This window comes from Ranitomeya variabilis, chromosome 1 (assembly GCF_051348905.1).
Source record: "Ranitomeya variabilis isolate aRanVar5 chromosome 1, aRanVar5.hap1, whole genome shotgun sequence".
NCBI classification, from domain to species: Eukaryota; Metazoa; Chordata; class Amphibia; order Anura; family Dendrobatidae; genus Ranitomeya; species Ranitomeya variabilis.
Genome location: NC_135232.1, coordinates 773189711 through 773478068, shown reverse-complemented (window position 1 = coordinate 773478068; position 288358 = coordinate 773189711). Strand labels below are relative to the sequence as shown.

Genomic DNA, 288358 nt, shown 5'->3' with positions numbered 1-288358 from the left:
AATTGCACAACAAATTGTATGGCGCAATTTCTCCTGTTACTCTTATGAAAATGCAAAAATTGTTGCTAAGAAAGATTTTTGTAGGAAAAATATCATTTTTTTTATTTCCACTGTTTAGGCACATCAGGGGCTCTCCAAACGCAACATGGAGTGCACTAATTATTCCAGCAAATTTTGCATTTAAATAGTCAAATAACGCTCCTTCCCTTCCGAGCCCTGCCTTGTGCCCAAACAGTTCAGAATGCTAAGGAGAAATTGCACAAAACATTTTGGTGTACATTTTTTCCTTTTACCCTTGCAAAAAAAAAATCAAAAAACTATTCGGTCTAAAGTAAAATTTTTGTACAAAAAGTTAAATATTTGTTTTTTTCCTTCCACATTGCAAAAGGGTTAACAAACTTTTGAGCACCCTGAGAGGTGTAGTTTTTAGAATAATGTCACCTTTGGGTATTTTCTGTCATATACGATACGATACGATACACTTTATTGATCCCGGGGGAAATTATGGTATTACAGCAGCAATACAAACAGCAGTACATAAAATATTAGGACACAAATCTTGCACAAGTATACCAACATTAGATAACAAATAAATGTGGGTAGTTCAGGTATATAAGTCACTGTTAATTGACATTAGTACACCTGCAATCAGTCATTGTTGTCTACCACCCTTAGGAAATTATTATACATCCCCATAGCAGTTGGTACAAACGATTTCCTGAATTTCTCCTTCTTACACCTTAGTAGGATTAGACAACTGCTGAACGTGCTCTTCTGCGTCAAGAACAGCTCGTATAGTGGGTGTGTATTACTGATCATTATAGCCCTTTACTTTTATACACATTTAGTTCTAGACAGTCCGGCACCAATCCACAACGTCAGAAACCACTCTTCTATATTCCTCCTCCCCCCGGCTCCCGACAATGCCCCCTACAATCCCTGAGTCACCTGAGAATTTGAGTTATACTGAAAGTCAGCTGTATACAATGTGAAGAGGAAAGGTGACAGCACTGTACCCTGAGGGGTTCCAACACTGCTCCGTACACTGCCAGATATCACCTCCCCCATCCTTACAAATATGTGACCCCTCAAAGTCACTTGAAATGTGAGGTGCTCGCTAACAAAATGGTTTTGTAAAGACACGTGGGAAATATTATTTATTGACTATTTTGTGTGATATGACTCTCTGATTTAAGGGCATAAAAATCAAAAGTTTGAAAATTATTATATTTTCCAAATTTTCACCAAATTTCTTTTCTTTTTAACAAATAAATGCAAGTCATATTGAAGAAATTTTACCACTATCATAAAGTACAATATGTCACAAAATAGCAGTCTCAGAATCACCGGGATCTGTTGAAGCGTTCCAGAGCTATAACCTCATAAATTGACAGTGGTCAGAATTGAAAAAATTGGCCCGGTCAGGAAGGTGAAAACAGGCTTTGGGGTGAAGTGGTTAAAGGGATGAGTTTGGGTGATGTACTGGCCATCTGCAGTCCAGACCTTTCACCAATAGAAAGCATTTGGTGCATTGCAAAACGTAAACTTTCAACTTTTTATCTGTATTCCACATCTTGTTGTTAATAAAATATGGCTATAAAAGATTTCCAAATCATTGCATTTTTGTTTTTTTTTCCATATTATAAAGTGTCACTACTTTTTTGGATTTGGGAATATATTCTCACATATTCATCACCACTAGGGTTGAGCGAAACGGGTCGGCAATTTTCAGAAGTCGCCGACTTTTGGCAAAGTCGGGTTTCATGAAACCCGACCCCTGTGTGGGGTCGGCCATGAAGTCGGCGATCTTCTGAATCTGGAATCGGAATTCCGATACCGATTCCCGATATGTTTAAGATATCGGGAATTGGTATCGGAATTCAGATTTAAGTGTAAAATAAAGAATTAAAATAAAAAATATCGCCATACTTACACTCTGATGCGCCCTGGTACTAAGCGGGAACCATCCTTCCTTAGAATCAGCCTTCCAGGACCTTGCGGTGACGTCGCGGTGACGTTGCGGCTTGTGATTGGTCGCGCGGCCGCCCATGTGACCGCTCGCGCGACCAATCACAAGCCGCGACGTCACCGCGACGTCACCGCAAGGTCCTGGAAGGCTGATTCTAAGGAAGGAAGGTTCCCGCTTAGTACCAGGGCGCATCAGAGGGTAAGTATAGCGATATTTTTTATTTTAATTCTTTATTTTACACTTAAATATGGATCCCAGGGCCTGAAGGAGAGTTTCCGCTCCTTCAGACCCTGGGAACCTTTGGAAACCCAATGCACTGCATTGGGTTTCGAGTTTCGGCCGACCCCGACCCCGACTTTTTTATAGGATCGGCCGATTTCACTCGACCCGACTTTTGAAAAAGTCGGGTTTTGTGAAACCCGACCCGATCCTATAAAAGTAAAGGTCGCTCAACCCTAATCACCACGGTTCCAGCACTGTATCTCTGGTCTGCACTGCAGCGAAGCAAACAGAAGTCCAGCAGGGAGAACTAAGTACTAGTGATGAGTGGAACATGCTTGGATAATGGATTATTCTCCATGCTCTTGTGCTAACCAAGTGATTTTGGCGTGCTCGAAAAATATGTTTGAGTTCCCGCAGCTGCATGTCTCACGGCTGGTCGACAGCCACAACACATGAAGGGATTGCGGCTAACCAGCAGGCAATCACGGCATGTGTTGCGTCTGTCGAACAGCCGTGAGACATGCAGCCACGGGGACTCCAACACTCCGTTAGCACACGTGCATGCTCGGATAACACGTTATCCGAGAAGTTCCCTCATCACTACAAAGGACATATCACTAGAACAGCACAAATTAAACTGCTGAATATACTTTTTTTATTTTGTCACTATTGGTGGCTGTGGGTCAATTTTTAAAGAACATCAAAACTATAAATGTCAACAATATCTGCACTAATGACAACAGTTAATTTCTTTAAAAAAAAAATAATGCTATGTGAAATGAATTTTTTTCTTAAAACTGCACCTGTTTATCCTTCTAAAACTATGAAATAACAAAAGCCATTGTATGCCGCCTGAAATTCCAAAACTAGAGATTAGAAATGAATACTTCAATTAGAGGCTTTCTAGGGACATATTCAAGGTCAGTAAAAACTGGCAGATGAATGGTTCACATTTCATAAACTGGCAGCATGCCAGTATTCTGGATTGTAGTAGACCATTATGGCAGAAGACAAGATCAAACTGTAAAAGCAATGCATGTGACATCAAAATGCACGATACATCTAAGGGTAGGTTCACTCAACCATTTTCTATTAACGGTCTGATTTTTCTCATTAGACTCTGTTCAGAGTTTTATCAAAGTGGCATCATTTTCTCTCGGAGGTGATCCAAGTGCAGTCCAATGTTTTCCACAGACCCATAGACTTGCATTGCCGATTTTGATCTGAAAATCGGATCAAAATTGGACATGTCACCAATTTTTTTTTTTCCTCCGACCACTCATTCCAAGGAAAAAAAAGGACATGTGCACAACTGCATAGATTAACATGGGGACAAGTTCTATCCGTGAAAACCTCGGATAGCACTCCTCCAATATAATCGGTCATGTGCAGATCTGTAATAGATAAACCAAAAGAGCAACACAAATTTGATATATTTTGGTTTGCTGAAGCTTGCCATAGGGTGTGGCGTGCTACAGCATGATTTGCCAGTATGTACAATTTTTTTCATTTTTTTTATAGTAAAGACAATATGCCAAAAGGGTAATGCCCGCTAAAAAGTGACCTACACCATTTTCAATTAAAGTTCCAATTAGTAAAGCTTGAAAACGCCTCTTAAATCAAACCTATCAGAAACTTTTAGAATCCACTGTGTGGACTTTTCAGTGCACAAGTGCCCGCGCTCAGCCCTGTGTTGGTGTCCCTGGTTTTTAAGTAATTTCTTACGCCGTCACTCTTTTATATGTCTACACAAGTTTCTGTATCGGAATAGAGCCCGGCAACCTATTTTATTATAAATTTGTAGATTTTCTTTTAATTTACAAAATGATTAATTCAGACATATCTTTAGTAAGGCTTTTTTTAGTACAACTGCTTTGCATTCCCTTGTTTTTTTATTTATAATTTTACACATGATGGTTATAATTTGCATAATTGTACCGCTCATCAGGGGTGCGTGCCTGTGCACTCGATGTACTTTTTATTGTATTTAAATCACCTTTTCTTGGTAGTGTATTTGTGTCTCTAATACTTGATAGGTTTGAGAACCCAGAAAAGTATTGCATTTTGAGACGTTTGGCCACCCGATTAATGTGCCTGCCCAAGGTAGATAAATGTCGGTACTTGCTGGGCATTATGCAGCGCCGACATTTGTCTACGGTCGGAGGTTTTGCACTGATCGGGACCCCCACGTACTTTAACGGTAGGTGCACACGCTGCGGATTTTGCTGTGGATCCGCCGCGTTTCCGCAGCTGCGGATCCGCAACAGTTTCCCATGCATTTACAATGCAATGTAAACCTATGGGAAACGCAATCCGCAGTGCACATGCTGCAGAAAAAAACGCGCGGAAACGCAGCGGTGTATTTTCCGCAGCATGTCAATTCTTTGTGCTGAATCCGCAGCGGTTTTACACCTGCTCCATAATAGAAAACCGCAGGTGTAAAACCACAGTGGAATCCGCACAAAAACCGCAGTAAATCCGCAATAAATCCGCAGGAAAAAAGCAGTGCTTTTGCCCTGCGAATTTATCAAATCCGCTGCGGAAATATCCGCAGCCCTCACAGATACATGTGCACATAGCCTAAAACATGGGGAATCTGGTGCAGGCCACTGGCTATGACCCCTGTCCTCATTGAGACCGGATTGATTCAGGTTTTCATGACGTCACCATCATGCCAGCTAATGAGAGCAATCATTGGGAAAGTTTGTTGTAATAACAGGTGATTTGCCACAGAGAAAATATTGTTTAATAAAGTAGGTAAATGGATGCAGTAACACAGAGGCACAGAGCAAGGGTTAACAGAGGTATGGTTTAATTAACACAGGAAGAATTCTCACAGGGAGCAAAAAGGGTTAAACAGATTTTAAGCTAAAGAACGTGAAGAACAGGACAACTTAAGGTCACAGTCTATGCATTTAACTGTATCACTTATAGTGAGTCCAATGCTAATCACTTCTCCCAAAGCAAAAGTTGAAAGCCGGCTGATGCTGGTGTTGCGACCTTCAGGCTTCGGCCGGCGTCATACTCAGCGTAGGGAAATACGGTCCGTATTTTACGGCCGTAATACGCAGTAATTTTTCAAAAACACTGTTCCGTATTCAATGCGAGGATGCGATTTTTACGGACAAATGTATCCGTGTGTCATCCGTATGGCGATTTTTTTGCGCAGGCTTGCAAAATGGACAAATCGTGGATCCATCGGCTAAAATATTCCTAAAAACATATATACAGTCTATATATATATATAAATATATGTCAGGGAGACACACATATATATATATGTATATATTTATATTTAATTCAGCGCTAGATATCATAAATGCCGGTAATTCAATTGCCGGCTTTTGCTATCTCCTTCCCAAACCCGACATGATATGAGACATGGTTTACATACATTAAACCATCTCATATCCCTTTTTTTACATATTCCTCTTTACTAATGTAACAAGTGTCTGTGTGTAAAATTTTGAAGCTCTAGCTATTAAATTAAAGGGTTAAATCCCGGAAAAAATTGGCGTGGGCTCCCGCGCAATTTTCTCCGCCAGTGTGGGAAAGCCAGTGACTGAGGGCAGATATTAATAGCCTAGGGAGGTACCATGGTTATAGGACCCCCCCTGGCTAAAAACATCTGCCCCCAGCCACCCCAGAAAAGGCACATCTGGGAGATGCGCCTATTCTGGCACTTAGCCTCTCTCTTCCCACTCCCGTAAAGCGGTGGGATATGGGGTAATGAAGGGTTCATGTCACCTTGCTATTGTAAGGTGACATTAAGCCAGGTTAATAATGGAGAGGCGTCAATTATGACACCTATCCATTATTAATCCAATAGTAGTAAATGGTTAAATAAACACACACACATTAAGAATAAAGTATTTTATTGAAACAAAGACAAAGCGTGTTGTAATAGTTTATTATACTCTTAATCCAAATGACGACCCTCGTTCTGTAAAAAAATAAAAAATAAAAAAACAATATCCCATACCTTTCCAGCGCTCAGTCACGTCCCACGCTGTAAATCCATCTGAAGGGGTTAAATCATTTTACACCCAGGAGCTCTGCTAATGCAGCTGTGCTCCTGTCTGTAAAATTTGGTGAATGAATGGAATGCAGGGGAATGTCCTATAGTTACCTCGAGTCGCGGTGATGCTCCCTCTGCTGGATGAACTCATATAAACTCGACCGTGGGAACTTTTCTGAAAAGTTCAGATGGATTTACAGCGTGGGACAAGACTGATCGATGGAAGGTATGGAATATTGTTGTTTTTTTTTGTTTAACTTTATTTCATATGACAAGGGTCTTCAGGTGGATTGAGAGTATAATAAAATATTAAAACACCCTGTGTCTTTATTTCATTAAAATACTTTTTAATAATGTGTGTGTGTTTTATTAACCCTTTCGTACTATTGGATTAATAATGGATAGGTGTCATAATTGACGCCTCTCCATTATTAACCTGGCTTAATGTCACCTTACAATAGCAAGGTGACATTAACCCTTCATTACCCCATATCCCACCATCTTCCAGATGTGCCTTTTCTGGGGTGGCTGGGGGCAGATGTTTTTAGCCAGGGGGGGTCCTATAACCATGGTACCTCCCTAGGCTATTAATATCTGCCCTCAGTCACTGGCTTTCCCACTCTGGCGGAGAAAATTGCGCGGGAGCCCATGCCATTTTTTTCCGGGATTTAACCCTTTAATTTAATAGCTAGAGCTTCAAAATTTTACACACAGACACTTGTTACATTAGTAAAGAGGAATATGTAAAAAAAAATGGATATGAGATGGTTTACTGTATGTAAACCATGTCTCATATACTGTCGGGTTTGTGAAGGAGATAGGAAAAGCAAAGCCGGCAATTGAATTACTGGCTTTTATGCTATCTAGCGTTGAATTAAATATAAATATATATATATATATATATATATATGTATGACATATATATATATATATATATATATATATATATATATATATATATATATATATATATATATATATACCTATTCTATGTGTACACATTTATTCTACCTATTCTATTCTTTTCTGTCAGTGTGATTTTACTGTACATAGCACTGAATTACCGGCTTTTCTAGAGAACACCGCTGCGTATTTCTCGCAAGTTTTGTAATTCAGAGGAGTCATATGCCCATTTATATTCTGACAGTGAAGAAAGAGTAATGTCAGATGGCGATGATTATTTCGAGGACTTTAGTTTCAGCGACAGTGATAGCTCAGACAGAGTTGTATCTAGGTTTTCTGGTACCCAGGGCAAGAATTTGTCCACCCACAACCCCAAGGCACATATGCAATTTGCACACTTACGGTCACGTGCCGGCAAGCTGCTCTCCCTAATTCTTTCAATGTTCAGGGAAAAACTGAGAGAAGCAGGAAGAGAAGCGTGTGGTCATATGACCGTAAGTATAAAAATCGCATATGAGTGAAGTGGCCATGGGATGACTGCTGGAATCTGCAAGCAGAGCTGAATCCTGACAGGGAGCATATTACACACCCATGTTTGAGAAGAAAGTCTGCAGTCGCTCTGTGTCACTGCAGGCTTCTAAATTCTATGAAATGTGCACTGCACACTTTTAGGATTCTCCCTTGCACAAGTATAAGATAGGTATACTTTTGGGCACATTCCAACTAGACATGTCCGCCTCTCTGAATTCATTTTCATTGAATGAGGTCACACATGTCTAGATGGCACGTGACCATATGTGTGTAAATCGCTGACACAAGAGAATCCTGATAGCGTGCAGTGCGCACCGTGAGAAGTCACATACAATGACTGCAGACTCAAATGTTGACAATCCCTTTAATGCTTCTAGTAAAAATATGGGAATTAGTCAGTATCACAAAACAAAATCTACATCCAGGTGCCTGATGGATAACATCTCTCGAGTTGTTCTCTTTCTTTTCTTTTTCATCTTGTTCAGACACCATGATAACTTTTCACATCCATAGCTCATCTCTGCAGACTTCCATCTTAAAACCTTAAGAAAAAACCTTAAGAGAAAAAATGAGCAAAAACCCTGCTGTAAATAAGTAAAAAGGAAAAAGTGCATCTAAATAACACAGTTTTTAGTAATTGTGAGGTTACTAGGGAGAGGAAGGAAAGTGGACCCACTGGACCGTGATGACGATCCCCTCACGGACGAGCTGACCAGGTGGACCGCCCCCTATACAGGGAGTGTTAGGGGCAGGCCCGTGAGGGACTACCACCACGGAAGCTGGGGAAGCACAATAGAACAGCAAAGGGTAAAAGAGGAACCTGACCGAAGGAAGAGGGAGAAACACAGGGCTATGGCGACACAGGACTGATGGGACTGAGAGGGCAGGAGGACCGGCAACACAGGGACGGCAGGAGGACCGGCAACACAGGGACGGCAGGAGGACCGGCAACACAGGGACGGCAGGAGGACCGGCAACACAGGGACTGCAGGAGGACCGGCAACACAGGGACGGCAGGAGAACCGGCAACACAGGGACGGCAGGAGGACCGGCAACACAGGGACTGCAGAGAAGGGGCCAAGAGCACTAGCATAGCACAAGTGATCTACAGGCACAGAGAGGCACATAACAACTTCACAAGGCGCATGCCCACAATAAAATATAGTATAATAGATATACAAATGTTAGTATTAAATGGTGGGCTAGTATATGGATAATTCTGGGGTGATCGCACTCAAAGTGCCACAAAACTCCCGCAAACAACGATCAAAGAAAAACCCCAAAGAACTAAATTGTTAATGAATATAGAAATATTTTATTAATAACCAGGATCAGGGTAAGAGAAGAAGGAACAAAGCCAGGCAGATGTTATTGCACACATGTTGAGAAACGCTGGGGTGTATGTTATACAGCTGGCTCAAAAATGTACAGAGAAATACAATTTAATCATAATGATGACCTGTAAACACAGTATAGACCTCTAGAAGAACCCCCCACAGGTAACTACATCTTAAGGTATTAGTCAGTATGAATAGTCCGCAGATTACCTGAGAGATGTGAAGATAAGAGCCGCCGCAGCATACACCCGCCCCGGGTGGGTGTATGCTGCGGCGGCTCTTATCTTCACATCTCTCAGGTAATCTGCGGACTATTCATACTGACTAATACCTTAAGATGTAGTTACCTGTGGGGGGTTCTTCTAGAGGTCTATACTGTGTTTACAGGTCATCATTATGATTAAATTGTATTTCTCTGTACATTTTTGAGCCAGCTGTATAACATACACCCCAGCGTTTCTCAACATGTGTGCAATAACATCTGCCTGGCTTTGTTCCTTCTTCTCTTACCCTGATCCTGGTTATTAATAAAATATTTCTATATTCATTAACAATTTAGTTCTTTGGGGTTTTTCTTTGATCGTTGTTTGCGGGAGTTTTGAGGCACAGAGAGGCGGACGGAAGCTGCTTACATACCAGGACAGCGAGGCACTTCCGGGTGAGGGTCCTCCAGGAAGAGAGAGAGGAGAGAAGGAGTGTCGCCAGGAAGGTTAGAGGTGCACGCGCGCAGTGCTGAATCTGGCATGCGCGCGCACCCGACGAGCAGCAGAACCCAGACAGCCTGCAGGGAGGAGACATGGAGAAGAGGACGCCGCAGGAGAGGAGGCGTGCCGAGACGCCGAAGACAGGTGAGCATGAGGCGGCAGCGGCGTAACAGTACCCCCGTCCTTACACCTCCCCTTACCCCTAAGGCTGGAAAGAAATCTAGCTAAGATACGAGGGGCCTGAATGTTCTCCCGAGGCTTCCAGGATCTTTCCTCAGGCCCAAAACCCTTCCAGTCCACCAAAAACAAAGTTTTACCCCTGCGCTTTTTCATGGCTAAAATGTCCTTAATCTCAAAATTATTATCCGCAGAAACAGGGGAAGGTGAAGACAAGGCAGAGGCATGAAACTGATTAAAGATTACGGGTTTGAGAAGAGAAACATGAAAGGAATTGGGAATGCGAAGAGAGGCCGGAAGCTTCAGTTTGTAAGAAACATCGTTAATACGTGTCAAGACCTCGAAAGGACCAATAAAGCGAGGACCAAGTTTGTGCGAAGGGATTTTAAGGCGAATAAATTTAGACGAAAGCCAAACCTTATCCCCCGGACGAAATATAGGGGAATCAAGACGCCTCTTATCCGCATGACTCTTCATCCTAAGTTGAGCTAGTTCTAGGGCAGACTTGGTCTCCTGCCAGATCCTGGAGAATTCCCTAGACAGAAACTCCGACGCAGGCACAGACGAGACAGGAGGAACCGGTAGAGGAAGTCCAGGATTTAGTCCATAAACGACAAAAAATGGAGACTTGGCAGAGGCTTCACTGGTGTGATTATTATAAGAAAACTCTGCCCATGGCAGTAAGTCGGACCAATCATTATGATGAGCGTTGGTGAAGTGCCGGAGATAAGTTACCAAAGTTTGGTTAGTACGTTCCACTTGGCCGTTGGACTGAGGATGATAGGCTGAGGAAAAGTCGAGCGAGATGTTCATCGACTTACAGAGAGACCTCCAGAACCGAGCGGTGAACTGGACACCACGGTCAGAAACGATATGTTGAGGTAGACCATGAAGGCGAAAAATATGTTGAACAAAAATCTTCGCCAACACAGGAGCTGATGGCAAATCTGAGAGAGGAATGAAATGAGCCATTTTTGAGAAACGATCCACAACCACGAGGATGACGGAGCAACCAGAGGAACGAGGCAAGTCAGTAATAAAATCTACTGCAATATGTTGCCACGGAGCAGAGGGTACAGGAAGAGGATGCAAAAGACCAGAAGGCAAGTGTCTAGGAACCTTGTTCTTGGCACAAGATGGACAAGACTCGACAAAACTTCGGACATCCTTCAAAAGAGTTGACCACCAGTAGTAGCGGGATATGAGGTTGTAGGTCTTTTTGAAACCAACATGACCCGCCAGTTTGGAGGCATGACCCCAAAGTAAAACACGTCTCTTGTCTTTCTCAGAAACAAAAGTCTTACCCGGCGGTAAAGAAGTCAGGGAGATTGGGGCCACCGTGATGACCCTGGTTGGATCAACGATGTGTGTGGTCTCCTCCTCAGTGTCCATCAGCGAGAAAGACCTGGACAAGGCGTCGGCCTTGAAGTTCTTCTTACCAGGCAGAAAACGGAGTTCGAAGTCAAACCGGGCGAAGAATAAGGCCCATCTGGCTTGTCAAGGATTCAGTCGATGCGCTGAACGGATGTATGCTAGATTCTTATGGTCCGTATAGATTACAAACGGATGGAGCGCTCCCTCCAGTAGATACCTCCATTCCTCCAGTGCCATTTTGATGGCTAAAAGTTCTTTATCGCCAATGGAGTAATTATTTTCAGAAGACGAGAAGCTCTTGGAGAAGAAACCACAAGGCACAAGACGACCGGAAATGGACCTCTGAGATAGCACTGCTCCAGCTCCGACTATGGAGGCGTCAACCTCTAAGAAGAAGGGTTTATTTGCTTCAGGACGATGGAGTACAGGAGCTGAAGCAAAAGCTTCCTTGAGACACAGGAAAGCCTCTTCGGCCTCCGCGGGCCAAAGTTGAGGATTGGCACCTTTTTTCGTCAAAGAAGAGATGGGGGCTGACAGGGACGAGAAGTGAGGAATAAATTGCCGATAATAATTTGCGAATCCTAGAAAACGTTGGATTGCCTTTATACCAAGAGGACGAGGCCAATTGAGAACGGCAGCAACCTTGCCTGGATCCATACGTAGACCAGAATCGGAGATGATGAAATTCAGGAACGGTAAAGACGATTGTTCAAAGGCACACTTCTCTAGCTTTGCATAAAGCCGATTCTCTCTCAAGCGAAGAAGAACTTGACGGACATCTCTTCGATGAGAAGGTAGATCCGGGGAAAACACAAGTATATCGTCCAAATATACCACAACACAGGTGTATAGTAAGTCTCGAAACACGTCATTCACCAACTCTTGAAAGACCACAGGAGCGTTACACAGGCCGAAGGGCATCACCAAATACTCATAATGACCATCGCGGGTGTTAAATGCAGTCTTCCATTCGTCACCTGAGCGAATACGGATCAAATTGTAGGCTCCCCTGAGATCCAATTTAGTGAAGATGCGTGCTCCCCGTAGACGGTCGAAGAGTTCCGGAATGAGAGGCAGAGGATACTTATTCTTAACCGTGATACCATTGAGACCACGATAATCAATGCAGGGTCGCAGGGAACCATCTTTCTTCTTTACAAAGAAAAAGCCAGCCCCCGCAGGAGAAGAAGATTTTCGGATAAAACCCCTGGCTAAGTTCTCCTGGACATAATTGGACATGGCTTGAGACTCGGAGGGAGACAGAGGATAAATACGACCTCTGGGAGGAGTAGAACCTGGAACAAGATCAATCGGGCAATCGTAAGGACGATGCGGCGGCAAAACTTCTGCTTCTTTCTTGTTGAAGACGTCCGAGAATGAAGAATAAACCGAAGGTAGATTCTCAAGTCCAGGAACCGATGGGAGGGAACGAATAGGCTTGACGGGTAGTAGGCATCTATTCACACAAGACTGTCCCCAGCTTACGACATCTCCAGTTCGCCAGCTTAGGGTAGGCTCGTGATTTCTTAACCAAGGTACACAAAAAAGAAACGGATGGGACAGAGACGGCAGAACGTAAAAAGCCAATTTTTCATGATGAAGAGCTCCGATTTGGATTTCAACCTCCTCGGTGACAGAAGAAACGGACTCCCGCAAAGGCTGACCATCGACAGAAGCTATTTGCCTAGGAACCTCCAAGGACCTGACAGGAGTCCCAAGTCTTTGAACAACCTCGAGTTGGACGAAATTCCCAGCTGCTCCAGAATCTACGTAGGCGTCAAAAGAGAAGCGGTTAGACCCTAAATGTAAAATCACAGACAAAATCAAAGGTGGGGAGGAATCGTAACTACCTAGGAAGGCCTCCCTTACCTGTCCTAGGCGGAGGCGTTTCCCGGCTTCTGGGGGCAGGAACGTAGAAGATGAGTGGCGCTGCCACAATAGAAGCATAATCCCTGCGCAAGTCTTTCCTTACGGCGTAATACCGCAGACTTGAGGCGATCTACCTGCATGGGCTCAGGGGAAGAAGAGGTGGAAACAGAAGAAGCTTGGGGGATAGAAGCACTGCGAGCGGCAGTAGACGAACCTGGAAGCCTCCTCTCTCTGACAACCTCCCGAGAGCGTTCCTGGAAACGCAAATCTATGCGAGTAGCCAAGAAGATTAGGTCATCCAACGTAGTAGGAGTATCACGCCCCGCCAGTTCATCCTTAACTCGAGAAGATAAACCCCGCCAGAATGCTCCCACCAAAGCTTCATTGTTCCACCCTAGATCTGATGACAGTGTTCGAAAACGGATGGCGTACTGAGCCACAGTGAGGGTACCCTGGCATAGGTTAAAAAGAGACTCAGTAGTAGATACCAAACGACCAGGTTCATCAAAAACCCTGCGAAAGGTATCCAAAAAAAGATTAAGATGGGAAACCACCGGATCACCTCGCTCCCAGAGTGGATTGACCCAGGCCAAAGCCTCACCCTCCAAATGGGAAACCACAAAAGCTACTTTAGCACGGTCCGTGGGGTATAACAGCGGGGATAACTCAAAGTGTAACTGACACTGATAGAGAAAACCGCGACAAAATTTGGGGTCCCCACTATAGCGAGGAGGCCTGGCCAAATGAGGAGCGGGCTGCGGAGAGGAGACCTGGACAGGAGCAGAGGCAGCACCCTGCAGGGAAAGAAGACGATTATCGATGGAGGCCATATAATTCAAAATATGAGACTGAGTGTCTCGCTGTTGGCCAAGCTCCTGCTGCAGGGCCGACAGCTGTGAAGCGTTACTTGGGTCAGAAGATTGTAAAGCTGCGAGACGAGACTCCATATTTTTAAGGAAGGACATGATTCTCGTCTGGTTCTCACGCAAAAAGAGCAACTCTTTTTGAATCGCGGAGACACCAGCGGGGTCCATGGCCTGTAGATACTGTGAGGTTGCTAGGGAGAGGAAGGAAAGTGGACCCACTGGACCGTGATGACGATCCCCTCACGGACGAGCTGAACAGGTGGACCGCCCCCTATACAGGGAGTGTTAGGGGCAGGCCCGTGAGGGACTACCACCACGGAAGCTGGGGAAGCACAATAGAACAGCAAAGGGTAAAAGAGGAACCTGACCGAAGGAAGAGGGAGAAACACAGGGCTATGGTGACACAGGACTGATGGGACTGAGAGGGCAGGAGGACCGGCAACACAGGGACGGCAGGAGGACCGGCAACACAGGGACGGCAGGAGGACTGGCAACACAGGGACGGCAGGAGGACCGGCAACACAGGGACTGCAGGAGGACCGGCAACACAGGGACGGCAGGAGAACCGGCAACACAGGGACGGCAGGAGGACCGGCAACACAGGGACTGCAGAGAAGGGGCCAAGAGCACTAGCATAGCACAAGTGATCTACAGGCACAGAGAGGCGGACGGAAGCTGCTTACATACCAGGACAGCGAGGCACTTCCGGGTGAGGGTCCTCCAGGAAGAGAGAGAGGAGAGAAGGAGTGTCGCCAGGAAGGTTAGAGGTGCACGCGCGCAGTGCTGAATCTGGCGTGCGCGCGCACCCGACGAGCAGCAGAACCCAGACAGCCTGCAGGGAGGAGACATGGAGAAGAGGACGCTGCAGGAGAGGAGGCGTGCCGAGACGCCGAAGACAGGTGAGCATGAGGCGGCAGCGGCGTAACAGTAATACTGTTTTTGATCTAAAATAGCATAAAAGCCATCCCACCACGTCAAGGTAACTCTGATCGGGACCGTCCTACACTATCTAATATTAAAAACCTTAGCATGTGTCAATGTTGACCTCAGTGTAAATAAGGGCAGACAACAGGACTGGGCCCAACCAGTGAAACACCAGTCTGGGGAAGCCTTATATACAATCTCCAGCTCAGAAGAGGAAGGCCACACTCCGGCTTGCACAGAATGCAATAATACAAAGAAAAAACACAAGAATTGAGCTTGACTTGAGTTGGTACACATGCAGCACATAGACGCATGTTCACATTGGCCATAAAACATATAAAACCTACAAGAGAAAAAATGAGCAAAAACCCTGCTGTAAATAAGTAAAAAGTGCATCTAAATAACACAGAGTTTTCAGTTTTACTGTTTTTGATCAAAAATAGCATAAAAGCCATCCCACCACGACAAGGTAACACTGATCGGGACAGTCCTACACTGTCTAATATTAAACAAACTTACCTCGTGTCAATGTTGACCTCAGTGTGAATAAGGGCAGACAAAAGGACTGGGTTCAACCAGTGGACACCAGTCTGGGGGAGCCTTATATACAACTAGCTGAAGAGCCCGGCGCTGCCCAGGCATAATAACAAATTGTGGTTAGTTATAACAAATTATAATGATTATATTGCACATAAAACATTTCACATCATATATTCAACATACAGATTTGCAATGATTACCCAAATATTGATAGTATTTTATATTCAACTCATTCAAGAGCCTTTTGGTAAACAACATTTTTGGTTTTTCCTTCCGGTGCAAAGATGAACAGATTTCCCACATCATTCCATCAGCCAGAGCCACCGGACTACTACCCCTAATATCCCAATCATCCCATCAGCCAGAGCCACCGGACTACTACCCCTAATATCCCAATCATCCCATCAGCCAGAGCCACCGGATTACTACCCCTAATATCCCACATCATCCCATCAGCCAGAGCCACCGGACTACTACCCCTAATATCCCACATCATCCCATCAGCCAGAGCCACCAGACTACTACCCCTAATATCCCAATCATCCCATCAGCCAGAGACACCGGACTACTACCCCTAATATCCCACATCATCCCATCAGCCAGAGCCACCGGACTACTACCCCTAATATCCCAATCATTCCATCAGCCAGAGCCACAGCTCTACTACACCTAATATCACACATAATCCCACCAGCAAGAGCCACCGTACAACTACCCCTAATATCCCACATCATCCTGTCAGAGCCACTGGACTACTACCCCTAATATCCCAATCATCCCATCAGCCAGAGCCACCGGACTACTACCCCTAATTTCCCACATCATCCCGTCAGCCAGAGCCACCGGACTACTACCCCTAATATCCCACATCATCCCATCAGCCAGAGCCACCGACTTCCACCCCTAATATCCCACATCATCCCATCAGCCAGAGCCACCGAACTACTACCCTTAATATCCCAATCATCCAATCAGTCAGAGCCACTGGACTACTATCCCTAATATCCCATATCATCCCATCAGCCAAAGCCACCGGAATACTACCCCTAATATCCCAATCATCCCATCAGCCAGAGCCACCGACTACCACCCCTAATGTAGCGCCCCCACTGCCGCAGGGCCGAGGGGTACCCGGTACCGGGCCTCTGAGTCTCTGCTCTGGGGTTGTCACGGTGGCTAGGCCCAGTCCGTGACCCTGCCGAGGGGCGCACAGTGATAGATATGACGGATGATGGTGGTGGTGAGGCTGTAGTGGTGCGGTGCAGTAAGTAACGAGGACACCAGGTTGCAGTCTCTTTACCTCTTTACTGAAGATCTCTGGGTCCTCAGTCCGGAACACGGTTCACCAGGCTGCGCAAGTCCGGCCGGTCCAATGGCACCTCCAGAGTTCTCTTCACAGGTGGAAATCGGTGCCTTCCTTCTAGCGCTGTGTGTTGTGGTCCTTCCCTGCTGTGCTTACAGAAAGTCCCCCACAACTGTTGTATCTGTTTCTTAAGTTCCCTCACAACTCGATTAGATGATGTTCTGCTAATCCTCCGTCCCTCCCTGATGTTCTGGTTGGAACGGCACCCGTTTGACGGGTAGGCTCGGAGCTCTTCCGGGACCCTAGAGTCGCCCCTCTCCACAAGTTGCCCCCCAAGACTGCATAGGTGATTAAAGTTAGACAGCCCGCCTTAGACTGACTGTCCTGCCGCTGTTTGGAGTATTGCTTGAAGCTGAATGTTATGATACTCCCTCGGCGTTCCGGCCACCGGTAGTGTGCCTCAGTAGGATGTTGCTTCGGTCTTACAGCACGACTCCTACTGGTATTTCTCCTTTTGCGTGATCTCGTTTCTCACTCAGCACAATCTATCTCGCTTCTAATCCTTCCTTGGGCACCGCCGCTATGCTGAGCAGGCACGGTCCCGTTACATTCGTTCAAGTTGCCAAGCCTCTGTCAGGATCCCACCCCTGACAGAGACCCTACTGTATCTTCCCCCACAACACCCTCTGCCACAAGGTGTTGCCTGGTTCCAACCCAGTCAGCTTTCTCCTCTAACTTCCTGCCTGACCCCCAGTTTACCCACTATGGTGGGAAGTGGCCTAGTGAATAGAACCCTTAGCTCCCCCCGGAGGCCCGACTGTGAAATGTATTGGTGTCTGTGATACCTGATCAGATGAACTCCTTCAGTGCCATCAGACGCACCATGGCTCCCCTTAGTGGCGGAGCCACAGTACTGCAACGACCAGGACTCTGGGGCGCTGCACTCCCCCCTGGTTAAACACAGTACTCCGGGACTGGGAAGAAAACAACAATACAAGTTAGCAAAAAGACATACAGTTTTGTTGAGTGCAATAACAATAAGCATATTTAAACAGGCTTCCCTTTATGGGAGGTAAGGACACTTGAACGTTACAAACATGGTTAAATATCATAGCAACATGCTATAACTAACTTTTCTTACCCAACCGGATATTCTACTAAATGCAAAATTGTTGAACAATAATTTAACATTGCCTTTAAGGACATACACTCTGAATCCACTAAAGACCTTCTTATAATCACATTATAAGGCAATTTAACCTTTTCATTCTCCTTCTTTAAATCTGCAGGACCGCCTGTCCTAACAGCACCAGACCTACTGCCTCTCCTTTCTATTACAGGACCGCCCCGTTCAGCCCGGGCCTACTGCCTTTTCAACTACTATACACAGTATAGAGCATAACATTACTTTCAGTTTAAGAGCACTGAGCCATCTCTACATGACCCCTATGAGGACTCAGGGTTTACCTTCTATCCTCATTGTTTATCAACATTATCAACCATTTTCTTTTCATAACATTAAACCTTCTCATTATCTTTCTCACTAACATGCATGCTGGGCACCACATCTACCCCTACGGGCCCACTGCATCCTTCTTCTCGCTTTCACTTTCTTTCAGGGAACATCATCAGCACTTCTTTACAATTAACTAGTTGGATACATATAACTTTCTCATATAAACATTATCATCGCTTTCTTTCATCAAACATTATTGCTATCTCTTAGCCTTTAAAGCAATATCACCATTTAAGTGCAACAATTGAACATCCCCTTTAAGAGGGGACCAAGTCTCTATGAGGTAGCTTATCTTCTCAAGCTACCAGTCCATACTCGGCAAAGGTTCCAGTGTGGTATCTTCACAAAGAGTCCTTTTTGAAGTAAAACCAGTAGGGAGCACCTTTAATAAGGTGCAAACTATGTACAAAAAGTTTGTATCATGCACTGTTCATGATTGCGGCAGTTCTGGAAACTTTGTGCAAAAACTTTAGAAAAATCAAACAAAACAATAGGGATCCCGGGTCAACAAAAACGATCCCCTTAAGAGTTAACCCTAGACGGGTTTAGCAGCCGAACAGAAAACAAACAAACAGTTAAGGAACTATTTACATTTTTAAAGCATTCATGCTCACTCATTTTTCGGGGAAGGAGGTGGTCTCCTTCCGGGCCTCACCAGACCAACGGGTCGTGCTGCCGATCCAGGGAGCGGTTCTGGTCCCAGCAACGACAGGATCCCTCGCCGTGACGCTCTTTTCACGGATGATCCGGCACGCCCCCAAGGTACATGGTAGGTCCGGGTTCCCCGCTGCTCCGCAGGGTCAGGTTCCGTTGCCTTTTCAGCGGGAGGTTCATCTTCTGAGGTTGCAGCGGCGGCCTGGAGCGCGACGCACCGCTGGACGCCCCGCGCCATCCAGCCAGCTTCGCCTGTTGCTCTCCTCCACCGGGTGTAGGTTACAGCATCACCTGGCTCCAGGTCGCGAGCGAACCTTCCTCCGCAGGGCTCTACCTCCTCCCGGTCCACGTGGACTTGTAGCGGCTCCCCGATCTCCTGTATAACCCCTCTTCCATATCGGGGGTTGAAGGAGACCACTACACCCCAGTGGGACGATGGGGCCTCTGCGACGCTGGTCAGATCAACCTGGGTTGCCGGTTGTGGTCGATCTCGCCATGCAGCCATCAAACGCCGCAGATGTTCGGCCTCTGGCATGATCTTCAGGCCCTGCGTCTGCAGCGCACTTTCAGCCGCGGCCGGGTTGAGAGGAGCAGGGGACACCGGAGACAAATGGACCTCCGTGGGCTGGCCCAGCCGAGCGAGCACGCGGGCATCAGCCTCCAAGCGGCGTGCTATCCGGCGGGCCTCGGCTGCAGCTACACACTCCTCAGACGGTGGCAAGGGGGGTCGGCCCATCGGTGGCTCCGTGAGGGCCAGTCCCCGCAACGTTGGCGCATCTGGGGCTGTGTCGAGTGGCGCAGCCTCAGGCTGGATCGGGTCAGTCCCACGCGGTGTTCCCGATGTCGCCATCTTTTCTTCTTCTCCAGTGTCCTCTTCCCGCGGTCTCTTTCGTGGGCGGCCCCGTCTCCATGGTCTCCACCCTCCAAACAGGATCAGGAGGCGGACCTCAGCTGTTGACGGACACGTCCTCAGGACACAGAAATATTTAGACTGGGCGGCCATTGTTGTTCGCGCTCTCCAGCTTGCCTATGCCCACTCCACGCCCCTCTTCTTTTCTGGCGCTCTCCCCGGCGCTGCAATGGCGGCGGATTTTGGCGGCAAATGGCGCAGCACACAGTCTTTGCAATAAAGTACAGTCCAAGCACAATAAATCACAGTCTCAAGGCACACATGACCTGATTCTTCAGGCTTAAGTAGATCCTGTTCGTGACGCCAAGTTTGTAGCGCCCCCACTGCCGCAGGGCCGAGGGGTACCCGGTACCGGGCCTCTGAGTCTCTGCTCTGGGGTTGTCACAGTGGCTAGGCCCAGTCCGTGACCCTGCCGAGGGGCGCACAGTGATAGATATGACGGATGATGGTGGTGGTGAGGCTGTAGTGGTGCGGTGCAGTAAATAACGAGGACACCAGGTTGCAGTCTCTTTACCTCTTTACTGAAGATCTCTGGGTCCTCAGTCCGGAACACGGTTCACCAGGCTGCGCAAGTCCAGCCGGTCCAATGGCACCTCCAGAGTTCTCTTCACAGGTGGAAATCGGTGCCTTCCTTCTAGCGCTGTGTGTTGTGGTCCTTCCCTGCTGTGCTTACAGAAAGTCCCTCACAACTGTTGTGTCTGTTTCTTAAGTTCCCTCACAACTCGATTAGATGATGTTCTGCTAATCCTCCGTCCCTCCCTGATGTTCTGGTTGGAACGGCACCCGTTTGACGGGTAGGCTCGGAGCTCTTCCGGGACCCTAGAGTCGCCCCTCTCCACAAGTTGCCCCCCAAGACTGCATAGGTGATTAAAGTTAGACAGCCCGCCTTAGACTGACTGTCCTGCCGCTGTTTGGAGTATTGCTTGAAGCTGAATGTTATGATACTCCCTCGGCGTTCCGGCCACCGGTAGTGCGCCTCAGTAGGATGTTGCTTCGGTCTTACAGCACGACTCCTACTGGTATTTCTCCTTTTGCGTGATCTCGTTTCTCACTCAGCACAATCTATCTCGCTTCTAATCCTTCCTTGGGCACCGCCGCTATGCTGAGCAGGCACGGTCCCGTTACGTTCGTTCAAGTTGCCAAGCCTCTGTCAGGATCCCACCCCTGACAGAGACCCTACTGTATCTTCCCCCACAACACCCTCTGCCACAAGGTGTTGCCTGGTTCCAACCCAGTCAGCTTTCTCCTCTAACTTCCTGCCTGACCCCCAGTTTACCCACTATGGTGGGGAGTGGCCTAGTGAATAGAACCCTTAGCTCCCCCCAGAGGCCCGACTGTGAAATGTATTGGTGTCTGTGATACCTGATCAGACGAACTCCTTCAGTGCCATCAGACGCACCATGGCTCCCCTTAGTGGCGGAGCCACAGTACTGCAACGACCAGGACTCTGGGGCGCTGCACTAATATCCCACATCATCCCATCAGCCAGAGCCACCGAACTACTACCCCTAATATGCCAATCATCCCATCAGCCAGAGCCACCGACTACCACCCCTAATATCCCACATCATCCCATCAGCCAAAGCCACCGGACTACTACCCCTAACATCCCAATCATCCCATCAGCCAGAGCCACCAGACTACTACTCCTAATATTCTATATCATCCCGTCAGCCAGAGCCACCGGACTACTACCCCTAATATTCCACATCATCCCATCAGCCAGAGCCACTGGACTACTACCTCTAATATCCCAATCATCCCGTCAGCCAGAGCCACTGGACTACTACCCGTAATATCCCAATCATCCCATCAGCCAGAGCCACCGGACTACTACCCCTAATATCCCACATCATCCCATCATCCAGAGCCACCAGACTACTACCCCTAATATCCCAATCATCCTATCAGCTAAAGCCACTGGACTACTAACCCTAATATTCCACATCATCCCGATAGCCAGAGCTGGAACGCCCTGCCAGGGCAGCAGGGTACTCGGTACCGGGTCCGGTCTTAAAGGGGATATCACGGTGGCTGCGACCCGGTCCGTGGCCCTGGGTGCCCAATTAAAGGGGAAGGTCTTTAAGGGAATTTGTAATGTCTATGTTCGTGACGCCACCTGTGGTTTTCGGTCAGTGAGGACCAACGCTGCTTAAAGGGGTCCTCTGGGGTGATGTTGTTGCAGCAAGATGGTAACGCTTCCCACAGGTGAAGTGGGGTCCCCAGGGCTCCCAAGGTGTGTGGCAAAGATGGTGTATGCCAACGAATAAGTGGAGGACACAGAGTTTGCAGTCTTTTACCTGGTTTACTGATGGTAGCAGTCCTCAGTCCAGGGTACCAGGTGTAGGGTAGCTGTAGTCCGGCCAGCTTGGAGGCAATAAGGGATCCCACTTAAGGTGAGGTATGTAAGTCTTTCCTACTTGCGCCAGATGGCGAGATCCCTGCGGCTTAAAGCTTGCTGACCGGGTCCCTTCTCTCCTGTCCTAAGACAGATGTCTGTACAATAGGCAGTTTGAGCCTGTTTATAGGATCTCTTAGACGACCCGGCTCTTAAGGTCACTGCTTCACCTCAGACTTGTTACAGGCAATTCACATATAGTACTATGCCCTCCGGTTCTGTCGCGTGTCCTGGAGAACAACACGACCTCGGGCTCCCGGTACCTGGCTTCTGCTCTCTGGCTCTGAGAGTGTCCTTCTGCTGTTCCCCTCCTGAGCCCTTTCCTCCACTGTGCTTCTTCCCTCTAAGCTCCTTCACAATTCATCTCCTCTCGTTGAATCTCCCCTGAATCCGGGTCCTGAGCTCCCCCTCCTGGCCTAGATTCAGAGTGTTGAGTGTAAGTGCCTTACCTGATAGAAATAATCCCCCTTGCCTCCAAGTGTGACATCACCCTCCCCGAAGGAAAGGCAACATCACTGCAGCAACCGGTTACCTGGGGTGCTGCAGAGCCACCGGTCTACTACCCCTAATATCCCACATCATCCTGCCAGCCAGAGCCACCAGACAACTACCCCTAATATCCCAATCATCCCATCAGCCAGAGCCACCGGAATACTACCCCTAATATCCCACATCATCCCATCAGCCAGAGCCACCGGAATACTACCCCTAATATCCCACATCATCCCATCAGCCAGAGCCACAGGAATACTACCCCTAATACATACCTCCCAACCGTCCCGGATCCAGCGGGACTGTCCCGATTTTGACAGTCAGCCCCGCGATCCTGGGCGAGACATTAGGTATCCCGCACTGGTTGGGAGGTGTGTAATATCACCCGGTCAGCTCCTTGAGTCCCTGCACCCAGCACACCACATATTGGCTGCTCTGTGCGCACAGGACCTGTGATGAAGTCACAGGATAGGAGGAGTCAGGGGGTCACATGATCGGGAGGACCTCCGTGTACAGGACTCTGCTGGTTGTCATGGTGCTGGACGAGGGTAAGCGTATGTGTGAGGTCAGGAGGTGTTTACAGTGTGGATGTAGCATAACCGTGTGTATACGAGGTGTATGGATCGGAGCAGCGTGTGAAAGGTGTATGAAGCGGAGTCGTGGGTGTAAGAGGTGTACGGAGCCGTGTGTATGAGGTGTACGGAGCGAAGCAGCGTATGAAAGGTGTATGGAGCAGAGTCGTGTGTGCAGGACATGTACGGAGCGGAGCCATGTGTGTAAGAGGTGTGCGGATCGGAGCAGAGTGTGAAAGGTGTATGGAGCAGAGTCGTGTGTGTACGAAGTGTATGGAGCGGAGTCACGTGTGTACGAGGTGTGCGGAGCAGAGCCATGTGTGTACAAGGTATACGGAGCGGAGCAGCGTGTACAATGTGTATGGAGCAGAGCCGTGTGTGTACGAGGGGTATGGAGTGGTGCCGTGTGTGTACGAGATTTATGGAGAGGAGCCGTGTGTGTATGAGGTGTACGGAGCAGAGCCATGTGTGTGCAAGGTATACGGAGCAGAGCAGCGTGTGCAATGTGTATGGAGCGGAGCCGTGTGTGTACGAGGTGTACGGAGTGGAGCCGTGTGTGTACGAGGTGTACGGAGTGGAGCTGTGTGTGTACAAGGTGTACGGAGTGTAGCCGCATGTGCAAGGTGTATGGAGCGCAGTCGTGTGTGTACGAGGTGTACGAAGTGGAGCCGTGTGTGTACGAGGTGTATGGGGAGGAGCAGTGTGTGTATGAGGTGTACGGAGCAGAGCCGTGTGTGTACGAGGTGTACGGAGTGGAGCCGCATGTGCAAGGTGTATGGAGCGGAGTCGTGTGTGTACGAGGTCTATGGAGCGGAGTCGCATGTGTACGAGGTGTACGGAGCGGATGCTGGCTGTGTCGGATCGGAGCAGATATTGCTCCTCACTCTAACACTGACTGGCACAAGAGACACGGAGAGGTCTTTATCAGTGGCGTATCACAGCTGCAGCGACGTGAGCAGTTAGAGGCGCAGCTGGATGACACCATTCAGCGCCGTGGGATTGGAAGCTGCCGGCTGATGCGAGGGTGCGTGATGAAAGGTGTGTGTGTGTAGTGATGGAGAAGGCAATGATGGTGGTGGGGTAACCATGTGTGGCCATTATACTGTACCCAGCATTGTGTGGGGCCATTATACTGTATGGAGTATCGTGTGGGGCCATTATACTGTACCCAGCATTATGTGTGGCCATTATACTGTACCCAGCATCGTGTGGCATTATACTGTACAAAGCATCATGTGGGGCCATTATATTGTATGGACCATCACGTGCAGCAAGTATACTGTACGCAGCATCATGTGGGGCCATTATACAGTATGGAGCATAATGTGGCCATTATACAGTATGGAGCACTATGTGTGGCCATGATACAGTATGGGGCACTGTGTGGCCATTATACAGTATGGAGCATCATGTGGAGCCATTATACAGTATAGAGCATCACGTGTGGCCATTATACAGTATGCAGCATCATGTGGGCCCATTATACTGTATGGAGCATCACGTGGGGCCAGTACACTGTACGCAGCATCATTTGGGGCCATTATACAGTATGGAGCATGATGTGGGGCCATTATACAGTATGGAGCATCATGTGGAGCCATTATACTGTATAGAGCATCACGTGTGGCCATTATACAGTATGCAGCATCATGTGGGCCCATTATACTGTATGGAGCATCACGTGGGGCCAGTACACTGTACGCAGCATCATTTGGGGCCATTATACAGTATGGAGCATCATGTGTGGCCATTATACAGTATGGAGCATCATGTGGGGCCATTATACAGTATGGAGCATCATGTGTGGCCATTATACAGTATGGAGCATCATGTGGGGCCATTATACAGTATGGAGCATCATGTGTGGCCATTATACAGTATGGAGCATCATGTGGGGCCATTATACAGTATAGAGCATCATGTGTGGCCATTATACAGTATGGAGCATCACTTAGGGCCATTATACAGTATGGAGCATCATGTGGGGCCATTATACAGTATGGAGCATCATGTGTGGCCATTATACAGTATGGAGCACTGTGTGGACATTATACAGTATAGAGCACTGTGTGGCCATTATACTGTACGCAGCATCATGTGGGGCCATTATACAGTATGGAGCATCATGTGTGGCCATTATACAGTATGGACCACTGTGTGGCCATATTTTTTTTGTTTATAATTATTGTTTATGAAACATTGTGATCAGAAGTGCTAAATGGGTGTAATAATTGTAGGGGATAACTCAGGAGACTGCGTGGAACAAGACAACTACAGGACACAGTTTTATCAAAATGTTCAGAGTCCTGACAATGGGTGTGGTTGGGGCGTGACTAGTTGTGAAATGGGTGTGGTCAGAGGTGTGGCCTAAAATTTGCTGCAGCGCACGGTAACAAATTGTGTTATTTCCAGCTTTACAGAAGGACGATAACACCATGGAAATGATAAGAATAATAGGCCTCAGTTACCACAACTGTCTACAAGGAAAACTGTTGCTCATAGCAACCAATCACAGCTCAGCTTCTTTTAACCAGCTCTGGTGAAATGAAAGATGCTTAGTGATTGGTTGGGGCTATGTGGAGTGGGTGTGGCTGACACACACACACACACATGCTTAGTGATTGGTTGGGGCTTTGTGGAGTGGGCGTGGCTGATACACACACCATCTACTATATAATTGTCTAAGGGTCACTTCCGTCTTTCTGTCTGTCCTTCTGTCTGTCACGGAAATCCCAAGTCGCTGATTGGTCACGGCAAATCAGCCACGACCAATCAGCGACGGGCACAGTCCGGCGGCAAAATGGCCGGTCCTTACTCCCCGCAGTCAGTGCCCGCTCCATACTCCCCTCCAGTCAGCGCTCACACAGGGTTAATGGCAGCGTTAACGGACCGCGTTATGCCGCGGTGTAACGCACTCCGTTAACGCTGCTATTAACCCTGTGTGACCAAGTTTTTACTATTGATGCTGCCTATGAAGGTGAGTATATAACTATTTTTTATTTTAATTCTTTTTTTTAACTGGGATATCATGCCTACATTGCTATATACTACGTGGGCTGTGCAATATACTACGTGGGCTGTGCAATATACTACGTGGGCTGTGCAATATACTATGTGGCTGTGCAATATACTACGTGGCTGTGCTATATACTACGTGGGCTGTGCTATATACTACGTGGCTGTGTTATACACTACATGGGCTGTCATATACTATGTGGCTGTGCTATATACTACATGGGCTGTGCTATATACTACGTGGGCTGTGTTATACACTACGTGGGCTGTTATATACTATGTGGCCTGTGCTATACACTACGAGGGCTGTGCTATACACTACGTGGGCTGTGTTATATACTGCGTGCGAGGGCTGTTATATTCTACGTGAGCTGTGTTATATGCTACGTGGGCTGTTATAAACTACGTGGCTGTGTTATATGCTACGTGGGCTGTTATACACTTCATGGGCTGGGCTATATACTACGTGGCTGTGCTATATACTCCGTGGACTGTGCTATATACTACGTGGCTATGCTATATACTCCATGGGCTATGTTATATACTACGTGGGCTGTGCTATATACTCCATGGGCTGTGCTATATACTCCGTGGGCTGTGCTATATACTCTGTGGGCTGTGCTATATACTACGTGGCTGTGCTATATACTATGTGGCTGTGCAATATACTATGTGGCTGTGCTATGAAGTATGTGGCTGTGCTATTTACTACGTGGGCTTGAATTGGTGCGGGATTTGAACCACTCCTGTGTATTTAATGTATTATTCTAAAATCTTCATAAATAAACTACATACATATTCTAGAATACCCGATGCGTTAGAATCGGGCTACAATCTAGTTTTTATATATAGATCTCCAGCTCAGAAAAAGGGAGGCCACACCCCGGCTTGCACAGAATGCAATAATACAAAGAAAAACTTCCATCTTGTACGGTCTTCTGCAGCAGATCCTGACACAATGCCCTTAATCACTTCCCGACATGCACCGTATATATACTGTACGATGCCGCATTAGCTGCCATATAGGTATATACATATATATACACCATAAAAAAGTTTATCAGGCGGCACAGTCTTTACTGAGGCTATTGGCGGCCGGTTTCCCCCTGAGTGCGGGTGCTATCACAATGGCTATTACCGCCTAGCTGAGTGAGACTCCGGGTGCTCCTCCAGAAGAAACGTCTATATGTCGTAATCCAAAAGCACAAGAATCGAGGGCACTCACCAGTCTTCAAAGTTCAGTCTTTATTAACAAATAGTTGCGATAAAATCCATGGTCAGGATAACCGGAGCCAAAGCTGCTCCCCTGCTCACACGAGCTTCGGCTCCAGTTATCCTGACCATGGATTTTATCGCAACTATTTGTTAATAAAGACTGAACTTTGAAGACTGGTGAGTGCCCTCGATTCTTGTGCTTTTGGATTACGACATGTACATATATATATATATCTGTGAGAGCTGAAACCCTGCAACAACGTCCACAATCTAGCACCAATCACGGACGTTTAACCTCTCTGATGCCGACAGCGGCATCGAGGAGAATCGCAGAGGGAGCAAGCTCCCTCTCTGCTTCCATTGGCACGAGATGCAATCGCGTTGTACTGATGGTCTCCATGGTGACCTCTGGCCAGAAGATGGCCTCGGGGTCCTTCAGGGTACTGCAGGGACGGTGGCTTGTGAGGGCCTGCTCAGAGTAGGAGCTGACATGCTTCCTCCCCTGCCTGTCAGATGCTGCTTTGATGCCCTGCATTGCAGAAGCATTGCAGAGTATCAGATCAGTGATTTGTCACTATACAGTGATGTCCCATCCTGGGACAATGTAAAAATGTTTAAAAAAAATTAAAAAGTTATTAAAAAGCATAAAAATATATATTTTTTTTAATTTCCAAAAAAAGAATAAAAAAGAGAAAAAAATGTGTATCCAATAAATACATTTACTTAGGTAAAAAAAAAAAAGTAAAAATATTTGGTATCGCCGTATCCAGAATGACCTGACCTATAAAAATGTCCCACTAGTTAACACCATCAGTGAATACCGTAACAAAAAAAATACAAAAACGAGGGAAAAATTTATGCTGTATCATCATACCGCCAAACAAAAAGTGTAATAAAACGCAAACAAAAAGACGAACACCACCATGGCCTGCAGAGTCCGCCTGCCCAGACTCACATCTGTGGAAGTGTGGGAATTATAGTGCTTCAAGAATACATGCGGACTGGACGAATCCGCAAGCTTGCAGCTGTGCTTGCCGATGTCTGGTGCCTAGAGCCCTCAGACAGGGAGATAGGCTGACATCTAGCACGGAAGGACTCCTGGATGGTGAAACAAATTTACCAGACTAGCATGTCTTATGAAACGGCTAAACCCTTCCTGGGACCGTCAGGAAGCCTTTTTCTTACCGTCGGGAAGCCCAAATAAAGTGTCCAACCTTCGGAAGGACGCCATCCTCGATATTTACCTACTTGGAGCACTCACTTCGTCCAGATTATGGAGAACCCATTCCGTTTTGTGGACTGGAGCCAAAAGAGATGAGAGAAGGACGATGCCCCTGTAACAGTGGGAATACAATACCACCATGGTAACAAGGGAAGGTGGTGGCTTGAGGGCAACCTTGCTTTGATGGTAATAAGGAAAAAAGTCTGAAAGAACAGAGCGGCAAGCTCTAAAGGCTCATCAGGATGACAAGAATGCAGAGAAAAAAGGGGGTGACCTTCCCTGATAGTAAAGTCTGTCCGGATAAAAAAAGGAGTCTACTGTAAGATCCCCAGGACCATTAAGGTCCAAAAGATCTAACGGTATGCGTTAGGGAAGAACCACAGGTGAAGACTCCCTGCGAGGAAGTCCATATTTGCAGTTTTGTTGCAATAAGACAGAAAAATACTAGTATCGCAAATGAGAAATCCTGACATGGTCAGTGCGGGTCTCCCGGGATCACTGGGGCCCTTCCTGCTTCCAAAAAGATCTCAGAAGTAGTGGAAGAGGGGTTATGGAAATTGGTACCATGGAACAGAGCATGCACTGCAATGCTCTTGGATCTCGATGCCGAACCATGAACTGGAGTACATTGGCGTTCAGTTTGGACGCCATCCGACCTACATCTGGAGCACTCCAGTGAAGGCAGATCTGATGGGAGACTTCCAAGTGAAGTTCCCACTCACCTGAGGAGAAACCCTGATGGCTGAATATGTCTGCCGCCCAGTGTTCTACTCCAGGGATATGTACTGCTGAGATCACTGAATGATAGATCTCGGCCCATCAGAGAGTGTGAGGTACCTCGGCCATGGCGTTTGAGTGTGGGTACTTGCTAGATGATTGACGTATGGCACAGCCATGGCATTATCCAATTGAAGATGGATGGGTGAGCTGCCTGAAGGCAGTAGACCTGCTGTAGGATTATCCGTACCGTTCGGATCCCCAGAGCAATGATCGGGAGAAGACTGGCATTGGTATTCACTAATAACCATTGGACCAGAAGGCCCTGGATGAGGAAGGAGCTCGGAGACTACCCTTTGAAAGCCTGATTGACTTGCTGAAAACGAGCGGAGCGAAGGAAACTGCTTCCATTGTCGTCACCATTTTTCCTCAGAACCCTCTTAGCGAATCAAATGAACTGAGGGAATGAGTGATCAAGTGCGCAAGCTCCCTGTTGAAGGGCCACGACCTTGACTGGAGAGAGAGAATTACCATTCTTTTTGTGCAGGATCATCCTCAAAAAGGATCTGCTGGGCTGGAAATGAGGAAAACTAAGTTTAGCTGCCAGCCCAGGTGAGAGGGTATCACAAGTGATATAGACGACTCAGCGTAGTCCTGGAAGAGCGACTAGAAAGTCGACCAAATAGGGCAGGATGACCATGCTTCTAGGGTGCAAGAGGAACATGACAACTGCCATGACCCTTGAGAACACTCTGGGTGCGGTAGCCAGGCCGAAGGGCAAGGTCGTGACTTGAAAATGTTGTTCGTGAATGGAAAGGGGGAGGGATTATTGTAGAGGGGAAAAATAGGAATGTGAGGGTAAGAATCCCAAATGTTGATGGATGCCAGAAACTCCACCTTTTTCTGTTGAAGTAATGACTGAGCGGAGGAACTCCATCTGAAAAAGGTGGATCTTGTCAAAGGTTGTTAGAAGTTTGACGTCCAGGATTGGTCTTAAGTTTCATTCCCCCTTTTTGGGAACCAAGATCCCTAAGGGTACCGTCACACAGTGACATTTTCATCGCTACGACGGCACGATTCGTGACGTTGCAGCGTCGTATGATTATCGCTCCAGCGTCGTAGACTGCGGTCACACGTTGCAATACACGGCGCTGGAGCGATAATTTCATGACGTATTTGCGATGTAGAAGCCGTTGGTTACTGTGCGCACATCGTATACAACCTGTGTCACACGATGCAATCATGCCGCCACAGCGGGACACTAGACGACGAAAGAAAGTTTCAAACGATCTGCTACGACGTACAATTCTCAGCGGGGTTCCGGATCGCAGTAGCGTGTCAGACACAGCGATATCGTAACGATATCGCTAGAACGTCACGAATCGTGCCGTCGTAGCGATGAAAATGGCACTGTGTGACGGTACCCTTAGATCTAGACTGTCCTGGACAACCCTTCCACTGCTGGTTGGGTCTGTAGAAAAGATACGATCCCTTGTTAGTCTCCCGCTCAGAAGATTTGATTGGCCAGCTGTACTGTCTTCGGTGAAAGGTTACTTGTGTGAATCGAAGTAGTTAAGGTCTCCGACCAGGAGACTATTGCTCAAGCAACCCATGTGGCGGCTAAGGAAGTGTAGAGAGCTGAACCCGAAGCCAAAAGACGGAACGAACCAGATTTGCTATCCGACCGTCCGTGGTATTTTAATTGATGATACATCGGGCAGGGATACTGGTAGGTATACCACAAGAAATTCTACCCGGTTAGTCTGCCAAGTGGCAGAATGCGGGGCTGCATCCAGCAGGTCATACAAAAACCGTCTCTTGCCATCGTCGTGCAGAGTAGAAAATTAGGAACCCTCGGTCCACCATCCTCTTAACAGGGAAGTGGAGAAGAATCATCCGCCTTCTTGCATCATCCGCTAAATAGTGGTGATGCAAAGGGGGGTGCTCGGACGCCAAAAAGGGGTGCCTCTGTACATCCCCAGAGATGAGGTCCTCGGGTGGACAGGGCAGGTTGTCTGGCGTTAGGCCTGGATGCAGAAGAGGATACATGGAGGCAACACTGCATGTGCTCGTCTGTTGATGGTGTGGGGAGATCGGTGCCCTTTAAAAGACCTGTTGCCCTTAAAAATCAGACCAGGTATGGCATCCCACGTAGAGGCTTCTGTCCAGTGAATCGCTCGTCAATTTGGTTGATGATATAAATAGGCGAGTCCATCTTTTTCTGAAGCTCTGGCAATCCAAGGCAATATCCGATCCATATTCAGAGCGTTGTTCTCAGCAAATCATTGCGGAGAGATCAGGAAATGAAACTTCCGTTTTCTAGACACCTGTACGTTTCTAGGCGCCTGTACGTTTCGAGAACACTTGCGGCCCCTGCTAGCCGACGGCTCCCATGTAGGAGAGGGACCATGTATATCGGTCCTGCGAGCACTCAGAGCCACAGAGGGTTCACGGAGGGATTAAATCTCTTGGTCAGAGAAACCATGGATTGCGGTTAGTGACAAAGTCCACTGAGGGGGACTAGGTACTCTGGGATAAACTGGGATCAGCAGCGGAGGGCTCCAGAGCTCATTTAGGGTGACCGGCTTCGGATTGATCATGTGCCCTTAAGACCAGTGAATACTGGTCATGCGCCTTTAAGACCAGGGAGTACTGGTCGTGCGCCTTTAAGACTAGGGAATACTGGTCGTGCGCCATTAAGGCCTCTTTCACATTTCCGTTTTTTGCCATCCGCCGCAATCCGTCATTTTGGCAAAAAAACGGATCCTGCAAATGTGCCCGCAGGATCAGTTTTTTGCCATACACTTTTATTGACGACGGATTGCGACAAATGGGCACACGTCGCATCCGTCATTCAAGGGAACGTTTTTTCGTCTGTCGAATCCGCCATTTCCGACCGCACATGCGCGGCCGGAACTCCGCCCCCTCCTCCCCGGAATTCATAATGGGCAGCGGATGTGTCTGAAAACAGCATCCGCTGCCCACGTTGTGCACAATTTGCACAACGTCCGTCGGTACGTCGGGCCGACGGTTTGCGACGGCCCCATACAGACGGAAATGTGAAAGAGGCCTAAGACCAGGGAATACTGGTCGTGCGCCACTAAGACCAGAGAATACTGTTCATGTGCCTTTAAGAGCAGGGCATACTGATCATGTGCCTTTAAGAACCAGGGCCTACTGGTCATGTGCCTTTAACACCAGGGCTTACTGGTCATGTGCCTATAAGACCAGGACATACTGGTCATGTGCCTTTAAGAGCAGGGCATACTGGTCATGTGCCTTTAAGAACCAGGGCCTACTGGTCATGTGCCTTTAAGATCAGGGCATACTGGTCATGTGCCTTTAAGACCAGGACATACTGGTCATGTGCCTTTAAGACCAGGGCATACTGGTCATGTGCGTAAGACCAGGGCATACTGAACATGTGCCTTTAAGACCAGGGCATACTGGTCATGTGCCTTTTTAGGACCAGGGCAGACTGGTCATGTGCCTTTAAGTCCAGGGCATACAGGTCATGTGCCTTTTGGACCAGGGCATACTGGTCATGTGCCTTTAAGACCAGGGCATGCTGGTCATGTGCCTTTAAGACCAGGGCATACTGGTGAATTGCCTTTAAGACCAGGGCATGCTGGTCATGTGCCTTTAAGACCAGGGCATACTGGTCAGGTACTTCCTTACCCGGGTACTGATGTAGAGTCGTTGATGCCCTTTTAATGCAAAAACCCGTTGCCCCTGTGTGAGCCGGCCGGGTGGACCAAGATGGCCACCGGGAGTTGCAGAGGTGGTAAAATCTCGCAGAGAGCGAGAAGCGCCAATTCGGGGGGCGGAGCCACAGACACGATGTGGGTGGACCAAGATGGCCACCGGGAGTTGCAGAGGTGGTAAAATCTCACAGAGAGCAAGAAGCGCAAATTCGGGGGGCGGAGCCACAGACACGATTTGGGTGGAGCCTCAAGATTTCCATGAATAGGCCCAAGCCAGGGTCTAAATGTCTGCAGCCGGTGGGCGGTAGAAGTGAGGGGCGTTGTAGGGACCGAGAAAATTGAGCGTTCCCGTGGCAGACGAGAAGCGCCAGAAAGGCAGGCGGAGCCGCCTTAGCGCGCCATAGTGCGGGCGCGGCTTCCGGGAGAGATCGGTGCCCTTGAAGGGACCCGTCGCCCCTAAGAACAGGCCAGGCCTGGCATCCCACGTCACAGGAGAGGACACAGAGAGGTGACACTTTCCGTGCTCGCCTGTTGATGGTTCGGGGAGATCGGAACCTTGGCAGGATCCGTTGCTCCGTTTGTCTGCAGCCTACATATCGTCCGAAGCCGAGGGCTAAATTTTTGCAGCCGGCCGGAGCGTTACCTCAGGGAGGTGGGCCACAGGGAAGCTGAGGCTGCCTGTCAGCATGTGAATATCCCACTGCAGAGGCCCACCGCTGACTGGATCCACTCACCATGGGTGCGCGTCCCGGCATGGAGATGACTGGGTTTCAGCACCGAGGAAAGTGCGCGCACTCTACTATTCTGCTGCAGGTCAGGTTTTGCAGCGTGGATGGTGCAGGGATAAAGGTGTAAGCCTCAATCGACCATCCCTTTGTTGGGGAGGTGGAGAGGAACAGTCCACCTCCTTGTGCCATCCGCTTTTACAGTGGTGGGACAGTGGGGGCCGCTCGTACGCCATAGAGAGGGACCTCTGTACATCCACGGAGTTCAGTCCCTGGGTGGACAGGGCCAGTTGTCCGGCATTAGGCCTGGCTGGGGAAGAGGATACATGGAGGCGACTCTCCATGTGCTCGTCCAGGTTGCGGGGAGATCCGTGCCCTTGAAGGGATCCGTCGGCCCTAAGAATCAGCCCAGGCTTGGCATCCCCCGTCGCAGGAGAGGATACGGAGAGGCAACACTCTCCGTGCTCGCCTGTTGATGGTTCGGGGAGATCGGAACCTTGAAAGGATCCGTCGCCCCATTCGTCATGGAAAAAATAAAATCTAAAATCAAAGATGTAAAAGGTAAAAATAAAATAATAAAGAGTTTTGGGTCTGAATAGGAGACCCGTCCGTGTGCCTCCTACGGACACTAAGCAAGAACTGGTTAGCTAAGAGCCAGCAGGAGGGTGTATACTGCAGGGGAGGAGCTAACTTTTTTTGTATCACTTAGTGTCAGCCTCCTAGTGGCAGCAGCATACACCCCATGGTCTGTGTCCCCCAATGAGGCGAAGGAGAAATAGTATTTATTGTGTAAAAGTGTCAAAACATAAAAAAAGATATAAATGTGGTATCGCTGTAATCGAACTGACCCGGAGAATAAAGCTGCTTTATCAATTTTACCACATGTGGAACAGAATAAAAAAAACTATTAATGAATTGCTGTTTTTTGTTCATTCTACCTCCCAAAAATCAGAATAGAAAGTGATCAATAAGAATGTCAACTCTTCCTGCAAAAAGAAGCCCTCACATGACTGTGACAGCCGAAATATGGAAAAATTATAGTTGTCTAAATATGGCGATACAAAAACTACTTTTTGCAATAAAAAGGGTCTTTTACTGTGTGACAGCAGTCAAACATAAAAACCCGATGTAAATCTGATATCACTGTAATCACACCGACGAGAAGAATAAAGTCGTCTAATCACTTAAATCGCGTAAAAAATATATAAAACCAATTCTTCACCTGCTGTTGATTTGTTCATTCTGCCTTCCAAAGATCGGAATAAGGCTTGGGCCACATTTATCCTGCACTCTGTGCTGAGTGCTTACACCGGGGTTTCCATTTTCCATATAAATCTCTGAAATACGTAATTCAGACAGTATCCCCGGCAGAAGATCCCCTATAATGAGGCAGATGGATTCACTGTGGACGCCATAGGACCTGTTATCCGGCGGTGTAAGTCTTTTTTAGCGAGCATCAAAACGCTGTCATCAGCAGTTTCGTGCCCCTCTGAAAAGAAGGACACCGCTGAACAGAGGCCAGACGAAGTCCAGAGAAACTCTGCCTCATTATAGTGAATGGATCCCTGAGGGGTTTCATCTGAATCTCGTCACAAGATTTAAATGTACAGTAAGTGCTCAGCGTAGAGCGCCAGATAAATGTAATCAGAAATGCTATGTAAAATGTTCCCAATAAAAGTTTCAACTCAATCCACAAAAAAAGCAAGTCTCCACTCGTCATCTGTTAATGGAAGTATAGGGGGCTTTCACAATATTGGTAGTACAAAGGCGCTCAAAAAGCTAAATGGCTCCTCACCCCACGTTTGGCATTTTTGTAGTGAGAGCCCACCTAATTTATGGGTGTGTGTGTCCAAAAGCATGGTCATAATGTACTGGTCACTACATCGTAATGGTCACTACAATGGCAGTTTGTAATTATCAATGAGCAATGTCCACAGCTGCTTGTTTCTGGAAAGCACCCATGGAATCAAAATCGTCACTACACCTGTAGATAAATTCCTAAAGGGATATAATTTCCAGAGGGGGGTCACTTGAGGGGGATTCTGCTTTTCTAGCACTTAGGGGCTCTGTATATAGAGTCTGTAAACTATTCCAGGAAAATCTGCGCTCCAGGAGGCATATACTGCTCTGTCCCCCTCGAGTCTCACCATGTGGCAAAGTAGTACTATGCAGCCATATACAGGGTATTTCTACATTCAGAGTAAATTGTGGTACAAATTCCCAGGCTCGAGTTCATATGAGGACATCCAGCAGGGGGCGCATCACCGCGACTCAAGGTAACTACAGGACATTCCCCTGCATTACATTCATTCACAACATTTTACAGACAGGAGCGACTGCATTAGCACAGCTCCTGGCTGTAAAATGATTTAACCCCTTCAGATGGATTTACATCGTGGGACTGACAGAACGACGGAAGGTATGGAATATTGTTGATTTTTTAATTTACCTTTTTTACAGGGCGAGGGTCTTCAGGCGGATTACCAGTATAATAAAATATTACAACACCCTGTGTCTTTATTTCATTAAAATACTTTTAGACAATGTGTGTTTTATTAACCATTTCGTACTATTGGATTAATAATGGATAGGTGTCCTAATTGACGCCTCTCCATTATTAATCTGGCTTAATGTCACCTTACAATAGCAAGGTGACATTAACCCTTCATTACCCCATATCCCACCGCTACACGGGAGTGGGAAGAGAGTGGCCAAGTGCCAGAATAGGCACATCTTACAGATGTGCCTTTTCTGGGGTGGCTGGGGGCAGATGTTTGTAGCCAGGGGGAGGCCAATAACCATGGACCCTCTCTAGGCTATTAATATCTGCCCTCAGTCACTGGCTTTACCACTCTGGCGGAGAAAATTGCACGGGAACCCACGCCAATTTTTTCTGCGATTTAACCCTTTATTTTACAAGCTACAGCGCCCAAATTTTGCACATACACACTACTAACATTAGTAGTGTGGAATATGCAAAAAAAAATGGATATGAGACGGTTTACTGTATGTAAACCATGTCACATATCCTGTCGGGTTTGTGAAGGAGAAAGAAAAAGCCGGCAATCGAATTGCCGGCTTTTCACATATCTCGCGCTGAATTAAATATAAATACAGTATATATATATATATATGTGTGTCTCAATGACATATATATATATATATATATATATATATATATATATATACTGTATATATGTTTTAACGAACATTTGAGCACATAAATCTATTAGATGTCGGTTTTGCAAGCCTGCGAGAAAATATCGCAATACGGATGCCATACGGATTACATACGGAGGATGCCATGCGCAAAATACGCTGCCACACCCTGCCTACGGATGACATACGGATCACTATTTTGGGAACATTTCTGCGTATTACGGCCGTAAAAAATGGACCGTATTTTCATACGCTGAGTGTGACGCCGGCCTTAAAGTAATTTTTTTTGAAAGGTAAAATTTTCGCCTTCCACATTGCTTTAGTTCTCGTGAAGCACCTGAAGGGTTTAACTTCTTGAATGTGGTTTTGCGCACCTTGAGGGGTGCAGTTTTTAGAATGGTGTCACTTTTGGGTATTTTCTTCATATTGACCCTCCTCCCCAAACTCAATTCAAATGTGAGGTGGTCCCTAAGAAAAAAAAAGTTTTGTACATTTTGTTGGAAAAATGAGAAATCGCTGTTCAACATTTAACCGTTTTAATTTCCTAAAAAAAATATGTTTCCAAATTTGTGCTGATGTAAAGTTGAAGTGTTAATTAACTATTTTGTCTGACATGACTGATTTAAAAGGCATAAAAATTAAGTTTGAAAATTGCAAAATGTTCAAAATTTTTGCCAAATTTTTATTTTTTCATAAGTAAACACAAATCATATCATATAAATTTTACCACTAACATGAAGTACAATATGTCATGAAAAACCAGTCTCAGAATCAGTGGCATATATTGAAGCGTTCCAGAGCTATAAGTGACAGTAGTCAGAATTGTAAAAATTGGCTTGGTCACTAAGGCTACTTTCACACTGATCCGTCGGTACGGGCCCATCGCAATGCGTCGGGCCGACGTACCGACGGACGCTGTGAAATAACTGCAAGACATGGGCAGCGGATGCAGTTTTACAGTGCATCCGCTGCCCATTCTGCAGTCCGGGGAGGAGGGGGCGGAGTTTTGGCCGCGCATGCGCGCTCGAAAATGGCGGACGTGACGCACAAAAAAAGTTACATGGAAGGTTTTTTTTGTGCCGACGGTCCGCCAAAACACGACGCAACCGTTACACAACGGATGCGACGTGTGACAATCCGTCACAATGCAAAAAAGTAGATGAACAGCGCTCCAACCGGGTGTATTGGTATCAAAAATAGTTTATTCCGCCATAAAACAGCAACGTTTCAACCAAAATCTGGTCTTTATCAAGCATGCTTGATAAAGACCAGATTTTGGTCGAAACGTTGCCGTTTTATGGCGGAATAAACTATTTTTGATACCAATACACCCGGTTGGAGCGCTGTTCATCTACTTTTTTGCACTATTTGGAGGATCCAGGATGGTTCCCTGGACATGGAACGTGCGCCCCTTTGAGTGAGTGCTGTCAGCCCCTTTCTTTTTTCTACTAAATCCGTCGCAATGCGTCGCTAATGCAAGTCTATGGAGAAAAAAACGCATCCTGCGGGCAACTTTGCAGGATGCGTTTTTTCTCCAAAACGACACATTGCGACGTCCGCTGTTGTGAACTATACTTCTTGGCTCCCTCTTGTGGTCACTAGGGATTTGGCACTTGATTGTCTTTTACCAGGTTGGTACTCACCTGCTTCGTTAGGCCTGGGGTGTTGCTATTTAAACTTCCTGGATTCTCAGTCCAGTGCCTGGCATCGTTGTAATCAGTTCATTTCTGTTTGCTCCTGTCTTCAGGTCCTGGTTCTTTGCAAGATAAGCTAAGTCCTGCTTTCTTATTTTTGTTTATTTGCATTGTTCTTATTTTTGTCCAGCTTGTACAAAATGTGATTCCTGATATCGCTGGAAGCTCTAGGGGGCTGATATTCTCCCCCCTCACTGTTAGTCGGTTTGGGGGTTCTTGGATACTCAGCGTGGATATTTTGCAGGGTTTTTTGCTGACCATATAAGTCATCTTTCTATCTTCTGCTATTTAGTCAGTGGGCCTCTCTTTGCTAAAATCTAGTTCATTCTTACGTTTGTCTTTTCTTCTTGCCTCACCGTTATTATTTGTTGGGGGCTTGTATTACTTTGGGGTCTTTTCTCTGGAGGCAAGAGAGGTCTTATTTTCCCTGATAGGGTTAGTTAGTTCTCCGGCTGGCGCGAGACGTCTAGGATCAACGTAGGCACGTTCCCCGGCTGCTGTTAGTGTTTTGTGCTAGGATCAGGTATATGGTCAGCCTAGTTACCACTTCCCTATGAGCTGGTATTTATGTTTTGCAGACTTTGCTGTAATCTCTGAGGTCCCCTGCCATTGGGATCACAACATTATGCCAGGCCATTAATAGTTAATGCATTGCAGAAGTGGGATTAAAAGAAAAGGAGTTCTGAGGTTTTTTTTTTTTCTCCTCTTTCTTCCTTCCCCTTTTTCTCAGAGTGGCTGTAAGCTTTGCTGCAGACATGAATGTTCAGACCTTGATTACTAGTGTGGATCAGCTTGCTGCACGAGTGCAGAGCATTCAGGATTTTGTTGTTAGCAGTCCTATGTCTGAGCCTAAGATACCTATTCCTGAGCTGTTCTCTGGAGATCGATTTAAATTTAGGAATTTTAGGAATAATTGTAAATTGTTTCTATCTTTGAAACCTCGTTCGTCTGGAGATTCAGCTCAGCAAGTTAAAATTGTTATCTCCTTTTTGCGTGGCGACCCTCAGGATTGGGCTTTCGCGTTAGCGCCAGGAGATCCGGCATTGGCGGATGTTGATGCGTTTTTTCTGGCGCTCGGATTGCTTTATGAGGAGCCTAATCTTGAAATTCAGGCAGAAAAAGCTCTACTGGCTATCTCTCAGGGCCAGGATGAAGCCGAAGTGTATTGCCAAAAATTTCGGAAATGGTCCGTGCTTACTCAATGGAATGAATGTGCTCTGGCCGCAAATTTCAGAAATGGCCTTTCTGAAGCCATTAAGAATGTGATGGTGGGTTTCACAATTCCTACAAGTCTGAATGATTCTATGGCGCTGGCTATTCAGATTGATCGGCGTTTGCGGGAGCGCAAATCCGCTAATCCTCTGGCGGTGTTGTCTGAACAGACACCTGTTTCAGTGCAATGTGATTGAAACCCCGATCCAGCAATGCAATGTGATAGAATCCTGACTAGAACCGAACGACAAAATCATAGACGACAGAATGGGCTGTGTTTTTACTGTGGTGATTCTACACATGTTATATCAGCATGCTCTAAACGCCTAACCAAGGTTGTCAGTCCTGTCTCCATTGGTAATTTGCAGCCTAAATTTATTTTGTCTGTGACTTTAATTTGTTCATTGTCTTCCTACCCTGTTATGGCGTTTGTGGATTCAGGTGCTGCCCTGAGTCTTATGGACTTGTCGTTTGCCAAGCGCTGTGGTTTTGTCCTGGAGCCTTTAAAAGTTCCTATTCCTCTCAGAGGAATTGATGCTATGCCACTGGCGGAAAATAAACTGCAGTTTTGGACACAAGTGACCATGTGCATGACTCCTGAACATCGGGAGGTGATTCGTTTTCTTGTTCTGCATAAAATGAATGATTTGGTCGTGTTAGGTCTGCCATGGTTACAGACCCATAATCCTGTTTTGGATTGGAAGGCTATGTCTGTGTCGAGTTGGGGTTGTCAGGGAATTCATTGCGATTCTCCGCTGGTGTCTATTGCTACTTCTACTCCTTCAGAAGTTCCTGAGTATTTGTGTGACTATCAGGATGTATTCAGTGAGTCCAGGTCCAGTGCTCTTCCTCCTCATAGGGACTGTGACTGCGCTATAGATTTGATTCCTGGCAGTAAATTTCCTAAGGGACGATTATTTAATTTGTCTGTACCCGAACATGCCGCGATGCGTTCTTATGTCAAGGAGTCTTTGGAGAAGGGGCATATTCGTCCATCCTCTTCCCCTCTTGGTGCGGGATTCTTTTTTGTGGCCAAGAAGGACGGGTCTTTGAGACCTTGTATAGACTATCGGCTTCTGAATAAAATCACTGTTAAGTTTCAGTATCCTTTGCCACTATTGTCAGACTTGTTTGCTCGGATTAAGGGTGCCAAGTGGTTCACCAAGATAGATCTTCGTGTTGCGTACAACCTTGTGCGCATTAGGCAGGGAGATGAATGGAAAACTGCATTCAATACGCCCGAAGGTCATTTTGAATACTTGGTGATGCCCTTTGGGCTCTCTAATGCTCCTTCAGTGTTTCAGTCCTTCATGCATCATATCTTCCCGAAGTATCTGGATAAATTTATGATTGTTTATCTGGATGATATTCTGGTTTTCTCGGATGATTGGGATTCTCATGTAAAGCAGGTCAGGATGGTGTTTCAGGTTTTGCGTGATAATGCTTTGTTTGTGAAGGGCTCAAAGTGTCTCTTTGGAGTGCAGAAGGTTTCCTTTTTGGGTTTTATTTTCTCCCCTTCTGCTGTGGAGATGGACCCAGTCAAGGTCCGAGCTATTCATGATTGGACTCAGCCCACGTCTGTTAAGAGTCTTCAGAAGTTCTTGGGGTTTGCTAATTTCTACCGTCGCTTTATCGCTAACTTTTCTAGCGTTGTTAAACCTTTGACGGATATGACCAAGAAAGGTTCTGATGTGGCTAATTGGGCCCCTGCAGCCGTGGAGGCCTTCCAGGAGCTGAAGCGCCGGTTTACTTCGGCGCCTGTTTTGTGCCAGCCTGATGTCTCACTTCCCTTTCAGGTTGAAGTGGATGCTTCTGAGATCGGTGCTGGGGCTGTTTTGTCGCAGAGAGGCTCTGGTTGCTCTGTGATGAGACCATGTGCTTTTTTCTCTAGGAAGTTTTCGCCTGCTGAGCGGAACTATGATGTTGGTAATCGGGAGTTGTTGGCCATGAAGTGGGCATTTGAGGAGTGGTGTCATTGGCTCGAGGGCGCTAAGCATCGTGTGGTGGTCTTGACTGATCACAAAAATCTGATGTATCTCGAGTCTGCTAAGCGCCTGAATCCTAGACAGGCTCGTTGGTCATTGTTTTTCTCTCGTTTTGACTTTGTGGTCTCGTACCTGCCTGGTTCGAAGAATGTTAAGGCTGATGCTCTTTCTAGGAGCTTTGTGCCTGACTCTCCTGGAGTCTCGGAGCCAGCTAGTATTCTTAAAGAGGGAGTAATCGTGTCGGCCATATCTCCTGATTTGCGACGTGTGTTGCAGAGATTTCAGGCTGGTAGACCTGACTCTTGTCCACCCGACAGACTGTTTGTTCCTGATAAATGGACCAGCAAAGTCATTTCTGAGGTTCATTCTTCGGTGTTGGCAGGGCATCCGGGAATTTTTGGTACCCGAGATTTGGTGGCTAGGTCCTTTTGGTGGCCTTCCTTGTCACGGGCTGTGCGGTCATTTGTGCAGTCCTGTGGGACTTGTGCTCGGGCTAAGCCTTGTTGTTCTCGTGCTAGCGGGTTGCTTCTGCCCTTGCCCGTCCCGAAGAGGCCTTGGACACACATTTCCATGGATTTCATTTTTGATCTTCCGGTGTCTCAAGGAATGTCTGTCATCTGGGTGGTGTGTGATCGTTTTTCCAAGATGGTCCATTTAGTACCCTTGCCTAAGTTGCCTTCCTCTTCCGATCTGGTTCCTTTGTTTTTTCAGAATGTGGTTCGTTTACACGGCATTCCGGAGAATATCGTGTCCGACAGAGGATCCCAGTTTGTGTCCAGATTCTGGCGATCTTTTTGTGCTAAAATGGGCATTGATTTGTCGTTTTCATCTGCCTTCCATCCCCAGACTAATGGTCAAACGGAGCGAACTAATCAGACACTGGAGGCTTATTTGAGATGTTTTGTTACTGCGGACCAGGATGATTGGGTGACCTTCTTGCCATTGGCTGAGTTTGCCCTTAATAATCGGGCTAGTTCCGCTACTTTGGTTTCGCCATTCTTCTGCAACTCTGGTTTTCATCCTCGTTTCTCCTCGGGTCATGTTGAGTCTTCTGACTGTCCTGGGGTGGATTCCGTGGTGGATAGGTTGCAGCGGATTTGGAATCATGTGGTGGACAACTTGAAGTTGTCACAGGAGAAGGCTCAGCGTTTTGCCAACCGCCGCCGCGGTGTGGGCCCCCGACTTCGTGTTGGGGATTTGGTTTGGTTGTCTTCTCGGTATGTCCCTCTGAAGGTTTCCTCTCCTAAGTTTAAGCCTCGCTTTATTGGTCCTTATAAAATTTTGGAAGTTCTTAACCCGGTTTCTTTTCGTTTGGATCTTCCGGTGTCGTTTGCCATTCACAACGTGTTCCATAGGTCTTTGTTGCGGCGATACGTTGTGCCTGTGGTTCCTGCTGTTGAGCCTCCTGCTCCGGTGTTGGTTGAGGGCGAGTTGGAGTACGTGGTAGAGAAGATCTTGGATTCTCGTCTCTCTAGACGGAGGCTTCAGTATTTGGTCAAATGGAAGGGCTATGGTCAGGAGGATAATTCCTGGGTGGCCGCCTCTGATGTTCATGTGGCCGATTTGGTTCGTGCCTTCCACGCTGCTCATCCTGGTCGCCCTGGTGGTCTTGGTGAGGGTTCGGTGACCCCTCCTTAAAGGGGGGTACTGTTGTGAACTATACTTCTTGGCTCCCTCTTGTGGTCACTAGGGATTTGGCACTTGATTGTCTTTTACCAGGTTGGTACTCACCTGCTTCGTTAGGCCTGGGGTGTTGCTATTTAAACTTCCTGGATTCTCAGTCCAGTGCCTGGCATCATTGTAATCAGTTCATTTCTGTTTGCTCCTGTCTTCAGGTCCTGGTTCTTTGAAAGATAAGCTAAGTCCTGCTTTCTTATTTTTGTTTATTTGCATTGTTCTTATTTTTGTCCAGCTTGTACAAAATGTGATTCCTGATATCGCTGGAAGCTCTAGGGGGCTGATATTCTCCCCCCTCACCGTTAGTCGGTTTGGGGGTTCTTGGATACTCAGCGTGGATATTTTGCAGGGTTTTTTGCTGACCATATAAGTCATCTTTCTATCTTCTGCTATTTAGTCAGTGGGCCTCTCTTTGCTAAAATCTAGTTCATTCTTACGTTTGTCTTTTCTTCTTGCCTCACCGTTATTATTTGTTGGGGGCTTGTATTACTTTGGGGTCTTTTCTCTGGAGGCAAGAGAGGTCTTATTTTCCCTGATAGGGTTAGTTAGTTCTCCGGCTGGCGCGAGACGTCTAGGATCAACGTAGGCACGTTCCCCGGCTGCTGTTAGTGTTTTGTGCTAGGATCAGGTATATGGTCAGCCTAGTTACCACTTCCCTATGAGCTGGTATTTATGTTTTGCAGACTTTGCTGTAATCTCTGAGGTCCCCTGCCATTGGGATCACAACAGTCCGCCAGAAGACGCAAGTGTGAAAGTAGCCTAAGGGGTTAATTTCTGCACCTAAAGGGTTAAACTTCTTGAATTTTTTTGGAGCGTATGTTCTGTCATATAGACCCCTAAAAAGCCACTTTAAATATGATCCCTAAAAAATGGTTTTAGAAATTTTGTTGGAAAAATGAACTTGCTGACAAAAAAAAAAATTATACTTCAGAAATTATGCTGAAGTAGACATGTGGTAAATGTTACTATACATTTTGCATGGCCTAACTCTTATTTAGGGGCAAAAAAAATTGTAAGTTTCAAAATTGGAAGTTTTGTGCCAAATTTCCATTATTTTCACAAATCAAACGCAAAAAATATTGCCCTAAATTTACCACTAACATGAATTACAATTTGTCACAAAACATTCTCAGAATCAGTGGGATCCATTGAAGCGTTCCGCAGTTATTGCCTCAAAGTGACACTGGTCAGAATTGAAAACACTGGCCCGGTGACGAAAACTGGCTCTGGTGCAAAAGGGTTTTAACAGAAAAAAAGTTGGATATCAATGACAGCCAATCTCTGACACATACTATTAACCCCTTCATCCCCAACCTGTTCTCCCTTTCCAGACCAGGCCAGTTTCTCCAATTTTGACCTGTGTCACTTTGGAGGTTATAATTCTAGAACACTTCAACACATCCCAGTAATTGATAAATGTAACAATTTTCAAACTATATTTCTATGTCCTTAAACCAGAGTTAAATCACACAAACCGCTAATAAATAACATTTACTACATATCTACTATACATCAGCATCAGTTATATATATATATATATATATATATATATATATATATATATATATATATATATATATGTGTGTGTGTTTTTTTGGAGGGTACAAAGTTCATTTTGAGGGTCCTATGACAGAAAATACCCAAGAGTGGCACCATTTTAAAAACCACATTCAAGAAGTTTTATTTATTAACGCGTTAGGGGCTTTACCTGGATTAAAGCAATGAGGTAGGGGAAGAAAAAAAGAAAAACTACTTTAACCCCTTTACCCCCAAGGGTGGTTTGCACGTTAATGACCGGGCCAATTTTTACAATTCTGACCACTGTCCCTTTATGAGGTTATAACTTTGGAACGCTTCAACAGATCCCAGTGATTTTGACATTGCTTTCTCGTGACATATTGTACTTCATGTTAGGGGTAAAATTTCTTTGATATTACCTGCGTTTATTTGTGAAAAAAATGGAAATTTGGCGAAATTGTTGAAAATTTCGCAATTTTCCAACTTTGAATTTTTATGCCCTTAAATCACAGAGTTATGTCACACAAAATACTTAATAAGGCTACGTTCACATTTGCGTTGTGCGCCGCAGCGTCGGCGCCGCAGCGCACAACGCAAACAAAAACGCGGCAAAACGCACGCTAAAACGCTGCGTTTTGCGCCGCATGCGTCGTTTTTGCCCGCAAGTTGGACGCAAAAAAAATGCAACTTGAAGCGTTTCTTGCGTCCAACGCTTGCGGCCATGCGGCGCAAAACGCAGCACAACGCATGTCCATGCGCCCCCATGTTAAGTATAGGGGCGCATGACGCATGCGGCGCCGCTGCGGCGCCCGACGCTGCGGCGCTGACCGCAAATGTGAACGTAGCCTAAGTAACATTTCCCACATGTCTACTTTACATCAGCACAATTTTGGAACCAAATTTTTTTTTTGTTAGGGAGGTATAAGGGTTAAAAGTTGATCAGCAATTTCTCATTTTTAGAAACACCATTTTTTTTTAGGGACTACATCACATTTGAAGTCACGTTGAGGGGTCTATATGATAGAAAATAACCAAGTGTGACACCATTCTAAAAACTGCACCCCTCAAGGTGCTCAAAACCACATTCAAGAAGTTTATTAACCCTTCAGGTGTTTCACAGGAATTTTTGGAATGTTTAAAAAAATGAACATTTAACTTTTTTTCACAAAAATTTATTTTAGCTCCAATTTGTTTTATTTTACCAAGGGTAGCAGGAGAAATTGGACCCCAAAAGTTGTTGCACAATTTGTTCTGAGTATGCGGATACCCCATATGTGGGGGTAAACCACTGTTTGGGCGCATGGCAGAGCTCGGAAGGGAAGGAGCGCCATTTGACTTTTCAATGCAAAATTGACTGAAATTGAGATAGGACGCCATGTCGCGTTTGGAGAGCCCCTCATGTGCCTAAACATTGAAACCCCCCACAAGTGACACCATTTTGGAACGTAGACCCCCTAAGGAACTTATCTAGATGTGTGGTGAGCACTTTGACCCACCAAGTGCTTCACAGAAGTTGATAATGTAGCGCTGTAAAAATAAAAAATCATATTTTATCACAAAACTGAACTTTTCGCCCCCAATTTTTTATTGTCGCAAGGGTAACAGAAATTGGACCCCAAAAGTTGTTGTGCAATTTGTCATGAGTACGCTGATACACCATATGTGGGGGTAAACCACTGTTTGGGTGCATGGCAGAGCTCGGAAGGGAAGGAGCGCCGTTTGACTTTTCAATGCAAAATTGACTGGAATTGAGATGGAACACCATGTCGCGTTTGGAGAGCCCCTGATGTGCCTCAACATTGAAACCCCCCACAAGTGACACCATTTTGGAAAGTAGACCCCCTAAGGAACTTATCTAGATGTGTGGTGAGCACTTTGAACCCCCAAGTGTTTCACTACAGTTTATAACGCAGAGCCGTGAAATTAAAAAATATTTTTTTTCCCACAAAAATTATTTTTTAGCCCCCAGTCTTGTATTTTCCCAAGGGTAACAAGAGAAATTGGACCCCAAAAGTTGTTGTACAATTTGTCCTGAGTACGCTGATACCCCATATGTGGGAGAAAACTACTGTTAGGGCGCATGGCAGAGCTTGGAAAGGAAGGTGCGCCGTTTGGAATGCAGACTTAGATGGAATGGTCTGCAGGCGTCACATTGCTTTTGCAGAGCCCCTGATGTATCTAAACAGTAGGAACCCCCCACAAGTGACCCCATATTGGAAACTAGACCCCCCAAGGAACTTATCTAGATGTGTTGTGAGAACTTTGAACCCCCAAATGTTTCACTAAAGTTTATAACACAGAGCCGTGAAAATAAAAAAATCATTTTTTCCCAACAAAATTGATTTTTTAGCCCCCCGAATTTTTATTTTCCCAAGGGTAACCAGAGAAATTGGACCCCAAAAGTTGTTGTCCAATTTGTCCCGAGTACACTGATACCCCATATGTTGGGGTAAACCCGTTTTGGTGCACGGGAGAGCTCGGAAAGGAAGGAGCACTGTTTTACTTTTTCAAGGCAGAATTGGCTGGAATTGAGATCGGACGCCGTGTCGCGTTTGGAGAGCCCCTGATGTGCGTAAACAGTGGAAACCCCCCAATTCTAACTGAAACCCTAACCCAAACACACCCCTAACCCTAATCCCAACCACACCCCTTAGGGTATGTTTTCACGTTCAGGAAACGCTGCTTGTTTGACGCTGCGCAGAGCTGCAGCGTCAAACAAGCAGCGTACAGATGTTCCTGCATAGTGGAGGGGATTTGATGAAATCCTGTCTCCACTATGCGTGGAAACCCGCACGCGGCGGCCCTGCGACTACGGACATGCTGCGCGTCTTTTCAGATCGTAGCATGCCCGTACACCTTGCGGGGACGCAGCGTCCCCGCAAGGCATATCACAGGGCCCTATGGGAGAGAGCGATCATCCCGGATGTGAAGAGTTAACACATCCGGCATGATCGCGTCCCAGAAAGGGGGCGGGGCTTCGCCGCTGCGGCGATACCGCCGCCCATCCGTACCGTGGAGACATACCCTAACCCTAATCCCAACCGTATATGTAATCCAAACCCTAACTTTAGCCCCAAACCTAATGGGAAAATGGAAATACATTTTTAAAATTTTATTATTTTTCCCTAACTAAGGGGGTGATGAAGGGGGGTTTGATTTACTTTTATAGCGGGATTTTATGATAGGCAGCTGTCACACTAAAAGACACTTATTACAAAAAATAGTTTTTGCGTCTCCACATTTTTAGAGCTATAATTTTTCCATATTTTGGTCCACAGAGTCATGTGAGGTCTCATTTTTTGCGGGACGAGTTGACGTTTTTATTGGTACCATTTTCGGGCACGTGACATTTTTTGATCGCTTTTTATTCCGATTTTTGTGAGGCAGAGTGAACAAAAGCCAGCAATTCGTGAACTTCTTTTTTTTTTTTTTTGGGGGGGGGGGGGGGGGTGTTCAGGGTGTGTTTATACCGTTCCACGTTTGATAAACTTAATAAAGCAGTTTTATTCTTCGGGTCAGTACGATTACAGCGATACCTCATTTATTTTTTTTTTGTTTTGGCGCTTTTATACGCTAAAATAGATTTTATATAAAAAAAATTATTTTTGCATCGCTTTTATTCTGAGGACTATAACTTTTTCATTTTTTTGCTGATGATGCTGTATGGCGGCTCGTTTTTTTGCGGGACAAGATGTTTTCAGCGGTTCCATGTTTTTTTTTTTATATCCCTGTTTTTGATCGTGTGTTATTCCACTTTTTGTTCGCCGATATAATAAAGCGTTGTTTTTTGCCTTTTTTATTTTTTACGGTGATCACTGAAGGGGTTAACTAGTGGGACAATATTTTTTTTCTACTTCTTTACATTGCCCCGGAGGGGAACATGACTGTATAGTATCAGATCGCTGATCTGACACTTTGCAGTGCACTGTGTCAGATCAGCGATCTGACAGGCACTGCAGGAGGCTTCCCGGTGCCTGCTCTGAGCAGTGCTTTCAAGCCACCTCCCTGCAGGAGGAGGAGATAGGAGACCCAAGGAGCAACGCGATCACATCGCGTTGCTCGGAGGGTCTCAGGGAAGCACACAGGGAGCCCCCTCCCTGTGCAATGCTTCCCTGTGCCGCCGGAACACTGCAATCATGTTTGATCGCAGTGTTCCAGGGGTTAATGTGCCAGGAGCAGTCCGTGACCGCTCCTGGCACAGTGCCGGATGTCAGCTGCGATAGTCAGCTGACACACGGCAGCGATAGGCCGCGCTCCCCCCTGTGAGTGCGGCTGATCACATATGACGTACTATCCTGTCTAGGGTCAGAGAAGCCCAGGTCACCTTGACGGGATAGTACGTCTACGGTCAGAGAGGGGTTAAGCCCAAATTTTGCATGTTCAAAAGGATAAAATGGAGTGGATAATTTGTTGTGCAATTTCTCCTAAGTATGCCAATAACCTACATGTGTGGGAAAACTACTGTTTAGGTACACAGCAGGGCTCTGAAGAGGAGCGCAGATTGAATTCTGGAGCGCAATTTTTGGCTGGAATAGATGGCAGATGCCATGTCACATTTTAAGAGCCCCTGCTATGCAAAACAGCAGACCCCCCCCAAGTGACCCCATTTTGGAAAATACACTCCTTATGGCATTCACCTAGATGTGTAGTGAGCATTTTTCACCCTCAAGCGAACCACAGTTGTATAACACTGGGCCGAGTCACTGAAAATACAACCTCTATTACAAAAAGACGCCAGATTACAATCTATATTTCCAGATCCCCCACTTCCGCATTTTAGGCAGCCACCGAATCTAAGATGCATCATTGTCAAACTCCCAGTTTTTAACAGTTACAGGAACCTCTCTCTACAATCACCTAAAGAACACCTCTATTGACCACCCCATTCTCACCCTGGAAATAAAAGCCCTCACTGTTGCCCTGATCAACTCCCACCTTGACTACAGTAAACCTCTATTAATTGGCCTCCCCTGGACTAGACCTCTTCTCTCCAATCCATCATTACCGCAGCAGCCAGGGTCATCTCTCTGGCTAATCAGTACTTGGATGTGTCTGCTCTTTGCCAGTCATTGCACTGGCTGCCCATACATTAGACAGCAGTATTTCCCAAACTCCAGCCCTCACGGACGCCAACAGGTCATGTTTTCAGGATTTCCATAGTGCTGCACAAGTGAGAGAACTCCTGATACTTCCATCATCTGTTCAATACTAAGGAAATCATGAAAACATGACCTGTTGGGGTCTGTGAGGACTGGCGTTTGGGAAACACTGCATGAGGGCATGTTTCCACGTTCAGGAAACGCTGCGTGTTTGACGCTGCTTTGAGCCGCAGCCTCAAACACGCAGTGTCCAGATGTTACAGCATAGTAGAGGGGATTTCATGAAATACGGTCTCCACTATGCATTAAGACGTATGCGGCAGACCCGCGAAAACGGACATGCAGCGCATCTTAAGAACGCAGCATGTCCTTACAATGAGCAAAACACGCAAGAACACCGCAGGTGACCTGCCAGTGACCTCAGGTGCAGATTTGGTCAGGATTTTACCTGCATAAAATTCTGACCAAATCCTGATGCAATCCTGAACGTGGACACATACCCTTAGACTCAGAGGATCTAACTTAAACTGCTTATTCTCACCCACAAAGCTCTCCACTAGGGTTGAGCGACCTTTAGTTTTTTAGGGTCGAGTCGGGTTTTGTGAAACTCGACTGTCTTAAAAGTCGAGTCGAGTGAAATCGGCCGACCACCGTGAAAAGTCGGGTTTCGGCCGAAACACGAAACCCAATGAAGGAAATATATACAGGTCCTTCTCAAAAAATTAGCATATAGTGTTAAATTTCATTATTTACCATAATGTAATGATTACAATTAAACTTTCATATATTATAGATTCATTATCCACCAACTGAAATTTGTCAGGTCTTTTATTGTTTTAATACTGATGATTTTGGCATACAACTCCTGATAACCCAAAAAAACCTGTCTCAATAAATTAGCATATCAAGAAAAGGTTCTCTAAACTACCTATTACCCTAATCTTCTGAATCAACTAATTAACTCTAAACACATGCAAAAGATACCCGAGGCTTTTAAAAACTCCCTGCCTGGTTCATTACTCAAAACCCCCATCATGGGTAAGACTACCGACCTGACAGATGTCAAGAAGGCCATCATTGACACCCTCAAGCAAGAGGGTAAGACCCAGAAAGAAATTTCTCAACAAATAGGCTGTTCCCAGAGTGCTGTATCAAGGCACCTCAATGGTAAGTCTGTTGGAAGGAAACAATGTGGCAGAAAACGCTGTACAACGAGAAGAGGTGACCGGACCCTGAGGAAGATTGTGGAGAAGGACCGATTCCAGACCTTGGGGAACCTGAGGAAGCAGTGGACTGAGTCTGGCGTGTGCAGGAAATGGGCTACAGGTGCCGCATTCCCCAGGTAAAGCCACTTTTGAACCATAAACAGCGGCAGAAGCGCCTGACCTGGGCTACGGAGAAGCAGCACTGGACTGTTGCTAAGTGGTCCCAAGTACTTTTTTCTGATGAAAGCAAATTTTGCATGTCATTCGGAAATCAAGGTGCCAGAGTCTGGAGGAAGACTGGGGAGAAGGAAATGCCAAAATGCCTGAAGTCCAGTGTCAAGTACCCACAGTCAGTGGTGTGGGGTGCCATGTCAGCTGCTGGTGTTGGTCCACTGTGTTTCATCAAGGGCAGGGTCAATGCAGCTAGCTATCAGGAGATTTTGGAGCACTTCATGCTTCCATCGGCTGAAATGCTTTATGGAGATGAAGATTTCATTTTTCAGCACGACCTGGCACCTGCTCACAGTGCCAAAACCACTGGTAAATGGTTTACTGACCATGGTATTACTGTGCTCAATTGGCCTGCCAACTCTCCTGACCTGAACCCCATAGAGAATCTGTGGGATATTGTGAAGAGAAAGTTGAGAGACGCAAGACCCAACACTCTGGATGAGCTTAAGGCCGCTATTGAAGCATCCTGGGCCTCCATAACATCTCAGCAGTGTCACAGGCTGATTGCCTCCATGCCACGCCGCATTGAAGCAGTCATTTCTGCCAAAGGATTCCCGACCAAGTATTGAGTGCATAACTGAACATTATTATTTGATGGTTTTTTTGTTTGGTATTAAAAAACACTTTTATTTGATTGGTCGGGTGAAATATGCTAATTTATTGAGACAGGTTTTTTGGGTTATCAGGAGTTGTATGCCAAAATCATCAGTATTAAAACAATAAAAGACCTGACAAATTTCAGTTGGTGGATAATGAATCTATAATATATGAAAGTTTAATTGTAATCATTACATTATGGTAAATAATGAAATTTAACACTATATGCTAATTTTTTGAGAAGGACCTGTATATATATTTAATTTTTTTTTTTTCTCTCTCTCTCCCCTCCGTCCCAGCACAGAAAATTTCGTATTGCACATTCCAAATCCCTACTGCGCACAAGCGATAACATGACGATAGGCGTTCACTCCCCTAACACCTATGTCATCACTCTGCCCACGCTCATTCATTGGCTGGAAAAATGGCGCTAATCGCGTCATACGAAACGCGACTTTGGCGCCAAGATCGTGTACCGCATGGCCGACCCCGCACAGGGATCGGGTTTCATGAGACGCCGACTTTGCCAAAAGTCGGCGACTTATGAAAATGAACGACCCGTTTCGCTCAACCCTACTCTCCACAATATAGCACCCCCCCCCCCCATCTCCTCCCTCATTTCTGTTCATTGGACTAACCGATTGTTAGTTACACTCCACAAACGACTTTCGACTAACATCTGCACTAATACCACGCATACCTGGCTCCAAGACTTCTCACGAGTTGCACCAATTGTCTGGAGTGCTCTACCCCAAGAAATCAAGACTAACCAGAAAGACAGAAGAAAAAAAAAAAATGTATATATAAAATACCGGTGGCCAAATATTTTTGAATCCCTAATCACAGCATCATGGACATGAAAGTACTGATATTGAAGGATAACTTCAAACCTCAGGGAGACAGAAGAGTCAGGGAGTACGATCTTAGGACAACCTTTTGACACTCAGCAGTAGGGTTGAGCGAAACGGGTCGTTCATTTTCATAAGTCGCCGACTTTTGGCAAAGTCGGTGTCTCATGAAACCCGACCCGATCCCTGTGCGGGGTCGGCCATGCGGTACGCGATCTTGGCGCCAAAGTCGCGTTTCGTATGACGCGATTAGCGCCATTTTTTCAGCCAATGAATGAGCGTGGGCAGAGTGATGACATAGGTGTTAGGGGAGTGAACGCCTATCGTCATGTTATCGCTTATGCGCAGTAGAGATTTGGAATGTGCAATACGAAATTTTCTGTAGAGAGAGAGAAAAAAAAATAATAATAATTTCCTTCATTGGGTTTCGTGTTTCGGCCGAAACCCGACTTTTCACGGTGGTCGGCCGATTTCACTCGACTCGACTTTTAAGACAGTCGGGTTTCACAAAACCGAACTCGACCCTAAAAAACTAAAGGTCGCTCAACCCTACTCAGCAGGAATGAATGCATCGCATGGCTTTATGCCTTCCTACTATCCTTCTATGCCTTCAACTAAGGAACAGACCTCAATCACAGGACATTCACACTCATCTGCTCCAATACTTACAGCCACAACCCCTTCTCCCCTTCCCATACCGATTGTTCTGCTTCATGTCACTTGTCTTATCTATTGCTGTGCCTTATGCATAAATATGTGACTTAAGATTGTGTTATTCTATGCCTGATGAAGGGACCAAAAACTTGTAATCTGTTACCTTTTAATGGTAACTGAAAAAATGGCATCAACCACCGAGGACTCAAATTTTAAATATTTTTTCCTTGAGACTAGTATAAAGAGGTGCAGGAATATGGTAGGTGCCAATTTTAACTTAACAAAATTACTATGTTAAAGCAATGCAAGTCTTCTGAAGATTCTAACATCTACCCAATATTGCTAGGGCTACACTCCCTTCCATACAGTTACCGTATTTTTCAGATTATAAGACGCACTTTTTCCTCAAAAAAATTTTGGGGGAAAATGGGGGTGCATCTTATAATGCGGATATACCTTACCAGCCGCGATGGAGCAGTGTCCCAGGGTCGCTGCTGGAGGAGGCAAGAGTGCAGCGTTCCTGCAGGCTTGGATGAGGGCGTGTTTGGATGTGCGTTGATGTGGGTGTTCGGCGGGCAAGGGAGACCCCTGCACTTCCATGGTTTACTATGCAGTGGACTCCAGGAAAATGGCTGCCGGGACAGCGCATGCGCAGATGGAGATCTCGGGAGATGAGATCTCAGCGCTCCACTCCTGCCTCCTCCAACAGCGACCCTGGGACCCCGCTTCACCGCAGCAACCATCCCCAGAAAGCAATAAGATACATGGATTATAAGACGCACCATCATGTTTAAAAAAAAATTTTTTTTCCCATTTTTCTCCTCAAAATTTGGGGTGCATCTCATAATCCGCAAAATACGGTATGTGGGTAAAGTGCATTAAAGGTTTAGTCTTAAAAAATAGAAAAAAACAAATATAAATGTTTTATTTAGAATTAATGCAAGAACTTATATCACAAAAACACATTAAACTTCCACTGACATAGCAGTAATCTGGAGTGCGCATTTATTCAACATCAAACATGCAAAAAAATAATTCAATAAAGATTATCTGGACTGAAGAATTTCCACCATCTTCCCCCACGATCTGCTCCCCCAGGATCCAGTAACTACACCAGTAAGAACAAGATGTTGACAATAATTCACAACTCCTCTTAACAGACTAAAGAAAAAAAAATTGCTCTAAAAAGTTGCAGGACATTGCAGGTTTCTAATCTTCGTCAGAAGAATCTCTTTCAAATGTGTAAGCCATGAAGCAAGCGTCTGGTCTCTTAGGGACAAGGGGATGTCCAGGTCTCACAATCTCAAAGCCCAAAAAGCTGAAGGTCCGAAGGAGCGCAGCTGAAATTAAAGCAAATCCATAGTTAAATATTCAACTTTAAAAATGGCAGACACCACCTTAGACAGGTTTCCACGACATGTACTGGAGAGTGGCCAGTAATATACTATGCAGGTCTGATCTCACAGTATGTTCCCATGTTGCACATTTGTTGTAAGGCTGGGGTCACATGAGAGTATTCTCTCACGCAAGAGCATCAGCTCGATTATGCCACTGAGCAGACTCCTCTTAGTGTGATCCGATTCCATCACATGCAAGAATCTTTGCAGAGGAGTGGAGATCGAGACCACAAATGTCAGACTGCTGTTTCACTCACACCCATAACAGATGCGCAGGATGCCAAATCGACATAAGACAAAAACAACATACATACATAAGTCCACTTTTTTTTTAGTCTGAAAGTGCCCCTCTCGGCTTATACTCGAGTCATTGTCCCAGGGCTCGTAGGGGAGGTGGAGCGGCAGCTGTCACATTATACTCACCTGCTCCCGGCGTGTCTCTGTACGTCCCTGCTTCTCCGGCGCCTCTTCCTGTGTTCAGCGGTCACATGGTACCGCTCATTAAAGTAATGAATATGGGCGCAAATCCACTCCAATAGGGGTGGAGCTGAACACAGGAACAAGCTGCCAGCATCAAAGACCATCGCATCGGAGAAGCTGCCAGGGAATGCGCCGGGAGGGCGAGTATGACAGGGGAGGGTGAGCATTGCGATATGCACCTGTCCCCGTTACACCGCCACGTGCCGCTCCGTTTTCCGTGTCCTCTGGCTGTGACGGTCAGGTCAGAGGGCGCGACGATGACATGTTTAGTGTGCGCTGCCCTCTGCCTGAACAGTCACTACAGAGAGCCGGAAAACAGAGTGGGATGTGGCGGTGGAACGAGGACAGGTGAATATCGCAAGTGCCGGCGGTGTCCCAGCTTGCTCAGGACAAGAGGCGAGTATGTCATTTTTTTTTTTTTTTTTTTTTTTAATCGCAGCAGCATATGGGGCAAATGTTTTTATGAAGCATCTTATGGGGCCATAATCAAGCTTTGTGCAGCACTATATGGGGCACATTTTCTATGGAGCATCTTATGGGGCCATAATCAACCTTTGTGCAGCATTATATGGGGCATATTTTTGTATGAAGCTGAAGCATCTTATGGGGCCCCATCATAAACTTTATGGAGCATTATATGGGGCTCGTGATTCAATATGGACATTCAAAAACTTAACCTACTGATGTCTCAATTAATTTTACATTTATTGGTATCTTTTTATTTTTGAAATGTACCAGTAGCTGCTGCATTTCCCACTCTAGGCTTATACTCGAGTCATTAAAGGGAACCTATCACCCCGTTTTTTTCGGTATGAGATAAAAATACTGTTAAATAGGGCCTGAGCTGTGCATTACAATAGTGTAGTTTGTGGACCCCGATTCCCCACCTATGCTGCCGAAATACGTTACCAAAGTAGTCATTTTCGCCTGTCAATCAGGCTGGTCAGGTCGGATGGGCGTGGCTTCTTCCCCCAGATATTGCGTAGTTTTCCGTTGGTGGCGTAGTGGTGTGCGCATGTCCAAGGTCCCCAATCCTGCACGGGGGGGTGAAAATAGCAGCGATGTCCGTTATTCCATTGGTGGTCGGTGGGCGCGGCCATCTTCCTTTGGCCGCGCGTGCGCAGAAGCGGCGCTCTGCTGGCCGCGGCTTCAGGAAAATGGCCGCCGCGATCTCCATCTGCGCACGCGCGGCATCCCGCGGCCATTTTCCTGAAGCCGCGGCCAGCAGAGCGCCGCTTCTGCGCACGCGCGGCCAAAGGAAGATGGCCGCGCCCACCGACCACCAATGGAATAACGGACATCGCTGCTATTTTCACCCCCCCGTGCAGGATTGGGGACCTTGGACATGCGCACACCACCAACGGAAAACTACGCAATATCTGGGGGAAGAAGCCACGCCCATCCGACCTGACCAGCCTGATTGACAGGCGAAAATGACTACTTTGGTAACGTATTTCGGCAGCATAGGTGGGGAATCGGGGTCCACAAACTACACTACTACACTATTGTAATGCACAGCTCAGGCCCTATTTAACAGTATTTTTATCTCATACCGAAAAAAACGGGGTGATAGGTTCCCTTTAAGTTTTCCCAGCTGTTTGTGGCAAAATTAGGGGTCTCTGCTTATACTCGGGTCAGCTTATACTCGAGTATATACGGTATATAAATATATATAAAATCTACACTACCCCATAGTAGAACACTTGTCCGAGTACCATCCGATATAACATTGCCTAGCATTTGTCAGCGTTACACACTCGCGTGAGCAAGCCCTAATGAACAGACTGGGATGCAGACGTTACTGAAACCCAGTTCGCAGTGTGGGGTTCAGCCTGACTGTCATGCCACAGTGCCATTTGTAAAGGCTATGAAATATAGAAACATTAACCTGTCTTAACCCCTTCACCCCCGGAGCTTTTTCCGTTTTTTCGTTTTCGGTTTTCGCTCCCCTCCTTCCCAGAGCCATAACTTTTTTATTTTTCCGTCAATATGGCCATGTGAGGGCTTATTTTTTGCGGGACGAGATGTACTTTTGAACGATACCATTGGTTTTACCCTGCCGTGTAACAGAAAACGGGAAAAAAATTCCAAGTGTGATGAAATTGCAAAAAAAGTGCAGTCCCACACTTGCTTTTTGTTTGGCTTTTTTGCTAGGTTCACCAAATGCTAAAACTAACCTGCCATTATGATTCTCCAGGTCATTACGACTTCATAGACACCTAACATGTCTAGGTTATTTTTTATTTAAGTGGTGAAAAAAATTCCAAAGTTTGGTAAAAAAAAAAAAAAAAAAAAAAAAGCGCGATTTTCCGATACCCGTAGCGTCTCCAATTTTCGTGATCTGGGGTCAGGTGAGGGCTTATTTTTAGCGTGCCGAGCTGGCGTTTTTAATGATACCCTTTTGGTGCAGATACGTTTTTTTGATCGCCCGTTATTACATTTTAATGCAATGTCGCGGCGACCAGAAAAACGTAATTTTGGCGTTTTGATTTTTTTCTCGCTACGCCATTTAGCGATCAGGTTAATCCTTTGTTTTTATTGATAGATCGTGCGATTCTGAACGCGGCGATACCAAATATGTGTAGGTTTGATTTTTTTTTTATTGTTTTATTTTGATTGGGGCGAAAGGGGGTGATTTGAACTTTTATATTTTTTTATTTTTTTTATATTTTTAAAACTTTTCTTAATTTTGGCATGCTTCAATAGCCTCCATAGGAGGCTAGAAGCATGCACTACACGATCGCCTCTGCTACAAAAAAGCAGAAAGGCAGGTGTACTTTGAGCGCCGACCACAGGGTGGCGCTCAAAGCAATCGGCCATCAACAACCATAGGTCTCAAGGAGACCTCTGGTTGTTATGGCAATGCACCGCTGACCCCCGATCATGTGACGGGGTCAGCAGTGCGAGCACTTCTGGCCACGAGCGCTAGTTAAATGCCGCTGTCAGCGCTTGACGGCGGCATTTAACTAGTTAATAGACGCGGGCGGATCGCGATTCCGCTCGCGCTCATTGCGCGCACATGTCAGCTGTACAAAACAGCTGACATGTCGCGGCTTTGAGGTGGGCTCACCGACGGAGCCCACCTCAAAGCAGGGGATCTGCCAGCTGACGTACTATTCCGTCAGCTGGCAGAAAGGGGTTAAAGGGGATTTTTTTTTGTTTTGCAGAATAAACTTACATTTTCATTGCAACTTTTCTTCAGTTTGTCATCACTGACAACCTGAGCTATGTATTTAACACCTTCAAGACCTTTCATTTTTCACTCCTTCCCAGATCCATAACTTTTTTATTTTTCTGTCAATATGGCCATGTGAGGGGTTGTTTTTAGCAGGACAAGTTGTACTTTTGAATGACATCATTGGTTTTACCATGTCATGTCCTGGAAAACAAGACGACAAATTCCAAGTGCGGTGAAATTGCGCCAAAAAAAAAAAAAAAAAAAAAAAGCGCAGTCCCACAGTTTTTTTTGGTTTGGCTTTTTTGCTAGGTTTACTAAATGCTAAAACTGACCTGCCATTATGGTTCTCCAGGTCATTACGAGTTCATAGACACCAAACATGTCTAGGTTCTTTTTTATCTAAGTGGTGAAAAAAAACCCTCCAAACTTTGTTAAAAAAATACTCGTAGCATCTCCATGTTTTGTGATCTTGGGTTGGGTGAGGGCTTATTTTTTGCGTGCCGAGCTGATGTTTTTAATGATAACATATACAATCTTTTGATCACACGTTATTTCATTTTAATGCAATGTCACAGCAACCCCCCCCCCCCCCCCAAAAAAAAAAAAAAGCAAATGTAATTCTGGCGTTTTGACTCTCACTATGCCGTTTAGTGATCAGGTTAATCCTCGATAGATCGGGCGATTCTGAACACCGATACCAAATATGTGTATTTTTTTTATTGTTTTAACTTGAGGAGGGGGGGCACTTAGCAAGATGTTGGCAACACAGGTCTTGTATACAGGGGTGTTCACACTGGGATGCATTTACAGAGTGCTGGCCAGCCCGCCTAATCGAATAGTATGGCCGTGACCAATAGGCTGAGAACCAGACACTATGCAGTTCCTTTATGTGTCCTATACAGGCCTTTATTGTGCAAATGTATACTAAGCAGTCACCCCCTCCATGAATGGGTATGTGGTGAGTGGCTGTCTATTTAGTATTATGCACCTGTGTTGCCAACAACTTGCTATATGGGCTGGCTGCATCCTGTAGTGCATTTGTTCAGAGACCTGGGCATGTAAGCGGTGCTGCCTTTTTTCAGTTTTTTTTTTTTTTTTTTAATTTTTGGAGGATTTTAGTCCTCTTGTGGCATTGCTATTAGTAAAGTTTTAATCCCACAATACATATCAGTAGGACTGCACTATGCACTGAAAAGGAAAAGCTGGACAAACTCAGGTTATTCAGAAACTTCACCTCGGTCATCTCTGTTCTTGTGGAAACAGATGAAGACATGATCGACTTGGAGTTGCTCTTCCGCAAATTCCAACAGAACAGCAAAGCTAGAAGAAAGGAAAGTCAGAGTTATTAACAGAAGGTACATGGGACAAAAGTAGAAACCAATTCATAGCCTACAAAAAGCAGTTCTGCACCTTACCAAAATTAATACTGAGAACTGAAAACATACATCATTCTCAGAAAGACACTTCATGTAGGATCATAAAGCCACTTTCCATATTTGTTAAGTCTTTCTGCCCATTAGCTACATCAGTTTGAATGGCTTAGCAAATGAAGGTTCAGATGAGTACTGTATTTTAAAGTCGGGGTCGTCTTATATGCCATGTGTCGTCTTATAGGGCCAGTGACTAATGTGCCTTTTGGGGAGGGGGGGTGGTCCTGATGACGAAGAGAGGGGGCGTCTCACAAGAAAATGTGAGTGGCGTATCCCCCCTATTACCTCATTGTGGCAGCGTGGGGTCTGTGCTGTGGGGCGGCGGCGTAACTTCGTGCAGCGTCAGGGGCTCCTCTGGCATTTCCTCAAAGCCCGGAGGCAGCAGCAGCTCCATTGCTGCGATGCGGTGGCCTCTGGGAAAATGGCAGCTGGGGCGGTGCATGCTCAGATTCAGATCTTGTCTCCTGAGATCTCAGGATGAGATCTGAATCTGAGCATGCACCGCCCCAGCGGCCATTTTCCCGGAGGCCACCGCATCGCAGAAATGGAGCTGCCGCTGCTTCCGGGCTTTGAGGAAATGCCGGAGGTGCCCCGACGCAGCACGAAGATACGCCGCTGCCCCACAGCACAGAGCACCCACGCGGCACGAAGAGGAGCCGCCGCAGCTTACTAGCACAGAAACCCCACGCTGCCACAATTAAGTAATAGGGGGATACTCCACTCACACTTTCCAGTAAGACACCCTCTCTTAGTCATCGGGACCACTCCCCCCCCCCCCCCCCACCATATGCACATTGGTCTGCACCCGGTGTATAAGACGACCCCCGACTTTTAAGAAGTTTTTCAGGGGTTAAAAAGTTGTCTTATACGCCGGAAAATACGGTATATATATTTTGTCATTAGTGCGTTGTCCATCTGCAAATCAAACAGAATACAAAGAGCACAAGATTTAATACAAGTCAATGGAGTCGTTCACGTGACTTCTTCCCTTTTCATTTTTGTGTATGAATCAATGGTCCAAGTAGCAACATACACTTAGGCCGGAGTCTCACTACCGTACAATACGGCTGAGTGCTATGCGATAAATCAGATCGCAGTCTGCCCAGTATTACTCTATGGGGCAGCTCACATCAGCGATTATTTTCTCATGCCGAATTGGCATGTGAGAACATTCACAGTATGCTGCAATTGGCAGCGAGGCTCTGCTCACTCACACCCATATAAGCCTATGGGTGCCAGTGACAACAACTGTTGTGCGATATAGGCCGGCAGCATAGGAAATTGAGAAATTAATGTCTCCACCTACTCTGCAGCTGTGCTTCGGTCCCCTCATTGCATGAGGATCAGTGCGCAGTAGCATGACACTAGGAACCCACTTCCAGGGGAGCAGAAGCCAAGGGTCATTAGTATATCGCATCAGAAGCCATAAGCTAGTGTGACTCCAGCCTTATTACTGGGCAGCACAGTGGCTTAGTGGTTAGCCTTGCAGCGCTGGGGTCCTGGGTTCAAATCCCACCTTGGACAACATCTGCAAGGAGTTTGTATGTTCTCCCCGTGTTTGCGTGGGTTTCCTCCCACATTCCAAAGACATACTTGATAGGGAATTTAGATTGTGAGCCCCATCGGGGACAGCGATGATAATGTGTGCAAACTGTAAAGCACTGCGGAATATGTTAGCGCTATATAAAAATAAACATTATTATTATTATACTGGCCATTCCTGAATCCAGCACTGGCTTTGCCACCATCTTGGGCTCTGTCTATAGCACTGAACTCCGCAGCTCTTCGCATCTATATTGGCATAGCAGCTGAGCTTTGCCATGGTCATCACCCGCATTTCTGTCAATGAAATGTCTGCACTGCTGAAAAAGATAAATCAGGGCAACAGCAGACACCGCCTGAGCCCCAGAGAGGGCAAGTAAATAGTGATGAGGGTCACACCACCCACTGAACTGTGCCTAGGGACAATGTTTATTGAAAACAAAAAACGATTTATTGCTTTGTGTATGTTAGCTGTAATCTGCAATGGTGGCAAGTTTTAATAGAGTAAGGCTATGTGCAGACAGTGCATTTTTGATGCAGTTTTTCTGCATGGAAGTGGGCCCAAAATGCTATGGAATCCTTATGCAAGCCAATTCAATGACAATCCTGAAGTGTTATGTACATGATCAGTAAATTTCCATGAGTATCTGCAGCATGTCAATTCTGCGTTTCTGCAGCGTTTTTCACCCATTGACTTAAATAGAGTCAGTCAAATCTGCAGCAAAACGCAGATATAAAAATGTTTGCAGATTTGCGGAGTTTGTTTTACCGGCTTCCTATGGCATTTTCTACGCTGTCATCTGTGTGACAGCGTGGGAAACACCGGCGCAGTAGTTCTTATCCGTGGTAATACTACCGCAGTCAAGTCCACCGGTGAGACAACTGCGGGATCATGCTGGCAGATCAGTCAGCGTGACCCCACAGCTGTGACTGCAACCCGCAGTAACGCTAACAACGAAAAAAAAATAAGGGCAAAACGTCAGAATTATGCCTTTTTGGTCACCGTAACAGGCGATCAAAAGATCATATCTAACCGAAAAAATAAATTCGGCACGCAAAAAAAAAAAAAAAAAAAATTAGCCTTCACCCAAACCGAGATCACGGAAAATGGAGACGCTACAGTGTTTGGAAAATAGCGCAATTTTTTTTCCCCCACCACTTAGATTAAAAAACAAACAAACAAAAAAAAAAAAAAAAACACACCTAAACATGTTTGGTGTCTATGAACTCAATGACCTGGAGAATCCTAATGGCAGGTCAGTTTTAGCATTCAGTGAACACAGTATAAAAAAAAAAAAAAATGTGTGCCGGGATCACACATACGCGAGATACGTCCGAGTCTCGCAGGTGAAAACCCAGCTCTGGTGCCGGCACTCGAGCAGAGCGTGCAGCCGCATAGCAACACATGGAGCCGCAGGCTCCGCTCCGGAGTGCCGGCGCCAGAGCTGGGTTTTCACCTGCGAGACTCGGCTGTATCTCGCATGTGTGTGATCCTGGCCTAATAGTGTCATGCAAAAGTACAACTTGTCCCGCAAAACACAAATCCTTACATGGCCATATTGACAGAAAGATAAAAAAAAAAATAAAAAAAAAGTTATGGCTCTGGGAAGAAGGGGAGGAAAATAAATAAATAAAGCTGGCCACATGACTGCAGCACTGGAGTGTACACATTGGACCAGCAATGCTACTAGTCACTACTAATCCTTAGTAATACACCCTCACCTAGAAAGGATGGTGGGAGGCTGGAGAGCAGCACACCTTTATGAAAAACATATTTAATATATAGAAAAAAAACTGTATTAACAGTTATGTACAAAACAGATGCCACGCAGATGTAAAAAGCCATCTTTATCCAGCATTAAAAATGACAATTGTGCACCCTCATCTGAACCTGGCTTAGTTACACCCTACAATTTCAGCAGCTGAGGCCAATTAGACATTCATGGGTGACATTTGCATATCCCAATATCAGTGGGAGTTTTAAGCCATTCATGTAACCAAGTTCTATTTTGGAAAAGGGCAGGTCAGAGAAATAGGGATTTGTGTACTCACTGTAAAATCCTTTTCTCCGAGCCAATCTTGGGGGACACAGGACCATGGGTGTTATGCTGCTGCCACTAGGAGGACACTAATACAGAAAGAATAGCTCCTCCCTTGCAGTATACACCCTCCTGCTGGCTCCAAGTGAACCAGTTCGTTAACAAAGCAGTAGGAGCTTAACATTTAGCCAGGATGAACTATGTCAAAACCAAGGCAACACAGAAAACCAAAGCCGTTAGACTAAGAGGGTGGGTGCAGTGTCCCCCAATGATTGGCTCGGAGAAAAGGATTTTACGGTGAGTACACAAAAATCCCTATTTCTTCTACGCCTCATTGGGGGACACAGGACCATGGGACGTCCTAAATCAGTCCCTGGGTGGGGATCAACTGTAATTGCTCCTTGTACCCACAGGTTACAGGTGCGGCACAGCCACCTGCAAAATTCGTCTGCCTACGGTCACATCTGCCGAGGCCTGAGAATGAATATGGCAATGTTTTGTAAACGTATGCAGACTGGACCAGGTCGCAGCTCTGTAAACTTGTGCTCCCGAAGCTTGGTGCCGGATGGCCCAAGACGCACCCACTGACCAAGTAGAATGAGCTTAATCCCTGCTGGGACAGAATGACCTCTGATACGGTAGGACTCCTGAATAGCTGAACGAATCTGTTTTGCTATTGTCGTCTTGGGAGCGAGAAACCCCTTCCTTGGCCCTTCCTGGAGCACAAACAGGGCTTCCGACCTGCGGAAGGATGCCGTCCGCGAGACGTATCTCGAGAGCTCTCACTATATCCAGTGTGTGGAGGGCCTTCTCGATGCGATGTACTGGTGCCGGACAGAGACGGTAAGACAATCTCCTGATTGAGATGAAAGGATGTGAGGATGTGACAACCTTTGGCAAAAAGGACGGGGATGTTCTCAACCACCTTATCCAGATGAAAATTCAGGAACGGAAACTTGACAAGACAGAGCTGCCAGCTCTGAGACCAGTCTAATGGATGTGAGCGCAACCAGGAACCTTGAAAGAAGAGACAGGAAAACCTCCTGTAGAGGTTCGAATAGAGCTTCTTGCAATACTCAGAGGACCAGATTAAGGTCTCATGGTTCCGACGGCATCTTATAGGGCGGCACTCCTATGGGAGACTCCCTGAATGAACATCTTCACTTGTAATCTGTTAGCAATCCTGTGTTGGAACAGAACAGATAGGGCTGAAAACTGCCCCTTGAGAGAACTAAGGGCGAGACCCAAGTCCAAACCAGTTTGTAAAAATTTGAGGGTGGAAGGAATGGAAAATGCAAGAGGAGAATGTCCCCAGTCGTTGCACCAGGAAAAGAAGATTTTCTAAGTGCGATGATAAATGCGCATAGACGTAGGCTTTCTGGCGCTGATCATGGTAGAGATGACTTCCGGAGAGAAACCTGCCTGGGTTAGAACCCAGGACTCAACGGCCATGTCGTCAAGTACAGGGCCTCGGAGTGCTGTTGGTAAATGGGGCCCTGTGAAAGGAGGTCTGCGTGATTCTGTAATTGCAAGGGAACATCAGTGACTAGTTGAACTAGTTCCGTGTACCACGCCCGGTGAGCCAATCTGGCGCAATCAGGATTACCGGTACTCCCACCGCTCTGATCTTCCTGATGACTCTCGGAAGTAAGGGAGCGGGGGAAATATGTACGGAAGCCGAAAAGGACGCCAAGGAAGTACAAGTGCATCTGCCCCGATTGCTGCTGGATCGTGGGACCGAGCTATGAAGTCGGGAACCTTGGAATTTAGCCGTGAGGCCATCAGATCCACGTCGGGGGAGCTCCAATGACAGCAGATCTGGTGGAAAATCTCCGGATGGAGAGACCACTCCCAGGAGTCGAGGCCTTGACGACTGAGGAAATCTGCCTCCCAATAGTCCACTCCCGGGATGTGAACCGCAGAAGTCATTGAGAGGTTTTCCTCGGCCCAACAGAGAATGTCATTCATGGCTGCCATGCTGTAGGTTCCCCCTTGTCGGTTAATGTATGTCACTGCAGTGGCATTGTCTGACTGCATCCTGATGGGATGACCCGCCAGGAAGGGATAAAATTGGGGAAGAGCTAACCTGATTTCCCGAATTTCTAAGATGTTGGTCAAAAGGCGGGATTCCTGAAGTGACCGGCAGCCCTCAGCAGTGTGATGTAAGATCACCGCTCCCCAGCCTAGAAGACTGGCATCTGTTGTCACAAATAACCAATGTACTGGAAGAAAAGACTTCCCTTGATTAAGGGAGGACTTTAATGTCCGCCACCTGAGAAACTGTCTGACTCGCTGGGGGAAGAACCTACGGGCGAGGAAGAGCGGGTTCCTGTCCCAAACGGCCAGGAGGGCATGCTGTAAGGGACGGAGGTGTATTTGGGCAAATGGAACCTCCTTCAAGGCTGCTACCATCCTGCCAAGGAGTCCCATACTGAAAACGCAGAGAGTGAGTATGTGATTGGGAGAGCTTCCCGCTGTAAGGCTGAGATCTTTTCCGGGGGAAGAAGCAACAACCCCTGGGACGAGTCCAGTATCAATCTTAGAGGAAATTCGCTGAGCCGGTACTGGGGAAGATTTTTTTTTTTTTTTTTAAGTTTATCTTCCAACCCAGATGAGAGAAAGTATCTATTGTGATGTTCACGGCCTCCTTGCAGGTGCGGAAAGAGGGGCCTTTGATGAGGATATAGTCAAGATAAGGTAGCACCACCACTCCTCAGGAGTGGACTATGGTCACTGCAGCCGCCATGACCTTTGCGAGTACCCTGGGGGCGATGGCGAGGCTGAAGGGCAGAGCTGTTCCTGAACTGCAAAGCGAAGAAACCTTTAGTGGGAAGGTAAAATAGAAATGTAGAAGTACGCGTCCTGGATGTCTATAGACGCCAGGAACTCGCCTTTTCCCATGGCATGGAGGCGATTACAGAACGAAGCGTTTCCATCTGGAACCGTCGCATCCTGACAAACATGTTCAGCAGTTTTAGGTCCAGTATGAGCCGTACTGTAGCGTCCTTCTTTGGAACCATGAAGAGGTTTGAATAAAAACCTTGAAACCGTTCGCTTTGAGGGACCGGAATAATAAGTCCGTCTTTACTCAGAGCATATAGCTTGGAAGAACTCTGAAGCTTTTGCCCTGGGAGGACGAGATGAGAAGTCTCTTGTATCCAGAGAAAGAAAAAGATATATATCCACCAATCCAAAATAATAAATCAAAGCAGGGTGTGACTAACTAAAATTTAACTCTTAATATATGAATCTTAAATGGTATAAATAACCAACATGAAAAACACACATGAAGGACTCACAGACAAATCACATTCTTGGGAATGTAAAACCACAGAATCCCCGAGATTTTAAGCCACAGTTCAATTTATCAATCTTTTAGGGGAAAAAGAAATTCTCATCACATGAGAATCGCATAACAAAAGCAATCACAAGCCGCATGTCTCATATTCCAAATACCTTCTTGTGGAATGGAAAAGCAATAGCAGTGATTGACATATACGATTGGAACGATCTCACCTCAAAATTCTCTTTCTTTGCTATGGATAGGACCGCTCACTATTGGCACTGCATCCGGGAGGGGGGGCACATTCCGGCCACACCCATGCTGCCAAAAGGATTTTTGCTTAACCCCAAAATAAAGAAACCATTTCCCTACGCGTTTCGTTATATAAACTCATCAGGGGAAATTTGTAAACTGTCCCTCCAACTCCGTGGTGGGCAACTGCCTCATTACCCTCACGTGGAGTGCCCACCACGGAGTTGGAGGGACAGTTTAAAAATTTCCCCTCATGAGTTTATATAACAAAACGCGTAGGAAAATGGTTTCTTTATTTTGGGGTTAAGCAAAAATCCTTTTGGCAGCATGGGTGGATGGGTGTGTGGCCGGAATGTGCCCCCTCTCCCGGATGCAGTGCCAATAGTGAGCGGTCCTATCCATAGCAAAGAAAGAACTTTGACATATACGATTGGAACGATCTCACCTCAATCACTGCTATTGCTTTTCCATTCCACAAGAAGGTATTTGGAATATGAGACATGCGGCTTGTGATTGCTGTTATGCGATTCTCATGTCATGAGAATTTCTTTTTCCCCTAAGATTGATAAATTGAACTGTGGCTTATAAAATCTCGGTGATTCTGTGGTTTTACATTCCCAAGAATGTGATTTGTCTGTGAGTCCTTCATGTGTGTTTTTCATGTTGGTTATTTATACCATTTTAGATTCATATTAAAAGTAAAATTTTAGTTATAGTCACACCCTGCTTTGATTTATTCTTGTATCCAGAGAACACTAAGTAGCGGATCCACTCGTCGTGAACGACAGAGCCACGCAGCACTGAAGGAAAGAAGGCGGCCACCTACTTAACCACCGTTAAGGAAAAAAATAGAATAAAAAGTAAAAATTTAAATAAAAACGGTGGGGTCTGAAACAGACCCAAGTGCCTCCTATAGACACCAAGCAAGAACTGGTTCACTTGGAGCCAGCAGGAGGGTGTATACTGCAGGGGAGGAGCTATTCTTTCTGTATTACAGAGTGTCCTCCTAGTGGCAGCAGCATAACACCCATGGTCCTGTGTCCCCCAATGAGGCGTAGGAGAAAATTTGTTTCCTCTGACCCCTCAACATACACATTTTTCGACCATGATTTTTTTTCTTCTTTTTTTTTTTTTTAAACAGTTACTTGAAACAGGGACAATTTTTAATCTTTTCTTGGAGGTTTTTCCCCGTTAAGGTTGAGAACACATGAGGTTAGCAAGAACATATGGCTTATTAAGAACTGATTGACCACTGGTTTTATAGGAATGCAGAAGCTTATTGTCTAAAATACTGAGACAGCACAGCTATAGTTGGGAACACTTAGGCAGCCGTCACACTAGCAGTATTTGGTCAGTATTTTACGTCAGTATTTGTAAGCCAAAACCAGGAGGGGAACAATTAGAGGGCAAAGTATAATAGAAACACGTCACCACTTCTGCATTTATCACCCACTCCTGATTTTGGCTTGCAAATACTGACATAAAATACTGACCAAATACTGCTAGTGTGACGGCAGCCTTAGGGTACCGTCACACATTGAAATTTTCATCGCTGCGACGGCACGATTCGTGACGTCGCAGCGTCGTATAATCATCGCTCCAGCGTCGTAGACTGCGGTCACACTGTGCAATCACGGCGCTGGAGCGATGCCGAAGTCCCCGGGTAACCAGGGTAAACATCGGGTAACTAAGCGCAGGGCCGCGCTTAGTAACCCGATGTTTACCCTGGTTACAAGCGAAGACATCGCTGGATCGCTGTCACACACAACGATCCAGCGATGTCAGCGGGTGATCAAGCGACGAAAGAAAGTTCCAAACGATCTGCTACGACGTACGATTCTCAGCAGGGTGTCTGATCGCAGTAGCGTGTCAGACACAGCGATATCGTAACGATATCGCTAGAACGTCACGAATCGTAACGTCGTAGCGATGGAAATTTCAATGTGTGACGGTACCCTTACACTTTTGGAAACTTCAGGAAATCTGATCTCAGTCAGTATAAGGGCACGTTCACATATTCAGTATTTTCCCCTCAGTATTTGGAAGCCAAAACCAGGAGTGGGTGAGAAATACAGGAGTGGTGACATGTTACTACACTTTTCCCAAGATTGTTCCTCTCTTGGTTTTGGCTTACATATACTGACCAAATACTGCTGTATGAAGGTAGCCTAAGAAAAGAGTCAGATAGCTGTAGAACTTTGACAGGAATCACAACACAATGCTCAGACTGGCCGTCAACTGGCAACTCTCCTGACCCAATCGTGGCAGCTGAATAGAAATACATGCTGTCATGCTTAGTCTGCCAGCGCAAGGGTTGCGATCCCCGTCAGACGGCTCCATAAAAGGCCTTTGAAAAAGGTATGGTGCAGTGCAAAACTTAAATGACATATTTCAGAGACTTACCTATCTTTGCTCCCATCAGGGAGTGTGCCGGTCGGGATTTCTACATATAGGCTATTATTATTTAACACAGCTCTCCAATCCACTTGCTTTCCATCTGTTAGCTTATATTGGACGTTAAGAATTCTAGTCCTGTTATTGGACGCAAGATCTTCTGTAATGATCAGCCTATTATCCTAAAGAAAGCAATGGACAAGTCAAATAGGAGAATAAGAGGACATGGTGAGGTTTACTGCCTTGGCATACAGTCAAGAACCACTCTGGTGGGGAGAGAAAGAAACAAAGCTGGGGGTAGTATCACCAATTTGTGCTCCCTGCATATGCTTAGAATATTTAACGGTCGCAGTCTTCAGCTGTTCTCAGCACTGCTCTGGTCATCTGCTAGTTGTGAACGACCCGCTATATCAGTTTAGTGTTTGCTGTGCGGACCAGAAATCACTACTCAATGTAGGACTATTAGAGCCAGAAGGAGGATCTCAGACTTACAATGAAAGCTAACAAAAAAGGCCGCACACCCTTAGTATTAAATGTATAGGTACAGAGATATTTGAATTGTGAGCTATGCCTGTCTTCCCTTTTCACCTCCCCATTCAGATGAGGCCTGGCTTATCACATGGAGAGGTAGGACATTAGTGACAAGGACCATCCTTATTTAGGTACACCTTGACGTGGTTGGATGGCTTTTGCACCCTTCGATCAAAAACCACCAAGTACCTTACATATTTGTCATTTTCAGCAATAGTGGCGTTCATATATTCAATCGCAGTGTGCTGACGCACAGTGTATTTTACATTGAGAGCTTGTGACCGCTCACTCCGACTTCCGGTCAGGTCCAGAAGAGAAAAGAGCAGAACACTGGCTGCAATGTGGCTGGCAAGATTTTTACTACAGACATTAGGGATATTAATCCAGAGGTGGAACATAAAATGAAGGAAGGGTGCTTCCATAATTAAGAAATATATAAAGATATGTAATACTTACAGAATAAAATAAATTAGCTGAAAGATTGTGATCCCTTTGACTATTCCCTCGCCCACCTGGGATCTTCAGGGGTGGGTGAGGGACATCAGGAACACCACCGAGGCCCGGGACCCAGGTTACTACAGCAATTGAAAGAAACCCTGGAACTAATGAGAAAAGGGAAAAAAAAAAAAAGTTAGAACAGTTAAAACAGAACTTGTATAGTTGTGACTATTGTAAAATAATGGATGTTTAAGGAGATTCTCATCTTTGTAAATGAGTAAGATACTACAAAGTACTTGTTAAAAACATACAACTGCAGTTTACCTCTTAATAAAAATCTCTGATCTCAAGAATGGATATTCATGTCATTCTATATGGCCAGCTACCTGCCATCTCTGCAGTTTATCAATGATGGTCAGCTTCCAAGCAATGGTCAGATGGTGGCCTGCGTTGCTCTGATGATGCCTCACCTTTCACAGTTGGGCTTAGGGCATGACACACATACTGGCCCGAGCTATTAATCTTGTAGACAGCACTGACCCAAGGGCAAGCAGAAAGCCAAGGAGTGATGTACTCAGGAAGAAACTGCAGGAGAAGTCTTTAAAAAGGAATTGCCATCTCATGGCTGTATGGGTAAATTATGCTAGTCATAACCAACAGATCAAAGTAACCTTTCTAAATTCTTCATTGTGCAGTTCGTCCTCCTAGGAGTTTATGAATAAATTGACAATTGGTAAAGCTGAATGGGTGCTCTCTTCAAGGCACTGTCATTTACATCCATCACGTCTAGTCACTAGCAGAAGGCGATCACTGCTACCGACTAGATAAGCTGTTTATACAACTGAAAGCAATCAACCATCGACAGAGGGAATACCGTACATTTAGTACATAAAGTCAGCCATGACAACTAAAATATCTTGTTATAAGTGCAAAGATAACGGAAAAGTGCAAAGATAACGGAAAAGTGCAATAACACATAGGCCGACACCTGCTGCACCTAATACACATCACCTAGCTCCTTCTACAAAAGGATTGTGATCGCCATCATATGAAGACCTGACTCCTCCCTATGCACCATCTCACCCCGCAGCTCACGTCATCTCACCAGATGCCCACGGGGGATTACAGCAGCCAGATACAGAAAGGTTTACGCTGACCCCACCTCCATGCTGTATACCAGGTGTATACCTGCGTCTTCCCTACAGATGGACAGTCATTTATTCCATCAAGCAGCAGAACATCAGTGCTATGGGCACTGCGACTACCACTCAGCAGGCCGCAGATCCGCATTTACCAGTCCTGGCCACAAGGAGAAGACCGAACAAAAGTGCACAATCATCACAGGCCTCATCCACTCTGAATCACTGTGGAAAATCACCAGCACGCCTACACGCCTCGGGGACAGCACACACCGCCATTAACCCTTTACAATACAGGCAAGGCTTGCAGCCCTGAGATCCCCACCACATAGAGAAGTCCATTGATTACTAGGGAGGTCAGAGAATTCAGCAGCATAAAAACATACCTGACACGCCAGACATATTCCCACCCAACCTGAGCAAGTGATAGATATATTTTAGAGATGAGCGAACCTGCTGTGATAAGGAGTTATCGAGCATCCTTGGTACGATCAAAAAATGGGTTTGAGTCCCCGCGGCTGCAGGACATCCGCAACACATGACATCTTTACCCAAACAGGACAGATATATACATACACACCTGTATATACCAGTACTAGGTGACCCCCTAGAGCACAGCACAGTGGTATAGTTAGAGATATATCTACACACCTGTATATACCAGTACTAGGTGACCCCCTAGAGCACAGCACAGTGGTATAGTTAGAGATATATCTACACACCTGTATATACCTGTACTAGGTGACCCCCTAGAGCACAGCACAGTGGTATATATATATATATATATATATATATATATATATATATATATATATATATATACACACATACATATACACACACATACATACATACATACCTGTACCACGTGACCCCTATAGAACACAGCACTCGCAGCCACACCTGAGTGATGTCACCCAGGTGCCACTTACAGGGCCGCGCACGCCACCTACAGGCCAGGGCGCGCAGCACACGGCCGCCACTAGGACCCCGCTGCTGAGGGGACAGGTCACACACGGCCTCCTACCTTTCACTACTATTACTGGGAATACTCAGGAGAGGCATGGTGATGCTGCTTTTATTTCCTTCTTTTTCTCTGGCAAAGCAATGGCTATTCAGTATCCGCTGGAGGGAGGATTTCACCATCCGGCCTCTCTGGTCACGGAACCAGAAACTCGCCGACCTTCTGCCTCTTCAGTCGGAGTCTATCAAAATGGCGAGTAGCCGCTTAGAATAACAGCTTTTAGTGTTCGGCTCTGGCCCCGCCCACAGTCTGTCAGCAGCGTCATCCAATGCCTGGGGTCGCGCGCTCAGACAGTCCGCAGGAGATTGGCGAGGAAAAAATCACGTGACCCTTCCCCGCGCTCCCCTCCCTTGCCCGGCAACAGCGCGCACACGAGATGCCGGGCCAGTGACGTCACTGACGAGACCGCGCACCGATACGGAATTACAAGCACAAGTGTATTAACTCCCGAGTCGGTGAAAGCCCACTCTCCGGGATTGGCACTGCGGCAACACCCGTTGTCAGAGCCAAATCAGAAAGTAAGTGTCTGGGCATTTGGGTATAAAGCACCTAAACTACGGGTGCCAGCATTACTCCTACATAAGTGTTATACCCGGTGGAGGGTATAAGTGACGCAGTTGTTGCTATGGTAGCTTAGTCACGTGGTAAGATGACGTTGGCGGAACAGAAAAGTGCGACTCGGGTGAAGGTCGTGTCTAGAATGGCGCTGGTCTGGAACTAAGGACGTACTAGTCACGTGGGAGAGGATGCCCACGTGATGCTCAAGCAATTCCTTTACTAGTCAGTGCTGATTGTGGTGTGCTGTGGGGAGAGACACGTGTACACATTAGAGTGCTGATTGTGGTGTGCTGTGGGGAGATACACATGTATACACATTAGAGTGCTGATTGTGGTGTGCTGTGGGGAGAGACACGTGTACACATTAGAGTGCTGATTGTGGTGTGCTGTTGGGAGATACACATGTATACACATTAGAGTGCTGATTGTGGTGTGCTGTTGGGAGATACACATGTATACACATTAGAGTGCTGATTGTGGTGTGCTGTGGGGAGATACACATGTATACACAGTGCTGATTGTGGTGTGCTGTGGGGAGATACACATGTATACACAGAGTGCTGATTGTGGTGTGCTGTGAGGAGATACACATGTGTACACATTAGAGTGCTGATTGTGGTGTGCTGTGGGGAGAGACACGTGTACACATTAGAGTGCTGATTGTGGTGTGCTGTGGGGAGATACACATGTGTACACAGTGCTGATTGTGGTGTGCTGTGGGGAGATACACATGTGTACACAGAGTGCTGATTGTGGTGTGCTGTGGGGAGATACACATGTGTACACAGTGCTGATTGTGGTGTGCTGTAGGGAGATACACATGTATACACAGTGCTGATTGTGGTGTGCTGTGGGGAGATACACATGTGTACACAGTGCTGATTGTGGTGTGCTGTGGGGAGATACACATGTGTACACAGTGCTGATTGTGGTGTGCTGTGGGGAGATACACATGTGTACACATTAGAGTGCTGATTGTGGTGTGCTGTGGGGAGATACACATGTATACATATTAGAGTGCTGATTGTGGTGTGCTGTAGGGAGATACACATGTGTACACAGTGCTGATTGTGGTGTGCTGTGGGGAGATACACATGTGTACACAGTGCTGATTGTGGTGTGCTGTGGGGAGATACACATGTGTACACAGAGTGCTGATTGTGGTGTGCTGTGGGGAGATACACATGTATACACAGAGTGCTGATTGTGGTGTGCTGTGGGGAGATACACATGTATACACAGAGTGCTGATTGTGGTGTGCTGTGGGGAGATACACATGTATACACAGAGTGCTGATTGTGGTGTGCTGTGGGGAGATATACATGTATACACAGAGTGCTGATTGTGGTGTGCTGTGGGGAGATACACATGTATACACAGAGTGCTGATTGTGGTGTGCTGTGGGGAGATACACATGTATACACAGAGTGCTGATTGTGGTGTGCTGTTGGGAGATACACATGTGTACACATTAGAGTGCTGATTGTGGTGTGCTGTGGGGAGATACACATGTGTACACATTAGAGTGCTGATTGTGGTGTGCTGTGGGGAGATACACATGTATACACAGAGTGCTGATTGTGGTGTCCTGTGTGGAGATACACGTATACACACATGTATACACAGAGTGCTGATTGTGGTGTGCTGTGGGGAGATGCACATGTATACACATTAGAGTGCAGATTGTGGTGTGCTGTGGGGAGATACACATGTGTACACATTAGAGTGCTGATTGTGGTGTGCTGTGGGGAGATACACATGTATACACATTAGAGTGCTGATTGTGGTGTGCTGTGGGGAGATACACATGTATACACAGAGTGCTGATTGTGGTGTGCTGTGGGGAGATACACATGTATACACAGAGTGCTGATTGTGGTGTGCTGTGGTGAGATACACATGTATACACAGAGTGCTGATTGTGGTGTGCTGTGGTGAGATACACATGTATACACAGAGTGCTGATTGTGGTGTGCTGTGGTGAGAAACACATGTATACACAGAGTGCTGATTGTGGTGTGCTGTGGGGAGATACACATGTATACATATTAGAGTGCTGATTGTGGTGTGCTGTAGGGAGATACACATGTGTACACAGTGCTGATTGTGGTGTGCTGTGGGGAGATACACATGTGTACACAGTGCTGATTGTGGTGTGCTGTGGGGAGATACATGTGTACACAGTGCTGATTGTGGTGTGCTGTGGGGAGAGACACATGTGTACACAGAGTGCTGATTGTGGTGTGCTGTGGGGAGATACACATGTGTACACAGAGTGCTGATTGTGGTGTGCTGTGGGGAGAGACATGTGTACACAGAGTGCTGATTGTGGTGTGCTGTGGGGAGATACACATGTGTACACAGAGTGCTGATTGTGGTGTGCTGTGGGGAGAGACACATGTGTACACAGAGTGCTGATTGTGGTGTGCTGTGGGGAGATACACATGTGTACACATTAGAGTGCTGATTGTGGTGTGCTGTGGGGAGATACACATGTATACACATTAGAGTGCTGATTGTGGTGTGCTGTGGGGAGATACACATGTGTACACAGAGTGCTGATTGTGGTGTGCTGTGGGGAGACATGTGTACACAGAGTGCTGATTGTGGTGTGCTGTGGGGAGAGACACATGTGTACACAGAGTGCAGATTGTGGTGTGCTGTGGGGAGATACACATGTGTACACATTAGAGTGCTGATTGTGGTGTGCTGTGGGGAGATACACATGTATACACATTAGAGTGCTGATTGTGGTGTGCTGTGGGGAGATACACATGTGTACACAGAGTGCTGATTGTGGTGTGCTGTGGGGAGACATGTGTACACAGAGTGCTGATTGTGGTGTGCTGTGGGGAGATACACATGTGTACACATTAGAGTGCAGATTGTGGTGTGCTGTGGGGAGATACACATGTATACACATTAGAGTGCTGATTGTGGTGTGCTGTGGGGAGATACACATGTGTACACAGAGTGCTGATTGTGGTGTGCTGTGGGGAGATACACATCTGTACACAGTGCTGATTGTGGTGTGCTGTGGGGAGATACACATGTGTACACAGAGTGCTGATTGTGGTGTGCTGTGGGGAGAGACATGTGTACACAGAGTGCTGATTGTGGTGTGCTGTGGGGAGAGACACATGTGTACACAGAGTGCTGATTGTGGTGTGCTGTGGGGAGATACACATGTGTACACATTAGAGTGCTGATTGTGGTGTGCTGTGGGGAGATACACATGTATACACATTAGAGTGCTGATTGTGGTGTGCTGTGGGGAGATACACATGTATACACATTAGAGTGCTGATTGTGGTGTGCTGTGGGGAGATACACATGTGTACACATTAGAGTGCTGATTGTGGTGTGCTGTGGGGAGATACACATGTGTACACAGAGTGCTGATTGTGGTGTGCTGTGGGGAGATACACATGTGTACACATTAGAGTGCTGATTGTGGTGTGCTGTGGGGAGATACACGTGTGTACACAGAGTGCTGATTGTGGTGTGCTGTGGGGAGATACGCATGTGTACACATTAGAGTGCTAATTGTGGTGTGCTGTGGGGAGATACGCATGTATACACAGTGCTGATTGTGGTGTGCTGTGGGGAGATACGCATGTATACACAGTGCTGATTGTGGTGTGCTGTGGGGAGATACACATGTATACACAGAGTGCTGATTGTGGTGTGCTGTGGGGAGATACACATGTGTACACAATGCTGATTGTGGTGTGCTGTGGGGAGATACACATGTATACACAGAGTGCTGATTGTGGTGTGCTGTGGGGAGATACACATGTGTACACAATGCTGATTGTGGTGTGCTGTGGGGAGATACACATGTATACACAGTGCTGATTGTGGTGTGCTGTGGGGAGAGACATGTGTACACAGAGTGCTGATTGTGGTGTGCTGTGGGGAGATACACATGTGTACACATTAGAGTGCTGATTGTGGTGTGCTGTGGGGAGATACACATGTGTACACAGAGTGCTGATTGTGGTGTGCTGTGGGGAGAGACATGTGTACACAGAGTGCTGATTGTGGTGTGCTGTGGGGAGAGACACATGTGTACACAGAGTGCTGATTGTGGTGTGCTGTGGGGAGATACACATGTATACACATTAGAGTGCTGATTGTGGTGTGCTGTGGGGAGATACACATGTATACACATTAGAGTGCTGATTGTGGTGTGCTGTGGGGAGATACACATGTGTACATATTAGAGTGCTGATTGTGGTGTGCTGTGGGGAGATACACATGTGTACACAGAGTGCTGATTGTGGTGTGCTGTGGGGAGATACACATGTGTACACAGAGTGCTGATTGTGGTGTGCTGTGGGGAGAGACATGTGTACACAGAGTGCTGATTGTGGTGTGCTGTGGGGAGAGACATGTGTACACAGAGTGCTGATTGTGGTGTGCTGTGGGGAGAGACATGTGTACACAGAGTGCTGATTGTGGTGTGCTGTGGGGAGAGACATGTGTACACAGAGTGCTGATTGTGGTGTGCTGTGGGGAGAGACATGTGTACACAGAGTGCTGATTGTGGTGTGCTGTGGGGAGAGACATGTGTACACAGAGTGCTGATTGTGGTGTGCTGTGGGGAGATACACATGTGTACACATTAGAGTGCTGATTGTGGTGTGCTGTGGGGAGATACACATGTGTACACATTAGAGTGCTGATTGTGGTGTGCTGTGGGGAGATACACATGTGTACACAGAGTGCTGATTGTGGTGTGCTGTGGGGAGATACACATGTGTACACATTAGAGTGCTGATTGTGGTGTGCTGTGGGGAGATACACATGTGTACATAGTGCTGATTGTGGTGTGCTGTGGGGAGATACACATGTGTACACAGTGCTGATTGTGGTGTGCTGTGGGGAGATACACATGTATACACAGAGTGCTGATTGTGGTGTGCTGTGGGGAGATACATATGTATACACAGAGTGCTGATTGTGGTGTGCTGTTGGGAGATACACATGTGTACACATTAGAGTGCTGATTGTGGTGTGCTGTGGGGAGATACACATGTATACACAGAGTGCTGATTGTGGTGTGCTGTGGGGAGATACACGTATACACACATGTATACACAGAGTGCTGATTGTGGTGTGCTGTGGGGAGATGCACATGTGTACACAGAGTGCTGATTGTGGTGTGCTGTCGGGAGATACACATGTATACACAGTGCTGATTGTGGTGTGCTGTGGGGAGATACACATGTATACACAGAGTGCTGATTGTGGTGTGCTGTGGGGAGATACACATGTATACACATTAGAGTGCTGATTGTGGTGTGCTGTGGGGAGATACACATGTGTACACAGTGCTGATTGTGGTGTGCTGTGGGGAGATACACATGTGTACACATTAGAGTGCTGATTGTGGTGTGCTGTGGGGAGATACACATGTATACACATTAGAGTGCTGATTGTGGTGTGCTGTGGGGAGATACACATGTATACACAGAGTGCTGATTGTGGTGTGCTGTGGGGAGATACACATGTGTACACATTAGGCTACGTTCACATTTGCGTTGTGCGCCGCAGCGTCGGCAACGCACAACGCAAACAAAAACGCAGCAAAACGCATGCAAAACGCTGCGTTTTGCGACGCATGCGTCCTTTTTTTGGTTGATTTTGGACGCAGCAAAAATGCAACTTGCTGCGTCCTCTGCGCCCGGACGCGTGCGCCGCAGTGACGCATGCGTCGCAAAACGGAAGTACAACGCATGTCCATGCGCCCCCATGATAAATATAGGGGCGCATGACGCATGCGGCGACGCTGCGGCGCAGACCGCAAATGTGAACGTAGACTTAGAGTGCTGATTGTGGTGTGCTGTGGGGAGATACACATGTATACACAGTGCTGATTGTGGTGTGCTGTGGGGAGATACACATGTGTACACAGAGTGCTCATTGTGGTGTGCTGTGGGAAGATACACATGTATAAACAGAGTGCTGATTGTGGTGTGCTGTGGTGAGATACACATGTATACACAGAGTGCTGATTGTGGTGTGCTGTGGGGAGATACACATGTGTACACAGTGCTGATTGTGGTGTGCTGTGGGGAGATACACATGTATACACATTAGAGTGCTGATTGTGGTGTGCTGTGGGGAGATACACATGTGTACACAGTGCTGATTGTGGTGTGCTGTGGGGAGATACACATGTATACACAGAGTGCTGATTGTGGTGTGCTGTGGGGAGATACACATGTGTACACATTAGAGTGCTGATTGTGGTGTGCTGTGGGGAGATACACATGTATACACAGAGTGCTGATTGTGGTGTGCTGTGGGGAGATACGCATGTGTACACAGAGTGCTGATTGTGGTGTGCTGTGGGGAGATACACGTGTACATCGAGTGCTGATTGTGGTGTGCTGTGGGGAGATACACATGTGTACACAGAGTGCTGATTGTGGTGTGCTGTGGGGACATACACATGTGTACACAGTGCTGATTGTGGTGTGCTGTGGGGAGATACACATGTATACACAGAGTGCTAATTGTGGTGTGCTGTGGGGAGATACACATGTGTACACAGTGCTGATTGTGGTGTGCTGTGGGGAGTACACATGTATACACAGAGTGCTGATTGTGGTGTGCTGTGGGGAGATACACATGTGTACACAGAGTGCTGATTGTGGTGTGCTGTGGGGAGATACACATGTGTACACATTAGAGTGCTGATTGTGGTGTGCTGTGGGGAGATACACATGTATACACAGTGCTGATTGTGGTGTGCTGTGGGGAGATACACGTGTACACAGTGCTGATTGTGGTGTGCTGTGGAGAGATACACATGTATACACATTAGAGTGCTGATTGTGGTGTGCTGTGGGGAGATACACATGTGTACACAGTGCTGATTGTGGTGTGCTGTGGGGAGATACACATGTATACACAGTGCTGATTGTGGTGTGCTGTGGGGAGATACACATGTGTACACATTAGAGTGCTGATTGTGGTGTGCTGTGGGGAGATACACATGTGTACACAGTGCTGATTGTGGTGTGATGTGGGGAGATACACATGTATACACAGAGTGCTGATTGTGGTGTGCTGTGGGGAGATACACATGTGTACACAGTGCTGATTGTGGTGTGCTGTGGGGAGTACACATGTATACACAGTGCTGATTGTGGTGTGCTGTGGGGAGATACACATGTGTACACAGAGTGCTGATTGTGGTGTGCTGTGGGGAGATACACATGTATACACAGTGCTGATTGTGGTGTGCTGTGGCGAGATACACGTGTACACTGCTGATTGTGGTGTGCTGTGGAGAGATACACATGTATACACATTAGAGTGCTGATTGTGGTGTGCTGTGGGGAGATACACATGTGTACACAGTGCTGATTGTGGTGTGCTGTGGGGAGATACACATGTGTACACAGTGCTGATTGTGGTCTGCTGTGGGGAGATACACATGTGTACACAGTGCTGATTGTGGTGTGCTGTGGGGAGAGACATGTATACACAGTGCTGATTGTGGTGTGCTGTGGGGAGAGACACATGTGTACCCAGAGTGCTGATTGTGGTGTGTTGTGGGGAGAGACACGTGTACACAGAGTGCTGATTGTGGTGTGCTGTGGGGAGATACACATGTGTACACATTAGAGTGCTGATTGTGGTGTGCTGTGGGGAGATACACATGTGTACACAGTGCTGATTGTGGTGTGATGTGGGGAGATACACATGTATACACAGAGTGCTGATTGTGGTGTGCTGTGGGGAGATACACATGTATACAAATTAGAGTGCTGATTGTGGTGTGCTGTGGGGAGATACACATGTGTACACAGTGCTGATTGTGGTGTGCTGTGGGGAGATACACATGTGTACACAGTGCTGATTGTGGTGTGCTGTGGGGAGATACACATGTATACACAGAGTGCTGATTGTGGTGTGCTGTGGGGAGATACACATGTATACACAGAGTGCTGATTGTGGTGTGCTGTTGGGAGATACACATGTGTACACATTAGAGTGCTGATTGTGGTGTGCTGTGGGGAGATACACGTATACACAGAGTGCTGATTGTGGTGTGCTGTGGGGAGATACACATGTGTACACATTAGAGTGCTGATTGTGGTGTGCTGTGGGGAGATACACATGTGTACACAGTGCTGATTGTGGTGTGCTGTGGGGAGATACACATGTATACACAGAGTGCTGATTGTGGTGTGCTGTTGGGAGATACACATGTGTACACATTAGAGTGCTGATTGTGGTGTGCTGTGGGGAGATACACATGTATACACAGAGTGCTGATTGTGGTGTGCTGTGGGGAGATACACGTATACACACATGTATACACAGAGTGCTGATTGTGGTGTGCTGTGGGGAGATACACATGTGTACACAGAGTGCTGATTGTGGTGTGCTGTCGGGAGATACACATGTATACACAGTGCTGATTGTGGTGTGTTGTGGGGAGAGACACGTGTACACAGAGTGCTGATTGTGGTGTGCTGTGGGGAGATACACATGTGTACACAGTGCTGATTGTGGTGTGATGTGGGGAGATACACATGTATACACAGAGTGCTGATTGTGGTGTGCTGTGGGGAGATACACATGTGTACACAGTGGTGATTGTGGTGTGCTGTGGGGAGTACACATGTATACACAGTGCTGATTGTGGTGTGCTGTGGGGAGATACACATGTGTACACAGAGTGCTGATTGTGGTGTGCTGTGGGGAGATACACATGTATACACAGTGCTGATTGTGGTGTGCTGTGGCGAGATACACGTGTACACTGCTGATTGTGGTGTGCTGTGGAGAGATACACATGTATACACATTAGAGTGCTGATTGTGGTGTGCTGTGGGGAGATACACATGTGTACACAGTGCTGATTGTGGTGTGCTGTGGGGAGATACACATGTATACACAGTGCTGATTGTGGTCTGCTGTGGGGAGATACACATGTATACACATTAGAGTGCTGATTGTGGTGTGCTGTGGGGAGATACACATGTGTACACATTAGAGTGCTGATTGTGGTGTGCTGTGGGGAGATACACATGTATACACAGAGTGCTGATTGTGGTGTGCTGTGGGGAGATACACATGTATACAAATTAGAGTGCTGATTGTGGTGTGGTGTGGGGAGATACACATGTGTACACAGTGCTGATTGTGGTGTGCTGTGGGGAGATACACGTGTACACAGTGCTGATTGTGTTGTGCTGTGGGGAGATACACATGTATACACAGAGTGCTGATTGTGGTGTGCTGTTGGGAGATACACATGTGTACACATTAGAGTGCTGATTGTGGTGTGCTGTGGGGAGATACACATGTATACACAGAGTGCTGATTGTGGTGTGCTGTGGGGAGATACACATGTATACACAGAGTGCTGATTGTGGTGTGCTGTTGGGAGATAGACATGTGTACACATTAGAGTGCTGATTGTGGTGTGCTGTGGGGAGATACACATGTATACACAGAGTGCTGATTGTGGTGTGCTGTGGGGAGATACACGTATACACACATGTATACACAGAGTGCTGATTGTGGTGTGCTGTGGGGAGATACACATGTGTACACAGAGTGCTGATTGTGGTGTGCTGTCGGGAGATACACATGTATACACAGTGCTGATTGTGGTGTGCTGTCGGGAGATACACATGTATACACAGAGTGCTGATTGTGGTGTGCTGTGGGGAGATACACATGTGTACACAGTGCTGATTGTGGTGTGCTGTGGGGAGAGACATGTATACACAGTGCTGATTGTGGTGTGCTGTGGGGAGATACACATGTGTACACAGAGTGCTGATTGTGGTGTGCTGTGGGGAGAGACACATGTGTACCCAGAGTGCTGATTGTGGTGTGCTGTGGGGAGAGACACGTGTACACAGAGTGCTGATTGTGGTGTGCTGTGAGGAGATACACATGTGTACACATTAGAGTGCTGATTGTGGTGTGCTGTGGGGAGATACACATGTACAGGTCCTTCTCAAAAAATTAGCATATAGTGTTAAATTTCATTATTTACCATAATGTAATGATTACAATTAAACTTTCATATATTATAGATTCATTATCCACCAACTGAAATTTGTCAGGTCTTTTATTGTTTTAATACTGATGATTTTGGCCTACAACTCCTGATAACCCAAAAAACCTGTCTCAATAAATTAGCATATTTCAACCGTCCAATCAAATAAAAGTGTTTTTTAATAACAAACAAAAAAACCATCAAATAATAATGTTCAGTTATGCACTCAATACTTGGTCGGGAATCCTTTGGCAGAAATGACTGCTTCAATGCGGCGTGGCATGGAGGCAATCAGCCTGTGACACTGCTGAGATGTTATGGAGGCCCAGGATGCTTCAATAGCGGCCTTAAGCTCATCCAGAGTGTTGGGTCTTGCGTCTCTCAACTTTCTCTTCACAATATCCCACAGATTCTCTATGGGGTTCAGGTCAGGAGAGTTGGCAGGCCAATTGAGCACAGTAATACCATGGTCAGTAAACCATTTACCAGTGGTTTTGGCACTGTGAGCAGGTGCCAGGAAGCATGAAGTGCTCCAAAATCTCCTGATAGCTAGCTGCATTGACCCTGCCCTTGATGAAACACAGTGGACCAACACCAGCAGCTGACATGGCACCCCACACCATCACTGACTGGGTACTTGACACTGGACTTCAGGCATTTTGGCATTTCCTTCTCCCCAGTCTTCCTCCAGACTCTGGCACCTTGATTTCCGAATGACATGCAAAATTTGCTTTCATCAGAAAAAAGTACTTGGGACCACTTAGGCCATGTTCACACGCTGCGGTTTTTACCGCGGAACCGCCGCGATTTTGATGCTGCGGGTCCGCAGCAGTTTCCATAGCGTTTACATTAACATGTAAACCCTATGGAAACCGCAAACCGCAGTGCACATGCTGCGGGAAAAACCGCGCAGAAACGCAGCGGTTTACAACCCGCAGCATGTCACTTCTTTGTGCAGAATCGCTGCGATTCTGCACTCATAGGAATGCATTGAACCGCTTACTTCCTGCATGGGGCTGTGCCCACGTTGCGGGAAGTAAGCGGATAATGTGTGGGTGGTACCCGGGGTGGAGGAGAGGAGACTCTCCTCCAGGCCCTGGGAACCATAAAATAGTGTAAAAAAAAGAATTAAAATAAAAAATGAAGCTATACCTACCTCTCAGCGCTGCCCGCGGCCGTCCGGTCTCAGTTGCTGTGCCGAACAGGACCTGTGGTGACGTCGCGGTCACATGACCGTGATGACGCCGCGGTCACATGACCGTGACGTCACGAAGGTCCTTGTCGGCACAGCCGCTTGCAGCGCCGGGGAGATCGCGACGTCAGAGGGTGAGTATAGCCAATTTTTATTATTTTTTACATTACTATTGATGCTGCATATTGCTGCATATGCAGCATCAATAGTACAGCAGTAATCCCGCAGCGGAAACCGCGGAACAAACCGCGATAAATCTGCAGGGATAACCACAGCGGTTTTGCCCTGCAGATTTTCAATTCCGCTGCGGGATTAACCCGCAGAGGAACCCGCAGCGTGTGAACATGGCCTTAGCAACAGTCCAGTGCTGCTTCTCTGTAGCCCAGGTCAGGCGCTTCTGCCGCTGTTTATGGTTCAAAAGTGGCTTTACCTGGGGAATGCGGCACCTGTAGCCCATTTCCTGCACACGCCTGTGCACGGTGGCTCTGGATGTTTCCACACCAGACTCAGTCCACTGCTTCCTCAGGTTCCCCAAGGTCTGGAATCGGTCCTTCTCCACAATCTTCCTCAGGGTCCGGTCACCTCTTCTCGTTGTACAGCGTTTTCTGCCACATTGTTTCCTTCCAACAGACTTACCATTGAGGTGCCTTGATACAGCACTCTGGGAACAGCCTATTTGTTGAGAAATTTCTGTCTGGGTCTTACCCTCTTGCTTGAGGGTGTCAATGATGGCCTTCTTGACATCTGTCAGGTCGCTAGTCTTACCCATGATGGGGGTTTTGAGTAATGAACCAGGCAGGGAGTTTTTAAAAGCCTCAGGTATCTTTTGCATGTGTTTAGAGTTAATTAGTTGATTCAGAAGATTAGGGTAATAGGTCGTTTAGAGAACCTTTTCTTGATATGCTAATTTATTGAGACAGGTTTTTTGGGTTATCAGGAGTTGTAGGCCAAAATCATCAGTATTAAAACAATAAAAAACCTGACAAATTTCAGTTGGTGGATAATGAATCTATAATATATGAAAGTTTAATTGTAATCATTACATTATGGTAAATAATGAAATTTAACACTATATGCTAATTTTTTGAGAAGGACCTGTATACACATTAGAGTGCTGATTGTGGTGTGCTGTGGGGAGATACACATGTATACACATTAGAGTGCTGATTGTGGTGTGCTGTGGGGAGATACACATGTATACACAGTGCTGATTGTGGTGTGCTGTGGGGAGATACACATGTATACACAGAGTGCTGATTGTGGTGTGCTGTGGGGAGATACACATGTGTACACATTAGAGTGCTGATTGTGGTGTGCTGTGGGGAGATACACATGTATACACAGAGTGCTGATTGTGGTGTGCTGTGGGGAGATACACATGTGTACACATTAGAGTGCTGATTGTGGTGTGCTGTGGGGAGATACACATGTGTACACATTAGAGTGCTGATTGTGGTGTGCTGTGGGGAGATACACGTATACACACATGTATACACAGAGTGCTGATTGTGGTGTGCTGTGGGGAGATACACATGTGTACACAGAGTGCTGATTGTGGTGTGCTGTCGGGAAATACACATGTATACACAGTGCTGATTGTGGTGTGCTGTGGGGAGATACACATGTGTACACAGAGTGCTGATTGTGGTGTGCTGTCGGGAGATACACATGTATACACAGTGCTGATTGTGGTGTGCTGTGGAGAGATACACATGTATACACATTAGAGTGCTGATTGTGGTGTGCTGTGGGGAGATACACATGTGTACACAGTGCTGATTGTGGTGTGCTGTGGGGAGATACACATGTATACACAGTGCTGATTGTGGTGTGCTGTGGGGAGATACACATGTATACACATTAGAGTGCTGATTGTGGTGTGCTGTGGGGAGATACACATGTGTACACAGTGCTGATTGTGGTGTGATGTGGGGAGATACACATGTATACACAGAGTGCTGATTGTGGTGTTCTGTGGGGAGATACACATGTGTACACAGTGCTGATTGTGGTGTGCTGTGGGGAGTACACATGTATACACAGAGTGCTGATTGTGGTGTGCTGTGGGGAGATACACATGTGTACACAGAGTGCTGATTGTGGTGTGCTGTGGGGAGATACACATGTGTACACAGAGTGCTGATTGTGGTGTGCTGTGGGGAGATACACATGTGTACACATTAGAGTGCTGATTGTGGTGTGCTGTGGGGAGATACACATGTATACACAGTGCTGATTGTGGTGTGCTGTGGCGAGATACACGTGTACACAGTGCTGATTGTGGTGTGCTGTGGAGAGATACACATGTATACACATTAGAGTGCTGATTGTGGTGTGCTGTGGGGAGATACACATGTGTACACAGTGCTGATTGTGGTGTGCTGTGGGGAGATACACATGTATACACAGTGCTGATTGTGGTCTGCTGTGGGGAGATACACATGTATACACATTAGAGTGCTGATTGTGGTGTGCTGTGGGGAGATACACATGTGTACACATTAGAGTGCTGATTGTGGTGTGCTGTGGGGAGATACACATGTGTACACAGTGCTGATTGTGGTGTGCTGTGGGGAGATACACATGTGTACACAGTGCTGATTGTGGTGTGCTGTGGGGAGATACACATGTATACACAGAGTGCTGATTGTGGTGTGCTGTTGGGAGATACACATGTGTACACATTAGAGTGCTGATTGTGGTGTGCTGTGGGGAGATACACATGTATACACAGAGTGCTGATTGTGGTGTGCTGTGGGGAGATACACATGTATACACAGTGCTGATTGTGGTGTGCTGTTGGGAGATACACATGTGTACACATTAGAGTGCTGATTGTGGTGTGCTGTGGGGAGATACACATGTATACACAGAGTGCTGATTGTGGTGTGCTGTGGGGAGATACACGTATACACACATGTGTACACAGAGTGCTGATTGTGGTGTGCTGTGGGGAGATACACATGTGTACACAGAGTGCTGATTGTGGTGTGCTGTCGGGAGATACACATGTATACACAGTGCTGATTGTGGTGTGCTGTGGGGAGATACACATGTATACACAGAGTGCTGATTGTGGTGTGCTGTGGGGAGATACATGTGTACACAGTGCTGATTGTGGTGTGCTGTGGGGAGAGACACATGTGTACACAGAGTGCTGATTGTGGTGTGCTGTGGGGAGATACACATGTGTACACATTAGAGTGCTGATTGTGGTGTGCTGTGGGGAGATACACATGTATACACATTAGAGTGCTGATTGTGGTGTGCTGTGGGGAGATACACATGTATACACATTAGAGTGCTGATTGTGGTGTGCTGTGGGGAGATACACATGTATACACAGTGCTGATTGTGGTGTGCTTAGTAACCCGATGTTTACCCGGGGACTTCGGCATCGTTGGTCGCTGGAGAGCGGTCTGTGTGACAGCTCTCCAGCGACCACACAACGACTTACCAACGATCACGGCCAGGTCGTATCGCTGGTCGTGATCGTTGGTAAATCGTTTTGTGTAACGGTACCCTAAACAAGGTCATAAATAACACAGGGTAAGCTGGGGTTAGCTGAAATGCATACCATGAGAATGCTAGGAGCAGAGGGAAGTCTGTGTGCAAAGCTGGGTGATGTACTATGTGCACTTCATAGACAGACAGCAGGAGAGCTGGGTGGATGAACATACCTGTCGGAAGAATAGAGATGTATACATATTAGAGTGCTGATTGTGGTGTGCTGTAGGGAGATTATTATTTACTAGATCAGGGGTGGGCAACTAATTTTGCCATGGGGCTGCATGAGAAATTGGGATGGTTTTAGAGGGCCGGACTAATATAATTAACTCATTTTTACCCAATACTGTAGTATACATATGCTATCTTTTCATAAACAAACAGTATGTTAACCCCTTAGTGACAGAGCCAATTTTTACAATTCTGACCACTGTCACTTTGAGGTTATAACTCTGGAACGCTTTAACGAATCCCGCTGATTCTGAGATTGTTTTTTCGTGACATATTGTACTTCATGTTAGTGGTAAAATTTCTTCGATATTACTTGCGATTATTTATGAAAAAACGGAAATATGTCTAAAATTTTAAAAATTTTGCAATTTTCAAAATTTGTATTTTTATGCCCTTAAATCACAGAGATATGTCACGAAAAATAGTTAATAAATAACATTTCCCACATGTCTACTTTACATCAGCACAATTTTGGAAACAAATTTTTTTTTGTTAGGGAGTTACTGTATAAGGGTTAAAAGTTGACCAGCAATTTCTCATTTTTACAACACCATTTTTTTTTTAGGGACCACATCACATTTGAAGTCATTTTGAGGGGTCTATATGATAGAAAATAACCAAGTGTGACACCATTCTAAAAACTGCACCCCTCAAGGTGCTCAAAACCACATTCAAGAAGTTTATTAACCCTTTACGTGCTTCACAGGAACTGAAACAATATGGAAGGAAAAAAATGAACATTTAACTTTTTTTTGCAAACATTTTACTTCAGAACCATTTTTTTTTTCTTCACAAGTGTAAAAACAGAAATGTAACCATAAATTTTGTTGTGCAATTTCTCCTGAATACGCCGATACACCATATGTGGGGGTAAACCACTGTTTGGGCGCACCGCAGAGCTTGGAAGTGAAGGAGCGCCGTTTGACTTTTTCAATGCAGAATTGGCTGGAATTGAGATTGGATGTCATGTCACGTTTAGAGAGCCCCTGATGTGCCTAAACAGTGGAAACCCCCCACAAGTGACACCATTTTGGAAACTAGACCCCTTAAGGAACTTATCTAGATGTGTGGTGAGCACTTTGAACTCCCAAGTGCTTCACAGAAGTTTATAACGTAGAGCCGTGAAAATAAAGGGAATTAGACCTACCGGTAATTCGGTTTCCAGGTAGTCCCTCAGGACAGCACCATGGAGGATGTCCTTCCTTGACCTATAGTGGGACAGGATCATAGAGAGGTTAAAAGGACCCTCCCACCTCCACCCTCCAGGGTTTTTTCAAAGTACCACAGAAGGATGGAAATAAATAGTCTAAACATACCCTTACAAACATGTCTGTAATAACCATTTAACGGCTTCATCTTAATTTCGAGCCATGGTGACCCAAAGGACGAACGATCTGCCGGTAGATTAATCCCGTACAAGCCTAAAAAGAGAAACATAAGGGAGGGAACTAAGGGTGCTGTCCTGAGGGACTACCTGGAAACCGAATTACCGGTAGGTCTAATTCCCTTTTTCCATTACGTCCCTCGGGACAGCACCATGGAGAATACCAAAGAAACTCTTCCAGGGTGGGTAGAGAAGCCCAGGAATCAAAGTCCCAGGCAGAAACCAGACTAGATATATAAATGATCTGAAAGATCAGAAAAACCATAGATATCTAAAGAGATCTGCAAAGAAAATCACCGTAGTGAGTGTCTGATATACATCTATAATGGCCAATTTCAGTATGAATGTGGTAAATGAAATAAGCATCAGAAACAGAGAGGGAAATTCACCCATTGTACTCCAATACCAATAATGAACCAAGCAAGTTATTTATTGTGATAGATACTTATAGACATCGCAGCCCCAGAATAGGGTTAGAAAACCTTAGTGCCCAGCAAAATATAGTGAAAGTCACAGCCACCACACAATGAGGACTGTACCGACCAATAATAAGCTGCATGTGCTTATAACAGGACTGTTCCTTCATCGGTCCTTCTGGGCTCAGGTTAAGCCTTGGTTACAGACCAGCTTAGCGTACTACAAGGAGACCTGCAGGACAGAGGTCCTGGACTGCGGAAAGATCAAACCAATAATAGTTAGTACATGGATAATGGCAGAGCATTGGGATGTACGCACATTCCTCATTCAGGAGATCACGTCTATTCCAAATCCTTAGATGTCTAACCCCAAGTAAGGGTTGGATATTATTGAAGCTAAGGAATACGCCATCCGGCAGGTAATATCACCTGCCATTACCAATGTCGGGCTTCTCATTAGAAGCGCTGAAAGAGAAATGTGGATCATCACTCCTGTTTTACTGATGTTAGACACAGGGAGCCTGGACTCTGAATCGATGAAGGTGGTGTTGCTAGTAAAAATCTTCCAACACTTGAAATTATTCGAAACTGCATTTATACGAGTCATTAGTCCAGACATTATAAGTATGTCAACTTATTTGTCCATATATGCATATATACACATATACGCACATACATATCCCCAGCGGCAATCTTCTCCGGGATCTTTATACACTCAGACTGCGATTGTGGGAGTAACCATATTCCATGGCTAGAGAAAAGGTAGGTTTCTTCCTCATCACAGAGGGAGATTATCTACTGTGAGACAGTGAGACTATGGGGTCTTAACAGTAAGAGCCCTGGATACAGCGTCATTTATCTTACGAGCCGAGACTGCTGTAAGAGCCGTATGAGCTGTATGGGATCCTCTGCCACATGACACAGTGCTGCTGCTTCACCACAAGGTACAGAAGCCAGTGCTGATGTCCCTGATAAACAAAACGCAACAGACTTATGGGACAAGAATCTGTCTGCTGAATGTGGAGTTTGGGAAGGATTAATAATAATAACAACAATAATAAACTTTATTTATATAGCGTCAACATAATCCACAGCGCTTTACAGTTTGACAGTTTCAAACACAACAGTCATAAGTAACAATCATATAATAATTAAAGCAAAATAAAACGACCCTGCTCGTGAGAGCTCACAATCTATAATGAGGTGGGGAAGATACAATGTACAAGTGTGTATTAACAATGTTGTATTTACAATGATGGTCCAGCCATCTTCAGGGGGTGGGGATAGATGGAGATAGTGAATGGGCTACACACACAAACATAAAATGACTGACTAGGGAACGTGATAGGCCACTCTGAACAAATGTGCCCTGAGGGAGCGGCCAAAACTATGCAAATTGTAGATGGTCCCAATATCCTAGGGCAAAGCATTCCAAGGAGGAAGGAATCCTTCCTTTCAACTCGTGGGATTTTTCCGCTCCCAGGACAGTAGTATGTCCTTTTATAGGATTATAGGATGTACCAAAATGATGTATGTCATCTTTTAAAGCTAATTATGTAATAGACTTGCCTTTAGCACTCAAGGTAGAACCTACCTGAGAGATCTGTTCCAAACAGAAGAAATGCAAATTTTACTAAGCCAATTCAAGCATATCTGTTTGCTTGACTAAGCCCTGTTGTAAAGAATGAAGTAACAAAAGCTGGATCTGGGTCCAAAACACAAGGACTCTATATCCAGAGTTGAGGCCCAAGACAAAAATGTGAAGTGGTAGTCCGATAATACAATGTGCAGCCACACAACAAGGCACCAGACAGAAGGTCTGATCCAGTGGCTCACAGCCAGAGGCGAAAAAAGCACCACGCCCAACACACTAATGATACCCCCTGAGGCACAGGGCACCGAAACCCTATGATGCATATAGGAACTATCATCAGTCTAAAGCACCGAAAAAACGCAGTCAAAACCGTCCGTTTAATGCAAAATATACATCAACTTTATTAGAAAATACATATTAAAAATACAGGTATGCAGCATGGCAGGTACAAATTCCCCCACAAGCCCGCACACACATCTCACAAAAAAGGAACGGATTACGATGCACTCACATAATGACAGGATATGTAGGACCCATACCTAATATATATACATGCATCACGTAATGATGCAAAGGACACCCATCTTCCAAATGGTATACATACCGCAGTAAGAAATAGCAGAGTTCGTGCACCACAACCCCGTCCACCCCGACGCGCGTTTCAGCGACTGCCTTCCTCAGGGGGTGTGAGGCTGTATTTTTAATATGTATTTTCTAATAAAGTTTATGTATATTTTGCATTAAATGGACGGTTTTGACTGCGTTTTTTCGGTGCTTTAGACTGATGATATGTGCAAGTGCAGTTGTCTGTATATGGTCCAGTCTGCCCTTGTAAATATAATGATTACAACTAAATAATTGAGTAATTAGGGCGGACCATGTATTCCATTGTATATAGGAACTATGAAGCAATATAATGCAATATGATGTCCAAAGGCACTATTAAGTAATCTGATTCAATGCGATGCAATATGATGCAAAGTCACTATGAAGCGCTATGATGCATATAGCAACTATGAAGAAATATGATGCACAAAGGCAATCTGAAGCACTATGATGCATACAGGAACAATGAAGCAATATGATGCATATAGGAATAATGAAGCAGTATGATGCATGAAGTAACTATGAAGCGCTATGGTGCATGTAGGAACAATGAAGCACTATGATGCATATAGGAACTATGAAGCAATATGATGCATGAAGTAACTATGAAGCACTATGGTGCATATAGGAACAATGAAGCACTATGATGCATATAGGAACTATGAAGCAATATGCTGTAATATAATGCACAAAGTCACTATGAAGCGCTATGATGCATATAGGAACCATGAAGCAATATGCTGTAATATAATGCGCAGAGGCAACATGAAGCGCTATGATGCGTATAGGAACCATGAAGCAATATGCTGTAATATAATGCACAAAGGCAATATGAAGCGTTATGATGCATATAGGAACCATGAAGCAATATGCTGTAATATAATGCTCAAAGGCAATATGAAGCGCTATGATGCGTATGGGAACCATGAAGCAATATGCTGTAATATAATGCACAGAGGCAATATGAAGCGCTATGATGCATATAGGAACCATGAAGCAATATGCTGTAATATAATGCACAAAGGCAATATGAAGCGCTATGATGCATATAGGAACCATGAAGCAATATGCTGTAATATAATGCACAGAGGCAATATGAAGCGCTATGATGCGTATAGGAACCATGAAGCAATATGCTGTAATATAATGCACAGAGGCAATATGAAGCGCTATGATGCGTATAGGACCCATGAAGCAATATGCTGTAATATAATGCACAGAGGCAATATGAAGCGCTATGATGCGTATAGGAACCATGAAGCAATATGATACACAAAGGCAATATGAGCACTATGATGCATATAGGAACCGTGATGTAATATGATGCAATATGATGCAGAAAGGCAATATGAAGCACTCTGATGCATAAAGGAACCATGAAGCAATATGATGCACAAAGTAACTATGAAGCGCTATGATGCATATAGGAACTATAAAGCAATATGATGCACAGAGTCCCTATGAAACAGTATGATGCTGTATGAAGCCACAGAGGCACTCAATATGTTGCATAGATGTACAGTGCCTACAAGTAGTATTCAACCCCCTGCAGATTTAGCAGGTTTAATAAGATGCAAATAAGTTAGAGCCTTCAAACTTCAAACAAGAGCAGGATTTATTAACAGATGCATAAATCTTACAAACCAAAAAGTTTTGTTGCTCAGTTAAATTTTTATAAATTTTAAACATAAAAGTGTGGGTCAATTATTATTCAACCCCTAGGTTTAATATTTTGTGGAATAACCTTTGTTTGCAATTACAGCTAATAATCGTCTTTTATAAGACCTGATCAGGCCGGCACAGGTCTCTGGAGTTATCTTGGCCCACTCCTCCATGCAGATCTTCTCCAAGTTATCTAGGTTCTTTGGGTGTCTCATGTGGACTTTAATCTTGAGCTCCTTCCACAAGTTTTCAATTGGGTTAAGGTCAGGAGACTGACTAGGCCACTGCAACACCTTGATTTTTTGCCTCTTGAACCAGGCCTTGGTTTTCTTGGCTGTGTGCTTTGGGTCGTTGTCTTGTTGGAAGATGAAATGACGACCCATCTTAAGATCCTTGATGGAGGAGCGGAGGTTCTTGGCCAAAATCTCCAGGTAGGCCGTGCTATCCATCTTCCCATGGATGCGGACCAGATGGCCAGGCCCCTTGGCTGAGAAACAGCCCCACAGCATGATGCTGCCACCACCATGCTTGACTGTAGGGATGGTATTCTTGGGGTCGTATGCAGTGCCATCCAGTCTCCAAACGTCACGTGTGTGGTTGGCACCAAAGATCTCGATCTTGGTCTCATCAGACCAGAGAACATTGAACCAGTCAGTCTCAGAGTCCTCCAAGTGATCATGAGCAAACTGTAGAACAGCCTTGACATGACGCTTTGAAAGTAAAGGTACCTTACGGGCTCGTCTGGAACGGAGACCATTGCGGTGGAGTACGTTACTTATGGTATTGACTGAAACCAATGTCCCCAGCTCCATGAGATCTTCCCGGAGCTCCTTCCTTGTTGTCCTTGGGTTAGCCTTGACTCTTCGGACAAGCCTGGCCTCGGCACGGGAGGAAACTTTCAAAGGCTGTCCAGGCCGTGGAAGGCTAACAGTAGTTCCATAAGCCTTCCACTTCTGGATGATGCTCCCAACAGTGGAGACAGGTAGGCCCAACTCCTTGGAAAGGGTTTTGTACCCCTTGCCAGCCTTGTGACCCTCCACGATCTTGTCTCTGATGGCCTTGGAATGCTCCTTTGTCTTCCCCATGTTGACCATGTATGAGTGCTGTTCACAAGTTTGGGGAGGGTCTTAAATAGTCAGAAAAGGCTGGAAAAAGAGATAATTAATCCAAACATGTGAAGCTCATTGTTCTTTGTGCCTGAACTACTTCTTAATACTTTAGGGGAACCAAACAGAATTCTGGTGGGTTGAGGGGTTGAATAATAAATGACTCTCTGAAAATACTTTTCCCAATTTAAAAAATAAATAAATAAAGAAATAACATTCTTTTTTGCTGCAGTGCATTTCACACTTCCAGGCTGATCTACAGTCCAAATGTCACAATGTCAAGTTAATTCCAAATGTGTAAACCTGCTAAATCTGCAGGGGGTTGAATACTACTTGTAGGCACTGTACTATGATGCAGTATCATGCACAGAGACACTCCATATGATGCATAAAAGCAGTATGATGCAGTATTATGCACGGAGGCACTCGATATGATGCCTAGAAGTAGTATGATGCAAAGAGATGCACAGAGAGACTAGGCCATGCTTGAAGGTGCCAAACAAGAGACCAGACTTACACTTTTAAGCAAAAGAGCAATCTATCAGAGTTCCAGATAAATCTCCACTCTGAACAGTACATCTCATTTGTCAGACTGACTCCACCCGAAGGAGCTAATTAATGAGCCGCAGCTGGAGGGCAGTCTTCATGGAGACAATGTGCTGAATTAACACCTTGTGTCCTCCTATGGACGGAGTAGTTAAGTTGCAAAGAAAAGTGAAACACTTGTTTATTGAACCAGAAAATGGAAAGCATGCTTCCAAAATAATCACTCTGAAGCCCAATCATAAGGCTCTGTGCAGACAAGACCTGCAACTAACTGAAGTCCAGTCATGAGATGTAGCCTGGACATATGGCTCTACCATAGCCTAGAGGTCCAAGGCCTAGCTGCAAATGGGTTCCAGGTACAGCTTTGGCACAAAGGCATGAGACTAGAGTCAGCCCAGAGGCCCAGGCCATCGATGCAACATTTAAACCATGCACTCACCTGTGCTGGCTCCATACCTGCTAGAAGACAGGGGGAGCTGGTAACGCCGAGAGCCTACCGTGGAAGGAAGCGGCGTCCCGTCAGGAATGTCGCATTACTGTCAATGATTTCTTCACCTGTGCCCCCTTCTGTGTTCCATCGTGGAACGCACGCCAATCCTATGTGCCGGTGCTCCTCGCTGACATCACCGGAAGCGCAACGGCCTTCTCCACCACACGACTTTTGGACGTAGTGGTGTTTTGCCGGTCGGCGTCCGAGCCGAGAGCCCCCCACCGGGAGGAAGCAGCTTTACCCAGGAACCCGTCCGCTCGACTGGTCTCTGGGGCTGAGGGACTCCCCACCGGGGAGTTTCCACCCTGGGCTACTTGACAGGGGGAAGGATTGGACCTGCCGCACGATCCCCTAAGCCCATTGCACAGGCTGACTGTTGGCTGAGAAACGTCTCAAAGAGGAGTCTATCTTCGCTCTAGGAGCAACCTCTCATACAACCATCCCCAATAGGGACAGGAAAAACACTGGAGGGTGGAGGTGGGAGGGTCCTTTTAACCTCTCTATGATCCTGTCCTGCTATAGGTCAAGGAAGGACGTCCTCCATGGTGCTGTCCTGAGGGACGTAATGGAAAAAAAATCTCATTTGTTTACACAAAAATGATCTTTTCGCCGACAAATTCTTATTTTCACAAGGGTAACGGAGAAATTAGACCACAAAAGTTGTTGTCCAATTTCTCCTGAGTACGTCGATACCCCATATGTGGGGGTAAACCACTGTTTGGGCGCACCGCAGAGCTTGGAAGAGAAGGAGTGGCGTTTTACTTTTTCAATGTAGAATTGGCTGGAATTGAGATCGGACGCCATGTCGCGTTTGGAGAGCCCCTGATGTGCCTAAACAGTGGAAACCCCCCACAAGTGACACCATTTTGGAAACTAGACCCCTTAAGGAACTTATCTAGATATGTGGTGAGAACTTTGAATGGCCAAGTGCTTCACAGAAGTTTATAACGTAGAGCCGTGAAAATAAAAAATCCCATTTTTTCTACAAAAATGATCTTTTTGTCCCCAAATTTTTATTTTCACAAGGGTAACAGGAGAAATTAGACCACAAAAGTTGTTGGGCAATTTCTCCTGAGTACGTCTGGCCAAGTGCTTCACAGAAGTTTATAATGCAGAGTCGTGAAAATAAAAAATATATTTTAGCCCCAAAGTTTTTATTTTCACAAGTGTAACAAGGGAAATTGGACGCCAAAAGCTGTTGTCCAATTTGTTCTGAGTATGCTGGTACCCAATATGTGGGGGTAAACCACTGTTTGTGCGCTAGGCAGAGCTCGGAAGGGAAGGAGCACCGTTTTGGAATGCAGACTTTGATAGAATGGTCTGCGGGCGTTATGTTGCGTTTGCAGAGCCCTTGATGTACCTAAACAGTAGAAACCCCCCACAAGTGACCCCATTTTGGAAACTAGACCCCCCAAGGAACTTAGGCTAGGTTCACATTGCGTTAGCGCAATCCGCTAGCGCTAAACGGATTGCCCTAACGCAATGTTTTTGTAGGGGCCACGTTTAGGGGTCGCACTAACGTCCCCGCTCTCGCAAATCCCCGATCTGCGAGAGCAAGGAACGGACCTCGGGCGCACCGCGGTCGTTACAAGCAGCGTCCGAGGCGCGCTACAAAAGAACGGCACATCGCTAGCGCGAGCCGAAAAGGCATGCGCTAGCGATGCGCTACAGGCGAAATTTACATTGCTGTCAATGGGTGCGCTAACAGACCCGTTGCACGGCGTCAATTGCGACATTTTCGCCGTGCAACGCTGTCCGTTAGCGATCACCCACTAACGCAATGTGAACCTAGCCTTATCTAGATATGTGGTGAGAACTTTGAATGCACAACTGCTTCACAGAAGTTTATAATGCAGAGTCGTGAAAATAAAAAATATTTTTTTTTCCACAAAAAAGATTTTTTAGCCCCCAAGTTTTTATTTTCACAAGGGTAACAGGAGAAATTGGACCCCAAAAGTTGTTGTCCAATTTATCCCGAGTACGCTGATGCCCCATATGTGGGGGTAAACCACTGTTTGGGCACACGGCAGAGCTCAGAAAGGAGGGAGCACCATTTGACTTTTTGAGGTCAAAATTGGCTGTCGTGTTTGGAGACCCCCTGATGTACCTAAACAGTGGAAACCCCCCAATTCTAACTCCAACCCTAACCCCAACACACCCCTAATCCCAACCTGATCCATAATCCTAATCACAACCCTAACGATAATCACAACCCTAACCCCAAAACAACCCTAATCTCAACCCTATCCATAATCCTAAATTCAACACACCCCTAATCCTAATCTCAACCCTAACCTCAAACCTAACCCTAATCCCAATACACCCCTAACCCTAATCCCAACCCTAACCTTAACCCTAATCCCAAACGTAACCCTAATGCCAACCCTAACCCTAATACCAATCCTAATCCAAACCCTAATCCCAACTCTTGCCCTAACTTTAGCCTCAACCCTAGCCCTAACTTTAGCCCCAACCCTACCCTTACTTTAGCCCCAACCCTACCCTTACTTTAGCCCCAACCCTAGCCCTAACCCTAACTTTAGCCCCAACCCTAGCCCTAACACTAACTTTAGCCCCAACCCTAGCCCTAACCATAATTTTAGCCCCAACCCAAGCCCTAACCCTAACTTTAGCCCTAACCCTAAATTTAGCCCCAACCCTAAATTTAGCCCCAACCCTAACCCTAAATTTAACCCTAACCCTAGCCCTAGCTTTAGCCCCAACCCTAACCCTAGCCCTGAGGCTACTTTCACACTTGCGTTGTGTGGCATCCGTCGCAATCCATCGTTTTAGACAAAAAATGGATCCTGCAAATGTGCCCGCAGGATGCCTTTTTTGCCCATAGACTTGTATTGCCGACGGATGGCCACACGTCGCGTCCGTCGTGCACTGGATCCGTTGTGTTTTGGCGGACCGTTGTCACAAAAAAAGCTTAATGTAACCTTTTTTTTGTACGTCGCGTCCGCCATTTCCGCTCATGCGTGGCCGTAACTCTGCCCCCTCCTCCCCAGGACATAGACTGGGCAGCGGATGCGTTGAAAAACTGCATCCGCTGCCCACGTTGTGCACAATTTTCACAACGTGCGTCGGTACGTCGGGCCGACGCAAGTGTGAAAGAAGCCTAACCCTAAATTTAGCCCCAACCAACCCTAACCCCAACCCTAAATTTAGCCCCAACCCTAACCCTAATTTTAGCCCCAACTCCTCTCTCCTGCCGGCCGTCAGATGGCAGCAGAGAGCGGGCGCACTGCGCATGCGCCCACCATTTTCTTTCCATAGGAAGAAGCCGGCGGGCAGGAGGGGACGCAGGAGGACCCAGGGACACCGGTAAGTATAGCAGGGTTCCCGAATCCCCCTATTTCTCTGCTCTCTGATGTGCGATCACATCAGAGGACAGAGAATGACCGATCTCTTTTTTTTTTTTTTTGCGACCGCCGGTAAACAGTCAAGTACTGGCGATCGCAAAACAGGAGTCGGTAAGAACCGACCCCGATCATGTTCTTTGGGGTCTTGGCTACCCCCGGCAGCCGAGACCCCAAAGGTCCGGGTGCCGGCCGGCGGGCGCACTGCGCATACGCCCGCCATTTTTTTGCCAGAAGATGATGGCGGCGCCCATCGGGAGCCACGAGGAGCACCGGAGAAATTAAAGGGGAGATCGCGTTTTTTTTTTTTTTTTTTTGCTATCGCCGGTAAACGGTTAATTACCGGCGATCGCAACTCGGGGGTCGGTAAAAAAACCCCGAATCATGTTCTCTGGGGTCTCGGCTACCCCCAACCGAGACCCCAGAGAAACTCCGACTCTGGGGGGCGCTATTCACTTTTTCCACAGCGGCGTTAATTAACGGAGCTGTGGTTTAAGTACCCTTAACTGCCGCCGTTAAAAGGCGTATCGGCGGTCGTTAAGGGGTTAAACATTGCAAAGATTTACAATACAAAGAAAATATGGAAGATATACTTACATCATTATTTAATGATGAGATGATGAACTGCAACAAGCTTGTTCACTGTAGAAAACTGTAGAAAACTTGCTGTTGTAGATCAAGATATGCCTGGAGAAAATGGATGCAGCCCTAGAGCCAGGAAAACAAGGATACAGCCATGTATAGCTATGGAAAAAAATAAACATATCTGGTATCGCCGTATATGAAATTGTCAACTATGGGCCAGGTGGGGGTGTGGATGCAGGAAAAAATAGTATTTAGGACCCCTCTATCACATAGTAAAAATGCCCCATCTGTGCCCTCATACCCCACTGTGCCTCCATATAGAAAATAGAACCCCTGCATATAGGGATCAGACCCCTCTGTGCCTCTAGCAATCCCCCCGTCCCCCTCCCCAGTATGTGATATCACCATTTTAGGTAGTATTCCCCATGTAGCACCCAATATGTAATATCCCTTAATGTAGCCATCCCTTGTAAGTAATCCCCATTGGTAGCAATCCCCTCTGCCCCCCCTCCCCAGTATGTGATATCCCCCACTTTAGGTAGTATTCTCCATGTAGCCCCCAATATGTAGTATCCCTTAATGTAGCCATCCCTTGTAAGTAATCCCCACTGATAGCAATCCCCCTGCCCCCCCCAGTACGTGATAGCCGCGGCAGCCCCATGTAGTAGCCCCCCTTCCTCACACTCCCCAGCAACACAGGGACCCCCTCTCCCCCCGACCGCACGGATACTCACCCGAAGGAGACCGCCAGCCAGCAACTTGCTTAACCGCAGCACATCCCGCGCGGCGCTGGAGTGACGTACGCACGTGACGTACAGGGCCGATGCGGAGCTCAGTCTCTTGTGACCGGTGGCATAATGCTGCCTCCGGTCACAAGAATGATTGACACAGCCGGGAGCCAATGGCTCCTGATGCTGTGTCAATCACATCCTGACCCTGGAACTGTATGCGCTGCAAGCGCATACAGTTCCGACAGCGTGTGGATGAGCGCGGGGCCTTCACTCCAGCCGCCAGCGATCCTCCTCAGAAGCGGCTGGCCGAGCGGGGGCGGCTGTCAGAAATGACAGCTAGCTGGCGGGCCGTTTAAAATCATCACGCGGGCCGCATCTTGCTCAGGTCTGCACTAGATGGTGGCCCGGTTCTAATGCATCGGGTATTCTGGGATATGCATGTCCACGTAGTATATTGCACAACCCATGTAGTATATTGCCCAGTCACGTAGTATATTGCACAGCCCACGTAGTATATTGCACAGCGACGTAGTATACAGCACAGAGCCACGTAGTAAATTGCCCAGTCACGTAGTATATAGCCCAGTCACGTAGTATATAGCCCAGTCACGTAGTATATAGCCCAGTCACGTAGTATATAGCCCAGTCACGTAGTATATAGCCCAGCCACGTAGTATATAGCCCAGCCACGTAGTATATTGCCCAGTGACGTAGTATATTGCACAGCCCACGTAGTATATTGCACAGCCCACATAGTATATTGTCCAGCCACGTAGTATATTGCCCAGTCACGTAGTATATTGCCCAGTGACAGGCCACGCAATATATAACAGTGGCCACGTAGTAAGACGGAAGTACCCCTTAGACAATTATATATATAGAAGATATAACGCATACTAATAACAGTACAATAAATATTAGCAGTAAGTATAACACAAAATAACATAAGAGTAATACTAACAGCACTGATAGAGTAAATAAGACGAATGCTACTAATGTGTCCTGAGGTCGCAGCATGTCCGCCGTGCACACCGTGCAGCCTGGAGAATGCCGACAGGGGCGGGGGGTCACACCGGGGGTCCTGGGATAACACGGCCGCGCTTCCCCGTGCTGGATCAGAGGAGCGCCCCCTGCTGGCAGTGGAGGCTCCAGTTCAGTACATGTAGTGCTCCTACCATTGCCGGAGCGTGTATTCCTCCGCAGAAGATGACGGGACTGTCCCCGGTGCTACAGCCGCACAGGGATGCGGGGAGCCAACTCATATACACCATGTTTCCCAGCTCGGAGTGCGAATCTGAAGCGGAGATGTCCCTGAGCCTGGCCCGGACCAAAACACGCTCGTACAGGAGCACGGCCAGCATGACGGCGCCCTGGGCCGAGAGGTACATAGAGCACCCGGTCAGCCCCGGGGACACCCTGCAGGGCATCACTCTCAAGTACGGGGTGATGGTAAGCAGGGGACGGGCCTGGGAAGCTGAGGGCGGTGTGCCAGGCTGGTGGGAGTGTGGAGCCCACCACCTGAGCTGTGTGCGGGCAGGAGACTAGCACTGCCGGGGTCTGCGGGGGGAGACCGTGGTGCACAGGGCATGCAGTGCTAGGCCCAGCGCACACTGCAGGGGGGGGGTGTGTATGACCGGAGGGGAGTATGCGGGCGCCGGGCACTGACTGCAGGGGAGTAGGAAGGGACTAACAGGACTGTGCCCGTCGCTGATTGGTCGCGGCAGCCATGACAGGCAGCTGGCGAGACCAATCAGCGACTTGGATTCCATGACAGACAGAGGCCGCGACCAATGAATATCCTTTACAGACAGACGGAAGTGACCCTTGGACAATTATATAGTAGATTATTATAGCGCCATTTATTCCATGGTGCTTTACATGTGAGGAGGGGTATACAAATTAAAAACAAGTACGGTACAATACAAGTCACAATGGTACAGGAGGAGAGAAGATAAGGGTTAAGTGAGGATACAATAGGTTGAGGGTAGAGCTGGTCGTGCAGCAGTTTGGTCAATGGGTGATTACTGTAGGTTGTAGGCTTGTCGGAAGAGGTGGTTCTTCAAGTTCTTTCTGAAGGTTTCGATGGTAGGCGAGAGTCTAATATGTTGTGGTAGAGAGTTCGAGTAGGGGGGATGCGCGGGAGAAATCTTGTATGCGATTGTGGGAAGAGGAGGTGAGAGGGGAGTAGAGAAGGAGATCTTCTGAGGATCAGAGGTTGCGTGCAGGTAAGTACCGGGAGACGAGGTCACAGATGTATTAAGGAGACAGGTTGTGGATGGCTTTGTATGTCATGGTTAGGCTTTTGTACTGGAGTCTCTGGGCAATGGGTAGCCAGTGAAGGGATTGACAGAGGGGAGAGGCCGGGGAATAGCGGGGGGACAGGTGGATTAGTCAGGCAGCAGAGTTTAGAATAGATTGGAGGGGTGCGACAGTGTTAGAGGGGAGGCCACAGAGCAGGAGGTTGCAGTAGTCAAGGAGTGAGATGATGAGGGCATGGACTAGGGTTTTTGCATATTCTTGGTTGAGGAATGTACAGATCCGTGAAATATTTTTGAGTTGAAGTTGGCAGGAAGTTGAAAGGCTTGGATATGTGGTTTGCAGGAGAGATCAGTGTCAAGGATAACCCCGAGGCAGCGAGCTTCTGGGACTGGGGAGAGTGGACAGCCATTTCATGGATTGGGGGTTGGGGGTACTGAGTGAGATGGGGCAAAGATGATGAGTTCTGTTTTACCCATATTAAGTTTTAGAAATCTGTCGGAGAAGAAGGATTAAATAGCAGACAGACCTAGTGGGATTCTGGTTAGTAGGGTGGTGATATCTGGTCCAGAGATGTAGATCTGTGTGTCATCAGCATAGAGCTGATACTGAAAGCCGTGAGATTCTATGAGCTGTCCCAGGCCGAAGGTGTAGATTGAGAAGAGCAGGGGCCCTAGGATTGAACCTTGCGGGACTCCGACAGATAAGGGTCGAGGTGAGGTCGTGTTTGAGTGGGAGACGCTGAATGTCCAGTCTGTTAAGGCCCCGTCACACTTAGCGACGCTGCAGCGATACAGACAACGATGCCGATCGCTGCAGCGTCGCTGTTTAGTCGCTGTGTGGTCGCTGGGGAGCTGTCACACAGACAGCTCTCCAGCGACCAACGATGCCGAGGTCCCCGGGTAACCAGGGTAAACATCGGGTTGCTAAGCGCAGGGCCGCGCTTAGTAACCCGATGTTTACCCTGGTTACCAGTGTAAAATGTAAAAAAACAAACAGTACATACTCACCTTCGCGTCCCCCGGCGTCCGCTTCCTGCATTGACTGAGCGCCGGCCCTAACAGCAGAGCGGGGACGACACTGCTGTGCTGTGCTTTCACTTTACGGCCGGCAGTCAGTCAGTGCGGGAAGCAGACGGCAAGGGAGCTGACGGACACCGGAATGTGAGTATGTAGTGTTTGTTTTTTTTTACATTTACGATGGTAACCAGGGTAAACATCAGGTTACTAAGCGCGGCCCTACGCTTAGTAACCCCATGTTTACCCTGGTTACTAGTGAAGACATCGCTGAATCCGTGTCACACACACCGATTCAGCGATGTCAGCGGGACCTCAACGATCAAAAAAAGGTCCAGGCCATTCCGACACGACCAGCGATCTCACAGCAGGGGCCTGGTCGCTGCTACGTGTCAAACATAGCGAGATCGCTACTGAGGTCGCTGTTGCGTCACAAAACTTATGACTCAGCAGCGATCTCGCTAGCGACCTCGCTTAGTGTGACGGGGGCTTTAGGTATGACGCGATCCAAGATAGGGCCAAGTCTGTGATGCCAAGAGATGAGAGGGTCTGTAGTAATAGGGAATGGTCCACTGTGTCAAAGGCAGAGGACAGGTCCAGGAGGAGGAGGACAGAGTAGTGTCGCTTGGCCTTGGTGGTTAATAGGTCATTGTTGATCTTAGTTAAGGGTAGTTTCAGTGGAGTGGTGTGGCCGGAGATACAAGAGATACACATGTATACACAGAGTGCTGATTGTGGTGTGATGTGCTGTGGAGAGATACACATGTATACATATTAGAGTGCTGATTGTGGTGTGCTGTGGGGAGATACACATGTATACGCATTAGAGTGCTGATTGTAGTGTGATGTGCTGAGGGGAGATACACATGTATACACAGTGCTGATTATGGTGTGCTCTGGAGAGACACATGTATACTCATTAGAGTGCTGATTATGGTGTGCTGTGGAGAGACACGTATACTCATTAGAGTGCTGATTGTGGTGTGCTGTGGAGAGATACATGAATACACATTAGAGTGCTGATTGTGGCATGCTGTGGAGAGGTACACATGTGTACACATTAGAACATTAGAGATGCTGATTGTGGTGTTCTGTGGAGAGATATGTATACACATTAAAGTTCTGTTTGTGGTGTGCTGTGGAGAGATATACATGTATACACAGTGCGTATTATGGTGTGCTGTAGAGAGACATGTATACTCATTAGAGTGCAGAGTATAAAATACTGTGGAGAGATACATGTATTCACATTAGAGTGTATGGTGTGCTGTGGAGAGATATACATATATACACAGAGTGCTGATTATGCTGTAGGGTGAAGTGATATACATGTTGTAGCATAGCGCCTACTACGTGTCTTGGGGAACACTCGCTTGGCAGCAGAATCAAAGCACTCGGGCACGGTTTTCTATCAAAAACAGTCTTTTCGGTTTATTTCACATAATGTAAACCACATCCACAGGAACTTGGTAACAGTTTGAACACAGTCTGCATATATTCATCTTTACCACAGTTCGTCTCTGACCCCGGTCAGCATTATACACGGTTTTCAGACCGTTACCCGTTGGCAACCTTTACGGGTTCTTGGACACCCCTTGGCCTCCGAGGTGCCCATACACAATGTCTCTCACTCTGACCCCGGTCAGTGTCACACGGTTCCTTCCCGTTACCTGTTGGTGCCACACAGGTTTCCCGGATCCCTCTTCTCCACAGAGGTATCCATCAGACGTTTCTCACTGACCCCGGTCAGTATCATACACGGATCTCCATCCGTCCCACACACTCACACTGACTTCAGGTCAGTCCCAGGTCCTCAACACAGACCTCCCAGGTCTACGGTCTCCAGGTGCTTCCAGGACGACTCCACTCGCCGGAGCCTCCAACACCAACCGTCCGTGCTATGTCCAGCACGCAGGCTCTCCAGCCTGGAATGGTCACTGTGTGCTTCCAGGACGTCTGTCCCCACCTGGGACCGTCCAGCACACAGGCCACTTTGCAGTGTCCTGCCAGGACACACGGAAGTGTGTCCACCCTGACGGACACTTACTAACACTCACATTCCACCATGTGCTCCACACACCTCCTTTAGGCTACGTTCACATTTGCGTTGTGCGCCGCAGCGTCGGCGCCGCAACGCACAACGCAAACAAAAACGCAGCAAAACGCATGCACAACGCTGCGTTTTGCGCCGCATGCGTCCTTTTTTTCATTGATTTTGGACGCAGCAAAAATGCAACTTGCTGCGTCCTCTGCGCCCGGACGCGGGCGCCGCAGGGACGCATGCGGCGCAAAACGCAAGTGCGACGCATGTCCATGCGCCCCCATGTTAAATATAGGGGCGCATGACGCATGCGGCGACGCTGCGGCGCCGACCGCAAATGTGAACGTAGCCTTACATAGGTGTAACCACACCCAGGTACCTGTCACATGGCTAGTCAGGTGAGCGTGACATCACCACAGGTCCTTGCACACCATATACATGCCTCAATGCATATCTCAAGGAGCACACACAGCGCCCCCTATCTGCCACAGGGGTCGCTATACCACAATGTATACACATTAGAGTGCTGATTGTGGTGTGCTGTGGAAAGATACACATGTGTATACATTAGAGTACGGACTATGGTGTGCTGTTTGAGCGCTATACATGTATACACATTACAGTGCTGATAAAGCACATTAACATAGTAGCGTACAAACTATTGGGACAAATATGCAAACCTGCCAGATCCCTGTTCAGATTAGGAAAAAGTCCTCCTCTGACCCTGGTCTGTCCCTAATGAAATGTAGAAGTTGGCACCCTAAAATAACGCAATGGTTACCCAACTCGATGATGGCATGCTCTGAATGTCCATAGCAGTTCCTACAATCGATAGAGTAGTAATTCCCTATGAAATAAACCAACTGCAACCAACATAAACTATAGCCAAGTGAATGAATCCAACAAAGACTATTATCAACAGGAGAAGGTTAATAAAGCTGGACCCGCAAGGTGATAGGGCAAGACAAGTTGGTCTAAGATCAAGACTGGACCTCGTTAGGCAAAAGAAACCATGCCGGGGCCTGGCATAAATCCTGCACTTACAGATATACTCATCCACATCTTCTCGAGCACTCTTCCACCAAAAGGACCTGGAAACAACCCGCCAGGTGGCAGAGGAACCAGGTTGTCCAGCCATGCATTTTGTTTATACGATCAGTGCGAAGCAATAAAGGCACAAATCTTGACAGGTGGGAAGCCCTCTGCTGCACCATCTTGAGCTTCCATAATGCTCTGTCTGAGATCGATACCCAAAGCACCCACTACCTCCCCTTAACTAAGAATTTTGACTAGATTTCTTTCCCTCAACTCCGGAATGAAACTACATGAGAAGGCATCCGCCTTAACATTCTTAGTACCAGAAAGATATGTCACAGAGAAATCAAATCGAGTGAAAAAGACAGCCCACCGGTTCTGTCTAATATTCAGGCTCTTAGTGGCATCAACATACAGTAGATTTGTGTGATCAGTAAAGACAGTTACTCTATTCCTAGACCCCTCCAACCAATGCCTCCATTCTTTGAAAGCTGCCTTAATTGTTCAGAGTTCCAGATCACCTATATCATAGTTGGACTCTGCTTGTGTGAATTTATATGAAAAAAAGCACAAGGATGAAACTAACAGTCATTCTGTGAAAGAACAGCATGCATCCCTACAAAAGAGGCGTACACCTCAGCCACATAAGGCAAATCAACATCGAGTTGTCTGAGGACTGGAGCTTTAAAAAAAAAAAAGGCCGCCTTGAGAGCAGCAAAAGCATCGACAGCCTCAGAAGACCAAGAGATAAAGTCAAACCTCTTATCAGTAAGAGGTTTGACAAAGACTGAGAAGTTTTTAATGAACTTACGATAATAATTAGAAAAACCCAAGAACCTCTGTAAGCTTTAAGATTAGTAGGTTGCACCCAATCAAGGACGGCCTGTACCTTAACGGGATCCATCTGAAAACCTTGAGCAGAAACCAAATGACCCAAATACTTAATCTAAGGCACATCAAACTGACACTTCTCTAGTTTGACAAATAATTGTCACGAAGAACCTGAAGCACGTGTCGAACATGCTCCCAATGCTCTTCACGAGAGCCTGAGCAGATCAAAATATCATCCAAGTATATCACCAAAAATCTACTCACCAAAGAAGAAAAAGTATAATTTATGAAGTTCTGAAATACAGCAGGAGCATTGGTCAAACCAAATGGCATTACCAAATTCTCAAAGTGACCCTTAGGAGTATTGTAGGCAGTCTTCCAATATCCCTACCTTTTGCTGAAATCCAACATAAAATGTGAAAAATAAAGTTATACCTCTTTAGTTTTTTATTACTTTTTTAGGTGTTGTTCTTTTATTACCCTAGCCTTTATCCTATTCGCTAGCCCTAACCCCAGTTAGGCTTCAAAAAAAGTGTGTAAAAAAATATTATGTTTTTGTGGTGTTGTATTTTATTTTATTTTTTATAACGGGACACTTTTTTTTGTAGATTGTAACAAGTCCCCCAGTAGGTCTCTGTCTGTGAAAAAAAAGCCAAAAGTGTGAGAAGAGGCATAACCTGAAGTATTATACTGCAGACACTACTAGATTGTACTTCAGTGCACGCACTTCATAATCACAGCCCCCACTACTTGCCCTGTGTGTGATGTTAGGGTGAACTACCCATGCAGATCAGTTGTCCGTGGCATAGTCAGATGAAAATGATCTAGGCAAGTCCATTGTAACTTGAGGGAGCAGTATAATAAAATTGATTTCTGTCTGTCTACAATGTTGTTGTTTGGGGGTCCTCAGTTTTAGTCTAGTCTAGTGTTCTGCAGTGAGAGCTATATAGAAGGATCTTCCCAAGGACAGCTTTAATCTGGCTTCTTTGTGGCTTTTGTAACTTACACTTACATAAGTGTAGTAGTAAATTCTAGGACTGGGCAAAATGGCTGAGACAGGAATCTTTTCTTGTAGTACTCTTTCTACTCCTTTATCTCTTACCTGATGTAATTTATAATGTCTAAGCAAACAACAGATAGCAAAATGTTGCTTCTTACCACATAGAGTCAAGTGAAGGAAGCCCCTGATGCCAAGCTTGGGTCAAGGATGGTGGTATGTAATGTTTAACTTGGCAATTGAGAAGGATGTCTGGGGCCATCTTTTGAGCTCCTCCTGCCTGTGGGTCACACTGTTCCACAGCATTACATCTTTGATCCTTTGCCAGAACCTTGACAGTATGGACAACCATGTCGGGTTTTGACGTCTTAATACAGATTGATTTGATTACATCTGAAATAGACAGTTGTTTCTTCTAACAGGGATAGTCACATTGTGTAGCCAGAGGGCCAAAGCGGATAGATACTCTTGTAAGTGTTAAGAAAGGAGCTGAAGACACACTGTGTTTCTGAAACCATGTTCTCACAAGTTCATATAGGATCACATCAAGATCTGTCATGGTATCTGTTTGATGGGCAACAACACTTCCTCTGAAGACAATTGGAGACATCTCATTGCAATCTTTGAGTAATCTTTTTTTAGTATGTGATTGAGTAGATCATTGGCAGTATTGACAGAAGCGATAGCTTGCGCAGTCGTGTGTACCTCTGTGGGCTAGGGCAGGGCTTCTTAAGAAGTCACTTAAATTTGTTGTTTCATTTAAAGGGAACCTGTCACCCCCAAAATCGAAGATGAGCTAAGCCCACCAGCATCAGTGGCTTATCTACAGCATTCTAGAATGCTAAAGATAAGTCCCCGATGTATCCTAAAAGATGAGAAAAAGAGGTTATGTTATACTCACCTGGGTGGGCGGTCCGATCTGATGGGCGTCGCGGTCCGGTCCGGGGCCTCCTATCTTCATAGGATGACATCCTCTCCTTGTCTTCACGCTGCGGCTTCAGCACAGGCGTACTTTGTCTGCCCTGTTGAGGGCAGAGCAAAGTACTGCAGTGCCCAGGCACCGGGAAAGGTCAGAGAGGCCTGGCACCTGCGTACTACTTTACTCTGCCCTCAACAGGGCAGACAAAGTACGCCTGCGCTTGAGCCGCAGCATGGATACAAGAAGAGGACGTCATTGTAAGAAAATGGGAGGCCCCGGACCGGACCACGACGCCCATCGGACCGGACGGCAGCGGGACCGCCCCTGGGTGAGTATAATATAACCTCTTGTTCTCATCTTTCAGGATACATCGGGGGCTTATCTACAGCATTCTAGAATTCTGTAGATAAGCCCCTGATGCCGGTGGACTTGGCTTATCTTCAATTTTGGGGGTGACAGGTTCACTTTAAACATGATTGTGATTTTAGATAAAATAATAAAACTGTAAATCGGTCCCTTCATGTGGGACTAATATCAGGTCTAGGGGATTCAGCATAGAATATAATGTAGCCCCCCTCATATAGTATAATGCAACCCCCCATAGAATATAACGTAGCCCCCTTATAGGTTATAATTCAGCCTCCCTCATAGGGTATAATGCAGCCTCCTCATAGGGTATGATGCAGCCCCATCATATGGTATAATGTAGCCTCCCCCATACATAGAAAATAATGCAGCCTCCCCTCATAGGGTATAGTGCAGCCTCCCCTCATAGGTTATAAAGCAGCTCCCCTCATAGAGTATAATGCAGCCTCCCATACAGAATATAATACAGCCTACCCTCATAGGGTATAATGCACCTCCCCTCATAGGCTATAATGTAGCCTCCCACACAGAATATATTGCAGCCTCCCCTCATAGGGTATAATGCAGCTCCCCTCATAGAGTATAATGCAGCCTCCCACACAGAATATATTGCAGCCTCCCCTCATAGGGTATAATGCAGCTCCCCTTATAGGGTATAGTGCAGCCTCCCCTCATAGGTTATAATGCAGCTCCCCTCATAGAGTATAATGCAGCCTCCCACACAGAATATATTGCAGCCTCCCCTCATAGGGTATAATGCAGCTCCCCTTATAGGGTATAATGCAGCCTCCCCTCATAGGTTATAATGCAGCCTCCCCCCACAGAATATAATGCAGCCTCCCCTCTTATTGTATAATACAGCCACCCCCCCCAGAATATAATGCAGCCTCCCCTCATAGGGTATAATACAGCCTCCCACCCACACATCAACAGCCTCAGAAGACCAAGAGATAAAGTCAAACCTCTTATCAGTAAGGCTGCCGTCACACTAGCAGTATTTGGTCAGTATTTTACATCAGTATTTGCAAGCCAAAACCAGGAGTGGGTGATAAATGCAGCAGTGGTGCATATGTTTCTATTATAATTTTCCTCTAGTTGTTCCACTCCTGGTTTTGGCTTACAAATACTGATGTAAAATACTGAGCAAATACTGCTAGTGTGACGGCAGCCTAAAGGTACCTTCACACTCAGCGACTTTACAACAAGAACGACAACGATCGGTGACGTTGCAACGTCCTGGATAGCGATCTCGTTGTGTTTGACACGCAGCAGCGATCTGGATCCCACTGTGATATCGCTGGTCGGAGCTAGAAGTCCAGAACTTTATTTGGTCGTCAGGTCGGCGTGTATCGTCTTGTTTGACAGCAAAAGCAACGATGTCTGCAATGTTTTACATGGAGCTAACGACCTGTGAGAACGATAAGTGAGTCACCGTTACGTCACAGTATCGCTCCTGCATCGTTGTGGAGCTGCTGTGTTTGACGTCTCTACAGCGACCTAAACAGCGACGCTGCAGCGATCGGCTCATTGTCTATATCGCTGCAGCGTCGCTGAGTGTGACGGTACCTTAAGAGGTTTGACAATGACTGAGAAGTTTTTAATGAACTCGCGATAATAATTAGAAAAACCCAAGAACCTCTGTAAGGTGTATAAGTGTAGTAGTAAATTCTAGAACTGGGCTAAATGGTGGAGACAGGAATCTTTTCTTGTAGTACTCTTTCTGCTCCTTTATCTCTGTCTTATGACTGATGTAATTTATAATGTCTAAGCAAACAACAGATAGCAAAATGTTGCTTCTTACCACATAGAGTTAAGTGAAGGAAGCCCCTGATGCCAAGCTTGGGTCAAGGATGGTGGTATGTAATGTTTAACTTGGCAATTGAGAAGGATGTCTGGGGCCATCTTTTGAGCTCCTCCTGCCTGTGGGTCACACTGTTCAGCAGCATCACATCTTTGATCCTTTGCCAGAACCTTGACAGTATGGACAACCATGTCGGGTTTTGATGTCTTAATACAGATTGATTTGATTACATCTGAAATAGACAGTTGTTTCTTCTAACAGGGATTGTCACATTGTGTAGCCAGAGGGCCAAAGCGGATACATACTCTTGTAAGTGTTAAGAAAGGAGCTGAAGACTCACTGTTTCTGAAACCATGTTCTCACAAGTTCATATAGGATCACATCAAGATCTGTCATGGTATCTGTTTGATGGGCAACAACGCTTCCTCTGAAGACAATTGGAGACATCTCATTGCAATCTTTGAGTAATCTTTTTTTAGTATGTGATTGAGTAGATCATTGGCAGTATTGACAGAAGTGATAGCTTGCGCAGTCGTGTGTACCTCTGTGAGCTAGGGCAGGGCTTCTTAAGATGTCACTTAAATTTGTTGATTCATTTAAAGGGAATCTGTCACCCCCAAAATCGAAGATGAGCTAAGCCCACCAGCATCAGTGGCTTATCTACAGCATTCTAGAATGCTGGTCAACTTTTTAACCCTTATAACGTCCTAACAAAAATTATGTTTCCAAAATTGTTCTGAAGTAAAGTAGACGTGGGAAATGATACTTACCGTATATACTCGAGTATAAGCCGGGAATTTCAGCCCATTTTTTTAGGCTGAAATTGCCCCTCTCGGCTTATACTCGAGTCATTCCCAGGGGTCGGCAGGGAAGGTGGAGTGGCAGCTGTCTAAGCATACTCGCCTGCTCCTGGCACGGTCCCTGCAGGTCTTTTTGCTGACAGCTTCTTCCTGTAGTGAGCGGTCACATGGCACCGCTCATTACAGTAATGAATATGGACTCCACTCCACTAGGGGTGGAGCCACATATTCATTACTGTAATGAGCGGTACCATGTGACCACTCAATACAGGAAGAAGCTGTCGGGGAAGCAGGGACCGCGCCAGGAGCAGGTGAGTATAAGCAGTGCGCGATATTCACCTGCTCCCTGTTTCACCGTCGCCAGCCGCCGCTGCGTCTTCTGCATCCTCTGCACTGACGCTCCGGTCAGAGGGCGCGGTGACACGATTAGTGCGTGCCGCCCTCTGCCTGAACAGTCAGTGCGGAGGACAGGGAAGACACAGTGGCGGCCGGTGCTGGAACGCGGAGCAGGTGAATAGAGCAAGTGCTGGGGGCCTGAGCGACGAAAGGTGAGTATGTGATTTTTTTTTTAATTTTTTTTTTATCGCAGCAACTGCATATGAGGCAAATGACTGAATGGAGCATCTTATGGGGCCATGTGCAGCATTATATGGGGCAGATATCTGTATGGAGCATCTTATGGGGCATAATCAGCATTTATGGAGCATTACATGGGGCAAATGACTGTATGGAGCATCTTATGGGGCCACAATCCGCATTTGTGCAGCATTATATTGGGCAAATGTCTGTATGGAGCATCTTATGGGGCCCATCATAAACTGTATGGAGCATTATATGGGGCGTATTTTGTATGGAGCATTATATGGGGCCCATCATGAACTGTATGGAGCATTATATGGGGCTCCTGATTCAATATGGATATTCAAAAACACTTAACCTACTGATGTCTCAATTAATTTTACTTTTATTGGTATCTATTTTTATTTTTGACATTTACCGGTAGCTGCTGCATTTCCCACCCTAGGCTTATACTCGAGTCATTAAGTTTTCCCAGTTTTTTGTGGCAAAATTAGGGGTCTCGGCTTATACTCAGGTCAGCTTATACTCGAGTATATACGGTAACTATTTTGTGCGATATGACTCTCTGATTTATAGGCACACAAACTCAAAGTTTGAAAATTGCTAGATTTTCAAAATGTTGACAAATTTCCGTTTTTTTTCATAAATAAACGCAAGTCATATCGAAGAAATTTTACCACTAATATGAAGTGCAATATGTAATGAAAAAGCATTCTCAGAATCAGTGGGATCCATTGAAGCGTTCCAGAGCTATAACCTCATAAAGTGATAGCAGTCAGAATTGTAAAAATTGGCTTGGTCATTAAGGGGTTAAGTAGCTCTACTTTATCCAGGTTCTTGTGAAGGTAAGTCTTGGCCATTTTAATCTTTCTTCTATGGTAGAGTGTGCATATCTTGAAGTTTCAAAACCTCCATACAAATTATGCCAACAGCCACCCCCTTGACTACCCCCATTCTCATAAATGTTGGGTTCAACCACACAGCCTATTTTGACCTTAATGACCTGGCCGTTTTTTTGCAATTCTGACCAGTGTCCCTTTATGAGGTAATAACTCAGGAACGCTTCAACGGATCCTAGCGGTTCTGAGAATGTTTTTTCATGACATATTGGGCTTCATGTTAGTGGTAAATTTAGGTCGATAATTTTTGCGTTTATTTGTGAAAAAAATGGAAATTTGCAATTTTCAAATTTTGAATTTTTATTCTGTTAAATGAGAGAGTTATGTGACACAAAATAGTTAATAAATAACATTACCCACATGTCTACTTTACATCAGCACAATTTTGGAAACAAAATTTTTTTTGCTAGGAAGTTATAAGGGTTAAAATTTGACCAGCAATTTCTCATTTTTTTACAGCGAAATTTACAAAACCATTTTTTTTAGGGACCACCTCACATTTGAAGTCAGTTTGAGGGGGTCTATATGGCTGAAAATACCCCAAAGTGACACCATTCTAAAAACTGCACCCCTCAAGGTGCTCAAAACCACAGTCAAAAAGTTTATTAACCCTTCAGGTGCTTCACAGCAGCAGAAGCAACATGGAAGGAAAAAATGAACATATAACTTTTTAGTCACAAAAAAGATCTTTTAGCAACAATTTTTTTTATTTTCCCAAGGGTAAAAAGAGAAACTGGACCCCAAAAGTTATTGTGCAATTTGTCCTGAGTACGCCGATACCCCATATGGGGGGGGGGGGAAACCACTGTTTGGGCGCACGACAGGGCTCGGAAGGGAAGGAGCGCCATTTGACTTTTTCAATGAAAAATTGGCTCCAATCTTTAGCGGACACCATGTCGCGTTTGGAGAGCCCCTGTGTGCCTAAACATTGGAGCTCCCCCACAAGTGACCTCATTTTGGAAACTAGACCCCCCAAGGAGCTTATCTAGATGCATAGTGAGCACTTTGAACCCCCAGGTGCTTCACAAATTGTTTATAATGCAGAGCCGTGAAAATAAATAATTTTTCTTTCCTCAAAAATGTTTTAGCAAGCAATTTTTTATTTTCGCAAGGGTAACAGGAGAAATTGGACGCCAATAGTTGTTGCCCAGTTTGTCCTGATTATGCTGGTACCCCATATGTGGGGGTAAACCACTGTTTGGGCGCACGTCAGGGCTCGGAAGGGAGCACCATTTGACTTTTTGAACGCAAGATTGGCTGGAATCAATGGTGGCGCCATGTTGCGTTTGGAGAACCCTGATGTGCCTAAACAGTGGAAACCCCTCAATTCTAACTCCAACACACCCCTAACCCTGATCCCAACTCTAGCCATAACCCTAATCACAACCCTAACCCCAACACACCCCTAACCTCAACCCTAACCCTAACACACCCCTAACCCTAATCCCAACCCTAATCCTAACCCTAATCCCAACCCTAACCACAACCCTAACCCCAACACACCCCTAACCATAGCCCTAACCACAAGCCTAATCTTAACCCTATTTCCAACCCTAGCCCTAATTCCAACCCTAACTCTAATTCCTACCCTAATCTTAAGGCTTTGTGCCCACGTTGCGGATTCGTGTGAGATTTTTCCGCACCATTTTTGAAAAATCTGCAGGTAAAAAGCACTGCGTTTACCGCGGATTTCCAGTGTTTTTTGTGCGGATTTCACTTGCGGATTCCTATTGAGGAACAGGTGTAAAACGCTGCGGAATCCGCACAAAGAATTGACATGCTGCGGAAAATACAATGCAGCGTTTCCGCACTGTATTTTCCGCACCATGGGCACAGCGGATTTGGTTTTCCATAGGTTTACATGGTACTGTAAACCTGATGGAAAACTGCTACGAATCCGCAGCGGCCAATCCGCCGCGGATCCGCAGCCAAATCCGCACCATGTGCACATAGCCTAATTCTAACCCTAACTCTAACCCTAACCCTAGTTCTAACCCTAACCCTAGTGGAAAAATAAAAGTAAATATATTTTCTTTATTTTATTATTGTCCCTACCTATGGGGGTGATAAAGGGAGGGGTTTATTTACTATTTTATTTATTTTGATCACTGTGATAGGTTTTATCACAGTGATCAAAATGTACCTAGAACGAATCGGCCGGCAGATTTGGTGGGCGCACTGCACATGTGCCCGCCATTTTGGAAGATGGCGGCACCCATGGAGCAGACGGACGGACACCGGGAGGCTCGGTAAGTATGAGGGGGGGGATCGGAGCACGGGGGGGATCGGAGCACGGGGGGTGGGATCGGAGCACGGGGGGAGCGGACGGGAGAGCGGACGGAGGACTGGGGAGGTGATCGGTGGCGGTGGGGGGGGGCAGATCAGGGTTTCCAGCCATGGCCGATGATATTGCTGCATCGGCCATGGCTGGATTGTAATATTTCACCAGTTTTCATAGGTGAAATATTACAAATCGCTCTGATTGGCTGTTTCACTTTCAACAGCCAATCAGAGCGATCGATGCCATGGAAGGGTGAAGCCACCCCACCTGGGCTGAAGTACCACTCCCCCTGTCCCTGCAGATCGGGTGAAATTGGAGTTAACCCTTTCACCCAAGCTGCAGGGACGCGATCCCTCCATGACGCCACATAGGCGTCACAGGTCGGATTGGCACCGACTTTCATGACATCTACGTGGCGTCACAGGTCGGGAAGGGGTTAACTTTCAAATTGCTTGACCCTGTTGGGGGGTGAGTCTGGAGGCCCCCATACACATTAGACTGCTGTCCACTCCCGTCAATATCTGCTGGTACAGCAGACTTTAATCTTTGAAGCGAGTCAATACACCATGTTCCAAATTATTATGCAAATTACATTTTTCTCGGATTTTCCTAAATGGTCGGTGCAAATGACAGTCAGTCTAATAAAAGTCATCACCCATTAGATTATACATCGAATTTTATTGAAGAAACCTCCCAATGATAACAGTATAATCTCCAAAATGAATAAAAACTCAAAATGCACTGTTCCAAATTATTAAGCACAGTAGGATTTCTAAACATTTGATATGTTTTAAAGAACTGAAAATGCTCCTTTGTGGAATTTGCAGCATTAGGAGGTCACATTCACTGAACAAAAAAGCTATTTAACTCCAAAACATCCCAACAGGCCAACTTACATGTTAACATTGGAACCCTTCTTTGATATCACCTTCACAATTCTTGCATCCATTGAACTTGTGAGTTTTTGGAGAGTTTCTGCTTTAATTTTTTTCCTGAAGTCAGCATAGCCTCCCAGAGCTGCTGTTTTGATGTGAACTGCCTCCCACCCTCATAGATCTTTTGCTTGATGATACTCTATAGGGTTGTGGTCAGGGGAAGATGGTGGCCACACAATAAGTTTATCTCCTTTTATGCCCATAGCAGCCAATGACTCAGAGGTATTCTTTGCAGCATGAGATGGTGCATTGTCATGCATGAAGATGATTTTGCTCATTTTCTGCTTTTTATACCATGGAAGAACGTTGTCAGTCAGAAACTTTATAAACTTTGCAGAGGTCATTTTCACACCTTCAGGAACCTTAAAGGGCCCTACCAGCTGTTTCCCCATGATTTCGGCCCAAAACATGACTCCTCCACCTCCTTGCTGACATCACAGCTTTGTTGGGACATGGTGGCCATCCACTACTCCATCCATCTGGACCATCCAGGGTTGCTCGACACTCATCAGTAAACAAGACTTTGAAAATTAGCCTTCATGTATGGCTGGGCCCACTGCAACTGTTTCTGCTTGTGAACACTGTTTAGGGGTGGCCGAATAGTAGGTTTATGCTCCACAGCAAGCCTTTGAAGGATCCTACACCTTGAGGTTCGAGGGACTCCAGAGGCACCAGCAGCTTCAAATAACTGTTTGCTGCTTTATAATGATATTTTGGCAGCTGCTCTCTTAATCCAAAGAATTTGTCTGGCAGAAACCTTCCTCGTTATGCGTTTATCTGCATGAACTCTGTCTGTGCTCTGTTTCAGTCACAAATCTCTTCACAGTATGATGATCACTCTTAAGTTTTCGTGAAATATCTAATGTTTTCATACCTTGTCCAAGGCATTGCACTATTTAACACTTTTCAGCAGCAGAGAGATCTTTTTTTATTTCCCATATTGCTTGAAACCTGTGGCCTGCTTAATAATGTGGAACATAATTTTTAAGTAGTTTTTCTTTAATTAGAATCACCTGGAAAACTAATCACGTGTTTAAGATTGATTTCAGTGATCCATTGAACCCTGAGACACAATACCATCCACAAGTTTATTTGAAAAACAAAACAATTAAATCTTTGACACTTAAATCCAATTTGCATAATAATTTGGAACATGGTGTAGAAGTCTTCAAACAAAGGTTGGACAGAGAACATAAGTAAACACAAAATGCAGTTTTTAAAATGAAGGTATTGTCACTCAATCTTTATTTGAGATTCACAAACTTGCCATATACAGGTATATAATTAGGAGCAATATACTATCAATTGTTATGTATGCAGCCACAGTTTGAAACTATCCCAGGAAATAAAGTCCCTCTTTTTGGACTATGTACCTGTCTTATAATGTATAATTTGTCTTTTAATCTTGATTAATAATAAATAAATTGGTTTTATCAGAGCACCACTGTGGAGATCATTGATTCTATTTGGTCACCTGCTAGTGAGATGTTAGGATCTGAATTGAGTATGACCCCAAAACAGTGAGCATGTTGCTGGAGAACAATTGTAGAACTATATAGAAATGGCAATGTCGGGCTTGGGTAGGTTAGTGGAGGGAAGAAACACAAGGAGTTCTTTTTTTGATAGGTTCAGTTGCAAATAGAGGGAGGACATGATGTTGGAGACAGCGGTAAGACAATCACTGGTGTTTTGTAATAATGCGTGTTGTCAGGAGTAGAGGTGTATATTTGAGTGTCATCAGCATAGAGGTGGTACTGGAAACCAAATCTACTGATTGTTTGTCCAATAGGGGCAGTATACAAGGAGAAGAGGAGGGGGCCTAGGACTAATCCTTTAGGAACCCCAAAAGTAAGGGGGAAAGGAGAGGAAGTTTAGGAGCCAGCAATAGATACAGTGAAGGAGTGGTCAGAGTGGTAGGAGGAGAACCAGGAGAGAACAGTGTCCTTGAGGCCGATGCATCGGAGCATAGTGAGGAGGAGCTGGTGATCCATGGTGTCCAATGCTGCAGAGAGATCCAGGAGAATCAACAAGGAGTAGTGACCATTAGATTTAGCTGTTAGTAGATCATTACAGACTTTAGTCAGGGCAATTTCAGTAGAGTGTAAAGAGACGAGACCGTATTGTAGAGGGTCAAGAAGAGAGTTATCAGAGATAGCGGATTAGACGGGAGTGGGCCAAGTGTTCCCGGAGTTTACAGATGAAGGGAATATTAGAGACAGGTCGGTAGTTAGCAGCACAGCTTTGGTTGAGGGATGTTTTTTTAAGTAATGGATGTATGCTGTCATGTTTAAATGAGGAGGGAAAGATTCCGGAAGAGAGAGAAAAGTTGCATAATATTGTTAGGTGAGTGGTGACAGCTGAGGGAATGGACTGGAGGAGATGTGATGGAATAGGGCAAGTAGTAGGGAGAGAAGATGCGAGGAACCTGATCACTTCTTTTTCCGTGACTGGTTCAAAAGCAGAAAGTAAGCTCGATGCAGTGGGGGAGGAAGGACATTGCATGGTATGAGTTTCCTTTCGGATATGGTCAATTTTTTTCTTTGAATTAATTGGCCAGATCGTCAGCGCTGAGATCCGTGGTTGGGGCCTGTACTTTTGGATTGAAGAGGGAATGAAAAATGTCAGCGACGTTTAGGATTGTTGGGTAGTGAGGTGATGAGGGTGTTGAAGTATGTTTGTTTGGAGAGGTGAAGAGCAGAGTTGTATGTTTTAAGCAGAAACGTATAATGGATGAAATCTTCAGTGAGATTGGATTTTCTCCACAGAAACTGGTTAAAAACCTAGATGTAAGAGATAATTTTATTCTGTCTGTGATCTTTGACTTGGAGGAGTTCAGAAATGCAGGTTTTTGTTGTTTTTCTGCACTGAAAATCTGTGGCAATTTACAAGACATGTAGCTGGGCAGAGGAAAAAACTTGGAAAGAATTGAGGGAAGGCTGAAAATTCTCAACGGGTCAGTTCTTTTGTAAAAATACAGTGGATTTGAACCTTATTTGGGAGCTACTACCTCCTTCCTGTCCTCCGCTGCCCTCCTCTCCCCTCCGCCTGCCCCGCCCTCCCTCCCCCCCCCCCCCCCCCCGCTGTCCGATCCCACCCCCCGTACTTACCGAGTCCGGTGTCCCCCCCGGTGTCTGTCCGTCTTCAGCGATGGGCGCCGCCATCTTCCAAAATGGCTGGTGCATGCGCAGTGCGCCCGCCGAATCTGCCGGCAGATTCATTCCAGGCACATTTTGATCATTGTGATAAAACCATATTTTTCTCCTCAATGTTCTGCTAGAATAATATTGGTTAATGTTAGTGATATCACTACTAAGTGTATTAAAATGCAGTTTTGGAGACTGAACAGTTATTCTAAGGCTATGTGCATACGTTGCGGATTTTGATGCGGATCCGCACTGTTTTTGAGGGCGACTGAGGGCCGATGTTTATAGCCTAGGAAGTGGTTAATACCCATGGATCTGCCCAGGCTATGAATATCAGCCTGCAACTGTATGTTTAGCCTTTACTGGCTATTAACCCCTTCCCAACCTGTGACGCCACGTAGGCGTCATGAAAGTCGGTTCCAATCCGACCTGTGACGCCTATGTGGCGTCATGGCAGGATCACATTCCTGCAGATCGGGTGAAAGGGTTAACTAAACCCTTTCACCCGCCCTGCAGGGACAGGGGGAGTGGTACTTCAACCCGGGGGGTGGCTTTTCCCCCACGTGGCTACGATCGCTCTGATTGGCTGTTGAAAGTGAAACAGCCAATCAGCAATTTGTAATATTTCACATATGAAACTTGGTGAAATATTACAATTCAGCCATCGCCGATGCTGCAATATCATCGGCCATGGCTGGAGACCGCGGTCTGCCCTTGCCACCGACTGACAGCGGCGATCTGCCGCTGTTAGCCTTTCCTCCTTCCTGTCCTCCGCTGCCCTCCTCTCCCCTCCGCCTGCCCCGACCTCCCCTGCACCCTCTCTCGCTGTCTGTTACCACCCCCCATACTTACTGAGTCCCGGTGTCTGTCCGTCTTCAGCGATGGGCACCACCATCTTCCAAAATGGCGGGCGCTTGCGCAGTGCGCCCGCGGAATCTGCCGGCAGATTCATTCCAGGCACACTTTGATCATTTTGATAGAACCTATCACAGTGATCAAAATAAAAAAAAATAGTAAATAAATCCCCCCCTCCTTATCACCCCCATAAGTAGGGAAAATAATGAAATAAAATATATTTATTTTTATTTTTCCATTAGGGTTAGGGTTAGAATTAGGGTTAGGGTTGCAATTAGGGTTAGAATTAGGGTTAGGGTTGCAATTAGGGTTAGAATTAGGGTTAGGGTTGCAATTAGGGTTAGGGTTGCAATTAGGGTTAGAATTAGGCTATGTGCACACAGTGCGGATTGGCCACTGCGGTTTCATGGCCGTTTTCCATCATGTTTACAGTACCATGTAAACCTATGGAAAACAAAATCTGCTGTGCCCATGGTGCGGAAAATACAGTGCGGAAACACTGCGTTGTATTTTCCGCAGCATGTCAATTCTTTGTGCGGATTCTGCAGCGTTATACACCTGTTCCTCAATAAGAATCCGCAGGTGAAATCTGCACAAAAAACACTGGAAATCTGCGGTAAATCCGCAAGTAAAATGCGGTGCGTTTCACCTGCGGATTTTTAAAAAATGGTGTGGGAAAATCTGCACACGAATCCGCAACGTGGGCACATAGGTTAGGGTTGGAACTAGAGTTAGGGTTGGAATTAGGGTTAAAGTTAGGGTTAGGCTTGTGGTTAGGATTATGGTTAGGGTTGGGATTAGGGTTGGGGGTGTGTTGGGGTTAGAGTTGAGGTTAGGGTTGGAATTAGGGTTAAGGGTGTGTTGGGGTCAGAGTTGTGGTTAGGGGTGTGTTGGGGTTACGGATGTGATTACGGTTATGGTTAGAGTTGGGATTAGGGTTAGGGGTGTGTTGGGGTTAGTGTTGGAGTTAGAATTGAGGGGTTTCCACTGTTTAGGCACATCAGTGGGTCTCCAATCGCGACATGGCACCATCATTGATTCCAGACAATCTTGCATTCAAAAAGTCAAATGCTGCTCCCTCTCTTTCGAGCCGCGACGTGCGCCCAAACAGCGGTTTACCCAAACATATGGGACATAAGCGTACTGAGAAAAAATTGTACAACAACATTGGGGGTCTAATTTCTCCTGTTACCCTTGGAAAAATAAAAAAAATGGGGGCTAAAATATTATTTTGTGGGAAAAAATGATTTTTTTATTTTCACGGCTCTGCGTTATAAAATTCTGTGAAGCACTTGGGGGTTCAAAGTGCTCACCACACATCTAGATAAGCTCCTAGGAGGGTCTAGTTTCCAAAATGGGGTCGATTGTGGGGGGTTTCTACTGTTCAGGCACATCAGGGGCTCTGTAAACGTAACATGCCGCCCGCAGACCATTTCATCAAAGTCTGCATTCCAAATCATCACTACTTCCCTTCCGAGCTCTGCCATGCGCCCAAACAGTGGTTTACCCCCACATATGGGGTATCAGCGTACTCAGGACAAACTGGACAACAACTTTTGGAGTCCAATTTCTCCTGTTACCCTTGTGAAAATAAACAATTGCGGACTAAAACATTTTTGAGGAAAGAAAAATGATTTTTTATTTTCATGGCTCTGCGTTATAAACTTCTGTGAAACACTTGGGGGTTCAAAGTGCTCACCACACATCTAGATAAGTTCCTTGGGGGGCGTCTAGTTTCCAAAATGGTGTCACTTGTGGGGGAGCTCCAATGTTTAGGCACACAGGGCTCTCTGTTATGATCCGGTGACCTTGGAGCCGCATGAGACTTTCTCAGGAGTAGGTGGAACCTGTACTGACCGCAAACCCTAAACTGTCACCGCAACTAGAAGTAGCCGTGGGGTGTACCTAACACATCCTAGACACCTCGACACAGCCGGAGGACTAAATACCCCTATAGATGGAAATGGGAATTCTATCTTGCCTCAGAGCAGAACCCCAAAGGATAGGCATCTCCCCACAAATATTGACTGTGAGTATTAGAGGAAAGACACACTCAGGCAGAAATCAGGATTTAGCAAAAGAGGCCACACTAGCTAAATAGGAAAGGATAGGACAGAATACTAAGCGGTCAGTATTAAAACCCTAAAAATATCCACAGCAGATAATACAAAATTTCCACCATCTAACTAAAGACATGGAATGTATATCTGCATCTCCTGAGAATCCAACTTGACTGAAATATCCAAACACAGTCTAAGCTGGACAAGAAAAAACATTGAATAGTACTGAATTGTAAAGCACACAGCATGTGTACTGCAGAAACAAAAACCAGAAACTTATCTTTGCTGATTTGGCAGCAGGGCAGAAGGAACCAGACAGAGATGCAAAACCTCCAAGAACAATGGACAACTGGCAAGGGCTAATGAATCCTGCACACCTAAATATCCCAGTCAGAGCTGAAATCAGCAGGGACACCTGCCCAGGATTGCAACCCAGGGACAAATGCATTACTACCAACAACCACCGGAGGGAACCCAAGAGCAGAATTCACAACAGTACCCCCCCCTTGAAGAGGGGTCACCGAACCCTCACCAGAGCCCCCAGGCCAATCAGGACGAGCCAGATGAAAGGCACGGACCAAATCAGCAGCATGGACATCAGAGGCAAAAACCCAAGAATTATCCTCCTTGCCATAACCCTTCCATTTAACAAGGTACTGAAGCCTCCGCCTCGAAAAGCGAGAATCCAAAATCTTCTCAACCACATACTCCAACTCCCTATCAACCAACACAGGGGCCGGAGGATCAACAGAGGGAACAACGGGCACCACATATTTCCGCAATAAAGATCTAAGGAAGCCAATGGCAAGAAAGCCACCCAATCATCCTGATCAGCAGACACAAAGCATCTCAGATAAGTTTCTAAAGTCTGATTAGTTCGCTCGGTCTGGCCATTTGTCTGAGGATGAAATGCGGAAGAAAAAGACAAATCAATGCCCAGCTTAGCACAAAAGGCCCGCCAAAACCGAGAAACAAACTGGGACCCTCTGTCGGACACAATATTCTCCGGAATACCATGCAAACGAACCACATGCTGAAAAAACAACGGAACCAAATCAGAAGAGGAAGGCAATTTAGGCAAAGGCACCAAATGGACCATCTTAGAGAACCGGTCACAAACAACCCAGATGACAGACATCTTCTGGGAAACCGGAAGATCAGAAATAAAATCCATAGAAATATGCGTCAGGGGCCTCTCAGGGACCGGCAAAGGCAAAAGCAACCCACTAGCATGGGAACAACAAGGCTTGGCTAGCGCACAAGTCCCACAGGACTGCACAAAAGAATGCACATCACGTGACAAAGAAGGCCACCAATAGGACCTACCAACCAAATCTCTGGTACCAAAAATAACAGGATGGCCAGCCAACACAGAACAATGAACCTCAGAAATCACTCTACTAGTCCATCTATCAGGAACAAACAGTTTCCCCACTGGACAGCGGTCAGGTTTGTCAGCCTGAAATTCCTGAAGAACCCGTCGTAAATCAGGGGAAATGGCAGAAAGGATTACCCCTTCTTTCAGAATGCCGACCGGTTCAAGGACCTCAGGAGAATCAGGCAAAAAACTCCTAGAGAGGGCATCAGCCTTAATATTCTTAGAACCCGGAAGATACGAGACCACAAAATCAAAGCGGGGAAAAAAACAAGGACCATCGAGCCTGTCTAGGATTCAGCCGCCTGGCAGACTCGAGGTAAATCAGATTCTTATGATCGGTCAAGACCACAATACGGTGCTTAGCTCCCTCGAGCCAATGTCGCCACTCCTCAAACGCCCACTTCATAGCCAACAACTCCCGATTGCCGACATCATAATTGCGTTCAGCGGGCGAAAATTTACGGGAAAAGAAGGCACACGGTTTCATCAAGGAACCAACAGGATCCCTCTGAGACAAAACGGCCCCAGCCCCAATCTCAGAGGCGTCAACCTCAACCTGAAACGGAAGAGAAACATCTGGTTGACGCAACACCTGGGCAGAAGTAAATCGGCGTTTAAGCTCCTGAAAGGCAGAGACAGCCGCAGAGGACCAATTCGTCACATCAGCGCCTTTCTTCGTCAAATCGGTCAAGGGTTTAACCACACTGGAGAAGTTAGCAATGAAACGGCGATAAAAATTAGCAAAGCCCAAATATTTCTGAAGGCTCTTCACAGATGTGGGTTGAATCCAATCATGAATGGCCTGAACCTTAACCGGATCCATCTCTATAGATGAGGGAGAAAAAATAAAGCCCAAAAAAGAAACCTTCTGCACTCCAAAGAGACATTTAGAACCCTTCACAAACAAAGCTGTTATGATCCCAGTGGTAGAGGATCTCTGATATTCTGGCAAGATAGCAAAAACATAAATACTGCTCTAGGGAGGTGGAAACTGGGCTAACCGCATACCTGATCCTAACACACACAACTAGAAGCAGCCGGTGAACGTGCCTACGTTGGTTCTAGACGTCTCGAGCCAGCCGGAGAACTGACTACCCCTAGAGGGAAAATAAGACCTCGCTTGCCTCCAGAGAAATTGAACCCCAAAGATATAGAAAGCCCCCAACAAATAATAACGGTGAGGCAAGAGGAAAACACAAACGTAGAGATGAACTAGATTCAGCAAAGTGAGGCCCACTAGTCTAGATAGACAGAAAATAGATAGTGGACTATGCGGTCAGCAGAAAACCCTACAAAAACATCCACGCTGAACATTCAAGAACCCCCACACCGACTGACGGTGCGGAGGGAGAATATTAGCCCCCTAGAACTTCCAGCGAGCCAGAAAATCAAATAATAAGCAAGCTGGACAAAGACACTGAAAAATGCAAACGATCCAAATTATACAAAACGGACTTGGCTTTTCTTGCATGAGACAGACTGAAAGGAATCCGGAGGAGACCATATAGGTCTGGATACAACGATGCCAGGCAAGAGACTGAGTCCGGAGGAGACTTAAATAGGGAACACCCGCTGCTTAACGACACAGCTGGAGCTCAGGCCTGCAACAAGACATGCCTAACACAATACCGTTAGTGACCACCAGAGGGAGCCCAGAAACACAGTTCACAACAGTACCCCCCCTTGAGGAGGGGTCACCGAACCCTCACCAAGACCCCAAGGGCGATCAGGATGAGCAGCGTGAAAGGCATGAACCAAATCAGCCGCATGAACATCAGAGGCGACAACCCAGGAATTATCCTCCTGACCATAGCCTTTCCACTTAACTAAATACTGGAGTTTCCGTCTAGAGATACGAGAATCCAGAATCTTCTCCACCACGTACTCCAACTCGCCCTCAACCAAAACCGGGGCAGGAGGCTCAGCAGCAGGAACCATAGGCACCACGTACCGCCGCAACAAGGACCTATGGAACACATTATGAATAGCAAATGACGCTGGAAGGTCCAAGCGAAAAGACACCGGGTTAAGGATTTCCAAAATCTTATAAGGACCGATAAAGCGAGGCTTGAACTTAGGAGAGGAGACTTTCAAAGACACATGCCGAGAAGACAACCAAACCAAATCCCCAACACGAAGTCGGGGACCCACACCGCGGCGGCGGTTGGCAAAACGCTGGGCCTTGTCTTGTGACAATTTCAAATTGTCCACCACATGGTTCCAAATCCGCTGCAACCTATCCACCACAGAATCAACCCCAGGACAGTCAGAAGGTTCAACCTGGCCCGAGGAGAAACGAGGATGAAAACCAGAGTTGCAGAAAAAGGGTGAAACCAAAGTGGCAGAACTAGCCCGATTATTAAGGGCAAACTCGGCCAGTGGCAAAAAGGTAACCCAGTCGTCCTGATCAGCAGAAACAAAACATCTCAAATAAGTCTCCAACGTCTGATTAGTTCGCTCGGTCTGGCCATTAGTCTCAGGATGAAAAGCCGACGAAAAAGACAAATCAATACCCATCTTAGCACAAAAGGATAGCCAGAATCTGGACACAAACTGGGATCCTCTGTCAGACACAATATTCTCAGGGATGCCGTGCAAACGAACCACATTCTGAAAGAACAAAGGGACCAAATCAGAGGAGGAAGGCAACTTAGGCAAGGGCACGAAATGGACCATTTTAGAAAAACGATCGCACACCACCCAGATGACAGACATCTTCCGAGATACCGGAAGATCCGAAATGAAATCCATGGAAATGTGCGTCCAAGGCCTCTTCGGGATAGGCAAGGGCAAAAGCAACCCGCTGGCACGAGAACAGCAAGGCTTAGCCCGAGCACAAATCCCACAGGACTGCACAAAAGAACGCACATCCCGCGACAAGGAAGGCCACCAAAAGGACCTAGCCACCAAATCTCTGGTACCGAAAATCCCAGGATGTCCCGCCAACACTGAAGAATGAACCTCAGAAATAACTCTGCTGGTCCATCTGTCAGGGACAAACAGTCTCTCTGGTGGGCAACGATCAGGCCTATCAGCCTGAAATTTCTGCAGCACTCGTCGCAAATCTGGGGAAATGGCAGACAAAATCACTCCCTCTCTGAGAATACCAGCCGGCTCCGAGACTCCTGGAGAGTCAGGCACAAAACTCCTAGAAAGTGCATCAGCCTTCACGTTCTTTGAACCAGGCAGGTACGAGACCACAAAGTCAAAACGGGAGAAAAACAACGACCAACGAGCCTGTCTAGGATTCAGGCGCTTGGCAGACTCGAGGTAAATCAAATTTTTATGATCAGTCAAGACCACCACATGATGTCTAGCTCCCTCGAGCCAATGTCGCCACTCCTCAAATGCCCACTTCATAGCCAACAACTCCCGATTACCAACATCATAGTTCCGCTCAGCAGGCGAAAATTTTCTTGAAAAGAAGGCGCATGGCTTCATCACGGAGCCATCAGAACTTTTTTGCGACAAAACAGCCCCTGCACCAATCTCAGAAGCATCAACTTCAACCTGGAAGGGAAGAGAGACATCCGGCTGGCACAAGACTGGCGCTGAAGTAAACCGACGCTTCAGCTCCCGAAAGGCCTCCACGGTCGCAGGAGACCAATTAGCAACATCAGAACCCTTCTTGGTCATATCCGTCAAAGGTTTAACCACGCTGGAAAAATTAGTGATAAAACGACGGTAAAAATTAGCAAAGCCCAAGAACTTCTGCAGGCTCTTAACAGACGTGGGCTGAGTCCAGTCATGAATGGCACGGACCTTGACTGGGTCCATCTCCACAGTAGAAGGGGAAAAAATAAAACCCAAAAAAGAAACCTTCTGTACCCCAAAGATACATTTTGAGCCCTTCACAAATAGAGCATTCTCCCGCAGAACCTGAAACACCATCCTGACCTGGTTCACATGGGACTCCCAATCATCAGAAAAAACCAAAATATCATCCAGATAAATAATCATAAATTTATCCAGATATTTCCGGAAGATGTCATGCATGAAGGACTGAAACACAGAAGGGGCATTCGATAATCCAAAAGGCATCACCAGGTACTCAAAATGACCCTCGGGCGTATTAAATGCCGTTTTCCATTCATCTCCCTGCTTTATGCGCACAAGGTTATACGCACCACGAAGATCTATCTTGGTAAACCAACTGGATCCCTTAATCCGAGCAAACAAATCAGACAACAATGGCAAAGGATACTGAAATTTAACCGTGATCTTATTCAGAAGACGATAATCTATACAAGGTCTCAAAGACCCGTCTTTCTTGCCCACAAAAAAGAATCCTGCACCAAGAGGAGAAGAGGATGGGCGAATATGTCCCTTCTCCAAAGACTCCTTTATATAACTCCGCATCGCGGCATGCTCTGGCACAGATAAATTAAAGAGTCGTCCCTTAGGAAACTTACTACCAGGAATCAAATCTATAGCACAATCACAGTCCCTATGAGGAGGAAGGGCACTGGACCTGGCCTCTTTAAATACATCCTGAAAGTCTGACAAAAACTCAGGGATCTCAGAAGGAGTAGAAGAAGCAATAGACACCAATGGAGAATCGCCATGAATCCCCTGACACCCCCAACTAGACACAGTCATAGCTCTCCAATCTAAAACTGGATTATGGGCCTGTAACCATGGCAGACCCAAAACGACAACATCATGCATTTTATGCAGTACCAGAAAACGAATCACCTCCTGATGTACAGGAGTCATGCACATGGTCACCTGCGTCCAATACTGAGGTTTATTCTCTGCCAATGGCGTAGAATCAATTCCTCTAAGAGGAATAGGATTTTCCAAAGGCTTCAGGACAAAACCGCAGCGCTTGGCAAACGACAAATCCATCAGACTTAAAGCAGCACCAGAATCCACAAAAGCCATAACTGAGTAAGAAGATAATGAACAAATTAAAGTCACAGACAAAATAAACTTAGGCTGAAAAGTACCAATGGCGAATGGATTAACAATTTTTTTTAAGCGTTTAGAGCATGCTGAGATAACATGTGTTGAATCACCACAGTAGAAACACAACCCATTTTGACGTCTATGATTTTGTCGCTCGACTCTGGTCAGAATTCTGTCACATTGCATAGAATCAGGTGACCGTTCAGACAGCACCGCCGAAGGATTAACAGATTTGCGCTCCCGCAAACGTCCATCAATTTGAATGGCCATAGCCATTGAATCATTCAGACCTGTAGGGATAGGAAACCCCACCATCACATCTTTAATGGCTTCAGAAAGACCATTTCTGAAATTTGCGGCCAGTGCACACTCATTCCATTGAGTAAGCACGGACCATTTCCGAAATTTTTGACAATATACCTCAGCTTCGTCCTGACCCTGAGAGATAGCCAGCAACATCTTTTCAGCCTGATTTTCAAGATTAGGCTCCTCATAAAGCAAACCAAGTGCCAGGAAAAACGCATCAACATTCACCAATGCAGGATCTCCTGGCGCCAGAGAGAAGGCCCAATCTTGAGGGTCGCCGCGCAAGAAGGAAATAACAATCTTAACTTGCTGAGCGGAATCACCAGAGGAACGAGGTTTCAGAGACAGAAACAATTTGCAATTATTCCTAAAATTCAGGAACTTAGATCTATCTCCAAAAAACGGCTCAGGAATAGGTATTTTTGGTTCAGACATAGGGCTATGGATAACAAAATCCTGAATGCTTTGCACCCTAGCAGCAAGCTGATCCACACTAGAAGTCAGAGTCTGGACATTCATATCTGCAGCAGAGTTCCAGCCACTCAGAGAGAAAAGGGGATGGAAGAAGCTAGGCAAACTTAAGCAACAAAAAAAAACCCAAAAAACTCAGAACTTCTTTTTAATCCCGCTTCTGCGATGCAATAAACATTTTCTTTAGGCCTGGCATACTGTTATGATCCCAGTGGTAGAGGATCTCTGATATTCCGGCAAGATAGCAAAAACATAAATACTGCTCTAGGGAGGTGGAAACTGGGCTAACCGCATACCTGATCCTAACGCACACAACTAGAAGCAGCCGGTGAACATGCCTACGTTGGTTCTAGACGTCTCAAGCCAGCCGGAGAACTGACTACCCCTAGAGGGAAAATAAGACCTCACTTGCCTCCAGAGAAATTGAACCCCAAAGATATAGAAAGCCCCCAACAAATAATAACGGTGAGGCAAGAGGAAAACACAAACGTAGAGATGAACTAGATTCAGCAAAGTGAGGCCCACTAGTCTAGATAGACAGAAAATAGATAGTGGACTATGCGGTCAGCAGAAAACCCTACAAAAACATCCACGCTGAACATTCAAGAACCCCCACACCGACTGACGGTGCGGAGGGAGAATAGTAGCCCCCTAGAGCTTCCAGCGAGCCAGAAAATCAAATATTAAGCAAGCTGGACAAAGACACTGAAAAATGCAAACGATCCAAATGATACAAAACGGACTTAGCTTTTCTTGCATGAGACAGACTGAAAGGAATCCGGAGGAGACCATATAGGTCTGGATACAACGATGGCAGGCAAGAGACTGAGTCCGGAGGAGACTTAAATAGGGAACACCCGCTGCTTAACGACACAGCTGGAGCTCAGGCCTGCAACAAGACATGCCTAACACAATACCGTTAGTGACCACCAGAGGGAGCCCAGAAACACAGTTCACAACACAAAGCATTATCACGAAGGATCTGAAATACCATCCTGACCTGTTTCACATGAGACTCCCAATCATCGGAAAAAATTAAAATGTCATCCAAATATACAATCATGAATTTATCAAGATAAGTCCGGAAGATATCGTGCATGAAGGACTGAAAAACAGATGGAGCATTAGAGAGCCCGAATGGCATCACAAGGTATTCAAAATGGCCTTCGGGCGTATTAAACGCAGTTTTCCATTCATCACCCTGCTTAATACGAACAAGATTATATGCCCCCCGAAAGTCAATCTTAGTAAACCAACTAGCCCCCTTAATCCTAGCAAACAAATCTGAAAGCAGAGGTAAAGGGTATTGAAACTTGACCGTGATCTTATTCAAGAGGCGATAATCAATACAGGGTCTCAAGGAGCCATCCTTCTTAGCAACAAAAAAAAAATCCTGCTCCCAACGGTGAAGAAGATGGCCGAATATGCCCTTTCTCCAAAGACTCCTTAACATAACTCCGCATGGCGGTATGTTCAGGCACAGACAGGTTGAAAAGTCGGCCCTTAGGAAACTTTCAGCCTGGAATCAAGTCAATCGCACAATCACAGTCCCTATGCGGTGGAAGGGAACTGGACTTGGGCTCATCGAATACATCCTGAAAATCAGACAAAAACTCTGGAATTTCAGAAGTGGAAGAACAGGAGATTGACATCAAAGGAACATCATTATGAACCCCCTGACATCCCCAACTAGTCACAGACATAGACTTCCAATCCAACACAGGATTATGTGCCTGCAACCACGGAAAACCCAGCACGATAGCATCATGTAAATTATGCAACACCAGAAATCTACAATCTTCCTGATGGGCTGGCATGGGCACATGGTCACCTGTGTCCAGGACTGGGGCTTATTTTTAGCCAAAGGGGTAGCATCAATGCCCCTTAAAGGAATAGGGTTCTGCAAAGACTGCAAGGGAAAACCACAACGCCTGGCAAACTCAAAGTCCATTAAGTTCAAGGCGGCGCCTGAATCCACAAACGCCATGACAGAAAATGATGATAATGAGCAGATCAAGGACACAGATAATAAAAATTTAGGTTGTACAGTACTGATGGTAAATGAACTAGTGATCCTCTTTGTACGCCTAGGGCAGACTGAAATGACATGAGAAGCATCACCACAATAAAAACACAACCTATTCTGACGTCTGAATCCCTGTTGTTCCGTTCTAGACAGAATCCTATCACACTGCATTGACTCAGGCATCTGCTCTGAGGACAACGCCACAGTGCGCACAGTTCTGCGCTCCCGCAAGCGCTGATCAATCTGAATAGCCAAAGACATAGAATCACTCAGACCGAAAGGCGTGGGAAACCCCACCATAACATCTTTAACGGATTCAGAAAGACCCTTTCTGAAAATTGCCGCCAAAGCATCATCATTCCATTTAGTCAACACAGACCATTTTCTAAATTTCTGACAATACAATTCTGCCGCTTCTTGACCCTGAGACAGGACCAACAAGGTCTTCTCCGCTTGATCCACAGAATTTGGTTCATCATATAATAATCCTGAAGCCTGAAAAAAGGCGTCTACATTAAGCAAGGCCGGATTCCCAGATTCCAGGGAAAATGCCCAATCCTGAGGATCACCACGCAGCAGGGAGATGACAATTTTAACCTGCTGAATGGAATCACCAGAGGATCGAGGTCTCAGAGCAAAAAACAGTTTACAGTTGTTTTTAAAACTCAAAAATTTGGACCTGTCCCCAAAAAACAATTCAGGAGTAGGAATCTTAGGCTCTAAAACTGGAGTCTGAACAATATAATCAGAAATACCCTGTACCCTAGCAGCAAGCTGGTCTACACGAGAAGCTAATCCCTGAACATCCATGCTAGCACAAGACTCCTCAGCCACCCAGAGAAAAAGAGGGAAGAAAAGACAAAGCAGGCTACAGAAAAAAAAATGGCTCTTTCTTCCCTTCTTCTGAGATGCATTTAAAGCATTGTTGGCCAGTTGTACTGTTATGATCCGGTGACCTTGGAGCCGCATGAGACTTTCTCAGGAGTAGGTGGAACCTGTACTGACCGCAAACCCTAAACTGTCACCGCAACTAGAAGTAGCTGTGGGGTGTACCTAACACATCCTAGACACCTCGACACAGCCGGAGGACTAAATACCCCTATAGATGGAAATGATGCCTCAGAGCAGAACCCCAAAGGATAGGCAGCCCCCCACAAATATTGACTGTGAGTATTAGAGGAAAGACACACGCAGGCAGAAATCAGGATTTAGCAAAAGAGGCCACACTAGCTAAATAGGAAAGGATAGGACAGAATACTAAGCGGTCAGTATTAAAACCCTAAAAATATCCACAGCAGATAATACAAAAATTCCACCATCTAACTAAAGATATGGAATGTATTTCTGCATCTCCTGAGAATCCAACTTGACTGAAATATCCAAACACAGTCTAAGCTGGACAAGAAAAAACATTGAATAGTACTGAATTGTAAAGCACACCGCATGTGTGCTGCAGAAACAAAAAACAGAAACTTATCTTTGCTGATTTGGCAGCAGGGCAGGAGAAACCAGACAGAGATGCAAAACCTCCAAGAACAATGGACAACTGGCAAGGGCTAATGAATCCTGCACACCTAAATATCCCAGTCAGAGCTGCAATCAGCAGGGATACCTGTTGTGAATTCTGTTGTGGGTTCTGCTCTTGGGCTCCCTCCAGTGGTTATAAGTGGTAGTGCTGCTGTTTGTCCTTCACAGCAGTCATCAGGTGCGTCCACTTCGGACGGGGCTATTTAGTCTGGCCTCACCCTTTGGTGAGTGCCAGTTGTTCATTGTTTCTGGAGGATTAACATTCCTTCCTGGTCGCCCCTGCTTGCAGTTCATTTCTTCAAAATAAGTTCTGCTTGTTTTTCTGCCCACATGTTGTGGGCCTCAATGTTCAGTGCATTGCATGTTTTTTCTTGTCCAGCTTAATCTGTGTAAGGATTTATGCAGCCGAGCTGGAATCTCTGGAGAGGCAGATTTACCCTCCAAGTTTTAGTTAGATTTGGAGTTTTTTTTGTATTATCTGTAGTGGACATTTCTTAGTATTTTTAATACTGACCGCATAGTTCTCTGTCCTATCTTTTCTATCTAGCTAGATTGGCCTCCTTTGCTAAATTCTGTTTTCAGCCTCTGTATGTTCCTTCCTCTCCTCTCACAGTCAATATTTGTGGGGGGCTGCCTATCCTTTAGGGAATTTTCTGAGGCAAGATAGTTTTCCCTTTTCTATCTATAGGGTTAATTAGTCCTCCGGCTGTGACGAGGTGTCTAGGATTGGTAGGTACATCCCACGGCTACTTCTAGTTGCGGTGTTAAGTCCAGGGTCTGCGGTCAGTACAGTTACCACATTCTCCAGAGTACGTCTCATGCCGCTCTTAGGCCACCAGATCATAACAGACACCTTCCCAGGATTGCAACCCAGGGACAACTGCATTACTACCCACAACCACCGGAGGGAACCCAAGAGCAGAATTCACAACAGCTCTCCAAACGCGACATGGTGTCCACTAACGATTGGAGCTAATTTTTCATTCAAAAAGTCAAATGGCGCTCCTTCCCTTCCGAGCCCTGTCGTGCGCCCAAACAGTGGTTTACCCCCACATGTGAGGTATCGGTGTACTCAGGAGAAATTGCCCAACAAATTTTAGGATCCATTTTATCCTGTTACCCATGTGAAAATGAAAAAATTTGGGCTAAAAGAATTTTTTTGTGAGAAAAAAAGTATTTTCATTTTTACGGATCAATGTTTGTGAAGCACCTGGGGGTTGAAAGTGCTCACTATGCATCTAGATAAGTTCCTTGGGGGGTCTAGTTTCCAAAATGGGGTCACTTGTGGGGAGCTCCAATCTTTAGGCACAGAGAGGCTCTCCAAACGCTACATGGTGTCCGCTAAAGATTGGAGCCAATTTTTCATTCAAAAAGTCAAATGGCGCTCCTTCCCTTCCGAGCCCTGTCGTGCACCCAAACAGTGATTCCCCCCCACATATGGGGTATCGGCGTACTCAGGACAAATTGTACAACAACTTTCAGGGTACAGTTTCTCCTTTTACCATTGGGAAAATAAAAAAATTGTTGCTAAAATTTCATTTTTGTGACTAAAAAGTTAAATGTTCATTTTTTCCTTCCATGTTGCTTCTGCTGCAAGGTTAATAAACTTGAAGGGTTAATAAACTTCTTGAATGTGGTTTTGAGCACCTTGAGGGGTGCAGTTTTTAGAATGGTGTAACTTTTGGGTATTTTCAGCCATATAGACCCCTCAAACTGACTTCAAATGTGAGGTGGTCCCTAAAAAAATGGTTTTGTTAATTTTGTTGTAAAAATGAGAAATCGCTGGTCAAATTTTAACTCTTACAACTTCCTAGCAAAAAAAAAAAATGCTGTTTCCAAAATTGCGCTGATGTAAAGAAGACATGTGGGAAATGTTAGTTATTGACTATTTTGTGTCACGTAACTCTCTGATTTAACAGAATAAAAATTCAAAATTTGAGAATTGCGAAATTTTCTACATTTTCGCCAAATTTCTGTTTTTTTCACAAATAAACGCAAAAATTATTGACCTAAATTTACCACTAACATGAAGCTCAATATGTCACGAAAAACAGAATCGCTAGGATCCGTTGAAGCGTTCTTGAGTTATTACCTCATAAAGGGACACTGGTCAGAATTGCAAAAAATGGCTAGGTCATTAAGGTCAAAATAGGCTGGGTCATGAAGGGGTTAAAATAGGGGGATCCCCCCCAAAAAAACATGGGGTCCCCCTATAATTAACAGTCAGAAAAGGCTATGCAGACAGCTGTGGGCTAATATTCATAGCCTAGGAAGGGGCCATGATATTGGCCCCCACCCCCGGCTAGAAACACCAGCTCACAGCCGCCCCAGAAATGGCACATCTCTAAGATGCACCAATTCTGGCACTTAGCCTCTCTCTTCCCACTGCCCTGTAGTGGTGGCATATGGGGTAATATTTGTGGGGTTGATGTCACCTTTGTATTGTAAGGTGACATCTAGCCGGCTTAGTAATGGAGAGGCATCAATAAGACACCTATCCATTTCTAATCCTATAGTTGTTAATAGGTTAAATATACTTTATTCTAGCTGTGTGTTTATTAATGAAATAAAACACTACACATTTTCCCATCTTTATTGTTCTGCCAATCCATGCGATGCCCTTGATCTCCTGCAAAAAAAATAAAATACCGTATATACTCGAGTATAAGCCGACCCGAGTATAAGCCGACCCCCCTAATTTTGCCACAAAAAACTGGGAAAACTTATTGACTCGAGTATAAGCCTAGGGTGGAAAATTCAGCAGCTACCGGTGAATTTCAAAAATAAAAATAGATGCTCCATACCGTTCATTATGGCCCCATAGCTGTGCCATATAGTGCTCTGCACCATTCATTATTGCCCCATAGCTGTACCATAGAAAGCTGTGCCATATAGTGCTCTGCACCGTTCATTATTGCCCCATAGCTGTGCCATATAGTGCTCTGCGCCGTTCATTATTTCCCCATAGCTGTGCCATATAGTGCTCTGCACCGTTCATAATTGCCCCATAGCTGTGCCATATAGTGCTCTGCGCCGTTCATTATTGCCCCTTAGCTGTGCCATATAGTGCTCTGCGCCGTTCATTATTTCCCCATAGCTGTGCCATATAGTGCTCTGCACCGTTTATTATTGCCCGATAGCTGTACCATATAGTGCTCTGCACCGTTCATAATTGCCCCATAGCTGTGCCATATAGTGCTCTGCACCGTTCATTATTGCCCCATAGGATGTGCCATAGAAAGCTGTGCCATATAGTGCTCTGCACCGTTCATAATTGCCCCATAGCTGTGCCATATAGTGCTCTGCACGTTCATAATTGCCCCATAGCTGTGCCATATAGTGCTCTGCACCGTTCATAATTGCCCCATAGCTGTGCCATATAGTGCTCTGCGCCGTTCATTATTTCCCCATAGCTGTGCCATATAGTGCTCTGCACCGTTCATAATTGCCCCATAGCTGTGCCATATAGTGCTCTGCACCGTTCATTATTGCCCCATAGGATGTGCCATAGAAAGCTGTGCCATATAGTGCTCTGCACCGTTCATAATTGCCCCATAGCTGTGCCATATAGTGCTCTGCACTGTTCATAATTGCCCCATAGCTGTGCCATATAGTGCTCTGCGCCGTTCATTATTTCCCCATAGCTGTGCCATATAGTGCTCTGCACCGTTCATTATTGCCCCATAGGATGTGCCATAGAAAGCTGTGCCATATAGTGCTCTGCACCGTTCATAATTGCCCCATAGCTGTGCCATATAGTGCTCTGCGCCGTTCATTATTTCCCCATAGCTGTGCCGTATAGTGCTCTGCACCGTTCATTATTGCCCCATAGCTGTGCCATATAGTGCTCTGCACCGTTCATTATTGCCCCATAGGATGTGCCATAGAAAGCTGTGCCATATAGTGCTCTGCACCGTTTATTATTGCCCGATAGCTGTACCATATAGTGCTCTGCACCGTTCATTATTGCCCCATATATGTGCCATAGAAAGCTGTGCCATTGCTGCTGCTGCTGCAATAAAAATAATAAAACACATACTCACCTCTCTTGCTTGCAGCTCCTCAGCGTCCCGTCCCGGCGTCTCTCCGCACTGACTGATCAGGCAGAGGGCGGCGCGCACACTATATGCGTCATCGCGCCCTCTGACCTGAACAGTCAGTGCGGAGAGAGAGACGCTGGGAAGACTGAGCGGCGCCCGGCGTGTGGAACGCGGACAGGTAAATATGACATACTTACCTGCTCCCGGTGTCCCGCTCCTTCCCCTGGACAGCTGGTCTTCGGGGCCGCAGCTCTTCCCCTGTTCAGCGGTCACCGGCACCGCTGATTAGAGAAATGAATAGGCGGCTCCACCCCTATGGGAGTGGAGTCCATAGTCATTTCTCTAATGAGCGGTCCCACGTGACCGCTGAACAGGGGAAGAGCTGCGGCACCCGGAGACCGTGGGACGGGCAGGGGAAGCGCCAGGAGCGCCGGAAGCAGGTAAGTATGCCTCAGCGCCCTCTCCCCCTCACCCGCCGACCCTGCCGCCGACCGTGACTCGAGTATAAGCCGAGAGGGGCACTTTCAGCCCAAAAATTTGGGCTGAAAATCTCGGCTTATACTCGAGTATATACGGTAATAAACCCAACACAAATTCTCCCCAGTCCGATGTAGTCCATTTAATAACGAGTGTCCCACAATGATCCCCCCTATAGAGCAGCCACATCAGGAGATGTGACTGCTCTACAGGGCCTCCAGTGACACACTGACAGGAGACAATGGCTCCCGCAGTGTTATCACTGAGGATTCAATGAGTTCATGCTCTCACTTTACGGCACCGCTGCGTGAGAATTTTCCCACGCAGCGGTGCCTCAAGTGACAGTATGAACTCTGCTGAACTCGCGGTGGCGGAGGATTATCTCCTGTAATTGTATCACCGGAACCCTTGGAGAGCGATCACATCTGCCGATGTGACAGCTCTTCACGGGAGATCGTCGTGGGACATTCGTTATTAAATGGATTACATCGGTACAGGAAGTATACTGTTGGTTTATTATTTTTATTTTTGTTACAGGTGATCGAGGGCGTCGGGGACTAGGTGACTGGTGAGTATGTACTGTATGCATATGTTTGTTTGTTTTTTTTGTTTTTTTTACACAGCCGGATGATGGGACTACTGCTGTCCAATCATTGGCTAGCTGTCACTGTGGCAGGCGCAGCCGGATAGGACTAGTAGTCCCATCAGACGATGCCTGCCTACATACAGCCCCGCACACACACAGCCCCGCACACACAGCCCTGCAGACACACACAAAAACCCGCACACAGACAGGCACATCTCCGCACACACACAGTCTCCACCCACACACTCTTCCTCCTCCCGATCTGCAGCGTTTTTCACAGGCAACTCCACAGCAAAACCGCAGATTTTTTTAAACCTGTGGTTTTGCTGCGGATTTGCCTGACACAATGGGTGCAGAAACGCTGCAGATCCTCAAAAAGAATTGACATGCTGCGGAAAATAAAATGCTGCAAATCCGCACGTTTTTTTCCGCAGCGTGTGCACAACAATTCCCAATTTCCCATTGACTAACATTGCTTGTGCACTACACTGCGAATTTGATGCAATTCCGCACGTCCAATAATGCTGCGGAAACGCATCAAGATCCGCAACGTGTGCACGTAGCCTAACTGTCCTTATATGTCTTGTCTCTGCAGCCGGCATGTTCCTCCTAACCCAGCCCAAATTTTTTTCCACAGCAAGAGCCATCTAGAGTAAACTGGCTTTTTGTTGGCTTACTTTGTTTTGTTTGTTCTTGCTTAGGCAATTAATCTTAAACCGTTTGTATGCTGCAAATCCATCCATAGCTGGATTTAGAGAAAATGTGTTTTTCCATAAGAAGCTAATCCAAAAGAAACAAACCGGTGACCACATGGCTTGAATAGACCCTTTCAGCTGTTTATTAAAGGGGTTTTATGGGATTTAGTTGCTTAGCATTAGGCAAAGTAATTAAATAATTGGCTGCAGCCAGTCACTGACCTAAGTGGTCACTTGTACATGCCAGTATCATCGCATTAGTAATGTGAATAATATGTGGCTGCAAGACTGATGGCGACAGCCACCACCAATCAAAGGTGCTAGAATGACACGAGGTATAAAAAATGAGTTATAGATATTTTATGATCACATTGCTTGATCATTTCATAAGATTTCATAAGATTCCATGAAAACCCCTTCAAATACCAGAACAGGTAGAATGTGATGGGGACAGCACATTGGCTCAGTGGTTGGCACCTTCGCTGAGATAAATCCCTCTAAGGACAACATCTGCAAGGAGTTTGTATGTTCTCCCCGTGTTTACGTGGATTTCCTCCAGCTTCTCCGGTTTCCCCCCATACACCAAATACATATGGGGAAGTTAGATTGTGAGTCCCAATGGGGACAGTGATGATAATGTATGTACAGTTATATGAAAAAGTTTGGGCACCCCTATTAATCTTAAGCTTAATGTTTTATAAAAATTGTTTTTTTGCAACAGCTATTTCAGTTTCATATATCTAATAACTGTTGGACACAGTAATGTTTCTGCCTTGAAATGAGGTTTATTGTACTAACAGAAAATGTGCAATCTGCATTCAAACAAAATTTGACAGGTGCATAAGTATGGGCACCTCACTAGAAAAGTGACATTAATATTTAGTAGATCCTCCTTTTGCAAAAATAACCGCCTCTAGTCGCTTCCTGTAGCTTTTAATGAGTTCCTGGATCCTGGATGAAGGTATTTTTGACCATTCCTCTTTACAAAACAATTCCAGTTCAGTTAAGTTTGATGGTCGCCGAGCATGAACAGCCCTCTTCAAATGATCCCACAGATGTTCAATGATACAATGATATTCAGGTCTGGGGACTGGGATGGCCATTCCAGAACAGTGTAATTGTTCCTCTGCATGAATGCCTGAGTAGATTTGGAGCGGTGTTTTGGATCATTGTCTTGCTGAAAGATCCATCCCCTGCGTAACTTCAACTTTGTCACTGATTCATGAACATTATTGTCAAGAATCTGCTGATACTGAGAGGAATCCATGCGTCCCTCAACTTTAACAAGATTCCCGGTGCCGGCATTGGCCACACAGCCCCAAAGCATGATGGAACCTCCACCAAATTTTACTGTGGGTAGCAAGTGTTTTTCTTGGAATGCTGTGTTTTTTTGTTGCCATGCATAAAGCCTTTTTTTATGAACAAATGTCATGCCCTCAGCCGCAGGTCCAGTCTCCGCTGTGCAGGGAGACCGGCGCCTATCACACAGCCTTACTCACCCTGTCCGTGGCTCCAGACGATCAGCGGCTTCTTTCTCTGCTAAGAACCTGCATCCTCTTGGCAGGTCTCCTGGAAATGCTCTTAGGAGCCGCGCCCTGCTTCCTGCACATACTTGAAACAGCAGGACACCTGTTCGCTATTAGGGCTGTCTGTGTTGTGATGCTCTGTGCATAAAAAGCACCCTCCCCTTAAGGGAGGTGCCTGGGCAATGTGTTCATTCCATTGTTTGTGGCCTTCTGCTCAGGCCACACTCTGTTGTGCTCTGCTCTGCAAAGTGTAGTTTATTACTTTTGGTTTGCTAATCCCTCTGTCTCCTCAGTATCCTCCGCTGGCAGTTCTCTATTCTGGATCCTCCTGGACTCTCCGGTTTCCACTCCAGGCTGGCTAAGCTGCTCCTCACTGAACAATCCAGATTTGGCTGCCGGCTGGATCATCCTTTCCGAAACTTCACAGAGCTTCCAGGATTCCCTTCATTGATAGAGCCTGAGTTCTACCTTCTTGTTTATATGGTCTGTACGGGTCGTCCCTCTGGTCCGGGTACTGCGGCATTTAGGCCATCTAGTGTTGTGATGGGGGAATCTCTGTATAGGGGTACGCCTTGCCCGGTGCTCCACTACATGGTTCAGTGTTGTGGTCCAGAGGGTTCTTCTCTCAGGCACCTCTTTCTGTTTGTTTTTCATTTAAATAAATACCTTTGCTTTTTGGAAGCACATTCTCCTGTCTCTTGTGTACCGGGTATACAGCTACCACTGCTCCATCAGTGGTCTAGTGAGTCCACTATATTTCCCTTCGCCCTGTGGGCGTTACACCAAACAACTCAATCTTGGTTTCATCAGTCCACAGGACCTTCTTCCAAAAATAAATTGGCTTCTCCTAATGTGCTTTTGCATACCTCAGCCGACTCTGTTTGTGGTGTGCTTGCAGAAACGGCTTCTTTCGCATCACTCTCCCATACAGCTTCTCCTTGTGCAAAGTGCGTTGTATAGTTGACCGATGCACAGTGACACCATCTGCAGCAAGTTGATGCTGCAGCTCTCTGGAGGTGGTCTGAGGATTGTCCTTGACTGATCTCACCATTCTTCTTCTCTGCCTTTCTGATGTTTTTCTTGGCCTGCCACTTCTGGCCTTAACAAGAACTGTACCTGTGTTCTTCCATTTCCTCACTATGTTCCTCACAGTGGAAATTGACAGGTTAAATCTCCGAGACAGCTTTTTGTATCTTTCCCCTGAACAACTATGTTGAATAATCTTTGTTTTCAGATCATTTGACAGTTGTTTTGAGGAGCCCATGATGCCACTCTTCAGAGGAGATTCAAACAGGAGAACAACTTGCAAGTGGCCACTTTAAGTAGCTTTTCTCATGATTGCATACACCTGGCTATGAAGTTCAAAGCTCAATGAGGTTACAAAACCAAAAAAAGTGCTGTAGTAAGTCAGTAAAAAGTAAGTAGGAGTATTTAAAACAAGAAGATAAGGGGGCCCATACTTATGCACCTGTCAAATTTTGTTTGAATGCAGATTGCACATTTTCTGTTGGTACAATAAACCTCATTTCAAGGCAGAAACATTACTGTGTCCAACAGTTATTAGATATATGAAACTGAAATAGCTGTTCCAAAAAAACAATTTTTATAAAACATTAAGCTTAAGATTAATAGGGGTGCCCAACCTTTTTCATATAACTGTAAAAGGCTGATTCCACCTAAGCAAGCATAATTATAAATAATATGTTATGATTGTATATACACGTTCCAATTTTTTTTTTTAAATTACAAAACAATTTTCATATTGTGAGGGGAATGAGATTTGGTGCCCAGTCTCTACAGAATTGGGGCTTCCGCAGGACCATTTGTATTACAGCCAAAGTGCTTTAGCATGGGGCTTTTGTAATTCCCATGTATTTATTTTATATAGATAGAAAATTGTGCCTACTACATGTTACGTCAACAGGGCATGACAATGTATAGTGAACTCACTAGACTACTGATGGTACAGTGGAAGCTGTATACCCGATACTCAAGAGACAGGATGATGAGCTTCAAAACCAGAGGTATTTATTAACCCCTTCCCGACATGTGACGGTATAGTACGTCACATGTCGGGACCCCCGCTTTGATGTGCGCTCCGGCGGTGAGCGCACATCAAAGTCGCGTCATGTAAGCTGTTTTTTACAGCTGACATGTGCGTGCAATAGCGGCGGGTGAAATCGCGATCACCCGCCGCTATTAACTAGTTAAATGCCGCTGTCAAACGCAGGCAGCGGCATTTAACTACCGCATCCGGCCGTGCGGCCGGATATGAGCGCATCGCCGACCCCCGTCACATGATCGGGGGTCGGCGATGCTTGTACATTGTAACCATAGAGGTCCTGGAGACCTCTATGGTTACTGATCGCCGGTGGCTGTGAGCGCCACCCTGTGGTCGGCGCTCACAGCACACCTGCATTTTAGCTACATAACAGCGATCTGATGATCGCTGTTATGTAGCAGAGCCGATCGGGCTGTGCCTGCTTCTAGCCTCCCATGGAGGCTATAGAAGCATGGTAAAAGTTTAAAAAAAAAGTAAAAAAAAATGTGATAAAAAAAAAATAAAAGTTTAAATCACCCCCCTTTCGCCCCAATCAAAATAAATCAATAAAAAAAAAACCCAACCTACACATATTTGGTATCGCCGCGTTCAGAATCGCCCGATCTATCAATAAAAAAAAAGCATTAACCTGATCGCTAAACGGCGTAATGAGAAAAAAAATCGAAACGCCAGATTTACGTTTTTTTGGTCGCCACGACATTGCATTAAAATGCAATAACGGGCGATCAAAAGAACGTATCTGCACCAAAATGCTATCATTAAAAATGCCAGCTCGGCACGCAAAAAATAAGCCCTCACCTGACCCCAGATCACGAAAAATGGAGATGCTACGAGTATCGGAAAATGGCGCAATTTTGTTTTGTTTTGTTTTTTGCAAAGTTTGGAATTTTTTTTCACCACTTAGGTGAAAAATAACCTAGTCATGTTAGGTGTCTATGAACTCGTACTGACCTGGAGAATCATAATGGCAGGTCAGTTTTAGCATTTAGTGAACCTAGCAAAATAGGCAAGCAAAAAACAAGTGTGGGATTGCACTTTTTTTGCAATTTCACTGCACTTGGAATTTTTTTCCCGTTTTCTAGTACACGACATGGTAAAACCAATGATGTCGTTCAAAAGTACAACTCGTCCCGCAAAAAATAAGCCCTCACATGGCCAAATTGACGGAAAAATAAAAAAGTTATGGCTCTGGGAAGGAGGGGAGCGAAAAACGGAAAAACGGAAAAAGCTCCGGGGGTGAAGGGGTTAAAGAAAGTTCAACAAAAAGGAAAACGGTGCCTGAGGGGAAAAACCTGTGGATCACGACACTGTACCATGTAGTGGAGCATCGGGCAAGGTATACCCTTATACAGGGATTCCCCCCGTCGTAACACCAGGAGGCCCAAATGCCGCAATCCCGGACCAGTACAGACCGTAGAGAAGAAACTATGGAATACTGGCTCTGTCGGTGAAAAGAATCCCAGAAAAGCTGATCCAGCCAGTAGAGGTTTCTGGACGGTTCTGTGAGGAGAGGCTTGGTCAGCCTGGAGTGGAATCCAGAGTGTCCAGAGGAATCCAGGATAGGGAACAGCCAGCAGAAAGTTCTGAGGAAACAGAGGTAATAGTAACAATACAAGGCAACAGTCTTCAAATCGCAGAGCAGCGTGTGGCCTGAGCAGGAGGCAACGATCCTGCAGAATGAACACATTGTCCATGCACCACCCTTAAGGGGAGGATGCCTTTTATGCACAGAGCATAACAGCACAGACAGCCCTAATAGAGAACAGGTGCTCTGCTGCTTTGTGCAGGAAGCGGGGCGCGCCTCCTAAGAGCATTTCCGGGAGACCTGCCATGGGGATGCAGGTTCCTAGCAGAGAAAGGAGCCGCCGATCATCTGGAGCCATAGACGGGGTGAGCAGTACCAGTAGAGCTGCGTGATAGGTGCCGCTCTCCCTGCACAGTGGAGACCGAACCCGCAGCAGGGACAGAGCAGGTGCGGTGCATAGCGCCGCGTGATGAGCACCGGTTTCCCCGTCCATGAGAGACCGGACCCGCTGCTGAGGGCATGACACTACATGTTATGTTGACTGCTATCCCCTTTTTTAATGGATCTATGATGGTCTTCTTTTTCTATTCTGACCACTATGGGACTATTTTTAAATAATAAAAAGGGGCGGACAGCCCTTTTATCCACCTGATAGCTACAATCCCTTGTATATCACATATGTATGCTTTTTTGCTGCAAAAGATGTCTGATGTAGAGTTGAGCGAATATGTTCAGAATCGTTCGCTGAATCTGAATTTGCCATATTGGTGCCATATTAGTACCCTATTTGTGCCAAATTTATGTTTGATAATCGATTCCAAACATATTCGGTCATTTGTACACCCATTGACTCTAATGACGTTCGGCTGTGTTTGGCAAATATTGCAAATGCAATATTCGCCGCCGATTGTAATCGGAACCAAATTTTGCATTTCGCTCAATTCTAGTCTCAAGTTCACATAGACCCCTTTGATTTTCTTTCAGATCTGTTGTACACAGAATAAGAGTAGAAATGTCTGTTTTAGTGGCACCTATTATTTACAAACTGTTTCTAACCCATATTATGCCACTTTCCTTGGTAATTGCGGGGATTTGGGAATTGCATAAAGATTAGAAGTAATAGGAACAGCTTTATGATCATGAAAGAACTTTGCCATTGCATTCTTTGCATTGCAACTTAAACTTTTATGACTGCTACAAAGTATTTACAGCAGTTTAATCACACTTATGAAAGGGAATGTGAATTGCATAAATGTATTGCTGAGTTACTTGACCTTGGGAGCTGGAACTTTTTTGACAGATTTACAGCATTCAAAGACCACATTGAAATACAGGTGCAGCCTCATTTACATGAATTTTCTTGTATTACCTGCAGACAATTGGAAGGTGCAAATTAGACTATGAAGTAGTATTGGGACTAGTGATGAGCGAACGTGCTCGGATAACTTCTTATCCGAGCATGCTCTGGTGTTATTCGAATATCTTGGGTGTACTCGTGTATTATGTTAGAGCCCGTGCGGCTGCATGATTTGCTGCTGTTAGACAGTCTCAAAACATGCAGGGATTGCCTCTTTGTTAAGGAATCCCTGCATGTGTTGTGTCTGTCTAACAGCCGCACGGGCTCAAACATAATATACGAGCACGCCCTAGATACTCGAATAACATAGGAGCATGCTCGGGTAAGACCATGCACGTTCGCTCATCACTAATTGGCACACCTACACTTTACATCTATGTGAGCTTTTATGATATCCATTTCTCAATCCATAAGAAGTTTCTACCTCTGCAGCAAATACAGCTTCTATTTCTCTTGGAAGCTTTTCTACGAGATATTGGAGTGTGTCTGTAAAAATATTTGCCCTGTCATCTAAAAGAGTTTGTTTAACCCCTTAACGACTGCCGATACGCCTTTTAACGGCAGGAGATATGGGTACTTAAACCACAGCGCCATTAATTAACGGCGCTGTGGAAAAAGTATATAGCGCACCCCAGAGTCGGATTTTCTCTCGGGTCTCAGCTGCCAGGGGTAGCCAAGACCCCAGTGAACATGAGTCGGGCCTTTATTTACCGACCCCCGGGTTGCGATCGCCGTTATTAACCATATAACGGCGACCGCAAAAAAAAGTGCAATTTGCCATTTCATTTCCCTGTCCTCTGATGTGATCACACTTTAGAGGACAGAGAAATAGGGTCCCCTGTCCCTTCCCCGATACTTACCAGTGTCTCCCATTGTTCCTGGGTCCTGCTTCCCCCCCACGGCCTCTGGCGTATTCTTTTGAGATCTGCCGGCCGGCATCCGGCAACAGTAGGAAGATTTTTCCTATTGGTTCATTTTGGTCACTGTGATAGGGTCTGTCACAGTGATCAAAATAAAAAAATGGTAACTAACTACCCCCCCCCCCCCATTATCACCCTCTTAGTTAGGGAAAAATAATAAAATAAGGAAAATATATTTATTTTCATTTTCCCATTAGGGTTGAAGTTGGGCTATGAGTTAGGCTAAAGTTAGGGTCAATGTTGGGATTAGAGTTTGGGTTAGTTGTTGTGAATTCCGTTCTTGGACTCCCTCCTGTGGTCGTGAGTGGTACTTTGGTGGGTTCTGTCCTTGGACACCCTCTGGTGGCTTTAAGTGGAACTGCTGATCTTTGAGGGTGGCTTTCTCAGCTGCCTCGTTTATTGTTGCTGCTGGCTTCCCTATTTAACTCTGCCCAGGTCGTTAATTCATGCTAGCTGTCAATGTCTCAGTACTGGTTCAGATCTCTCTTGGATTTCTCTGATGACCTGTCTACTCCAGCAGAAGCTAAGTCCTTGCTAGTCCATTTGCTGTTCATTGGTTTTTTTAATATATTTCTTAGTACATGCTATGTTTTTGTCCAGCTTGCTATTATGATATTTCCTTGCTAGCTGGAAGCTCTGGGGGTGCAGAGCTGCACCTCCACACCGTGAGTCAGTGTGGAGGTCTTTTTGCACACTCTGCGTGGTTTTTGTAGTTTTTAATACTGACCGCATAGTTCCCTTTCCTATCCTCTGTCTGTGTAGAGAAGATTCGGCCTCCTTTGCTAAAATCTGTTTCATTCCTGTGTTTGTTACTTCCTCTTAACTCACAGTCAATATTTGTGGGGGCTACCTTTACTTTGGGGAATCTCTCTGAGGCAAGGTAGGCTACTATTTCTATCTTTAGGGGTAGTTAGCTCTTAGGCTGTGAAGAGGCGTCTATGGAGAGTTAGGTACGCTCCACGGCTATTTCTAGTGTGTGTGATAGGATTAGGGATTGCGGTCAGTAGAGTTACCACGTCCTCAGAGCTTGTCCCAGGTTTTTCCATTTTAACCATCAGGTCATTTCAGGTGCTCCTAACCACCAGGTCCATAACAGGTTAGGTTTGGGATTAGGGTTAGGGTTGGGATTAGGGTTAGGTTTGTGGTTAGGGTTGTGGTTAAGGTTAGGGGTGTGTTGGGGTTAGGGTTGTAATTAGGGTTATGGTTAGGGTTGGGATTAGGGTTAGGGGTGTGTTGGAATTTGGGTTGTGATTAGGGTTATGGTTAGGGTTGGGATTAGGGTTAGGGGTGTGTTGGGGTTAGGGTTGTGATTAGGGTTATGGTTAGGGTTGGGATTAGTGTTAATGGTGTGTTGGGGTTAGGGTTACAGGTAGAATTGGGGGGTTTCCACTGTTTAGGTAGATCAAGGGGTTTCCAAACGCGACATGGCACCACCATTGATTCCAGTCAATTTTGCATTCAAAAAGTCAAATAGTGCTCCCTCCCTTCTGAGCTCTGCCGTGACCCTAAACAGTGGTTTTCTCCCACATATGAGGTATCAGCATACTCAGGACAAATTGGACAACAACTTTTGGTGTCCAATTTCTCCTGTTACCCTTGGGAAAATATAAATTGCGGGCTAAAAAATAATTTTTGTGGAAAAAAAAAGAGATTTTTTTATTTTCGCAGCTCTGCGTTATAAACTTCAGTAAAACACTTGGGGGGTCAAGTTCATACAACACATCTAGATAAGTTCTCGGGGGATCTAGTTTCCAAATTGGTGTCACTTGTGGGGGTTTCTACTGTTTAAGCACATCAGGGGCTCTGCAAACGCAACATGACGCCCACAGACCATTATATCAAAGTCTGCATTCCAAAATGGTGCTCCTTCCCTTCCGAGCTCTGCCATGTGCCCAAACAGTGGTTTACCGCCCATATATGGGGTATCAGCATACTCAGGACAAATTGCACAACAACTTTTATGGTCCAATTTCTCCTGTTACCCTTGTGAAAGTAAAAATTTGGGGGGTGAAAAGATAATTTTTGTGGAAAAAATATGATTTTTTGTTTTCAAGGCTCTACATTATAAACTTCTGTGAAGCACTTGGGGGTTCATAGTGCTCACCACACATCTAGATAAGCTCCTTAGGGAGTCTAGTTTCCAAAATAGGGTCACTTGTGGGAGGTTTCCACTGTTTAGGTACATCAGGGGCTCTGCAAATGCAACATGGCGCCTGCAGACATTCCATCAAAGTCTGCATTTTAAAACGTCACTACTTCCCGTCCGAGCCCCAATGTGTGCCCAAACAGTGGTCCCCCCCCCACATATGTGGTATCAGCATACTCAGGACAAATTGGACAACAGCTTTTGGGGTCCAATTTCTCCTGTTACCCTTGGGAAAATAAAAAAAATTGCGGGCTAAAAAAAAAAAAAAAAACATTTTTGAGAAAAAAAAAAGATTTTTTTATTTTCACAGCTCTGCGTTATAAACTTCTGTGAACCGCTTGGGGGTTCAAAGTGCTCACTACACATCTAGATGGCCCATTTTTACTCTCACTGAAGAGCTGGAGGAAGGTTTCATTACTCCTTTCATTTGGTGTGGGTGCTGTGTGGCGGCCATTGTTGCTGCGGTTTTGTGCTGGTGGGGCGGTGCGCGGTCTGGAGTCATGAGGACTCAGTCTTGCAGCACGGGGGCTGTGGGGCACCAGACCGTCTGCCTTCTGGTGCATTGCCGCTGTGGCGATGGTTGGCGCACGGCTCCACTCTGTTAGGATGGTAGGACCCACTGCGAGGTTTGTCGTGACTTGGCAGTGGGCTTCATACATTCTGATCAGAATGTTAAACTAAGAACCTCATGTTCAATTATATGTATTTTTGCCGAGAGGCATTAGATCATTGTATGATTTTTGGAGGTGCTGTCCTTTTCTCTTTTTTGAACACATCTAGATAAGTTCCATAAGGGGTCTAGTTTCCAAAATGGTGTCACTTGTGGGGGGTTTCCACTGTTTAGGCTGTTTAGGATACTGAATGCCTGTGCTAGCATTTCTTCTGCGGTGTTGCTATCAGTGTGTCAAGAGTGGGAGAAGAGGGTTGAATTGACAATCTAACACAATGGGCACATTTTATAAGTGGTCATAACTTTATTCTTTCATGAGTTATTTACAAGCTTATGTTAAGACCAAGCACAACATTGTTTTTGTTGTGAAATTCTCAATAAGTATGATGTGCCACATGATCCTCTTCCCGTTGGAAAAAATAAAGTTGGATCCATGGCCGACTTCAAAATGGCTGCCATGGTCACCACCTATCTTGAAAAGTTTTCCCCCTCACATATACTAATGTGCCACAAACAGGAAGTTGATATCACCTACCATAACCATTTTATTTAGGTGTATCCATATAAATGGCCCACCCTGTATTAATAATAATAACCTTTATTTATATATCTGAAACACATTCCACATAGCTTTAAAAGTCTGCAGTTCATGTAAAACAGTCAAAAGTTACCAAGTTTAAGTTAATCAAACAATTAAAGCAAAAATAATGATGACCTTGCTCTTCAGAGCTTCCAATCTACAAGGAGTTGGGGATGACACAAATTACAGGAGTTTATTTCCCAGTCATGTTGCTCAGATAGTGTGCTAGGAGCACAGTATTAACAACTAAAAATTAAATTTTTTACTCTGCACAACCTCTGCACACAGCTGAATTTCAGCAGCACAAAATTAGAAGGTGAAATATGGCGTGATGAGTCACGTTACTCATAGAAGAAAGAATTGTTTCATTGTGGATGAGGCCTGTATGACAAAAAAAGATCTGCTCCAGAAAATTTCAAAGTGAGATGTCCCCTACTGTATGACATTAATAACAGATTTTTTGTGTGTGTGGATGAGGAGGTATAACATTAATTACAATTTCCAAACAATTTCTACGTGAGATGTCCCCTACTGTATTACGTTAGTAACGGAAGAACTTTTTGGGCCTGTTGATGAGGCCAGTATAACATAGACTAGATGCCCAAAACAATTTCAAACTGAGATCTCCCATTCTGAATCACATTAGTAACATAAAAAGATATATTTTTAGTGTGGATGAGGCCTGTATAATCTAGAAGATTGTCTGTGGCATTGGAACGCCCTCTTTCCTACAGTTACTGCTGGTAAGGTGCAGGTTTGCTGCAGAAATATGGCCGACGTTTCGTTACATGAACTGATCAGTAAGCCATGACGACGGCAAAAATGGGATCGGACAAGAAGATCAATAACAGGGCGACTATGAGAGGTACGAGTTCCAAGATCCAGCCTATAACGATTACTTGTTTACCCAACACCAATTACCAGACAGTGTTTGATGCTCGTCAGAAGAAAGGTGTAATAGATGCGCGTCTCAAGCTAGGCATAAGAGATGGCTGTGAGAAATTGGATGCCAAAGATGCACATAATCTAGAAGATAGACTCAGAACAATTTCAAACTCCGAACTCGGCTGCTGTATCACGTTTCTAAAAAAAAAAAAAAAAAACAGAACAAACTCAACGCCACTAAATGAAAAGGTTGGCTATAGGGGGCTGTATCACGTTCATCAACAGAAAAAATCAATATTTTAATGTTCGTGAGGTCTGCAAACAACTTCATATCAACGCCATAAATTTACAACGTGGAATGCGGCAGGCTGTATCACATTTATTTTTTTTTCAATGTGCATGAGCTATGCGCACTGTTGAATTTCACAGCCACTAAATAACAAGGTGAATCACGCAAGCAACTGTCCCAAATAATTATTTCTTCATACACAACAGCTCAAATCACAAAATTATATCACCACAGCACTAAATGACAAAGTGGGATACAGCAGGCTGTTTCACATTTAGCTAGGGAAAAAAATAGGATTTCGAAGTCGATACTCATGCATGGAGCACAATAGAAGCAGTGCACAACACTCTTGTAGGACATGTGCCCTGCTGGCTTTATTTGTGGACCTCAGCTCAGCAATGGCAAAAAAAAATGCTGGAAGGTAAATTTCACAGCCACACTGGACACTACCTAGATAAACAACTGCCTAACTAGCTAAAATCTTGCTGCTAACAGTGCCAATGTCAGGAACAGCCTCTCTGCATTGTTACTGTGTCAAAATGGCGCTAAAACAAGAGGTCTGCTCTTTATATGGAGAGAGACATGTGGTTTCAGCAGCCAATGACACAACCGTGGTGTCAGGACATTATGGATGCTTCCTGCGCCATCATTGGCTAGCTGAAATGTGCACACATGAAGTTAGGGGGAAAAAAATTACAGTTTACAAGAACGCCGCAACTCTGAGCTCTGCAAAACGCCTCCCCTCATCAAACACGTGCCAGACGCTCATGATATTCCACCATTTTTGTTGCTAAAGTGCTGAAAATACTTTTGTGGCAACGCAAATATTTTCCCTCACTTTTTACCGAATGTTACCGATTTTATAAAATTTTGCTTGTGTTTCCGATGACGAATCCAAATGTGCCATATTCGTGCTGAATTTATGTTTGGCAATCGTTTTCCGAACAAATTCACTCATCACTGTTTTAGAGAGGCATGATTCATCTATGTATGGGAGAGATTAGAACAGCTAGCCTCCTCCCACTAGCTCAGAGTCAATTCCGAATTAAGAGTTATATGCTGTAGAGGGGAAAATGGTAAAAAAGCAAGATACATCTAATGGAAAGAACATTGCGTTATTCCTCATGTACGCACAGGACAGCTTAAAAGCTGCCTGTTTGTCTGGGCAGATGTTCTGCTAATAAACCATGACTTTTAGTTATCTATCATTTTTCTTTGTGAAGGTCTCAGGGCACGTTATGTCTGAGAAGGGGTTAGAGGGGTGGTCCAACCAAACAGAAAAAAACAAACATATTTTTCCAAAAGTGCATAGATTGCTGAATTTCATTCCTGATGTTGAAGTGGAGCTTTCTTTGTCTATCTGTTATATTCCAACATTGCAAAAGGCTCACCAACCCCATTTTCCCCCACCCCGTGTTAGTGTTGTTTATTACTGACTGGCCTAGTTCAGACCCAATAAAGCATCTCACTGACAAATGGAAGGGGAGGAAACTCTTCTTTAGTAAACGTTAGTCACCACTGATATTAACGCTGCTATTCTGGCCTTCAGGAGACTTTTTTTTGTTTTTTCATTATTGCATTCCAAAAGACATTACCTTTTTACTCTTCTTTCGATGTATCCACACGAGGACTTATTAAAAATAGCAGTTCCTCAATTGTTTTTACGTTTTAAATGTGCACCATTCACTATGAGGCATAAATGATGTGTGATCTTTTATTCTGTTGGTCAATATGATTGCAGTTATTCGACGTTTTTATATATATATATATATATATATATATATATATATATATATATATAAACTTTGAATATATATATATATATATATATATATATATATATATACAGTATATATATATATATATATTATATTTTTTTATTTTTTTTATATATATTACTTTATTACAGTGTCTAATGTTTTTGTGTTGTCATAGTTGCAATTTTTTAGTTTGTGTGATTAAGGATTCAACAAGACTATTTATGTGTGCTAATTAATGTTTTGGGGTTTTTTTGCACAAGTTTTTTTTTTATAATGGATGTGGTTGGGGGAGTGTGTATTTTCTGCTTTCAATTTTTTTTATATTTCTGGGGGTATATATATATATATATATATATATATATATATATATATATATATTTGTTATATATAAAGCTAGACCAGGGGTGGGCAATTAATTTTCCAGAGGGGCCATATGATAGACCGTGTCAATTGTGGAGTGCTGAACCTATAGACTGAATCGATATATTATAATTATTGTATTATTGATAATTTTACTAATATTATTTGTATCACTTATTAATGAACAGAATTAAGAATGCTGACATCCCCCTATATATTGTTTGAACCTGAGTACAGCCCCTTCTGTAAATCGTATGAGCCCCCCAACAGCCCCTTATGTGGCATGAGCCCCACATAGCCTCTCCCATATGCGGCTTGAGCCCCACACAGCCTCCCTATATACACTGCAAGAGCCCCACACAGCCTCCCTATATACTGCATGAGCCCCACACAGCCTCCCTATATACACTGCAAGAGCCCCACACAGCCTCCCTATATACTGCATGAGCCCCACACAGCCTCCCTATATAGACTGCATGAGCCCCACACAGCCTCTGTATATACTGCATGAGCCCCACACAGCCTCCCTATATACACTGCAAGAGCCCCACACAGCCTCCCTATATACACTGCAAGAGCCCCACACAGCCTCCCTATATACTGCATGAGCCCCACACAGCCTCCCTATATAGACTGCATGAGCCCCACACAGCCTCCCTATATACTGCATGAGCCCCACACAGCCTCCCTATATACACTGCATGAGCCCACACAGCCTCCCTATATACACTGCAAGAGCCCCACACAGCCTCCCTATATACTGCATGAGCCCCACACAGCCTCCCAAAATACACTGCATGAGCCCCACACAGCCTCCCAAAATACACTGCATGAGCCCCACACAGCCTCCCTATATACAGCATGAGCCCCACACAGCCTCCTTATATACACTGCATGAGCCCCACACAGCCTCCCTATATACACTGCATGAGCCCCACACAGCCTCCCTATCTACAGCATGAGCCCCACACAGCCTCCTTATATACACTGCATGAGCCCCACACAGCCTCCTTATATACACTGCATGAGCCCCACACAGCCTCCCTATATACACTGCATGAGCCCCACACAGCCTTATATACACTGCATGAGCCCCACACAGCCTCCTTATATACACTGCATGAGCCCCACACAGCCTCCTTATATACACTGCATGAGCCCCACACAGCCTCCTTATATACACTGCATGAGCCCCACACAGCCTCCCTATATACACTGCATGAGCCCCACACAGCCTCCCTATATACACTGCATGAGCCACACACAGCCTCCTTATATACACTGCATGAGCCACACACAGCCTCCTTATATACACTGCATGAGCCCCACACAGCCTCCCTATATACACTGCATGAGCCCCACACAGCCTCCCTATATACACTGGATGAGCCCCACACAGCCTCCCTATATACACTGCATGAGACCCACACAGCCTCCTTATATACACTGCATGAGCCCCACACAGCCTCCCTATATACACTGCATGAGCCCCACACAGCCTGCCTATATACACTGCATGAGCCACACACAGCCTCCTTATATACACTGCATGAGCCCCACACAGCCTCCTTATATACACTGCATGAGCCCCACACAGCCTCCCTATATACACTGCATGAGCCCCACACAACCTCCTTATATACACTGCATGAGCCCCACACAGCCTCCTTATATACACTGCATGAGCCCCACACAGCCTCCTTATATACACTGCATGAGCCCCACACAGCCTCCTTATACACACTGCATGAGCCCCACACAGCTTCCCTATATACACTGCATGAGCCGCACACAGCCTCCATATATACACTGCATGAGCCCCACACAGCCTCCTTATATACACTGCATGAGCCGCACACAGCCTCCATATATACACTGCATGAGCCCCACACAGCCTCCTTATATACACTGCATGAACCGCACACAGCCTCCCTATATACACTGCATGAGCCCCACACAGCCTCCCTATATACACTGCATGAGCCACACACAGCCTCCTTATATACACTGCATGAGCCCCACACAGCCTCCTTATATACACTGCATGAGCCCCACACAGCCTCCCTATATACACTGCATGAGCCCCACACAGCCTCCTTATATACACTGCATGAGCCCCACACAGCCTCCTTATATACACTGCATGAGCCCCACACAGCTTCCCTATATACACTGCATGAGCCCCACACAGCCTCCCTATATACACTGCATGAGCCCCACACAGCTTCCCTATATACACTGCATGAGCCGCACACAGCCTCCATATATACCCCATGAGCCCCACACAGCCTCCTTATATACACTGCATGAGCCCCACACAGCCTCCTTATATACACTGCATGAGCCGCACACAGCCTCCATATATACACTGCATGAGCCCCACACAGCCTCCTTATATACACTGCATGAGCCACACACAGCCTCCTTATATACACTGCATGAGCCCCACACAGCTTCCCTATATACACTGCATGAGCCCCACACAGCCTCCTTATATACACTGCATGAGCCCCACAAAGCCTCCCTATATACACTGCATGAGCCCCACACAACCTCCTTATATACACTGCATGAGCCCCACACAGCCTCCTTATATACACTGCATGAGCCGCACACAGCCTCCATATATACACTGCATGAGCCACACACAGCCTCCTTATATACACTGCATGAGCCCCACACAGCCTCCTTATATACACTGCATGAGCCCCACACAGCCTCCCTATATACACTGCATGAGCCCCACACAGCCTCCTTATATACACTGCATGAGCCCCACACAGCCTCCTTATATACACTGCATGAGCCGCACACAGCCTCCATATATACACTGCATGAGCCCCACACAGCCTCCATATATACACTGCATGAGCCCCACACAGCCTCCTTATATACACTGCATGAGCCCCACACAGCTTCCCTATATACACTGCATGAGCCCCACACAGCCTCCTTATATACATTGCATGAGCCCCACACAGCCTCCTTATATACACTGCATGAGCCGCACACAGCCTCCATATATACACTGCATGAGCCACACACAGCCTCCTTATATACACTGCATGAGCCCCACACAGCCTCCTTATATACACTGCATGAGCCCCACACAGCCTCCCTATATACACTGCATGAGCCCCACACAGCCTCCTTATATACATTGCATGAGCCCCACACAGCCTCCCTATATACACTGCATGAGCCCCACACAGCCTCCCTATATATACTGCATGAGCCCCACACAGCCTCCTTATATCCATTGCATGAGCCCCACACAGCCTCCTTATATACACTGCATGAGCCGCACACAGCCTCCATATATACACTGCATGAGCCACACAAAACCTCCCTATATACACTGCTTATTGCCCCCATAGCCTCATGTCACCCCCATATGCCACACCATGTGCAGCATGTCACCCCCATATGCAGCACCATGTGCACCTTTTCACGTATTTTTTAATTATTTAAAAAAAAACGCTGTGAGGTCCCCCCCATTTTTGACAACCAGCCTTGCTAAAGCAGACAGCTGGGAGCTAGTATTCTTATGTTGGCAAGGAGCCATGGATATTGAACCCCCCCCCCCCCCCCCCCCCGGCCTAAAAATAGCAATTTGCAGCTGCCCAGAAAAGGCACATCTACTAGATACGCCAATTCTGGCGCTTTACCCGGCTCTTCCCACTTGCCCTGTAGCTGTGGCAAGTGGAGTTCATATTTGTGGTATTGATGTCACCTTTGTATTTTTAGGTGACATCAAGCGCATGACTTAGTAATGGAGAAGCTTCTATAAGACACTTATCCATTACTAATCCTATAGTTACATGGTAAATAAAGACACCGCAAGTATATTGTCTGCTATAGCCAGCTGTGAGTTTTGCCTGGCTGGTTATCAAAAATACAGGGGAGCCCATGCCGTTTTTTTTAAATGATTTATTTACAGAGCAGGAGCCGTCTAATGAATACACTCATCATCCGCTCCTGCTTTCGCTGTTATTAGCGGTTTCGGATGATGGGAGTAGTTGTCCCGTCTGCTGATACCAGTGACCGGAGGTTATCTTTATACTTGTGATCACAGCTGCGCTCTTACGCTGTCTTTTGACAGCGTGGGAAATCGTGGCTCCCTGACCAGCGGGGATGAGTTCACCGCCGATCAGAGGCTGTGTTTGCCGTGCTGTCATGACATATGACAGCTTGACAAACAACCTGTGTTCGGCAGCCGAAGCCGAATAGTAACACGGACTTCCTGATGAAGTCCGTGTTCAGTGTCCATGCCCGAACAGTAGGTGTTCAGTACGGACACCGAACTTCACTGTTCGAGTTCGCCCATCTCTACTCCTGAGCTCCGTCCACATGTGATCACTTGCATGCTGTCACTGCAGACTTTTGTCCCAAGTCCAGACAACCCCTTTAGCGGGAGATCTAAGAGATCAGAAATATCATGACATGATCTGCGACAATAGTGGCATCCTATGACAGTGCCACATTTCTGGCTCTCCATCATGACCTATGCTACCACCAGTATTGTCTATGGCGAATACATGGCTGTGAGCCTGATTGATGCATCTGCCTACAATGGGTGCTGAATCACCTAAACTCTGTAGATTTGGATGGGTGCCTACATACTTTCTCCCATTTAGTTTATTTCAATCAAATAACAAGATAATTCACAAAATGAGAAAACAAATTGAAAATAAGGCATTTTCATTACAGTTCTAAGCATGACGAGTAGTCTGAAGATTGTAAGATAATTCTCTTTTTCCTTCGCAGTCCGCATCGGCTACAGCTTCGTATGAAAATGACATCCACGAGGCTCATATTTCTCCATGATTGCTTGTCACCTTACACCGGCTGAGAGTTGCACCTGTCTCTGTATATTTAGCCGTCTGCTGGGTGCCAGCGGGGTTTGGACATGTAGTGTGGATCTGAAATCTTAAGGTAAGAGACACCTTTTTCTTCGTATTCTTCTCAAATGACTAAATTTAAAATGAACATATGAAATCAATGTTGAGAACCTTTTAAGGTAGCAGAAATGGAGCTGGGAAGCATTGAAGAAGCTGGTAACCCTGTGCGAGACAGATATTGGATCTATATTTAGGAAGGTAGCCGGCTGAAGCTGCCCGTCACTTCACAAACTCCTTAAAATGCAGTGAGCTCTTCCCAGAGCAGAAAAACAGTCAATTTTCTACAAATGTCAGGTTTGGTCCTCAGATGTCATAAACTCATTTACTTACTTTCTATATTTTCTCAATGGTCAACATCTCATTGAAATCCCGCTTGTACAGTAACGTATAGTTTCTCTTGGGTAGGTTTACATTAGTTATTATTTCTCTATAGTTCAGTATGTCTGCCAGACCTTTACTCAATTTCAAAGGCGAAATATGTTTTTCTTCTCTCTTGTTCCTATTTTGACCTTTCAGAGGGGGATGGTGGACTCTAGAAGTGTGCACAATGAAACGGACACATTGCCATAGTTTGGGAATATTCACACAGTGAGTTCTTGTTATGATTGTTTGTTTTTTCCCCAAAAAACTGCTTCATGACCACACAGTGTTATCACAGCTTTATCAATCGGCTCTATCCAGCTAATCGTTAATATATTATTTTAAAACCACTTCTGTTTCCATACTGTTATACATTATATGGAGAAAGGTATTGGGACAACTACACATTTATAGAGTTTACGACATCCTGTTAAAATTCTGGAGCTGGTCCCTTTACAGCTATGGCTTCTCTTCTGAGAAGGCTTTCCACATGATTTTGGAGTGTCTGTAAGAGTTTTTCCCAGTCATCCAGTGGTTTAATTGTGAGATCAAATACTGATGTTAGATGAGAGGGCCTGCTGCAGAATCTCTGTTCTTATTTTTCCCAAAAGTGTTTGATGAGTTGAAGTCAGGGCGCTGGGCAGGCCAGACATGTTCCTCCACACCAAACTCACCCAACAATGGATTACTGGACCCTACAAAATTTCCCTAACTGTTCCCGTAAAGTTGGAAGCATATGATTGTCCAAAATATCTTGATATGCTGAAGTATTAAGCTTTCTTCTCACTGAAACTGCAGGGCATATGCCAACCCCTGAAAAACAACCCAAAGCATTATCCTTCTTCCACCAAACCTCACACTTGGCACAGTGCCGATTGGCGATAATTTTCTCCTTGATATCACCAAACCCAGACTTCTCCATCAGACTGCTAGGTAGTGATTCTACCTTCCTAGAAAACATTTCCACTTTTCCAGAGTCCAGTAGCAGCATGCTTTACACCACTCCATCTGAGGCTTGGTGTTGTGCTTGGTGACGGAAGGCATGCATGCAGCTGTTCGGCCATGGAAAGCCATGCCAAGCAGGTTCCAGGTCCAGTTTTTGTGCTGATGATGCCAGAGGAGGTTTGTAATTTTGCAGTTATGGAGTCATCCACATCTATCATTCATCACTACAGCCACTTTGGCGTGCTCCTATCTACAGTCCCTTGATGAGCCCTTTTGGGAGAGGGCGAAACACGTAGGGACAGGACAAGAACACTGGGACAAATGATAATATATGATCCAGATAAGTGACCTATTATGGTGTTTTCTGCAAGATAAGTTATTGCATTATGAACCATGACTTGAATACTATGGCACTAGGTTGTGCTGTCTTCGGTGTGTGGACATTGAGCCTAATATGTTTGTGACTCTGACCTATTTTGGCTTATTTAGCAAGCTGTTTTGTATTTTACCACAACAGTGCGGCATTAGTTTGCCCCTATTTGGGACAGTAGGATTACAAGGAAAAAAAAGGTCTTGTAATTTGTGACAGACTATAAATTATCCAGCATGTTAATTAACTATTAATAATGTTAACATGAGGGCACTCTAGTGAGACTATGAAATTAACAATTTTTTGATATTTATTATGATTTACCCAGTATGCTTTTTTGTGATATCAATGGTGACCTCAATATCTAATGGCACCTTAATGACACTGGGTTATGTCATGGTTATCAGGTGTCAATGCAGTAAGTCTCTATCTAACTTACCATTTATGCTGGCCTGATTATTGAGAGTGATTCTATTTAATCACGAAATAGTCGATTCTTTTGAGGCCGCAGTCTGATATTTATCGCACTTTTTGCATTTTTTAGTTAGTTAGAGCCTTGTGTGAATGGTGTTGGGTTTGGGCGTGGGTAGCTGTTAGGGATACTTTAGGGTCAGGACGGACAGTCGACGAGGAGTGGGGGCGCCATATCGACTTTAGGGTGCCAACCTCCACTGTCAGGAAGGGTAAGCTTACTAGGAGCCCTTCAGGGTCACTCTTGGCTTCACCCAGCCCTGGTGTTGGTAATATATATTTTTAAATCAAAATTTACTATGAGGATTTTAGTGTATGTCTAATAAAAGGATTTTTTAAGGGTTTTTTCTTGTTGTGGTTTACCAGTTATGGAGTCAGCACTTTGCAACCGTGCACTGAACTTTACATCATGTGCCACGTGGGTTTAAAACAGTTCCACTTTTCAGTAACACCACTCATGGTGGGTAGTGGAACATTTTGGAGGAATACATTTCATTCAATGACTTGTTTCTATGGTGGCAGCTTATTACAGTACTAAGGCCAAATTCAGTGATGAACCATTGTTTCACAAATGTTTGTAGACAGACTGCATGCATTTTAATACACCTGTGGCAATGGGACTGAATGAATAACCTGTAGTTAATGACTATGAGTTTTCTCCATAGAACCCATATAGTGCATGTTTGGCTACTACTGATATATCTGGTGATACATTTCACCATTCTGATGACGACTTCCTTTACATGTCAGCCACATATAACATATTAGTAAAGTTGCAAATGTATCCTCTTGATTTTGAGTTCTGGCTTGTCTTACAGGGTATGTGCAGATGATCAGTAATCGCTGCAGGTTGGACCCTGTGTACTTGTGCAGTGGCCAGATGTTACAGCATAGTGGATGGGATTTTAAGAAATCCGATGTCCACTGTGCGTCCAGAGACGCCCGTGGCTCACCTGCGGAGAAGGACATGTGGCGCTTCTTTCCAGAGTGCAGCATGTCTGCAAGATAAATATCACCCGTACAATGTATTGGGACGCGGTGATTCCGCACGGATCAGTGATCACATGTGGATTCACGAGCATTTAATAGACGCCCGTGCTTTGGATGCAGTGGACATGTGCTCTGTGTACACAGCGCTGCCAGTTTCGGATCATTACCCCGTTACCCTAAATCTTCGGTGTCTTCAGCTCCATTGGAGCGCTTACCATCGATGCTGTTCATGCCTCTATAGCGCTGGCGAGTGACATCAGCGGTGTGATTACATGACCTGATCATGCTGCTGACGTTGCTCTAACTGCGTGGGCTGCGCAATGTACTGCATGGGCTGCGCAATGTACTGCGTTGGCTGCGCAATGTACTGCGTTGGCTGCGCAATGTACTGTGTGGGCTGCGCAATGTACTGCATGGGCTGCGCAATGTACTGCGTGGGCTGCGCAATGTACTACGTGGGCTGCGCAATGTACTGCGTGGGCTGCGCAATATACTACGTAGGCTGTGCTATACACTACGCATACATATTCTAGAATTCCTGATGCGTTAGAATCGGGCCACCATCTAGTATACAATATACAGGAGGAGATGACATACAGCAGGTATATACTATTTACAGGGGAGATGACATACAGGTATATACTATATACAGGGGAGATGACATACAGGTATATACTATATATAAGGGAGATGACAAACATGTACTGTTGTGGCCAAAAGTATTGACACCCCTGCAATACTGTTAGATAATACTCAGTTTCTTCCTGAAAATGATTGCAAACACAAATTCTTTGGTATTATTATCTTCATTTAATTTGTCTTAAATTAAAAAAACACAAAAAGAATTGTCCTAAAGCCAAATTAGATATAATTCCACACCAAACATAAAAAAAGGGGGTGGACAAAAGTATTGGCACCGTTCGAAAAATCATGTGATGCTTCTCTAATTTGTGTAATTAACAGCACCTGTAACTTACATGTGGCACCTAACAGGTGTTGGCAATAACTAAATCACACTTGCAGCCAGTTGACATGGATTAAAGTTGACTCAACCTCTGTCCTGTGTCCTTGTGTGTACCACATTGAGCATGGAGAAAAGAAAGAAGACCAAAGATCTGTCTGAGGACTTGAGAAACCAAATTGTGAGGAAGCATGAGCAATCTCAAGGCTACAAGTCCATCTCCAAAGACCTGAATGTTCCTGTGTCCACCGTGCGCAGTGTCATCAAGAAGTTTAAAGCCCATGGCACTGTGGCTAACCTCCATAGATGTGGACGGAAAAGAAAAATTGACAAGAGATTTCAACGCAAGATTGTGCGGATGTTGGATAAAGAACCTCGACTAACATCCAAACAAGTTCAAGCTGCTCTGCAGTCCGAGGGTACAACAGTGTCAACCCGTACTATCCGTCGGCGTCTGAATGAAAAGGGACTGTATGGTAGGAGACTCAGGAAGACCCCACTTCTTACCCCGAGACATAAAAAAGCCAGGCTGGAGTTTGCCAAAACTTACCTGAAAAAGCCTAAAACGTTTTGGAAGAATGTTCTCTGGTCAGATGAGACAAAAGTAGAGCTTTTTGGGCAAAGGCATCAACATAGAGTTTACAGGAGAAAAAAAGAGGCATTCAAAGAAAAGAACATGGTCCCTACAGTCAAACATGGCGGAGGTTCCCTGATGTTTTGGGGTTGCTTTGCTGCCTCTGGCACTGGACTGCTTGACCGTGTGCACGGCTTTATGAAGTCTGAAGACTACCAACAAATTTTGCAGCATAATATAGGGCCCAGTGTGAGAAAGCTGGGTCTCCCTCAGAGGTCATGGGTCTTCCAGCAGGACAACGACCCAAAACACACTTCAAAAAGCACTAGAAAATGGTTTGAGAGAAAGCACTGGAGACTTCTAAGGTGGTCAGCAATGAGTCCAGACCTGAATCCCATAGAACACCTGTGGAGAGATCTAAAAATGGCAGTTTGGAGAAGGCACACTTCAAATATCAGGGACCTGGAGCAGTTTGCCAAAGAAGAATGGTCTAAACTTCCAGCAGAGCATTGTAAGAAACTCATTGATGGTTACCGGAAGCGGTTGGTCGCAGTTATTTTGGCTAAAGGTTGTGCAACCAAGTACTAGGCTGAGGGTGCCAATACTTTTGTCTGGCCCATTTTTTGAGTTTTGTGTGAAATTATCAATGTTTTGCTTTTTGCTTCATTCTCTTTTGTGTTTTTTTCATTTAAGACAAATTAAATGAAGATAATAATACCAAAGAATTTGTGATTGCAATCATTTTCAGGAAGAAACTGGGTATTATCTGACAGAATTGCAGGGGTGTCAATACTTTTGGCCACAGCTGTATATACCAAGGGGAAAATGAGAGGTGTGAGGTGAAAATGAGGTGTGAGATGAAAATGAAAAGGTGTGAGTGCAAAATGAGAGAAATGAGGGAAAATAGTGGAGTGATCGGAAAATGACAGATGTGAGGTCGAAATGACAAGTATTAGGGGGGAATGAGAGGAGTGAGGGGGGAATGAGAGGAGGGGAAAATACGAGGTGTGAGGGAGAAAATGAGAGATGTGAGGGGGAAAATGAGAGAAGTGAGGTGCTAAAAGAAAGGCGTGATGGGAAAATAAGAGAAGTGAGGTGCTATAGCTAATCACAGATATTTACCATGCCCAGGCAACGCCGGGCTCTTCAGCTAGTATATTAATAAAGGAATACTACTTTCTCTTTCATGTTTTACCCCTACTTTTATGTTAATATTAGGTTTGGGCATAGCTATAATCCTCTACACAAAGAGAATGAGAGCACATCTCGCCTCTTCTAGCTTGGAGCTCTGGGTTTGGACCTTTATTTTCACAACAGCTTTTATCTCAAAATGTAAACCCAATGACTATTACTACCTACAGTATTTCCCCATAACCTTGTGGTTGGAGAAAAAAAAAAAACTGAATTCCAGCCAAACAACTTGAGCCAACAGAATGTCTGCCCACATTAAAAATAACTTCTCTTTCTTTTTAACTTCACGATCTTTTTTTGTTGACTCTTCCTATTGTGTACAATATTCATCACAATAGAGGCAAATTCAGTGTTGTGTATTCAAACTATATGGTGTCTGAACATAATCCATTGGATAAATTGCTTTCATCCTTTTTCCCATTTAGAGTCATCTATATTACTTTTTAGCAGCATTTTCAGATTCACTTCTTTTGCAATACTTGTTTTTGCTATTTTTGTTTAGAAATTTCCTCGTAGCACTAACTAGTAAACTTCGTTTCCGCCTTTAAAAAGGTCGTCTGGTCTCATAAGTAAAGTCTCCAGTCAAACTCTTAGGCTGTGTGCACATGATGCAGAATTGGTGCGGAATTTTCTGCACAAAATCTGCATCTTCTGGCAGAATCCGCAGCTGCGTTTTTGATGCTTTTTTTGCGCGTTTTTGATGCGTTTTTTGTACGGATTTTCTGCAGTTTTTACCACTGCGGATTTCTATTAATGGAGGGGTGCAGAAACGCACAAAAGAAGTGACATGCACTTCTTTGAAATCTGCAGCGTTTCTGCGCAGATTTTTCTGCACCATGTGCACAGCTTTTTTTTTCACATTGATTTATATTGTACTGTAAATCACAGTGCAGATCTGCAGCGTTTCTGCAGCAGAAAAAAACTCTGCAGATCTGCATCGTGTGCACACAGCCTTATTTCCCTGTATTCTCCGTGTGGATGGAATGACTGCATGTACAGTGGGGGAAATAAGTATTTGATACACTGCCAATTTTGCAAGTTTTCCCACCTACAAAGAATGGAGAGGTCTGTAATTTTTATCGTAGCTACATTTCAACTGTGAGAGAGAAAATCTAAAAAAAAATCCAGAAAATCACATTGTATGATTTATAAATAATTAAATAGCATTTTATTGCATGAAATAAGTATTTGATCATCTATCAACCAGCAAGAATTCTGCCCCCCCCCCCCCAGACCTTTAATTTTTCGGTAAGAAGCCCTCCAACTCTGTACTCATTACCTGTATTAATTGTACCTATTTTAACTCATTACCTGTATAAAAAAAAACAATCTGTCCACACACTCAATAAATCATTCTCTAACCTCTCTACCATGGCTAAGACCAAAGAGCTGTTTAAGGACACGGGGACAAAATTGTAGACCTGCACAAGACTGGGATGGGCTACAGGACAATAGGCAAGCAGCTTGGTGAGAAGACAGCAACTGTTGGCCCAATTTTTAGAAAATGGAAGTGTTACGCTCATGCCCTGACTGGGTGGCGTGAGCGAAGGGATTGTGGCCCCACTGTGCCACAAACCAGACTACCCTGGAAGGGGCGTGACTAAGCAGCTACCTTGGTGTTCGCTGAAGCCTCTGATGGTGAGGTCAGACTTGTGCGGCAGGTAGCTGCCAGGTACCACTCCAGGGCTGCATCTGGCTGTTGCAGCTGATCCAACTGAGGGACTGAACACTATTAACAGGTGGGAGCAGGTATGGACGAGCACGACTGGTACTCTGGCGGGCACGGCTGGCACACTCTGGTGGTCACTGCTGGCAGGCGGGCATGGCTGGCACTCTGGCAGGCGGACACGGCATGGCTGGCACTCTGGCAGGCAGGTGGGCATGCAGGCGGGCACAGCTGGCACTCAGATGGAACGGCTGGCACTTGGGCGGGCTGGCACGGCTGGCACTCGGGCGGGCACAGCTGGCACTCGGGCGGGCACGGCTGGCACTCGGGCGGGCATGGCTGGCACTCTGGAAGGCGGGCACGCCTGGCACTCTGGAAGGCGGGCCGTCACGGCTGGCACTCTGGAAGGCGGTCGGGCACGGCTGGCACGCATGCGGGCACTTTGGAAGGCAGACGGGCACGGCTGGCACTCTGGAAGGCAGGCAGGCACTCTGGCAGGCAGACGGGCACTGCTGGCAGGCGGCACGGCTGGCAGGTGGGCACGGCTGGCACTCGGACGGGCACTCTGGCAGGCAGATGGACATGGCTGGCACTCTGGCAGGCAGGCACGGCTGGTACTCTAGGCAGGTAGGCGAGCACAGCTGGCATGCTAGGCAGGCAGGCGGGCACGGCTAGCGGTACTGGAACTGGTTCGGGTAGGACAGGAACATAGGCAGGTACGTGTGGGATAAGGGAACAGGTAGGGACCAGTTCAGAGTAGAGGCATAAAGGAACAGATAAGAACTAGACTGGAGGGACAAGGACACACAGGGCGCGAAGTGAGAGAAGAGCAAAGCCGCATGATGCGGAGAGCAGGACAGAGCCACCGGAGGCGAATTGGGAGAAGAGCAGAACCACAGGAGGCGGGAAAAGAGCAGAACCGCAGGAGGTGGGGCAAAGAGCAGAACCGCAGGAGGTGGAGCAAAGAGAAGAACCGCAGGAGGCGGGGCAAAGAGCCGCAGGAGGTAAAGCAAAGAGCAGAACCGCAGGAGGCGGGGCAAAGAGAAGAACCGCAGGAGGCGGGGCAAAGAGCCGCAGGAGGTAAAGCAAAGAGCAGAGCCGCAGAAGGCAGAGCAAAGAGTAGAACCGCAGGAGGCGGAGCAAAGAGCAGAACTGCAGGAGTCGGAGCAAAGAGCAGAACTGCAGTAGACGGGCAAAGAGCAGAACCGCGGGAGGCAGAGCAAAGAGCAGAAGGAGTGAACACACGGAAACACACAGCAGAATAGGAAAGACTACAGACAGGGATACAAATGGAAACAGGTGTAGGACTAGGTTCAGACAAGGTCAGGAACGGGACAAGGCACAGAAACAAGGATTCAGACCAGGGTATGAAGCCCCTGCTGGGTGACTGAAACAAGAGACACAGGTACAGGCCAGGGTATGAAGCCCCCCTGGGTGGCTGACACGAGAAACACAGCAAGGCAGGACCTGGCAACTCAGCAGCAAGACACTAACTGAGTAAATACGATGCTCAGGCATCACCCTAGGGGTGGGAATGCTTTAAGTACCTGATGCCTCTTGGCAATTGGCAGGGGACACCTTAGGAAGGTGCAGACAGTCACTATAAGAAACAGGAAGTGCCAGGGCCACCGCCGTAAGCATACAGCCAGGAGGTATGCAACAAGCAAGGACATGAGGCCCAGAGCATGGAGCCGGCAGAGGATAGAACTCACAGCATGGCCCGGAGTGGTGAGTAAGAAGGGAGATGGGAAACCATGCAGTGATGCCGGCAGGGATGTTACAGGAAGAAACACAAGATGAGCATGCTCGGGTGTTATCTGAGTATCTTGGGCATACTCGAGTAATATGTTTGAGTCCCCGCAGCTGCATGATGCGCGGCTGTTAGCCGCAACACATGCGATAACTGCCTGTTTGTTAGGGTCTCCCCCCATTTGTTACGGCTGTCTAACAGCCACAAAACATGCAGCCGTGGGGATTCGAACATATTAATCAAGCACACCCAAGATACTTGGATAACTCTATATCCGAGCACGCTCGCTCATCACTAATAGGCACATGACCACAAATATGTGTAAATGCAGTTATGTGATCGGCCACAGAGTGACTACAGACTTTTTTTCTCAGATCAGACCCCTTTAACCCCTTAACCCCTGGAGCTTTTTTCGTTTTTGTTTTTCGCTCCCCTTTTTTCCAGAGCCATAACTTTTTTATTTTTCCATCAAGCCTATTTGAGGGCTTATTTTTTGCGGGATGAGTTGTACTTTCGAACGATACCGTTGGTTTTACCATGTTGTGTAACAGAAAACAGGAAATAAATTCCAAGTGCGATGAAAATGCAAAAAAAGTGCAATCCCACACTTGTTTTTCTGTTTGGCTTTGTTGCTAGGTTCACTAAATGCTAAAACAGATCTGCCATTATGATTCCCCAGGTCATTGCGAGTTTATAGACACCAAACATGTCTAGGTTCTTTTTGATCGAAGTGGTAAAAAAAAATTCCAAACTTTGCTAAAAAAAATAAAAATGTGCGCAATTTTCCTATAACGGTAGCTTCTTCATTTTTCGTGATCTCGGGTTGGGTGAGGTCTTATTTTTTGTGTCCTGAGCTGACGTTTTTAATTGTAACACTTTTGTGCAGATACGTTCTTTTGATCACCCATTATTGCATTTTAATGCAATGTCGTTCTTTGGCTCACTGCCGGAGCCCACCTCAAAGCGGGGGATACTGCCAGCTAACGTACTATTCCATCAGCTGGCAGAAAGGGGTTAAAAGGAGTTCTCCCTTGAAGAAATTAAAGAAGCACTCCCATCAAAATTTTTATCCTTTTTCATCATATTATATCACACTGTATACTTACATTTGCTCATTTTACCCTTCTACCCAGTTAATTCTTCTCTTTTCCATTAGGTGTATGACATCACATGATTAAAAACTGACTAGCTGAATCCTTGTAAGCTCTATGTAGGAAGTCAATTTTACCTGTAAGGGCTCCTACTCACTTGCGCGAGACTCAGATGAGTCTCGCACGGCAATACCCCGGCACTGCACCTGGTACAGAGGAGCGGAGTGTGCGGCTGCATGTTTTCCTATGCGGCCGCACGCTCCGATCTGAGTGCCCGGTGCAGAGCCGGGTTTTAAACATGCGAGACTCATCAGAGTTGCTCGCAAGTGAGTAGGAGCCCTTAATGTCATAGTTCCCTGCAAAAGTCTCCGGCAGATGGGAGCAGTTGGGTCAGGAGTTGAAGAGGGGAATGATAAACACAGGAGCCAGAGACTTCTTGTTTCTACATAGAGCATAGAAAAGAGAAGAATCAGCTGGGTAGAAAGGCAAAACGAGCAATTGTAATTGCACAGTGCTATATAATATGATGATTGCAATACACCCCACCTTGGAATTTTTTTGTGTTTTGCTACCTCACAACCTCGAAGTTTACAGTTTTTTTTTTTTTTTTTAGTGTTTGCATCACTTCATGTAAAGAACATACCTACAACTGTGAACATTTGGTTTTCTTTTTATACTTAAGCAAAAAACAAATAGGACAAAATAACTGAAAGCTTCAGTCTTCATTCACCCCCCTAAAGTCAGTACTTTGTAGAGCCTCCTTTTTGCCACAATAAAAGCTGCAAGTCACTTTGCCAAAGTCTCTATGCACTCTCCACATATTGCCACTGTGATTTTGCCCATTCTTCAAGGCAACACTGCTCCAGCTTCTTAACGATAGATGGTTTTCTCTGGTGAGAAATCTTCAAGTCTGACCACAGATTCCCAATTGGATTCCCGAGCTTTGAATAGGCCACTCCAAAACATGTACACGTCTCCCCTTAAATCACTTGGTTGTTTCTTTAGCACTATGATTTGGGTCATTGTTTTGTTGGAAGGGGAACCTCCATCCCAGTCTCAAATCACTGACAAACAATTGTAAATTTTACAAATTCAGACCAGTGTCACATTATGCAGTTATGACTGGGGAACGCTTCAACAGATCCCATTGATTCTGAGATTGTTTTTTTTTTCGTGACATATTGTACTTCATGGTAGCAGTAAAATTTCTTCAATTTGACATGCATTTATTTATGGAAAAAAACTGAAATTTGGCAAAAATGTTGAAAATATTGCAATTTTCAAACTTTTAATTTTCATGCCCTTTAATCAGTTATGTCACTCAAAATTGTTAATAAATAAAATTTACCACATGTCTACTTTACATCGCCACAATTTTGGATACATAATTTTTTTTGTTAGGAAGTTACAAGGGTTAAACGTTGACTAGCAATTTCTAATTTTTACAACAAATTTTACAAAGCCTTATTTTTTAGGGACCACCTCACATTTGAAGTGACTTTAAGGAGTGTATAAGACAAAAGATACCCAAAAGTGACTCGATTCTAAAAACTGCACCCCTCCAAGTACTCAAAACCACATTCGAAAAGTTTATTAATCCTTCAGTTGCTTCACAGGAACTGAAGCAATATGGAAGGAAAAAATAAACACTTATTTTTTTTTTCACCAAAAATTACTTTAGACCCGAACTTTTTTATTTTCACAAGAAAGAGGACCACAAAAATTGTTGTGCAATTTCTCCTGAGCATGCACATACCCCATATGTGGGGGAAAACCACTGTTTGGGTGCATGGCAGGGCTCAGAAGGGAAGGAGCACCATTTGAGTTATTGAATGCAAAATTTGCTGGATTAATGAGCGGATGCCATGTCACATTTGGAGAGTCCCTGCTCTGCCTAAAGAGTGGAAAGCCCCCACAAGTGGCCCCATTTTGGAAAGGAGACATGTCAAGGAACTTATTTAGATGTGTTGTGAACACCTTGAACCCCTAGGTGCTTTTCAGAAGTTTATAATATTGAGCCAATAACACATTTTTCCCACAAAAAGTGTCTTTTAGTCCCAATTTTTTTATTTTTACAAGGTAACAGGAGAAAATGGATTCTAACGTTTGTTGTTCAATTTCTCCTGAGTGTGCAGATACCCCATATGTGGTGAAAAACGACTGTTTGGGCGCACGGCTGGGCTCAGAAATGTAGGAGTGATGTTTTGGAGCACAGCTTTTGATGGAAAGGTCTACAGGTGTCATGTCGCGTTTGGAGAGCCCCTGATGTGCCAAAACAATGGAAACTTCCCACAAATGACCCCATTTTGGAAACTAGATCCATCAAGAAAAGTATATAGATGTGTAGTGAGCACCTTGAACCCCCAGGTGCTTCACAGAAGTTTATAACGTAGAGCCGTGAAAATAAATAAAATCACATTTTTCCCACAAAAATGTTAGTTTAGCCCCCAATTTTTTTCACAAGGGTAACAGGAGAAAATGGACCCCAACATTTGTTGTGCAATTTCTCCTGAGTATGCCAATACTCCATTTTTGGTCAATAACTACTTTTGAGGCAAAGTGTAAAGAAAGCTGAGAAGGTCAAAAGGGAAGAAGCGCCATATTGGAGTTAAGATTTTGTTGGACTGGTTTGAGGGTGCCATGTCACATTGGCAGAGCCCCTGAGTTGCCAGAACAGCAGAACCCCCATAACAGACACCATTTTACTACTACACCTCTCAATGAATTTATCTAGGGATCAAGTGATCAAATTGAAATTACAGGTGGGTTGCAGAATTTTATACCATTGGGCAGTAAAGAAAAAAATAATTACATTTTTACCACCAAAATGTTGTTTTATCCCCAGGTTTTACATTTTCACACTGGAAAATAGGTAAAATGGCACCAAAATTTGTCCCACAAATTCTGCTGAATATAGAAATACCCTGTATATATCTGTAGAATACTATTTAGCCATACGTCGAGACATGGGAGGGATGGCTATATGAGTATGTGCACACGTTGCGGATTTGGCTGCGGATTCGCAGCAGTTTTCCATACGGTTTACAGTACCATGTAAACCTATGGAACACCATTTCCGCAGTGCACATGCTATGGAAAATACCATGCGGAAATGCTGCGGTTTATTTTCCGCAGCATGTCAATTCTTTGTGCGGATTCCACAGCGCTTTACACCTGCTCCTCAATAGGAATCTGCAGGTGAAATCCGCACAAAAAACGCCGGAAATCCGCGGGTAATCCGCAGGTAAAACGCAGTGCGTTTTACTTGTGGATTTTTCAAAAACAGTGCGGAAAAATCCGCACACAAATCCGGAATGTGGGCACATAGCCTTTGCCTCCTGAAGAGCAGATTTTCCTAGAAAAGTTTGCATACTCCATATACAAAGTCCCTAAGTGCTAGAAAAGCAGAATCTACCCTCTAGTGAACTCGTTTTGGAAATTATACTCATTCTGGAATTTACCTACAGGTGTAGTGACGGATTTGACTCCATGCGTGTTTTACAAATAAAAGCAGTAGTGAAAATTGCAAACTGCCGTTGTAGTGACCAGTACGTTGTAGTGACCAGTACATTATGCCCAGCTCATGCTTCTGGACATACACACACGTAAATTAGGTGGGCTCTCATCGCTACAGAAATGCCAAATGTGGATGCTAAATGTGGTTTAGTTACACTGTGGGGTTCAGAAGGGAGAACAGCATTTGGATTTGGGAGCGCAGAATTGGCTGAATTTCTTTTGGGGAGCGAGGAGCCATTTCGCTTTTCCAGAGCCTTTGTGCTACCTGTAACGTGGAAGCCCCTATATTTCCATTTATAGATGATGGACCTGAGTGGGGACTTTTTTTGTGGATTAAGTTGAAGCCTTTATTGGGAACATTATGCATAATGTTTGGGATCACATCCTGTGCTCTGCGGTGACCACGTACTTTGGGGTTTCCATCTAAATCTCTGAGTGACGTGATTCAGATGAAACCCCCAAGAGCTCCATTCACTATAATTTTTTGAGGCTTCGTCACAAAAGAGGTGAATACATATGCACATGCCAATTTTTAGTTATTTGATCCCATATTTTTCTCACTTCACCCACTTAGACTATTTAGTGCATCAAACACAAATCAGATTACAACAGTATTGAAACACAGGTTGTAATGTAACAAAATAGGTAAAATGCCAAAGGGGTGAATACTTTCACAAGTCAGTGCATTATTTATCTATTGTTGAACGATCTCCCAAACACCTTTTTATGGTATCTGTTAAGGGCACTTTTAATATATAATGTAGTGTTTTTATAGATTTGTAGAATAAGCCCTGGTTGGGTGTCAAATGGAGAGTGGTGCTGGTGGTCCTGCTCTAATGGCTGGGATTGGCGGAAAATAATAGTTTGCCTGTCTGTGTAACAGTAACAATCATTATACACTTATATATATATATATATATATATATATATATATATATATATATATATATATATATATATGGAAGTACAGGCAGTCCCCCACTTCCGAACATTCGATTTATGTATGACTCATAGTTACAAATGTTAGTTGTAAAATAAAGAGAAAACTAATTCTCATCTAAATGCTCACCACTCCGGCCGCCATGCTGCCCTCCGTTCAAGTCTTTTTCCTTCTGCCATTGTGCACAGCATCTCTGTCCTCTTCACTTTTGGCAGGCTTCAGAGGTCACTGTGTGTTGTAAGGTTGTGACATCAAGACGTGTGCCAAGACCTTATGTTGAACAGTGACGTCCGAGGCCTGGACATAGCTGTAAGTCCTTGACCACAGTGAAGAGGCCGAAGATACAGCGTGCTATGGGGGGAAACGAGAACCACACGGCAAGCAGTAATGTGGTTGGAGAGGTCAGCCATGAGGTATGAGAGTTTTGTTGGGTTTTTTGCCCTCTCTGTTCCAATAAATTCGGGTTACAAACAAACCTACAGAACCAATGTACAGTAGTTCATCACCATGGGACTGCCTGGATCACCGTGCAGTATAGAAACTATCAAGCTTCTGTAACCAAGCCCGCTGTGTATGTGATATATTGAACATGATGCCCCGACCGCTGGGACCTGCACTGATTTGCAGAAAGCTGAACTTTTAGAATTTTAAAAAATTTAAATAATTTTTCCAAATATTAGTGGTGGAACAAAAAAAAAATTTTTAAAATATGGTATCATAGTAATCAAAACAATCGAGAGAATCAAGTTAAAATCCTATTTATACTGAATGATAAAATCAGTAAAAGCAAAATTAAAGTCAACAATGACAAAACTGGTGTGTTTCCGCCTCCCTAAATCCAATAGCAAATAATAATTACACAATACACTTTTGTACCCCAAATTAGGGCTGATAAAAATGAAACTTATTTTTTGAAAATTAAACCCGCATGTGTCTTAGTCCATCAAGTAAAGTAATAAAAGTATGGCTCGCGGAATGTGGCAATGAAAAAAACATGCTTATACGTTAAAGGGAACTTGCCATGTTGAATGAGCAGTCTGATCTGCAATATTCGGTTATGGAGCTGAAGAACAGAACAGATTGCTTTATGGTCGGGTGTAGAAATCATCTGCAAACCACTCTGTCATAATCAATGTACTTGATGGAACACAGCAGCCCCTGTACGTAGTTGGTGACCACTGCTGATTACGGAAGGTTGTCTCTAACGCACTCTGCCATCAATATTCTAGTCCTGGATAGTCCCTTTAAAGACTTCTCACAGTATTCAGATCTGCAATGTTCTTGTTCTGTTTCTGGTATGTAAAGAATGTTCACCATGGATTTCATCTTTTGCATGTAACACATATGGGGTTGTGGATTGGCTGCAAAATCTGCATCAGAAAAACTATTTCTTATCCAAATAATTCCAATTTTGATTATCCCAATTTGTATGCCCATCTTAATAAAAAGCCAGCCAGAGTAAGATGTGCCTAATTTATTCTCTTGCTGTGTAAACTGCCCCAAAGCCAAATCTATGCCAGATTTTGATGTAAATTTGAGTAAATATGTCTCTTTCTACTATGCTCCATTTTTATTTTTGGCAACCATGTTATAACCTCCCAATTCAGATCCTGACAACTCGATTGATATACCATTACTATTTACTAATTGCACCACTTCAAAATTTTTCTTGGTTTACACCCTTGACCCTAAAGTCACATGAGGTTTTTATGTTCTCTTTTTTTTTCAACAACAAGCAGCTATTTTTTAGATTACACCACGGGAAGTTAAAAGCTCTTATGTTTGCAAAATAACTGATTTTAACCACTTAAAGGCATAGCCTTGTTTGGTCCCTAAGTGCTCATTTGTTCTGTTCTTTTATATCCACTTAGATGACAGCACATACACTGCATAGCACGGAAAACACTATCTTGATTCCAGCCTGAGCATTACATAGATATATATGCACATGTTCAGGGTGTGAAAAAATGTTTGGCCGTTACATATGTCAGTGAGGTAGTTTGTGTACCCTATTAATAAAGCCCTACAATTTATCAAAACAGGTCTATGTAGCTAGTGCTCTTCGCTTCTTCTTCTGGCAGAGGCATCATGTGACTGTCGCAGCTCCGTTACATGAGGCCCAAGCCTCCAGTTTACATGAATCACTTTGTAATATCAAATATATATCCTCTGTGTTGATTATATCGCAGAGTTTAGTATCATCTGCAAATGTTAGAATGTTGCACTCTACATCGTCAATAACAAATATGCTATGAAGAAGACACCTCTGGTAACCCAATGTTTTCTGTGACCCAATCAGTATGAGTTTCATTAAAGGGAACCTGTCACCCCCAAAATCGAAGGTGAGCTAAGCACACCGGCATCAGGGGCATCAGGGGCTTATCTACAGCATTCTGGAATGCTGTAGATAAGCCCCCGATGTATCCTGAAAGATGAGAAAAAGAAGTTAGATTATACTCACCTGGGCAAGTGGTCCAATCCAATGGGCGTCGCGGTCCGGTCCGGGGCCTCCCATCTTCTTACAATGACGTCCTCTTCTTGTCTTCACGCTGCGGCCCCAGCGCAGGCGTACTTTGGCTGCCATGTTGAGGGCAGAACAAGGTACTGCAGTGCACAGGCGCTGGGTCTCTCTGACCTTTCCCGGTTCCTGCGCACTGCAGTACTTTGCTCTGCCCTCAACGGGGAGACAAAGTACGCCTCCGCCGGAGCCGCAGCGTGAAGACAAGAAGAGGACGTTGACGTAAGAAGATGGGAGGCCCCGGACTGCGACACCCATCGGACCAGACCGCAGCGGGACCGCCCCTGGGTGAATATAATCTAACCTCTTTTTCTCATCTTTCAGGATACATCGGGGGCTTATCTACAGCATTACAGAATGTTCAGCCATCATTTGCCTGCAGCTGTTAACCTGTTAAATACCACTGTCAATCTCTGACCGTGGCATGTAATATGCGCCAGCAGGGAGGCGATTCCTGCCGACGCTGGCAACAGAGAAGATGGAGAAATTACTTTCTCCATCTCCTCTGCAACTGTGCTGTGATCCTGTCATGCGAGAGAGGATGGCAGCACAGAGCACTGAAACTTGGCTCACGCTCGCAGCAGAGCTGGAGCCGAGGGTCATTAGGATATTGCATCGGATGCTCTCGCATGTGATATGCTAGTGAGACCCTTTAGTCGGCGTTCATAAGAGATCATGATTTTTGCTTTACATAGCACTGCTGATGCACTGCTGTACATATCACAAGCGATCAAATGATCGCAGCTTCAAATCCCCTAAGGAACTAACAAATAGAGTCAAAAGTGAAAAAAATGTTATAAAAATATGGAAAAAAAAAAACAAAGTTCAAATCACCTGCCTTTTGCCTTATTTAAAACTAAAACAATGAAATTTAAAAAAAAAAAAAAATACACATATTTGGTATAGCTAAGTTCGGAAAAGTCAGTTTATTGAAAAATCACGTGCAAAAAATGGTTTTTTTGCAGACATATGAGAGAACTATTGTAAATCATTAAGTTTTTAAGTGATATAATCAGTCATAATAATCTGTGCAAGTTTGTCCAGGATAAAAAATATAATCTACAGGTGCTTCTCACAAAATTAGAATATAATCAAAAAGTTAATTTATTTCAGTGCTTCAATACAAAAAGTGCAACTCATATTATATAGAGTCATTACAGAGTGATCTATTTCAAGTGTTTATTTCTGTTAATGTTGATGATTATGACTTACAGCCAGTGAAAACTCAAATGTCATTATCTCAGTAAATTAGAATAATTAACAAAAAATCACCTGCAAAGGCTTCCTAAGTGCTCAGAAAGGTCCTTTGGTCTGTTTCAGTAGGTTCCCCAATCATGGGGAAGGCTGCTGACTTGACAGATGTCCAGAAGACAGTCACTGACACACTCCACAAGGAGGGTAAGCCACAAAAGGTCATTGCTATAGAAGGTGGTAGTAAAAGGTGCAAAGCCTTGAAAGCATTGTTAAGAAAAGGTCATTACAAAATTTTGGGGAGATTCACAAGGAGTGGACTGTTGCTGGAGTCATTGCTTCAAGAGCCACCACACACAGACGTATCCAGGCCATGGGCTACAAGTGTCACATTCCTTGTGTCAAGCCACTCACGACCAATAGACAACGCCAGAAGCATCTTACCTGGACCAAGGAGAAAAAGAATGGGACTGTTGTTCAGTGGTCCAAGGTGTTGTTTTCAGATTAAAGTAATTTTGCATTTCATTTGGAAATCAAGGTCCCAGAGTCTGGAGGAAGAGTGGAGAGGCGCACAAGCCAAGCTGCCTGAGGTCTAGTGTGAAGTTTCCACAATCAGTGATGGTTTGTGGAGCCATGTCATCTGCTGGTGTAGGTCCACTGTGTTTTATCAAGACCAAAGACATTTTAGAGCACTTCATGCATTTAAGAGAATTTGTGTAAGAAATTAACATTTCCTCCCACATTTTATTGGAAAATGCATATTTTTTCTTTCCATTAAGCACTTGTAGGCTCAACAAACTCCTAGATGAATTCCTTGAGGGAGATAGTTTCCATAATGGGGTAACCTGTGGGTTTCTGCTGTTTTGGTACCTCAAGGGCACGATCAAAGCAACATAACGTCCACAATCTATTCCAGCGAAAGTTACTCTTAAAATGCCAAATAGCACTCCTTCCCTTCCGAACCTTGCCAGGTGCTCAAACAGCAATTTTTAACCACATATGGGCTATTGCCACATTCGGGAGGAATTGTATAATACATTTTAGGGTCCATTTTCTCCTATTGCCCCCATTGGAAATAAAAATTTGCAACCACAGCAATAATTTAGAGAAAAAAATGTAATTTTTCATTTTTTCATTCCACTTTGGTTTCATTCCTGTATAGCACCTGAAGGATTACATTTCCTAACAGTAGTTTATAATGAATAATTATAATAATTTTTGCATTTTTAAAAAAATGGCATGACTTACTGGGGTTCCTGTTATATTGGCACTTCAAAGTCACTTCAAGAGCTTTCTTACACTGGTGAGTAGCATCTGATGATTCTCTCATGTCGACTATAGCCTAATGTAAAGACGCATCAAAAGCATAGGATGGGTGTTTTGAAAGTATTGCCCAAATTTTAAGAGTCTCTATTCTGGTTAGCAAATGATGAACATTGAATCTCCCTCTGTTAATTCAAAACTCATCAAAAAGTGTAAGTCAAAATGGGTTTTCTAAACTAGTCTACTTTTCTAAATAGCATCAGTCTCCCCATTTAGTAATAATTTTGCAATGTCTAATCTTCAAACTTTTTGTTGTGTCACTCCCCTGTATGTGACAGCTGACACGCTGCTGTATCGGCCCTGGATGCTCTTGCGACCGATCGGGGACGATTAACCCCTTAAATACCGCTCTCAATCGCGACAGCGTAATTTAAGTTGTTACAAGGTGTCACAAGACCCCATTAGTAACCATCGGATTCAAGTGATGAGAATCGCTGGTCCCAATGGTTACTATGGTACCCTGAGGTCACGTGATGACCCAAGGGTACGGTGGCCTGTGAGATCCAGCAATAAGCTGGGTCTACAGGCTGAGTCAGGGAGTGTTAGGCTACTTTCACACTTCCGTCTTTTGCCCTCCGTCGCAATCTGTCGTTATGGACAAAAAACTGATCCTGCAAATGTGCTTGCAGGATGCGTTTTTTGCCCATAGATTTGAATAAGCGACGGATTGCGACGGATGGGCACACGTCGCATCCGTCATGCGTGTTTTGGCAGACGTGACACACAAAAAATGTTCAATGTAACTTTTTTTGTGCAACGTGTCCGCCATTTCCGACCGCGCATGCGCGGCCGGAACTCCGCCCCCACCTCCCCGCTCATCACACTGGGCAGCGGATGCGTTGTAAAACTGCATCCGCTGCCCACGTTGTGCTAAATTTAGCACAACGTCCGTCAGGCCGACGGTTTGCGATGGCCCCATACCGACGGAAGTGTGAAAGTAGCCTTAGGCCGGAGACACACTGGTGCGAGAGACGGCCGAGTCTCGCTGGTTAAAAGCAAGCTGTGGCACCTGCATTCCGGAGCTGAGCGTGCAGCTCCATGTATTGCTATGGAGCCACACGCTCCGCTCCGGAGTGCAGGTGCCACAGCTTGCTTTTAACCAGCGAGACTCGGCCGTATCTCGCACCAGTGTGTCTCCGGCCTTAGTGAGACACTGACTGCTCTCATGCACTGCTGCACATGAGTACAGCAGTGTATGTGACAAGTGATCAAAATCAAAAATTATGCATGTCCCACAGTGAAAAAGTGTAAAAAAGTGACAAAAATGTAAAACAAATTATATATACTCATGTATAAGCCGACCCAAGTATAAACCGAAGCACCTAATTATGCCACAAAAAACTTTGAAAACGTATTGACTCGAGTATAAGCCGGGTATGCATTGTCCCTTTATCCCCATCTTCTTATGCATGGTTCCTCATCCCCATCCTTGTCTGCATGGCTCCTTATTCCCACCTTGTCTGCATGGCTCCTTATTCCCACCTTGTCTGCATGGTACCTTATTCCCATCCTTGTCTGCGTGGCTCCTTATTCCAATCCTTGTCTCCATGGCTCCTTATTCCCATCCTTATCTGCGTGGCTCCTTATTCCCACCTTGTCTGCATGGCTCCTTATTCCCATCCTTGTCTGCATGGTGCCTTATTCCCATCCTTGTATGCATGGCTCCTTATTCCAATCCTTATCTTCATGGCTCCTTGTTCCCATCCTTGTCTGCATGGCTCCTTATTCCCATCCTTGTCTATATGGCTCCTTATCCCTATCCTTGTATGCGTGGCTCCTTATCACCATACTTGTATGCATGATTCTTCATCCCTATCCTTGCATGTGTGCCCCATGAGAATAGGATGGGGTCTTTTTATGCTTCTAACCTTCAATGCGCTCCCTTGCAGTATCTTGTTCCGATGCCAGGAGCTCCTGTGGCTGAGTGATCACGTGTCCCCGCTCATTAAGGGAATGAATATTCACCTCTCTCCACCCCTATGGTAGTCTTCCGGGACAATGACTCGTGTATAAGCCGAGAGTGGCATTTTCAGCACAAAAAAATGTGGTGAAAAACTTATATTATACTGCTTATATACGGTGTGTAAAAAAAAAAAAACCTCAAAAAAGCGCACACAAATCACAAAAATCCGCTTTACCACTCAAAACGCAGCATTTGTGATAAAACAAAATAAACAAAAAGTACACTTAATTGGTATCACCACATCCGTTACTACCTGTTTTATAAAATTGGCATGTTATTTATTCAGTATGGCGAACGCCATAAAAAAAATAAAGAAACAAGCTAAAAATTTTGCTTTTTCATCATAGTGAATAAAACGCAATCAAAAAGTCATATGTAAAAAAAAATGGTATGAACTAAAATGCCAAACCGTCTCGCAAAAGACAAGCCCTAATATTGCCCATTCGGCAAATAAATTAAAAAAAGTTACAGCTCTCAGAATATGATGATGCAAAAACAAATAGATTTTGCTAAAATATTGTTTTTAGTGTGTAAAAATAGCAAAGCATAAAAAAAAAATATAAATCTGGTATCGCTGTAATCTTACCGACCCGATAAACAAATCGGTCTTATGACTTTTACCGCTTGGTGAATGGCGCAAAAAATAAAACAACTGAATTGCTGTTTTTTGTTCATTCTGTGTTTGAAAAATCTGAATTAAAAGCAATCAAAAAAATTATGTACCCCAAAACGATACAAAAAAAAAATTCAACTCGTCCCACAGAAAAATAAACCCTTGTACAGCTCTGTTCCCCCCAAAATAAAAAGGTTACAGCTCTCAGAATATGGCAACAAAAAAAAATACTTTTTATAAAAAAATCATTTTTACTGTGTGATAGTAGGAAAACCTAAAAAAAAAACCTATATAAATCTGGTAACGCTGCAATCGCACCAACCCAAAGAATAAATCCACCTCATCACTTATACTGCACGGTGAACAATAAAAAGAGCTATTCTTGTACTGCTGTCTATTTGTTCATTCCACCTCCCAAAAATCAGAATGAGGCTCGGCTCACATTTATCCTACGCTCTCCGCTGAGCGCTTATGTTGGGTGTTCCATGACAGAACCATTCACTTAATGAGGCAGATGGAGTCACTTTGGACTGGTCTCTGTACCGGCAGTGTCCCATCATTTTAGGTGTCTTTTTAGAGAACAAGCTTGGACGACCACAGATCTATGCACACCTAAAAAGATGGATAACACCAGAGCAGACGCCAAACGGAGTACGAATTGTCTCCATCTGCCTCATTATGGTGGGTGGTTTCCGTTGGGGGTTTCGTCTGAATCGCACTTACCTTTCCACTTACCTATGTGACTGGCGCCTCACACAAGCCTCATCCATGTGCATGTATAGGCAATCACCCCTCTATGACTTGTAGAAGTGTGAGTGGTTGTTCCATCAGTATTTTGAACATGTGTGCCCCAGTCTTTATCATGGGGCTGCTGTATTCTGCAGTCCATTAATATTGTGACATGATGTTGGTAAGGACAACTGCTTTTTTTCTGTGATATATTTTTTCATTTCATTAATGTAAATGACTTTCATACCAACAAACCATAATCCGCCTATTGTAGAGCACTGCATAACCTTTTGATGGGTTTTGCCATTGAGATTTTCATAATTTTCATATATCGTAACATTTCCATATTCAATATGCTCAAGGCCACTTAGACAAGTTAAAATTCACTTACCGGTAGCATGAATATCCAATTGCAAATATAGACAGCTGTCATGGAAATTATTTCCTTAATCCACATAATTAAATACTCTAGAAATTAAATAGATCAACCCTTTATCAGGAACTATTACCGGTACTCTCTTCAATAAATAAGTTTGATAAGTTAGTTTTGATAAGCTTGATAACAAATGTTATCTTCTATGTTTTAGCCTCAGGTACAACAATGAAAAAGAAGCCAGAGCCCAAAAGTGTCGGACCTGTGAGAGATGAGGAATTTTCTCCCTGGAATGGAATTACCCTGAATAGATGTCTAGTTGTTGCTGCTGTTGCCGCTCTCCTGAGTATGGGATTTCAGGTGCTGCAAGGTAGGATGAACCAGTGCTTGGGATAAGTGGTTTCCTGCAACTATTGGAATATTGGAGCTATAAGTGCGTATAAAATGTTAAAAAAGAACAACATCATGTAGGAAAAATAGATGTAATAATGTTACAGGTGCATCTCACAAAATTAGAATATATTTATTTCAGTTCTTCAATACAAAAGTGAAACTCATATATTAGATATTCATTACAAATAGAGTGATGTATTTCAAGTGTTTATTTCTGTTAATGTTGATGATTATGGCTTACAGACAATGAAAACCCAAGTCATTATCTCAGTAAATTAGAATACTTTAGAACACCAGCTTTAAAAAATGATTTTAACATCCGAAATGTTGGCCTACTGAAATGTTCAGTAAATGCACTCAATACTTGGTCGGGGCTCGTTTTGCATCAATTACTGCATCAATGCGGCGTGGCATGTAGGCGATCAGCCTGTGGCACTGCTGAGGTGTTATGGAAGCCCAGGTTGCTTTGATAGCAGCCTTCAGCTCGTCTGCATTGTTGGGTCTGATGTCTCTCATCTTCCTCTTGACAATGCCCCATAGATCACTCTGTTTGTAATGACTCTATATAATATATGAGTTTTACTTTTTGTATTGAAGAACTGAAATAAATTAACTTTTTGATGATATTCTAATTTAGTGAGAAGCACTTGCAGATGAGACGCCTTAGGAGTAGTGATGAGCGAGTATACTCGTTACACTAGTTTCTCCAAGCATGCTCTGGTGGTCTCCAAGTATTTGGATGTGCTCAGAGATTTAGTCTTCGTCGCCACAGCTGCATGATTTGCGACTGCCAGACAGGCTGAACACATGGGAATTCCCTAACAAACAGGCAACCCCCACATGTATTCAAGCTGTCAAGCAGTCACAAATCATGCAGCTGCGGCGACGAAAACTAAATCTCCGAGCACATCCAAATACTCGGAGACCACCCGAGCATGCTCGGAGAAATTCGAGTAACAAGTATACTCGCTCATCGCTACTTATTAGGGTATGTGCACACGTCAGGATTTCTAGCAGAAATTTTCCTGACAAAAACCGGACATTTCTGCCAGAAATCCGCATGCGTTTTTTCGCGTTTTTTCATGCGTTTTTGACGCGTTTTTGTGCGTGTTTTTGTGCGTTTTTTCCAAATGCATAGAATTGCGGGAAAAACGCGGAAAATCCGCAAAATTAATGAACATGCTGCTTTTTCTACCACGATGCGTTTTTTTCGCGGAAAAGAAAGCACCATGTGCACAAAACATGCGGAATGCATTCTAAATGATAGGATGCATAATGTATGCGTTTTTAATGAGTTTTATAGCGTTTTTATCGCGAAAAAAAAAGCGAAAAAACCTGAACGTGTGCACATACCCTTAGGGTTGATCCTACAGAGAGAGTTACTTTAATACAGTGTGAAGGATGGCACCAGAGAGATCATGCAGAATCCCACCACTGCCACCACATGTTTAGAACCCGCACCTCGTGACCCCGCCTGACATCACTATTACATTCATGGTACGCTCTCCTCACTTGCACCAACTTTACGTTCCGCACTCCCTGGGGACATATGTAAGATCAGCTTGGCACAGTTTTACACAGACACCCCGTGACCACACGGGCTCAGGGAGGCACAGGGAGTGATGGAGGGTGGCCCACACAGCCGCTGATGTGGCACCACACTTGCTCACAACCCTGAGAGGCTGAGTGGCCCCTTTCACTGGCACCAGTGAAACAGAACTCTGCCAGCCCAGTAGGACTGGCACCAGTTTCTCGCTAAATAAAAGCCCATTCAGTTAATGGGGTTATAATGGGCCAGAAACCAGCCCCAGTAGCATGGAAAGTTAGAGCCAAGGACATGGACATGTGGATTCGTAGATCGAGATAAAAGAGCATCCCAAGGTTAAATTATATATTTAATCGCCTTAAGGGCACAATAGACAAAACACTGTAAACACAATGGTTATACGTATGCAATGGTCAGATATGCAAATACAATAGTTGTAGGACAAAGTATGCAGAATATAAAAGTTACCAGTCAGATGAAATACCTGAATTGCGGGGAGCTAATTCCACTACCCTTGCATCTAGCCGCTAAAAACTCCAAAACCTAAGATCTGTCATAACTCCTTAATGGACAGTCCTAGGAGGCGGTTTTGGCACCATTGGATCCGGCCGGGCCTTCTAGGTGTTGAGAATAATCACAGCTTTACTACCTGGCTCCTACCAGCCATTCAATGTATCTCCCTACCCTGGTGTGCTAGAACAGATCGAGACCCTGGAAGTTATTTGGCCCATTCCAGAGATCTCAAAAATATAACCGGTGTGTGTGACTAGGACGTAAAAAAAAGTCCATATTCTCCTTATAAAATCTTGCCTTACGCAGGCGTGTACTATGGAGGACAGAGAATGAACTTCAATCCAATATTGCAGCCAGCATGCAGCCAGCGGGTAAGGAAAGGGTGAATCAAACACCCGAAAACCCCGCCCCTATGGCTGAAAATTGTTCCCTCCAAATTCAGGTGACAGAGTCCCTTTAAGTAATGAATCACTCATTACAACATCATACGGCAGAGAATACCATAGTCTCACTGCTCTTACAGTAAAGAATCCGCTTCTGTTATTATGCTTAAACCTTCTGTCCTCCAGTCATAGAGGATGCCCCCTTGTCCCTGTCAGGTCTATGAGTAAAAAGATCATCAGAAAGGTCTTTGTACTGTCCCCTCATATATTTATACATTAAAATAAGATCACCCCTTAGCCTTCGTTTTTCCAAACTAAATAGCCCCAAGTGTAATAACCTATCTTGGTATTGCAGACCCCCCAGTCCTCTAATAACCTTGGTCGCTCTTCTCTGCACCCGCTCCAGTTCAGCTATGTCTTTCTTATACACCGGAGACCAGAACTGTGCACAGTATTCTAAGTGTGGTCGGACTAGTGACTTGTATAGAGGTAAAATTATGTTCTCCTCATGAGCATCTATGCCTCTTTTAATGCATCCCATTATTTTATTTGCCTTTGTAGCAGCTGCCTGACACTGGCCACTAAATGTGAGTTTGTCATCCACCCATACACCCAGGTCTTTTTCAATGACGGTTTTGCCCAGAGTTTTAGAATTAAGCACATAGTTATACATCTTATTACTTCTACCCAAGTGCATGACCTTACATTTATCCCCATTAAAGCTCATTTGCCATTTATCAGCCCAAGCTTCTAGTTTACATAAATCATCCTGTAATATAAAATTGTCCTCCTCTGTTTCCTATTTGTGAAAAAAACAGAAATTTGTCGAAAATTTAGAAAATTTCGCAATTTTCCAACTTTTAATTTTTATGCAATTAAATCACAGAAATATGTCACACAAAATACTTAATAAGTAACATTTCCCACATGTCTAATTTACATCAGCACAGTTTTGGAACCAACATTTTTTTTGTTATGGAGTTATAAGGGTTAAAAGTTGACCAGCAATTTCTGATTTTTACAACGCTATTTTTTTTTAGGGACTACATCACATTTGAAGTCACTTTGAGGGGTCTATATGATACAAAATACCCAAGTGTGGCACCATTCTAAAAACTGCACCCCTCAAGGTGCTCAAAACCACATTCAAGAAGTTTATTAACCCTTCAGGTGTTTCACAGGAATTTTTGGAATGTTTTAAAAAAAAAATGAACATTTAACTTTTTTCACAAAAAATTTACTTTAGCTCCAATTTGTTTTATTTTACCAAGAGTAACAGGAGAAATTGGACCCCAAAAGTTGTTGTGCAATTTGTCCTGAGTACGCTATTACCCCATATGTGGAGGTAAACCACTGTTTGGGCGCATGGCAGAGCTCGGAAGGGAAGGAACGCCGTTTGACTTTCCAATGCAAAATTGACTGGAATTGAGATGAGACGCCATGTCGCGTTTGGAGAGCCCCTGATGTGCGTAAACATTGAAACCCCCCACAAGTGACACCATTTTGGAAAGTAGACCCCCTAAGGAACTTATCTAGATGTGTTGTGAGAGCTTTGAACCCCCAAGTGTTTACTACAGTTTATAACGCAGAGCCGTGAAAATAAAAAAATCATTTTTTTCCCACAAAAATGATTTTTTAGCCCCCCAAATTTTTATTTTCCCAAGGGTAACCAGAGAAGTTTGACACCAAAAGTTGTTGCCCAATTTGTCCTGAGTACACTGATACCCCATATGTTGGGGTAAACCCCTGTGTTGGCACACGGGAGAGCTCGAAAAGGAAGGAGCACTGTTTTACTGTTTCAACGCAGAATTGGCTGGAATTGAGATCGGACGCCATGTCGCATTTGGAGAGCCCCTGATGTGCCTAAACAGTGGAAACCTCCCAATTCTAACTGAAACCCTAACCCAAACACACCCCTAACCCTAATCCCAACCCTATCCATAATCCTAACCACACCCCTAACCCGAACATGCCCCTAATCCCAACCACATCCCTAACCCCAACACACCCCTAACCTTAATCCCAACCCTAACCACACCCCTAACTCCAACACAACCCTAACCCTAATCCCAACCATAACCCTAACCACACCCCTAACCCTAATCCCAACCCTAATCCCAACCGTTAATGCAACCTTAACCCTAACTTTAGCCCCAACCCTAACTTTAGCCCCAACCCCAACCCTAACTGTAGCCCCAACCCTAACTGTAGCCCTAACCCTTACTTTAGCCTCAACCCTAACTTTAGCCCCAACCCTAACTTTAGCCCCAACCTTAACCCTTACTTTAGCCCCAACCTTAACCCTAACTTTAGCCCCAGCCCTAACCCTAACTGTAGCCCCAACCCTAACCCTAACTTTAGCTTCAACCCTAACCCTTACTGTAGCCCCAACCCTTACTGTAGACCCAACTCTTATTGTAGCCCCAACCCTTACTGTAGCCCCAACCCTTACTGTAGCCCCAACCCTAATTGTAGCCCCAACCCTAACTGTAGCCCCAACCCTAACTGTAGCCCCAACCCTAACCATAACTTTAGCCCCTAACCCTAACTTTAGCCCCAACCCTAACCCTAATGGGAAAATGGAAATAAATACATTTTTTAAATTTTATTTTTCCCTAACTAAGGGGGTGATGAAGGGGGGTTTGATTTACTTTTATAGCCATTTTTTTAGCGGATTTTTATGATTGGCAGCTGTCACACACTAAAAGACCCTTTTTATTGCAAAAAATAGTTTTTGCGCCACCACATTTTGAGAGCTATAATTTTTCCATATTTTAATCCACAGAGTCATGTGAGGTCTTGTTTTTTGCGGGACGAGTTGACGTTTTTATTGGTACCATTTTCGGGAACGTGACATTTTTGATCGCTTTTTATTCTGATTTTTGTGGGGCAGAATGAACAAAAACCAGCAATTCGTGAATTTCTTTTGGGAGGGAGCGTTTATACCGTTCCACGTTTGATAAAATTGATAAAGCAGTTTTATTCTTCGGGTCAGTACGATTACAGTGATACCTCATTGATATCTTTTTTTATGTTTTGGCGCTTTTATACGATAAAATCTATTTTATATAAAAAATAATTATTTTTGCATCACTTTATTCTGAGGACTATAACTTTCTGCTTTGCCTCATTGGGGGACACAGACCGTGGCTGTATGCTGCTGCCAATAGGAGGCTGACACTAAGTGATACAAAAAAAGTTATCTCCTCCCCTGCAGTATACACCTTCCTGCTGGCTCTCAGCTAACCAGTTCTTGCTTACTGTCTGTAGGAGGCACTTGGATCTGGTTCAGACCCCATCGTTTTTATTTTATTTTTTACTTTTCTGTACATTTTTATATTTTAATTAACAGAGTGAAGGGGTCGACGAATCCTTTCAAGGTTCCGATCTCCCCCAAACCATCAACAGGTGAGAACGCGGAGTGTCGCTGCCCCGTACCCTCTCCTGCGATGTGGGAAGCCATGCCTGAGCTGACTTTAGGGGCGACGGTTCCTTCGGGTCCCGAACTCCCCACACCAGCAACGGGTGAGCACATGGTGTGTCGCCTGTATGTATCCTCTCCTGGAGCCAGGCCTATTGCCGGACAACTTGCCCAGTCCACCCAGTGGCTTGAACTCCGTGGATGTACAGAGGCTCCTTCTCTTTGGCGTCTTAGTAGCCCCCACTGTCCCACCACTGTTAAAGCGGATGGCACAAGGAGACGGACGGTTCCTCTCCACCTCCCTAACAAAGGAATGGTGGATTGAGGGTTATTGCTTTATTCCTACACCATCCACGCTGCAATACCTGACCTGCAGCAGAACAGCACAGCACGTTCTTTTCTCGGCGCTGAAACCCAGTCATCCACGGCGGTTCCATGCCGGGGCGCGCACCAATGGTGAGTGGATCCAGTCGGCGATGGGCCCCTGCAGTGGCTTCCCTGTAGCCCACCTCCCTAAGGTAACACTCCGGCCGGTTGCAAAAATTTACCCACCGGCTTCGGCCGATGTGTAAGCCGCATGCCAGAAGTTGCGCCCGCACTATGGCGCGCTAAGGCGGCTCCGCCCATCTTTTCGAGCGTTTTCTGTCTAGCACGGGAGCGTTCGCTTTTCTCGACCAGTGCCCCTCTATTCTGGTATTGTTCCCGCCGGCTGCAGAAATTTAGGCCCCAGCTTGGGCCTATTCATGTAAGTCATGAGACTCCGCCCACATTGCGTCTGTGGCTCCGCCCCAGAAATGGCTCCTCTCGCTCTCTGCAAGACTTTATCACCTCTGCAACTCCCGGTGGCCATCTTGGTCCACCCGGCCAGCAGGGTTGATGGTCTTTTGCATTAAAGGGGCACAACGACTCTGCAGCCAGGTAAGGAAGTACTGCCTCTCCACTTCCCTGTTAAGAGGGTGGTGGATTGAGGATTCATCATTTTAACACTGTCAAAAGAGAGTGGAGGTAGCAATAGATGGCTTTTCCTGACCTTCTGGATGCAGCCGCCCATTCTGCCACTTGGCAGATTAACCGGGTAGAATCTGCTGTGGTTTGTCTACCAGTATTCCTGCCCGATGGGTCATCAATTAAAATTACAACGAACTGTCAAATGGCAAAACTGGTTTGAACCGTCTTGCAGGCTATGGTTGAGTTGTCTACCCTTCCTTAGCCACTGCATGGGCTGCTAGAGCAATGATCTACTGGTCGGAGACTTTAACTACTTTGACTCACATCCAGTAACCTTTTCCCGAAGACAGTACAGCTGGTCAATCAAATTTCTTGAGCAGGAGACTAGCTGGTTCACGCCTCTCGGATGCAGCTAGTCGCGCGGCGCTGTCAGCAGCCATTACAGTATGGAAGCGTACTCTGCATTCAAATAGCCTCTGACATCACTCCCTAGGATCGCATATTTCCTATAGACCCAACCAGCAGTGGAAGAATTGTCCAGGACAGTCTAGATCTAAGGGATCTTGGTTCCAAAAAGGGGGACCGAAAAGTAAGACCGATCCTGGACCTCAAACTTTTACCAAGCTGGACAAGGTCCTCCTTCTTCGGATGGAGTTCGTCCGCTCAGCCATTACTTCAACGAAAAAAGGGTGGAGTTTCTGGCATCCACCGACATTCGGGATGCTTACCTTCGCATTCCTATTTTCCCCTCTTCAAAAATTCCTTCGCTTTCCCATTCGCAAACAGCATTTTCAAGTCACGCCCTTGTACCTCGGCCTTGCTACTGCACCCTGATTGTTCACAAGGGTCATGGCGGCTGTCATGTTCCTCTTGAACCCTAGAGGCTTGGTCGTCCTGCCCTATCCAGTTGACTTTCTAGCTGCTCTTCCAGGACTATGCTGAGTCGTCTATCAATTGCTATACCCTCTCTCTCCCGGGCTGGCAGCTTCATCTAGACAAGTTTTTACTCTTTTCTAGCCCAGCAGATATCCTTTTTGAGGATGATCCTGCACACTTCCAAAGGGTTGGTATTTCTCCCTTGAGACAAGGCCGTGGCCCTTCAACTCAGAACTCACTTACTTGATCACTCATTCCATTCGATTTGCTGGGAGGGTCATGAGGAAAAATGGTGACAGCAATGGAACCTCTTTCCTTCGCTCTGCTCTTTTTCTGTAGGTCAAACAGGCATTCCGAGGGTTGTCTCTGAGCTGCTTCTTCATCCAGGGGAGTTCCTTCCGGTTCAATGATTATTAGTGACTACCGATGCCAGCCTTCTCCCAATCTTTGTTCTGGGGATTCGAACGATACGGCTAGTCCTACAGCAGGTCCTCTGCCTTCTGGCGGGTCACCCCATCCGAATTCAATTGGATAATGCCACGGCTGTGCCATACGTCAATCATCTAGCAGGTACCCACTGTCAGGCATCATGGACAGGGTACCTCACATTCTCTGATGGGCCAAGATCTATCATTCGGTAATCTCGGCAGTACACATCCCAGGAGTAGATCTCTGGGCGGTAGACTTCTTCAGCCATCAGGGTCCCGCCTCAAGTGAGTGGGAACTTCACCCGGAAGTCTTCCATCAGATCTGCCTTCACTGGGGCACTCCAGATGTAGATTGGATGGTGTCCAGACTAAACGCCAATGTACTCGTGCTCATGGTTCGGCCTCAAGATCCAAAAGCCATTGCAGTGAATGCTCTGGTTCTTCCGTGGTACCAGTTCCCATAACCCCCTTTCCCCTACTTCTGAGAGTCGTTTGGAAGCAGGGAGGGCCCAGTGGTCCTGCAAGATCCGCTCGGACCACGTTAGGTGTTTTGTTTGTGGAGCTAGTACTTTTTCCATCTTATTGCAACAAAACTGCAAGTAGGGACTTTCTCGCAGGGAGTTTTCACATGTGGTCCTTCCCTTTCGCATACCATTAGAACTTTGGGACCTTAAAGGGAACCTGTCACCCCCCCAGGCTTTTTTAACTGAAGGAGCCACCTTGTGCTGCACTAATGCTGCATTCTGTCAAGGCTCTGCCAACGCTGAAATAATTGTTTTTATAATTTGTCCCTCATACCTCTATTTTGTCAGGGGGCATGCCTTTCCCCCCCCCGACACAAACGCCTCCCAGCCATCACTCAGGGCCTCCGAGCGCTGCCTCCATTTCCTTCATGAACGTCCCTGGCGTCTGTGCTGTAAGTTCGAAGGGCAGCACAGGCTGCGCATGCCTGAAAAAAAGGGTCCTGGGACACGGGCGCCATCCCGGCCAGTGACAGGCGTACCTCCCCAGCAAAGAGAAAAAAATCTGCCGTGCTCAGATAGAGCCGGCAAGGTGCAGCCTGGCTGCAGGACCTTGCGTGACGTCACTGACACGTGATGGATCACGTGACCGGCTACGGAAAGCACACCACTTTTCCAACGCGTTTCGGAATCTCTGATTCTTTCTTCATGAGGTACGCCTGTCACCAGCCAGGACGGCGCCCCCCACACTTTAGTTTTTCTAGCTGCCCAGCACCTTATTATTCATCCCTCCTTGGGACACTCATTTGAACTGTGACGTGAGATCAAACCGTCGCCCTTTGGAGGACCTTCTAGGATTCAGGAGACATCACCCATATACAGCACTAAAGACGGAGGTAATACTTTTTCTGCACCTATGGCAGGATTTTTTTAAGTTCTATACGGTGTTATGTCCCTATTCATTTTATTTTACTGGAATTTTTAGCGCAAATATTTTTATATTTATTTCTATATTGTTTATTCTACGGATGAACTGAGTTCTTTTCATCCTTATATTTGCTGCAATTGGTTTCAGTTATTTGTGCAGCGCCCTCTGGACTATTGTTTATTTACCTGTCAAATTTTGTTTGAATGCAGATTGCACATTTTCTGTTAGTACAATAAACCTAATTTCAAGGCAGAAACATTACTGTGTCCAACAGTTATTAGATATATGAAACTGAAATAGCTGTTGCAAAAAAAACTATTTTTATAAAACATTAAGCTTAAGATTAATAGGGGTGCCCAAACTTTTTCATATAACTGTACAGTGTATATACAGAATAAGGCCATGTTCACACGTTCAGTATTTTACATCAGTATTTGTAAACCACAACCAGGAGTGGGTGAAAAATACAGAAGTGGTGACGTGTGTCTATTATACTTCTCGGATTGTCCCACTCCTGGTTTTGGCTACAAATACTGATGTAAAATACCGACCAAATACTGAACGTGACCTTAAGGCTGGAGTCACACTACTGTAGAATACGGACGAGTGCTATGCGGGAAAACATCAAATAGCACTCAGCCCAGTGTTAATCTATGGGGCAGCTCACATCACCATTTATCTTCTTGGGCGTATTCACCGAGACTCGCCAATGCAAGCCTATGGGTGCAGAGGTGTGTCTAGCGTTTCTGGCACCCGGGGCAAGAATTCATTTTGGTGCCCCCCCCCCCAAGGACATATGCCCCCCGTCAGCCCCATCATTGTCCTCTCCTCCTCCACCATCCCCATCATTGCTCTCTCCCCGTCAGCCCCATCATTGCCCTCTCCTCCCCCCACACACACACCATTCACTTCTCTGCACATTCCCCTGCAGCGCGATACACACACACCCAATTCTGAGCCACACACACACATACACACACACTCACATACACACACACACATATTCACATACACACACTCACATACACACATTCACACACATTCACTCACACACATTCACACACATACACACACAGACACACACACACACACACATTCACACACACACACACATTCACACACACACACATTCACACACACACATTCACACACATTCACACACACACACACACACACATTCACACACACACACATTCACACACACACACACACACATTCACACACACATACACACACACACACACATTCACACACACATTCACACACACACACACACACATTCACACACACACACATTCACACACACACACATTCACACACACACACACACACACACATTCACACACACACACATTCACACACACTCACACTCACATACACACACACACACATTCACACACACATTCACACACATTCACATACACACATTCACAGACACACACACACACACTCACATACACACACATTCACACACACCTCTCATCTCTCCTCGCGCTCTGCCGCAGCAGCTCCATCGCCTTCCTCTGACACAGCCGGCCGCTGAATGATGACGTCATCCAGCGGCGCGTCTGTGTGAGAGGAAGCAAGAGGAAGCAGGAAGACAGATCGCTGGGCATGCCCCGGCTGCCGCCCCCTAGATACGCCACTGTATGGGTGCGAGAAACAAATCACACAGCACTATGACCATGTGAGTGCTGTCCCATTTTTACAACTTTGAAAAGTCGGCAATTTATCTGCTGCATACAGTAAAATCACACTGAAGAATAGATAGAATAGATATATACACATAGAATATCAAGAGAATGCCAAGAGTGTGTAAAGCAGTCATCAAAGCAAAAGGTGGCTACTATGAAGAACCTAGAATATAAGACATATTTTCAGTTGTTTCACACTTTTTTTTCCACATGTGTTAATTCATAGCTTTGATGCCTTCAGTGTGAATGTACAATTTTCATAGTCATGAAAATATGGAAAAATCTTTAAAAGAGAAGGTGGGTCCAAACCTTTTGGTCTGTACTGTGTATATATGTGTGTGTATATGTATGTATGTATGTATATATATATATATATATATATATATATATATATATATATATATATATATATATATGTACATATATCTATAATATAACGCTGGGAGCGTCACTCTGTCCAAAGCCTTTATAGACTGCGCAAGCGCCGGCGCAGTCTGGACCCCACAGAGTGACGCTCCCAGGAGATCGCGGTATGCGTAAGCACTGAACGCACACCGCGATCTCCAACGGAGGAGCAGGGACGAGCCAGAAGGGTGAGTATGCGATATTTACCTGTCCTCCGTTCCATCGATGAGCACTGCTCCATCCTCCACATCCTCTGCCTGTAACGTTCAGTTCAGAGGGCACGATGATGCGCTTAATGCGCGCCGCCCTCTGACTGAACAGTCACAGCCAGAGGATGGAGCAGCGCGCATCGATGGAACGGAGGACAGGTAAATATAGCAAGTGCCGGGGGTCTGAGCTAGCGGCGACTCCGGCACCTGACCCCCTCAGTGCGCCGGTGTCCCCGCCTGCTCAGGCCCCCAGCACGCGGCGCCCAGCACAGCCACGCACAGCCGCCCGCACTCACCACAGCCACGCACAGCCACCCGCACTCAGCACCGCCACGCACAGCCGCCCGCACTCACCACAGCCACGCACAGCCACCCGCACTCGCCACAGCCACGCACAGCCGCCCGCACTCACCACAGCCACGCACAGCCGCCCGCACTCACCACAGCCACGCATGGCCGCCCGCACTCACCACAGCCACCCGCACTCAGCACAGCCACGCACAACCGCCCGCACTCAGCACAGCCACGCACATCCGCCGGCACTCAGCACAGCCGCCGGCAGTCAGCACAGCCGCCGGCACTCAGCACAGCCGCCCGCACTCAGCACAGCCACGCACAGCTGCCGGCACTCAGCACAGCCACGCACAGCTGCCGGCACTCAGCACAGCCACGCACAGCCGCCGGCACTCAGCACAGTCACGCACAGCCGCCGGCACTCAGCACAGCCACGCACAGCCGCCGGCACTCAGCACAGCCACGCACAGCCGCCGGCACTCAGCACAGCCACGCACAGCCGCCGGCACTCAGCACCGCCACGCACAGCCGCCGGCACTCAGCACCGCCACGCACAGCCGCCGGCACTCAGCACAGCTGCCCGCACTTAGCACCGCCACGCACAGCCGCCCGCACTCAGCACCGCCATGCACAGCCGCCCGCACTCAGCACCGCCACGCACAGCCGCCCGCACTCAGCACCGCCACGCACAGCCGCCCGCACTCAGCACCGCCACGCACAGCCGCCCGCACTCAGTACCGCCACGCACAGCCGCCCGCACTCAGCACATCCGCCCCCACTCAGCACAGCCGCCCGCACTCGCCACAGCCACGCACAGCCGCCCGCACTCAGCACCGCCACGCACAGCCGCCAGCACTCACCACAGCTGCCCGCACTCACCACAGCCATGCACAGCCGCCCGCACTCAGCACCGCCACGCACAGCCGCCTGCACTCAGCACCGCCACGCACAGCCGCCCGCACTCAGCACCGCCACGCACAGCCACCCGCACTCAGCACAGCCACTCAGCACAGCCGCCCGCACTCAGCACCGCCACGCACAGCCGCCCGCACTTAGCACCGCCACGCACAGCCGCCCGCAGTCAGCACCGCCACCCATAGCCGCCCGCACTCAGCACAGCCACGCACAGCCGCCTGCACTCAGCACAGCCACGCACAGCCGCCCGCACTCAGCACAGCCACGCACAGCCGCCCGCACTCAGCACAGCCACGCACAGCCGCCCGCACTCAGCACAGCCACGCACAGCCGCCCGCACTCAGCACAGCCACGCACAGCCGCCCGCACTCAGCACAGCCGCCCGCACTCAGCCGGAGAGAGAAAGATGGGAGCAACATATGGCAGAATGGAAACAGGAACAGGCAGAATGGGTGCAGCACATTACAACAGAATGGGGGCGCTGGATGGGAGCAGCACATGATAGAATGGGGGCGTGGGATGGGAGCAGCATATGACAGAATGATTGCGCACGATGGAAGCAGCACATGACAGAATGGGGGCGCACACATGACAGGATGGGGGTGCAGGATGGGAGCACATGACAGGATGGGAGCAGCACATGACAGAATGGGGGCACAGGATGGGAGCAGCACATGACAGAATGGGGGCACACACATGACAGGATGGGGGTGTAGGATGGAGCAGCACATGACAGGATGGGGGCGCAGGATAGAGCACCTCATGACAGGATGGGAGAGCAAGATGGGAGCAGCACATACCAGGATGGAGACCATATACCAATATAAATGCTCGCCACCCGGGCGTAGAACGGGTTCAATAGCTAGTATATATATATATATATATATATATATATATATATATATATATATATATATATATATATATATATATATATATATAAAGCTGAATGTGTGTATGTGTGTGTGTGTGTGTGCATGTATGTATGTATGTCCGGGATTGGCATCTGAACCGTCGCAGCTACAGCCACAAAATTTTGCACAGTCACACGTCTGGACCCCGAGAGCGTCATAGGCTATGTTATGAGGTGAAATTTTAACCCCGCGCTTTCCAATTCACCAAACAATTTTGCCCCTATCTACATAATGGGGAAAAAGTGAAAGGAAAAGTGTTGGAGGCGTCGCAGCTACAGGCACAAAATTTTGCACAGTCACACGTCTGGACCCTGAGAGCGTCAAAGCTATGTTGTGAGGTGAAATTTTAACCCCGCGCTTTCCAATTCACCAAACAATTTTGCCCCTATCTACATAATGGGGAAAAAATGAAAGGAAAAAGTGTTGGAGGCAAATTAACAGCTGCCAGATGTGAACAAGGGGGACTTAAAGAATGACAGCGATGGCGCCAAAGAGTATATACTGTACAGTTGCTAAGGTGGGGCCCCAACATGGGATAATCACCACACCACCACGGGGATATGAACACACACACAAAATGCGCCACACACTACCACGTGCTCGAACACATATACCACCCTCAGCGCACATTTCACCACACATACACCAACCTCGCCACATAAAAGTAGAAACACAAAAGTCGCCGCTCAAAACTCGCCACGCGCAAAACTCTCCACATGCAAAACTCGCCACACGTGCAAAACTCACCTCATGGAAAACTCGCCACACGCAAAACTTGCACACGCAGAAAAATTGCCACACGCAGAAAAATTGCCACATGCACAAAAGTTGCAACACATGCAAAAGTTGCCTCACACAAAACTTGCACATACTCAAAAGGCACCACACATAAAACTCGCCACGCGCAAAACTCGCCATGCGCAAAACTTGCTGCACACAACTTGCTACACTAACCTGTCACATGCAACTCGACACACAAAAAGTTGCTACACGCATGTCGCCACACAAAACTCATCTCACAAAAGTCCCTACATGCATGTCGCCACACGCAACTCAACACATACAACTTGACACACGAAACTCGCCCTAAAACACCCACAAGTCTGGTATTATCCTTCAAAAATAAAAATCTGATTAATAAGCAGACAAACTACAAGAGCAACAAATGTACCATATAGGAATCCGGCAGCTGTCAGTCACATGACCAGTCTATTATGTGTATGTGTGAGCTAATATATACTGCCAGGGGGTGGGCTTACTGTTGGCTGGGGATTTATCAGGCTGCCATTTTAGCTTACAAATACTGAGGTAAAAACACTGACCAAATAACGTGTGAACGAGGGCTAATACAGGAGGAGATGAGATACAGCTATATACTATATACAGGAGGAGATGACACACAGGTATATACTATTTACAGGGGAGATGACACACAGGTATATACTATATACAGGAGGAGATGACACACAGATATATACTATATACAGGAGAGATGACACACAGGTATATACTATATAGAGGAGGAGATGACATACAGGTACATACTACATACAGGAGGAGATGACATACAGGTATATACTATATACAGGAGGAGATGACACACAGGTATATACTATATACAGGAGCAGATTACCTACAGGTATATAGTATATACAGGAGGAGATGACATACAGGTATATGCTATGTATAGGAGGAGATGACATACAGGTATATACAGGAGGAGATGACACACAGATATATACTATATATAGGTGAGATGACACACAGGTATATACTATATACAGGAGATTACATACAGGTATATCTAATATATAAAGCTGAATGTGTGTATGTATGTATGTGTGTATGTCCGGGATTGGCATCTGCACCGTCGCAGCTACAGCCACAAAATTTTGCACAGTCACACGTCTGGACCCCGAGAGCGTCATAGGCTATGTTGTGAGGTGAAATTTTAACCCCGCGCGTTCCAATTCACCAAACAATTTTGCCCCTATCTACATAATGGGGAAAAAGTGAAGGGAAAAGTGTTGGAGGAAAATTGACAGCTGCCAGATGTGAACAATGAGGACTTAAAGAATGAGAGCGATGGCGACAGAGTATATACCGTACAGTTGCTAAGGTGGGGCCCCGACATGGGATACTCACCACGCACGGGGATATGAACACAAACACAAAATGCGCCACACACTACCACGTGCTTGAACACATATACGACCCTCAGCACACATTTCACCACACACACACACCAACCTCGCCACATAAAAGTCTAAACACAAAAGTCACCACTCAAAACTCGCAACGCGCAAAACTCGCTACATGCAAAACTCGCCATATGCAAAACTAGGCTCACGCAAAACTCGCCACACGTGCAAAACTCACCTCATGGAAAACTCACCTCATGCAAAAGTTGCACACGCAGAAAAATTGCCACATGCACAAAAGTTGCAACACATGCAAAAGTTGCCTCACACAAAACTTGCACATACTCAAAACGCACCACACATAAAACTCGCCACGCGCAAAACTCGCCATGCACAAATCTTGCTGCACACAACTTGCTACACTAACCTATCACATGCAACTCGACACACAAAATGTTGCTACACGCATGTCGCCACACAAAACTCATCTCACAAAAGTCGCTACATGCATGTCGCCACACGCAACTCAACACACACAACTTGACACATGAAACTCGCCCTAAAACACACACAAGTCTGGTATTGTCCTTCAAAAATAAAAATCTGATTAATAAGCAGACAAACTACAAGAGCAACAAATGTACCATATAGGAAATACGGCAGCTGTCAGTCACATGACCTGTCTATTATGTGTATGTGTGAGCTAATATATACTGCCAGGGGGGAGGGCTTCCTGTTGGCTGGGGATTTATCAGGCTGCCAATAGCAACCAATCACAGCTCAGTTTCTATTTTGCTACAGTTAATTAACCTGAGCTCTGATTGGTTAATATAGGCAACAAAGACATTCTCAGTATAACAAAGCTAATATATGTTGTGAAATTCTTCTATTAGCTTAGTTTTTGCCTTTTAATAATTACATTTCTATCTATTTGTTTTGTGGTTTTTGTGTGCAGAATATATTTTTGTTAACACATTCTATTTTGCTAACAGCAGTCATTAACCCGGGCGAAGCCGGGTAGTACAGCTAGTATGTATATATACACTCACCGGCCACTTTATTAGGTACACCATGCTAGTAATGGGTTGGACCCCCTTTTGCCTTCAGAACTGCCTCAATTCTTCGTGGCATAGATTCAACAAGGTGCTGGAAGCATTCCTCAGAGATTTTGGTCCATATTGACATGATGGCATCACACAGTTGCCGCAGATTTGTCGGCTGCACATCCCAAAGATGCTCCATACAAGGCAGGATGGATCCATGCTTTCATGTTGTTTACGCCAAATTCTGACCCTACCATCCGAATGTCGCAGCAGAAATCGAGACTCATCAGACCAAGCAACGTTTTTCCAATCTTCTACTGTCCAATTTCGATGAGCTTGTACAAATTGTAGCCTCAGTTTCCTGTTCTTAGCTGAAAGGAGTGGTACCCTGTGTAGTCTTCTGCTGCTGTAGCCCATCTGCCTCAAAGTTCGACGCACTGTGCGTTCAGAGATGCTCTTAGGCCTACCTTGGTTGTAACGGGTGGCGATTTGAATCACTGTTGCCTTTCTATCAGCTCGAACCAGTCTGCCCATTCTCCTCTGACCTCTGGCATCAACAAGGCATTTCCGCCCACAGAACTGCCGCTCACTGGATTTTTTTTCTTTTTCGGACCATTCTCTGTAAACCCTAGAGATGGTTGTGCGTGAAAATCCCAGTAGATCAGCAGTTTCTGAAATACTCAGACCAGCCCTTCTGGCACCAACAACCATGCCACGTTCAAAGGCACTCAAATCACCTTTCTTCCCCATACTGATGCTCGGTTTGAACTGCAGGAGATTGTCTTGACCATGTCTACATGCCTAAATGCACTGAGTTGCCGCCATGTGATTGGCTGATTAGAAATTAAGTGTTAACAAGAAGTTGGACAGGTGTACCTAATAAAGTGGCCAGTGAGTGTATATATCTCACAACGTTTGCAAATCTTGTGCTAAAAATCTCATGTGTTTGTTCATAAAGTTCATAAGCCAGTATGCTATTCATATTTCACATATTTCACATTTCCTTGTTTTTTAGCACAGATAAGTTTGGCCATTGATCTATTGTATATATACAGTTATATGAAAAGTTTGGGCACCCATATTAATCTTAAGCTTAATGTTTTATAAAAATTGTTTTTTTTGCAACAGCTATTTCAGTTTCATATATCTAATAACTGTTGGACACAGTAATGTTTCTGCCTTGAAATGAGGTTTATTGTACTAACAGAAAATGTGCAATCTGCATTCAAACAAAATTTGACAGGTGTATAAGTGTGGGCACCTCACCAGAAAAGTTACATTTATATTTAGTAGATCCTCCTTTTGCAAAAATAACAGCCTCTAGTCGCTTCCTGTAGCTTTTAATGAGTTCCTGGATCCTGGATGAAGGTATTTTTGACCATTCCTCTTTACAAAACAATATATCAGTTCAGTTAAGTTTGATGGTCGCCGAGCATGGACAGCCCTCTTCAAATGATCCCACAGATGTTCAATGATATTCAGGTCTGGGGACTGGGATGGCCATTCCAGAACAGTGTAATAGTTCCTCTGCATGAATGCCTGAGTAGATTTGGAGCGGTGTTTTGGATCATTGTCTTGCTGAAAGATCCATCCCCTGCGTAACTTCAACTTTGTCACTGATTCATGAACATTATTGTCAAGATTCTGCTGATACTGAGAGGAATCCATGCGTCCCTCAACTTTAACAAGATTCCCGGTGCCGGCATTAGCCACACAGCCCCAAAGCATGATGGAACCTCCACCAAATTTTACTGTGGGTAGCAAGTGTTTTTCTTGGAATGCTGTGTTTTTTTGCCGCCATGCATAACGCCTTTTTGTATGACCAAACAACTCAATCTTGGTTTCATCAGTCCACAGGACCTTCTTCCAAAAAGAAATTGGCTTCTCCAAATGTGCTTTTGCATACCTCAGCCGACTCTGTTTGTGGTGTGCTTGCAGAAACGGCTTCTTTCGCATCACTCTCCCATACAGCTTCTCCTTGTGCAAAGTGCGTTGTATAGTTGACCGATGCACAGTGACACCATCTGCAGCAAGTTGATGGTTGATGCTGCAGCTCTCTGGAGGTGGTGTGAGGATTGTCCTTGACTGATCTCACCATTCTTCTTCTCTGCCTTTCTGATGTTTTTCTTGGCCTGCCACTTCTGGCCTTAACAAGAACTGTACCTGTGTTCTTCCATTTCCTTACTGTGTTCCTCACAGTGAAAATTGACAGGTTAAATCTCTGAGACAGCTTTTTGTATCCTTCCCCTGAACAACTATGTTGAATAATCTTTGTTTTCAGATCATTTGACAGTTGTTTTGAGGAGCCCATGATGCCACTCTTCAGAGGAGATTCAAACAGGAGAACAACTTGCAAGTGGCCACTTTAAGTAGCTTTTCTCATGATTGCATACACCTGGCTATGAAGTTCAAAGCTCAATGAGGTTACAATACCAAAAAAAGTGCTTTAGTAAGTCAGTAAAAAGTAGGTAGGAGTATTTAAAACAAGAAAATTATAAGGGTGCCCATACTTATGCACCTGTCAGATTTTTCTTTAATGCAGATTGCATATTTTCTGTTAGTACAATAAACCTCATTTCAAGGCAGAAACATTACTGTGTCCAACAGTTATTAGATATATGAAACTGAAATAGCTTTTGCAAAAAAAACAATTTTTATAAAACATCAAGCCTAAGATTAATAGGGGTGCCCAAACTTTTTCATATAACTGTATGTATGTGTGTATATATATATATATATATATATATATATATATACACTGTATATACATATACATATATCTATATATGTCAGTGACACACATATACTGTATATTTATATTGCATAAATAGAAGAAAAGACGGTAGTTCGTTCATCTGCCGTGTTCTGTAAAATCACAGCAGGAGCCGACAGGATAGAAGAGATGGATTACATACAGCAAATACAAATATAATAGGTAGATATATAGATGTCAGTGACATAAACAATTAGTACAGTGTGTGCAAATTATTGGACATATATTTAATTAATAAAATATTATGTTTCAGAAAAAGTGGCGTGGGCTCCCGCTTAATGTTCGTAACCAGCCGATGGAAAGCCGACGGCTGGGAGCAGATGTTTATAGCCTGGGAAGGGGGTAATACCCATGGAGCTTCCCAGGCTATTAATATCAGCTCACAGCTGTATACTTAGCCTTTACATGCTATTAAAATGGGGGACCCCCCCCAAAAATGACTTGGGGTCCCCCTATAATTAATAACCAGCTGCAGACAGCTGCGGGCTGATCTTAACCCCCAGAGCTTTTTTTCGATTATCGTTTTTCGCTCCCCTCCTTCCCAGAGCCATAACTTTTTTATTTTTCGATATGGCCATGTGAGGGCTTATTTTTTGCAAGACGAGTTGTTCTTTTGAACGACCCTATTGGTTTTACCATGTCGTGTACTAGAAAACAGGAAAAAAGATTCCAAGTGCGGTGAAATTGCAAAAAAAAGTGCAATCCCACACTTGTTTTTTGTTTGCTTTTTTTGCTAGGTTCACTAAATGCTAAAACAGACCTGCCATTATGATTCTCCAGGTCATTACGAGTTCATAGACACCAAACATGTCTAGGTATTTTTTATGTAAGTGGTTAAAAAAAATTCCAAACTTTGTTTTAAAAAAAAAAGCGTGCCGAGCTGACATTTTTAATGATACCATTTTGGTGCAGATACGTTCTTTTGATCGCCTGTTATTGCATTTTAATGCAATGTTTCGGCGACTAAAAAAAGTAATTCTGGCGGTTTTAATTTATTTTTCTCGCTACGCCGTTTAGCGATCAGATTAATTTTTTTTTTATTGATAGATCGTGCGATTCTGAAATAGGTGTAGGTTTGATTTTTTTATTTTATTTTATTTGAAATGGGGCGAAAGGGGGGTGATTTGAACTTTTATATATATTTTTTTTTTCATATTTTTAAAAACTTTTTTTTACTGTTGCCATGCTTTAATATTCTCCATGGGAGGCTAGAAGCTGGCATAGCCTGATCGTCTCTGCTACATAGGAGCGGTGCTCAGATCGTCCCTATGTAGCTGAATTAGAGCATTGCTATGAGCGCCGACCACAAGGTGGTGCTCATAGCAATGTGGCATCAACAACCATAGAGGTCTTCGGGAGACCTCTGGTTGTCATGCCGACGCACCGCTGACCCCCGATCATGTGACGGGGGTCAGCGGTGTGCGCATTTCCGGCCCGACAGGGGCCCGCGTGCATCCACCGCAGAGGGCATGCCGGGTTCCCATGTGCATCCACCGCATCGGACACGCCGGGGGCCCAAAGTGGATCAACCGCATACGCCGGGGGCCCACGTGCATCCACCACATGGGGTGCGCTGGGACTGATATATATACACATTACATATGTGATATTTGAAAGTGAGATTATGGGCTGCCCACACACACACTCATATATAAACCGAAGAAAACACACATGCACGCTCACACACATTGGAGAAGACACACACATGCACGCTCACCCACACTGCAAAACACATGCACATATTGGAAAAAACACACAGATGCTCGCTCACACACATTGGAGAAGATACATGCACGCTCACCAGTACTGTAAAAACACACGCACACATTGCAAAAGACACACATGCACGCACCCATTGTAAAATACGCACACATGCACGCACCCATTGTAAAATACACACGTGCACGCCCACACACATTGCAAAAGACACACACATGCACGCTCAAAGACATAGGAAAGCCACACACATGGACGCTCACACATGCACGCTCACCCACACTGCAAAACACATGCACATATTGGAAAATGCACACACATGCACGATGACACACGTGAGAAAACACACATGCGTGCTCACACGCATAGGAAAACACACATATTCTAACCTGCCATGTTTAATTTATCATTTGTAAAATGCCAACCACCCCCCTACTTATTTATCTCAGCACAGCAAAAGTTGAGATGGGCTGCTGGACAGGTTACCTGGAGTGTGCAGGGCAGTGTGCATACAGGGTCGCTACCTCTCATCCTGTTCTGCTGCTGCTCTGCACGCTGCTGCTCCTCCCCCTCCAGGTCCTGGCTGGTCGGACATTGGGAGCAGATCTGCACACAGAGAAGAGGAGGATGCTGCGTGCCTCCTCTTCTTAGTTGTGTGCCAAGTAGAAGCACCGCCCCTCTCACCGTGTGTCTCGCCCCCCCAGCAGCCAGCATAAGGATAGTAGATGGGTAGTTGGGGGGGGGTAAGTCATAGCGCTGGAAATACAGGAATCCCACGCATATCATATCATTCTTGTATTCATACGAGACCATGATTTCATGTATACTTCAATACAGTGGGATTGCAGTATATAGAGGAAGCAGACTAGTCCAAGGGAATGAAAAATAAAGCAACAAAAATTTTTTTATTTTTTTTTAGACAAACAAAATAGAAAAATTAAAATCACCACTCCATAAAAAACACATTACAAATTAAACTTTGGTATCACTGCATCCATAAAAGTCCAGTCTAACAAAACAATAAATTTACACATACAGTATAAGCGGTAAAGAAAGAAAAAAAAGCTCTCCAGAATTTAAGTTTTTCGATCACCATAATTTCACCAAAAAATACAATAGGATGCGATTAAAACATCGTATGTACCCCAAAATTGTCACCACAAATCATTTTTTACATAAGTACAACACAGATCTGGTGCCTGGGTATGGCGCTCCGATCGCTGTTATTTAATTATTAAGCACAAGAATGGAAAATTGCCTAGTCAGGTAGGGGTTAAATAAAGAAAATGATTTAAGCATTTAGTATCACTGTAATCATACTGACCTTAAGAATTACCTGGAAGAAGAGTAGGAAAAAAAATTTGGAGCAAAAATTAGCCTTGACGGGAAGGAGATAACATAAATGCAATTCAAGTTAACAACCAACTTGTGCCTGACCTAAAAAAAAAAAAGCTACTTTAAAATAATATTCCATTTATGTGTCTATCATGTCATGTGAAGTACATTACAATGAAGTGCATGGATAAATATATTTCAACAGCAACACAAGTTAAATACCGTACATCTACCATCTCTATGTTTTCAGGAGAATTCAACTATTGACCATATCAATAATGGGCAGCTTTGTAAGGTGTGGATCTGCTGAAAGCAGCTAATACAGACGCAGGAGAAAGCTAGGTTATAATTCTGTCTCCCATACAGCAGAATTAATTAAGACTTATCATTTACTCTTCAGATGTTGTCGAGGATGACGTAGCAGATGTAGAAGCTGAAGCCTGGACTCCAAAAGATCAAACTGATGAGCTGGTAAGAACCTAGCTAGGTAACAGCAGACGTGGTACCGTCACATTAAGCGACGCTGCAGCGATATAGACAACGATGCCGATCGCTGCAGCGTCGCTGTTTCGTCGTTGTGTGGTCGCTGGAGAGCTGTCACACAGCTCTCCAGCGACCAACGATGCCGAAGTCCCCGGGTAACCAGGGTAAACATCGGGTTACTAAGCGCAGGGCCGCGCTTAGTAACCCGATGTTTACCCTGGTTACCATTGTAAATGTAAAAAAAACCAAACACTACATACTTACATTCCGGTGTCTGTCGCGTCTCCCGGCGTCCGCTTCCCTGCACTGTGTAAGCGCCGGCCGTAAAGCAGAGCGGTGACGTCACTGCTGTGCTCTGCTTTACGGCCGGCCGGCGCTGACACAGTGCAGGGAAGCGGACGCCGGGGGACGCGACAGACACCGGAATGTAAGTATGTAGTGTTTGTTTTTTTTACATTTACACTGGTAACCAGGGTAAACATCGGGTTACCAAGCGCGGCCCTGCACTTAGTAACCCGATGTTTACCCTGGTTACCAGAGAAGACATCGCTGAATCGGCGTCACACACGCCGACTCAGCAATGTCAGCGGGTGATCCAGCAACGAAATAAGGTGCTGGCCTTCTAGCTCCGACCAACGATGTCACAGCAGGATCCTGATCGCTGCTGCGTGTCAAACACAACGATATCGCTATCCAGGACTCTGCAACGTCACGGATCGCTATCGTTATCGTTGTTAAGTTGTTCAGTGTGAAGGTACCTTAAGTAATCTGTCCAAGATTGTTCAATCCATTCCGGATTTTTAAAGGGAACCTGTCCGGTCTATGGTCAGCATGATATAGAGAAAAAAAAGCTGAGTAGAATGATAAAAAGTTTTGTTGGAAAAGTTTCAGTGTGACTTCTATTTTATTCACTGAAATCCCGGGTGCTGGTATACATATCCGTATAGTGAGAGGTCCTATTCAGTAATTGACAACTATCTGCATGCACAGTCGTACAAGGAAGACTTTCAATCAATCATTGAATAAGACTTGCCATTGGCCATATATATTGTATATAAATGTGTTGGTATATCACATATAATCCCAATAAAATTGTAACAAGTACTTGTGTAAGATAAAGGAAATGATACATGGTTTTCAAAATATTTTAAAAATATATAACTGAAAATTATGAAGTTTATTTGTATTCAGCCCCTGTAATCTGTTACCCCTAAAAGAATACTCAGTGACCAATTGCCTCTAGAATTCACATAATTAAATTGCATGTGTAATTTATTCTCGCTATAACTACAGCTGTTCTGTCAATGCCTCAGAGGTTTGTTTGAGAACATTAGGGATCAAACACCATCATGAAAACCAAAGAACACACCAGACAGGTCAGGGATAAAGATGTGGAGAAGAGCAAAGCAGGATTAGGTTATAAAAAAATAGCCCAATCTCTGAACATCTCACGGAGCACTGTTCAATCTACCATCCAAAATTGAAAGGAGTATGCCACAACTGCAAACCTACCAAGACATGGCTATTCACCCAAACTGACATCGCAAGCAAGGAGACCACTAATTAGGCTAGGGTCACATTGCGTTATGTGACCGCGTTTAACGGACTACGTTACACCGCGGCATAACGCGGTGTTAACGTAGTCCGTTAACGCCGCCATAGCCTGTAATGGTGAACGCGTCGCTAGCGCCCGCCCACATTGGGCGTGCGCTAGCGATGTGCCGTCATTTGAGCAGCGTTCGCGGTCCGTTCCTCGCTAGCGCAGATCGGGGATCTGCGCTAGCGGGATCGGCTAACGCGATCCCTTTTGGGACATTGCGTTAGCGCAGTCCGTAGCGCTATGCGCTAAACGGACTGCCTTAACGCAATGTGACCCTAGCCTTAGAGAAGCAGCCAAGAGGCCTATGGTCACTCTGGAGGGGCTGCAAAGATCCACTGCTCAGGTGGGAGAATCTGTCTACAGGACAACTATTAGTCGTATACTCCACAAATCTGGCCTTTATGGAAGAGTGGCGAGAAGAAAGCCAGTTTTGAAAGCAAGCCAGAAGAAGTCCCATTTGTAGTTAGCAAAAAGTAATGTAGGGGACACAGATAGCATGCGGAAGAAGGTGCTCTGGTCAGATGAGACAAAAGTTGAACTTTTTGGGCTACATTCAAAACGCTATGTGTGGCAGAAAACTAACATTGCACATCACCCTGAAAACATGTTCCCCACCAACAAACATTGTGGAGGCAGCATAATACTGTGGGGATGCTTTAATTGAGCAGGGACAGAAAAGCTGATCAGAGTTGATGGGAAGATGGATGGAGTTAAAAACAGGACAATCCTGGAGGAAAACCTGTTGGAGTCTGCAAAATATCTGAGATTTGGACATAGTCATCTTCCAGCAGGAGAATGGCCCTAATTATACTGCCAGAGCTACAAAGTAATGGTTTACAATCAAAGCATATTCATGGGTTTGAATGGCCAATCCACAGTCCAGACCTAAATCTCATTAAAGGAACTCTGTGAGCACAGAATGACTGTTCTAACCAAGTACAGGTGGTCAGTACTTCATGACAGGGCTAATCATTTAAGTACACCTTACCACCTGCTTGGTTTCCATCTATCTTGACCATTCTCTGGCTCTATGAAGCCAGATCTGTCAATCAAAGAAAAAGGAGTGGAGACTGAGGAAAACAGGCAGGTGGTTAGGTGTATTTAAATATACACATATATGCTCACAGTACAACATACAGCCTGCACACACACTATTCACACTGTATATACACATATATACTCACTCCTTTCTTCATTATAGAGGAAAGGAAATGGGGGAGGGAGTCATGTAGTTAGGAATTAGCAGGGCAGGGACCTCTCCTGTCACTGGCGCGGAAAAGGAGGTCCAGGAAGTGGTGAGGAGGAGCTTCACAGCCAATCACAGACACGCACCATGTAGGGCTGTGTTTATACATCGTGCATGTGTGCGCTGCTGTGTTAGCAAATAAAGATGACTGACTGATGCTGCCCCCGGGGCTTGGTGAGGAGAAGCAAAAGAACGTGTCTCAGGCAGTCTTGGCCCCTCCTCCTTACTTCTGCTCACCGGGCCCCTTATACCAGTAAGGGTAGTAATTGCCCTGATGTCGACCATGATTGCAGCGAAAGATGGTCCTACAAAGTATTTATTCAGGGGGCTGAATACAAATGCATGTCACAATTTTCAGATTTATATTTTTCAAATATTTAGAAAACTATGTATCATGTACTTTACATTTCACACATACTTTAAACTTTGTGTCGGTATATCACATAAAATCCCAATAAATACATTTACGTTTGTTGGTGTAAAGTGAAAAAATGTTGAGAAGTTCAAAAGTTCATGAGGTGTTAATTAGTGATGAGCGAATATACTCGTTACTCGAGATTTCTCGAGCAAGCTCGGGGGTCCTCCGAGTATTAGTGCTCGGAGTTTTAGTTTTTTTTACCTCAGCTGAATGATTTACATCTGTTAGCCAGCAATAAGTACATGTAGGGATTCCCTAGCAACCAGGCAACCCCCACATGTACTTATGCTGGCTAACAGATGTAAATCATTCAGCTGCGGCAAGAAAAACTAAATCTCCGAGTACTAAAAAATACTCTGAGGACCCCTGAGCGTGCTCGAGAAATCTCGAGTAACAAGTATATTCGCTCATCACTAGTGTTAATATATTAACACCTTTGTCAAGACTCTGTATAGGGGAGTTCAATTAATAAAATGCAAGTTTAATGAAACTTTATCAACAAAAGTGAATGTCAATCTGATCAGCTCCTTGTGCTCTATAAAACCCTGCCTGCAGATAAAATACCATTGTCAACATGACTTACTTACTTTAAACATACACATTTTAAGTTTTTCTGAGCTGCCTGAACTTAAGATGCATCTAAAGTGCCATAAGTAGATCACAGATGAGTGTGATTACTAACACTTTTTCCGCATGCATCTCAGGAACTCAGTGTGGGGTGAGGGACAGTACAAAATTGCTGACAGCACTGTGAGAGTAGAGCTGCCGGAAGTGTTTGTAATGAGACAAAGCCAAACTCAGCTGTAATCCCCTTCTACCACACTGAATAATTTCAGATGAAAGCTCTACTTCCAGCATTTTGTACTGCCAGTGATTACATGTCTCACACTGGGGAAACCCTGTTCTAAGCTATTGTGGGACAAATCTCCGGTAATGCCCAGTTCGGCTTATCATAATCTATAATGTAATATTTGCAAGCTAATATCTCTGCAACTGATAGGCGCAAGTAAAATATATGATTTCCTCAGCTCTGCAGTCACTATGCCATGAAGTGGCCAGTTTAAACCTTTCACCTCCGGGCCATTTTCCGCTTTAGTTTTTTCTGTTTTTTCCGCCTCTTTTTCCTAGAGCCGTAACTTTTTTTGTTTTTCATTCAATATAGCTTTATGAGGGCTTGTATTTTGCGAGAAGAGTTGTACTTTTAAATGACATTCATTTTGCAATATAGTAAACTGGAAAATTGGAAAACCATTCCTGTTGTGGTGAAATTGCAAAAAGTGCAATTCCACAATTTTTTCTTGTTTATTTACCATGTTCGATGTATGGTAAAAGTGATCTAACAATATAATTATCCAGATAAATACGAGTATGTAGATGCCAAACATGTATACTGTATTTTTTCTTTTTTATTTAAGTGATAATTTATTTTCGGAAATTAAATTATGTAAAAAAACCTTTGCTTGGTTGTAAATAACGTTTTCATTTTGTGGGATATGGGTGATGTTTTGATCACCTCTTATTGCAATATTTGCGGCTGCCAAAAAAAAACGTAATTCTGGCGTTTTTGATTTTTTTTCTCGTTACGCTGTTTTTTTTATTGGATTAATTTATTTTATATTTTGATAGATTAGTATAACTGCATTCAGAAATGTCCAAATATGTGTATTTTTATTTTGATTTAATTGTTTAATTTTCAATTGGGCAAAAGATGGGTGATTAGAACTTTTTGTGTTTTTTATTTTTTTCATATTTTTTTAAACTTTTTACCGTATTTGTTAGCTCCCTTAAGGAACTTGAAGCTGCAAACGTCCGATTACTTGCGATGTAAGCAAGTAATGATTGTGCTTTCATTGCAACCCATCAGCGCTCTGCGATCATGTCACAGGCTCAGTGATGAGCGCATGGAATGACTTGCACCTCTGTCGGCTCGTGTTAAGTCCCCACTAACAAAGATTGAAAGTGGGATTTAGCAGGTAACCGCTGCGGGCCGAGCACTGCTCCACCCATGGCTGTTAAATATACATCATATGTCAAGAAAGTGTTAACATGCTCAAACTAGTGAAAGACCTTCTTTAATATATTCAATTGCAGGATCATTTAGGGTTGTGGTGTGATTGAGAAACAAGTTTATATCATTTCATAATCAACGATTATCACTCAATAGTCACATAATAAAAGAATAATAATAATTTTTATTTCTATAGCGCCAATATATTCATCTGCACTTTACATTTTAGAGGGGACTTGTACAGACAATAAAGACATTACAAGGTAACACATAATTCAGCAGATACCATGTGGAGTGAGGGCCCTGTTTGCAAGCTTAGAATCTGTGAGGAAATAGAAGAGGCACAAAAGGTAAAAGGTAAAAAGTGCTTGTGTTGTATAGGCTAGTCATCAATATAATGAATAGGGTATTCTTATATGGCTGCATGAACTGGTTTGTGAACACATGGTCCTGATTTTGCAGAAAATGTTATATTGGCAAAACGAGGATAGTTAGGTGAAGCGATAGGCCTGTCTAAAGAAATTCATTTTTAGGCTACTCTTATAACTGTGGGTATTGGGAATTAATCATTGAATTGCCCTGTGTAGTGCATCCCAAAGAATTGGTACAGCATGTGAAAAGTCTTTGAGACAAAGTGGGAGGTTCCTATTATTGAAGATGTTAGTCCTAGGTTATTAGCAGAACGGAGGGCACGGGTAGTGTGGTAGACAGACTAAGATGAGGGAGGAGTTGTAGGATGATACTGAACCAAGTAGGTAAGATTGATAAGTCTATATTGGACTCTGTAGAGGATGGGCAACCAGTGCAGTGACTGGCACAGGGTAGAGGAATCAGTGTAACGATTGGAAAGGAATATGATCCTGGCTGCTTCATTCAAGATGGATTGGAGAGGGAAGAGTTTAGTAGGAGGGAGACTGATAAGAAGAGAATTGCAATATTCCAGAATAAGAGCTACAGTAAGAGTTTTTGCAGAGTCAAAGGTAAGAAAAGTTCAAATTCTAGAACTGTTTTTGAGCTGTAGGTGACATGAGCAAGTGAATGATCAGATGTACTGGGTGAATGAAAAACCTGCATCATATATGACCTCAAGACAGAGGGAGTGCTGCTGAGGAGTAATGGTAGAACCATACACGGAGATAGCAATATCAGGCATAGGTGGGTTAGTGTAGGGAGGAGGAAACACAAGGAGTTCAATTTTTGACAGATTCAGTTTGATAGCTGGAGGACATAACGATATAGTGGAAAGATAATCACTTGTTATTTGTAGTAATGCAGAGGTGATGTCAGGAGACAATGTGTATAATTGGGTCTTGTCAGCTTAGAAATGTTACTAAAAACCAAATCTTCTGATGGTTTGTCCAGTAGGGGCAGTATATAAGAAGAAGAGAAGGGGGCCTAAGACTGATCCTTGAGGAACCCCAACAGTAAGGGGAAAAGGAAAGGAAGAGGAGCCAGCAAAAGATACAGTAAAGGTTTGGTCAGAGAGGTAGGAGGAGAATCAGGAGAGTGCAGTCCTCTTGAGGCTGATGGAGGAGCTGGTGATCCACAGTGTTGAATGCTGCAGAGAGATCCAGGAGAATCAGCAGACAGTAGTGGACATTAGCTGTTAGTAGATCATTAGAGACTTTAGTGAGGGCAGTTTCAGTAGAGTGTAAGGAGTGAAAACAGATTGTAAAGGGTCAAGAAGAGCGTTATCTGAGAGATGACGGATTTGATGGGAATGGACCAGGAAGTGTTCCAGGAGTTTAAAGATCAAGGGACGATTAGAGACAGGTCGGTAGTTAGCAGTGCAGTTCTGGTCGAGGGATGTTTTTTTAAGTAATGGATGTATGCTGGCATTTTTAAATGAGGAGGGAAAGGTACCAATTGAGAGAAAGAGATTGAATATTTTAGTTAGGTGAGTGGTGATAGCTGAGGGAAAGAGACTGAAGGAGATGTGATGGAATAGGGTCGCTGGTGTCGGTAGTTGGGAGAGAAGATGCAAGGAGCCTGTTAACTTCTTCTACCAAGACCGGTTCAAAGACAGAAAGTGAGTTAGATGCAGTGTGGGAGGGAGGACAGTGCATATTAGGGAAAAAAATGTCCTGTCGGTTATTATTATTATTTATTGTTATAGCGCCATTTATTCCATGGCGCTTTACATGTGGGGAGGGGTATACATAATAAAAACAAGTACAATAATCTTGAACAATACAAGTCATAACTGGTACAGGAGGAGTGAGGACCCTGCCCGCGAAGGCTCACAATCTACAAGGGATGGGTGAGAATACAGTAGGTGAGGATAGAGCTGGTCATGCAGCGGTTTGGTTGATCGGTGGTTACTGCAGGTTGTAGGCTTGACAGAAGAGGTGGGTCTTCAGGTTCTTTTTGAAGGTTTCGATGGTAGGCGAGAGTCTGATGTGTTGTGGTAGAGGGTTCCAGAGTAGGGGTGATATGCGAGAGAAATCTTGTATGCGATTGTGGGAAGAGGAGATAAGAGGGGAGTAGAGAAGGAGATCTTGTGAGGATCGGCGGTTGCGTGTAGGTAAGTACCGGGAGACGAGGTCACAGATGTATGGAGGAGACAGGTTGTGGATGGCTTTGTATGTCATGGTTAGGGTTTTGTACTGGAGTCTCTGGGCAATGGGGAGCCAGTGGAGGGATTGACAGAGGGGAGAGGCCGGGGAATAGCGGGGGGACAGGTGGATTAGTCGGGCAGCAGAGTTTAGAGTAGAATGGAGGGGTGCGAGAGTGTTCGAGGGGAGGCGACAGAGCAGGAGGTTGCAGTAGTCAAGGCGAGAGATGATGAGGGCATGGACTAGGGTTTTTGCAGATTCTTGGTTGAGGAATGAACGGATTCGTGAAATATTTTTTAGTTGAAGTCGGCAGGAAGTGGAAAGGGCTTGGATATGTGGTTTGAAGGAGAGATCAGCGTCAATGATTACCCCGAGGCAGCGAGCTTGTGGGACTGGGGAGAGTGGGCAGCCATTTACTGTAATGGTTAGGTTCGTTGGGGGGGTCGCGTGAGATGGGGGAAAGATGATGAATTCTGTTTTGTCCATGTTAAGTTTCAGAAATCTAGCGGAGAAGAAGGATGAAATAGTGGACAGACATTGAGGGACTCTGGTTAGTAGGGAGGTGATATCTGGTCCAGAGATATAGATCTGTGTGTCATCAGCATAGAGGTGATACTGAAAGCCATGAGATTCTATGAGCTGTCCCAGGCCAAAGGTGTAAATGGCGAAGAGCAGGGGCCCAAGGACTGAACCTTGCGGGACTCCGACAGATAGGGGGCGAGGTGAGGAGGTGGTGTGTGAGTGGGAGACGCTGAATGTCCAGTCTGTTAGGTATGATGAGATCCAGGATAGGGCCAAGTCTGTGATGCCAAGGGATGAGAGGGTCTGTAATAATAGGGAATGGTCCACTGTGTCAAAGGCAGCCGACAGGTCGAGGAGGAGGAGAACAGAGTAGTGTCGCTTGCTCTTGGCGGTTAAGAGGTCGTTGGTGACCTTAGTTAGGGCAGTTTCAGTGGAATGGTGTGACCGGAAGCCAGATTGTAAGCGGTCAAAGAGGGAGCAAGAAGAGAGATGGGAGGACAGTTCAAGGTAAACGTGTTGTTCCAGTAGTTTGGAGGCATAAGGGAGAAGTGATATAGGGCGATAGCTAGATACAGAGGATGAGTCAAGAGAGGGCTTTTTGAGGATAGGTGTGATGGAGGCATGTTTAAAGCTTGAGGGGAAAACACCAGTTGTTAGTGATAGGTTGAAGAGATGGGTTAGGGTTGGGATGAAGACTGTGGTGAGGTTTGGGATGAGGTGGGATGGGAGCGGGTCAAGTGCACAGGTGGTGAGATGCGATCTTGAGAGTAGAGTGGAGAGTTGATCTTCTGTAATGGTGGAGAAGTTGGTTTTGGAGGTGGAGGGCTGGGAAGTCGGGAAGAAGGGCTCTGGGGCTTGTTGACCAAAACTGTCTCTGTTGCTATCAATCTTCTGCTTGAAAAATGAGGCAAAGTCTTCAGCTGAGATAAGTGGGGAGGGAGGAGGTGCTGGGGGACGGAGGAGAGAATTGAAGGTGTTGAATAACAGTTTAGGGTTGTGAGACAGGGAGGATATGAGAGATGAGAAGTAGGTTTGTTTAGCTGTGGCGAGTGTGGTCTTGAAAGTAGTGAGGGACTGTTTGAATGCGATGAAGTGGTCGTTGGAGTGGGATCTTTTCCATCTGCGCTCAGCAGCCCTGGAAGCTCGCCTCAGTTCTTTGGTCAGGCTGGTGTGCCAGGGCTGTCTGTTGATTTTGCGAGCTTTGGTATGTGTAAGTGGGGCAGCAGATTCCAAAGCTACAGCTATTGTGGTGTTATATAGAGCGGCAGCGTCATCCGCATTGTGTATGGAACTTATGTCTGTGAGAGGGAGGAGGGATTCCGAGAATGAATGTAGGTCAAGATGTTTAAGATTTCTGCGAGGATGTGAAAGTTTGTGGGGTGGGGATTGTAGACATGGAGTGGAGAGAGATGAGAATGTGAGAAGGTTGTGGTCAGAGAGTGGAAGAGGTGAGTTAGAGAGGTTAGATAGGGAGCAGAGGCGGGTGAAGATGAGGTCCAGTGTGTGACCATCTTTGTGAGTGGCTGCAGAAGACCATTGAGTGAGGCCGAAGGAGGAAGTGAGAGATAGAAGTTTAGTGGCAGCTGAGAGGGAAGTGTCAATGGGGATGTTGAAATCGCCCATGATGATAGTGGGGATGTCCGCGGAAAGGAAATGAAGTAGCCAGGTGGTGAAGTGGTCAAAGAAGGTGGTGGCTACCCCTGGGGGGCGGTAAATGGCAGCTACTTGGAGGTTGGAGGGGGAGTTGATGCGCACAGAGTGCACCTCAAAAGAAGGGAGGGTAACAGAGGGTGGCAGTGGGATTGGGGTGAAGGAGCAGTTATCTGACAGGAGAAAACCAACTCCTCCGCCATGTTTGCTGCTGGGGCGGGGTGTGTGAGAAAGGTGGAAGCCACCGTAAGAGAGTGCAGCAGGGGAGGCTGTGTCAGAAGGGGTGAGCCAGGTTTCGGTGATGGCGAGGAAGGAGAGTTTGGTAGTAACAAAGAGATCATGGATGTAGGAAAGCTTGTTACAGACAGAGCGAGCGTTCCACAGAGCTCCTGTTAGTGGGACTGGGGAAGTGGGGGCTGGGCGAATGGGTATAAGGTTAGAGAGGGTACGGAAGTTTGTGATGGAGCGTGGATGGGAGGTAGAAATGACTGTGGGAATATGGTGAGGAGGCCCAGGATTTGGAGAGATATCACCAGCAGTGAGAAGGAGCAGAGATAGTGTTAGCAGGTGGGAGCAGGAGAGGGCATGAGGGGGCTGCCTGTGCTTTGAGACAGATTGTATGTTGAGGAACAGTTCAGAGGAGGAGGTGAGATGGATGGGGAGGATTGAAGAGGAGATGAACAGTTCCTTACTTGGTGTGGGGATTGGGGGAGGTAGCAGAAAGTGAAAGATGATAGGGGTGAAAGTGAAAATAAACAGAAACATTGTTTGCAGTGACTGGCCAGTTACCTTCAGTTCCCTTCAGGTTCAATTCAGGTTTTAATTCTAATGTAATCCACACTTTTAGAACACACTTCTAGAAATCACACTGCAGACTAAAGTCATGCAGGCTTTAGCTATGCAATATATGTACAACTAAGGCTACGTTCACATTAGCGTTAAGCTAATGTGCGTCGGGTTTGCGTCGGCGACGCAGCGGCGACGCATGCGTCATGCGCCCCTATACTTAACATGGGGGACGCATGCGTTTTTTTTTGTTGCGTTGTGCGACACATGCGTCTTTTTTGCCGCAAGCGTCGGACCAAGAAAACGCAACAAGTTGCATTTTTCTTGCGTCCGATTTTCGGCAAAAACCAACGCATGCGTCGCAAAACGCAGCGTTTTTGCGTGCGTTTTGACGCGTTTTTGCGTGCGTTGTGCATTGCGTCGCCGACGCAGCGGCGCACAACGCTAGTGTGAACGTAGCCTAAGTGCGTTCAGGTGTGAAGCAGAGAGGAGTGGTCTCTGCTCATCTTGGTCAGAGAATTAAGGGTGGACCAGATGCATACAATCAAGCCTACGTAAACAAGGTCATAAATATCACAGGGTAAGTTGGGGTTAGCTGAAAGGCATACCATGAAAATGCTAGGAGCAGAGGAAAGTCTGTGTGCAAAGCTGGGTGATGTACTATGTGCACTTCATAGCAGGAGAGCTGGGTGGATGAACATACCATGAAAATGCTAGGAGCAGAGGAAAGTCTGTGTGCAAAGCTGGGTGATGTACTATGTGCACTTCATAGCAGGAGAGCTGGGTGGATGAACATACCATGAAAATGCTAGGAGCAGAGGAAAGTCTGTGTGCAAAGCTGGGTGATGTACTATGTGCACTTCATAGCAGGAGAGCTGGGTGGATGAACATACCATGAAAATGCTAGGAGCAGAGGAAAGTCTGTGTGCAAAGCTGGGTGATGTACTATGTGCACTTCATAGCAGGAGAGCTGGGTGGATGAACATACCATTAAAATGCTAGGAGCAGAGGAAAGTCTGTGTGCAAAGCTGGGTGATGTACTATGTGCACTTCATAGCAGGAGAGCTGGGTGGATGAACATACCATGAAAATGCTAGGAGCAGAGGAAAGTCTGTGTACAAAGCTGGGTGATGTACTATGTGCACTTCATAGCAGGAGAGCTGGGTGGATGAACATACCATGAAAATGCTAGGAGCAGAGGAAAGTCTGTGTGCAAAGCTGGGTGATGTACTATGTGCACTTCATAGCAGGAGAGCTGGGTGGATGAACATACCTGTTGGAAGAATAGAGATGCTTGTTAGAGTGCGATGGTGGTAGGTAGCAGGGCACAGTCTGTATACATCTTTCAGGTTTTAATTCTAATGTAATCCACACTTTTAGAACACACTTCTAGAAATCACACTGCAGACTAAAGTCATGCAGACTTTAGCTATGCAATATATGGAAAACTAAGTGCGTTCAGGTGTGAAGCACTCAGATTGAGGAGAGAATTGAGGAGAGAATGAAATATATTGCAGTCTTTTAGGATTGTTGGATAGTGATGAGTGTGTTGAAGTAGGTTTGTTTGGAGATGTGAGGGCCAGAGATGTATGTTTTAAGCATAAATTTATAATGGATGAAATCTTCAGCCAGATTGAATTTTCTCCACAGACTTTTGGTGCACCTGGAACACTGCTGGAGAAAATGTATTTGCAGCATATGCCAGGTTTGTCGCTGTCTGTGCTGAGTTGTTCTAAATGAAGGATGTGCAGCTTCATCCAGGGCACTTTCAAAATTTCATTATAATATTTCAGTGCAAAATCAGGACAGAAAAGGGAGGAAATTGGGGTCAATGAAAAAGAAGAAGATGACCTTAAATATAATACCCAGCAATTCCATATCAACCTAGTAAACCTCTTGACACACACTGCCCACAACCCTAGTGCACGTTTCACATATGACTTCGTCAGGGGCCATATATTAATGGTGATATAAATGTTTAGGAGTCCTCAATGTTTCTAAAATCCTTATTTACAGTCCTTTAAAAGTGTTCTGTTATGTCTTTGACTGGATGAGGCAACATTCACATTTTACCAATGTAGTTTTAAAATATTTAGCAGCCATGCATATTGTGCTAAATGCAATAATGCATGCACTACTAAATTAGCCTTCTAGACATTATACAGGACCCATGCTTACATACCAGTATGGTTGATTTTAATCAGCATTCTGACTCTGAACTCTCTTTACTGATTGATATTTAACAATTTCTTTCTATTAGTCAGAACCATGGTTTTTTGAAGCTTGGTTTGGTTCATCTGAACCAGAGTTACCTGACGTCGAGCAACCAGATTCTCCTGATATTGAAGAACCAGATGTTCCAATGTTAGAGGAATCTGAAATGCCTGCAGTTGAAGAACAGGAGCTAACAAGTGAAGAAGAGGATGAAGCAATAAGCGTTGAAGAAGATTTGGTAACAAAAGAACCACCAACTTATGAGGAAGCAGAGTTAAGTAAAGACAGTCAAAAACCAACTGGACAATGGGGGTTAAAGCCTAAAAACAAATACATGGAAGCCAAAATTGGCAAGATACGGATAGCATCTGAGGATGGTTCTCAGAAAAGGGATATATTTCCATTTCATAAGAAACCCAAAGAACCAATCAAGTCCTTTGCAGATGCAGAAGGAAAGTCATACCAAGAAAAAAGTTATCTGAAAAAATATGATGAAAAGAAACATGACTACTCAAAGAAACAGGATTTTATTGGAAAGTCATACAGAAAAGAAAAAGAAGAACAACATAAATACTTCAAACAAGACAAGGGAAGAAAAGAGAATAAGGAGAGTAAGGGTTATAAGCAGTATCACCAGGAAAAGGACTACAAGAGGAAGCATGATTCACGACATTATGGATAATGCCTCTGGACATCTTTCTTCTTTGGCTGAGGGACAGTACTTTGGGTACATGTGTGAAGATTTACCCAGTGACAAGAATGCAGTGAAGTGAAGAACATAGCCTGCATGGTCTATAATTATCACCAGTGACTCAGACCCCATCCTGGTCATTCAGTTGCGTAGATTCAGAATCATCATAACACTTAATGGCTGCCTTCAGATGGACATATTTTGTGGTTCCATATACGGACCATAAGATGCAGACTGACTGCAAGTCTCTTGACCCGAACTTACTGTACAGTTTCACATACAGACACATATGAGGCTGAAAATTCTCAACGAAGTCCAGAAAAATATTAAAATTTGAGAGTCCTCAGTAGCTAATACCTTTTAATGGCTAACTGAAAGATGGTGACAAATGGCAGCTTTCCAGACTACTCGGGTCTCTTCACCAGGATAGAGTTCAGGCATTACAGTCTGTTTATAGACAGTGAAGTATGCCTATCTGAACTCGGCCAAATAGTAAAGGTATGATTGTAGTAATAAAGATATATTAGTTTAAAACGAGACTTTATGGGTCTGGACACAACACTAAGTTAGACTTTCTAAAAAATATCAAATTCCCTAATAAAAATGTAATCCATTTGCTGGTATTTCATTTAAATAAAAATGGTCTTCTACTTATTAGAAAAAAAATTAAAGCGGTTGTTTGTGATTCTGTAAAAACTAGCCTAACAGCAGGACATGTGATAAAATAAAAAATAAGCATTACCTGATAAAATGACTGCTGCCTCAGCTCCTGTGCTCTTGCGATCTCTCTGTGTGCTTTGCTGCAGCGATGATATGATGTACACACACGTGACCGCTGCAAACCACTAGCCTCGGTGGTCTTTTGTTGTAAAAACAACAATTGATTGGATTCACCAGTCATGTGCATGTTGTGCACATCATTACTGCAGCAAAGTAAGCAAAGGGTGTGGGGATTATTGGAGTGTCGGCACTAAACCGGCAGGGAATTGGACAATCTAAAAATGCATTTTTTTTTTTTTTTAACACAGTTCCTGCTTTTTAGCTGCTTTTTTAAAATAAAAAAAACAACCTAATAATTGTTTTCATTTGAATATATATATTTTTTATATTTAATTATTTATTTATTTTCATGTTCATTTACAGCTGCCTCATAGGAAGCTAGATAGATCAGGAAATGGCAGGAATGTAATGGCAGGAATAATTTAACTGTTAGAACATCTTTCTTTTATTCGATTTTGTATAAGGCATGACATTTTGGGATTTGAACAAATTGAGTACCGTATTTTTCGGACTATAAGACTCACCAGACCATAAGACTCACCCCAAATTTTCAGAAGGAAAATAGGGAAAAAATGAATGCATCAATTGGGGGTCAATCTTATATTTTCTGAACTGCTCTTTCCTGTACTACATGAATTTGGCTGTACCTGTGCTAGATGTACTGTCCTATGTTCTACCTGTATTTCATCTATTGTACTACAATTCACCTGTACTCCATGTACTGTACTCCTGTCCACCTGTGCTACATTCGAAGCAGAAATGAACAGTGACTGAAGAATATTAATTTACTTTACACGTTCATTTTAGATATGTTACATCTGTATATTGTAACAATTTCTACCTGCAGTACATGTAATGTATTGTGCTCCTCCTGAACTTCATGTACTTTGCTGAGCTTTATCCATGTAGTTGATCTTACTAGTTTTCTATAGATAGGGCATTTTCTGTAATGATGGAATTGTCATGTATTTGCAGTGCAGATTTTTTTTTAATTGAAAATTTACTGCAATTTACATTACAAGTGAATGACTGTACCTTTTCCGATGCAAAAAATTCCAAATCCACAGCAATTTTACCTGGATTTATTGCTACACACATCCTCCATGTCTTGATTTAGCCTTTTTATCTTAAGCAAATGATGAACAGAAGGAATAAACAATTAAGTAATCTTGATTTATTCAGTACTGAGTGTGAGCAACACATGACATGGGGAATGCACTTAAGCATGCAAATTATCAAGATCTGATGCTAGCAATTCCCTTTGCAATTCCCAATCAATGACATCCCAGATGTTCTCGATCGTAGACAAGTCTGGAGATGCTGCAGGCCATGGGAGTATGTTTAAGCCACAGTGGTAGCTCACAGTAGCACCAGCACCATGTAGCCTAGCATTGTCATGATGAGTAATCGTTCCTGGGACACTTTAGATAAATGACCGTACCATTCATTCAACCACTCTCCAATCCTTCTGCCTTCTGTTACTGCCATGCTTTTCAAAATTGTACACCCCATATAAACTGCCATATACACCAAAGTTCCTATGTGTTTGTTCATATTTGAGTCACTTGTAGTGATGAGCGAGTATACTCATTACTCGGGTTTCCTCGAGCATGCTCAAGTGGTCTCCGAGTATTTTGGCGTGCTCGGAGATTTAGTTTTCGTCGCCGCAGCTGCATGATTTGCGACCGCTAGACAGGCTGAACACATGTGGGAATTCCCTAACAAACAGGCATTCCCCACATGTATTCAAGCTGTCTAGCGGTCGTAAATCATGCAGCTGCAGCGACGAAAACTAAATCTCCAAGCACATCCAAATACTCGGAGACCACCCGAGCATGCTCGGCGAAACCCGAGTAAGGAGTATACTCACTCATCACTAATCACTTGGCCTTATTTCCTTGTCGATACATGGCTTTTTGACCACACTTATTTCATAAAGACCGCTTCTGGACAGACTTCAGTGAACAGAACAGGGTGTAGCAGCGTTCCACTGGTTCCTACCAGGTTTGAACTGATGGAACTGCTGCATGTCTTCTAATTTTGAAGGGAAGTACCATATTTTCCGGCGTATAAGACAACTTTTTAACCCCTGAAAATCTTCTCAAAAGTCGGGGGTCGTCTTATACGCCGAGCACGACAAGTGCGGAGCTCTGAGGTCGACGAATATGGTGCAGGGAGCTGTCCCAGGTGGTTCGCAGGGTCTGGAGGAGACTCTCCTTCAGGCCCTGGGATCCATATATGTGTAAAAAGAATACAAGTAAAAAATCTGGATATACTTACCTTCCGACGGCCCCAGAGTTCTCCCGGTCCTCAGCGGTGCATGCGGCGGCTTCCGTTCCCAGGGATGCATTGCGCGTCGCCAAGAACCTTACTGATGTTGCAGTCACGCGACCGGGACGTCACAAAGGTCCTTTGCGGCGCGCAATGCATCCCCGGGAACGGAAGGCGCTGCATGCAGCGCGGAGAGTCGGGAGAACTCCAGGGGCCGTCGGAAGGTAAGTATTTCCATATTTTTTTTTATTTTTTTTTTACACGAATATGGATCCCAGGGCCTGAAGGAGTCTCCTCTCCTCCAGACCCTGGGAACCATCTGGAACCGCTCCCTACACACAGCGTATAAGATGACCCCCGAAAAGTTGGGGGTCGTCTTATACGCCCAATCGTCTTATACGCCGAAAAATACGGGTAAGCATGATGTCTTTCATCTGCTGCACTAAGTTTTCTTGTTCGAACACTAGGTCTACTGTCCTTAACCAACACCTTGAACATTGTGCATCTTGAAATTCCAGTTTACTCCAATATCTTTGTCTGGGAGAGACCTAGCTGATGAAATATAACTGCCATCTTTTGCTGAGCTCAGTCTTGCCATGGTGTATTGACCTGTGACATGAAGCTGTTTTCTACAACCTCACCATTGTAGCAGAGTTTTGCTGTTCCTCACCCAGTTTTAAGCCTACTACACAGTTGTTTCAGTTTATAGCTGTATTTCAACCTACATATGAAAATGATTATTATCACCTGTTTGGTATAATTGGTTACTACTACACCTGTCTGTAATCCTACAATGTCACTGACTTAGTGCAAGTGTTCCTATAAGAATGGATTCTGTTTGAAGGCAAGGTGATCACACCAAATCTTGATTTGATTTGAGTTGCTTTTTTGTTTATTCACTATGCATTTTGTTAATTGATTAAAAAAACTATTAACACTTCTGTTTCTGAAAGTATTCTTATTTTGCATCTTTTTTTTTTTGTCTACACCTGCCTAAAATTTTTGTACAATACTGTATATATAAACCTGATTTGTAGGATAACTGTTCTGTGAAAAACTGGTTGACTGCAGAAAAAGTATGTAAAATAAGATAACATTTCTGATAATAATAATATTGTAAGCTATTTATTTATTTTAAATATTTTAGTTTCTTTGCTGCACAACTCCCAGTTTTACGGCGGCACACATCTAAACAGTAAGCAGCGGTATCTGAGTTTTTACCCTTGGTTATTCGCCAGCTCAAATTGGTATGATAAAGAGGAAAGAAAAATGTGTTTGCTCAAATGAAATAACTCATAATACCTCTAAGAATTTAGTTTATAAAGAACTATTTTGCAAACATTTCAGTTACATAGTTGATATTCATGTTTAGCCCATGATTTTAATGCTTTGTTTATCCAGGGTAAGGCATTTACCTCCGAACTCCAATATATTACTGGATCATTTATGCACAACTAGTGATCTCAGTTATTGTCCCACATCAGCCAAACCCCTTCTTAAGTAAAGGATTAACTATGGTGTTTTTGGAGTCAGAAACATGAATAAAATGTTAGGAAAGTACATTATGAATAGCCCTTATACCATGTTCCTCTATCTACTTTTCAGGGTTCACCTTTCGAGTTCTCCCATACATAAGCGTGCTAATTATTGATGAGCATAAACTATATAATTAGTTCAGCATTAAGAAGATTGTCAATACAAGGATGTTTTGAGGTTCATTAGGGGATCAGATTGGGAAAAAGTGTTAAAAGATATTACTAGAAAAAGTCCAAATATAGAATAAGGCAACTTCTGTAATTCCAGACTTGTGCAGATTTCCTGATAGTCAGCCTGCTACATGATTTTATCATAGTCTGCTGTCTTATGTCAGTATAATTTACTTGTTGGATGTAGGAATTAACAGTTTAGCACCGAGTAGCTTAGAGATGCCCCATCAGTAATGCATATGTAGAGACATTGAGGCAGCAAAGAATAATTGATGACAGGATTTGGTTCCTAGGGCTTATTCACGTCAGTGCGTCAGTATTTTTAAGCCAAAACCAAGAGTGAAACCAAAAGAAAAGACTGAAGGGTTGTGAATCGAGTTTATCTCTCTACAGGATCCATTCCTGAATTTTGGCTTCAAATACTGAGGCAAAGTATTGACCAAATGCTGTTTTCAAACTCAAAACAGTAGAATAGTGTGGCAATTGTTGCCTGCAAGCATATTTGAATCTACAGTAGTTTAACACTTTTAGGGGTATTCCCATCTCCAAGATCATATCCCAATATGTAGTAGGTGTAATAATAATAATAGTATTAGCAAATACCTCCAATTAGAAATGTAGTATAGTTTTTCTGATTCACTGTGTCTTTCCTCATGTGCAGGCATTGCAGGACCTTAGGTATCCATGGTTACATCCACTGATATAGTGACAGTTAGTTGTTAGTGGTCATAACCATGGATACCTAAGGTCCTGCAATACCCTGCACATGAGGTAAGCGCCATATCTAATCACAAAACTATACTACGTTTTTAATTGGAGATATTTGCTGATATTATTATTACACCTACTAAGGCTAAGTTCACACTGCGTTAGCAGCAGCCCGTTCAGCACATACACTAACGGGCTGCTGTAACGCAAGTGACGACGTTTACATCCCGCTAGCGCAGATAGAGCATCTGCTAGCTCTATCTGCGCTAGCAGTGACGGACCCGGAAAGGCTGCAGCCCGCGTCTCAGGGTCCGTCACTCAATGACGGCACATCCCCCATTGTGGGCGTGTGCTAGCGATGCGTCCGACATTGCTTTCAATGGCGGCGTTAACGGACTACGTTACACTGCGTTTATGCCGCGGTGTAACGTAGTCCGTTAGACGGACTGCCAGGACGCAATGTGAACCCAGCCTAAATAATTGGGATAGGATCTTGGCGATGGGAATACCACATTAAGGGTAACATCAGAAAAACTTCCTGTGCGATTCTGATTCCATGGCATTTTTCATGCTGTTTTTGTTTGCGTGGGTGGCCAAAAACATTGCAGCCAGATGTTACTGAAGTGGGACCCTATACGACCAGTCTCTCATACAGCTTGGTACCCAGTGGCTTCTAGAGAATGTTTTTCTCTGACACGCCACAGCATTTCAGTGTCAGACATACAATGCTGGAATCGTGCAGCCAGTGACTTTTTCATGTTGCCTGTACAGTAGCTTGAACTAGATGAAATTGTCGCTACTTTCAATTGTCGCTACTTTAAACCTTAAAAACTATGAAACAATACATTGCACAGTTTATACATTGCATTATCTGACAGTCTAACCGTTTAACTCTCAGCCTATCAGACCCTGTCTTCAGCAGGATCTGATAGGCTGAGGAATGTTGCAGACACAGGCCATTGTTAGTTTGCTATGGGATTTCAAGGTCTATCAGCACCCTGCAATCGCACTGCGGGGATGCCTGTGGACTGACAGAGGAACCACATTCACTCTGTTAAAATCATTTCATGGGTAGTCAGTAACACTCCCAGTAAGGAAAGAGTTAAACAGCTAGAATCATATACAGCTACAATCCTTGCTGTGGAACGGGAGTCCATTTTGTCTGTACCGGCTGGCTCCGTCTGCGGATGGCACGGGCATCGCTCCTGTGTATGCTCCATCTTCGTGCTATACATATGGGATGTAGTGCAGTAAATAACAGGTCACAACGACATACATGTACATTAAGGTGTATGAAGGGGTTAAAGGAAACTATTGACTTTGTACATACAGTATGATATGGAGACTATAGCGCAGTACCTGAGCAGATATATAGTTTTGTGGGAAAAGATTTAGTATAATTTGCTATTAATGTAAATTCATGCTCAGACTGGCCTTAGGAGTCAAGTAGGGGATCCTACTCAATGAGTACCTACGTACATGGTCATACTCGGATGACCCTTGATCATTAATGGAGTATTCACATCTTAGATCCTACTCAATGAGTACCTACGTACATGGTCATACTCGGATGACCCTTGATCATTAATGGAGTATTCACATCTTAGATCCTACTCAATGAGTACCTACGTACATGGTCATACTCGGATGACCCTTGATCATTAATGGAGTATTCACATCTTAGATCCTACTCAATGAGTACCTACGTACATGGTCATACTCGGATGACCCTTGATCATTAATGGAGTATTCACATCTTAGATCCTACTCATTGAGTACCTACGTACATGGTCATACTCGGATGACCCTTGATCATTAATGGAGTATTCACATCTTAGATCCTACTCAATGAGTACCTACGTACATGGTCATACTCAGATGACCCTTGATCATTAAAGGAGTAGTCACATCTTAGACATACAGTTGTGCTCAAAAGTTTACATACCCAGGCAGAATTTTTGCAAGAGCAGTGACTGTGCAAAATTTTTCAGAACTCCTACAAAGTAAATAGAGAAAGCAATACATGCTCTGTCATCTCTCTTCTGACAGTGGTCACGAGATGTGGGGTTACCGATCCTGGGAGGAGTGTGGGTCTCAGTGGTAGTACCCTCATCTATGGGGATATGTAATTAGTGTCTCAGATTCTAGCGTGTTTGCCGACGGGCAATTGATTATAATGAAGTAGACAGAGTCAAAGTATGCTCTGTTGTACATATTTGTTGGCCTTACACATCTAGTTGAGACTGGCAGCAAGACGCCCGCATCTAGTAGGCATATACGGCTGAAAATTATGTGCAACAGAGCACACCATGATTCAGTTTTGCAGGGATTCAAATGTAAGCCCCAATCGGAGCCGATAGGCGTGGGGTAAAATGCTATAAGATGTAACAATAATCCCAATGAAGAAAATGCAAGCATCTTTGTAAATAATAAGACACTAGTGACATTGTTACTAGTCTTCTCAGAAAATTTATTTAATAAAGTTATACAACAATGCTTATGTAAAATTTGGATAGAAACATGCTGTAATTTTCTGTAACACTAGTTACAAAAGGACGGGAACCAGACTAAAATCCTTTTCATGTACATACTTTAAACAGGTTACACTTCTAATAGTTATTTGTGACTACACTGCAGGTAAGCTTATACAAATACACGTTTTTCCTTTCATATATGTCTTATTCAGCTAATGTAACCTAAACTACCTATATACATAAAGAAGATTAATCCTTGCCGAGGTTAAAAATAACAAACTCCGCTACACTCATCCATAGTTGCTTTGCCTCTTTACTGCTCTTCCCAGTCTTTGTTGACCGGCTGCAGAGGTGATGTGACTGCTGACGTAAGTCGCTGGTTCGACGGTCTTATGCCAACTTTCACGTCCTGTCTACAGTGCCTAAGGACAGCAGCAGTATTTGAGCAGCTGTGGGTATGTAAGGCTCAGTTTATTTTTTACCTCAGCAAGTCAATGGACTAAAAAAATGTTTGGAAAACCTTTTAAAATCTTCACATAATACTAAAAGTGCCCAGTACTCTGTCTTGTATTGTTAAAGTAGCAGTTCAGGCTTTTTGGGGGGAGGGTGGGGGGGTTAATCATTTATTTTGTCAATTGAATTCATCTCGTCACTGGCTAAATTACATATATATATTATGTACGTTTGAGTACATGTATATTCACAGTACTATGCAAATGTTTTAGCCAGTTGTGAAGAATATGATACAAATTAAGAATGCGTTCAAAAACTGAAGTGTTCATATTTCATTTTTATCAATTAACAAAATACAAAGTGAATTAACAAACAAGCAATTTAAATTAAATTAATCATTTATGTGACCAACCTTTTCTTTCAAAAGAGCATCAAAACCTCAGTTCTTCGAAGTACACTTGTTCCAAACATCTTGGAGAACTAACCACAGATCTGTGGATTTAGACTTAAGCAGATCTCTCTCTCTCTACATGTAATCCCACACAGGCATGATTATGTTGAGACCAAGGAGCCATATGAAGACTTCCTAGACCCCTTGTTTTACTTTACACAGAAGATGGTTCTTTGTCACATTGGCTGTATGTTTAGGGCCGTAGTCCTGCTGCCGAATAAGTTTGGAGCCAATCAGATGCATGATGGATAACTATCTGCATGGATGTCTAAGGACACCAAGAAATGGTTCATTTTGAGGAATGTATACACTTTGGCTTGGCCAGAAAAACTTGGTGCAGCAGCTAAAAGACATATCATTCTTACTTTGAAATTGGAAAATGTCTAGCAATGTCATTAGCTCAAAACTGTCAGCAGCTAATGAGACCCATCTACTGTTCAGAGAAGTCTGGCCAGAAGTAGGCTTCATGGAAGAACTGTGGCGAAAAAATGTGGAAACAAGGCCAAACAACTCAACTATGCACAAAGTTTTAGGAACTGAAGTGCACAAAAATGGCAGCAGGTGCTCTGATTATGTAAAATTTGAAATATACGTTCGCCAAAGGGCTGGAGAGCTTTACAATAATGAGTGTCTGCAGGCAACAGTGAAGCATTGTGGAGGTTCCTTGCAGGTTTAGGGCTACATTTCAGGCTAATGAGGTTGGAAATGTTGTCATGGTTAATAGAATGCGTAACCCCTGTTAGGTTATTTTTTGCAAACAATTATACAATGTTGTGCATTTTCCATATCTTACTTTGCAATTTTGAAATCAACTTTTAAAACTTTATTTATTTGGAGTTCCTCCATATGATTTGCACAAGGACCTAAAAGGCCCGGGTTATGTGAAAGTGTATATTTCAGTTGTCATACATTCTAGGGTGAATGGTTTCCTCAATACACAGGTAGATATTTAACCATTATGTAATACCATCAAGTAGACGTCTCATGGGGTTGTTGATCTGCTTCAGAAGAAGTTTGGAGCCAAACACACAGCCAATGTCTTTGAGAACTATCATCACCATAAAGAAGAACAAGGAGTCCTGGAAGTGATGATATGGCTTCCACAGAGCTGTGATATAAACATTGAGTCTGTGTGGGATTACATAAAGAGGTAGAATTATTTGTGCAAGCCTACATCTACAGAAGTTCTGTGGTTTTCCAATATGTTTTGGAACTACTCCTTGCTGGGCTCCTTCAAAACCAGTGTGCAAGTGTACCCAGATGCTTTGACGCGGTTTTGAAGGTAAAAGCTGGTCACACCAAATATTGATTTGATTTAGATTTATCTCTTTTATTCTCTCTTTGCATTGTTATAATTAATTAAAATAAACTATTAACACCTTTTTTTTTTAAAGCAGTTTTTCCACACTTGACTAAATGTTTTGCACAGTGCGCGCGTGTATGTGTGTGTGTAAATATATACATACCGTGTGTGTATATGTACATGTACATATACACTTCAACTCGTATTACCTTACTTAGTTGTTCTTTTCCACCTTAAAATTCATTCAGTTAAGTCATGTGACCTCTGAAAATTACATACTCTTATGTTCTCTGAAAGGGGTCGCCCGAATTTTCTATATGATGAAACTACATAGATTCTACCTCATACTCGTTGAAAGAAACTTCTATCACTGTTACTGATTATGATTTTGCTGCTCCTGGCACGCCTGGTTGTAATGAAGATCACAATGCAGCCTCATTGATTATAATCTTATAATATATTAGTTTATTTAGGTTAATATGGTAGAAAGGATAATCAGATACTGTGCTGATGTTTCATGGGATTTATAGCAGAGTGTTCAGGAATAATCTGTAGAATGAAATCTGCAGATCAAAATGGAGGCTGATTCCAATGAAGATAAAAGTGGAAAAGCGCAGCTGCAAGAATTAAAATCGAGGAACTCTCCTAATTATATAATGAAACTGAAATTCCCTGGAGACATGATTGCCAACCATGTGTAAATGTATGTACAGTTTGTAAAAAGTAGAGTACTTCTTATTGTGTTTGTGATTATAGTTTGTGTTTTTATTAAGTTAGAAGAATACAATAGCATTTACTGTGAAATATAATAGACATTATAACCTTAATTATAGTTGTTTTCCATTTCAAGGTGAATGCTACTAATATGTTTGAGTATGTTTCAGCATTCTAGGCTTGTAGTATATTCTTTGTTATTCATTATAGTTTTCCAATGTGTCTCTAAAAATGTTGGCTATCTGTGTTTTTTTTTTAATACATTGTCCAGAAAAAAAAAGAACAAGAATCAGATTGACAACCCTTTTTGGAGTGTAGGCCACAGGGTATATTTAACATTACTGTAGCATGTAGGCTTTAAATAAGATGCACAAGTTGAGAATGTTCTTATTAAAGAAGCTCTCCCAGCAAATTTATCCTCCATTTTTAAATATGTATGTTTGCGTGTATTAAAATATTTACCAGTCTCTGTATTGCTGGTCCTCTTCTGGACCACATGACATCAAATCAAACTAACCGGCTCATACAGGGTTTTGTGTGCAGACCAGAAGTCTTTCTTTTTCTGAGTCTCATAGACTTACAAAGTGAAAATAGCATCGCCCCACATAGTAGATGTTGTGGGAGCCAACAAAGCTGCAGAGCAGTCACGTGATTCAGAAGTGCTCCAGAGCGGAGCTGGAAACCAGAGAAGACCGCAATCCGTAAGTATTTCAATGTACTTCTACTACACTGCATATACTGGAAGAGCTCCTTTAAATTTGCCATAAAACTGATGATGATTATCCTACGTATTGTACCTATCTGCAACCACACTCTTTAGCAACCATATTGGGGTACAGGTGAAGTTTAATACCATTTTCATGTGCCACCATCAGCCACTGTTCTTGGTACTGAACAGGTACGCAGCAAGGTGGTCGATCAAGGCCAGAGTGTCTTCTCTCCTGGAGCTGAATGAGCATAATAACATGGGCTTTGTAATCACTTTGGGTGGTCTGTGGGAAGCGGCATGGCCCTACACAATTATTGATGTTTATTTCTTCTGGGAAATGGACGTCCTTATACTCTTCATATGGTTTTAAGTTAATGGTCAGCTCTTGCAAGCGGCAATGAGGTTTGAGGCCTGCTCCACGGTTCTGTCGTGATAATTTTTTGCGGTCTTGCCAGTAAACATGAATTGTCTGTAAAGTTTTAAGGAGCATCAGTGAATGCAGTTTCCTATGTTGTTCATTAATGACCTGTGGTGACTGCTTCTCATCTACAGATAAATAGCTAACGTTCATGTGGTTATGGCAAGCGTTAATGAGTTTTTGAAGGATTTGGACATGGTCACTAGTTGAAAAAATGTCTTTCGTGTCTTCTAGCACCTCTCTTGTCTTTTCTGTGATTCTCTCAAGCAGTGTCCCATTCAGTTTTTCTTGTATTCTTTTAGCTAAGTGATGTTTGCTTCCAGGTAAAAAGAGAAATACAAGGGGTTCTTGAGAGTCCACCAACCACTCCAATGCCTCTATCTCTGTAACATTCAGGAGCTGGGGATGAAGATTTCCAGTGCTTTCATCGTTAGGATCAAGGGACACATGGATAGTAGAAGATGGTTTAGTGTGAGAGCTCATTAGAAGTGTTGAGAAATGGGATAAGGTTTCCAGAAATCCATCCTTAGATTTAAGTATTTGATTGTGAACCCTGTAGACATAGACATATAAACCTGATGTAAATGTTTGCCAAAAGGTAAGCAAGCCAATATTCATATCAGGCAAATAGCACAATTGTCCCTCTATGATTATTACACAAAGTAAAATCACCATCACCAAAACATTGAAGCTTCGTTAGGAAGGCTATACGTGTATTTCAGTTAGCTGTTTGATTTAATTATTGGCATTTATGGACTTTGTATTTTTACTCCAATTTCAAGCTTTTTCGGAGGTCTGTTTATAAATATTCACAATTAAAGCCTAGCAGACATCCCCTTTTATTAATAGCACAAATAATGCTGCCATTCTCCCATGTGATGATTATCACATCACTTAATTAATATTACTGATCTGTCGGTAAGCACAGTTTGCCTTCTTAGAAGGTTTGTTCCACATTAGGTAGTATTTGAAAATCAACAAGGCACCTTAAATAAAGTGTGTTGCAATAGACATTGATTGTAAATAGTGTGCAGTTTTATATATAGGAGAAAAGATTTAAAAAACAACCGCACTTGCTCACACTTCAAAAAGTAATACTAAAAGCAGCAAAGTGGTATTGAACACCCCTGGTAGTGTAAGGAGGTAAAAAAACAAGACAGTAAAATATATAATGCCTAACCATAGCATACAAAGCCATCCACACCCTGTCTCCTCCATACATCTGTGACCTCGTCTCCTGGTACTTTCCTGCACGCAACCTCCGATCCTCACAAGATCTCCTTCTCTACTCCCCTCTTATCTCCTCTTCACACAATCGTATACAAGATTTCTCTCGTGCATTCCCCCTACTCTGGAACTCTCTACCACAACACATCAGACTCTCGCCTACCATCGAAACCTTCAAAAATAACCTGAAGACCCACCTCTTCCGACAAGCCTACAACCTGCAGTAACCACCGCTCAACCAAACTACTGCATGACCAGCTCTACCCTCGCATACAGTATTCTCACCCTTCCCTTGTAGATTGTGAGCCTTCGCAGGCAGGGTCCTCTCTCCTACTGTTCCTGTCATGACTTGTATTGCTTAAGATTACTTTACTTTTTTTTTTATGTATACCCCTTTTCACATGTGAAGTGCCATGGAACAAATGGCGCTATAATAATAAATAATAATATATATGACACCATGATTTTCAGTTGTCTACTGTCTTCAGTGTCCTTAATTTTTGTTTGTCTTTCTTCCATTTTTTTGTTATTTTTATTTTATTTACAAATTTTTCTTTTTTATGTGCCTAATGCTATATAGCCATCTTGCTCAGTGTCATATATATATTTTACCATTTTATATATAGATTACAGTTTTGTCTCGGGTATCACTTTCTACTGTGGCCAGAATGCTGGTCCTCCTTTTTCTGTGTTTGGTGGTGAACTAACATACCCAGTAGCTTCCCGGCTCTGTTCTTTTCCTTCTTGCTGCAAATTGATCTAACACCAAAAAGGCCAATACTAAGTGGTAATGGCAGGAGAAATAGAGCATGATGAGAAAGAAGGGATAGCAAAGAATATAGAGAAGCAGAGGCAAATCTAGATTTCCCAGCACCTGGGGCAAAAATTTAATTTGGCACCCATTCTTATACACAGCTTAAAGGGGTTCTCCGAAAAATGTAATGCAATAAAATAAATAATACACATTTAAATATTAAACATTTTTCTATATACCTTTATGTAGCAAATAGGTATGCTTTATCTAGTGCACACTGTCAGGATGCAAAGATGGCAGCTACCGTCACTCACACCCCGTCCTCGATTTCAGGATGGGCTGTATGAAGCACGAGACAGAGGTCACGTCAGAGCAACGACCTGTCATGTACCTGGAACGGGCATTCCTCTGCTCACCGAACCTGACAGGACGTGGAGGAGTGTTGCTGGACTGAATGAATGTGCGTTCATGATGTGACCGTCCTGAAATCTAGAATGGGGTGTGATTGATGGTAGCAGCCATCTTTGAAAATATCAGTGCACCAGGTAAAGTATACCTTTTTGCTAAATGAAGGTATTTAGTAAAATGTTTAATATTTCAATATGTATTATTTATTTATTTTAGCACATTTCTAAGAGAACCCCTTTAACGGTTTGAGTAGTCATCATGTGGATGCTCACATGTTGCACATTTACAATCACATGCAGTCTAGCTGCTCTTCCTAATTTGCTCAATGTTCAGTGAAATACTACAGCCCCTGTTTCATTAATTAAGAGAAGCTAGTCAGTTTGTCACCGAAAGTAGTGATCATGTGATGACCGCTGGAATCGGCAAGCAATGCCGAATCCTGACAGTGCGTATATTACATGTTGCTGGAATTGGGCATGCTATAAGGGTTGATTTTATAATTGTAATATTGCATAATTTTATAATTTCGCCAAATAGTTTTTCTCTACTTTTTGGTATAAATTTCTTTAACTAAAATCAACATTACAATTATAACATTGATCACTTACATGTGGTTGTACTATTAGATACTATATTAATGCTGAAAATGAGAAGGTTATTACCATAAACATTTTCTAACTAAAATAGAGAAAAATGGGTCATATGCTTACCTGGTGACTGAGAGAGTTTGATTAGACCTATTAATGGGAGCACTTTGGCTTAACACCATAAATATGACAGGTGTAATCTTGGTAAAGCACCTTTTATCCGTTCCGAACAAGTGTGATGCAGCTTCTGTAGTTGAAAGAGCAGATCCTAATGATAGAAAGAAAGCACTTTTATTATTCTCTGATATCAAGCTACCTTCAGATGTGAGCATAAAGCCCCCCTACCCCATACACATTACATAGCTGTCGGTCAAAAGATTGCTCAGCTATCCTCTCCCATAGACAGGAGCGATTGCCCTGCCGAATGCTACTGTGTTCTCTATGAGAAAGCCACTGTAAGATATCACTGGCAGAAGCTTATCTCTTAAGAATGAAAGAGACGCCAGATTGTTAACTCCCCGGAGAGATGTTGGGGGCCCTTATACATATTAGATGTTAGAGTCCGTCGATATCGGTGGGTTTGGCCAACTTTGGTCCAATGTGTATGGGGACTTGAGTAAGCTTTTGACATTATCCTGATTTCTGCATTGATTGCTTAAAATGCCTGATTGTTATTTAAATCACAATTATAGACAAATACAATTAGAACTAAACTAATAACACAAACAGTAATACTATTCATAACTTTTATTGAGCACAACAATTTATGAAACATCCACAGTGTAGGGAGAAAAATATAACAATCTCTCTGACTGGTTAATGTGAAGCATGTCTCATGGCAAACAACTTTCAGGAGACTTGTTAGAAACACACATGAAACTTGACCAGGCTAGTAAAGAATTGCTAAAGTCCTGGGTATACATTAATCCACACTTAGATACATTTCCTACAAACTGCCTGGAGGCATTGCGATCACTGAGGGAAAAATAATAAGAAAGTACATCAAGACTTTTTACAAGAAAATGTTGAGCAGCAGTTCTTGATCCCAAGTTGGAAAATCGGTTTTAAAATACAATGAATCAGAGCACATTAGTAAATCATCCAAAGAGTAGATTAAAAAGAAGAGTTGTCTTCTGAAATTGCCATGGCCGGAACCTAACTGTATCAAGATGCTGTGGCATGCAAGGCATCCCAGAAATATTTCTGAACGGAAACAAATTTGCAGGGAGGAACAATCCAAAATTCCTCCTTAAATTTGCTTATTTATCTTATCTTAGCTACAAAAAATGGAAGTGATTGCTGCTAAAGAGGGATGTAGAGATTCTTAATCCAAGTGATCATTTCATTTTCCCACTTACTATTTACTCAATGTGCTTAATAAGATATTAGCAGTGCTGAGTATTGTGTAGTTACAATGTGTCAGATGTTAGTCGGCACTGCCGCTTCATGGCTTTTTCCTGTGCTGCTACAGGTGATGGGCTGGTCTCAACCTAAGTGGACACATCGAAGAGACTTGTGAACCAACTAGAGAAATATTTAGAATTGTGAGGTTTTTTTATATTTTTCTATCTACTGGCTAACACGGTACCAAGATATATATCTTTCCTGTATCAAATCAACTAGAGTGGCACTGGGATAAGTAAGTCAGAGGTCTAGACTTGACTTTGCATATAGTCCCAGGCAAGATCTTCAAGCTATACTTCCTCTGTAATGCCAGAGCTTTTCAGAGAAAAATATACCTGTATGCAGTTATGCAGCCAGGATCCGATTCATGCTGCCTGTGGCTTGGGCAGCATAGATCAGTTGACAGATTCCCTTTAAGTCCCCTATAGACATTAATCTAACATCAAATGAACCTGCTGATATCAGCGTGCTCGGCTCACAGTATGTATGGGGGCCTTCTGACTCTCATCCTCTGCCGGGGGAGATAAGGACCTGGCATGTTCTTTTTCGAATTGACAATCCTTTTGTTCTTGGCGAGATAAGCCAACTTTAAAGGAATCTTGCAATCACTTTTTTATAGAGAACGCATAAGCACTTGGCAAATTGAATGCTCCTATGTATGAAAGAGGAGAGACAGCTGCTGGTTGAACGATTTTCCGAACCATTTTTTGGCCAACAGCTATCTGTTGCCTTTGGGGACCCTTAGAGTAAGACTAAACAGTAGCAATACAGAAGTATAGGTAGCTCAAGATAATTCTTACTTTTAATTATCAGTATATACGGTGGAAAAAGACCACCTGGATCCAGACTGTCCTGTGATTTCCAGTGTTCATATATATATGACAGTGAACCAACCTTCTAGAATACCAGGTTTTACTGCAATTTTGGTTGACCATCTCAAAAAAGTAAGTGTATTTAAAGGGAACCTGTCACTACAAACATGCAGTCCAATCTACAGGCACCATGTTATAGATAAGGGGGAGCTGAGCAGATGAATATATAGTTTTATGGGAAAATGATCAGTATAACCTGTGATTTAATCATCTAAACATCTGCTATTCCCGGGTTTTTCAGTCCAGATGGTGGCAGTATCACTAATTGACAGCTATCTCTATATACACACTTATACAAAGAAAGCTGTCAGTCACTGATAGGATCATCCACTGGACCGAAAACACAGAGAGAAGATAAGAGATTTAGATGGTGAAAACCAGGGCCGGACTGGCCATCGGGCAGTTCTGGCAAATGCCAGAAGGGCCGGTGGCAGTAGTGGGCCGCTCGAGTGTGCCGCCGTCGGCACACTCTCCCCCCTGTCGGCGCACTCCCGGCCCCGCATTCAACTATACCGGCGTCATAGACGCCGGTACAGTTGAATGCAATGATGGAGGCGAGAGCGTCTGCTGACGCTTCCTCTCCCATCATTCCCCGCTCTGCCTGCCGCTGACACTGCGGGTGCACGATGACGTCATATCATCGCGCACCTGCTGTGTGACCAGGCGGGCAGACTGCGACTGCTGAGACCAGAGCCAGAGCAGCGCGGGGCAGGAGGAAAGGTGAGTAGAGTGTTTTTTTTTGTTTTTTTTTATCAATGAGTGATGACTGGATTGTGGAGCTATTGGGGGGGGCTGTGCTGCATTCCATTCTATGGGCCTGTGCTGCATTATATTCTATGGGGCTGGCTGCATTCCATTCTATGGGCCTCTGCTGCATTATATTCTATGGGGCTGTGCTGCATTCCATTCTATGGGCCTCTGCTGCATTATATTCTATGGGGCTGGCTGCATTCCATTCTATGGGCCTCTGCTGCATTATATTCTATGGGCCTGTGCTGCATTATATTCTATGGGGCTGGCTGCATTCCATTCTATGGGCCTCTGCTGCATTATATTCTATGGGGCTGTGCTGCATTCCATTATTTGGGCCTCTGCTGCATTATATTCTATGGGGCTGGCTGCATTCCATTCTATGGGCCTCTGCTGCATTATATTCTATGGGGCTGGCTGCATTCCATTCTATGGGCCTCTGCTGCATTATATTCTATGGGCCTGTGCTGCATTATATTCTATGGGGCTGGCTGCATTCCATTCTATGGGCTTCTGCTGCATTATATTCTATGGGGCTGTGCTGCATTCCATTCTATGGGCCTCTGCTGCATTATATTCTATGGGGCTGTGCTGCATTCCATTCTATGGGCCTCTGCTGCATTATATTCTATGGGGCTGGCTGCATTCCATTCTATAGGCCTCTGCTGCATTATATTCTATGGGGCTGTGCTGCATTCCATTCTATGGGCCTGTGCTGCATTATATTCTATGGGGCTGGCTGCATTCCATTCTATGGGCCTCTGCTGCATTATATTCTATGGGGCTGGCTGCATTCCATTCTATGGGCCTCTGCTGCATTATATTCTATGGGGCTGTGCTGCATTATATTCTATGGGCCTGTGCTGCATTATATTCTACGGGCCTGTGCTGCATTATATTCTATGGGCCTGTGCTGCATTATATTCTATGGGCCTGTGCTGCATTATATTCTATGGAGCTGTGCTGCATTATATTCTATGGGGCTGTGCTGCATTCCATTCTATGGGCCTGTGCTGCATTATATTCTATGGGCCTGTGCTGCATTGTATTCTATGGGCCTGTGCTGCATTGTATTCTATGGGCCTGTGCTGCATTGTATTCTATGGGCCTGTGCTGCATTCCATTCTATGAACCCGTGCTGCATTATATTCTATGGGCCTGTGCTGCATTCCATTCTATGGGCCTGTGCTGCATTCCATTCTATGGGCCTGTGCTGCATTCCATTCTATGGGCCTGTGCTGCATTCCATTCTATGGGCCTGTGCTGCATTCCATTCTATGGGCCTGTGCTGCATTATATTCTATGGGCTTGTGCTGCATTATATTCTATGGGGCTGTGCTGCATTATATTCTATGGGGCTGTGCTGCATTATATTCTATGGTGGCTGGCTGCATTACATTCTATGGGGCTGTGCTGCATTACATTCTATAATAATAATAATAATAATAATTTTATTTATATAGCGCCAACATATTCCGCAGCGCTTTACAACTTATAGAGGGGACTTATACAGACAACAGACATTACAGCATAACAGAAATCACAGTTCAAAACAGATACCAGGAGGAATGAGGGCCCTGCTGCTCGCAAGCTTACAATCTATGAGGAAAAGGGGAGACACAAGAGGTGGATGGTAACAATTGCTTTAGTTATTTGGACCAGCCATAGTGTAAGGCTCGGGTGTTCATGTAAAGCTGCATGAACCAGTTATCAGCCTAAGTATGTAGCAGTACAGACACAGAGTGCTATTAACTGCATAAAGTGTATGAGAACATGATGCGAGGAACGTGATTATGTTGTTTTTTATTAATAGGCCACACAGGGATAATTAGGTTAATGCGTTGAGGCGGTAGGCCAATCTGAACAAATGAGTTTTTAGTGCACGCTTAAAACTGTGGGGATTGGGGATTAATTGTATTAACCTAGGTAGTGCATTCCAAAGAATCGGCGCCGCACGTGTAAAGTCTTGGAGACGGGAGTGGGAGGTTCTGATTATTGAGGATGCTAACCTGAGGTCATTAGCAGAGCGGAGGGCACGGGTAGGTTGGTAGACTGAGACCAGAGAGGAGATGTAGGGTGGTGCTGAGCCATGGAGTGCTTTGTGGATGAGGGTAGTAGTTTTGTACTGGATTCTGGATTGGATGGGTAGCCAGTGTAATGACTGGCACAAGGTAGAGGCATCGGTGTAACGGTTGGCGAGGAATATGATCCTGGCAGCAGCATTCAGGACAGATTGGAGCGGGGAGAGTCTGGTAAAAGGTAGGCCAATTAGTAGAGAGTTACAATAGTCCAGACGAGAATGAATAAGTGAGACAGTAAGAGTTTTTGCAGAGTCGAAAGTAAGAAAAGGGCGAATTCTGGAAATGTTTTTGAGATGCAGATAAGAAGAGCGAGCCAGTGATCGGATGTGGGGGGTGAATGAAAGCTCGGAATCAAGGATGACTCCAAGGCAGCGGGCATGTTGCTTTGGAGTAATGGTGGAACCGCACACAGAGATGGCAATGTCGGGCAAAGGTAGGTTTGTAGAGGGAGAGAACACGAGGAGTTCAGTTTTTGACAGGTTCAGTTTCAGATAGAGGGAGGACATGATGTTAGAGACAGCGGTAAGACAATCACTGGTGTTTTCTAAAAAGGTCGGCGTGATAACAGGAGAAGAGGTATATAATTGGGTGTCGTCAGCATAGAGATGGTACTGGAAACCAAATCTACTGATTGTTTGTCCAATAGGGGCAGTATACAAAGAGAAGAGGAGGGGGCCTAGGACTGATCCTTGAGGAACCCCAACAGTAAGGGGAAGGTGAGAGGAGGAGGAACCAGCAAAACAAACAGTGAAGGATCGGCCAGAGAGATAGGAGGAGAACCAAGAGAGAACGGTGTCCTTGAGGCCGATGGAGCGGAGCATAGTGAGGAGGAGCTGATGATCCACAGTGTCGAATGCTGCGGAGAGATCCAAGAGAATTAGCATGGAATAGTGACCATTAGATTTAGCTGTTAGTAGGTCATTAGAGACTTTAGTGAGGGCAGTTTCAGTAGAGTGTAAAGAGCGGAAACCAGATTGAAGAGGGTCGAGAAGAGAATTATCTGAGAGATAGCGGGTAAGACGGGAGTGGACCAGGCGTTCCAGGAGTTTAGAGATGAAGGGAAGATTAGAGACAGGTCTATAATTAGCGGCACAATTTTGATCGAGGGAGGGCTTTTTAAGTAGTGGATGTATGATGGCATGCTTAAATGAGGAGGGAAAAATACCGGAAGTGAGGGAAAGGTTGAATATTTTTGTTAGGTGAGAGGTGACAGCCGGGGAAAGGGACTGGAGGAGATGCGACGGAATGGGGTCGCTGGTGCAAGTGGTCGGGCGAGAAGATGCAAGGAGCCTGCTTACTTCTTCTGTAACTGGTTCAAAGTCAGAGAGTGAACTAGATGCAGTGGGGGAGGGAGGACAGTGCTTGGTATGAAGAGATTGGGAAATGATTTCCTGTCGAATGTGGTCAATTTTTTCTTTGAAGTAATTGGCCAGATCGTCAGCGTGGAGATCTGTGGTTGGGGCCTGCTCTCTTGGGTTGAGTAGGGACCGGAAAGTGTCAAAGAGACGTTTAGGGTTATTGGACAGCGAGGTGATGAGGGTGTTGAAATAGGTTTGTTTGGAGAGGTGAAGGGCAGAGTTGTATGTTTTTAACATGAACTTATAATGAATGAAATCTTCGGGCAGATTAGATTTTCTCCACAGACGTTCGGCGCACCTGGAGCACCGCTGCAGGAAACGTGTTTGCAGCGTGTGCCACGGTTGTCGCCGTCTGTGCCGAGTTGTTCTATGTATAGGAGGTGCAGCTTCTTCCAGGGCACTTTGCAGGGTTTCATTGTAATGCTTCAGAGCAGAATCAGGACAAGAGATGGAGGAGATTGGGGCCAATGAAGACTGCAAGTTCTTCATAAGTTTCTGGGTGTTAATGGCCTGTATGTTTCTATAAGTGTGGAAAGTGGGGATGACCTGAGCGGGATGGCAGTTCTTGATAGAGAATGAAAGAAGGTTGTGGTCAGAGAGCGGGAGAGGGGAGTTTGTGAAATCATCCAGTGAGCAAAGCCGGGAGAAGACCAAATCAAGGGAGTTTCCATCATCATGTGTTGGAGAGTTAGTATGCTGCGAGAGGCCGAAAGAGGAGGTTAGAGATAAAAGGTGAGAAGCAGATGGGGAGAGGGGAGAAGCAATTGGGATATTGAAATCACCCATGATGAGGGTGGGGGTGTCATAAGAGAGAAAGTGTGGAAGCCAGGTGGCAAAATGATCCAGGAACTGGTGAGAGGGGCCGGGAGGACGATACACCACCGCCACTCGCATGGAGAAGGGGACGTAGAATCTGACAGCATGGACCTCAAAGGAAGGGAATACAAGTGAGGGTACTTGGGGGATAACTTGGAAGGTACATTTGGGTGAAAGGAGCAGACCAACGCCTCCACCTGCTCTGTTGTCTGATCTTGGGGTATGAGAAAAGTGTAGTCCACCAAATGAGAGAGCAGCAGCAGCGGTGGTGTCTGACTGCTGGATCCAGGTTTCAGTAAGAGCCAGGAGATTAAGAGAGTTAGAAAGGAAGAAGTCATGAATGAAGGAGAGTTTATTACACACAGAGCGAGAATTCCAAAGAGCACAATTGAAAGAGACAGAAGGCATGCATGGAATATTAATAAGGTTAGAGGGGTTTCTGGGTGTAGCAGTTGGGAGGTTTAACTGGCTATAACATGGGGGGCCGGGGTTCGGAGAGATGTCTCCAGCAACTAGGAGAAGGAGGATAGAAAGAGTGAGCAGATGGTTAAGTGATTTGTGAGAGCGTCTCTTGTGTTGGATGGTGGGACTGAATGGATCTGTACTGTTAAGCAATGTGAACAGAGCATGAGTGCTATACATAGGAGAGGAGAGGACAGAGGGGCCGATATGGATGGAGTGTAAAGAGTTGATGCAAGGGCGGTGATTGTGTGTGAAAGCAGCAGCCATGATATAGATTATACAAATACATATGGTGAGTATTTGCTGTGTGCCAACTGAATAGGGAATAGATTTTGATTGTCTTACCTGTCTCCTGCCCTGTCTAACTGCCATGTTATAACTGCTGAATACTTAGAAAAAAATATACTTTGAAAAAAAAAAAAAAAATGTACACGAATAATAGTGCACGAATGCCCCCTGCATGAATGCTTCCCCAAGCTATATCTACATTTATAGGTGGCCAGCTCTTAGATCTCACTTTTTTTTTTTTTTTTTTTTTTTTGGTCTTCCTCCCTCTCGTTACCAATCAATCTAACTCAATTGAGACAGCAGGGCACAATAAATGTAGTGATCAGATAAACAAATGTCCAGGTCTACATGGATCATAAACCCCTTTGAAAAACAGTTATGCGAACTCTTGGCATAAGGACAAGCAGAAGAGAATTAAATATCTAGAAACAAAAACAATTGCATAACAAGCTGGCTAACAAATATAGATATAATAGATATTCTATGGGGCTGTGCTGCATTATATTGTATGGTGGCTGGCTGCATTACATTCTATGGGGGCTGGCTGTATTACATTCTATGGGGGCTGGCTGTATTACATTCTATGGGGGCTGGCTGTATTACATTCTATGGGGGCTGGCTGCATTACATTCTATGGGGGCTGTGCTGCATTAAACTTTTTGAACGATAATGCAAAATTAGTATTAAACAAGAAAGTAAACCAAAAACTAATTCATAATAAACTTTATTTAAATATAGGAATAACAAACCAAAACAACCCCTAAAAAACCTCTCTATATAAGAATAAGTTTTTAAAACCGGCCTATTTGTTCATGGGTAGTATGACAGGAGGATACCCGACTATACTCTGATACCTAGTTATCCCTAGGGTACTCCCTACCTGTCTGCGGAGGTTGGCACCCTCTTGGACGCAGAATGGCGCCCCCGCTCCTCGACGACTACCCCTGGATGCCCTGCAGGTCCCTATTATTTGGATTATAGGACACCCCACAGTTGCCCACACCTAGGGCACCCCACAGTTGCCCACACCTAGGGCAAACCTATATATGAACAAACAAATGCCAATAGTCAACCACTCTCGTGCCTCTATATCAAAGATTAAATAAAAACCTCAAAGTCCTTTAATGAGGCAACCTGTGGCACCCCTATCCGTGTGCTCTAAGCCTCCTTCACTGGCTGTTAGGCCCTCAAAACTCCCTATCCGGACTGCCCTGCCTGACAGCGGAGGTTGGCACCCTCTTGAGCGCAAAATGGCGCCCCCGCTCATCGGCGGCTGCCCCTTATAGCCCTAGGCCAATCCCTACACCAAGGGAAACTCCTGTACGGAAGTGTCTATGGAGCTATACTAGTGGACTACTGTGAAAATGTAAGTATGTAGTCACCTTACCAGGAGTTATACAAATAGGCTAACCACAGTATCTATATATTATACATTAGACCCCTTTATGGCTTAACACACAAGATGACAAAAGAGATATAGTAGTCTCCATTTTATGAGGGCACACACAAAAAATAATAAAGTAATTATTTTATACACTGATGCAACTTATTATCACTGATATAAATCTTCAGAGTGCACACATAGTGGAAGACCCAAATACAAAAGAAATAAATATAAAAAACCTGATACACTTATCTGCGTTCAGGTCTCGCCTCTACGCGTTTCCCCCCCATGATGTGGTTCCTCAGGAGGCATATGGGAAGAAGAACCGTGTGATACAATCACATCGGAGATGTGCTATGCCTGGTTGTAGGTGCAGGGTTTACACTGACAGGAGCCTGCTTAAATAAACTCCACCCAGAGGGCGGCATTGCAAGAGTTCGTTCATACCTCAAGATTAGTGTACAGTTCGCAATGCAGGTGTTCAAGTAGCCCCCCGGTCCAGATCCTCACATTGTGTATGGCGGCCGCCATTACTCCCCTGTCATTCACGGCGTTATCGTACTGCGCATGCGCCGTTCCCAGACCCTAGAGGTCTGACGTATTCACTCAAGCAGCGCTGGCTGTAATGGACTCCATTTTGTTGTGGACCCTATCATATCACCGCCGGCACTCCCATGCTGCGCATGCGCCGTTTTAAGATCCCGAACGGTCTGACATAATCATTCTATCTGCCTAGGTATTCTTGGGATACTTTTAGTTATCGATTTCTTTTATCTCTCATATCCATTCTTGTTCCGGCACATGCTCTATTACCCAAATGCCCGCAAGTAATGTAAGTGATGTAATGCTATATCTGGAACGAGGATATAATTAAACCCATTGCATCACCACTTTTGTACAGCATATCTCGTGTGCACACATTAAAAAGATCACAATGTAATTGTGCCGCTAATCAATAGCTGTATATTAATTCTAATAACCTATGGATTCCAACATATGTATGAGTGTACACCGGCCCTATAAACCATACGTGGAATAACCCAGAATGAGGGGGTTGGAGATTCCTTTACAGAAATTAAACAGAATTCCCCAAATAACCCCTCTTTATATGTCAGCCCAACCCCCACCATTAGTTATCTTTTCCTAAAGCCCATATTGGCGGATGATTGGAGTGATAATTTTAACTCGTCTCCCAAAATATACACTGCAAACCATCTAATAGATCTGCACAGCCTTTTTTATTTATTTATGTCAGGGCAACGGGGAAGCTAGATCAGTGAACCCAGTTCACACAAAGCAACTATAAGTTAACCGTTCATTTAGTCCCCTTGGGACAACCGACTCCATTCTAAATATCCACTGGGTCTCCTTTTGTAGGATCACCCTGTCCCAATCACCCCTTCTTCCATTCTGCTTTACCACCTCCAGGACACAGAAGGAGAGTACCCTGTTGTCACCCTGGTGGGCTTCCCAGACGTGACGTGCTATGGGGGTGTCCCTGCAGTTCTTTATGTCACCCAAGTGTTCCCCGATCCTCCTCCTCAGCTCTCTCTTGGTTTTGCCTACGTAATTTTTTGGACACACGCACGTGGCCATGTATACCACGCCCATGGTCCTACAATTGGCAAAGTCCCTTGGGCTTCTGCTGCATTATATTCTATGGGGCTGTGCTGCATTCCATTCTATGGGCCTCTGCTGCATTATATTCTATGGGGCTGGCTGCATTCCATTCTATAGGCCTCTGCTGCATTATATTCTATTGGGCTGTGCTGCATTACATTCTATTGGGCTGTGCTGCATTACATTCTATGGGGGCTGTGCTGCATTACATTCTATGGGGGCTGGCTGTATTACATTCTATGGGGGCTGGCTGTATTACATTCTATGGGGGCTGTGCTGCATTACATTCTATGGGGGCTGTGCTGCATTACATTCTATGGGGGCTGTGCAGCATTACATTCTATGTCGCTGTGCTGTATTATAGTCTATGGGGGCTGGCTGTATTACATTCTATGGGGGCTGTGCTGTATTACATTCTATGGGGACTGTGCTGTAATGCTGGATACAGCTGTAATTATATGTTATATAGTCGTGTTACACTCCCCTCACTTCTTGTAGCCTACAAGTGTACAAAGATATTATACAGTCACCATGTGACCAGTGGGCCTGTGTGACTGCAAATGCCAGGGCTGAATTTTAGTCCCAGTCCGGCCCTGGTGAAAACACAGGTTATACCCAATCTTTTCCAACAAAACTGTACATCAATCTGCTCAGCTCCCCCTGCTCTATAACAGATTGGACTGTATTTTCTTGGTGAGAGGTCCCCTTTAAAAATAGATGCTATGCAGATGTATAAAATTATATCTGTACAATCTATGTAACAAACTAGAAAACATGAGCATCCAATAATACATACACATCTTACCATCTGAATATGTTTTTACTTGAAAGGATGTGTTGAGTCTTAGGTCTTCTGGATCAATGCTCATCACGTCTTCACTCAGCCTGACAACAAGGTAGTGAGTTTCTGATGACAAGCAAATGACCTAAATGAACAAATAATCATTAGAGGAACAGAACTTTCCAGGTATGTGAGATAAATAACTCAGAAATTATGTCCAGCTTACAAATATATCATTTTATACTTGACACAACTTTTTACTCTTGCTTTCATTGTATTTTATTATTTTTGGACCAGAAAAAAAATAAATTAATTTACAGGTTAACTAAAAAAAAGTAAACTTTCTACCAGATATGCTTCAAATATGTTTGCCAGAGGTTCCACAAATTGATGTAGAAGTACATCCTAAAGATTTGATTTATATGAAGCCCAAAGTGATTGGATTTCCAAACGAGAAAGAAAAAAGCTTTAGAAAAAAATATTCAGGAGGTCATAGAGACCTTAAATGCTTTTGTGTAAAGAACACTGCACAAAGTATTACAGTCACAATGTATCAAGTACTCCAAAATCAATTATTCTTACCTGTTTTTTTGGGACAGCTTCACCTGTTATTATGACTTTTGATTCCATTGTGAGGTTGTGTGTGTCAGGATAAAAGACAGCTGTGAGTGAGTGCAAGTGCTGAAGAAGAGGTGTAACCTGTTGCTTTACTGTTCCTTGAAATTGGAAGCTGGCCCCACTATCCCAGTCCACTGTAGGTTAGACAAAAAAGTTTTCATTACTCATAACAAATGGATAATAAAACATATGGCCCCAATTTATCACTTGTGTTTTTTGAAGTCACTTTTCTTTTTCGTATGGTGGCGTTCATTGCTGGTTTTGTGCCAATTGTTCAAAATGTCAAGGTTTATGAATTTTGCAACTTTGATGAATCAAGTAAAACATTTGAAAGCCTTAAACTCTCTACACAATAGCAAACATAAAAGGGTAGATTAATTAGGCTTCCAAAATGCACAACTGGAAAGATGAAAATAGAGCAAAACACTAAAAACTTAACAAAAAAGTTGCAAATACAATAATGATAACTGATTGAAGACATCTCTATAGACATAATCAAAAAAATACAATGCCAGACCCACTGTTGAATTTCACAAAAAAAACTCTAGGACTGTTAACTAGATATGTATTATCAATCAACTGGGGGAGTTTATGTGCTTCCTGAAGTGAACCCACTTTGTCTGAACCAACCTTTTTGAAGATGAAAGACAACAAGCTGTTTCCCTTCTGGTTCTGTAATGATTTCTGCAAGTTCTTTCACAACTTCTTTATCTGTAGCATGTACCTCATCTGAGCACATCCCGAATGATTTAAGATCTGCCCATTGCTTCTGTTTCACTTTGTCCAGAAAATTAATCTCATACTGTCTCAGAATCCCATGGGTTTCTAGGTTTCCCCATCCAGTGCCTATGTTTCCTCCACATCCTGATTCGGGAAGTGGTGCATCCTTAGGGTTAACATGTTCACCTTGTGACAAGTCTTCCATCAAGGCTAGATGCCTCTCCTCATCTATCTGTGTTACATCTCTTCCCTTCTCTTTAACATTACTAGGCAGTGTCTGGCCCAAAAAAGGAAACAAAAAGCACAAACAAATGTGAAAAATCCCCATCACTGTTTGTAAATACAACAAGGTGGATATGTCCAACGTAGCACCACTATTTAGAGCCTGTTTCTTTAAATGTGTCCTAGGTCAGAGGCATCTTTAAAAAGACCACTTTCCAATTAAGCAGCTTAGTTGGTACTGTCACACCCTTGATGCTTTTGTTGCGTAAGAGTATGCTGGCAGGAACGATACAAAAGGGAGGCATGTTCTCTTGTTTTGGACAAAGCCTAAACCTTGAACAAACTGTGGGATGTCTATTCCCAACCGGACTTCTCCCATGTGTATGTTTTTTTTTTCTATTGCAGATGGGATAGGATCTCTAGCAATGTATTTTTAGACTGCTGCTTCTGTGAAAGAATCTCCTGTACCTTGGCCTTGAACATGGTCAGGACAACAAAACCTTTATTGAAGGCGCTTCATCTATCAATGTGCTGGCTTTGTGTTTGAATGCCAAAAAGAGGTCAAACAGGCAATATATGTTTAATGCAGAAGGGTAAATATGTGAGAACCATCTGCAATCGGATACTAAATGTAGGCTATAATATAACGGTGTCGTGATGAGACTTTTCTCTATACAAATATTTAGAATGAAAGAAGCGACACTACTCTGTCCTTCTTCTTCTGGACCTGTCTGTTGCCTTTGACACTGTGGACTCCCTCCTGCTACCGATTCTATCATCTCTTGGCATCACAGACTTGGCCCTATCCTGGATGTCATCATATCTAACAGACCAAACGTTCAGTGTCTCCCTCTCCGATACCACCTCCTCACCTCGCCCCTTGTCTGTCGGTTTTCCTCAAGGTCCAGTTCTAGGACCCCTACTCTTCTCCATCTATACCTTCAGCCTGTGACAGCTCACAGAATCCCACAGATTGCAGTATCATCTCTACGCCGATGACACGCAGATCTACCTATCCAGACCTGACCTGACCTCACCTTACCACTGTCTGTCTGCTATTTTGGCCTTTTCTGCTCGCTTTCTAAAACTGAACATGGTCAAAACAGAATTCATCATCTTTCCCCATCTCACTCTACCCCTCCACCAGACCTATCCATCAGTGTCACTGGCTGCTCACTTTCCCCAGTCCCACACGCTCGGTGCCTCGGGGTGATCCTCGACTCTGCCCTCTCTTTCAAGCTGCATAACATATCCAAGCCCTTGCCTCGTCCTGCCGTCTCAAACTCAAAAATATTTCCCGGATCCGCGCATTCCTTGACCATGAAACCACAAAAACACTAGTGCACGCCCTTATCATCTCGCGCCTTGAGTACTGCAACTTCCTTCCCTCCAGCACTCTGGCACTACTCCAATCCATCCTTCACTCTGCTACCCGACTAATCTATCTGTCTCCTCCCCTATGTCAAGCCCTTCACTGGCTTCTTATCATCCAGAGACTCCAGTTCAAAGCCCTTATTATGACATACAAAGCCATCCACAACCAGTCTTCTCCTGAGTGATGGTTCCCTGGCAATACCTATTCCCAAATTGCTTACCTGTCCTGAGGTTTGAAGGGTTGTGTTTAAAAAGATAGAGGTGTTTAAGTTGTAGATTGACATTTTGCTATTAGGTGCGAATCTCCTATCAATGGGACTTTAATTTTGTCTGGGTCCAGTTTTAACTAGCTGGCACTCATCCACTCTTTCAGTCCTACTAAGAAGGAATTTATAACTGAGAATAGGTCACTGACTCCTGGCTTGAATGTCAGATATAATTTTGTGTCTGGCTACGGATTATCTTAACTAATGGTAGCATGTAAATGGCAAACAGCATTCAGACTAGAGCCATACCCTGTGGTGCGCCATATTTCAAAGGAATTGGTATGCAGGATGAGGAGCCAATATACAGCGTCGGACTGAAGCACCTTGGGCCTACCAGGGAAAATCATTCTTGGGGCCCACTATGTAGCTACATATAAATAAATACAAGACTACCAATCATGTGGTAAAACACGCTAATATCAGAGTATAATATAAGGTAGTACACATCTTAATTATGTAGCAGGGGTTGGGGTAGCCCCCTCATAGAATATAATGTAACTTCCCTCATGGAATATAAAGCAGCCTCCCTCATGGAATATAATGCAGCCCCCCTCATAGGGTATAATTCAGCTCCCCACAAAATATAATGCAACCCCCTCATAAGGTATAATGCAGCCCCTCCACAGAATATAATGTGGCCCCCTCAGAGTATAATGCTACCCCTCATAAGGCAGCCCCCCATAGAATATACGGTAGCCCCCTCATAGGGCATAATGCAACTCAACTCGTATAGTATGATGTAGCCCACTAAGAGAATAATACAGCCTCCCACAGAATTATAATGTAGCCCCCTTATAGGGTATAATGCAGCCCCCTGAAAGGGTATAATGGATTCCCCCTCCACCCCCATCATTGTACTCACCACCACCTCCATCATTGCCTTCTCACTCACCACCTTCATCATTGCCTCCTCCCCCACCACTATTGTCCTTTCCACCACTACCATCTTTGTCCTTTACATCACAACCATCATTGCTTCCTCCCCATCACCATTGTCCTTTCCACCACTACCATCTTTGTCCTTTACATAACATTATTGCCCATTCCAACACTTCCATCATTGCCTCCCCCCACCATCACGTAACCGGACTGCTCTCCCACTTGTCCCAGCGGCCCCCTGACGCACATTTCGCAGTCAAACTTTTTCAAAATCCGGTTACGTGATGGGTAAGCATGCATAGGTAATTGATTTGCTTAGGAGTGTTTCTTGTGGGTTACTGCTGACAGTGGCACCTTTAGACTATTTGGAAACCTCGCCACGCGGGCTTCACTTGGAGTAGCCTAATTGTTGTTATTGTGCTTGCCCTGGATATATTTTGCTCTTCCCATTTTTTCCAGCCTACCTACAGTTTTCCTTCTGTACTTCCTACTAGCATGGGTGTTAATTTTTAACATATTTTTTGATATGTATTTCTGTAACAATAAAGTTGTCTTTTGTACTATTATGATTCTTGGGGTTTTTATGCTCCGTTTTTTCGCTGTATTCTATCACATCATCATCATTGCCTCCCACACCACCGTCATCATTGCCTCCACCACCATCATCATTGCGTACCCCCACCACCATCATTGCCTCCCCCCACCACCATCATTGCCTTCTCCCCCACCACCCCTTAACCTTAAAGAGGTTATCCACTACTTATACATTGAATGCCTATCCTTAAGATAGGTCATTAATGTCTGATCGGCATTAGCCTGATATCTGGCACTCCCATCGATCAGCTGTTACCGGTGTTGGAGGCTGCAGCCACCAGCAGAAATTACTCACTTGCAGAGCTGCTCCATCTACTTGTAGTGGCTGCTGCAGGGTACTGTACATGAGACCCCTACTGATTTGAATAGGAGGAGGGTGTGCAGTACTAAGCCCTGGCCATTACAAGTAGACTTCTCCCCTTCCTTCTACTGGGATCTCACTATCTTCCGTCACAGTCTCATCTCGTGTTGGTGACACCCACATCATGTGACACTGCTCATATCAGATGTTACATCTTTCTACACACTCTGGGCCCTATCTGACAGGAAATTGTCTCTGTCCATACACCTTAGGCTCCCTCATTCTGGGCTAGTCACAACCATTAACTTTAAGGGCTTGTTCACACTATCCTTTTTTTGCTGCGGATTTTTCAGCTCCTGATTTTGAAAACCCGCAGTGCAAAACGGCGGTGGTTTTCACTGCGGTTTTTTGTGTGGTTTCTACTGCGGATTCCACTGCGGGTTTCCAACTGCACTTTCCTATTGGTGCAGGTGGAAAACCGCTGCGGAATCCGCAGAAAGAATTGACATGGTACTTCTTTTTTTCCGCAGAAAATCAGCGCGGATTTTCATGCGAAAAAAAGGAAAGTGGGCACAGCGGTTTTAGTTTTCCATAGGGTAACATTGTACTGTACCCTGCATGGAAAACTGATGCGGATCCGCAGCGCCAAATCCGCTGCGGATCCGCAGCAAAAACCGCAACGTGTGAACATAGCCTTACTCTCCCTACTGTCGGGCAACACACAATATACAATATTAACGCATATCATAATTCACATACAACACCCTTATTCTACAAGGGGGAACGTGGACAATATGTCCATTTCCTTACAATGACACTTCATCAAGAGTGATGTTGGGCCTGGGTCGAGGTTGCATGTTGTTCTGTGGAGATTCTGGAGGATTTCTGTGATAACTGGTTCTACTAGCAGATCACATTTCGACCATCAAGTTGAGGTTTTAATATTGCCTTTGATATTATTTTTTTTATATTTTTCGGAAGCCAGACCGGATAGCAGAAATCTTTTTCAGAATTGTTGTGATGATGGAATAGTAGATCTTAGGCTGCTTGAATTCTAGAGGTTTTTTTTTACTATGCAGAACAGCTGTAATGGGCTTGTTGCTTGCATTTCCAATCTGTTGTTGACCGAAAACTGGAATTTTTTTTTTTGTTGATTGATTGGCAGTTCTTGAGATGCTGGTCCAATAAGTTTTGACTTCTGGACTTGTGTTTTTGCCACTGGTGTTTAAACTTTAGCCCCATTTTTTTAAGCTCCTTGATAGTGTTGAGACTAGGGTGCATTATGTTTTGAGGTGAAGTTTTTGGTGCACCAGGGAGCAGTGGCATCAAAAACAGAGGTCACAGATTTGTAATATTGCTGCACTAGGTAGACTATGTCTAAAATTATCCATCTGTACCTGGCAACTGAGATTGTTCCCTTGAAAAAGCATTTTTTATGAACCGTGTGTTTTATAGGTTCTTTGTCACCTGACAGCTGAAGAGTTGTGTCAGAAATCGATACTGTGATGGCCAGACAATGTAACTAGGTTTACTGCTACATTTGAGATCTCCAGCCCTGTGTGACCCTTTATGTGAGGGGTTTAGTGGACTGCTAGATAGAAGCCAAGTTGGTCCATGCTAATAAGTATTAAAAATGTTTTCCAAACTATGAGAGGCAGTCATCTGTGATGTTCAAGTGTAAAGATGGACAACAATTCTGTGAATTAATTGAAAAATGTTGATCCATCAATTGAGGTTCGATATATCAGTAAAATTCTGATGCATTGGTCTGCTGAAATTTTGTCAGAGTTGGCTGCACCACAAAGTAACATTTTTTAATCTTGTGTCCCTACCTCTCCCAGGTATTTCCCCAGGTATTTTCTTTAAGTCATATTCCAGTTATATGAGTAAGATAAATGAATTTTATTAGGTCATGTGTAATAGCTGTTTTGTCGTTGATTCATCTTGCATTACAGAGTCCAGCTCAGAAGTATGCTGATTTTATGGGTTTTGCCTTAAGTTGTATCCTTCGACATGCAGTCTTTATTTTGTTCTAATTCTTCTTATACACACGTGGTCAAAATTGTTGGTACCCCTTGATTAATAACAGAAAAACCCACAATGGTCACAGAAATAACTTGAATCTGACAAAAGTAATAATAAATAAAAGATCTATGAAAATGAACAAATGAAAGTGAGACATTGCTTTTCAACCATGCTTTCACAGAATTTTTAAAAAATAAAACAGGCCTGTACAGAAGTGATGGTACCCTTAACTTAATATTTTCTTGCTCAACCTTCCAAGGCAATCACTGCAATCAAACGATTCCTGTAACTGTCAATGAGACTTCTGCATCTCTCGACAGGTATTTTGGCCCACTGCTCAAGAGCAAAACTGCTCCAGTGGTCTCTTGTTTGAAGGTTGCCTTTTCCAGATGGATTTAGGTCAGAGCTCATAGAAGGCCACATCAGAATAGTCCAATGTTTTCCTCTTAGCTATTGTGCTTGTTGTGTTTGTATTGAGGCAAGGTTCATCTCTGCTGTACTGTGTTGGTTATAATCAGGCACAACTCTGCATGCAGCAGAGTGGCAAACACTATGAGAGGACACTTGTGTCCGCAGTGGGAGTTCGCGCAGCTGTCTGTGTTCGATTTCCTTGGCAATTTGTCCATTGGCCTTGCCTCTCCCCGCCCATGCCATGATGCGTCTGGTATGGAAGGGTAGTTGTGATGTCTGGTGCCAAGTCATCGTTGTTCCAGGTTCGGGGCCAGCGGCGTGCGTGCATGCCATAACGATCAGCCATTCCATTGGGTAAGACTCATTTAAATAGCCGGTGCTTTGGCCCTTGCATTATCCCTCTGAATAAGCACCACGTGAAACGCGCATCAGGGGTATTTCATCAGGGTCCACAAAGGTATATATACTCATGTTTTTAATATGCCTTCTATGTGCCTTGATTATAAATATTTTCTTTGCAGGTATGTGTAAGCCTATCCCTAGGGACTTCTTTGTTTAAATAGTGCCACATCTGATTTATCTATTTCTGTTCATGAATTGGTTAACATTTATACATATCAACGGTCAATATCTTAAAGAAGGACTATGTCCACTGTCATATACACTGCTCAAAAAAATAAAGGGAACACTAAAATCCCACATCCTAGATATCACTGAGTGAAATATTTCAGTTGTAAATCTTTATTCACTACATAGTGGAATGTGTGGAGAACAATAAAACCTAAAAATGATCAACGTAAATCACAACTAATATCCCACGGTGGTCGGGAGTTGGAATGATGCTCAAAATCAAAGTAGAAAATGAAGTTACAGGCTGATCCAACTTCAGTGGAAATGCCTCAAGACAAGGAACTGATGCTCAGTAGTGTGTGTGGCCTCCACGTGCCTGTATAGCCTCCCTACAATGCCTGGCATGCTCCTGATGAGGCAGCAGATGGTCTCCTGAGGGATCTCCCAAACCTGGACTAAAGCATCCTCTAACTCCTGGACAGTCTGTGGTGCAACATTGATGTTGGTGGATGGTGAGAAACATGATGTTCCAGATGTGTTCAATCGGATTCAGGTCTGGGCAACGGGCGGGCCAGTCCATAGCTTCAATGCCTTCATCTTGCAGGAAATGATGACACTCCAGCCACATGAGGTCTGGTACTGTCCTGCATTAGAAGGAACCCAGGGCCAACCGCACCAGCATATGGTCTCACAAGGGGTCTGAGGATCTCATCTTGGTACTTAATGGCAGTCAAGCTACCTCTGGCGAGCACATGAAGGGCTGTGCGGCCCTCCAAAGAAATGCCACCCCACACCATTACTAACCCACTACCAAACCGGTCATGCTGAAGGATGTTGCAGGCTGCAGATCATTCTCCACGGCATCTCCAGACTCTGTCCCGTCTGTCACGTGCTCAGTGTGAACCTGCTTTCATCTGTGAAGAGCACAGGGCGCCAGTGGCGAATTTGCCAATCCTGGTCTTCTGTGGCAAATGCCAAGCGTCCTGCACAGTGTTGGGCTGTGAGCAAAACCCCCCTTCTGTGGACGTCGGGCACTCAGACCATCCTCATGGAGTCGGTTTCTAACCGTTTGTGCAGGCACATGGACATTTGTGCCATGCTGGAGGTCATTTTGCAGGGCTCTGGCAGTGCTCCTCCTGTTCCTCCTTGCACAAAGGCTGAGGTAGCGGTCCTGCTGCTGGGTTGTTTGTTATGATCCCAGTGGCTGGGAATCACAGGAAATACTAGCTAAGTAACTAAACATAGACACGAGCTCTAGGGAGATTGTAACTGGACTGACCGCAAAACCTGATCCTATCCAAACACACTAAAGGTAGCCGGTGAACGTGCCTAAAATCCTGGACGTCTCGACACAGCCTGAGAAACTGACTACCCCTAAAGAGAAAGCAAGACCTCACTTGCCTCAAGAGAAATAACCCCAAAGATATAGGAAGCTCCCAACAAATAATAACGGTGAGGGAAGGAGAAAAGACACACGTAGGAATGAAAACAGATTCAGCAAATGAGGCCCGCTAATACTAGATAGCAGAAGACAGATAGCGAACTGTGCGGTCAGCAAAAAACCCTACCAAAATATCCACGCTGAGAATTCAAAAACCCCCACACCAACTAACGGTGTGGGGGGAGAAACTCAGCCCCCTAGAGCTACCAGCAAGCTGGGAAATCAAATATTAGCAAGCTGGACAAGAAACAAATAGAACACTGATGATCAAAAAATGAACAAAACGGAAACTTAGCTTCTCTTGAAGAGACTGGGAGCAAGGTAGTCAGAAGGAATCAGAATAGCACTGAATACATTGACAGCAGGCATAGACTGAGAGTCCAAGTGAGCTTAAATAGAAAACCAGCCCACAGATAACGAGACAGCTGATGCCAGTCACAAACCTGCAGAAAGACAGCACTCACACAGTACCACTTGTGACCACAAGAGGGAGCCCAGAAATAGAGTTCACAACAGTAACCCCCCCTTGAGGAGGGGTCACCTAACCCTCATCAAGACCCCCAGGGCGATCAGGATGAGCCGCATGGAAGGCACGAACCAAATCGGCCGCATGGACATCAGAGGCGACAACCCAGGAATTATCCTCCTGACCATAGCCCTTCCACTTAACTAAATACTGAAGCCTCCGTCTGGAAATACGAGAATTCAAGATCTTCTCCACCACGTACTCCAATTCGCCCTCAACCAGCACCGGAGCAGGAGGCTCAACAGAAGGAACCACAGGCACCACATACCTCCGCAACAAAGACCTATGGAACACATTATGAATGGCAAACGATGCTGGGAGGTCCAAACGAAAAGACACCGGGTTAAGGATTTCCAAAATCTTATAAGGACCGATGAAGCGAGGCTTGAATTTAGGAGAGGAAACCTTCATAGGAACATACCGAGAAGACAGCCATACCAAATCCCCAACACGAAGTCGGGGACCAACACCGCGACGGCGGTTGGCAAAGCGCTGAGCCTTCTCCTGTGACAACTTCAAATTGTCCACCACATGGTTCCAAATCTGCTGCAACCTATCCACCACAGAATCCACCCCCGGACAGTCAGATGGCTCAACCTGACCCGAGGAAAAACGAGGATGAAAACCAGAATTGCAGAAAAAAGGTGAAACCAAAGTAGCAGAACTAGCCCGATTATTAAGGGCAAACTCGGCCAATGGCAAAAAAGTCACCCAATCATCCTGATCAGCAGAAACAAAACATCTTAAATAAGTTTCCAACGTCTGATTAGTTCGCTCGGTTTGGCCATTCGTCTGAGGATGGAAGGCCGACGAAAAAGACAAATCAATGCCCATCTTAGCACAAAAAATCCGCCAAAATCTGGACACAAACTGGGATCCTCTGTCAGACACAATATTTTCAGGGATGCCGTTGCAAGCGAACCACATTCTGAAAAAATAAAGGAACCAAATCGGAGGAGGAAGGCAACTTAGGCAAGGGCACCAAATGGACCATTTTGGAAAAACGATCACACACCACCCAGATGACAGACATTCTCTGAGATACTGGAAGATCTGAAATAAAATCCATGGAAATGTGCATCCAAGGCCTCTTCGGGACAGGCAAAGGCAAAAGCAAACCGCTGGCACGAGAACAGCAAGGCTTAGCCCGAGCACAAATCCCACAGGACTGCACAAAGGAACGCACATCCCGCGACAAGGAAGGCCACCAGAAGGATCTAGCCACCAAATCTCTGGTACCAAAAATCCCAGGATGACCTGCCAACACCGAAGAATGAACCTCGGAAATAACTCTGCTGGTCCATCTCTCTGGGACAAACAGTCTCTTTGGTGGGCAACGGTCAGGTCTATCAGCCTGAAATTTCTGCAGCACTCGTCGCAAATCTGGGGAAATGGCAGACAAAATCACTCCCTCTCTGAGGATACCAGCCGGCTCTGAAACTCCCGGAGAGTCAGGCACAAAACTCCTAGAAAGGGCATCAGCCTTCACATTCTTCGAACCAGGCAGGTACGAGACCACAAAATCGAAACGGGAGAAAAACAACGACCAACGAGCTTGTCTAGGATTCAGGCGCTTGGCAGACTCGAGATAAATCAGATTTTTGTGATCAGTCAAGACCACCACACGATGCCTAGCTCCCTCGAGCCAATGTCGCCACTCCTCAAATGCCCACTTCATAGCCAACAACTCCCGATTACCAACATCATAATTCCGCTCGGCAGGCGAAAACTTTCTTGAAAAGAAGGCACAAGGCTTCATCACAGAGCCATCAGAGCTTCTCTGCGACAAAACAGCCCCTGCTCCAATCTCAGAAGCATCCACCTCAACCTGGAAAGGAAGAGAGACATCAGGCTGACATAAGACTGGAGCTGAAGAAAACCGGCGCTTCAGCTCCCGAAAGGCTTCCACTGCCGCAGGAGACCTATTAGTCACATCAGAACCTTTCTTGGTCAAATCCGTCAAGGGCTTAACCATGCCAGAAAAATTAGCGATGAAGCGACGGTAAAAATTAGCAAAACCCAAGAACTTCTGAAGACTCTTAACAGATGTAGGCTGAGTCCAGTCATGAATAGCCTGGACCTTGACTGGGTCCATCTCAATAGTAGAAGTAGAAAAAATAAAACCCAAAAAGGAAACCTTCTGTACTCCGAAGAGTCATTTTGAGCCCTTCACAAATAAAGCATTAGCACGCAGGACCTGAAACACCATCCTGACCTGCTTCACATGGGACTCCCAATCATTAGAAAAGACCAAAATGTCATCCAGATACACAATCATAAATTTATCCAGATATTCTCGGAAAATGTCATGCATAAAGGACTGAAACACAGAAGGAGCATTAGAGAGTCCAAAAGGCATCACCAAGTACTCAAAATGGCCTTCGGGCGTATTAAATGCTGTTTTCCATTCGTCCCCCTGCTTGAAATGCACAAGGTTATACGCACCACGAAGATCTATCTTGGTGAACCAACTGGATCCCTTAATCCGAGAAAACAGATCAGACAATAATGGCAAAGGATACTGAAATTTGACCGTGATTTTATTTAGAAGACGATAATCTATACAAGGTCTCAGAGAACCATCCTTCTTGGCCACAAAAAAGAATCCTGCACCAAGAGGGGAGGAGGATGGGCGAATATGTCCCTTCGCCAAAGACTCCTTTATATAACTCCGCATCGCGGCATGTTCTGGTATAGACAAATTAAAAAGTCCCTTAGGGAACTTACTGCCAGGAATCAAATTTATAGCACAATCACAATCCCTATGAGGAGGCAGGGCACCGGATCTGGGCTCATCAAATACATCCTGGTAGTCCGACAAAAACTCAGGGACCTCAGAAGGAGTGGAAGAAGCAATTGACACCAAAGGGACATCGCCATGAATCCCCTGACAACCCCAACTTGACACAGACATAGCTTTCCAATCCAGAACTGGATTATGGGCCTGCAGCCATGGCAGACCCAAAACTACAACATCATGCAAATTATGCAGTACAAGAAAGCGAATCACCTCCTGATGTACAGGAGTCATGCACATGGTCACTTGAGTCCAATACTGAGGCTTATTCTCAGCCAATGGCGTAGCATCTATTCCCCTCAGTGGTATAGGAAATTCCAAAGGCTCCAGAACAAAACCACAGCGCTTGGCAAACGACAAATCCATAAGATTCAGGGCAGCACCTGAATCCACAAAAGCCATAACCGAGTAGGATGACAAAGAACAGACAAAATGAACTTAGGCTGTATAGTACCAATGGTGACAGGTTTAGCGATTTTTTTTTAAGCGCTTAGAGCATGCTGAGATAACATGAGTAGAATCACTACAGTAAAAGCACAACCCATTTTGACGTCTATGACTTTGTCGCTCAATTCTAGTCTGAATTCTGTCACATTGCATTGACTCAGGTCTGTGTTCAGAGAACACCGCCAGAGGATGCGCAGATTTGCGCTCCCGCAAACGCCGATCAATCTGAATGGCCAAAGCCATTGAGTCATTCAGACTTGCAGGCGTGGGGAACCCCACCATAACATTCTTAATGGCTTCAGAAAGACCTTCTCTGAAATTTGCAGCCAGGGCATACTCATTCCATTGAGTAAGCACCGACCATTTCCAAAATTTTTGACAATACACCTCAGCTTCATCCTGGCCCTGAGAAAGAGCCAGCAAGGCCTTTTCTGCCTGGTTCTCAAGATTAGGTTCCTCATAAAGCAGTCCAAGCGCCAGAAAAAACGCATCCACATTCAGCAATGCAGGATCTCTTGGCGCCAGAGAGAAAGCCCAATCTTGAGGGTCGCCGCGTAACAAGGAGATAACAATTTTAACTTGCTGAGTGGAATCACCAGAGGAACGAGGTCTCAAAGATAGAAACAATTTACAATTATTCCTAAAATTCAGAAACCTAGATCTATCTCCAGAAAACAACTCAGGAATAGGTATCTTTGGCTCAGACATAGGGCTATGAACAACAAAATCCTGAATATTTTGCACCTTTGCAGCAAGATGATACACACTAGAAGTCAGACTCAGAATATCCATGTCTGCAGCTGAGCTCAAAACCACCCAGAGATTAAGGGGATGAGAGAAGCTAGACAGACTGCAGCAAAGGAGGAAAAAAAATAAAAAATTGTACTCAGGACTTCTTTTATCCCACTTCATGCGATGCATTAAACACTTTTGTGGCCTGCTGTACTGTTATGATCCCAGTGGCTGGGGATCACAGGAAATACTAGCTAAGTAACTAAACATAGACACGAGCTCTAGGGAGATGGTAACTGGACTGACCGCAAAACCTGATCCTATCCAAACACACTAAAGGTAGCCGGTGAACGTGCCTAATATCCTGGACGTCTCGACACAGCCTGAGAAACTGACTACCCCTAAAGAGAAAGCAAGACCTCACTTGCCTCAAGAGAAATAACCCCAATGATATAGGAAGCCCCCAACAAATAATAACGGTGAGGGAAGGAGAAAAGACACACGTAGGAATGAAAACAGATTCAGCAAATGAGGCCCGCTAATACTAGATAGCAGAAGACAGATAGCGAACTGTGCGGTCAGCAAAAAACCCTACCAAAATATCCACGCTGAGAATTCAAGAACCCCCACACCAACTAACGGTGTGGGGGGAGAAACTCAGCCCCCTAGAGCTACCAGCAAGCTGGGAAATCAAATATTAGCAAGCTGGACAAGAAACAAATAGAACACTGATGATCAAAAAATGAACAAAACGGAAACTTAGCTTCTCTTGAAGAGACTGGGAGCAAGGTAGTCAGAAGGAATCAGAATAGCACTGAATACATTGACAGCAGGCATAGACTGAGAGTCCAAGTGAGCTTAAATAGAAAACCAGCCCACAGATAACGAGACAGCTGATGCCAGTCACAAACCTGCAGAAAGACAGCACTCACACAGTACCACTTGTGACCACAAGAGGGAGCCCAGAAATAGAGTTCACAACAGTTGTTGCCCTCCTACAGCTCCACGTCTCCTGGTGTACTGGCCTTTCTCCTGGTAGTGCACCAGCCTCTGTACACTCTGCTGACAGGCACAGCAAACCTTCTTGCCACGGCTCGCATTGATGTGCCATCCTGGATGAGCTGCAGTACCTGAGCCACTTGTGTAGGTTATAGAGTCTGGATCATGCTACCACAAGTGTGAAAGCACAACCAACATTCAAAAGTGATAAAAACAGCCAGAAAGCATTGGTACTGAGATGTTGTCTGTGGTCCCCACTTGCAGTACCACTCCTTTATTGAGTGTGTCTTAATAATTGCCAATAATTTCCATCTGTTGTCTATTCCATTTGCACAACAGCATGTGAAATTGATTGTCAAACAGTGTTGCTTCCTAAGTGGACTGTTTGATTTCACAGAAGTTTGATTTACTTGGAGTTATATTCTGTTGTTTCAGTGTTCCCTTTATTTTTTTGAGCAGTGTAAGTTAACGGTTGTTTCATACCTTTATTGATTTATATTATACCCTAAAATCATATGTGCTGATCTTTGAGTATACTCATTATTTGATAAACACTGACCAGTAGGACTATGTCCACTGTTATGTGGTAGTACATCTTGTAGTTCTGTACAAAGTACTTTACATATACAGTATGCCCTGGAGTGATATACATTTTCCCTATTAACCATTTACCATGGTCTTATTAACCATTTACTCCTTTTAAAAATGAGCAATGTTTAGTTGTATATAGTGGAACATTTTTGGTTGTGCACGACCTTAAATCACTAAGATTATTGAAAGTTTGGTAGTGTATTTCTATTTGAGATCTAATTTATATACCGTATGTATTTCTCTACATTCTCCATCTTGTGACATTCGTTCAACTATGTGTATGTAAGGCCGGTTTCACACGTCAGTGGCTCCGGTACGTGAGGTGACAGTTTCCTCCCGTACCGGAGACACTGACACACGTAGACCCATAAAAATCAATGCATCTGTTCAGATGTCATTGATTTTGTGCGGACCGTGTGCGGACCGTGTCTCCGTGTGCCAAACACGGAGACATGTCAGTGTTCGTGGGAGCGCACGGATTACACGGACCCAATAGAGTCAATGGGTCCGTGTAAAACACGCACCTCACACGGACATTCTCCGTCTGGGGTCCGTGTGGCGTGCCGGAGACAGCGCTACAGTAAGCGCTGTCCCCCCCACATGGTGCTGAAGCCGCCATTCATATGTTCCCTGTAGCACCGTTTGCTACAGAGAAAATATGAAGAATAGTGTTTAAACTAAAGATCCATGTGTCCGCCGCCCCCCCACCCCCTGTGCGCCCCCCCCGCTGGTCAGAAAATACTTATCCGGGTCCCCCGTCGGCTGTCGCTCCTTCCTGGTCTGGCCGCGCCTCCTACTGTATGCGGCCGATTACACTCATGAATATGTGGCTCCACCTCCAATAGGGGCGGAGCCGCCTATTCATGAGTGTAAATGAGCGGCCCCACGTGACCGCATACAGTAAGCCGCGGCCAGACCAGGAAGGAGCGACTGCCGACGGGGGATCCGGGTGAGTATTTTCTGACCAGCGGGGGGGGGCGCACAGGGGGTGGGGGGGCGGCGGACACATGGATCTTTATTTTAAACACTATTCTTCATATTTTCCCTGCAGCAAACGTTGCTGCAGGGATGATATGAATCGCAGCTTCAGCACCATGCAGAGTGGGTACCACACGCTCCGTGTGGTACCCACTCGCCATACGGGCGGCACACGTGTGCCGCAGGTATGGCCTCCGTGAGTTCCCAGGCACACGGACACGGATAACTCCGGTACCGATTTATTCCGGTACCGGAATTATCTGGACGTGTGGGACAGCCCTAATAGATGATTCATACTATACTATACTATACTACTATTCATGTATTTACATTGTTTTATATCACCAAGATGAATATTTATAACTGATTGTAAGGCTACTTTCACACATCAGGTTTTTGCCGTCAGGCACAATCCGTCGAGTTTTAAAAGAAAGGATCCGTTTTTTTTCCCGCTGGATCCGTTTTTTTCTCATAGAGTTGTATTAACGCTGGATTGCGCCTGATGGCTACACGTTTCATCTTTTCTTTGCCGGATCCGTAAAAAATTTAGTTTCCGGCAGATAGAGAAAACGTCCATATGAATTTTTTTTCTGTCCGGCGAAAAACGCCCAGCGACAGTTGTAGCGATAAACGGATGAAACGTGTGTTGTATTGACTGGATCCGGCTACCAAATCAGCTTTTTTGCAATGAGCATGCCCTGTTCCTGCATTTTTCATTCTGGAGTTCTCTCTTTCTTTTCTCTCTCTCTCTCTCGTCCCCGGAATAGGAAGTCCAAATTGTATGCCCGATAAAGAAAAACGGATCCGGCGCATCAGTTTTTCTCAATTTGCATTGGATCCATTTTTAGAAAAAATAGACGGATTATGCCTGAAGGCAAAAAACTGATGTGTGAAAGTAGCCTAAGATATCCTGTGTGGCCTCTTCCTCTGTTTGCCGTTTCATGTTTTTTATTGTGTTTTACATTTTTTTATCCAACTCATGGAATTAATAAAGATTGAATATTTGACATTGGCTATGTTACTCCTGTTTACTGCTGATCTGCATCCAATCCATCCTGTCTGAACCCGCTCCTGATCCTATCCTGCCCACACCAAAACCTTATCCTGACCCACCAAGACCACACCTGTTACCGCCTCCCTCATCCATCTAGTCTGAATCAGGTTCGTGTGTTGCTGTAACCTGTCCCGTCTGTTCCTGTGTTCCAGTTCCCATCCTGTCTACCAACCATGCAGTATCCAACCTTATTCTATCCAGTTCACGGCTTTCCTGACTCTCTGAGTCAACCCATGCTTCTCTACACCCCTTAAAAAATCAGCTGCTGTGGCTCCGGAGTCTGTCCTGAAGTGGTACCTGGCATCCACCTGACTCCACGTCTAACTAATTCATAGGGACACTAGTAAAGAACCATGTGGTAGCTTAATTACGCCCCTCCAGGCTCTCCCCAGACCAAAGCACAGTGGTTCCACAACCACTTGCGTAACAGTTAACTAAGGCCATGTAACCCGCTGACTCTCATTCCCTTCCAATCTCGGAGTTGTTCGAAGAGATGACCCATCAGATAGACCAGAAAGATAAGATCTTGTCATATTTGCAGACAATGAACACCCGCCTGGACGCTCTGACATCAGTGACTGCAAACCGCATCGGCAGTGACTATTCAGTCTGCAAGTCATGCTCCAGGTCCTGTACCTCATCTCTCTGCTCCACCACATTTTCATGGTGATTCCAAGCAATGCCTAGGGTTAATTAACCAGTGTGTATTTTGAACTGCTGGCACACCAGTTTTCATGTAATTGGCGAAGGTGGCATTCCTAATGTCCCATCTTGGAAGTGAATCCCTGGTGTGGGTTTAGCCCTTGTGGGACTGAAGAGGCCCTGTCATCTTGGATCTGCAGGCCTCCCTAGAGGTGCTCCGCAAAGTCTTTGATGAGTCAAGCCGAGTTACCTCTGCTGCATCTTCTCTCCTCAGACTGCGCCAGGCAAGTTTGAATGTATGCCAATATGCTTTCCGGTTCCGCATGATTGCTTCTGAACTGGGATGGAAAAACAAGGCATTAGTAGCCACCTTCTGGGAGGCATTGTCCAGAAGGATAAAGGATGACCTATCAGGTCGATATATTCCCGTTACTCTTGATGACCTAATTTTCCTGGCTATCCGTATCGACCTCAGATTCCAGGAGCGCGTGTGAGATAAAACTGCTTGGTCTAGCTCCATCCTTCTAGAGGCTGCTCTTTCCTAAGTCTTCCATGACCACAGTCTCGTCTGAGCCTATGCAGGTTGACCATGCCAGGCGCTTGTGCCTTTATTGCGGAGGCACAGGACATGTCATCCACACTTGTCCCAAGAAGTCAGAAAACTCCCAAGCCTAGGGTCGGTAGGAAAGGCTACCCTAGGCGAAAGTAATTTACCTCCACCCTTAATCCTGACTATAACCGTTCGATGCCTCCAGAATCTGTTGTTTGTGTCATCTGTTGATGAGAGAGCCAACTGTCCACTTCTATGTGCTTCCTACTCCATCTTCCGTGGCTTCACATTCATGAACCCGTCCTTGACTGAAGATCTGGAGAGGTGCTACATCATGGACTGTCTTTTCATGAGAAGTGTCTTGTACCTGTACATCCAGTTCGACCCACTGTAGCACTATTTTTTTTGCCAAGATTACCATTCACCTACCAGTCATATGCTGACATTCGACAAGAAGGAAGCAGAATCACTACCTCCACATAGGCCGTACAACTGCCGCATAGACCTGTTTCCGATATCCTCACCTCCATGAGGCCGTATCTACCCCTGTCACAGGTGGAGACCCTAGCCATGTCCTAGTATAAATAACCAATATCCAACACTGGTGTATATTAACCTCAATAGCAACATAATTTCAACAAATTCTGCATATGGAAAGGAAAAAAAACCGAGGCATCCATAAGATAATAAAATGTACAATATTTTATTCGAAAAATTGTTTTACATTAAAATTTGATTAACCAGCGGATTAAATCAATACAGTGGGAATCTCAATTAAAAACAAGCAACAACGGGCAACAATGAAAAATAAAGCCACGGCATAGCACCTGAACTATAGGGATATTCAAATGTAATTATGACCTTCAATTCCCCATCTGATGAACAATATTGAGTAACCTATGATAATTGCAGTAAAAATAAAAAATTGCAAATACAATTATATAGGGTGAGATAGGGGAATGATCATAAGCCATTAGGACTGGAATCCAAATGATAAGAAAATGTAAAAAAAAAAATCGCAAAAAAGTGCAAAGTGCTGAAGATCAATAGTCATGAGTGGATCAATTGATCACTTTTAAAGCAAAAATCTGTACCTATAGTTAAATTAAAAAATTGTGGGTCACAAGGGCCCAAAAAAATGACCACCACGTCCGATTTAGAACAATGTATAAAACAATAATCTTTATTAATACATAGACATTGTAGAAACTATACAAATATACATCGCATTATCAAAAACAGGTGAAGTGCAGTACCACATGGTGTACATGGACACCGCATAGACATAAAAACAGATTAAGGACGCATGGAGCCAGGAACACACATACCCGTATTAGACATAGCGAGCAAGGGGTTAGAAAAACTCCTATTCCACAGGGGTATATATAAGTCACGGGGAAACACCCATTCTCATGTATGGTTAGATATATAAAAAACCACCTTGCTGGAACCATAGTCCTTGCAAATCTAATATAAATATCAATTACCTCTAAATGAAGAGACGGGTGAGATGAACACAGGGTCCGTGCGCCCTTCCCGACGCACGTTTCGGTTGTCACACCTTCCTCAGGGGGCCCCCTGAGGAAAGTGTGACAACCGAAACGTGCGTCGGGGAGGGCGCACGGACCCTGTGTTCATCTCACCCGTATTGTTGTGAACTGTGTTTCTGGGCTCCCTCTGGTGGTCACTAACGGTATTGTGTTAGGTATGTCTTGTTGCAGGCCTGAGCTCCAGCTGTGTCGTTAAGCAGCGGGTGTTTCCTATTTGAGTCTCCTCTGGACTCAGTCTCTTGCCTGGCATCGTTGTATCCAGTCCTATTTGGTCTCCTCCGGATTCCTTTCAGTCTGCCTCATGCAAGAAAAGCTAAGTCTGTTTTGTACAATTTGGATCGTTTGCATTATTCAGTGTTTTTGTCCAGCTTGCTTTATATTTGATTTTTGACTCGCTGGAAGCTCTAGGGGGCTGATATTCTCCCTCCACACCGTCAGTCGATGTGGGGGTTCTTGAATGTTCAGCGTGGATGTTTTGTAGGGTTTTCTGCTAACCGCATAGTCCACTATCTATTTTCTGCTATCTAGACTATTGGGCCTCACTTTGCTGAATCTAGTTCATCTCTACGTTTGTGTTTTCCTCTTGCCTCACCGTTATTATTTGTTGGGGGCTTTCTATATCTTTGGGGTTCAATTTCTCTGGAGGCAAGCGAGGTCTTATTTTTTCCCTTTAGGGGTAGTCAGTTCTCCGGCTGGCTCGAGACGTCTAGAACCAACGTAGGCACGTTCACCGGCTACTTTTAGTTGTTTGTGTCAGGATTAGGTATGCGGTTAGCCCAGTTTCCACCTCCCTAGAGCAGTATTTATATTTTTGCTATCTTGCCGGGATATCAGAGATCCTCTGCCATTGGGATCATAACAGAATGCCAGGCCCAAAGAAAATGTTTAATGCATCGCAGAAGCGGGATTAAAAAGAAGTTCTGAGTTTTGGTTTTTTTTGTTGTTTTTTTTTTTTTTTGCTGCAGTTTGCCTAGCTTCTTCCATCCCCTTTTTCTCTGAGTGGCTGAAACTCTGCTGCAGATATGAATGTCCAGACTTTGACTTCTAGTGTGGATCAGCTTGCTGCTAGGGTGCAAAGCATTCAGGATTTTGTTATCCATAGCCCTATGTCTGAACCAAAAATACCTATTCCTGAGCCGTTTTTTGGAGATAGATCTAAATTCCTGAATTTTAGGAATAATTGTAAATTGTTTCTGTCTCTGAAACCTCGTTCCTCTGGTGATTCCGCTCAGCAAGTTAAGATTGTTATTTCCTTCTTGCGCGGCGACCCTCAGGATTGGGCCTTCTCTCTGGCGCCAGGAGATCCTGCATTGGTGAATGTTGATGCATTTTTTCTGGCACTTGGTTTGCTTTATGAGGAGCCTAATCTTGAAAATCAGGCTGAAAAAATGTTGCTGGTTATCTCTCAGGGTCAGGACGAAGCTGAGGTATATTGCCAAAAATTTCGGAAATGGTCCGTGCTTACTCAATGGAATGAGTGTGCACTGGCCGCAAATTTCAGAAATGGTCTTTCTGAAGCCATTAAAGATGTGATGGTGGGGTTTCCTATCCCTACAGGTCTAAATGATTCAATGGCTCTAGCCATTCAAATTGATCGACGTTTGCGGGAGCGCAAATCTGATAATCCTTTGGCGGTGCTGTCTGAACGGTCACCTGATTCTATGCAATGTGACAGAATTCTGACCAGAGCCGAGCGACAAAATCATAGACGTCAAAATGGGTTGTGTTTCTACTGTGGTGATTCAACACATGTTATCTCAGCATGCTCTAAACGTTTAAAGAAAAAAGTTAATCCTGTCGCCATTGGTACTCTTCAGCCTAAGTTTATTTTGTCTGTGACTTTAATTTGTTCATTATCTTCTTACTCAGTTATGGCTTTTGTGGATTCTGGTGCTGCTTTAAGTCTGATGGATTTGTCGTTTGCCAAGCGCTGCGGTTTTGTCCTGGAGCCTTTGGAAAATCCTATTCCTCTTAGAGGAATTGATTCTACGCCATTGGCAGAGAATCAACCTCAGTATTGGACGCAGGTGACCATGTGCATGACTCCTGTACATCAGGAGGTGATTCGTTTTTTGGTACTGCATAAAATGCATGATGTTGTCGTTTTGGGTCTGCCATGGTTACAGGCCCATAATCCAGTTTTAGATTGGAAAGCTATGACTGTGTCTAGTTGGGGGTGTCAGGGGATTCATGGCGATTCTCCATTGGTGTCTATTGCTTCTTCTACTCCTTCTGAGATCCCTGAGTTTTTGTCAGACTTTCAGGATGTATTTAATGAGGCCAGGTCCAGTGCCCTTCCTCCTCATAGGGACTGTGATTGTGCTATAGATTTGATTCCTGGTAGTAAGTTTCCTAAGGGACGACTCTTTAATTTATCTGTGCCAGAGCATGCCGCGATGCGGAGTTATATAAAGGAGTCTTTGGAGAAGGGACATATTCGCCCATCCTCGTCCCCTCTTGGTGCAGGATTCTTTTTTGTGGGCAAGAAAGACGGGTCTCTGAGACCTTGTATTGATTATCGTCTTCTGAATAAGATCACTGTTAAATTTCAGTATCCTTTGCCATTGTTGTCTGATTTGTTTGCTCGGATTAAGGGATCCAGTTGGTTCACCAAGATAGATCTTCGTGGTGCGTATAACCTTGTGCGCATAAAGCAGGGAGATGAATGGAAAATGGCATTTAATACGCCTGAGGGTCATTTTGAGTACCTGGTGATGCCTTTCGGGTTATCTAATGCTCCTTCTGTGTTTCAGTCCTTCATGCATGACATCTTCCGGAAATATCTGGATAAATTTATGATTATTTATCTGGATTATATTTTGTTTTTTTCTGATGATTGGGAGTCCCATGTGAACCAGGTCAGGATGGTGTTTCAGGTTTTGCGGGAGAATGCTCTATTTGTGAAGGGCTCAAAATGTATCTTTGGGGTACAGAAGGTTTCTTTTTTGGGTTTTATTTTTTCCCCTTCTACTGTGGAGATGGACCCAGTTAAGGTCCGTGCCATTCATGACTGGACTCAGCCCACGTCTGTTAAGAGCCTGCAGAAGTTCTTGGGCTTTGCTAATTTTTACCGTCGTTTTATCGCTAATTTCTCCAGCGTGGTTAAACCTTTGACGGATATGACCAAGAAGGGTTCTGATGTTGCGAATTGGTCTCCTGCGGCCGTGGAGGCCTTTCGGGAGCTGAAGCGTCGGTTTACTTCAGCGCCAGTCTTGTGCCAGCCGCATGTCTCTCTTCCCTTCCAGGTTGAAGTTGATGCTTCTGAAATTGGTGCAGGGGCTGTTTTGTCGCAAAAAAGTTCTGATGGCTCCGTGATGAAGCCATGCGCCTTCTTTTCAAGGAAATTTTTGCCTGCTGAGCGGAACTACGATGTTGGTAATCGGGAGTTGTTGGCCATGAAGTGGGCATTTGAGGAGTGGCGACATTGGCTCGAGGGAGCTAGACATCGTGTGGTGGTCTTGACTGATCATAAAAATCTGATTTACCTCGAGTCTGCCAAGCGCCTGAATCCTAGACAGGCCCGTTGGTCGTTGTTTTTCTCCCGTTTTAACTTTGTGGTCTCGTACCTGCCTGGTTCGAAGAACATGAAGGCTGATGCACTTTCTAGGAGTTTTGTGCCTGATTCTCCGGGAGTCTCTGAGCCGGCTGGTATTCTCAGAGAGGGAGTAATTTTGTCTGCCATTTCCCCAGATTTGCGACGAGGGCTGCAAAAATTTCAGGCTGATAGGCCTGATCGTTGTCCACCGGAAAGATTGTTTGTCCCTGATGGATGGACCAACAGAGTTATTTCTGAGGTTCATTCTTCGGTGTTGGCGGGACATCCTGGGATTTTCGGTACCAGAGATTTGGTGGCCAGGTCCTTTTGGTGGCCTTCCTTGTCGCGGGATGTGCGTTCTTTTGTGCAGTCCTGTGGGATTTGTGCTCGGGCTAAGCCTTGCTGTTCTCGTGCCAGCGGGTTGCTTTTGCCCTTGCCTATCCCGAAGAGGCCTTGGACGCACAGTTCCATGGATTTCATTTTGGATCTTCCGGTGTCTCGGAAGATGTCTGTCATCTGGGTGGTGTGCGATCGTTTTTCTAAAATGGTCCATTTGGTGCCCTTGCCTAAGTTGCCTTTCTCCTCTGATTTGGTTCCTTTGTTCTTTCAGAATGTGGTTCGTTTGCATGGCATCCCTGAGAATATTGTATCTGACAGAGGATCCCAGTTTGTGTCCAGATTCTGGCGATCCTTTTGTGCTAAGATGGGTATTGATTTGTCTTTTTCGTCGGCTTTTCATCCTCAGACTAATGGCCAGACCGAGCGAACTAATCAGACGTTAAAGACTTATTTGAGATGTTTTGTTTCTGCTGATCAGGACGACTGGGTTACCTTTTTGCCACTGGCCGAGTTTGCCCTTAATAATCGGGCTAGTTCTGCCACCTTGGTTTCACCCTTTTTCTGCAACTCTGGTTTTCATCCTCGTTTCTCCTCGGGTCAGGTTGAACCTTCTGACTGTCCTGGGGTTGATTCTGTGGTGGATAGGTTGCAGCGGATTTGGAACCATGTGGTGGACAATTTGAAATTGTCACAAGACAAGGCCCAGCGGTTTGCCAACCGCCGCCGCGGTGTGGGTCCCCGACTTCGTGTTGGGGATTTGGTTTGGTTGTCTTCTCGGCATGTTCCTTTGAAAGTCTCCTCTCCTAAGTTCAAGCCTCGCTTTATCGGTCCTTATAAGATTTTGGAAATCCTTAACCCGGTGTCTTTTCGCTTGGACCTTCCAGCGTCTTTTGCTATTCATAATGTGTTCCATAGGTCCTTGTTGCGGCGGTACGTGGTGCCTATGGTTCCTGCTGTTGAGCCTCCTGCCCCGGTTTTGGTTGAGGGCGAGTTGGAGTACATGGTGGAGAAGATTCTGGATTCTCGTATCTCTAGACGGAAACTCCAGTATTTAGTTAAGTGGAAAGGCTATGGTCAGGAGGATAATTCCTGGGTTGTCGCCTCTGATGTTCATGCGGCTGATTTGGTTCATGCCTTTCACGCTGCTCATCCTGATCGCCCTGGGGGTCTTGGTGAGGGTTCGGTGACCCCTCCTCAAGGGGGGGGTACTGTTGTGAACTGTGTTTCTGGGCTCCCTCTGGTGGTCACTAACGGTATTGTGTTAGGTATGTCTTGTTGCAGGCCTGAGCTTCAGCTGTGTCGTTAAGCAGCGGGTGTTTCCTATTTGAGTCTCCTCTGGACTCAGTCTCTTGCCTGGCATCGTTGTATCCAGACCTATTTGGTCTCCTCCGGATTCCTTTCAGTCTGCCTCATGCAAGAAAAGCTAAGTCTGTTTTGTACAATTTGGATCGTTTGCATTATTCAGTGTTTTTGTCCAGCTTGCTTTATATTTGATTTTTGACTCGCTGGAAGCTCTAGGGGGCTGATATTCTCCCTCCACACCGTCAGTCGATGTGGGGGTTCTTGAATGTTCAGCGTGGATGTTTTGTAGGGTTTTCTGCTAACCGCATAGTCCACTATCTATTTTCTGCTATCTAGACTATTGGGCCTCACTTTGCTGAATCTAGTTCATCTCTACGTTTGTGTTTTCCTCTTGCCTCACCGTTATTATTTGTTGGGGGCTTTCTATATCTTTGGGGTTCAATTTCTCTGGAGGCAAGCGAGGTCTTATTTTTTCCCTTTAGGGGTAGTCAGTTCTCCGGCTGGCTCGAGACGTCTAGAACCAACGTAGGCACGTTCACCGGCTACTTTTAGTTGTTTGTGTCAGGATCAGGTATGCGGTTAGCCCAGTTTCCACCTCCCTAGAGCAGTATTTATATTTTTGCTATCTTGCCGGGATATCAGAGATCCTCTGCCATTGGGATCATAACACCGTATCTTCATTTACACTGTTCCAAATTATTATGCAAATTGGATTTAAGTGTCATAAAGATTTAATCGTTTTGTTTTTAAAATAAACTCATGGATGGTATTGTGTCTCAGGGCTCAATGGATCACTGAAATCAATCTTAAACACATGTGATATTTAGTTTTCCAGGTGATTCTAATTAAAGGAAAACTACTTAAAAATGATGTTCCACATTATTAAGCAGGCCACAGGTTTCAAGCAATATGGGAAATAAAACGGATCTCTCTGCTGCTGAAAAGTGTTAAATAGTGCAATGCCTTGGACAAGGTATGAAAGCATTAGATATTTCATGAAAACTTAGGAGTGATCATCATACTATGAAGAGATTTATGACTGAAACAGAGTTCTTGCAGATAAAGGCATATTGAGGAAGGTTTCTGCCAGACAAATTCATTGAATTAAGAGAGCAGCTGCCAAAATACCATTACAAAGCAGCAAAACGTTATTTGAAGTTGCTGGTGCCTCTGGAGTCCCTCAAACCTCAAGGTGTAGGATCCTTCAAAGGCTTGCTTTGGTGCATAAACCTACTATTCGGCCACCCGTAAACAGTGATCACAAGCAGAAATGGTTGCAGTGGGCCCAGACATACATGAAGATTATTTTTCAAGCAGTCTTGTTTACTGATGAGTGTCGAGCAACCCTGGATGGTCCAGATGGATGGAGTAGTGGATGGTTGGTGGATGGCCACCATGTCCCAACAAGGCTGCGATGTCAGCAAGGAGGTTGAGGAGTCATGTTTTGGTCCGGAACAGCTTGTAGGGCCCTTTAAGGTTTCTGAAGGTGTGAAAATGACCTCTGCAAAGTGTATAGAGTTTCTGACTGACAACTTTCTACCATGGCATAAAAAGCAGAAACATGCCTTCAGGAGCAGAAGCATCTTCATGCATGACAATGCCCCATCTCATGCTGCAAAGAATCCCTCTGAGTCATTGGCTGCTATAGGCATAAAGGGAGATAAACTCATTGTGTAGCCACCATCTTCCCCTGACCTCAACCCTATCGACAACCTTTGGATTATCATCAAGCTAAAGATCTATGAGAGTGGGAGGCAGTTCACATCACAACAGCAGGTCTGGGAGGCTATTCTGACTTCATGCAAAGAAATACAAGCAGAAACTCTCCAAAAACTCACAAGTTCAATGGATGCAAGAATTGTGAAAGTGATATCAAAGAAGGGTTCCTATGGTAACATGTAACTTGGCCTGTTAGGAGGTTTTGGAGTTAAATAGCTTTTTTGTTCAGTGAATGTGACCTCCTAATGCTGCAAATTCCACAAATGAGCATTTTCAGTTCTTTAAAACATATCAAATCTTTAGAAATTCTACTGTGCCTAATAATTTGGAACAGTGCATTTTGAGTTTTTATTCATTTTGGAGATTATACTGTTATCATTGGGAGGTTTCTTCAATAAAATTTGATGTATACTCTAACGGGTGATGACTTTTATTAGACTGACTGTCATTTGGACCGACCATTTAGGAAAATCAGAGAAAAATGTCATTTGCATAATAATTTGGAACATAGTGTAGTGGTAATTGATATTTATATTAGATTTGCAAGGATTATGGTTCCAGCAAGGTGGTTTTATATATCTAACCATACATGAGAATGGGTGTTTCCCTGTGATTTATATATAGCCCTGTGGAATAGGAGTTTTTCTAACCCCTTGCTCGCTATGTCTAATATGGGTGTGTGTGTTCCTGGCTCCATGCGCCCTTAATCTGTTTTTATGTCTATGCGGTGTCCATGTACACCATGTGGTACTGCACTTCACCTGTTTTTGATAATGCGATGTATATTTGTATAGTTCAGAAAAGCACTTAGTGAGTGGGCACCACCTGCATATAAAATAAATACTAGGGGATCACCACTTGCATACCAAACATAGTAAAATCAAAAAGGAGCAAGTGTATGCAAACAAATTGGGATCACCACAAAATAAGAATTTATACAAAATCCAGCTTTATTCAAGAAACTCCACACAAAGACATAAAAACATATTAAAACAACCCCCTAAAAGTATGACCTGGGGTAATGGGTCCATATAGATCATTGATAGAAATTGTAACATAGCAAATAGCCACTATACAGCCGATATATACATGGAACACAGAACCAAAAATATGCAACACACGGGCATTAAATGGTGCGATGTAATAACACAGATGAAGTAATACACCCTTTACTATTCTATGTCCCACAACAAAAAATCTACAGATAGAAAAACCTAAAATACACTTAGGGGCATAGTGAGCACCGTGTGGCTGCCTAGACCCTAGTATTCAGGTCCCATATTAACTCACCCTACCTAACACCTAGGCGGTAATAGGGCTCCTAGCAGCGTTGGTTCAGTGGATATCTGGCAGGCTGTAGCGTAGCTGTGACCCACGCGTATCGACGCCCGTAGCGTCTTCCTCAAGGTCGATAACATATCGACCTTGAGGAAGACGCTACGGGCGTCGATACGCGTGGGTCACAGCTACGCTACAGCCTGCCAGATATCCACTGAACCAACGCTGCTAGGAGCCCTATTACCGCCTAGGTGTTAGGTAGGGTGAGTTAATATGGGACCTGAATACTAGGGTCTAGGCAGCCACACGGTGCTCACTATGCCCCTAAGTGTATTTTAGGTTTTTCTATCTGTAGATTTTTTGTTGTGGGACATAGAATAGTAAAGGGTGTATTACTTCATCTGTGTTATTACATCGCACCATTTAATGCCCGTGTGTTGCATATTTTTGGTTCTGTGTTCCATGTATATATCGGCTGTATAGTGGCTATTTGCTATGTTACAATTTCTATCAATGATCTATATGGACCCATTACCCCAGGTCATACTTTTAGGGGGTTGTTTTAATATGTTTTTATGTCTTTGTGTGGAGTTTCTTGAATAAAGCTGGATTTTGTATAAATTCTTATTTTGTGGTGATCCCAATTTGTTTGCATACACTTGCTCCTTTTTGATTTTATATTTGTATAGTTTCTACAATGTCTATGTATTAATAAAGATTATTGTTTTATACATTGTTCTAAATCGGACGTGGTGGTTGTTTTTTTGGGCCCTTGTGACCCATAATTTTTTCGTTGTGTTCTTTAGCGACTTGTCCTAATACGTATTTGTGGTCCTTTTGTTCTATGGTTTCAGTATAAGTAGTTAAATTGCCTAATGATAGTCTAATAAGGATTTTCTCTAGCTATGCTGATGTTTGTTGTGCTTTTTGTTGCTCACTATAGTTAAATGAGCCTGAGGCCAGAGAGGAAATGTGCTAAATACGTGTCACAACATTTAAAGACATATTCAAATTGCTCAAACCAGGCTAAATCTATATGAGGTGAGTATAACTTACATGCTATGTCAGAAAATGCATATGTTGCGCCCGTGCTGCCACCCGGGCAGGGGTTCGCTGATTTTCCCCATTTTGACTTTGTTCTGCATTTTCAGCCAGCTGACAAGAACATCAAGGCTGATGCTCTTTCTTGGTACTTCCTGTCCATCGACTAAGAAGAGGAAACCCAAGTTATCATTTAGCCATCCAAGATGGTTACTGTGGCTCTAGTAAACTTGTCCCAAGTTCCTCCTGGAAAGATGTAGGTTGTTATGACCCCAATGGCAGAGGGTCTCAGAAATAAATACCAAGTCTGCAAACACAAAAAACCAGCTCATAGGGCAGTGGGAACTGGGCTGACCGTATATCTAATCCTAGCACCGCAAATAGCAGCAGCCGGGGAACGTGCCTACGTTGGTTCTAGACGTCTCGCGCCAGCCGGAGAACTAACTAACCCTAGAAGGGAAAAGATAGACCTTTCTTGCCTCCAGAGAAAAGACCCCAAAAGTTGGATACAAGCCCCCAACAAATAATAACGGTGAGGTAAGAAGAAAAGACAAACGTAAGAATGAACTAGGTATTTAGCAAAGACAGGCCCACTGACTAATAGCAGAATATAGTAAGATGACTTATACGGTCAGCAAAAACCCTATCAAAATTTCCACGCTGGATATTCAAGAACCCCCGAACCGTCTAACGGCCCGGGGGGAGAATACCAGCCCCCTAGAGCTTCCAGCAAAATCAGGAATCACATTTAGTACAAGCTGGACAAAAATAAGAGCAATACAAATAACCAAAAAACAAGGAAGCTTAATTTTGCAAAAACCAGGACCAGCAGACAGGAGCAAACAGAAAGGACTGATTACAACGATGCCAGGCACCAGACTGAGAATTCAGGAAGTTCAAATAGCAACACCCCTGGGCTAACGACCCAGGTGGGTGCCAAACTGAGGAAAGACAATCCCAGAGTCATATCACTAGTGACCACAAGAGGGAGCCAAAAAAGTCTAATTCACAACAGTAGGTGTCATAATCGCATAAGAGGCAAGTCCTGCTATTTGGGCACGCCTCCAAGGTGGCCAGTCATTCCGGACAGAGAAAGACATTGCAGCTCATCTCACGTCACTATTGATGGCCTACCATGGGTAAGGATATCATGAATTTCGTTTCCACCAGTCCTTCCTGTGCCCACAACAAAACTCCCATTCGGGCGACTCCTGCCATTTCCTCTGCCCTCTGCGCCTTGGCAGCACATCGCCATGAACATAATTATGGACCTCCCTGTGTCCTCTGGATGCTCCATCATCTCGGTAGTGGTGGATTGTTTCTGGAAAATGTCTCATTTTACCCCATTGCTGGGCCTTCCGTCTGCTCCGGAGCTTGTGGAGAGATTCATCCAGCACATTTTCCATGTTCACAGATTCACTCTTCACATTGTGTCCGACAGAAGTATCCAATTCACATCCAGAATCTGGTGAGCTATGTGCAAACTTCTGAACATGGTACTGGACTTCTCTTCTGCATACCACCTTCAATCCAACAGACAGGTAGAGAGAGTTAACCAAGTTTGGGCCAAATTCATGCCTCATTTCACGAATGCACATCATGACGATTGGGTCAAGCCCTTACCCTGGGCATAATTCTATAACAATCATGCAAGTGAGTCTTCTGCAAGATCTTCCTTCTTCATAGTCTTCAGTCAACAGTCAGGAATCCCTCTTCCAGTGTTAGCCACTTCTGGCATACCAGCAGCTGATTCTCCCACCAAGAATTCCTCTAAGATGTGGGAGGAAACCAAAGCCACTCTAGAGAAATCATCGGAATGTATGAAGAGGCATGCTGACAAAAGACACTTGGCTCCACCTTGTTATCATCCAGGGGATAAGTTGTGCATATCTTCTAAGTACATCATCTCAAGATGCCATTCTACAAATTGGCTCTTCGCTTCATCGGTTCCATTGAAGTCATCAAGCAAATTGCCATATCTTATAAGTTGAAGCTGCCAACCTGTATGAGTCTCCTTCCTCCTCTCGGTAGGGACACCGGCGTGTTTGCTTACCCTCCCGCACTGCTCCTTATCTCAACAGCATCTGCTTTCTCCCAGAACCTGGGTATGGCACCCAGGTCTCCTGGGTGTTTGCTTAGGGTGCACGCACGCTCCCTCCTTCTGAAAGGAGCAGCGTCTGTGCTTCTGAATATGTCCTACCAATAGCTGGGAGACATCAGGTATCTAAGGCACCCTCCCCTATAGGGAGGTGCCTTAGCCACTATAATCCATTAGTGTTGTACAGGTCCGACTAAGTATTAAGGTTGGTACAGGGACCAATATTCCCTAATTCTGAACTTGTCCATCCTGTCTGTACCTGATCCTGCTTGCCCTCCAGATAATGATCCTGTCTTTCCTGTCTGAACCCGCTCCTGATCCCGAAGTGCCCATACCAAGTCTTGATCTTGACCAGTTTGGTCCGCATCTGTTACGACCTAGTCAGAACCAGGTCCTGTGTTCCTGTAACCTGTCCCGTCTGTTCCTGTGTTCCAGTTCCCATCCTGTCTATCAACCTTACAGTATTCATCCTCCTGCTATCCAGTTCCTGACTTTCCTGACTCTCCGAGTCCACCTCTGCTTCCCTACACCCCTTAGGCGGGGTCAGCTGCTGCAGCTCCGAAGTTTGTCCTGGAGTGGTAACTGGTGTCCACCTGGATCCCAACCAAGTCTAACCACATGATCAGTGGCTCTAGTGAAAAACCAGGTGGTCATTTAGTTACTCCCCTCCATGCTCTTCCCAGACAGTGGCGCAGTGGTTCCACAACCAAGTGTGTAATACAGATGGCTTAGGAGAGTTGAGCCTACTGACAGACTCCTTTTAAGTTTATTGCTCAATATGACTTGGTAAAAGAGAAGAGTGTGAGATGTGTACTAGTCAGAATATTCAATGTTATGTATTTTGTGTCCAATTTGTATGAGAGTTTTAAAAGGGAAATTCACTTAACTTGGTTTGTTTAAAAAAAATAAAAATAGCTAACATGCCTTGCCTTAGGTTATAGTATAATGTGTTTTAGACAGTATTGTGCATCCGTACAAGTATTGCCTAAAATCTAGCAAATGTCTAAGAGGTCATGCAGATGTCCAAGTACGGACCGCAATGCATGGACCACCCTGGAACTCCTGACCTGGGCATGACATCTTAATTGTATGAGGCTGCCATGCTTACAGTAGGTCAGAAGAGCCACGGTCTATTCATACATTGCGGTCCATGCAAGTATCTAGTCCTAAACAAATCTAAGTTGTCTAAATTAAAACAATTTAATAACTCTACCCCAATTTTTCTATTGTCATGTTTTTTGTGGGTTCTCACACTTCAGAGGACGTGCCACCAGGTCAAAAGTGGCCAGTTTTTCTGCCTATGTTATTCCCTTTGTTCCACTGCGTATTCTGTTTCTTTTTTTTTGGTTTTCTGGCATTTATTTTTTTTTATCTGCCATTCAGTTTTAGATGTGGGCTTTTTTTATTTAGGTCTTTACCAAGTTTTTATCACTGATTCTTTGGGGCATGTCTTTCTGCTATCTTGCTTTATTAGCCTGTGAGAAACTCCTATGGTAAAGACTATAAAGATTAGCAGTAAATAAAAAGACCCATATCTCTCTGGAACTATATAGTAAATTAAATATGGAATACTTATGGGGCAGCAGGATTAAAATAAGAGCATAAACTGGTCACTTTTCATCAGGTGACAAGTCCTCCTCTTTAAGTCTTATTGACAATGAATAACAACATGCAAACTTTACCACTTTTCCACTCACACAGTGTGCAAATAGCTTGTCTTCAGAATGAAAGAGAACTTGAACTCTGGCGCCACCTATTGCATGTAGCAATCCTAAAATTTAAAATCGACCCTTTAACGAGCCTTATCATATGAATAAGGGTAAGAAGCCAAACCAGAAACTCCATTAGCATCTACATGTGTTTTGGGGTGTTTGTCCTTCCTCAGGGCAAAGCAGGATATCGGATTTGGCTGGTCGAGAGGCCTCTGACTTGGAGTCTAAGGGGGAATGTTTCTCCTTGTGGAGAGTGTCATGTCATTGTGAGGAGACTTATAGGCTGTGACAACACAGCGTCACTCTGGCCTGGTGCAAGGGTGAATTATAATTAGTTATGCCAGACTTATTGTTCCTTTGTTCAGTAGGTCATTGGACATGAGCCATTGTTTCATATGAGCCTGTACGTTGACTCTTGTTGCATGTTAATCTGTGGAATGGCAGCTGATTACACACCTTGAAGAACAAATATGCGGGTTAATTGAACAATGAGGAATTACCTCCCCTCACCTTCCCCCAATCCTGTTGGAGAATGCCCTGAATGAGAGCTGTGGAATACAAAAAGGGGGCTTCCTCTATCTCCAGAGAGACTGACCAGGACATGAGCCCAAGAAACCATCACTCCACTTGGTAGGATACTGATATGCTCCACTGCCCATCACTGAACCCATGAAAACTTTTGGAGAATCCAGGTTGGGACAATTTGTTGCTGCAAGCTGGAGCTGGATACATGTACTATGGTCATGGTGTTCGTCATCTGGAGGAGCATAGGCTGTGACTGCTGACTTTACCGGCTGGAGATACAAAAGCTGTGGGCCAACCAAAAGTTGGGAGACAGTGTGTATCTCATGGTATGGCGGCAGTAGAACTAAAGGTCCCGGGTTAAGATCTTACGGACTGGGAGCATCTCATAGTGGCCATCTACCCGGAGTTGCTGTAAGACCGTGGACAGAAGAAATAAAACTAATTGTATTGATTAACCTGCTTAGGTGATTAGTACAATCCACAACCTCAGATCTTCACATATGCAATGCAATGCTCCTCTAGGAATTTAAATATGCAAATAGATTCTTTAGGGAGCAAGAGGACTTGAACTTTAGTGCCACCTATTGGATATAGTAATCCTAAAAGTCAATATCGACTCTTAAACGTGTTTTTCTCTTTTCGTAGAGAATACATAAAGGTTTAGCTGAGGCTTCATGTGTTTAGTGGAAATGCAAGAGATAGCTGTCAGCTGAGCAAGGGTTCAGGTGACAACTATTTTCTGTGTTTAGTCACCTTTAGTAAGTAGCATATAGCCATTTGAAACAAACATTATACTAATGGTGTACATTAGTGATAAAGTGGCGAGCTAAATGCAAAGCCTGATGCCCCATGTAGGTGACTGCGGAGCGGATCCTCGTCACGGTCTGTAGCAAGCAGACAACTCATTCTGTTTACTATTTTTATCAAGCTGTGGGGTCTAGCCATGGCATGGGCTTAAGATCTCCAACACTTCCGCCTTCACCTCTCTATTTTGTCACAATGGTCTATATGCACATCTCTGTATATGTGTTTGTATTGGCTTACATGTCTATGTAGACAGTCAGCTGAAAGTGTTGGCACCCTTAAAATTGCTCCTGAAAATTATAGCAATTACACATGTTTTATTATACACGTTTATTTACTTTGTATATATTGAAACAACAGCAAAATAATGCAAAAGAAAAGGCACCATAATTTCACACAAAACCCCCCAAAATGGGCTGGACAAAATTGTTAGAATCCTCAACTTAATATTTGAATGCACACACTTTGGAATAAATGCCAACAATCAATTGCTTCCTATAAGCATCAACAAGCTTCTAACACCTCTCAACTGGAATTTTGGAACATCCTGCTTTTGCAAACCACTCCAGGTCTCTCATATTTGAAGAGTGCCTTCTCCCAACAGCAATTTTAAGATCTGTGACCTAAAATGCTTTGATAATCTAGCAACATTGATGTCGAGACCAGAAGCCTGGTGTTGAGACTTTTGCGATTTGCCCTGACACATAATTTTTTTACTATCTTCAGAGTTGTGGCACTGCCATGGGGGCGCTGTGCTAACCTCTTTTTAGGGTACTGGGAGAGGAGCATATTCCAGGGGGGTGCGCACTCCACCCCCCCTAGATTTTGGGATAGTACCGGTATATAGACAATATTTTATTTGGCAGGGGCCGTGGAAGAACTTCACATGTTTATGAGGGAGCTTAATCGTAACGATCTCAACATCAGGCTCACATATAACTTTCATCCTCATACTATTTTTTTCTCAACATCAGGTTGATTGTTCAGGAGGATGGAGTCATCCATAGGGTTATGTTCCATAAGGAAACGTCGGTCCTCCATGCCTCCTCTTCCCACACTAGTTCCACGATCGTGGCCATTCCTATTGGCCAATTCTTACATGTGAGAAGAATATGTACGTCCGAAGAATCTTCTGAAAGGCAGTCTGTTGACCTTGGGGAGAGTTTCCTGGCACGTGGATATAGTAAAAGAAGCATTAAAAGGGGATATACCCATGCCAGGAACTCTAAGGGTATGTGTCCACGTTCAGGATTGCATCAGGATTTGGTCAGGATTTTATGCAGGTCAAATCCTGACAAAATCTGCACCTGGGGTCACTGGCAGGTCACCTGCGGTGTTCTTGCGTGTTTTGCTCATTGTAAGGACATGCTGCGTTCTTAAAAGACGCGCCGCATGTCCGTTTTTGCGGGTCTGCTGCATGTGTCTTTTAACCCCTTCCTGACGTCGGACGGGATAGTACGTCTGACGTCAGGTCCCCTGCTTTGATGCAGGGCTCCGCGGTGAGCCCGCATCAAAGCCGGGACATGTCAGCTGTTTTAAACAGCTGACATGTGCCCGCAATAGCGGTGGGTGAAATCGCGATTCACCCGCAGTTATTAACTAGTTAAATGCCGCTGTCAAATGCAGACAGCGGCATTTAACCTACCGCATCCGGCCGGGCGGCCGGAAATGACGTCATCGCCGACCTCCGTCACATGATCGGGGGTCGGCGATGCTTCAGTATTGTAACCATAGAGGTCCTTGAGACCTCTATGGTTACTGATCGCCGGTAGCTGTGAGCGCCACCCTGTGGACGGCGCTCACAGCACACCTGATTTTCTGCTGCATAGCAGCGATCTGATGATCGCTGTTATGTAGCAGAGGCGATCGAGTTGTTCCAGCTTCTAGCCTCCCATGGAGGCTATTGAAGCATGGCAAAAGTAAAAAAAAAAAGTTAAAAAAAATGTGAAAAAAATAAAAAAAACATAAAAGTTTAAATCGCCCCCCTTTCGCCCCAATCAAAATAAATCAATTAAAAAAAAATCAAACCTACACATATTTGGTATCGCCGCGTTCAGAATCGCCCGATCTATCAAAAAAAAAAAGCATTAACCTGATCGCTAAACGGCGTAATGAGAAAAAAATCCGAAACGCCAGAATTACATTTTTTGGGTCGCCGTGACATTGCATTAAAATGCAATAACGGGCGATCAAAAGAACGTATCTGCACCAAAATGGTATCATTAAAAACGCCAGCTCGGCACACAAAAAATAAGCCCTCAACCGACCCCAGATCATGAAAAATGGAGACGCTACGAGTATCGGAAAATGGCGCAATTTTTTTTTTTTTTTTTTTTTTTAAGCAAAGTTTTGAATTTTTTTTCACCACTTAGGTAAAAAATAACCTAGTCATATTAGGTGTCTATGAACTCGTAATGATCTGGAGAATGATAATGGCAGGTCAGTTTTAGCATTTAGTGAACCTAGCAAAAAAGCCAAGCAAAAAACAAGTGTGGGATTGCACTTTTTTTGCAATTTCACCGCACTTGGAATTTTTTTCCCATTTTCTAGTACACGACATGGTAAAACCAATGATGTCGTTCATAAGTACAACTCGTCCCGCAAAAAATAAGCCCTCACATGGCCAAATTGATGGAAAAATAAAAAAGTTATGGCTCTGGGAAGGAGGGGAGTGAAAAACGAATACGGAAAAACGGAAAATTCCACGGTCATGAAGGGGTTAATGCATAGTAGAGACGGGATTTCTTGAAATCCCCAACACTATGCTGTAACATCTGGACGCTGCGTGTTTGATGCTGCGGCTCAACGCAGCGTCAAACACGCAACGTTTCCTGAACGTGGAAACATACCCTAAGAGACATGATCTCCTTGCAGTGAAAAGGGAAATGAAAGATAAACAGGAGGAGTCTAAAATAAGATATTTTACATTACTACTTAATTTGTATGTAACCCCTTCTCATGTACAGCACCATGGAATCAATGGTGCTATATAAATAAATAATAATAATTATCAATGGTAAACTATACGCAGCATTATGAATAGACACTGTTCTATCCTTAAAACTGACCGTACACTTGCCAGATATCTGTCTGATTCACCCCTCATGACTGCAAGACGGGGTAAAAATCTGAAAGATATTCTGGGGAGGAGTCGCTATGTGGCAAACGAACCTTGGCTATATGGGGTGGGCAACGGGAAGTGGGGATTTTATCCTTGCGGTGACTGCGTGGCCTGCCGTAATCATGTGAGACGCATGTCATTCACCTCTGCTGACCACAAAAGAGAATTTAAGATCACAGATTACATCCTGTGCAGCACCACTCATGTGATATATATGGCAAAATGTCCATGCAACAAATTTTACATTGGCCTTACATCACGTGATTTGCTTGTTCGCACACGCGAGCATGTCAGGGATATTACGGCCACAAGTGAGGTGGAAGACGATCCCTCGCCATTTCAGGTCACACCACAAATGCAATCCAAAGGATCTGAGAGTGCATGGTATTGATCGTGTTAGGTGTGGCATTAGGGGTGGCGATTGGAAACATACTTTGACACAGATAGAATGTCGGTGGATAGCCACTCTAGACACTATGACTCCTGTGGGTCTAAATGAGCAGTTAAGCTTCTCTTCATTTGTATAAGCTTCTGGTGGTCTCCCTATTTGGATTTTAATTTGTGTATGTTTTTATATTTTTATTCAGTAGATGTCTTATCAACTTATGTCATCATTTATCTAATCTCCTGGTCCTTGAAGAGTCGGACCTGTGTTTTTGCCAAGGAGAAGCGCTTTTCTCTAATCAGATGTCAGAATTAATCACCCCCCTGAATGTGACTTGGGAGTTTGCCAACCTACATCTCCAGCGGCTATACAGATGTGCATTCTTCTGTATTTTTTTCGTGTCATTTGTCTGTTATTTTACATTTTTTATATTACTGTATAAAGAAAATAGATTTCCAATATTTAAAAGTTTGGACATTACTCCGTTAGTTTGTATAGGAGCTATGTATTTTGGAGTCTCCATGATCAATTTGATCGCGTCCTTGTGATAAAGGCATTTGAACCTTAATTGGTATTGATTATGTATCAGTGGGTATTGCTCATATCATGTTTGAAGGGTGCCTTCTCCCAAAAGCAATTTTAAGATCTGCGACCCAAAATCCTTTGGTAATCTTCAGATTTCATGATGCCTTGCACACAGTCAAGGTACCCAGTGCCAGTGGCAGCAAAACACCACAAAACATAGTTGAATCTCCATCATACTTGACTGTAGGTACTGTGTTCTTTTCTTCTTAGGCCTTATTGCTTTTTGGTAAAGAGTAGAGTGATGTGCTTTACCAAAAAGCTCTATTGTCCAGATGCTTTCCCAGAAGGATTTTGACGTAATCATGTGCATTTTGGCAAACTGCAGTCAAGCTTTTTTATGTCTCTGTGTCAGGAGTGTGGTCCTCCTGCCATAACATTTTATTTCATTCAAATGTCAACGGATAAAGTGGCATGTAAAAGTTTAGCCCCCCGGTCAAAATTACTGTTATTGTGATCAGCTAAGCAAGTTGAAGATGAGATTATCTTTAAAAGCCCTATAGATAAAGATGATACATTTCCTTTGCATTTTAGGGAAAAAAATATATGAATATATTTTCATCTTTTACATTTTAAAAGTTCCAAAAAGGAAAATGGACAAACGTTTAGGCTGCCCTGAAGATTTGTGTGCTCAGATAACTTTGACCAAGGTTTCAAATCTTAATTAGCCTGTTATAGTAATGGCTTGATCACTATCATCAATAGGAAAGGCCAAGTAATGCAAATTTCCTAGCTTTATAAAAACCCAGCCCCTTTTAACCTTGTGCCAAAAAACATCAGCCATGGGTTCGTCTAAGCAGTTGCCTAGCTGAAAATAAAAATGGTGGAGGCCCACAAAGCAGGAGAAGGCTATAAGAATATAACAAAGCATTTTCAAGTTGCTCTTTACTCAGTTTGAAATGTAATAAAAAAAATGGAAGTTAACAGGAACAGTAAGAGCTGCTCGTAGCATAGCTACAGCTCTGGCAAAAATTATCCCCTCTGTGACCTTAGACGTACTATCCCGTCGAGGTGACCTGGGCCTATCTGACCCTCGACGGGATAGTACGTCATAGCCGATCGGCCGCGCTCACGGAGGGATCGCGACCGGGTGTCAGCTGACTATCGCAGCTGACATCCGGCACTATGTGCCAGGAGCGGTCACGGACCGCCCCGGCACATTAACCCCCAGCACACCGCGATCAAACATGATCGCGGTGTACCGGCGGTATAGGGAAGCATCGCGCAGGGAGGGGGCTCCCTGCGGGCTTCCCTGAGACCCCCGGAGCAACGCGATGTGATCGCGTTGCTCCGAGGGTCTCCTACCTCCCTCCTCGCCGCAGGTCCCGGATCCAAGATGGCCGCAGCATCCGGGTCCTGCAGGGAGGGAGGTGGCTTACCGAGTGCCTGCTCAAACCAGGCGCTGGTAAGCCTGCAGCCCTGCACAGCAGATCGCAGATCTGGCAGAGTGCTGTGCACACTGCCAGATCAATGATCTGTAATGTCCCCCCCTGGGACAAAGTAAAAAAGTTAAAAAAAAATTCCCCACGTGTGTAAAAAAAAAAAAAAAAAAAAATATCCTAAATAAAGAAAAAAAAATAATATATTATTCCCATAAATACATTTCTTTAGCTAAATAAAATAAAAAAAACAATAAAAGTACACATATTTAGTATCGCCGCGTCCGTAACGACCCAACCTATAAAACTGCCCCACTAGTTAACCCCTTCAGTAAACACCGTAAGAAAAAAAAAAAAAAAACGAGGCAAAAAACAACGCTTTATTATCATACCGCCGAACAAAAAGTGGAATAACACGCGATCAAAAAGACTGATATAAATAACCATGGTACCGCTGAAAACGTCATCTTGTCCCGCAAAAAACGAGCCGCCATACAGCATCATCAGCAAAAAAATAAAAAAGTTATAGTCCTGAGAATAAAGCGATACCAAAATAATTATTTTTTCTATAAAATAGTTTTTATCGTATAAAAGCGCCAAAACATAAAAAAATGATATAAATGAGGTATCGCTGTAATCGTACTGACCCGACGAACAAAACTGCTTTATCAATTTTACCAAACGCGGAACGGTATAAACGCCTCCCCCAAAAGAAATTCATGAATAGCTGGTTTTTGATCACTCTACCTCACAAAAATCGGAATAAAAAGCGATAAAAAAATGTCACGTGTCCGAAAATGTAACCAATAAAAACGTCAACTCGTCCCGCAAAAAACAAGATCTCACATGACTCTGTGGACTCAAATATGGAAAAATTACAGCTCTCAAAATGTGGTAACGCAAAAAATATTTTTTGCAATGAAAAGCGTCTTTCAGTGTGTGACGGCTGCCAATCATAAAAATCCGCTAAAAAACCCGCTATAAAAGTAAATCAAACCCCCCTTCATCACCCCCTTAGTTAGGGAAAAATAAAAAAATTAAAAAATGTATTTATTTCCATTTTCCCATTAGAGTTAGGGTTAGGGCTAGAGTTAGGACTAGAGTTAGGGCTAGGGTTAGGGTTAGGGCAAGGGTTAGGGCTAGGGTTAGGTGTTGTGTATCCGCTTTTTGGGCTCCCCTGGTGGTTGCTGGTGGTACTGGTGACTTGTTTGCACTTTGCTTCTTCTGTTCACCTGCTTCCATCAGTGTTTGGGAGTTTCCTATTTAGCCTTGCTCTCCAGTCATTTCCTGTCCGGTCATACTGTCGTGGTTCCCAATGGCAAGGGAACGT

The 288358-nt window shown here is 44.8% G+C and overlaps 3 protein-coding genes and 1 long non-coding RNA gene across 4 annotated transcripts; 2 read left to right on the top strand and 2 right to left on the bottom strand.

Moving 5' to 3' along the window:
• Nucleotides 1-54666: 54666 nt before the first annotated feature.
• On the bottom strand, nt 54667-73108 carry OAZ1 (ornithine decarboxylase antizyme 1). The gene is given in 6 exon segments (XM_077271950.1): nt 54667-55096; nt 60046-60131; nt 69761-69933; nt 70739-70825; nt 70827-70884; nt 72887-73108. Coding segments are annotated over 6 exon segments (654 nt in total). The 5' UTR covers nt 73006-73108; the 3' UTR covers nt 54667-54965.
• A 128-nt stretch (nt 73109-73236) lies between these two features.
• Nucleotides 73237-222605, top strand: JSRP1 (junctional sarcoplasmic reticulum protein 1). Its single transcript, XM_077271948.1, has 5 exons — nt 73237-73401; nt 158965-159132; nt 182848-183003; nt 206370-206440; nt 219498-222605. Exons 3-5 carry the CDS (start codon nt 182862-182864, stop codon nt 220131-220133), a joined length of 849 nt encoding a protein of 282 aa, XP_077128063.1. The 5' UTR covers nt 73237-73401; nt 158965-159132; nt 182848-182861; the 3' UTR covers nt 220134-222605.
• Nucleotides 222606-227409: 4804 nt separating this feature from the next.
• Nucleotides 227410-231485, top strand: LOC143784024 (uncharacterized). The gene is made up of 2 exons (XR_013217687.1): nt 227410-228244; nt 230858-231485. It is a non-coding gene; the product is annotated as an uncharacterized LOC143784024 (long non-coding RNA).
• On the bottom strand, nt 230889-248797 carry AMH (anti-Mullerian hormone). Its single transcript, XM_077271947.1, has 5 exons — nt 248170-248797; nt 247504-247673; nt 246946-247066; nt 235229-235373; nt 230889-232682 (listed from the first exon to the last, which is right to left on the bottom strand). The coding sequence occupies exons 1-5, from the start codon at nt 248585-248587 to the stop codon at nt 231800-231802; spliced, it is 1737 nt and encodes a 578-aa protein (XP_077128062.1). The 5' UTR covers nt 248588-248797; the 3' UTR covers nt 230889-231799.
• Between the last annotated feature and the right edge of the window lie 39561 nt (nt 248798-288358).

What these genes read in the sequence shown, in the direction of transcription:
- JSRP1 (XM_077271948.1), top strand. Translation starts at nt 182,862, where the DNA reads ATGAAAAAGAAGCCAGAGCCCAAAAGTGTCGGACCTGTGAGAGATGAG. An exon ending in GGGATTTCAGGTGCTGCAAG is followed by an intron (nt 183,004 to 206,369) that starts GTAGGATGAACC and finishes TTTACTCTTCAG; the next exon opens with ATGTTGTCGAGGATGACGTA. An exon ending in AAGATCAAACTGATGAGCTG is followed by an intron (nt 206,441 to 219,497) that starts GTAAGAACCTAG and finishes TCTTTCTATTAG; the next exon opens with TCAGAACCATGGTTTTTTGA.
- AMH (XM_077271947.1), bottom strand. Translation starts at nt 248,587, where the DNA reads ATGGGGATTTTTCACATTTGTTTGTGCTTTTTGTTTCCTTTTTTGGGC. An exon ending in TGTCTTTCATCTTCAAAAAG is followed by an intron (nt 247,674 to 248,169) that starts GTTGGTTCAGAC and finishes TCTAACCTACAG; the next exon opens with TGGACTGGGATAGTGGGGCC. An exon ending in AAGCTGTCCCAAAAAAACAG is followed by an intron (nt 247,067 to 247,503) that starts GTAAGAATAATT and finishes TTGTTCATTTAG; the next exon opens with GTCATTTGCTTGTCATCAGA.